The 269,122-nt window shown below is 39.9% G+C and overlaps 6 protein-coding genes and 1 pseudogene across 29 annotated transcripts; 6 read left to right on the top strand and 1 right to left on the bottom strand.

The window, feature by feature from the left end:
- Positions 1–18,421: 18,421 nt before the first annotated feature.
- LOC141566480 (patr class I histocompatibility antigen, B-2 alpha chain-like) lies at positions 18,422–22,977 on the top strand. 3 transcript variants are annotated; one of them, XM_074311058.1, is made up of 8 exons: positions 18,422–18,521; positions 18,665–18,768; positions 19,903–20,181; positions 20,376–20,654; positions 20,875–21,150; positions 21,299–21,444; positions 22,110–22,154; positions 22,272–22,977. In XM_074311058.1, exons 2-8 carry the CDS (start codon positions 18,705–18,707, stop codon positions 22,551–22,553), a joined length of 1,371 nt encoding a protein of 456 aa, XP_074167159.1. In that variant the 5' UTR covers positions 18,422–18,521; positions 18,665–18,704; the 3' UTR covers positions 22,554–22,977. The 3 variants fall into 3 exon arrangements, with proteins under 3 accessions (XP_074167159.1, XP_074167162.1, XP_074167160.1); XM_074311061.1 differs by lacking the exon at positions 18,422–18,521 and adding an exon at positions 21,893–21,925 and having other exon boundaries at positions 18,648–18,768; positions 21,299–21,406; XM_074311059.1 differs by lacking the exon at positions 18,422–18,521 and having other exon boundaries at positions 18,648–18,768.
- A 19,315-nt stretch (positions 22,978–42,292) lies between these two features.
- On the top strand, positions 42,293–155,551 carry LOC141540739 (antigen peptide transporter 2-like; annotated as a pseudogene).
- Positions 53,990–128,380, top strand: LOC141566482 (BOLA class I histocompatibility antigen, alpha chain BL3-6-like). Of its 7 annotated transcripts, none has more exons than XR_012489325.1 (8): positions 53,990–54,099; positions 54,903–55,181; positions 55,385–55,663; positions 55,880–56,155; positions 56,304–56,553; positions 56,900–56,932; positions 57,117–57,161; positions 57,279–57,402. XR_012489325.1 is itself a non-coding variant. In XM_074311068.1 (8 exons), exons 1-8 carry the CDS (start codon positions 54,036–54,038, stop codon positions 57,281–57,283), a joined length of 1,089 nt encoding a protein of 362 aa, XP_074167169.1. In that variant the 5' UTR covers positions 53,990–54,035; the 3' UTR covers positions 57,284–57,402. The 7 variants fall into 7 exon arrangements, 6 of the variants coding, with proteins under 6 accessions (XP_074167169.1, XP_074167170.1, XP_074167168.1 ...); XM_074311068.1 differs by having other exon boundaries at positions 56,304–56,411; XM_074311069.1 differs by lacking the exons at positions 57,117–57,161; positions 57,279–57,402 and adding an exon at positions 128,361–128,380 and having other exon boundaries at positions 56,304–56,411.
- Positions 83,479–126,828, top strand: LOC141566481 (patr class I histocompatibility antigen, B-2 alpha chain-like). 5 transcript variants are annotated; one of them, XR_012489324.1, is made up of 8 exons: positions 83,479–83,633; positions 84,759–85,037; positions 85,231–85,509; positions 85,730–86,005; positions 86,154–86,403; positions 86,748–86,780; positions 86,965–87,009; positions 87,127–87,787. XR_012489324.1 is itself a non-coding variant. In XM_074311065.1 (8 exons), the coding sequence occupies exons 1-8, from the start codon at positions 83,570–83,572 to the stop codon at positions 87,129–87,131; spliced, it is 1,089 nt and encodes a 362-aa protein (XP_074167166.1). In that variant the 5' UTR covers positions 83,479–83,569; the 3' UTR covers positions 87,132–87,787. The 5 variants fall into 5 exon arrangements, 4 of the variants coding, with proteins under 4 accessions (XP_074167166.1, XP_074167164.1, XP_074167165.1 ...); XM_074311065.1 differs by having other exon boundaries at positions 86,154–86,261; XM_074311063.1 differs by lacking the exons at positions 86,965–87,009; positions 87,127–87,787 and adding an exon at positions 124,516–126,828 and having other exon boundaries at positions 86,154–86,261.
- LOC141566484 (patr class I histocompatibility antigen, A-108 alpha chain-like) lies at positions 128,576–133,673 on the top strand. 11 transcript variants are annotated; one of them, XR_012489334.1, is made up of 8 exons: positions 128,576–128,684; positions 129,663–129,941; positions 130,157–130,435; positions 130,658–130,933; positions 131,082–131,189; positions 131,268–131,328; positions 131,686–131,718; positions 132,027–133,673. XR_012489334.1 is itself a non-coding variant. In XM_074311074.1 (7 exons), exons 1-6 carry the CDS (start codon positions 128,621–128,623, stop codon positions 131,285–131,287), a joined length of 1,026 nt encoding a protein of 341 aa, XP_074167175.1. In that variant the 5' UTR covers positions 128,576–128,620; the 3' UTR covers positions 131,288–131,328; positions 132,027–133,673. The 11 variants fall into 11 exon arrangements, 3 of the variants coding, with proteins under 3 accessions (XP_074167175.1, XP_074167174.1, XP_074167173.1); XR_012489333.1 differs by having other exon boundaries at positions 131,871–133,673; XR_012489331.1 differs by adding an exon at positions 131,871–131,922 and having other exon boundaries at positions 131,082–131,718.
- Positions 155,552–178,378: 22,827 nt separating the features above from the next.
- Positions 178,379–200,133, bottom strand: MTCH1 (mitochondrial carrier 1). The gene is made up of 12 exons (XM_074311057.1): positions 199,721–200,133; positions 195,350–195,434; positions 191,488–191,594; positions 190,652–190,729; positions 188,941–188,998; positions 187,144–187,195; positions 184,910–184,969; positions 182,816–182,909; positions 181,594–181,641; positions 181,351–181,418; positions 180,876–180,951; positions 178,379–179,083 (listed from the first exon to the last, which is right to left on the bottom strand). The coding sequence occupies exons 1-12, from the start codon at positions 200,012–200,014 to the stop codon at positions 179,012–179,014; spliced, it is 1,092 nt and encodes a 363-aa protein (XP_074167158.1). The 5' UTR covers positions 200,015–200,133; the 3' UTR covers positions 178,379–179,011.
- A 28,927-nt stretch (positions 200,134–229,060) lies between these two features.
- On the top strand, positions 229,061–269,122 carry FGD2 (FYVE, RhoGEF and PH domain containing 2; the record flags this gene model as incomplete). Of its 2 annotated transcripts, none has more annotated exon segments than XM_074311055.1 (16): positions 229,061–229,290; positions 235,863–236,196; positions 237,613–237,699; positions 239,710–239,858; positions 241,416–241,572; positions 242,185–242,323; positions 243,049–243,107; positions 244,160–244,306; positions 247,282–247,374; positions 259,388–259,467; positions 259,594–259,624; positions 261,262–261,354; positions 262,157–262,288; positions 263,342–263,488; positions 268,328–268,474; positions 268,955–269,122. In XM_074311055.1, coding segments are annotated over 16 exon segments (2,028 nt in total), but the record flags the coding sequence as incomplete, so codon positions are not given.

Genomic DNA, 269,122 nt, shown 5'->3' with positions numbered 1-269,122 from the left:
TAATGTGAGGAGAACAAAAGGTAGGGCCTTCCTTTGCAATGGAATAAAGGTGATAATAAAACTGAACTCTTTTTTGCATGGTAATTGTCTTTCTATCTATCTAAAGTGGTTGGTACTATTATCCATCTGAGGATAGTGTCTCCTCTTTTGAAAAATGAGCTTAAGACATTGATCACAGGAAGGAAGTGTTAAGGGAAAGTGGTCCAGAAAGGAACTGAGTGATGAATATTGTGGAATGTTAACCCCCAAATGTATTTTAACATATTATGACTTTTACTTTACTCCAAATACTTATAACTTCTTAGAGAAGAGAGTCATGTTGGAAGGCATGGGAGACTATGCCAGATTGACCATCTCTCTCTCCAAAATGGAAATAGCTTAGATATAATTTTTAAAATTTTTATTTTATTATATATTTTTATTTACAAAACATATGCATGGGTAATCTTTTAACATTGACCCTTGCAAAACCTTCTATTCCAAATTTTCCCCTCCTTCCCTCACCCCGTCTCCTAGATGGCAAGCAGTCCAATATATATTAAATATCTTAAAATATATGTTAAATCCAATGTACGGATACATATTTATACAGTTATTTTATTGCACAAGAAAAATCTAGAAAGAAAAAAACTTGAGAAGGAAAACAAAAATGCAAACAAACAATAACAGAAAGAGTGAAAATGCTATGTTGTGGTCCACACTGTTACCATGGTTCTCTCTGTGTGTGTAGATGGCTCTCTTCATTATTGAACAATTGGAACTGGTTTGAATCATCTCACTTTTGAAGTGAGCCATGTCCCTCATAATTGATCATAATATAGTCTTCTTGTTGTCCTGTATAATGATCTCCTGTTTCTGCTCATTTCACTTAGCAGCAATTTATATAGGTCCCTCCAAGTCTCTCTGAAATAATTTCAATCTGGCATCAGGCACTTACTGGATTCAGGACCATGGACAAGTCTTTTAACTTTTAGTTTTCATTGGACTTGCTGCCCTCTTAGATCCCTTCCAATTCTATCTTCTAATCCAGTTTCAATGATATCATCTGTATCCAAGTTGGGCTAATGTTAGGGAAGCTTCAAATATATCTTCCAAGGTTCTCTTTTTGTATGGGAAAAGATCCATCTCTAATGCATACTAAAATGTTTCTTTTACTGGGGCATATGTTTTAATATAGAAAATGTTTGGGACAAGGTGTTACCTAAATGCTTCCAAAATTCTGCTTTTAGATATTTAAGCGGAATAGTTAATTAAAGATGGGAGATGTGGGGAGAATGTGTAATTAAAATGAGTCCCAACCTAGTTTTGGCTAACAAAGGGAAATGATGGAGGAGTTCATCCATGATCTCAGTTGCTATGGAGCAGAGCCCTTTGAACCCAGGTGTATACTTACCTATGTACTCATATTTCAGAAGACGGAGGAGACCTTTTTTGATTCCAAGAATAAAAGCAAAAATATAATAAAAAAAAAAGTAATTAAGATTGTCTAAGTACACAGTAATTTTCTCAATAACACTTATTAAGGAGCTACTATGTACTAGATGCGGCAATGGATAGAGTACCAGGCTGGAATCAGAAGGACTTGAACTCAAATCCAACCTTAGACATTTATCAATTGTATGATCCTAAAAGAGTCAATTAACACTGTTTGTCTGAGTTTCTTCATCTGTAAAATGAGCTGAAGAAGGAAATAGCAAACCACTCTAATACTTTTGCTACAAAAATGATGTGCAGTACTGTTAAGCAATGTAGGGGAAAAGCAGGAAAAGCTCCTGCCTTGAAGAGTTTATAATTTAGGGAAGGAAGACATACAAAAGGAAGCTGAAAAGCAGTGGTGAGGGGAAAGGGGGAAAGATAGAGAGATGGTACCCAAATCAGGGCCATGTTGAGGAAATCCAGAAGACTGCAATGCAGCTGATGGAAATGAAGACATGGATGGTCTGAGCATTTGGATACTCTGGGGAGAAGCTATCCAGAGGCTATCCAATTTCCAATCAGATAGAGAAAGATACTGATTCAGGGTCACTTCCAGGGCTGAAGTGGTTTTGCAGGATAATGAGATTCATAATGATGGAGATGTCCAGAGGAGTGCATCTGGTGGAAACAGTAGTGGTCAAAGGAATAAAGATATTCCCCTGGCATTCTGCCTCTAAATTGCCTGGCCAGTAGGAGATTGATGGCTTTGGATTATTGGATCATTTTCTGAAGTGAAAATAAAAAGTTTTCTGATGAAGGAACTTAGAATTTTTCCGCAAAGGATTCTACATACATGCTAGGTCAGATTTTCTCTGTCTCTGTCTGTCTGCTTCTCTTCCTCTTTCTCTCTGTGTCACTCCTCATTGTCTCTCTGTGTGTGTCTCAATGTTGCTTTCAAACCTTCATTATTAATCTATGTATAAATATGCCTGTGCATTTATATATTTTCTGGAGAGTAAGAATGATATATCCCTTCCTTCTGGTTTCACTCTTTCCCTGGGTCTTTGTATTCCTAACTCAGTTGCTATTGTCTTTATGACATTAAATCAGAGAAAAACAACAGCAGCAGCAATAACAATAATAATAATGCTCATATTAATAATATTTTACAATGTTTCCATAATGCTTTAACTTTTACAAAGTACTTTGCATATGTTATCTTATTTGTCCTCACAATATCCCTGAGAGGTAGGGGCTATGATTGTCTTCAATTTATAGAAAAGAAAACTGATGCTTGGAGAGGTTAAGTATCTGGCCCAGAACCACAAAGCTAATATCTGAAGGATCATTTAAATGCAGATCTCAATAACTCCAAATTCAATTCTCTATCATACTGACTAGCATATCATGTAAAATGGTTTTTAATGCTATATCCATAGAGCATTACAGATTATAAAGCCATTTCCTCACATCCATTCATGAGGGCTAAACTAGTGAAACTGTTATTTTTATTTTTCAGATAAGGAAAGTGAAGACAAGAAAACACCACTCACTCATTGGATCAGTAGCTAGTTTAGACTAGGAAATCATGGAGAGTGATGAGAATATACTTCCCCACACATACACATACATATAAAAACAAACATATAATACTTTAAGTATCTACATGTGTGTAAATGCACATATATACATATGTAAACCTATATATACTTTTGTATGTGTAAATTCTGCCATCTTGTCCACTCTTCTTCAAGAGTTACTTGATGCTTGCCTAGAGGGGGAAAGGAGAATGGACCACTGAAGCTGGCTTCTCTGCTCTTCTTGGAAAAAGGGTTCAAAACTAAAATATAGTTTCTCCTGTATATTTTAATCTTATAATAATTATTCTTAGATTCTTACAACTTTATTACTCACTGTTCTTTATAGAGGAAGGGGTGTTCCAACCTTATCAAATCTTTCTACCAAATGTGAATTATATAAAAGATGTTCATTTAGAATGAATGAGGAGTAGATTAATTTAATGGAGCTGATAGAAAATAGAAACCAGAGAAGTTATGTAGGTAGAATAGATCAGACAATATACTGAGTGAAAAAAAATCATCCTCTTCTTCCTGAATTTATATTTCTTAGTTCAAGCAAGAAAGAGTCCCTAATCTCTGCCAAAGTAAAAGTCACTGAAGGAAACAATTAGAAATCAGAACCATATGAAGGTACTGGCTTTCCCCTATATGTCTGCCTTCTAAAGTGTTCTCTCTCTCTCCTCTCTTTTCTCTTCCCTCTCTCTCTCCTCTTTTCTTTTCTCTTCTCTTCTCTTCTTTTCTTTTCTCTTCTTCTTCTTCTTCTTCTTCTTCTTCTTCTTCTTCTTCTTCTTCTTCTTCTTCTTCTTCTTCTTCTTCTTCTTCTTCTTCTTCTTCTTCTTCTCTCTTTCTCTCTCTCTCTCTCTCTCTCTCTCTCTCTCTCTCTCTCTCTCTCTCTCTCCTCTCTCTCTCTCTCTCTCTCTCTCTCTCTCTCTCTCTCTCTCTCTCTCTCTCTCTCTCTCTCTCTCTCTCTCTCTCTCTTCTCTCTCTTCTTACCTTACTCACAGAACCATATAAGTTTGTTACTGAAAAATAGGAAGAAGAAAATATTTTCTTTCCAAACTCTTGCATCAGTTGTCCCCTTTCCACAGCAGTCTCTCATCAATCTTGAGACCTGTATTACATGTGTGGATGATCCTGAACATTTACATTTCATTCCTACTTTTTAATTTTTAGAGTAACTTAAACCACTTCATTACTATTTCCACTTCCTCATGTTCTTTAACTCTCTGTCATCTGTTTTTTGTTCCTGAAAATGATCTCAAAGTTCTCCAACAGCCTCTCTTTTGTCAGATTCAATGATCTTCTGTTATTCTCCATCCTCTTTGAGTATTTCACAGCATTTGACTTTGGGTGCATCATCTTGTGATCATACTGTCTCTCCTCAAATTCTGTGTTACTACACAACTCTGGTTCTTTTCTTATCTACTAACATCCTTGTTTTCTTTTCTGATGTGCTCTCCAAACTCTTACCTGTAGACATTCCTAAAATTTCCAGCCTTTTTCAGAAAAATGGGAGGTAAAACTTGTTCCTAGCTTTCTGCTTCCCTTCTAATCTTGGCTGAATTGGTTTTGTTTGTATAAAATCTTGTGAATTTAATATAACAAAAATTAACCATTTTGCATTTCACAATATTTTCTAGTTCTATAAATTCCTCTTCTCTCCACATATCTGAAAGGTACACGATCCCCTGTCCTCCTAAATATAATATTACCCTTTATGTTTAAATCATGAACCCATTTCAGTCTTATCTTGATATAGGGTGTTGTTAGCTGCCTCATTTCTGCTATACTATTTTCCTGTGCTTTGTCAAATAGTGAGTTCTTATGAACAAAACTGGGATTTGGGGACTTATCAAATACTAAATCACTATCATCATAGTGAACCTGATCTATTCCACTGATCCACTACTCTATTTCTTAGCCAATACTAAATGATTTTGATGATCACTGCTTTATAACATAGTTTTAGGTCTGGTAAAGGTAGACCACTTACATCTGCATTTTTTTCCATTAATTTCCTTGAAATTCTTGAATTTGTGTTCTTCCAGATGAATTTTGTTATTATTTTTCCTAGCTCTCTAAAGTAATTTTTAATTGAAGTTTTTTATTTACAAAACATATCCAAGAATAATTTTTCACCATTGACTTTTCCAAACTTTTTGTTCTAATTTCCCTCCCCCTTTCCCTCTCTCTCTTCCCTAGATGGCAAGTAATGCAACATAAGTTAAACATGGTTAAAATATGTGTAAATCCAATATAGGCATAGATATTTATACAATTATCTGCCTGCACAAGAAAAATATCAAAAAGGGAACAAATGAGAAAGAAAATAAAAGTCAAGCAAACAACAACAAAAGAAGTGAAAATGCTGTTATGATCCACACTTCATTTCCACAGACCTCTCTCAAGGTGTAAATGACTCTTTATCTTCACAAGATCAACAGACCTCAGTTGTCTCATTGTTGAGAAGAGCCACATCTATCAGAATTGATCATCGTATAATCTTACTATTGCCATGCACAATGATCTCCTGATTCTGCTCATTTCACTTAGCATCAGTTTATGTAAGTCTCTCCAGGCCTCTCTAAAATCATCCTCCTGATAGTTTCTTATAGAACAATAATATTCCATACACTTCATATGCCATAACTTATTCAGCCATTCTCCATTTGATGGGCATCCACTCAGTTTCCAGTTTCTTGCCACTACAAAAAGGGCTGCCACAAACATGTGGGTCCCTTTCTCTTCTTTAAAATTCTTTTGGGGATATTAGCCCAGTACAAATACCACTGGATCAAAGAGTATGCAAAATTTGATAACATTTTGAGCATAGTTCCTAATTGCTCTCCAGAATGATTTGAATCTGTTCACAGTTCCACCAATGATCTATTAGCATCCCAAATTTCCCACATCCCCTTCAATGTTTGCATTATCTTTTTCTGTCTTCTTAGCCAATTTCAGAATTGTGAATGGTATCTCAGAGTTGTCTTCTCTGACCAATAGTGATTTAGAGCACCTTTTCATATGATTAGAGATGATTTCAATTTCTTCATCTGTTCATATCCTTTGAGCATTTATCAACTGGAGAATGATTTGAATTTCCATAAATTTGAGTCAATTCTCTATATATTTTAGAAATGAGGCCTTTCTGAGAACCCCTGAATGTAAAAATGCATCCCCAATTTATTGTTTCCCTTCTAATATTGTCTAAATTAGTTTTGTTTGTACAAAAACTTTTTAACTTAACATAATCAAAATTATCCATTTGGTGTTCAATAATGACCTCAAGTTCTTCTTTGATCATAAATACTCCACAGATTTGAGAGGTAAACTATCCTATGTTCTTCTAATTTGTTTATAATACCACTCTTTATGTCTAAATCATGACCCCATTTCGACCTTATCTTGGTATATGGTATTAAGTATGGGTCAATGCCTAATTTCTGCCATTCTAGTTTCCAATTTTCCCAGCAGTTTTTGTCAAATCGTGAGTTCTTATCCCAAAAGCTGGGGTCTTTGGGTTTGTTAAACACTAAATTGCTATATTCATTGATAATTTTGTCCTGTGAACCTAATCTATTCCACTGATCAATTATTATTTCTTAGCCAGTACCAAATGGTTTTGATGATTGCTGCTTTATAATATAGTTTTAGGTCTAACATAAGTAGGCCACCTTCATTGGCATATTTTTTCATTAATTCCCTTGAAATTCTTGACCTTTTATTCTGCCAGATGAACTTTGTTACTTTTCTTAGATCTCTAAAATAATTTCTTGGGAGTTTGATTGTTAAGACATTAAATAAGCATATTAATTTAGAGAGTATTGTCATTTTTATTATATTTGCTTGGCCTACTCATGAGCACTTGATAGTTTTTCAACTGGTTAGCTCTGACTTTATTTATGTGCAAAGTATTTTGTAGCTGTGTTCATACAGTTCCTGACTTTCCCTTGGCAGATAGATTCCCAAATATTTTATACTGTTGACAGTTATTTTAAATGAAATTTTTCTTTGTATCTCTTGCTACTGGACTTGGTTGGTAATATATAAAAGTGCTGATGATTTATGTGGATTTATTTTGTATCCTGCAACTTTGCTAAATAGTTTCTAGTAGTTTTTTAGTTGATTCTCTATGTTCTCTATGTATACCATCATATCATCTACAAAGTGATCATCTGGTTTCCTCATTATCTACTCTAATTCCTTTAATGTCTTTTTCTTCTCTTATTGAGAAAGCTGACATTTTTAATATAATATTGAATAGTAATGGCGATAATGGGCAACCATGTTTCACCTGTGATCTTATTGAGAATGGTTCTAGTTTGTCCCCAAAACATATGATTTCTTGCTGACGATTTTAAATAGATACTACTGATCATTTTAAGGAAAAGTCCATTTATTACTATACTGTCTAGTGTTTAGATTAGGAGTAGGTTTGGATTTTATCAAGTGCCTTTTCTGCATATATTGAGATAATCATATGATTCTTATTACTTTGGTTATTGATATAGTCAATTATGACAATAGTTTTCTTAATATTGAACCATTTTGGTATAAATCCCACTTGTTCAGGATGTGTTATCCTGGGAATGACTTTTTGGTATTTAATTGGGGGTTTTTTATTTCTTTTTTTTTCCTAGATTTTTTAGTTGCAACCCCAATTCATTGATCTTCTCTTTCTCTATTTCATGCAAGTAAGCATTTAGAAACATAAATTTCCCCTAATTATTGCTTTGGCTGCATCGCACAAATTTTGGTATGTTGTCTCATTATTTTCATTCTCTTGGATGAAATTATTGATTGTGTCTATGATTTGTTTCTCCCATTCATTCTTTATGATTAGATTATTTAGTTTCCAATTAATTTTTGGTCTATTTTTCCCTGGCCTTTTATTGAATGTAATTTTTAATGCATCAGGATCTGAAAGAATTAATTTACTATTTCTGCCTTTCTGCGTTTGATTTTGAGATTTTTATGCATGGTCAATTTTTGTACAGGTTCCACAAACCACTGAGAAAAAAAGTTCACTTCTTTTTGTCTCCATTCAATTTTCTCCAAAGATCTGTATTACCCAACTTTTCTAAAATTCTAATTACCTCGATAACTTCTTTCTTATTTATTTTGTGGTTTGATTTATCTAGTTCTAAGAGAGCAAGGCTGAGATCCCCCACTAGTATAATTTTATTGTTTGTTTCTTCTTGCAGCTCTCTTAACTTGTCTTTTAGGAATTTAGATGCTATACCACTTGGTGCATATATGTTTAGAATTGATATTACTTCATTATCTATGGTATCCTTTAGCAAGACATAGTTTCCTTCTTTATCTCTTTTAATTAGATCTACTTTTACTTTTGTCTGATCTAAAATCAGGATCACTACCCTGCTTTTTAAAAAATTTCACCTGAAGTATAATAGATTCTGCTTTAGTCCTTTATCTTTCCTCTGAATGTATAATTTTAAATTTAAATGTATTTCTTGTAAACAACTTATTGTAGGATTCTGGCTTTTAATCAATCTGCTATCTGCTTCTGTTTTATGGGACAGTTCATTCATCTCATTCACATTCACAGTTAAAGTGACTAATTCTATATTTCCCACCATCTTATTTACCTCAAGTTAAGTTTTTCTTTCCTTTTCCCCTTTTCCTCCTCCCCAGTATTTTGCTCCTGATCACCATGTTTCTCAAGCAGGCCTTCCCCGTTTTTATACCTTTCTCCTATTACTTCTCTTTTCTCTTCTATTAAACTCCGCCTTTCCTTTCCCCTTTCCCTTCCCACTCCTTATAAAGTGAATCACATTTCTTTGTGAAACCAAATATGTCTAATATTTTTTAACCAAATCTGATGAGAGTAAGATTCCCACAATGTTTAACTCCCTTCTTTCTATCCCTCAATTATAAAAGGTCCTCTTTGCCTCTTCATGAGATGTAATTGCCCTTATTTTACCTTTGTCTTTAGGAATATCAGATTACAAGCTCTTCCTTCCTTTAAGGTGGAAACTGCTAGGTCCTGGGTAATCCTGATGGTGACTCCTTGGTATTTGAATTGTTTCTTTTTGGCTGCTAGCAATATTTTTTCCTTGGTCTGATAGTTGTGAAATTTAGCTATGATATTCCTTGGAGTTTTCATTTTGGGATCTCTTTCAGGAGGTGATTGGTGAATTCTTTCAATGGCTATTTTATCTTCTGATTCTATGACATCAGGGCAGTTTTTCTTGATAATTTTCTGAAAGATAATATCTAGGCTCTTTTTTTTCATCATGGTTTTCAGGAAGTCCAATAATCCTAGATTGAGTCATTCTTTCCATTTGTTCAGTTCTAATTTGTAGTGAATTATTTTCTTCAGTTAACTTTTTTTTAGTTCTTTTTGTATTTGGCCAATTGAATTTTTAAAAGAGTCATTTTGTTCTACTAATTTTTTTTTCCATTTCACAAATTCTATTTTTAAGGGGTTGTTTTCTTTTTCCATTTCACAAATTCTGTTTTTCAGAGAGTTTTTTTTTCTTTTTCCACTTTGTCAAATCTATTTGCTAAGTAGTTATGTTTTTTCCATCTCACTAAATCTATTTTGTAAGTTTTCTTCTGATAATTTCTGTGTTTCCTTTTCCAAACCCTCTTGCAAAGTTCTCATTTTCTTTCTCCATTTTTCTTCTAGCTCTCTTTTCAGATTCTTTTTGAATTTTTCCAAAAGAGCCTTGTAAGATGGGCACCTACTCAAATCACCCTTGGAAGCTTCATCTGGAGACAATCTGCTTTTAGTGTTTGAAATATTTTCTCTTTCTCCATAAACTATCTATGATCAGAGTTCTTTTTAATTTTTTTCCTTATTTTTTAAAAAAGGTTGAAGTCTTCATTTAGGGTAAAGGGGAGATTATCCAGGCTTCCAAAGGGGAGAGAAGTTGTGCTGGGTCAATGCTGACTAACTTCTGGTGCCAATGTGTCTGGTCAGGTCCCGTGAAATCCTGCGGTTTAGGGGCTCACTATTTGCATTTTATATTTGTATTGGATGTCATATAGCTAATCTGCTGATTTACTGACTTGAGATTAGGACAGAATAGTCAACACTGCTGTAGATTTCTCCAGGTAGATTCCCCGGCTAACAGAGCACACACTGACCTGGGATGTTGCCTTGCCTGCACTCAACTACCTGCTCTCGGCCAGCCTTCCTCTGTGTCTGATTGAAACAGACCTTTTCTGGAGATCTTCCAAATTATCTTCTGATAGAAATTTGTTACACTCCAAATATTTGTGAGTTCTGTGACTCCAAAACCAGTTTAGAGGTTGGATTTGCTGTTAATTGAGGGGCATGGAGAGAACTCAGGAAAAAAAAAGTGACTCTTCACCATCTTGGCTCTACCTCCTCTAAAAAATTTCTTGGCAGTTCAATATAGCACTGAATAAGTAGATTAATTTAGTTAGAATTGTCATTTTTATTATAGTTAGATGCAACTTTGTGAAAATTATTTTGTAATTGGGTTCATATTTCCTGGCTTTGTCTTGGCAGGTAGATTCCTAAATATTTCCTATTACTTAGTTTTAAGTGTGATTTCTCTTTCCATCTCTTGCTGTTGGACTTTGTTGGTAATATATGGAAATGCTGATGATTTATGTGGGTTTATTTTATATCCTACAACTTTGCTAAAGTTAATTGTTTCTAGTAGTTTTTTTAAGTTGAATTTCTAGGAAATTCTAAGTATCCCATCATATTATCTACAAAGAGTGAAAATTTTGTTTTCTCATTACCTACTCTGGTTCTTTCAATTTCTTTTTGTTCTCTTACTGCTCAAGGTAATGTTTCTAGTACAATACTGTACAATAGTGATGATAATGGGCATCTTTGTTTTACAGCTGATATTATAGGATGTCTAGCTTATCTCTGTTATATATAGTGCTTGTTTATGGTTTTAGATAGATACTGTTTATCATTTTAAAGAAAACTCCATTTATTCCTATGCTGTCTAGTGTTTTGTTGTTGTTTTTTTTTTTTTTTAATAGGAATGAGTGCTGTATTTTGTCAAGTGTTTTTCCTGCATCTATTGAGATTATCATATAATTTCAGTTAGTTTGATTATTGATATGGTCAATAATGTTAAATTTTCCCAATATTGAACCAGCCCAATATAAATCCTGGTATAAATCCTACTTGGTCATAATGTATTATCCTGATTATTTGCTATAATCTCTTTGCTAATATTTTATTTAAAATTTTTGCATCAATATTCATTAGGGAAATTAGTCTATCATATTCTTTCTCTGTATTGGCCCTTTCTGGTTTAGGCATAAACACCATTTCTATGTCATTAAAGGAATTTGATAGCACTCTTCCTATTTTCTCAAATAGTTTATATATTATGGGAATTAATCGTTCTTTCAATGTTTGATAGAATTCACTTGTAAATCCATCTGGGCCTGGAGGTTTTGTTTTTTTTTTTGAGGGAGTTGATTAACATCTTCTTCAATCTCGAATCAAACATTAAAAAAAATTCAACTATTTAAGTAATTTATTTCCTCATCTGTAAGTCTGGACAATCTACATTTTTGTAAGTATTCATCCATTTCATTTAGATTATCAGATTTATTGGCATATAGTTGAGCAAAATAGTTCCTAAATATTGATTTAATTTGCTCTTTACTAGTAGTAAGTTTACCCTTTTCATTTTTAATCCTGGTAATTTGTGCCACATAGCTGCCCCTTCTCCTTTTTCTAATCAAATTAACCAAAGGTTTATCTATTTTGTTGGTGTTTTCATAAAACCAACTCTTAGTTTTGTTTATTCATTCAATAATTTTCTTACTTTCCATTTGATTAATATTTCCTTTGATTTTCAAAATTTCTAATTTAGTACTCAAGTAGAGGTTTTTAATTTGTAATTTTTCTGGCTTACTTGGTACCATGCCCAATTCATTGATCTTCTTTTTCTCTATTTTATTCATGCAACATCCAGAGATACACAATTTCTTCTAAAGACTGCTTTGGCTGCATTCCATAAGTTTTGGTATGTTGTCTCATTATTGTAATTCTTTTGGATGAAATTATTGTTTCTATGATTTGTCTTTTATCCACTCATTCTTTTTTTATTCTTTTAAAATTTTTAATATAAGCTTTTTGTAATGTTCTGTTCTCTAAATTGTAATTGTTCTCTGGGAGCAGGTTTCTTGGGGATACTTCTGGAGGCAGCCTTAGTTTCAGTTCAGTTCAAATAATCACCTCAAATTCAGCCAGGAATTAAAGTCCAGATCCTTTATTGTGTCCTTCAAAAATCCTGAATCTTTTCCTGGGGCCTGGTTAGCTTTAGTAGAGGCCTATTTCTCTTCTTGGCTCCTGAGAGCTCTTGTCCAAATGTCTCCGAATTCAAAGGTTTGTCCTTCAGCCTCCAGCTTCTCGTCCTCCCAATGTCTCCAGCCAGCATAAACATGGAAGTTGGAATGAATCTTGACTCTTCCTCCCAGAGAGTGGGATTGTGGGTTTCCCAGAAGTCAATCCTAGTTGTGAAGTTCCTCCCAGAGAGTGGGCTTGTCCTTTTATATGCTCTCTTAAAGGTGTGAAAGGGATGAACTCTGAACTAGAGAATTGTTAAATATCATGCTAAATTAGACAACTGACTTAGCACCTTGTAAGGATCCTAACAGCTTTTAATTTTCAAAACACATGCAAAGATAGTTTTCAACATTCATCCTTGTAAAATCTCGTGTTACAAATTTTTCACCCTTCCTTCCTACCACCTCCTCTCCCAGACAGCAAATAATCCAATACATGTATAATTCTTCTAAACATATTTCCATATTTATACTGCTGCACAAGAAAATCATAACACAAAGGAAAAATGAGGGAAAAAATCAAGCAAACAACACAAAGATGAAAATCCTATGTGTGGTCCACATTTAGTCTCCATAGTCCCCTTTCTGGATACAGATGTTTCTCTCCATCACAAGTCTATTGGAATTGACCTGAATCACCTCATTATTGAAAAAGAGTCTAGTTTATCATAGCTTATCATCACATACCCCTGTTGTCGCTGTGTACAATGTTCTCTGGATTCTGCTCATTTCACTCAGCATCAGTTCATGTAAGTCTCTCCAAGGTTTTCTGAAATCATCCTCCTGATCGTTTCATAAAGAACAATAATATCCCATAACATTCACAAACTGTACCTTATTCAGCCATTATCCAAGAGGCCTCCTCTCAGTTTTCAGTTCCTCCCCACTGTATTTTTCACACTTCTTAACCTGCCCCTTGACTCTCCTAATGCCTGTAGATGGCACCAAAGAGCATTCTTTGCCAATTAGTCATTTTTTGGATTGTGATTGACTAGGGTGAATGTATAGAGTAATTTTTTCTGTTTTGTCTAGAAACCCTCAGGGTCATCTCCTTCCACAATTATTGATTGATTGAATTGCCTAAGTGACAGAGGCCATTCTTTGCCTCAATTGCTAGCTACCTAGCCTTACTCCCTGAGTGGGCATATTCTCAGTCAAACAGAGACATGTAAAAGGTCTCCCACAGCATCCAGAGCCTTCTCCAATAATCCTGATCCATAAGTGGCAACTAAACCCAGATGGTTCTGAAGAAGACAGTGAGGCAGGTGATCTTGTATATCCTCCCTCACAAATCCGATTCACTTGTATATCATGACATCAGCTCCCTAATGTCATGGTTCTTTTCATGAAAGGCAACAACAATCTAATCACCCTAAATTAGCAATCATTTATTTAATCTCAAGATAAATCTTTTAGGTATGTTTTTTATTGATACATGCAATCCTTTTCCTTGGAGTCATATTAACAAATATCCCAGGTTTCCTTCCTTACAAAGCTTTTTTCCTTCATTTATGAAGATTTTTGTTTCTGTCTCTCTGTCTGTCTTTCTGTCTCTGTCTCTCAACACTTGCAGGACTCTGATCTTTGGTGCTTTCTTTTGAGCAGTGCCATACATAACTTTGGAAAGTCCCTGGAACCTCTAATGTTTATATTGCCTCTAAGTCCTTCAGTTAACACAGTTAAGGTTTTGCCTTAAATTTCATATGTTCTATACTCTGAAACCTGCAGACATTTAAAATAGCTTTTTATTTTCAAAACATGGATGGATAATTTTTCAATACTGACCCTTGCAAAAACTTCTGTTTCAACTTCTCCCCTCCTTCCCTCCACTCCCTCCCCTAGATGGCAGGTAGTCCCATACATATTAAATATGTTAAACTATATTTTAATACAATATATGTATACATATTTATACAGTTATCTTGCTGCACAAGAAAAATAAGATTTAGAAAGAGAGAAGAAAAACAAAAGTGCAAGTAAATAATAACAGAAAGAGTGGAAATGCTATGTTGTGGTCCACACTCATTTTCCAGTGTTCTTTTGCTAAGTGTAGCACGTTCTGTTCATTACTGATCTCTTGGAACTGATTTGAATTCTCTCATTGTTGAGGATAGCCACATCCATCAGAATTGATCCTCATATAGTATTGTTGTTTGAAGTATATAATGATCTCCTGACTCTGATCATTTCACTCAGCATCAGTTCATGTAAGTCTCTCCAGATCTTTCTGAAATCATTCTGCTGGTCATTTCTTACAGAATAATAATATCCCATAACATTCATATACCACAATTTATTCAGCCATTCTCTAATTGATGGGCATCCACTCAGTTTCCAGTTTCTGGCCACTACAAAAAGGACTGCACAAACATTTTTTGCACATATGGGTTCCTTTCCCTTCTTTAAAATCTCTTTGGGATACAAGCCCAGTAGTGACACTGCTGGATCAAAGGGTATGCACAGTTTGATAACTTTTTGATCATAGTTCCAAATTGCTCTCCAGAATGGTTGGATCTGTTCACAAGTCCACCTACAACTTATTAGTGTCCCAGTTTTCCCGCATCCCCTCCAACATTCCGCATTATCTTTTTCTGTCATCTTAGCCAATCTGAGTACAAGTAGCTGAAGTGAAGATTTCTCATAACCATGGACTAAAGTAGATCAAGCCTATAGGCTTGAAAATCATGTGGGGGCGGGGGGGGGGAAAGAAAGATTTATAACCTGTCAACATTTCAGTTCCTAATTGGGAACACAACTTATATAGATAATCAGAATGTGTATGAGGAGTACCGGGGGTGGATCTGTGTTTTTTTCTTGGGGTACTCTATACAAAAGTTGCAAGTGGGAACTGGGAGGTGGCTCTCTCTTGGCTCTGAATATATCCCTTTTACTGCAAGTCTGGGTGACCACCCAGCCCTCATGAGATTCTAATAAAGCTTTTGTTCTATACCTTGAGATGCCCCTGAGAGTTAATTTTGGATAAAATTGTCCCACACAAATCTGACAGGTGTGTAGTTATCTCAGAGTTGTTTTAATTTGCATTTCTCTGTTCAATAATGATTTGGAACACCTTTTCATATGGCTAGAAATAGTTTCCATTTCTTGACCCGAAAATTGTCTGTTCGTATCCTTTGACCATTTATCAGTTGGAGAATGGTTTGATTTCTTATAAATTAAAGTCAATTCTTTATATATTTTGGAAATGAGGCCTTTATCAGAACCTTTAACTGTAAAATCTTTTCCCAGTTTGTTACTTCCCTTCTAATATTGTTTGCATTAGTTTTGTTTGTACAAAAGCTTTTTAATTTGATGTAATCAAAATCTTCTATTTTGTGATCAATAATGATCTCTTGTGTTGTAACCCTGGATATATCTTAGAATCAGCCGGAGTCAGAATAAGCAAAAGTCTTTATTCTTGGTCTTTTGGGGTTGCTCTCAGGGGATTAGATCTAGCAATCTCCACACCTCCTTCCTCTCTCTCCACCACCAAAAGAAAGAATCATTCTCCTCCTACTGCACCCACTGATCTCTCCTCCCTTCTCTCACCACACCCACAGATCAAGCAAGTTGAGTAGGGTCATCCTCCAAACATATTAATAGAGAATTGTCCCATTGGTAAGTAGCCCTAAGTGCTGGTCACCTTGCGTCTAGGTCAAGTACATCTGCTCAGTTCTAGCCCTTTACACTCTAATTCTTCTTTGGTCACAAATTCCTTCTTCCTCCACAGTTCTGAGAGGTAAACTATCCTATGTTCTTCTAATTTATTTATAATCTCATTCTTTATACTTAGATCATGAATCCATTGTGACCTTATCTTGGTGTATGGTGTTAAATGTGGGTCACTGCCTAGTTGGTGCCATACTAATTTCCAATTTGCCAAGCAGTTTTTCTCAAGTAGTGAATTCTTATCCCAAAATTTGAGATCTTTGGGTTTGTCAAACACTAGATTGCTATAGTTGTTCACTATCTTGTCCTGTGAACCTAATCTATTCCACTGATCAACTAGTCTGTTTCTTAGCCAATACCAAATGGTTTTGGTGACCGCTGCTTTATAATATAATTTTAGATCAGGTACAGCTAGGCCACCTTTGTTTGATTTTTTTTTCATTATTTCTCTTGAAGTTCTTGACCTTTTATTCTTCCATATGAATTTTGTTATTTTTTCTAGCCATTAAAATAGTTTCTTGGGAGTCTGATTGGTATAGCGCTAAATAAATAAATAAATTAGTTTGGGGAGTATTGTCATCTTTATTATATTCACTTGACCAATCCAAGAGCACTTAATATTTTTCCAATTGTTTAGATCTGACTTTAAGTGAAAAGGGTTTTGTAGTTTTTTTCATAAAGTTCCTGACTTTCCCCTTGGCAGATAGATTCCCAAATATTTTATACTCTCCACAGCTATTTTAAATGGAACTTCTCTTGTATCTCTTGCTATTGGATTTTGTTAGTGATGTATAGAAATACTGATGATTTATGTGGATTTATTTTGTATCCTGCAACTTTGCTAAAGTTGTGGGTTATTTCTAATAGCTCTTTAGTAGAATCTCTGGGGTTCTCTAAGTCTACCATCATATCATCTGCAAAACCTGGAAACCTGCTAGACTTGACATTAAAACTTGTAGTAAGCAACATGTGTATGCTTGTGATTTGTGCCTATGTTTTTTTCTTTTTCCTTCCTTGTTCCATTTGCCTGACTGGCATTTTCTCTTTCAGGAATGGATGCTGACAGGGCTCATGATTCAGAATCATTGATTAAGTGCTCCAAGCTACCTTAGGTATGCACTCCAGCTCCTCTCTGAACAACAATCTCTTCTACATCTTAACCATCTAGCTCTCCAAGGACCTCCAAGGAGGGGAATTTATTACTTCCAGAGACATGCCATTAGACTTCTAGATAGAATCCTAAGGTGAAATCTGCATTTCTGTAATGTACATTCAGTTCCCAGCTGTGCCCTCTTGGAATCATCTCATTCATTTTCCAAAAAAAATATTCAAATGCTTAAAAATAGCCATTTTATTCACTCAGTATCTTCTCTTCTTCCAGGTAAAAATCCACAATTCCTTTAACCATTCCCCTCATCATTCTTGGCCCTGTCTCCTGAGCACATTCTAGTTTGCCCAGGCCTTTTCTAAAATGGGGTGCCACAGACTGAACATCATAGTCCAGGTACGGACTGACCAAGGCTGGGGCTGTGAGATCTATGGGGTATAGGAATTTGGGGATAAAGGAGAACATGGGAGGTTCTGAGAGAGGAGATTGTTGGGAGCTGTGAAAGTGAGGGGCTGAGGAGCCTTCTTCCTAAACTTTCACAGGGGAAGTGTCACTCAAACAATAGGGAAAAAATGGAAGAACCTTTCTGCATTTTCCCTAGAAAACTGTTGTGTCAGATAGTTGTGCTATGGAGAAGGAAAGCACAAAGGAAAATAACCAGGGGCAGTGTTAGGGGAATTTTTTATTCACCATTGGGATCAAAAGAAGAACTAATAGTTGATTTGAATAATCTAATAAAGAAAATGTTAACAAATGGAATTACCAGGTGTCCTTCACCAGAGGAGCCTTCATTTCAGGACTCTCTAGAACAAGGGGGTAGAAGGAGGATTGGGTCAGGAATGACAGCACGGAGGTTCCTAGCTCAAACTGGCTCCTTGCTATCTCTACAATCTTGTGAGAAAATCTGTTAACGCTGTTGGTCCCCATTTTCTAACGTGTTTGATTCTTTCTAAGGCTAATTTTATGTTCTCTATAAAATATGCAGTTCAGTGGTTTCCTAGTCGGAGTTTGAGACAAGAAAGAAGGAAACCTCCCAAATGTGCCCAAGGCCTTTGTTTCTGACAAAGTTTACGAGGAATGGATTCCTTCCTATATGAGGCAGTTCGGAGTTTACCTTATGCTGAAATTGTATTCTTCCCCTCATCTCCCCATCTTAATAATTAAGTTGTTCCCGCCTGTTTTTATTGTTTTTATTGTAACTTGTCTGAGGGCTGGATTAGAACTCAGGTCTTCCTAACTCCCCTGGGAAGGGCAGGGACTGAGGAGGGCCGGAGGCTGGAAGGCCAGGGGGAGGGGCTGCGGCTGGGACCCGATTTTTCTCTGTTCAGGCCGAGAGCACCAGGGCTGTGGGTCCCTGAGGAAGGACGGGAGGCAGGAGAGAGCTCCGGGAATAACCCAGAAAGAGACAAGGGCTGCAACGTTGGGGATTTCCTCAGGTCAGTTTCAGTTTTGGTCTCTAACCTGGGCAGGTTTATTCTGCCCATTCCCCGATGACGTTTTCTGGCTCCCGTTTCCTATTGGGTGGCAGAACTCAGCGAAGCCAATCAGAAGTTAAGGATTCCTCCTATATAACCCGAAGGTAACCTGCTGTCAGGGATCTTGCCGGCTGCCTGTCCATCATGGGCTCTCAGGCGCGCGCTCTCTTTCTGCTGGGGGCCCTGGCCCTGACGGAGACCCGGGCGGGTAAGTGGAGAACAGCACTCCCCGGCCGCCGGGAGACCGGACACAGTGTCCCTGGGAGACTGGGGGCGGGATGGGGGTCTGCCACGGAAAGCTCCTCCAAGCCCCCCACCCCCCGCAGTGAGAAAGCTGCAGTCTCGGCGGTGGGGGAGGAAGAAGCGGCGAACGAGAGAGAGTGGCCGGGGGCGGTGACCGCCGTCCCTTAGCTGGGGTTCGGCAGGCGGGGGGCGGCCTGGGGCCGGGGTCAGGGGGTGGGTGGGTGTGAGGGCGCGGGCGCTGGGAAAGAGGTGCAGGAGGAAGGGTGCGACAGTGCGGGGGCGCTAAGGAGCGGAGCCTGGGAGCCCCCGCAGGGAGGGGGAGGACGGAGAACCAGAGGCTTTTTTAAGAACACAGAGGATTTAGGGGCGAGGATGAGGAGGGGCCCGGCGAGGACACAGAGTGGGGGGCCGAGGGTGAGAAGTGGGAGGGACCCGAGACCTGGACCAGAGGAGAGAGCTTCGGTGTTGGGAGGGGGGGGGGCAACGCCCAGTCCGAGGGCCACTAGGATCTACTGTATTGTTGTCAGGAGAGGGGTTGTGCGGATCTCAAAGCGCTAAAGTGAGAAACATATGTATTATGTACTATATGAGATTTATTAGGTAATGATCGGCATGTTATATAATTATTAGTAATACTTATATTAATGTAATTAGTAATATATGATTAACATGTATATTATTATATGCTAGTGGTAAATAAATGTATGCTCTACATACATAAATATTTATTATAACATGATATGTAATTTACATGCTTATATGATAGGGGAATATATATGAATGTTCTATATATAAGTATGTCTTGTATCATGGATATAATGTGATTAGATTATTTTAAGACTAAAAAAAAAATTAATACTGGCATAGTATATAAATTAAAATTGTGACATCTTACTACGGCGGGGCACCAGCAGTGTGGGGCAGAGGGGCTGGGATTCCGGGGGTGAGGAGGCACCTCCAGATTTGTTGTTCCCAGTCCGGGTCACACCCGGGCGGGACGAGGTCAGGGGTCATACCCGGGCCTGACCCCTGACACCAGGCAGCCGGGGTCGGGCCCGCGGTCACCGCCCTGAGCCCGGCCCGCGTCCCCACGTCTCAGGCTCTCACTCCATGAGGTATTTCTACACCGCCGTGTCCCGGCCCGGGCTCGGGGAGCCGCGGTTCTTCCTTGTGGGCTACGTGGACGATCAGCAGTTCGTGCGCTTCGACAGCGACAGCGCGAGTCAGAGGGTGGAGCCGCGGGCGGCGTGGATAGAGAAGGTGCAGAATGAGGACCCGGACTATTGGGAGCGGCAGACGCAGATCAGTAAGGGGAACACACAATTTTACCGAGTGAGCCTGCAGAACCTGCGCGGCTACTACAACCAGAGCGAGGGCGGTGAGTGACGGGCCCGGGTCACTCATCACGTGAGGAGCGGGGAGGAGCCGGGTCCGGACCCATCCCTCGGTCCCCGCGGGTCCCACTGAGGGAGGACCCCCCCAATGACTTCGGGAGCCCTGGGGGGGCGTCCCAGGGTCAGCCCTGTGGGGCAGAGGCTGGAGGTGCTGACCCTGGGGCTGGGGGCGGGGCAGGGGTCCACACCATTCAGCGCATGTACGGCTGCGAGGTCTCCCCGGACCTCTCCTTCAAGCGCGGGTTTGAGCAGTTCGCCTACGACGGGCAGGACTACATCGCCCTGGACACGGAGACCCTCACATGGACGGCTGCGGCGGACCAGGCGGTGAACACGAAGCGCAAGTGGGAGGCGGAGAGGAGCTTTGCAGAGGGAACTAAAGCCTACCTGGAGGAAACGTGCGTGCTGTGGGTGAAGAAGTACCTGGAGATGGGGAAGGAGACTCTGCAGAGAACAGGTACCCCCCCCCCCCCATCAGCCCGAGTGTGCTCCGCCCTCTAGGCCTCAGCCTCCCCCTTCCACCTCCCCTGCAGCCTCAGCCCCGAGTTCTCATCCAGGCACCCAAGGACCTCAGGGCCCGGATTGTGCGGTGTGCCCTTTTCCCTGTCTGACCTTATGGCCCTGAAGGACAAGGGGTAAAGGGCAAGCCTGGAAATGCCTCTGACCTTTGCCCCCAGATCCCCCTTCTGCCCGAGTGACCCGTCACAGCGCCTCCAATGGGGAGGTGACCCTGCAGTGCCGGGCCCAGGACTTTTACCCCTCGGAGATCTCTCTGACCTGGCTGAGGGAGGGGGAGGAACAGCACCAGGACACAGAGTTCATTGAGACCAGGCCTGCTGGAGATGGCACCTTCCAGAAGTGGGCGGCTGTGGGGGTGACCTCGGGCCAGGAAGGGAAATATAGCTGCCGAGTTCAGCACGAGGGCCTGCCTGAGCCCCTCACCCTGAAATGGGGTAAGGATCGTGAGGGGGGCTGGGGGGTGGCCATTCCCACCTCCCAGAGGGAGCAGAGGGAGGGGGAGCTGCAGGGGGAGTGAGGGAAGGGTCAGTGAATCTCAGGCCAGAGAGGATCCCAGCCTTCCAGCTCCCTTTTGCATTTCAGAGCCAGAGTCCTCCTCCCCCTGGATCATTGTGGGGGTCCTTGCTGCTGCCCTCCTCCTCCTCACTGCTGTCATTGCTGGAGTTGTGGTCTGGAGGAAGAAGACTTCAGGTGGGCAGGACTGGAAGGGGTCATTAGGCACAGGCACCGTGGAGATCCAGGCTTCCTCTGAGCTTGTCCGTCTCTCCCCAAGTTCTCTCTTTCCCAGCTAAGAGACTGTCAGCCAGGCCTCAGGTTCTAGATGAATAAACCTGTAAGTGGAAGACACTTTCTGGAGTGTACCTTGTAGTGGTACAACAGGCTGGCTGAGGGGAACCTGCTTCAGACTCATAGAAATGGACACAGGGGTTTCTGCTAAACAGACTGGGAGTTCTGTCACTGGGCCAGACCAGGATAGAACCTGTGATGCAGGACTGGGGTTGGAAAGTGCCCTTCCTGGTGCCTCTTTTCCCCTTTCCTCTGAGAGCTAGGTATTGAACTGGAGGGGGGGGGATAGAGTCAGTGTCATTTATTGTGTCTGCAACACAGCTCAGTGAACTTCTGGGGTCTTAGTGTGGTCTCCTCTCCTGGACTATGGAATTTGTTTTTCTTTCCCAGGTGGAAAAGGAGGGGATTATGTTCAGGCTGCAGGTAAGTGAAAGGCTGATGTGGAAGGGAGGAAGGAGGAGCCAGCCCATGGTATCTTTGGGACTTGGGAAATGAGAAGTCAGAGAAGAGACTTACTGAAAGTCCCCCCCTTGGGTCCCTTTGCCTTCCCATCCCCTGGTTCTGGAATGTGTGTCCCGGACTGGTTGTTTCCCTCTTTTGTCTCCAGGCAATGATAGTGCACAGGGGTCAGATGTCTCTCTGTCAGCCAAAGGTGAGACTCTGAGGCTGGTGTGAAGGGGACAAATGAAGGGGACAAATGGGTGCTGAGAGGGAAGAGAGGCTTGAGGTGAATTTGAGGATGCTCCTTAATCTGCCTTTCTTTCTTCAGCTTGAGAGAATTGCCATCTGTGGACTCAAGAAAGAAAAAAGGATAATTCTCATCCTAATTCTTGTCCTCTTCCTGTTGACCTTTGCCTTCCCTTCCCAGATTGGCCCCTGTGATCATCACTGTACTCCACGGAGCAAATTCAGAGAAGCATCTCTAATGCCCTCAATCTGTTATCTAAGGCCTCCCATTCCTACCTTCCTTCTTTCTTTCTACCTGTTTTGCTTTTTAGGCAATAAAAATAGCACTAAAAAGCAAAAAACTTTGGAAATCATGTTTCCTTAACATATTTTTTAAAAATTTATTTATCTATTTTTGATACACATTGCTTTATGAATCATGTTGGGAGAGAAAAATCAGAAAAGGAAAAACCATGGGAGAGAAAACCAAAAAAAATTAATGTAGCATGTGTTGATTTACATTCAGTCTCCATATTTCTTTTTCTGGATGCAGATAGAATTTTCTGTCCAAAGTCTATTGGAATTGCTTGGATCTCCTTAACATCTGATGTTTCACTAAACTGATATTTTACTTCTTGGAAAAATTTGCACTGTGAATGATTTTTTTTTTTTTTTTTGAATCTTCAACATTTCTCTACAATTTCAATTCACCTTTGTTTTGGGCGAATGGAATGACAATGTGGAGATGTTCTGGCCATTTGAAGAATGGCCATTTATTTGGGAAAATAAATTAAAGCTTTAAGACCTAAGAATTCTTTAATTTGCTCTGCTATGTCTGTGAATGCAGCTGTGACCTGGAAGAAATAAACAAATTAGTCTGGGGGAGAAGCAGTATATTGTACATTGTGAGGGTACAGATGTTTGCCTGGTTTATGCTGATCAGGTGCACATCAAGAATTTCAAGGTAGTTAATAAAAAGTGCAAATGAAGCTGGCCTAGTTGTACTAGACCTAAAACTTTATTATAAAGCAGCAATCATCAATACTATTTGGTGCTGGCTAAGAAGTATAGTTGATCAATGGAATACATTACATTTGCAACACAATAGTAAATAACTGTAATCATCTCGTCTTTTATAAACCCAAGAACCCCAGCTTCTGGGATAAGAGCTCACTATTTGACAACAATTGGAAATTAGTATGGCAGATATTAGTCATTGACCTACACCTAGTACCCTATATGAGGATAAGATCAATATGTGTTCGTGATTTAGACATACATTGTGAAACTATAAGTAAAGTAGAAGAACAAAGGATAGTTTACCTCTCAAATCTGTGGAGAAGGAAGTGATTTGTGGCCAAAGAAGAACTTGAGTACATTATTGAATACAAAATGGATAATTTTGATTAAGGTAAAAACTTTTTGTACATACAAAACAAACAGATGAAATTAGAAGGAAAGCACTAAACTGGATAGACATTTTTACATTTCAGGGTTCTGATAAAGGCCTTATTTTTAAAATACATAGAGGATTTCCTCAAATTCATAAGAATTCAAGCTATTTTCCAATTGATAAATGGTCAAAGGGTATTTTCAGATGAAATTAAAACTTTTCTAGTCAAAGGAAAAGTTGATCAGAAGAATGAAAATTAAGACAACTCTGAGATCCCACTACACACCTCTCAGATTGGCTAAAATGATAGAAAAATATAATGCAAATATTGGAGGAAAATGTGGGAAAACTGGGGCACTAATATAGTTGGTGGAGTTGTGAACTGATTCAACCATTCTGGAGAGCAGTTTGGAACTATGCCCAAAGGGCTATCAAACTGTGCATACCCTTTGATCCAGCAGTGTTTGTACTGGGCTAGTATCCTAAAGAGATTATAAAGGAGGGAAAGGGACTCATATATACAAAAATGTTTGTGTCAGCCCTTTTTATAGTGGCAAGGAACTGGAAACAGTGGATTACCTTCAATGACTGAACAAGTCATGGTATATGATACTATTGTTTTGTAAGAAACGACCAGCAGGATGATTTCAGAGAGGCCTGGAGAGACTTACATGAACTGATGTTGAGTGAAATGAGCAGAACCAGGAGATCAGTGTAAATGGCAACAGCAAGATTATATGATGATAAATTTGGATGGATATGGCTTTTCTCAACAATGAGATGATTCAGGCCAATTCCAATTGTTCAGTGATGAAGAGAGCCATCTACACCCAGAGAAAGCACTGTGGGAACTGAATATGAATCCCAACATAGTATTTTTACTTTTTTGTTGTGGCTTGCTTGCATTTTGTTTTCTTTCTCATTTTTTCCCTTTTTGATCTGATTCTTTTTGTGCAGCATGATAATTACTGAAATATGTATAGAATTGTACATGTTTAACATCGATTGAATTACTTGCCATGTAGCAGAGGAAATAGGGTGGAAGGGAGGAAAAACATTTGGAATACAAGGTTTTGCAAGCATGTATGTTGAAAATTATCCACCCATATGTTTTGAAAATAAAAAGGTTTAATAAAAAATAATGATTTGAAAAAAAAGAAATGCTAGTTTCTGTGCATATCTTGTGATCCAGCAGTCTCTGCTGAGTCTGTATCCCAAAGAGAATAGAAAAATGTGAAAAGGACTCATACATGCAAAAATTTTTGTAGTGGCAAGGAACTGGAAAGTGAGTGGATGCCCATTAGTTGGAAAGTGTTTGAGTAAGGTAGTGTATATGAATATAATGGAATATTATTGTTCTGTTAGAAAAGATCAGCAGGATGTTTTCAAAAAGACATGGAGAGGGAAATGAGCAGGACCAGGAGATCATTATATACTTCAACAACAATACTACTATATGATTATCAATTGTGATGGACGAGGCCCTCTCCAACAATGAGATGAGCCAAATCATTTCCAACAGAGCAGTAATGAATTGAACCAGCTATACCCAGCGAAAGAACTCTGGGAGATGACTATAAACCATTACATAGAATTCCCAATCCCTATATTTTTGTCTGCCTACATTTTTTACTTCCTTCACAGGCTAATTGTAAACAGTTTCAAAGTCCAATTCTTTTTTGTACAGCAAAATAACTGTTTGGATATGTATACATATATTGTATTTAACTTATACTTTCACATATTTAACATGTATTGGTTAACCTGCCATCTGGGGGAAGGAGGGGAAAAGTAGAAATAAAAGGTTTTGCAATTGTCAATGCTGAAAAATTACCTATGAATAAAATGTAAGAATAAAAAAAAATTTAAAAAGGCATAGAGAGACTTACATGAATTAATGCTAAGTGAAGACAGTAGAACTAAATGAATTTTGTACACAGCACCAACAAGATTATGGGATGATCAACTATGATGGACTTAGCTCTTTTCAACAATGAGTAATTCAAGGCAATACCAATAGACTTCTGTGCCCAGAGAAAGAATTATGGAGACTGAAGGTGGAGCAAATCAAAGTGTTTTCTCCTTTTTTATTGTTGTTATTGTTTATTTTTATGAATTTTTTTCTTTTTAAGGTTTTTCCTCTTTTGATCCGATTTTTCTTGCACACTATGACAAATGTGGAAATAGGCTTAGAAGACTTGTAGTAACCTGTATTGAACTGCATGCTGCCTAGGAGAGGAGAAAGGGAAAAAAAGGAGAAAATTTTGGAATATAAGGTTTTGCAAGGCTTATGTTAAAACTATCTTTGTATGTATTTTGAAAATTAAAAACCTGTAAGGGCTCTTTAAATGGGCGGGGCCACAGCACAACAGGAGATTGAGTGGCCTGAAAGTAATCTCTGTGGATATGGACTGCCCTGTGGGTGGGATCTTGACCATACTGAGATAGTTTCATAATGGGTGACGCTCTCTCCATGATTGGCTGTGTGTGTGACCTCACAGGCCCTTTATAAGCCCACTGCAGACAGCAGTCACTCTCTTTAACCTGGCTCCCTAGCCTGGGGTAGCCAAGCCAAGCTGATGGATAGTCGTGAGAGGTAAGGAGTTTGGTAGTGAACATGTGGGTCTTCAGACCAGGTGTTCACTAGGGAACCAACAAGTCAGGTCATCAAGTCAGGGCATTATGTGAGTAGATATAATAAAGGCTTTTAAGATTACAGGTGGCTGTTCTTGTGCGCGCTACTGGTTATTAAACTATAGATTCAAGAGATCGTGGCCAGAGACCTTTGAAGGCCTCAGAGGAGGCGAGCCGGGTAGAGTTGACACTGTATTTTTAAAATACATAGAGGATTGCCTCAAATTCATAAGAATTCAAGCTATTTTCCAATTGATAAATGGTCAAAGGGTATTTTCAGATGAAATTAAAACTTTTCTAGTCATAGGAAAAGTTGATCAGAAAAATGAAAATTAAGACAACTCTGAGATCCCACTACACACCTGTTGGGCCTAGGACAGACTAGTAATTGTAACTGACAGGAGGGCATGTTACAAATGGCGCCCAACGTGGATGCATCAGGAATTATCAGGTTTTGAAAATATTTAATATTCAGAATTAAGATTCTGAAAGATCCGGTAGAAATGCCACTTAGGAGGGAAAAGAGGCAATATGAACCCAGGTAACTCTGGGATCAGGCTCAAGGATACAGTTGAACATAATGCTTATATAAAGAGGTTAAAGAGCCAGATGGAAGATCTTTTAACAAAGATCACCACTGAAGAACAGTAGGAAGCTTGTAATCAAGCTCCCAGAAGGCTACCCCCACACCCATTAAATATAGCTCGGACAGGGAGCAACCTAGAGCTAATGTGTTTGTATGACTGTATAGAGTATAAAATGCGACAACTAGAAGTTGAGTTGAAAATAGAACGACAAACAATTAAAAAGGAGTTGCTAGAATTGCAGGTTAAATTACAGATTGAGATAGAGAAAGAAGAAAAAGCTAGGTTACTACACAAACCAGTGGCTGAAGCTAAGGAGGGAACTAAACGAACCACATGGACTTCAGTTGGAGAAATTCTTCTTAGCGTTTTGTTGGTTTATCTCATGTATTATTGTCTTAAGGAATTTGATTACTCTTCCGTTGAGAAGAGGTTTAGTTCTTTTTATGTGCAAAGCTCAGGTTGGATTTTAAATCAGCCTTTGGAATTTTCCAATTCCTCTTCCCTCTGCTTCACCTTCATGGGCCAAGGGAGAAGGAGGAGGAAAAGGAAGGGCGATAATACCATCAGCACTGCCCATTAATCCATTCAAAACTCCTGTGTCTTCATTTCAAAAGACCAGAGTAGGCTTTATGGCCCAAGGCAAAAAAGAATTGTGAGGTATTGACTATAATATTCAGAAAAATTTTTAAAATACAGTTCAGTTAATTTCTAAGAAACCTTACAAGCATAAGATCTTGCCGTTAGAGAGTGGAGTTTTATACTTGTAAAACTGCTAGGATAGTCTTTGGAGAGTTGAAACTCCTCTTTTCTTGCCTTGTGGATTTTCTACTTTCACAGGTGGGTTTGATTTCTCAACCCCCTACAAGTACTTATAAAACAGTGTTTATGTTTAGAATGTTTTGGAAATAGCACTAATATCTGTCTGCCCAGGTTGCATGTACCTTCGGATTCTAATGTTTATTGTGCAACAAGAAAATGATATTCACACACATGTATATTGTAAAATGTATGGGATTGCCTGTCATCGGGGGGAGGGAATAGAGGGAGGGGGGGATAATTTGGAAAAATGAATACAAGGGATAATATTATAAAAATATATATATAATAAAAAATTAAAAAAAAAAAAAGAATGTTTTGGAAAACTGCTGTTTTAATCACTGAAATAAATAGACAGTGTGTGATCTTTGACCCAGGAGGAAAGTAATATCAGATTTATTGATTCACAGTCCTGAAGTACAATTTGGTATCAGAAACTGAAACTTTGATTTTTAGGCAAAAAAATTCAGGGATATCATGGATTGAAGCTTTCATAGCGGAGTGTTCTTTTTTCATTAACTGTATGAGTGGCAGACCACTGAAAAGATATCAGTTCTTTTAAGAACTTCAAGAGCGAGTGAGAAAGCACTGAGATAAATATACCTTACATGTCTATTTTCAGAGTGGACCTTCAAATCACTTATAATCAGGCTGCTATAATCTTATATTTGCAAATTGTGATAACTAAAGAGGAAGCTAAGAGCATGGCAGAAGGCTACACAGCTTATCTTTCTTTCACTCTCCTATACTCCCTATAGGACAAAACCCTTATGGTTTGAAAGTTAATGTTTTAAGACCAATGGAACATTATGGCTTCATTCCAATCTGAAGAAGCAGCTAGACATGTGATCAACCATTTTTCCATTGTAGAAATTTCACATGCATTTACGACAGTTTATGGACTGGCTTACAAATATTTTGCCTTTAGGTGTTTTTGCATTGAATTTGACTTTGCCCATTCCATTGGCATTTCTTATAGTCCTATTAGTAAAGTCATTACTGCACATATTATATCCCCAAGATCTTCTCTTCTAAACAAGAGAAGGGAATTTTGGGATATGCACTGGCAATACATTTATGTGATTGCTTGCAATTTTTAAATTTTGATTTTACATTTTTAAACACTTTTGATTTTATATCTTTAAAGTATTTTGATTTTACATTACTATTTTGATTTTATATTTTTAAGTTATTTTGGTTTTACATTTTAAATCTATTTCGGTTTTACACTTTTAAATTATTTTGCTTTTACATTTTTAAATTCTTTGCATTTTACCTTAGCAATGCACTTCTGGCATACACAGAAAGTGCAGCTAAGTGACAGACTGACTAACTTTTGTCTGACTTTTGTTAATCTTTTTGACCACAACTTGTTTCCACTATGATGTGGAAAGGCCTGGATGGCATTTGGAAAGGCCCAAGTTGGGCCCTGAGTACATTCCTTCCTAGGTGCAGATCCAGCAGCAGAGTTCATCCCCACCAGAGACGTTTGTGAACTGAGGATCCATGAGAAGGACCAGATAACAGCCCAGAGAGACCAGCCAGATGTCAGCAGCCCTCCAGATGCTGATGGCAGCAATGTCCCTCCTGACCGTGACACCAGAGACAACAAACAGTTCCAGTGTTGCAGCTGAAATGGACTGTTTTGGGTGATATGCAATATAAAGACTAAATGGACAATGGGCCTGCTTGCTCCTCCCGTGGTTACTTCCACATAGACTTTGCCCTGTGCTTTCTATTAAAGGACTATGCTTTTAAATTAGTGGGTGAAAAACCAAAACACCCACCTGCCATTGTTATTGAGACAATGTTACTGGACATGACTTTGCTTATGTGCACCTGTGAAACTAGAATTGCTCTAGGATTGTGAAAAGTGCAATAGAGAATTGTGATAAGCTAGAATTGCTCTAGAATTGTGAAAAGTGCAACAGAATTGTAAGAAACTAAAATTGGTCTAGAATTGTGATAAATGTAACTAGAATTGTGACAACCTACTTCACTGATATTTAATTGTTAACTAGAATTGTGATGTTTTACCTTGTTGACTTCCCACCTCAGTGTTGACATCCAACCTCTTTGGCTTATTATCTCCAGTATGACTTTGATGAATGGGTTGAACACTTGGGCCACTGTTGAGCCTGGTTCTCATTGTCATACTTCTGTTTACTGATCTGCTGCTTTGTACCTCCTTGGGCATAACACTCCGTCATCTCATGCATCATGTGAACTATAGCTGGTGCTAAAAGTTTAGCTTGATGAGATATGCGGTTCCCACAAAACAAGAGAAGGGAATCGTAAGAGCCCTTTAAATGTGCGGACACAGTGCAACAGGAAATTGAGTGGCCTGAAAGTAATCTCTGTGGATATGGACTGCCCTGTGGGTGGGATCTTGGCCATACTGAGATAGATTCATAATGGGTGACTCTCTCGCTGATTGGCTGTGTGTGTGAGACCTCAAAGGCCCTTTATAAGCCCACTGCAGACAGCAGTCGCTCTCTTTAACCTGGCGCTCTTTAACCTGGCTCCCTAACCTGGGGTAGCCAAGCCAAGCCAAGCTGATGGATAGCCGTGAGAGGTAAGAAGTGTTTGATAGTGAACATGTGGGTCTTCAGACCAGGTGTTTACTAGGGAACCAACAAGTCAGGGTATAATAAAGGCTTTTAAGATTACATGTGGCTGTTCTTGAGCGTGCTACTGGTTATTAAACTATAGATTCAAGAAATCGTGGCCAGAGACCTTTGAAGGCCTCAGAGGAGGCGAGCCGGGTAGAGTTGACACTGTAAAGGTCAGTGGTCAAAGGTACTCTGGTGGGCCTAGGACAGACTGGTAATTGTAACTGCCAGGAGAGCACGTTACAAAAACCTATTATAAATTTTTTTTTAAATAATGCTAATTTTCTGACTCACTAGCTATGAAAACAATCTCCAAGCCTCAAATCCATTTCTGTTATCTCTAGGATTTTTCTTTATATATATGTAAAATTACATATACATACATACATACATACATACACACACACACACACACACACACACACACACAAAGTATACACAATATTCGTCCTTGTAAAATATTGGGTTCCAAATTCTTTGTCTTGTGTCTTTCCCCTCACCCCCTCCCCTAGACAGCAAGCAATCCAATATGTGTTAAACATATGCAGTTCTTCTATATATATTTCCTCAATGATCATGCTGCACAAGAAAAATCAGATCAAAAAGGAAAAAAAGAGAAAAAATAAAATGGAAGGAAACAACAACAAAATGAAAATACTATGTTGTGATCCATACAGTCTCCATAGTCCTCTTTCTGGGTACACATCACAAGACCATTGGAACTGACTTGAATCATCTCATTGTTGAAAAGAGCCACATCCATGCTTGCTCAAAGTGTATGCACAGCTTGATTGTCTTTTTGGCATAGTTCCAAATCGATCTCCAGAATGGCTGGATCAATTCACAACTCTACCAACAATGCATCAGTGTCCCAGTTTTCCCACATCCCCTCCAACATTCATCATTATCTCTTCCTGTCCTCTTAGTTATTCTGAGAGGTGTGTAGCAGTACCTCAGAGTTACCCTCATTTACATTTCTCTGATCAATAATGATTTAGACATTTTTTCATATGACTAGAAATAGTTGTAATTTTGTCATCTGAAAATTATGTTTCTATACTTTGACCATATATCAGTTGCAGAATGCCTTGTATTATTATAAATTTGAGTCAATTCTCTATGTATTTTAAAAAAGAGAACTTTTTCAGAACGCTGAGATGTAAAAAAAATTTTCTAGTTTACTGCTTCCCTTCTAATCATCTCTGTATTGTCTTTGTTTGTACAAAAACGTTTTATCTTAATATATAATCAAAATTATCCATTTTGCATTCCATAATGGACCCTAGTATTTCTTTGGCCACAAATAACTTCCTTTTCCCTTGATCTGAGAGATAAACTATTCTTTGTTCTTCTAATTTGCCTACAGTGTCACTCTATGGTCCTAAATCAATGAACCATCTTCAACCTTATCTCAGTATACAATGTTTAGGATACTGATCAATCCTAGTTTCTGCTATAATTTTCCCAGCAATTTCTGTCAAATCTTATCCCAGAAGCTGGGGACTTTGGGTTTATCAAACACTAGATTACTATACTCATTGACTTGTGAACCTAATCTAATCTACTGATTGATTGTTGTATTTTTAGCCAGTACCAAATGGTTTTGATGATTTCTGCTTTATAATATAATTTGAGGTTAGATGGTACAATGGATAGAGCACTGATTAGCCCCAATTGCCTGAGCAAAAACAAATAAAAAAGATGTAGTCTTTTGGGGCAACTAAGTGGTGAAGTGAATAGAGCATCAGCCATGAAATCAGAAGTACCTGAGTTCAAATTTGGTTTCAGACACTTAACACTTCCTAGCTGTGTGATTCTAAATAACTCACTTAACCTCAATTGTTTGCAAAAAAAAAAAAAAATATATATATATATATATATATATATGTATATATAAATTTGAGGTCTGGTACAGCTAGGTAATCTTCATTTGCATTTTTTCATTAATTCATTTGAAATTCTTGTCCTTTTGCTCTTCCAGACAACAAGATAGTCTGGGATATCCAGGGAAGATTTCTCTCATTGAGAGAGGGACCTTAAACTGCAAAGCAAAAATTACATTTGTCCAAGTCAGAGGTTCCTCACCTGAAGTACAATGTCTCCCCAAAGGATCTGATGATAGTTTGGGGGTCTCTTGTCTTGAGAAAAAATAAATATTTTATTTAAACTAACATATTTAAAATGCAAGTTTTTAAATTATTTTTAAAACCCTACAGTAACATTTTGAAAAGTTATTCATAAGCATTAACAGATTATCAGCTTCACCAAATGACACCCAAAAATGGTAGGTGGAAGAGTAATGAAATTGGTCAGGGTACTTGTGGGAAGGTAAATGGGAGTATATTGTTTATCAAGTAAAGAATATCAATATAAATATATGGGCCCAATCCTCTTAGACAAAATATATCACTGTTTAACACATATGGATATAAGTCGTTTTAGATTGTAATAACCCTGGGAACCAGACTTGTTTCCCTGTACCAGAATGATGAGAGAAACATAACTGCATGTTAAGTGACTTTAAAAAATTTTCCTCTGTGTGTGTGTGTATATATATATATATATACATATATATAGATAGATATAGATATACATATAGATATAGATATATTTTTTGTTGTTGAATTGTTATAGTCATATTCAACTCTTTAGTGATAACATTTGGGGTTTTCTTGATAAAGGCAAAGAATGTTAAGGAACTTGCTCAGGATCGCCTAGCTAGTAAGTATTAGAGTCTAGATAAGTTTTCCTGAGATAAAATGTTACCTAGCAATTGCCATAACAAAATAACTCTGAATCAACATTATATTTATTGGAACTATTGTTGGTTTTCTTGCTCTCTATTTCTTTTCCCTTCTTGGAAAAAAGAAAAAAGGAAAGGAAAACAAAAACTTTGTAAAAATTAGAGTTAATCAAACAAAACTATTTCCTATATTAGCTATGTCAAAAGCAAAACAAATCCTATGTTCTAATCTGCCCGTAACCTCTCTGGTGATGTGTGCTGTGTTTATTTTGAGTCCTCTGAAATCCTGATTGGTCAGGGTTTGTTCAGAATTCTTGAAACTTTAAGTTGCACATTTTTACAGTTTTTTTAAATCATAAAAACTATTCCTTTGATTCTGTTGCCTTCACTTCGTATTTATTCATGCATCTTCTTAAGATTTATGTTCCTCACTGTTCTTTTAATTCCACTAAGGAGAATTCCAATTTTTATACATATATATTTCTATATTTTAAAAATAATAGTTTAATGCATTTAATTTTTGACAAGAATAACTTCCCAACTATCCTTCTATCCCCATCCAATAGTTCCCTTTCCACAGAAAAACAAAGAGTTCCAAACAAAAATGGGCCTGATCAAGTGGGTAACATTACTCTCTCATTGCCCACTCTCTGTTCACCTAAAGAAAGGCAAGATTTTCCAATTATCATCTGCAACCAGTTTTGACTGTTTCATTTGTTTAGAATTCTATTGTCTTCATTCTTGTTACTGTGAAATGTTGGTTCTGCTTCTTTCCTTTGATCTACATTTGTTAATATGAGTCTTCCCTTCTTTCTCTGAATTACTCAGATTCATTAGTTCTCTCCCAATTATATTTACATACCATAATTTGTCTAATCATTCATAATTGATGGGCATCTATTCTGTTATCATTTACAAAAATACTCTAAAATTCTTACTAGGAATATTTTTTGATCATTGACTCTCTTGGGAGTATATACTTAACAGTGGGATTACTGGACATTTCTCAAATTTTCAAATTAATTTCAAGAACAGTTGGGCCTACTTGTACCTCAACAAAAAAATTTTCCCATAGAGTTCCCATAACAACTCTACCATGGAAAATTATCATTTTGAAAGTTTTTGCTAATATAATGAGAATGAGTTAATATCCCAGAACTGTCTTAATTTGCAATTTTTAAATATTGTTCATTTAGAGTAGAGTTATTGCTAAGTTGTATTTTATCTTATGAAAACTGTTTATATTGTCTGGCCACTTTTTTGGGGAAAAGTTTTTAGTAACATATTTTAGTCAAATTTTGCATGTGCATTATTATTTTTTAAATTTTAATTTATCACAATGGTCTCTTCTTTTGTGATCATTTCTGTTTCTTATTCTTCTTATTATTATTATGAATTCTCAACTAACCCAAAGTCTTTAAAGATAGAAAAATTAAATTTTATGCAGATCCCCTACCTTCCGATTGAACTCAGAGTGAAATATTTCAGATCTACACTATCTTTTACATCCCTTGCTGCTTTATCCTATCAACAATATTGTTTTGTTAAACTTCAACTTGACTTTGGAGGATGAGTCTCACCATATGTTGTCTCCCTCTTCCCTCATATGCTGATTAATAAAGCTAAAGAAAGTGCTGAAACTCTGACTGAATCCACTACAAATTCATGATGTTACTTTAACTGAGCTCTCACTGCTGCTGACAATTCTTTTGTACTTTTCTAATTGACTCATAGTCTCACTGTCCACAGGGATGCTTTCATCCCCCTTCAAAGGTTCCATAGGTCCCCCTCCCCTTCCCTCTCAGATGAGAGTCTTGCTTCATATTTCTTTGAACATAATTGAGGATATTCTCTAAGAGTTTTCTCTTCTCATTTCTCCTCAGTTGAAGTTTCCCAAATACTAACTGCCACTCCCTCTGTCTTTACACCAATCTTTACTAATGAGGAGGCCCTTCCCCTTGTCAGGGTGAATCCTCTAGTTTTACAAATAATCTCATTCCATCCTAACTTCTCCTGCACATTGCTGTAATCTCTCTCTACTTCCCTACAATTTACAAAAATGTCCATGTTACAACCAGAGTGGGAGCCAAGTGCCCAATCCCAGCTCTGCCCTAGCCCCAACCCAGCCTGGTCCTGCTCCACCCGTGGTGCAGAGCCCAGGGTCAGCTAGGCAAGACCTCTGAATCAGCAGCTGTGCTGGAGGCTTCTCAACCTTTCAGCCCAGGGTCACCAGGGAAGACTCAAAATTAGTAGAGAGGGTCTGTGGCAACGGGGTGGGTCTGGTATACAGTCCCAGAGCAACCTCAGACAGTGGAACCCCAGCCATGGCCAGCACAATAGATCCTATGGCTACAGTGCAGTGGAGCTCACCATCAGCTCGAGGGCAGAAAAGAGCACTCGTGGTCAGGTTCCTAGAAGGATCTCTGAAAGCAAGGCACAAAAATCCCTGGAGGTTGGGACAATGTACCCTCCCCCTTAGAAACAGAGCCCTACTGAATCTATCTGCCAAGGGAAAGTCAGGAACTATATGAGCAAAACTACAAAACACTTTCCACAAAAATAAAATCAAATTTAAGCAATTGGAAAAATATTAAGGTCACACAGCTAGGAAGGGTTAAGTGTCTGAGGCTAGATTTGATTGAAGTCCTCCTGACTTGAGGGCTGGTGCCCTAGCCACTGTGCCACCTAGTATGCTTTAATTAACATATATTTTAACATATTTAATACATATTGAACTATCTGCCATCCAGGGGAGGGGGTGGGAGGAAGGAGAGGAAAATTTGAAACAGAAGGTTTTGCAAGGGTCAATGTTGAAAAATTACTCATGAATGTTTTATAAATGAAAAGCTTTAATAAATTTTTTTAAAAGAAGAAACAGAGATCTACTTTAATGAACAGTTAAAAGCAGAGTAATAGACTAGAGAAATGAGAAAAAAAAAAAAAGCCTTTGACCAATGAAAGTTATTCTGGTGACAAGGAAGATTAAAACCCATGTTCAGAAGATGATAACAAAGTCAAAGCTCCTCCATCCAAAACCTCTAAGAGAAATATGAATTGCTCTTAGAAGATCATGGAAGCATGCAAAAGGGAAATCAAGTTAGAGAAACAGGGGAAAAATAGGGAAAGAATTAAGAGAGATGGAAAAGGAAATACAAAGAGTTAAAAAAGAAGAATGCATTAAAAAAGCAAAATTGACCAGTTGGGAAAAGATATACAAAAGCTCACTGGGGAAAATAATTCCTTAAAAAACAGAATTCAACAAATGGAAGCTCAATGACTGTGAGAAATCAAGATACAATAAAGTAAAACAAAAAAATGAAAAAAATAGAAAAAAATGTGAAATATCCTATTGAAAAACAACTGACCTGGAAAATAGATCCAGAAGAATTATTGATCTACCTAAAAGTCATGATTTAAAAAGAACCTAGACATTATCTTTCAAGAAATTATCATGGAAAACTGTCCTGATATTCTAGAAGCAGAGGGTAAAATAGAATTAAAAGAATCCACCATTGAATTCCTGAAAGAGGTCCCACAATGAAAACTCTCTGGAATATTAAAGCCTTATGTCAGAACTCCCAGGTCAAGGATAAAATATCACAAACATCCAGAAAGAAACAATTTATGCATAGTGGAGACACAGTTAGGATAGCACTAGATTTAGCAGCTTTTGCATTAAAGAGCAGAGGCCTTGGAATATGATATTCCACAGAGCAATGGAGTTAGGATTGCAACCAAGAATCACTGACCCAGAAAAACTGAGTATAATCCTTCAGAAGAAAAAGTGACTATTCAATGAAACAGAGAATTTTTAAGTGCTTGTGATGAAAAGACAAAAGCTGAATGTAAAATCTGATTTTCAAATACAGGACTCTGGAGAAGCATAAGGAGATAATTTAAAATGTGATAAGAGATTTAATAAGGTTTATCTGTTTACATTTCTTCATGGGAGAATGATATTTGTAACTCATTGGAACGTTCTCATTATTATGGTGGTTAGGAGTATATATGGACAGAGGGTACGGCTGTGAATTTAATATGAAAAGATAATATCTTTTGTTTTTAAATGATGAAATTAAAGGGTGAGAAAGGAATGTACTGGGAATAGTGCAAATTATATGCCATAAAAAAAAAAAAAAGAACCAAGAAAAAGCTTGGAGGAAAAGAGAGGGAGGAGAAAGTGAATGAGTGAATCCTACTCTCATCAGAATTGGCTGGAATAGGAAATACCATACATATTCAATAGGAAGATAGAAATCTATCTTACCCAGCAGGAAAATAGGAGGGGAATGAGATATGTAAAGGGGGAGAGGGTGACAGAATATAGGGCATATTGAGGGAAAGACTGCTCAGTAGCAAAACACTTTTGAGGAGTGAAAGGAGAGAGGGAATAAATGAAGAGGAAATACAATTAGCAATAATTGTAAAAAAAAATTCAGAGCAAGTTTCTCTGGTAAAGTGTCATTTCTCAAACAAAACATTTTCTCAAACTGAGCCAAATTTATATATGTAAAAAGAGTCATGCCCCAAGTGATAAATGATCAAAAGATATGTGGCCAAAGGGCTGCAAATTCATGCATATCTTTGAGTTAGCAACCTCACTAGTAGGCATAAATACCAAAAGAGATAAGAGAAAAAATGGGGAAAAAAAGTTAAATGACCTCTCTGTTCAAAAATATTCATAGCAGCTTTCTTTGTAACACAAAAAAACAAATCAGAAATTTTGGTGATGCCCATCAGTTGGGGAATGGCTCACTAAACGGTATATATTTGTGATGGAATATTATTGTTTTCTGGGAAATGATAAGGAGGATGCTCTCAGGAAAGAAAAAAACCTGGAAAGTCCTCCTTGAACAAAGTGAAATATAAGATATACAAAGTAATAGCAATGTTTTGTGATGACCAGCTACAAATGACTTTGTTATTCTCAGTACTATAATCATCCACAACTACTCTGAAGGATTTCTGAGGAAAAAGCCTATCCATATCCAGAGAAGGAACTGATTTGATTGGAAGATTGAAGTGCTCTTTGTTTCTCTCTCTCTCTCTCTCTCTCTCTCTCTCTCTCTCTCTCTCTCTCTCTCTCTCTCTGTCTCTGTCTCTATCTGTCTCTGTCTCTCTCTCTCTCTGTCTCTGTCTCTCTGTCTCTGTCTCTATCTGTCTCTCTCTGTCTCTCTCTGTCTTTCTCTCTCTCTCTCTGTCTCTCTCTCTCTCTCTCTCTCTCTCTCTCTCTCTCTGTCTCTCTCTCTCTCTTTCTGTGTGTGTGTGCGTGTGTGTGTGTGTGTGTGTGTGTGTGTGTGTGTTTCTGTCTCTTTGTCTCTCTCTTGAACATAATTTCTCTTGAGGGTTTTTATTTTCATTAGGGTGGGAGATCTATGTTTTCTTTCACACTTGACTTTTATGAAAATATTTAGCATAATTTCACTTGTGGTTTGTAAGGAAGAGAACTTAGAGCTCAAAAGTCTTAAAAACAAATGTAAATGTTGTTTTGAATGTAACTAGGGAAAAATAAATTAATTTAAAGAAAACAAAAAAATACTAAAAAAAAATGAAGCAAAAAAATTTTTACTTCATTCATCAAGCTCCATTATTTATCATCCCCAAGCTCCTAGGAGTAGCTAAACTATTTGAGAAGGCTCTCTACATTCTAGACCTCTTTGCTTCTCCTTGAGCAACACACTCCTTATCTGTTCACTCTCTCTCATGTTTGAAATGCTCTCCTTTTTCATTTCTTCCTCCTGGCTTCCTTCAAGTCCCAGATAAAAAGAGACTTAATAGAGACACCCCTACCCACTTCTACTGCCTTTCTTCTGTTTATATCCAGTTTATCCTGTAGGTACCTCGTTTGAATGTAATTGTTGTCCTATTGTTTGGCAGCACTCTCATTTCTCTTCCCAATTTTTCTGCCTCTCTTACTTGATTTTTGAAATTCTTTTTTTTTTGCATTTTTTTCTATGGCCTGAGACCAATTCATATTTTACTTGGAGACTTTGGATATCAGAACTTTGCCTTTGTTTTGTGCTGAATGTGTATTTTGACCTTCCTTGTCACCATAATAACTTTCACTGTCAGAATCTTTTTCTGTTATTTGCTCATTTTCCCAATCTATTATGTGACTCTTAACTTTTTGTTAAGTAAGGCTCTGCTTCTAGAATAAAGGGTGCAATGTCCTGAATTTAGGGGTTTTGTACATTTGTTTTCAGAGATATTTCTAGGGACCTGTAATATTTCACTTCTTCCAAGTTTGTATGATATAAGGAGACATGTGTTTACAACTCTGCTGGCCTCTGCTCTGGTCTCTGGGTGATCACAAACATTCTTTTCTCCCCAGAACTATTAGGAGGGTCCCATTCCATTTAACTGCAAACCCTGGTGTGCCAATGTTCCTCCTCTCCTTGGTCCTGCCCCCCAGGACTGAGACCCAGATTTCAGTTTGGGCAAAGGAACAGTGCTAGCAAAGAGACCCCTGTAATCTCCTTCCCACCAGTTGTCCAACCCCATTGCTGTCTGTGGGCTGAGAACTCTAGTAGCACCTGCTGCTGATGATGATTCAGTGGTTCCCAAGGTTTGCTCCAAATTTGATGGGCCTGACACAGCCTGAGGAGGACTGTGTTCCATTCTCACCCAAGGGAGATGACCCTTTCTTTCCACGTTATCCTAGGCTGTAAAATTGTTTCACTCCCTTTTTGAGAGTTCTGACCCTCTAAAAATTTTAAGAGTCATTCTTTAAAAGTTTTTGGAGGGGTTTGGGGGAGAGCTCAGGAGAGTTCCTGTCTTTACTCCTCCATCTTGGCTCTACCTCCTGAGAACTTCTTCCTTAAAGGAAAAGAGACCTTAAAAAAAAAAAGAAAAGAATTTGGGGATAGAGGCAAGAATCAATCAAAATTATTTGGGCGTGTCATGCTTTTAGAATGTATTTCAATGCCATTTGTACACTAGATATAGAGATTGGAAGGGAAAACAAACCAATGACTGAATCACTTATAGGGCAGGGGATAAGAAAAGAGGTGACTTAGACATTTTATCCAGAAGACACTATGGCCTGCTGGACTTTGGTTATTGCTGGGAGTGACTAATGAGCCTGGTGGTAGCAAGATACCAAGAGCCCAAGCAGCTGTGTAGCTTTTCCTGGTGCTAGAGAGCTTCTGCTGCCAACAAACTTTTTGCTTCACATTGAGGGGCTTACACAAGTTTGTTACATCCCACAGCAACTGGCTACTCCCAGGCAGACTTAGAGGTCCATGTCCTAGGGGTACAGAGACAAGAAGACCATCTCCACATCTAGAGAGCCCCATTCTTTACAACGCTGTAAACTAAAAGCCTTCCTACTCACAGAAGTGATGGGACATCTGACTTAAAATCAGAAATGGCCTAGTACTCCTTATGTAGACATGGGACATTGAATAATAATCTCTTTGGCTAAAACGACAGGAAAAGGTAATAATATATATGTTGGTGGGAATGCAATAAAATGGAAATCCTAACACATTGTTAGTGAAGTTGTGAACTGATCCAACAATTCTGGAGAGCAATTTGGAACTCTGCCCAAAGTTCTATAAAACTGTATACATTCAGCTGTGTCTCTCCTGTATCCCATAGAGATCATAAAAAGGGGAAATTATCCACATGTGCAAAAATGGTTATAGCAGCCCTTTTGGTAGAGGAAAGGAACTAGAAATTGAGTACATGACCATTAGCTGGGGAATGGCTGTATAAGTTATGGTACATGAATGTAATGGAATATTACTGTTCTATAAGAAATGATGAGAAGGCTAATTTTAGAAAAGTCTGGAAAAGACTGACATGAACTGATGCCAAATAAATTGAGCAGAACCAAGAGAACACAGTAAAGAGTAAGAAGATTGTGTAATGATAACAGTGATGGACATAGCTGTTTTTTTTGTTTGTTTGTTTGTTTGTTTTAACAATAAGATGATTCCTGGCAATTTCAATAGCCTTGTGATAGAAAGAGCTATCCCCATCTAGAGAGAGAACTAAGAGGCAGAGTACTTTTACCTCTACTTTCTTCACAACTAACCTAGGTAAGTTTCCCAAGGCTCTTAATGCACATGGAATAAACCTGGATTTGGAGAAGATATACACACTTAATTCATTCTCTAGGCTTTAATAGCACATGTCAGAGCCAGAATGAGTTTTCTTCTTCAGAGTATTCACTAATGTTGTCAGGGATGGTATCTCTCCCTTTCCCCCAAGGAATTTGGGTGGTGCAACGGACAAGAGATTTGGGCCTAGAGTCAGAAAACCTGAGTCCAAATCCATCTTGAGATATTTGCTGTGAGATCCTGGGCAAGTTGCTTAATCTCAATTTCCCCACCTGCAAAAGAGGGATTAACAGCACTTATCTTGCAGGGTTGTTATGTGGATCAAATGACATATTTATGAAGCACTCAGCACAGTAGGTGGCCTTAGCAGGTATTAGAAAAATGCTTATTCAATTTCTCCAGGGAGTCACACACCTCTTCACCCTGACAACCAGTAAAATTATGTTGATGCGGGACCTCCACCTTCTCCTTTAAGAATCAGACAAATGTAATCACATAATAAACAAGAAAGAAACCAGGGAGGTTAATAGAGTCCAAAAAAAGCCCAGTGTGATAAATCTCTGGACAAAGTTGAATAGGAAGGAATATACCTTTTTCTCATCTGTTCATGGCACCTCTATAAAAATTGACCATGTGTTAGGGCATAAAAACTTCACAATCAAATGCAGAAAGGCAAAAATAGGAAATACTTCCTTTTCAGATTATGAATCAATAAATATTATTTTCAATAAAGGACCAGGGAAAGATAGACTAAATACTAACTGGAAATTAAATAACCTAATTCTAAATAATAAGGTCAAACAACAAATCACAGAAACAAAGGAAGCCTGGTGGAGTTAAGAACTGGGATGGTGGGGAGGAGGACCTTATCTGGAGATTTTAAGGTGCCCTCCTCCTTTTCATCGTCACCAAATGTTCGGGGATTTCACTGCCTCTCCCTCCCAAGCAGCAGCACCAACCTCTGAGCTCCGGGAAGTGGAAAGAGCTCTTGGGCTAGGAAATTCCCACCTGCACCTCTGCCCTGCTCGGATTCTCCATCTGACCGTGGGGAAGCCACTTCCTTTCTCTGAGCCTCAGTTGCCCCATGTGGAACCTGCTGATGAGTTTGGGATAAGTAGGGACCCCTCTAGTAGGGAGGGAAGCAATCTTGGATGTCCTGATTGGAAGTATATCCTTAGGAGATATTGTATCCTTATGATATCTTAATAATGGTGATGATGGTGGTGGTGGTGGTGGTGGTAATGATAATCTTCCTGATTCTTTTACAGATGCCAACATGCAGCTCTCTACTCTTAGGTTCTGGGCTCTTCTCCTCCTGACTGACCTGATCCTGCTTTGGCTATTTCAGAGACTGCTGGGAGTCCTATTCCCTCCGGGGCTCCTTGGCCTCTGGCTGGAGGGAGCTTTTCAAACCGAGGCCTGTGGGAGGTGTTAATTTTATTGGGCAGAGCCTTGGGAAGGTGGGCAAATTACTGCCTACCTTGTGCCTGAGTACCCCGTTATTCCTATCTCTGAAGCCCCTGGTTCCAGGGCCCTTGAATGCTCCCCATGTGCTCCTAGCCTCAGCCTCCTGGGCCTGGAGGCTGGTGGCTTATGGAGGAAGGGCTCTGGGCTTGGCTGTATGGAAGGTGCTGAGTCCTTCTGAAGCCCCTCACTCAGCACAGGAGAAGGAGCAAGGCCCAGAGAACAAAGCTATGATGTGGAGGCTGCTGAGACTGTCCTGGCCTGACTTCCCCTTCCTTGTTGCTGCTTTCTTTTTCTTGGCTGCTGCAGTCATAGGTAATTGGACAAGGTGGAAGTGTTGGTATTTGGGGTGGAAGAAGCAGGAGACTAAGTGAACTTGGAAAAGGATCCTTGTGTTGCTCCTTTCCCATCCTGCTCATGCCCCACTCCAGGTGAGATGTTCATCCCCCACTACATTGGGCATATGATTGACATCCTGGGCCAGGACTTTGACCCTGATGCCTTTGCCACTGCCATCTTCTTCATGTGCCTCTTCTCCCTTGGAAGATTAGTGAAGGGGGGTGAGAGGAGGTTGGAAAATCTTATTCATAACCTACCAGTTATTGTCTGTGTGATTTTTGAGGCAATTACTTCACATTTCTAAGCCTTAGTTTCCTAATCAATAAAATGAAAGGGATTGGAACAGTTGAGAACAATTCCAAAATCCTATGATTCTGAGGGAATTTCTTTAACCCAAATCCTTTGGGATACCTATCAATCAGCTGCTCCTAGATGCAGAATCTGCCCTTCTAAATGGTAGGGAAAACATCTCTCCCCAAAGACTTGGATCTAGCAATGCTACTTTTTTAGCTGCAAGGACCCCACCCTCACCCCTTCTTCTGGGAACTCCCATTTTAATGAGGGATACATTTTCCATCTTTCAGAAATTCTTTTCCCATTGATACAAGTGAAGTAACTTATTGTCCTAAAACTATAATTAATGGGGGAGATTGGTCCTATACTTGGCAAATGATTCAACAACATGTGAAGGCATTCATTTAATATTTTGTTCATTCAGAAGTATTTATTTAGCAGCAGACTGTGTGAACATTTCTTTATCCTAGTATTACCCTGCTTCTCTCTCTCAAGATGAGAGGTATTGTATATGATCAGGTCTCAGGGATCTTTTTTGACTTTTGTAGACATAGTTTCATTTCCTTTCAGTGATCTTGTCATATAGATTGTGGTAATCATTGTATATATTGTTCTTTTAGTTCTATTTATTTCATCTTGTATCAGCGTATAAAAAATAATCTTCCCATGTTTCTTAGAATTGACTTTATTTCAGTTATATATGTGTGGTCATGATACCATATTTCCATATAATTATAATTCATATTGCAAAAAAAAAGTCAAAATTAAAAGAAAACTAAAGAAAGTTTTTATTTTTATTTTTTTAATTTTATAATTATAATTTTTTGACAATACATATGCATGGGTAATTTTTTTTTTACAACATTATCCCTTGTATTCACTTTTCCAAATTTTCCCTTCCCTCCCTCTACTCCCTCACTTAGATGACAGGCAATCCCATACATGTTAAATGTATTACAGTATATCCTAGATACAATATCTGTATGTAAAACCAAATTTCTTGTTGCATGGTAAGAATTGGATTCCGAAGATATAAGTAACCTGGGTAGAAAGACAATAGTGCACACATTTTACACTCAATTCCCAGAGTTCCTTCTCTGGATGTAGCTGTTTCTGTCCATCATTGATCAACTGGAACTGAATTAGATCTTCTTTATGTTGAAGATATCCACTTCAATCAGAATATATCTTCATCCAGTATCATTGTTGAAGTGTATAATGATCTTCTAGTTCTGCTCATTTCACTCAGCATCAGTTCGTGTAAGTCTCTCCAAGCCTGCTGGTCATTTAAAGAAAGTTTTTAAAAAGTGGTTCAATCTGTTTTCAGAATTCATCAGTTTTCTCTCTGGAGGTAGACGTCATCTTTCATTTATGAGTCTTTGGAATACAGTGATCTAAGAAAATTCCAAACACTGATCAGAGGTAGCTAAGTCTTTCACAGATGATTTGTCTTTACAATCATGTTGTTACTGTGTACAGTGTACTCCTGGTTCTGGTGTATTCATTTTCCATGGTTCACTCAAGTCTTCTCAGGTTTTTCTGAAACCATTCTGCTCATCATTTCTTATAGCACAATTGTACCACAATCTTATCATGACAATCATATGCTACAATTAGTCCAGGCATTTCCCCAATTGACAGACTTCCCCTTGATTTCCAAAAAAGAGTTTCTCTAAATATTTTTGTACAGATAGGACATACTTCCTTCACCCATCATCTCTCATTTTTATAGGTCATTCACTCTTCATGTGAAATAATTTATACATTTTACCACTCTCTTCTGCATTCAGTGCCATTCTTTTTTGTATCCTTTAATTATTTTTATGTAATTTCCTCAAATTCACCTTTTAGTCTTATTCTTTGTTATGTATATTTCTTTTAGCTATACTGTTACTGGTATAATTTTTAAGAATCACAAGTATCATCCTCCCATGTAGAGATGTAAATACTTCAAGATTCATTTAATCCCTTGTATTTTCCTCTTTCTTTTTCCTTATTTTAGTTTTTCTTGGGTCTTGAAATAGATCATATTTCTTGTTTAATTCTGGTCTTCTTCTTTGAAAGCTTGAAATTCTTCTATTTCATTCAGTAGTCATTTTTCCCTTTTGAGTATTATGCTTAATTTCACCAGGGAAGTGATTCTTGATTATAGTCCTTACTCTTTTGCCTTCTGATATATCACATTTGGTGATTCTCATTCCTTTATTGTTGTACCTGCTAAATCCAGTGTAATCCTGATTGTGGATTCCTTCTACTTGAATAATTTCTTTTGGCCACTTACACTAACTTTTCCTAAAACTTTGTACTTTTGTAATTTGGCTATCATATTCCTTGGAGTTTTTATTTTGGGATCTTTTCCCTGAAGTGACTGGTGGATTTTTCAAAACCTGTTTTGCCCTCTGCTTCTAGAATATCAGGGAAGTTTTCCTTGATAATTTCTTGAAAGATGTTATCTGGGTCCTCCTTTTGATTATGCCTATTAGGTAGAACAATGATTCTGACACTATCTTTCTTTGATCTATTTGCTAGGCCAGGTTTTTTTTCAATGTGGTATTTTACACTTTCTTCTATTTTTTTCATAGTTTTGACTCTGTTTAATTCTTATTGTCTCAGAGAGTTATTAAGTGTAAAGGTCCTTTGAATGGGTGGCCACAGCGCAACAGGAGACTTGAGTGGCCCAGAAGTAATCTCTGTGGATATAGGACTGCCCTGTGGGTGGGATCCTGTCCATATTGAGATAGTTTCATAATGGGTATCAGCTCTCTCGCTGGTTGGCTGTGTGTAACCTCACAGGCCCTTTTTTAAGCCCACTGCAGACATCAGTCACTCTCTTTAACCTGGCTCCCTAGCCTGGGATAGCTGAACCAAGCTAATGGATAGCCTTAAGAGATAAGAAGTTTGATAGTGAACATGTGGATCTTCAGACCAGGTGTTCACTAAGGAATTAACAAGTCAGGGCATTAAGTCAGGGCTTTATGTGAGTAGGTATAATAAAGGCTTTTAAGATTACATATGGCTATTCTTGAGTGTGCTACTGGTTATTAAACTATAAATTCAAGAAATCATGACCAGAGACCTTTGAAGGCCTCAGAGGAGGCGAGCCGGGTAGAGTTGACACTGCAAAGGTCAGTGGTCAAAGGTACTCTGTTGGGCCTAGGACAGACTAGTAGTTGTAACTGCCAGGAGGGGATGTTACAATTAAGTACCATTTGCTCAATTCTAACTTATTTGGAGTTGTTTCCCCTAGTTAGCTTGTACTTCCTTTTATATTTGGTTAATTGTAATTTTTAGGGAGCTGTTTTGTTGGCTAATTCTTTTTCATTTGGCTAATTAATTCTACTTTTAAAATGTTTTGTTTTGTTTTTCTCCAGGCTGACTATTTTTTTCATAACTTTTTCAAATAATTCTCATTTCCCCCCAATTTTTCTTCATCTCTTTTACTTGATTTTGAAAAAATGAAAAATAAAAGTAACAAACATCATATGATTATATTTGTTTAAAAAAAGTGATATTTTTACTGGTTCTATCAGAGGCACAGATAAGGTACACATCATAAAGAAACAATGAACAGTATAGCAGGATATCTGATAAATCTAATGACACCAGCTACTGAAATGAGGATTAAGTTGTCAGCAAACACTGGGAAACCATGTGGCAGAAATCAGTCTAGACCAACTACTCATACTATATAATAAGAGAAGCTCTATTTATTCTGTGGAACAAGTAAAAAGAATGAAAGAATGAAGACATTACCTTTCTGATCTATGAAAATGAAGGAATAGTGAGAATCACAGAAGGTTGAATAGATATTTTTTGTTACATAAATAGTTAAGAAATTTTCGCAGCTAAAAATAAGAAGAAAAGAAGGTAACTGGGGGGAAATAATCAAAATGTTCTGATGAATCTTATTCCCAAGATTCAAATTTATACAGTTAAGAGCCATCTCAAGTGATAAATGGTCAAAGGATATGAATATTTTTTCTCAATAGTCGTGTGAAAAACACTCCTAATTATTATTCATTAAAAAAAATTAAAACAACTCCATGTTTCCACTGCCCACCTATACACCTGGCAAAGTTGACAGAAAAGGAAAAGGAGAAATGCTGGAAGGTTTGAAAATAGGCACAGGAATGCGCTGCAGACGGAGCTGGGTGTTATAGAACCACTCTAGGACATCATTTGGAAATATGATTGAGGAAAAAAAAAATTAATAGACTGTGCATACCCGTTGAACCAGCATCACCCCTCCTTGACTTATACTTTAAAGAGTTCAAAGAAAGAGGAAAATATCCTTTCTGGACAAATCCTCTTTTTAAATAGCACCAAGAACTTGAAATAGAAGCGATGCCCATCAGCTGGGGAACAGTTGAAGGCTGACGCTATGTTAATGTAACAGAATACTCTTATTATAATTACAGTGTATTAAAATGTACATATGTGACTGTGACTGCAACATAATTACAATGTATCAAAGTGCGCTCCTGACAGATAAGAAAACTTAGGAGAGGAGCCGATTCATCAGTCCCACAGGGAGGGGGCAGAAAGGAAGCAGACCCCGGGTTCCTGAATCTCCCAGCTTTCCTTGCCGTCTCTCTCGCAGTTATTGCTCCTCCGTCCTTTTTAAGCAGCAGAGAGAGGAGGCGGGGCTGAGGATCAGAGGCGAGAAAGGCGGGGCGTTTCTGAGGTAACCGAACTTTTGTTTGATTGCGAGTTTAGTCTCCCGCATGGGCCTCAGCCAATGAGACTTCGAGACGCTGAAACTTCACTGGTTGCTAACCAGTCTGTGAGGGAAGATTCCTATTCTAGGAAAAAGAAACTCAGGCTTTCCCTTAAACCCGGGGACTCCCCAAGTTCGTGCCCAGTCCAGCCTGACCTGAGATCCCGCGGTGCTGGAATTTTCTTATCCCTGAGCTGGCGGAGGCAGGGATGGGAGTGTAGAGATGGGGGGAGGGGTTGCATCCTTGGGGCAGTCTGATCACTTAGGAAATTCCTCTTTTGGGAAGAATACTTTTTTTAAATGAACAAATAAAACACAGAATTACAAAGGGATCTTATTTATAGCTAAAGATCTGCTTTCCCACCCCAAGTTCGAGTCCATGATATCTATCCATGCACCTCTGGGCAGAGGAAGCGGGTCTTGGATTTCAGATTAAGAACCCTTGCTGAAATGATAGAAATTGCGATTCCTATTCCTCTTTCAGGAGCTCGCGGGCGTCAATCCATCTTGCTGCAAGTGTGACTACAAAGGAGGAGGCTCGAGAAAAGGTTCCTACCCACTCCGACCAGGGGGAGGGGCTTCGGACCAGACAAGATTACTGATGTAAACACTTGCCTGAGGATATTTGCGTGCGCGAGCCCGCCTTTTGGGGGGAAGGGGGGGAGGCGTATGAAGCTCTTCCTTAGAAAAAGATCTAGCGTCCCAAGGTTTCATTCCTCCACTTCTCCTGGATTCTCGGGCTAAATGTCTTCCAGGACAAAACTCACAAATCAGCAATTTGTCAAAGACAGCCGAGGGACAATCAGTGGATAATATTTGTTTCCCGCGAGGTTTCCTTCACCTTTCTAGAAAGAGCCTCCTTCCCCTGCCGTTTTCCTCTCTTTCCTGCCTTTCTATTTCTCTACACATCACCACAGTCTGTTAGATCCTGTTTTACAAATGAGGCAGCTGGAGGACGGAAGTCACCTTCCCGAGGTCACGCTGCAGTGAGCTCGGGTCTCTCGCTTCCACGTGCACCACGTTTTTCTCTCTGCCCTCCCTCTTAGCTGCCTTTTGCTGGTTAGATAAAGGAGGGTGGGAAGGGAGGAGAGGGAGATGAATTTCGCCTTCCTATTAAGAACTTTGCCAAACTTCCGCTCCCGAGAGGAAGCAAAGAGGGCAGAGCTGGTTGGGAAAGCTTACAGACAATAAGGCCAAGTTTAAAGTCTAAGTGAGCAGAAATTGCGTGCATTTGATGCCCTCTTCTGGTCAAAGAAAATCATCTATTGGGACCTCTTCCGCTGTTCAGACACATAACTGGACCTCTGCTTCTGGAGACAGAAGGGAAAGTACCCGGAGTGGGACCAAACGCTTTGTTCCTTCTTATCCTTTGTGCATTCATTTTGTTTAGGCAGAAGTTTCACGTCTCCCCTTTCCCCGATCCGCACTGACAGAATGGGAGGAAATTAGAGAACTCTGACACTTTCCCAATCACTGATCCACCCCAAAGCTGCTCCGAAGATCAGAGAATCTTGTTTCACAGAACTTTGAAGACATTCATTTTAATCTTTCCCCGTGTAAGAATTCCTTCTACAACCTCCCTGACATAGAAGTCATCTAGCCTCTTTCTGAACATTTCCAGAGCCTGGGAACACATTTCTCTGGGGAGCAGCCAGTTCCATCCCTTAGTAACTTTAACTGTTATAAAGTTAGTAAAAGTGACTAAGTTTACTCCCCTTTCCTTGTGTTAATTATTCGTGTCTGAAGAGAGCTTTTATGTAACCCCTGATCCTTTCAAGATTAAACAAGCCCACTTTGTACCTTCATGTGACATGATTCCCAGAGTCATTTTCTCATTTTACTCATCATCCTCCAAGTTCTCTTTAGTATGGCAGTGTCCCTCCTAAAACATGAAACTTTGAATGTAATGCTGCACATGACTCCCCAGCTCAGAACACTTCCCTTGATCTATATTTTATGCTTCAATTAGTCTTTGCCTGTTTGCTTCCTTCAAGTCCCAACTAAACTCTAATTCCCTATTCAACTCTCACCTGTGGCTCCAAGAAGCAGGTGCAGTGATCACATTCCAGGGAAAACTGCTAAACCAGGCCTCAAACCTGTCTGTGAATTCACCATGTCTGTCCCAAGCATGTGAAGACTTCCCCAGAGGAATGCGCAGATGAGAACAATTTGTTCCAATGGTCATGAAGGTGGCTGAAGCAGGGCCTGTGGAGTGCTTAAAGCTTGGCCAATCTAAGAAGCCATTGTCATGCAATGAATCCTGGTCTATCGCTAGTTTTCTTGACTTTTGTCTTGAAGCTGGACTCTGATGACTCTGGAAGAAAAAGTGACTTTGTGAACCTCTGCATTACTTAAATCCAACTTACCAAACAGTCAAGACATTTCCTAAGACATCATTGGTCCTTTTTGAACCAAAGGACCAACAATAAGTAAATGATTAAATTCTTCTCTTCCCCAAAGTCAGTTAACTTTATAAGGCTGAATTTTTAAAAATCCAATTAAATGTAGGACTATATTGCTGTTATTGTTACTGTTTTTGATGGGGGGAACCCTGAAACTTTCCTCTGATCTTGGGGGGAAAGCCATGGGGGAACTCTAGAGAATCTCCTCTGGGAGAATCAAGATAAAGTTTCATTTTGTTATCTTGGTGGCACTAACTGCACCCTCTATTGAGTGGAGTCCAGGATCATTCCTACTTAGCTCAAATTTAAGTGATTCCATTCAACTGGAAATCTAGGCCTGGAGACAGTGACAACATTGAAGGAATTTCATTCAATTGATCTCTTATTTAAAAAAAGAAAAAAAGAAAAAAGGGGCAGCTAGGTGGCGCAGTGGATAGAGCACCAGCCTTGAAGTCAGGAGGACTGGAGTTCAAATCTGATCTCAGACACTTAACACTTCCTGGCTGTGTGACCCTGGGCAAGTGAGTCACTTAACCCCAGCCTGGGGAGTAGGGGGGGAAAGGAGCAATTTTAAACTCATCATTTTGCAGGACCCTGAAGTAGGGATATGCTTTGCCAAGGGACCTCTCTCCTCTTGGCACAGCTGCCTACCAGGACCCCTGCCTGATTTTCTCAGTGTTAACACCTCTGTTTATCCCTCTGCCAGGATTTCTCTACTAGGACCTTTATCTCTCTGCCATGGCTAACTTCTGCAGTGCCAATAAACTTCCTTTTTGCCTGTCTAATATTTTGGGTTCAAGGATTCTTTCAAGTAAAACCTGCACCAACCAGAAGGGGATTCTCACACCTCAATTCTCTGCACTGCCATTGACCGAATCATTTTCATTAGTATAAACCTGTGACTTCATTGGTATAGATTATATTATTATAGATGAAAAATCCATTGGTGAGATTACAAGGGCTTCACAGAATAATCAAATAATACCACAAGCTATTAGTTCTTTATTTGTCATATTTAAGGGAAGACTTTAAAGGGAAAGCAACATGACTAGATTAGAAGCATCTAAAGGAATGACAAAAGTAAAGGGCCTCAGGACATCGCAATGAGCCCTTAACCCAGGGACCAGAAGTAGTATCCCCAAACTAAGGATAGTTCCCTTAACCTCATCACACTAGGTCAGAAATGATCCTGCAAAGTTAAGCTGTAAAGGGGCAGGGAAGGGATAAAATCAAGTTTGTTGCCAGTGTGAAAACAAGATTTACCAGAGTAATAACCATGTATGTTAGGTCAGCCAAAGGGACTTTAAGCATATGAGCTGCCATGTTAGCAGTGCAGACCCATAAAGTTAACCTCAGCACTTGGAGTAACAATCGTTTTCTAGAGAACTCTATTTGTGAGTGTGAGTGCAAATTTTAGGAATGATCCAGAGAGGATAGTATACATAAATGGATTCCTAAGACTTGATTGGTGGGGATGAGGGAGTGGTGGTGATGGTGGAAGGGGACCCAAGTCATGAGCCATTGAAATGGCTTCCTGGTTACCTAAGGTCATAAAAGAGACAAGCCCACAAGGAGCCACTGAGCTTAAACTTGTTGTATGTTCTACTTCTAGGCAAGAGATCACACTATATTGAAGAGATGTGTTGCTATAAGGAAACAGGGGCAGGGGTTGCAGTGGATGATAATGATCTAGTAAGAATAGCAGTTAGAAAATTTCTCACCATAAATCTGATGCATATTTTCCCACAAATACTCAAATTATCAGAATTTAAGTATGCATTTAAGAATTTAAGTGACATAAGGGCCATGGAAATTCTTCCACAGAGACTTAGACCAGTGACCAGTGATAAAGAACTTTTCATTTTTCTTCCATTTTCCTACAGTGTACCACAGGAAGCAGGATGACTAGGTGAAGGTGGAGAGTTCAAGATGTCAGTAACCTATTCCATGAGTACCTGAACAGCCAAGGGTGATTCTAGAGACTGCAGGACTGACTCTGCTGGGAAGATTCAGGGAGCAGAGCAATCTGAGGCCCAGAAACTGGAGAACAGGATTCTTCAGAAAAAAGACTGCAGTCTGAACGGGAGACTAACTACAATTCCACTGATTTTCTAAGTCAGTGGCATTTTCTGTGCCCAGTCTTGGAAAACAAATAAATGCTCCTAAAAGGACTCTATTTTGTATGTGTGGAAATGTGATTATTAGGAGGATAGTGGGATTGGCATAGAATGGCAGCAGTACTGGGGGAGATATTAGGATTCAATCCATGCCAGAGTTAACTTTATACTCTACATAAAATTTGACATTTATTTACTAGTTTCCTAGTTGGAGTTTGAGACTAGAAAGAAGGGAAACCTTATCAAATGTGCCCAAGTTCTTTGTTTCTAATAAAAATATTTCTAGGAATTCACCCCTTCATATTTCAGGCAGTTCACAATTTACCTTATGCTGAAAAAGTATTCTTCTCTTCATCCCTCCTTATAACAATAATTTTGTTATCGTGCCTGACACGTTGTAATGTGCAGACCAGCTCACTGTAGGATCTCGGGACCAGCCTGAGTCCTAGATCTCCGGAGAGGAATGAAGAAGCTGAACCCACGTGGAGTCCATTCATTTCAAGTTCTCTCAGCCTTAAATAGCCAAGTACACTTGCACCACTATAGCAGGCTGCCCTGTAGGATACAGGGCCGGCCAGGCCACATAAGTAACTTGCTATTGTGTGTAGATGTCTCCTTGCAATACTTAAGAGTCTCTGCTTTAAGTAGAGCACAGGTTGTCCCGCCCTCCGAATTCTCAAGGCTGAGAGACACCCCCAAAAGGGATGGGACCCAAACCAGATAACTGTCAGCAGGTTCCCTGGCTGAGCTGGAGGGTCTTATATCTTACCCAGAGTTCCCCCATGATCTGTGGCCCTCTACCCTTTGTGACCCCATTTGGTTATTTATTTTTTAATACAAATGAGAGGGGTTTACAGCTTCCTTCTCCAGCTCATTTTACACGTGAGCAAAATGAAGCAAACAGGGTTAAACAACTTGCTCAAAGTCACACAGCCAGTAACTGTCTGAGGCCTGGATTAGAATTCAGGTCTTCCTAACTCCAGGCCTGGTTCTCTATCCGCTGAGGGACACTTGTCCTTTCGATGGTGAGACAAAGCCTTCTGTCCCGTATCCAAATCCCATTTCCTGGACTTTGTCTTCTTTACTTCTGGATCTCTTGCTCCCTTATGTACAAGGTCTGGAAGGTGACAAGAATCACAAGTTACAAGAGTCACAGCTGGAAAGGACGACATTAAAATGACAACACGCGTCTCCACAGATCAGCCCTCAGATTCCTTCACCGATCAGATCCTTCGGTTTTGTTTTTTTTTGTTTTTTTGTTTTTTTTTTGTTGTGGGGGGGGGGGGGGGGGAACCTTCCTAACTCCCCGGGGAAGGGCAGGGACTGAGGAGGGCCGGAGGCTGGAAGGCCAGGGGGAGGGGCTGCGGCTGGGACCTGATTTTTCTCTGTTCAGGCCGAGAGCACCAGGGCTGTGGGTCCCTGAGGGAGGACGGGAGGCTGGGGAGAGCTCCGGGAATAACGCAGAAAGAGCCGAGGGCTGTAACGCTGGGGGTTTTCTCAGGGTCAGTTTCAGTTTTGGTCTCTAACCTGGGCAGGTTTATTCTGCCCATTGCCCGATGACGTTTTCTGGCTCCCGTTTCCTATTGGCTGGCAGAACTCAGCGAAGCCAATCAAAAATTAAGGATTTCTCCCTATATAATCCGAAGGTAACCTGCTGTCAGGGATCTTGCCGGCTGCCTGTCCATCATGGGCTCTCAGGCGCGCGCTCTCTTTCTGCTGGGGGCCCTGGCCCTGACGGAGACCCGGGCGGGTAAGTGGAGAACAGCACTCCCCGGCCGCCGGGAGACCGGACACAGTGTCCCTGGGAGACTGGGGGCGGGATGGGGGTCTGCCACGGAAAGTTCCTCCAAGTCCCGCCCGAGTGGGTTTCCCAGGAGAAAGCTGCAGTCTGGGCGGTGCTGGAAGGAAGAAACAGAGAACGAGAGAGTGTGGCCGGGGGCGGTGACCGCCGTCCCTTAGCTGGGGTTCGGCAGGCAGAGGGCGGCCTGGGTCCGGGGTCTCAGGGGGTGGGGGTTGTTATTGGTAGGTGGGTGTGAAGACGTGGGCGCTGAGAAAGAGGTGCAGGAGAAAGAAAGGGTCTGATATCCCGGGGCGTTAAAGGAGGAGAAAGATGTCTGGGAGCCTCGGGATCTAAGGGGGAGGACGGAGATTCTGGAGTTTTAAAAGACCTTCACAAAGGATCTTGGGGCGGGGATGAGGAGGGCTAAGTCCAAGACACAAGGTCGCAGGACCGAGGGTCAAGAGTATGGAGACCTGGGACTCGGACCAGAGGACAGAGCTTCGGAGGGCAGGGGATAGAGTCCAGCCCAAGGGGCACTAGGACCTGCTTGTTATCAGTAAAGGCGTTTTGCTGACTTCAGAGCGCTAGTCCAGAGAATTATTCCAGCCTGGGCAGTGCCCAGCAGTGTCTGGGGCAGAGGGGCTGGAATTTCGGGGTGAGCGGCATCTCCAGATTTGTTGTTCACAGTCCGGGCTCACACCTGGGCGGGACGAGGTCAGGGGTCACACCCGGGCTAGACCGCCCTGAGCCCGGCCCGCGTCCCCACGTCTCAGGCTCTCACTCCATGAGGTATTTCGACACCGCCGTGTCCCGGCCCGGGCTCGGGGAGCCGCGGTTCCTCTCCGTGGGCTACGTGGACGATCAGCAGTTCGTGCGCTTCGACAGCGACAGCGCGAGTCAGAGGGAGGAGCCGCGGGCGGCGTGGATAGAGAAGGTGCAGAATGTGGACCAGGACTACTGGGAGCGGGAGACGCAGAACATGAAGAAGGCAACGCAGAATTTCCGAGTGAGCCTGCAGAACCTGCGTGGCTACTACAACCAGAGCGAGGGCGGTGAGTGACCCCGGCCCGCGTCACTCATCACGTCCAGGGACCCGTGGGGAGGAGAGGCGGGATCGGGACCAGTCCCACTGTCACATTAGGGGCCTGATGAAGGCAGCAGAATTCTAGTGTCCTTCAGAGTTGTGGAAGGGTCGCAGGTCAGCCCTGGTGGGTAGAGTCTGACAATACTGATCATGTGGTTGGGGGCGGGGCAGGGGTCCACACTATCCAGCACGTGATCGGCTGCGAGGTCTCCCCTGACCGCTCCTTCAAGCGCGGGTTTCTTCAGTACGCCTACGACGGGCAGGACTACATCGCCCTGGACACAGAGACCCTCACATGGACGGCTGTGGCGGACGAGGCGGTGAACACGAAGCAAAAGTTGGAGGCAAAGAGGAGCTTTGCAGAGAGAATGAAAGCCTACCTGGAGGAAGAGTGCGTGCTGTGGCTGAAGGAGTACCTGGAGATGGGGAAGGAGACTCTGCAGAGAACAGGTATCCACTGGTCAATCTGATTGTGCTCAGCACCCAAGGCCCTGGCCTTCCCTTTCCACCTTTGCAACCTCAGCCCTGTGCTCCCCACCTCAGGGACTCAAAGGACCTCAGGGCCCGGATTGTGCAGTGAATCACTTTTTCCTCATCTGACCTTATGACCCTGCAGGACAAGGAGTAAAGGGCAAGCCTGGAAATGCCTCTGACCTTTGCCCCCAGATCCCCCTTCTGCCCGAGTGACCCGTCACAGCGCCTCCAATGGGGAGGTGACCCTGCAGTGCCGGGCCCAGGACTTTTACCCCTCGGAGATCTCTCTGACCTGGCTGAGGGAGGGGGAGGAACAGCACCAGGACACAGAGTTCATTGAGACCAGGCCTGCTGGAGATGGCACCTTCCAGAAGTGGGCGGCTGTGGGGGTGACCTCGGGCCAGGAAGGGAAATATACCTGCCGAGTTCAGCACGAGAGCCTGCCTGAGCCCCTCACCCTGAAATGGGGTAAGGATCGTGAGGGGGGCTGGGGGATGGCCGTTCCCACCTCCCAGAGGGAGCAGAGGGAGGGGGAGCTGCAGGGGGAGTGAGGGAAGGGTCAGTGAATCTGAGGTCAGAGAGGATCCCAGCCTTCCAGCTCCCTTTTGCATTTCAGAGCCAGAGTCCTCCTCCCCCTGGATCATTGTGGGGGTCCTTGCTGCTGCCCTCCTCCTCCTCACTGCTGTCATTGCTGGAGTTGTGGTCTGGAGGAAGAAGGCTTCAGGTGGGCAGGACTGGAAGGGGTCATTAGGCACAGGCACCGTGGAGATCCAGGCTTCCCCTGAGCTTGTCCGTCTCTCCCCAAGTTCTCTCTTTCCCAGCTAAGAGACTGTCAGCCAGGCCTCAGGTTCTAGATGAATAAACCTGTAAGTGGAAGACACTTTCTGGAGTGTACCTTGTAGTGGTACAACAGGCTGTCTGAGGGGAACCTGCTTCAGACTCATAGAAATGGACACAGGGGTTTCTGCTAAACAGACTGGGAGTTCTGTCACTGGGCCAGACCAGGATAGAACCTGTGATGCAGGACTGGGGTTGGAAAGTGCCCTTCCCTGGTGCCTCTTTTCCCCTTTCCTCTGGAATCTAGCTATTGAACTGGAGGGGGGAGGGATAGAGTCATTGTCATTTATTGTGTCTGCAACACAGCTCAGTGAACTTCTGGGGTCTTAGTGTGGTCTCCTCTCCTGGACTATGGAATTTGTTTTTCTTTCCCAGGTGGAAAAGGAGGGGATTATGTTCAGGCTGCAGGTAAGTGAAAGGCTGATGTGGAAGGGAGGAAGGAGGAACCAGCCCATGGTATCTTTGGGACTTGGGAAATGAGAAGTCAGAGAAGAGACTTACTGAAAGTCCCCACCTTGGGTCCCTTTGCCTTCCCATCCCCTGGTTCTGGAATGTGTGTCCCGGACTGGTTGTTTCCCTCTTTTGTCTCCAGGCAATGATAGTGCACAGGGGTCAGATGTCTCTCTGTCAGCCAAAGGTGAGACTCTGGGGCTGGTGTGAAGGGGACAAATGAAGGGGACAAATGGGTGGTGAGAGGGAAGAGAGGCTTGAGGTGAATTTGAGGATGCTCCTTAATCTGCCTTTCTTTCTTCAGCTTGAGAGAATTGCCATCTGTGGACTCAAGAAAGAAAAAAGGATAATTCTCATCCTAATTCTTGTCCTCTTCCTGTTACCCCTACTGAGAGGATGACTGAATAAAGACAATGTTTGCACCTCCAGGTCTGTCTGTCTCTGTGTGATCCGGATTGGAACCTGAAGACTGATAAGTTGGCCCTAGTCATGCTGCCAACAGGTGGTCAGATGGAGTAGCCTTAAGGGATGTAACAAGTGGTGCCCAAACAGGGACTTCATGGCTAGGACCTCATTGTGTAGCAGCCCTACCTACAGGGTAGGAAAGGAGACGGAACTCTGCTCTAGTGAGTGGAATGTTCAGTATGGGACTAACTTTACTGAGGGTCTCACACTAAGAGGTGCTAGGAAATGAAATTTATAGAAGAGTAATGCAAGCAGGATTGGAAATTAATTTTAAAAAGTAGGAGGTAGTAGGTAGTCAGATGGCTTCCTATGATAAGGAAACACCAGCAGCCATCCCAGAACACCATCATCTCATTTATCAAGTGATCAGAAACACTTTCAAGAGGTGCAAGTCTCAATCCATTAAAAGTAGATAGTGAAGTGCAAAGAGAGAGTCATAAAACAAAGGAGGTCGTAAACCAGCACTGACTGGGACCAGCGGTGCCCATAAAATGGAATCAGTGGAAATTAGCTGTGGGAAAGAATTATGAAGTAAACAAGAAGACAAAGGAGGTGGTTGTGTTGGGAAAGGAAGAGGTAGTGAGGAAGAAGGAAGTGAATATGATGGAACAGGAGGAGGCAGGGATAAGATGAGGAATGAGGAAGTGAACAGAGGGACATATGACCTTCAGAAAAAAAGATGTTGAGAAGACAAACGAGGACAAAGCAAAAACAGAGGGAAGGTTGTCTCCATCTCTGAGGTATGACCTTCTCTCCCATCCTCTGCCCACCCTGAGGAAATATGTCTCCAGTCCACTCCCTTTGTACCCCTTGTGGAGGCTTTGGAGATTCCCAGACGAGTTTAGGACAAATGATACAGAAAGCTGGAAGGTAGGAAAGAAATGAGGATCAAAGGCAATATGATGCAGCAGTATGTGCAGTTGTGTCCCAATGTGGCCAAGGAGCATTCAGGCTCCTGGAAAGCAGAGGCCCTCGATGATTAAAATTAAACAGGGCCCAGATGAGCCTTTTCCTGATTTTGTGGCCTGCCTATACGCAGCTGTTGAGAGATCAATGGGTAGAGGAGAAGCTTCCAGACTCCTTATAGAGAAATTGGCATGGGAGAATGCTAATACTAACTGCCAGAAGGCTCACTGTAGCTGGGAGGCTGGCCTGGAAGAGATGATAAAGAGATGTGAGAATGTTGGCTCCAGTGCCTTTCAAATAGATGCCCTTGCAGCCACTATATCTAAAGGGGTTACAGCAAAGACCTGCCCTGGCATTTTGCAAACAAGGGATATTCTGACCCCTGGTGATTGCAGGTTTCAGGTATAATCAATGGGGCAGGGATATATGGAAGGCTTGTGGGGCCTCAGTTTATATACCACCTCCCCAGGATTTTTAATTGGGGTCATTGAATGTTTGGGCACCACCTTTCATATCACTCCCACACCATTAACATGGAAATCTAACACCCCAGTTTGGGGTATCTCAATGGTCCCTCCCTGTGGACAAAGCCCAAGCCTTATGTGAAATTGTACAACAATAGTTGAAGGCTGGACATATAGAACCAACGTCCAGCCCGTGGAATAGTCCTGTATTTGTCATAAAGAAAAAATCTGGGAAATTCAGAATGCTGGTGGACCTTAGGGCCATTAATGCTACTATTGAACCTATGGGAGCCCTACAGCCTGGCACGCCATCTCCTAACCTAGTACCCACCCGCTGGCCAGTTACAGTAATAGACATACAAGATTGTTTCTTCTCCATCCCTCTGGCCCCAGAGGAGAAGAAAAGATTTGCTTTTACCATTCCCTCTATAAACATTGCAAGGCCTGATCTTCACTACCAATGGAAAGCCCAAAGGATGTTGTAGCACCACCTTGTGCCAGGCATATGTAGTCCAAGGGCTGGAACCAATTAGGAAGGCGTGGCTTCATGCCATGATCCTGCATTATATGGATGATATACTGTTATCAACAAGCAGTGGGAAAGATCTCTCTGCGCTGTTTAAAAAGACCATGTGTGTTCTTGCTCAATATGGACTGGTGGTAGCCCCAGAAAACATAACTATCCCATCATTTACCTGGGACTCCACATGGGCACTTCTACAGTTACTGCTCAGATACCTATCTTAAAATTAGACAAGGTGAATACTCTGAACCGATTTCAGAAACTGGTTAGACAAATTCAGTGCCCCTGCACCTACTTCTTTGGTGCAGCCTTTATATGACATCTCGAAAGGAGAGTCTGATCTAAACTCCCCTCGTAAATGGACCTCCTTTGTGAAAGACACAATTTATAAGATCATTATTCTTGCTTCTATATCTGGAACAGTGAGGTGGGACCCCATATGTCCTGTAGAGATCTCTTACATAGGCAAAAAAAAAAAAAAAAGTCCTTTTGCAGTATTACATCAAGGTAGTGAAATTTTGGAATATGTGTACATGAGAAGACCACAGAGAGTATTACCAAACCAAATTGAAATGCTGGGGGAACTTGCCCTTGAGGCAGTGAAGAGAGCTTCTCATCTAACAGGGAAAAGACCCTTACTGTATTTACCCTTTGAACCGGGATCTAGAGAAGTCATGATGCAAACTTATTGGCCATGGGCATATTGTGCCCAATGGGCTACACTAAGCCCCCATTCTACATGCTTATTCTTTCGCTTGCTGTCTCACATTGTGGTACAGCCCCCTCGTAAGACAATTGTTGATGAGCCTGTGCAAAGTGCAAATGTCTTTACTGACGCCGCAAGGCCTTAATTTATCATGAGCACTCAAAAGAGATTCTGGTGTTAGAGACTCCTTATGATTCCACCCAGAAAAATGAGCTTTTCTCTATCCTCCAGGCCTGTAAGAGATATCCTGAGCCCCTTAACATTATGTCAGACAGCTTATATGCAGTCCGAATGCTCAGAGGCATTGAGGATGATGTCCTACAATCTCAGAATTCAACAGCTAACCTTCTTGCTGAATTGCAGCTGATGCTAGACTACGAAACATCTCATTTACTTCCTACATGCATGCTCTCACCAATGCTGTGCAGGAGGCCTATTTTCGGGCAATGAGGTGGCAGACTGTGTTTTGCAATGCTCCCTTCTCACAGCCACCACACCCCAGAACGTGCCCGTGACTTTCTCCACTTACCCGCTAATTCTCGACATCGCCTTTATGGAAAAAGCCCGACAGATAGTGAAGCAGTGTGTTCAGTGTGTTCCGTTTCTCCCTCCTCCACCTCGTAAAGGGATTAATCCTTGGGACTTATTCCCCAATGATTTGTGGCAAATGTATGTGATGCACATGTGGCCATCCACATTTGCAGTGACACCTTTTCTAAATTCCTTTGGGCCTCCCATGAGAACACTCCTTCAGTCATTACACATTTGTATAGCTGCTTCTCCTCTCATGGAGTTCCTAATACCATAAAGACCGACAATGGTCCAGCTTATACCTCTAAGCAGATGGCCATCTTCCTTGCCATTAAACATGTTACAGGGATTCCCTATAACCCACAGGGTCGGGCCCTAGTGGGACAGGCCCATCATACTCTGAAGGCCACCCTTGTTAAACAGAAAGGGGAGGAAGCAGACAGAATCCCCGATGGCCCACACAGGTGGACGTGGATAAGGCCTTATACACTTACAATTTTTGTGCCTTGACAGGAATACTGACCTCTCTCCAGGAATGTTACATTTGGCACAATTTTATAGACAAGATAGAAAAATAGGTCTTATGAAGACAGCGCTTCAAGCGCCGGAGAACACACAAAAGGTCCTTTGGAAGGATGAGGAAGGACATTGGCAAGGTCCATGCTTAGTACTTTGGAGAGGGCAGGGATATTTATGTCTTGCAGGCCCTAACGGGGAAGGGCGTTGGATTCCAGAAAGAAGAACAAGGAAAGTTGCCCCTATTAAAACAGGGGCCGAAGAAAAAGAGAAGATGACCCAAGAAATGCCCTAAACAGCACCATAGAGGAGAGACGACCACCCTTGCTGGACTGGCTTAGTGATTGGATGCAACATATTTCCTTTCCCATCCCCTTCTATTGTATCCCGTGGCTCTAGGCAGCCATTTTTGTGTTGTTGCTTTTTTTGCTTTTGCCTACATTGCTAGGTTGCTTTATACATATTCTTAGAAATTATATAGAGGTGCTTAAGGAAGAGCTTTTCATTCATCAATATGAGAACATTCAGTCTTAATAATAAAAATGGGGAGTTGTTGGGGGCAATGAAGCACTGCTCTCCCTGAGATGTGTCATGGAGCCTGTGTCCCCGTCAGCTGGTAGAGCAGGCACAGGTTAAAAGGGGCTTGGCCTCTAAGGCAGAAGGTTGTGTCTGGCAGGAGGTAAAGGAACTGATCAAGAAACCTAACAATTCCTTGAGATGGTGAGGGGCAAGTCCTCTTGCTAGATCTCCTCCTGGGAAGCAGAACTAACTCCAGAAGCCTCCCTTCTGGGGCTCCACCTACACAGTTGTGAGTGCGCTGGGCACGGGCAATCCTGGAGGAGAAGCAGCACAAAGACACAGTCCTGAGCTTGTTCTTTCTTGCTCCTGTGCTCTTGCTTCCTGCTACCCTCCCCCTCATCCCCCCCGCCCCCCCAGACTGACTGAATAAAAACAGAATGTTTGTACCTCCTGGTCCGTCTTGTCTCTGTGGGATCCGGGTTGGAGTCCAAAGACTGATAAGTTGGCTTAGCCCTGCTGCCAACTGGTGGACAGATAGAGTAGCTTTAAGGGACACTACAATTTTGATTAAGTTTAAAAGTTTTTGTACAAGTAAAACTAATGCAGACAAAATTAGAAGGGAAGCAATAAACTGGGAAAACATTTTTACATTCAAAGGTTTGGATAAAAGTCTCATTTCCAAAATATATAGAGAATTGACTCTAAAAGAATTAAAGCCATTCTCCAATTGATAAATGGTCAAAGGATATGAACAGACATTTCCTGATGAAGAAATTGAAACTATTTCTTATAATATGAGTGTTCCCAATCACTATGCAAATTAAGACAACTCTGAGATACCACTACACACCTGTCAGATTGGCTGGGATAACAGGAAAAGATGATGAATGTTGGAAAACTGGGACACTGATGCATTGTTGATGGAACTGTGAATGAATCCAACCATTCTGGAGAGCAATTTGGAACTGTGCTCAAAAAGTTATCAAACTGTGCACACCCTTTAATCCAGCAGTGCTACTACTGAAATTACTATTATTATGTCCCAAAGAGATCTGAAAGGAGGGAAAGGAACCCATACGTACAAAAATATTTGTGGTAGCCCTCTTTGTAGTGGCTAGAGACTGGAAACTCAGTGGATGCCCATCAGCTAAAGAATGGTTGAATAAATTGTGTTATATGAATGTTATGGAATGTTAAGGTCAAAGGACAAAAGTCAAGCCAGTACAACCAGGAGGTTGAACTTGAGAGCCCTGAAAGTAATTTCTGTGAGCAGAGACCAAGTTGGAGACCGGACCCTGGTCATATTGAGATAGCTTCTTAATGGGAGATGTCTCCCTCTCTGATAGGCTGTATGTGTGACATCACAGACCCTACTGAAGTTTGTAAAACTTAGCCAGAAAATTCTGAAGATCTCAGACTTGGTTTATAACTGCGAAAGTCAGTGGCCAGAGGACCCTCTGAAGGCCTAGGAATTAGGAGAGCCTGGCAATGTAAAAATGCAGAATAGTACTAGGGCATTCACAAATGAAGTGACTGCCCAGAGTTAAGCATTTTCTTTACACTAGAATATTATTTCTGTAAGAAACAACCAGTAGAATGAATACAGAGAGGCCTGGAGAGACTTACATGAATTGATGCTGAGTAAAATGAGCAGGACCAGGAGATCACTATACACAGCAACAACAAGATTATACAATGGCCAACTCTGATGGACATGGCCCTCTTCAACAATGAGATGATTCAAATCAGTTCCTATTTTTCATTAATGAAGAGAACCAGCTATACCCAGAGAGAGGATTAAGGGAAATGAGTGTGGACCACAACATAACATTTGCATTCTTTCTGTTGTTCTTTGCTTGCATTTTCTTTCTCATTTTTTTCCTTCTTGATCCAGATTTTCTTGTGCAGCAAGATAAGTATAACTATGTATACATATATTTCTTGTTAACATATTTTAACATATTTAATATATATTGGATTATTTGCCATCTAGGGGAGAGATGGGGGAAAGGAGGAGAAAATTTGGATCAGGTTTTACAAGGATCAATTCTGAAAAATTACCCATGTATATGTTTTGTAAATAAAAATCTTTAATAATTTTTTTTAAAGAAGAAACAGAGTCCTATTTTAATAGAGTTAAAAGCAAAGTAATATACTAGGGAAATGAGAGAAAACAAAAAACCCACAAATCTCTAACCATTCAAATTTGTGTGGTGATGTGTGGTACGGAAATGGTGAGGGAACACCATTTAATTAAAAAAAAGCTGGAGAGAACTCTAGAGTAAAGCAAAATTTATTGTACATTCTCAAGAGAAGGGCGTCCCACCCTTTGAGCAGACAATCAAGAGGAAGCCCCTCCTGTGGACAGGACAACACTTTTAATCCCTAACACAAGACACCCCCTCCCACCACTGACCTTCATCCTCATTGACCAAGAGTCTTACATTCTAAACTCGAGATCTACCCACGAAATTGAACTTGACCAATAAGTACATAGTTGCCCATATTTGACTGAAATAGGGAGATTGTGTCATGAGAGGATAGCTGGAAGGGGACTCAATTATGCCCTTGAATCAATGCTCAAAGTTCTTCAGGCCTACTCAAACTCTGAGGTAGATGAAGCCTTACTCGATTTTCACAACTGTCTTGAAAGATCTATCCTCATCTCATTCAAAGTTATTCTGGTCACAAAGAAGATCAAAACCCCCCTTTAGAAGATGATAAAATCAAAGCTCCTCTATCCAAGAAAAATAAGAATTGATTTCAGGTCATGGAAGCATTCAAAAGGGAATGTGAAAAGTAAGTTAGAAAAATAGGGGGGAAATTAGGGAAGGAATTGAGAAATGTAAAAGTGACGCAGGAAACCCCTCTCTTCTAAAAGTCAGTCACCTTGAACCCAGATTCCTTAATCCTAGAAACCAACCCCCCACTTGTATTAACTACCACTAATTAAACCTTTCTATAGGGTTCAGCTGACACTAACCAAATTTTCCATAGAGCTGAACTAAAATTAAGTGCCACTAATTAACTTTCAATTAGAGTTGAATTAAGTTAAGCATCACCAATTAAGCTTTCTATAGATTTGAACTACCACCAATTAAACTTTCTATAACTTTCCTGAAGCCTACTCAAACCCAAACTTCCCTATTGTTTCAAAAGTCCCCAAGACCTGAACTCTGATCATAACACTAAGTACTCTGGATGTACCACCTTGCAAAACTCCTAATCCCATTTTGGAGCTTTTGTCCTTTAAGAGGCTGGTTCTCTTAGTGGTCTAAAAATGAGCTTTTTCTTTTTCTTTGCCTCAGAATCAATTAAGAGTAAATTCTTTTACCAGACTCGGCTTGTCTCACACACCATTAGCCTGGATCCCCAACAAAAGAAAATACAAAAAGCTAAAAAAGAATGCATTAAAAAGCAAAATTGGCCAGTTGGGAAAGGAGATACAAAAGCTCACTGGGGAAAACCAATTCATTTAAAAACAGAATTCATCAAACAGAAGCTAACGAATATGTGAGAAATCAAGATATAATAAAGTAAAACCAAAAAAAAGAAAAAATGGGAAAAAAAATGTGAAATATCCCATTGAAAAAACAACTGACCTAGAAAATAGATCCGGAAGAGATCATTTAAAATTATTGGCCTACCTGAAAGTCATGATTAAAAAAGAACCTAGACATTGTCTTTCAAGAAATTGCACCAGATGAGACAATTCCTAAATCCTATGAAACTAAGGGGACTTCTTATAACCCAAATCCTTTGGGATACTTATTGGTCAGCTGCTCCTAGATGCAGAATCTGCCCTTCTGAAGGGTAGGAAAAACATCTCTCCCCAAAGCTACTCCTTTGCAAGGACCCCACCTCCACCCCTTCCTTTGGGAATTCCCATTTTAATGAGGGATACTGTAAGGGTTAAAAAGCCTCTAGAAGCAAGGAATGCAGCTCAAGGCATGTGAGAGGACCTGAGGGATGAGAAGTACCAAGTCGAAGTCAAGTCCTAAGTGGAGGTGGGGCATAGCAGTATCTGACTCCAGGTACCACGAATCCCTCCTTAGTGCTCTCAAAGCCTAGCATGCCTCCCTCCCTCTTCTCGGGTCAATTACATTATGCCAGGTTCCTAGAGAACTTCCCCCTTGCCCCAGGTCTCCAGGGGATATAAATATGTGATATCTAGGAATAAAGTTCTCTTTTACTTCACCCCTACCTCCTGGTGGTCTGTCTCTGTGGCATCCCGGTTGGTGTCTGAAGATGGGTAAGTGTGGCCTAGAAGTGCCGTCGACAAACGGGCATTAAGAGTAGCTCAAAGGGGAGTTACCAGGTTAGAGTAGTCCATAGGGGCGTAACAGATACATTTTCCATCTTTCAGAAATGTTTTTCATTGATACAGGTGAAGTAACTTATTGTCCTAAAACCATGACTAATGGGGGAGATTGGTCCTACATTTGACAAAGGGTTCAACAACATGAAAGGTATTCATTTAATATTTTGTTCATTCAGAAGTATTTATTTAACAGCAGATTGAGTGAACATTTCTTTGTCCTAGTACTCTTCTGACTTCTCTGCCTCAAGAGCAGAGTTTGTATATGATCTGGTCATATTTGGAGACCTATAAATTTTCATTTCCTTTTAGCGATCTTGCCACATAGATTGTGGTAGTCATAATGATGAGGAGTAATTGGGGCTCTAAGCCGAGATGGATCAGCTCTTCTCATAGTGGTCTAATTAGCCTCTCTCCTTCCCCAAAATAACCCAAGGGCAGGTGTGGTAGCAAATGAATTCGAATGAATTCCCTACTCAATGCTGTATCAAAACAAAGTCTTTATTGATAGTAAAGGGATAGACAGGCATTTGGCCTCCAGAAAGGCCAAACTGCCTGGCAAGGGGATGCCAGTTGGTGGGCACAAGGCAGGTGTAAACCGAGTGCAAGGAAAACAATTTTAGAACTTCATTTTATACATAACTAGGGTCATAAAACAACATTTGCACAGAGATATTATCCAAGAGGTTCCGGAGATATTTGTAAATAAGACAGGAATTTCTCTTAATCATTTGTATCTCAAATTATCTCCTTTAATCTCTCCCAAGACAAGAATTTTCCTGTTACTTATTTTTATCTTGGGCTATCTCTTTTGACCTTATCATTTCCAAATATTGTTCTCGTGGTTCTTTTTATTTCACCTTTATTGGTTTATAAAAAACATCTTCCCAGGTTTCTCAGAATTCCTTTTATTTCAGTTATATATGTATGTGGCCATGATACCACATTCCCATATTATTTAGTAATAGGCCTAGTAAGAAAGTGTCCGAGGAAAAACAACAAAGTATTATGCCAGCTAAGATGGCCTAAACAGCCAAGACTAGAAATCCCATTTTTATATATGCCTTTAATTGGCAAAGAGGTGAAAGAATCATGCCCAAGTGATGGCTGGGTGATCAACTAGAAGCAGAATAAAAGAATAAAGCTATTTGCTGAGCACTGGAAGATTACCGAAAAAAAAGGGTGGAAGAACCTAAGGAAGAAACCAGGAAGGGGTTAGGGAAGGAAAGCTTTGCAAAGAACTTTGCCAAAATGAAATTTCTTTATGAACTGAGAACCTCAGCATAAGGTTGTTCAAAGGAAAACAAAACTAAAGAAAGTTTTTAAAAAGTGGTTTAATCTGTTTTCAGAGTTCATCAGTTTTCTCTTTCAAGGTGGACAGCATCTCTCATTATGAGTTTGCAATTTTCTTAGATCACTGTCTTAATCAAAGTAGCTAAGTCTTTCACTGATGATTTGTCCTTACAATATTATTGTTAGGATGTATAGTCCTGGTTCTGGCCTATTCATTTTGCATGGTTCACTTCTCAGGCTTTTCTGAAACCATTCTGCTCATCATTTCTTATAGCACAATTGTACAACAATCATATCATTACAATCAAATGCCACAATTTGTTCAGTCATTTCCCCAATTGATGGGCTTCCTCTTGATTTTCAAATAGACATTTTCTAAATATTTTTGTACAGATACATCATACTTCCTTTTTTTTCCCCCTGAGGCAATTGGGGTTAAATGACTTGCCCAGGGTCACACAGCTAGGAAGTGTTAAGTGTCTGAGGCCTGATTTGGTGCTCTATCCACTGTGCCACCTAGCTGTCCCCATACTTCCTTTTCTTTGATCTCTTTGGGATATACATCTAGTAGTGATATTACTGGATCAAAAGTTATACACAGTTTTATAGCTCTTTGCTCATAGTATCAAATTGTACTCCAAAATGTCTAGAGTCGTTTATAACTCCACCAACAATACAAGAGTTCCCCATTTTTCCACACCCCCTCTGGCATTTTTTCATTTTCTTTTACACTCGTCATCCAATTTGTCTCCATTCATTTTTCCTCATATTTCTCTTCTCACTCCTTTCATCCTCACTCCTTGACAGTGTTTTCCTTCTCCTATACCTCTGCAGGTCCTCTCTTCTGTCAGTTTCACCCTTGTTTCCCTCAATGTCTTCCCAACCCCAGCCTTTACTTAGACTCTTCCCTTACTAAATTCTAGTCTGGTAAGATAAATTTATATATTTAACTGATTGTGTATATTAATGCCTCTTTGAGCCAATACTGAAAAAAGTAAGGTTCCAGTGATCCCAATCACCCACTCTCCCATCATCCTCTCATTTTAATAGGTCGTTTACTCTTCTTCAAGTGAAATAATTTATATATTTGACCACTCTCTTCTGCACTTGGTGTCCTTCTTTTTTTATCCCTTAATTATTTTTATGTCATTTCCTCAAATTCACCTTTTACTCATAGCTTTTGTCTCTCTCTCTCTCTCTCTCTCTCTCTCTCTCTCTCTGTATATATATATATATATATATATATATATATATATATATATATATATATATATATATATATATATATCTTTTAGCTTTACTATTAGTGGTATAATTTTTAAGAATCACAAATATCATCTTCCCATGTAGAGATATAAATACTTCAGGATTATTGAATCCCTTATATTTTCTTCTCCCCTTTTCCATTTTTTCAGTTTCTCTTGTGTCTTGATATTGGAGATCATATTTCTTGTTCAATTCTGGTCTTCCCCTTCAAAAGCTTGAAATCTTTCTATTTCATTCAATGGTCATTTTTTCCCCTTTGAGTAATAAGCTTAATTTCACCAGGTAGATAATTCTTGAATTATAGTCAATCCTTCTTTGCCTTCTGATATATCACCTTCGGTGACTCTCAGTCCTTTAATCTTGTATCTGCTAAATCCAGTGAAATCCTGATTGTGGATTCCTATTATATGAATCATTTCTTTTGGCCACTTACACTAATTTTTTCTAGACCTGGTATGTAACGTGCTGTTGTCTCCAGAAGCTGCTGGACGCTCTCTGGGAGGAGATCTGCTGTGTCAACTCAAATCTCTGGGACAGATTCTTCTTCCTGTAGAGAATTCTTGTCTCCAGACAGTTGCAGTTAACTCCCATCCAGAGTAGTGACTTCCCTCTTTTATCCTCCCAGAGAATGGGCGTGAGATAATGCAAGGGCTTCTGGGAAAAATTACTTCAACCAATGAACTTGCTCCTCCTATGCATGCAAGCTCCTCCCCAGTAAAGGCCTGAACTAGAGCATTGTCAAGTACCGACTTAGCACTTAGTAAGAACCTAATATCTCATTATCTCATTAGCACTTAGTAAGAACCTAACACTGGTAGTTTTTATAATTTGGCTATCATGTTCCTTGGAGTTTTTATTTTGGGATCTTTTCCCTGAGGTGACTGGTAGATTCTTTCAAAACCTGTTTTGCCCTCTGATTCCAGGATATCAGGAAAGTTTTCCTTGATCATTTCTTGAAAGATGCTATCTGGGCCCTCCTTTTGATTATGCCTTATAGTTATGGCACTGTCTCTCTTTGATCTTTTTGCTAGGTAAGGGTTGATTTTTTGTTTGTTTATTTTGTTTTCTGTCAATGTGGTATTTTATGTTTTCTTCTTTTTTTTTTCATAGTTAGGAATCTGTTTGATTGATTTTTGGTGTTTTAGAGAGTCGTTAGCTACCACTTGCTCAATTCTATAAGGAATTGTTTCCCCTGGTTAGTTTTTGCATTTCCTTTTCTATTTGGTTAATTGTCATTTTTTAGGGACCTGTTTTCTTTGTTAGCTAATTCTTTTTCATTTGGCTAAATCTACTTTTTAAGTTGTTGTGTTTTTTTCTCTCCAATCTTTTGAATATATTTTTCATATTTCTTTCACATATCTTTCATTTTTTCCCAAATTTTTCTTCTATTTCTTTTACTTGATTTTAAAATGCATTTTGAGGTCTTCCAAGAGAACTTTTTGAGCCTGTGACTTCATATTCCCCTTTGAGGCTTCACTTCTGAGTTGTGTGTTCTGCTCTTCCCTTTTTAAAAATCATTTTTTAAAAGTTGATCTCTGCTCCTAAGATACAGGGGACACTGTCTTAAGCTCCTTTGCTGGATGACTGTGGTCTTGTAGCTGACTTTCCACACTGAAGATCATTAGTTTCCACTATTGAACCACCTGAGAATGTCAAGGACTTTGGGTGCAAGGATGTTTGTTCTTGAGTCTTCATTAGATGTGGTACCAAGCAATTGTCAGGCTGCATCTCCAGAAGGGTTGCTGCCCAGAGTAAGCCCTGAGGGCAGTGTGTTAGAAGCTAGTAAAGCTTTTGTGTTCAGGCCAGAATGGAAATAGTGGCAATGGGGTGGTGTTTTGAGTTTCCTAGAATATACTGCCATTTCTCTCTCTCCCTCTCCCTCTCCCTCTCCCTCTCTCCCTCTCCCTCTCCCTCTCTCCCTCTCTCTCTCTCTCTCTCTCTCTCTCTCTCTCTCTCTCTCTCTCTCTCTCTCTCTCTCTCTCTCCCTCTCCCTCTCCCTCTCCCTCTCTCCCTCTCTCTCTCTCTCTCTCTCCATTCAGTACTGGATTGGAAGTCAGAAAGACGTGGATTTCAATCTGGCATCAAGCACATACTGGCTTCAGGACCATGGACAAGTCTTTTAACTTTTAGTTTTTCATTGTTTTTGTTGTTTGTTTTGGTTTTGGTTTTGGTTAAGTGACTTGCCCAGGGTCACACAGCTGGAAGTATTCAGTGTCTGAGACCAAATTTGAACTTGGGTCCTCCTGAATTCAAGGCTGGTGCTCTATCTACTGCGCCACCTAGCTGCCCCTAGTTTTTCATTGGACTTGCTGTCCACTCAGATTCCTTCCAATTCTATCTTCTAATCCAGCTTCAATGATATCATATATTTACCTGTAACTATGCTTCTAAATTTCTGCTTTTATTTGTTTAAGTGCAATAGTTAATTGAAGGTGAGGGATTTGGGGGAAATGTGTAATTAAAATGAGTCCCAATCTCCTTTTGGCTAAAAAAAAAAAGAGAGATGATGGAGGGTCTGATCCATGATCTTAATTGGCATGGAGCAGGGCCCTTTTAGCCCAGGTATATATTTACTAGTGTAATCATATTTCAGAAGATGGAGGATATCTTTTCAGACTCCAAGAATAAAAGCAAAAATATAGTAAAAAAAAAAAAAAGTAATTAAGATTATCTAGGTACACAGTAATTTTCTCAATAATATTTATTAAGGAGCTACTATATATTAGATGGGGCAGCTAGATGGTACAATGGATAGAATACCAGGCCTGGACTCAGGAGGACTTGAACTCAAATCCAACCTCCAACATTTATCAACTGTATGATACTGGAGGAGTCACTTAACTGTGTTTTCCTGAGTTTCTTCATCTGTAAAATGAACTGGAGAAGAAAATAACAAACCACTCTAATATCTTTGCCACAAAAATCCTAACAACAACAATGATGTGCTAGGTACTGTGCTAAGCAATATAGGGGAAAAAAGAGGGAAAGGAGTGCTCCTGCCTTGAAGAGTTTATAATTTAGTGAAGGAAGAGAACATACAAAAGGAAGCTGAAAAGTAGCAGGGAAAGGGAGGAGGAAAAAAGGGGGAGAAGTAGAAGGGTGGTACCCAGCTCAGGGCCATGAGGGGGAAATCCAGAAGAATGCAATGCAGCTGATGGAAATGAAGACATGGATGGTCTGAACACCTTTCTTGGAGACTTTGGGAGAAGCTATCCACTTTCCAGTCAGATAGAGGAAGGAGCTGATTCAGGGTCAGAGCAGAGGAATGCATGTGATGAAAACAGTAGTGGTCCAAGGAATAAAGATATTTCCAGAGAATTCTGCTTTTAAATTATCTGGCAGATAGGAAGAAGATGACTTTGGATCATTGGGTCATTTTCTGAAGCGAAAATAAAAGATTTTCTGATGAAGGAACTTAGCACTTTCCCCCTAAAGATTCTACATATGAATCTAGTTCAGATTCTCTCTGTCTCTGTTTGTCTCTGTTTCTATTCCTCTTTCTCTCTGTGTCTCTCCTCACTGTACCTCTGTCTCTATGTCACTCTCAAGCCTTCACTATTAATCTGTGTATAAATATGCATGTGCATTTACATGTTTTCTGGAAAGTAAGAGTGATATAACTCTTCCTTCTAGTTTCACTCTTTCCCTGGGTCTTTGTATTCCTAAACTATGGTGCTATTGTCTTTATGACATTATATCAGAGAAAAACAACAACAGCAGCAATAGTAATCATAATAATGTTAATAGTAATAATATTTTCTAATGTTTCCATGGTGCTTTGCATATGTACTTTGCAAAGTACTTTGCATATATTATCCTATTTGTTCTCACAATATCCCTGAGAGGTCGAGGCTATGATTTTCTTCAATTTATAGAAAAGGAAACTGATCTTGGAGAGGTTAAATGTTTGGCCCAGGATCACAAAGCTAATGTCTGAAGGATAATTTAAATTCAGGTCTCATTGACTCCAAATTCAGTTCTATATTTATCATACTTATTAGCATATCATGTAAAAACCTAGCATATCATGTAAAATTGTTTTTAATGATATATCCACAGAGCACATTACAGATTATAAAGCTATTTCCTCACACCCACCCATAAGGGCTAAGCTAGTGCAAATGTCATTTTTATTTTTCAGATAAGGAAAGTGAAGACCAGAAAATACCACTCACTTGTCGGATCAGTAAGTAGCCAATCAGCAACAGAATTTAGACTAGGAAATCATGGAGAGTGATGAGAATACACCTCCCCACACACATCACACACACACACACACACACACACACACACACATATATATATAAACAAACTAACACTTTAAATATCTACATGTGTGTAAATACACATATATACATATGTAAACATAGATATACATTTGTATGTGTAAATTCTGAAATCTTGTCCAACCTTCTTCAAGAGATACTTGATTCTTGTTTAGAGGGGAAAAGGAGAATGAGCCACTGAATCTGGCTTCTCTGCTCTTCCTGGAGAAAAGATTCCAGACTAAAATGTAGTTTCCCCTGAAAATTTTTAATCAAGTGAAAATTATTCTTAAATTCATACAACTTTATTACTCACTGTTCTTTTATAGAGAAAAGGGTGTTCCAATCTTTTATCAAATTCTTTCTGCCAAATGCTAATTATATAAAAGATGCTCATTTAGAGTGAATGGGGAGTAGATTAATTTAATGGAGCTGAAAATAGAAACCAGAGAAATTATGTAGGTTAGAATAGATCAGACAATATACAGAGTGAAAAAAAATCATCTCCCTCTTCCCTGGGTTTAGCTTTCTTAGTTCAAGCAGTAAAGAGTCCTCAATCTCCCCCACAGTGAAAATCACTGAAGTCTCTAGGGAACCAAGCTGGAAATCAGAGCCATATGAATGTACTGGCTTTCCCCTAACAATACAAAATTTCTCCTAAGAACTGCTTTGGCTACATTCCATAAGTTTTTGTATGTTCACTGACCCCAACTAGTTTGGGCTTAGATGGGCTATTATTTTAAATTTATGTTTTCTCAAAACGATAAGACTCTTTCTGATAGGGTGAATCCACCTGCGCCTTCCTAGCTCCCCAGTTTCTTGTTTGCTCAAGGTTCCTATTGATAACTTAATTGTTATGTAACCTGCCATGGAGGGGGGGAGGGGAAAAATTAGAACAAAAGGTTTGGCAAGTGTCAATGTTGTAAAATTATCCATGCAAATATGTTATAAATAAAAACTATTAAATTAAAAAAAAAAGACTTCTGGGAGCCCTGTTCCCTTCCTTGAATTCTAGTTGGAGAGGGCTTTGCAGATGGAGGGCTGTGGGGAGTGGGAAACCAAATTTTGTGGGGGTTTTGTTTTTTTTTAATTTTTTTTTTCTGAGGCTGCGGTTAAGTGACTTTCCCAGGGTCACACAGCTAGGAAGTGTAAAACCAAATTTTGTAAAGGAGCTTGGGAAGCTTGGGAGGAACTGCTTCCCTTGTGTCTGGCCCCATCCCTGTGGGTCTCTGAGAGCCTTCCTTCCTCCTGCTGGATTCCATCACGCTGGGCTCCTCACTTCCCCCAGCTCTGTGATTCTAACTACTGAAATATGAGGTTACAGAGCCAGATTGTGGGGTGCTGAGCCCAGGAGAACAAAGCCAGGAGGCTGAGGATTTCTAAGGGCGACTAGTTCTCCTCCTCTGTGCTGCCTCCTCCTTGTTGGCTGCAGTCAGAGGCCAGTGGAGAAAGAGCTGAATATGGTTAAGCAGTAGTGGTAAAAAGTGCTCTTGACAGAACTTCCTGGCTCTAACACCAAGTCTCACCTGCCTTCTTCCCAGGTAAGACTTTCATCTCTTATTACACTGATTGTGTGCTTAGAATTCTGAGTCAAGACTAACTTCCTGACCCTTCGTGCCTTGAGAAGTCTGAGTAGAAAATGGAAGAGAAATAGGAATGCAGGTTCTAATTTTGAAAACACCTTCACTTAATACGGATCAGGAATTGTGCTAGGCATTCTACAAATACCTCATTGGATCTTCACAACAATCCTGTGAGGTAGGTGCTGTCAATATGCCCATCTTCTAAATGGTAAACTGAGGCAGACAGGATCAATGCCTTGCCCAGAATCAAACCATTAGTAAGTATCTGGGGACAGATTTGAACACAGGTCTTCCTGATTCCAAACCCAGCTCTCTTTCCACTATATCATCTTGTTGAGTGACAACTACTTCTACATTTTTAACGATTCTACCACTCAAGACCTGTATCACCTTAAATAAATCACTTACCTCTCTGGGTCTCAGTTTCTTCATCTTCAAAATGAGAGGAAGTTGGACTAGCTGTCCTCTAGGATCTCTTCCAGCTCTATATTTCTTTGATTCTATGAGCTGTAGGGTTTTTCTCAGCCTCCAGTGGTTTGCCTTTCCTATTGGTCAATTGCCCCCTACATGCAGAGACCTGTCCTTTCAAAATTAGGGAATGCATCATTCCCATAAAATGAAATTCTACTTCTAATCTTAGAGGAGAGATACAATTTCCATATTTAGGAATTTCTGAGGCTGAAGCCCCTGATGGGGACTGAGAGGGTGTTCTAGGAGTTCTGAATATGGAGAGAGAGAGAAGGTGCACACATCTGAAAGGCTTAAGTATATATGTATATAGAATGTGCATTCATTTATTGGCATTTTCTCATAGCAGCATCTGAGGAAAACTCCTCTGTGCACAGCACACACACGTGTAAATGACTTTATATTAGCTCAGTCTACTTATAAGTGATTGATACTTTTCCAGTTGTTTAGATCTGACTTTGTTTGAAGTGTTTTGTAACTGTGTTCATATGGTTCCATGATTTCTCTTGACAACTAAATATTTTATTTTTGCCTACAGTTATTTTAAATAAAATTTATCTTTCTATCTCTTGTTGCTGGGCTTCATTAGTAATATATAGAAATGCTGATGATTTGTGTGTGTTTATGTCCTGCAACTTTGCTAAAGCCATTAACTGTTTGAAATTGATTTTTCGATGATTCTCTATATATACCACGATATCAGCAAAGAGTGATAGTTTTCTCTCTTTGTTGCCTACTCTAATTCCTATAATTTCGCTTTCTTTTCTTATTCTTAAAGCCAATATTTCTAATGCAATATTGAATAATAGTAGTGTTAATGGGCATCCTTGTTTCATCCCTGATCTTATTAGAAATGCATCTAGATTCTCCCCACTACAAATAATACCTGCTGATGGTTTTAGATAGATGTTGCTTATCATTTTAAGGAAAACTCCATGTAAGTGACTCTAATGCTAAATATAAGTCCATAAGTGTTGAACTTTCTTCTGGAGGTGAATCACATTTCTCACTCCCAAGCACCCTTAAATGCATGGACCCTAAAGTGGTTCTATTTCCATCACCACTCTTGAGTGCTTTACATCTGTAAGCTTGTCTCCACAGTAGCTTTCCAATCAGGTCCCTGCCACAAGTTCCAGGTGGATGCTGCCTTCTACAAAAATTCCTTTCCCTTTCTCTCTCCTGAAGAGCTTTGCTTCCAGGATAATTGCCTTTTCTGTGCTTTCTTTTCTGGGTTGTCCTCTTTACTGGCTCCACCTTCTGCTTTTTCCATCTTTCTTGTCCATCTCAACACACGTACACATATACACACATACACAAAAATAATATACATGTTTCATACACTTAGGGGAGGCCTCTGTGGCACATATAAGTTACATATATGCCCATCTGGGTTTGTCTAAATGTGGCTCATGAAGTCATGGAGAGTAGTGAGAATATAGCATTCTACAATACCTCATATATAATATGGCTCCTCACATACAAACATACAACAACATTATATATGTATTATATAAAACATAAAAACAAAACAGAACTATGTATCTATATTGTATACATACATATACATATATATGTATATACATATATATATGTATGTATATACATATATATATATGTATATACATATATATATATTCTGGAATCTTACCCAGGCTTCTTCAAGAGACACTCAGTTCTTGCCTGGAGAGAGAGGAAAATGGGCCACTGAAGCGGGCTTCTTTGTTCTTCTTGGAGAAAAGATTCTAGACTAAAAAATATTTTCCCCCTGAATATTTTTAGTCTAGGAAAAGTTATTCTTAGATTCATACAACTTTATGAGTCACTGGTCTTTATAGAGGAAGGGGGTCCCAAACTTATATCAAATTCTTTCTACCAAATGCTAGCTATATAAAAGATGATCATTTAGAGTGAATGGTGAGTAGATTCATTTGATGGAGCTGATAGAAAACAGAAAGTTGTGTAGGTTAGAATAGATCAGACAACATACAGAGTGAATCAAATCGCCCTCTCCTCTCCTGGTTTTCGATTTCTTAGTTCATGCAGGAAAGAGTTCCCAATCTCTCCCAAAGTGAAACTCACTGAAACCTTTAAGGAATCAAGCTGGAAATCAGAGCCTTTCTGACTTTACAACTTTCCAAACTCTTGCATCAGTTGTTCACCTCTCACAACAATCTTTTGTCTGTCTTAAGACATGAATCACATGTGTGCATGATCCTGAACATTACCATTTAGTTCCTGCTTTTTGACTGATCAGCATCTAGAATGAGTTGAACCACTTCACTACTATTTCCTTTTCCTCATGTTCTTTAAATATCATGTGTTTTTTGTCCCTACTTCTATCCTGAAACAGCATTCTCAAAATTCCCCAACAACCTCTTTTTTGCCAGATTCAATGGCCTTCTCTTATCCTTTATCCTCTTTTGAGTATTTCACAGCATTCGTCTTTGGGCACACCTTTTTCTGATCATATTTTCTCTCCTCAACTTCTATGATATTATGTAACGTGCTCTCCTGGCAGTTACAATTACTAGTCTGTCCTAGACCCACCAGAGTACCTTTGACCACTGTGCTTAGCAGTGTGAACTCTACCCGGCTCGCCTCCTCTGAGGCCTTCTAAGGTCTCTGGCCACAATCTCTTGAATCTATAGCTTAATAACCGGTAGTGCACTCAAGAACAGCCACATGTAATCTTAAAAGCCTTTATTATACCTACTCACATAATGCCCTGACTGATGCCCTGACTTGTTAGTTCCCTAATGAACACCTGGTCAGAAGACCCACGTGTTCACTACCAAAATCCTTACCTCTTTTGGCTACCCATCTTGGCTTAGCTTGGCCATCCAGGCTAGGGAGCCAGGGTGAAGAATGCCAGGTTAAAGAGCGCACCTGCTGCCTGCAGTGGGCTTACATAGGGCCTGTGAGGTCACACACACAGCCAATCAGCGAGAGAGTCACCCATTACGAAGCTATCTCAAAATGGACAGGATCCCACCTACAAGGCAGTCCTAATATCCACAGAAATTATTTCACGGCCTCAATGATGTGCTATGGCGCAGCCCATTTAAAGGGCCCTTACAATATTACACAACTCCGGTTCTCTTCTTATCTATTTAACATCCTTGTCTTTTTTTTTTTTTTTTTTTTTGATGTGCACTCCAAACCCTTAGCCGTGGACATCCCTAAAATTTCCAATCTTTTACAGAAACATGGGATTTAAAAGTCTTCCCCCAGCTTTCTGCTTCTCTTCTAATCTTGGCTGCATTGGTTTTGTTTGTACAAAATAATTTTAATTTAATATAATTAAAGTTATCCATTTTGCATTTCATAATGTTCTCTAGTTTTTCTCTGGCTACAAATTCCACAGATCTGAGAGGTAGAATATCCATTGTTCTCCTAATCATAGAATCATGTTTTATGATTAAATCATGAACACATTTCAACCTTACCTTGGTATAGGGTGTGAAGTGTTGGTCAATGCCTCATTTCTGCCATACTATTTTCCTGTTTTTTGTCAAATAGCAAGTTCTTATTCAAGAAACTAGGATTTTTAGGCTTATCAAATACTAGATTACCATCATCATTGACTATTGTGTCTTGTGAACCTAACCTATTCCACTGACTCTATTTCTCAGCCAGTACTAACTGGTTTTGATGATCACTGCTTTATAATATAGTTTAAGTGTGGTACAGTTAGGCCACCTACATTTGTATTTTTTTTTTTTTCATTAATTTCCTTGAAATTCTTGAAGGCTTTTTCTTCCAGATAAGCTTTTTAAAATTATTTTTCCTAGCTCTCTAAAATAATTTTTTGGAAACTTGGTATAGCACTGAATAAGTAGGTTTATTTAGTTAGAATTGTCATTTTATTATATTAGTTTGGCCTACTCATATTTAGATCTAATTTTGTGAAAACTATTTTGTAATTGTGTTCATATTTCCTGGCTTTGTCTTAGCAGGTAGACTCCTAAATATTTTCTTTTACCTACAGTTATTTAAATAGGATTTCTCTTTCTATCACTTGCTGCTGGACTTTATTGGTAGCATATAGAAATGCTGATGATTTGTGTGGATTTATTTTACATCCTGAAACTATGTTAAAATTGTTAATTGTTTCTAGTAGTTTTTAACGTTGAATCTCTAGAAGTGATAATCTTGTTTTCTCATTACCTACTCTAGTTCTTTTAATTTCTTTTTCTTCTCTTAGTGCTAAATGTAACATTTCAAATACAATATTGAATAATAGTGGTGATAATGGACAACCTTGCTTTACAGCTGATATTACTGAGGAGATTTCTAGCTTACCTCTATTACATATAATGCTTGCTTATGGTTTTAGATAGCTACTGCTTATCTTTTTAAGGAAAATGCCACTTATTATGTTCTCTTGTGTTTTTTTTTAATAAGAAGGGGTGCTGTATTTTGTCAAATGTTTTCCCTGTATGTATAGAGATAATTATATAGTTTCTGTTAATTTAATTATTTATATGGTCAATTATGTTGTTTTCCTGATGTTGAACCGGCCCTGAATTGCTGGTATAAATCCCACTTGGTCATAGTGTATTATCCTGGTAATAAGTTGCTGTAATTTCTTTGCTAATATTTTATTTGAAATGTTTGCATCAATATTCATTGGGGAAATTGGTCTATCATGTTCTCTCTCTGTTTCCTACTTTAGGAATAAACACCATATCTGTGACATAAAAGGAATTCGGTAGCACTCCTTCTTCCCCTATTTTTTTTCCAAGTAGTTTATATAGTGTGGGAATTAATTGTTCTTTAAATGTTTGATAGAATTCACTTGTAAATCCAGTTGGCCCTGGAGATTTTTTCTTAGGAAGTTCATTAATGTCTTCTTCAGTATTTTTTTTCCTAAAATGTGACTATTTAAGTAATATATTTCCTCATCTGTCAATCTCAGCAATCTATATTTTTGTAAGTATTCATCCATTTCACTTAGATTATCAGATTTGTTGGCATACAGTGGGACAAAATTATTCCTAAATATCGATTTAATTTGCTTTTCACTGGTGGTAAATTCACTCTTTTCATTTTCAGTCCTGGTAATTTGGCTTTCTTCTTTCTTTTTTCTAGTGAAATTAACCAAAGGTTTGTCTATTTTGTTGGTGTTTTCATAAAACTAACTCTTCATTTTGTTTATTCATTCAATAATTTTCTTACTTTCCATTTGATTACAATATTTCTTTGACTTTCAAACTTTCTAATTTGGTATTCAAGTGGAGGTTTTTAACTTGTTATTTTTCTAGCTTTTTTAGTTGCAAGCCCAATTCATTATCTTCTTATTTTATTCATGTAAACATTTAGAGACATAAAAATCCTCCTAAAAACTGCTTTGGCTGCATTTCATAAGTTTTGGTATGTTGTCTCATTATTGTCATTCTCTTGTATGAAATTATTGTTTCTATGATTTGTTTTTCAGCCATTTATTTTTATTTCTTTAAATTTAATAATAGCTTTTGATTTTCAAAATACATGCAAAGATAGTTTGCAACATTCATCCTGGCAAATACGTTTGTTCCAAATTTTTTTTCCTCCCTTCCCACTACCTCTCATCCCAGACACCAAATGATTCAATGCATGTACAATTTTTCTAAACAAATGTCCTCATTTATCATGCTGCACAAGAAAATCATATCAGAAAGAAAAAAATGAGGGGAAAAAAGCAAGCAAATGACAAAAAGGTGAAAAGACTGTATTGTGACCCACGTTCAGTCCCCAATTTCTGGATACAGATGGCTCTCTCCATCACAAGTCTATTCGAATTGACCTGAATCACCTCATTTATGAAAAATAGCCAAGTTTATCATACTTGATCCTCACATACCTCTGTTATTGCTGTACAGTGTTCTCTTGATTATACTAATTTCACTCAGCATCAGTTCATGTAAGTCTCTCCAGGGCTGAAATCGTCCTGATCGTTTTTGTATAAAACAGTAATATTCCATTCCATTCATATGCTATAACTTATTCAGCCATTCCTCTCAGTTTCCAGTTCCTCCCCACTACATTACTCATACTTATTAACCTGCCCCTTCACTCTCCTAATGCCTGTAGATGGCACCAGAGAGCAGTCTTTGCCAATTAGTCATTTTTTGGATACTGATTGACTGAGAGTGAATGTCAAGAGCAATCTTTTCTGTTTTGTCCAGAAACCCTCAGGGTCATCTCTCCCACAATTATTGATTGATTGAATTGCTTAGGAGACAGAAGCCATTCTCTGCCTCAAGCGCTACCTTGTCTTACTCCCTGAGTAGGCATGTCCTCAGAGACGAAGGCCTCCCACAGCATCCAGGGCCTTCACCAGTCATCCTGATCTGTAATTGGCAACTAGACCCAGAAGGTTCTGGAGGAGACAGTGAAGCAGGCGATCTTGCACAGCCCTCCATCACAAATCCAATTCACTTGCATGTCATGGCATCAGTTTTTAATGTCATGGTCCTCTTCAAGAAGGGCAACAACAATCAGATCCTCTGTGAGTTAGCAGTCATTTATTTAATCTCAAGATAAATCTTTTAGTTGTTTTTTTAATTGATCCCTGCAGTCCTTTTCCTTAGAGCCAAATTAACAAATATCTCAGGTTTCTTTCCTTGGGAAGCCATTTTCCTTCATTTCTGAAGATTTTTGGCTCTGTCCCTGTCCATCTTTCTGTCTCTTTCAGTACTTGCAGGACTCTGATCTTTGGTACTTTCTTTTGAGTGGCGCCATACCTAACTTTGCCAATGGCCCCGAACCTACAATGCCTACAATGCCTCTAAATCCCTCCAGTTACCACAGCTAAAGTTTTCCCTTAAGTTCCATATCCCCTATGCTCTGAAACTGCAGACAATATCATATTAAAACATGTAGTAAACAATATATGTATGCTTGGGATCTCAGTTTATTTTTTTTCTTTTCCTTCCCTGTTCTTTTTGCCTAACTGGCATTTTCACTTGCAGGAATGGATGCTGATGGGGTTGATGGCTCAGAATCAGAGACTAAGAGTTCCAAACCTCCTTAGATATTTATTCCAGCTTCTCCGAATCACAATCTCTTCTACATCTCAACCATCTAGTCTCTGCCTGAGGACCTGGGGGGGGGGGGATTATTACTTCCAGAGGCTTACCATTACACTTCTAGACAGAATCCTTAGATAAAGTCAGCATCTCTGCAATATACATTCAGTTCCCAGATGTGCCCTCTTAGAATATCTCATTTATGTTCCAAACAGTCCTCCAAATACTTAAAAATAACCATCCTGTTCATTCAGGATCTTTTCTTCTCCTGGGTAAAAATCCTCAGTTCCTTCATGCAGTCCCCTCATCATTCTTGTCCTTGTCTCCAGGACACAGGCTTGTTTGCTCAGGCCTTTTCTAAGATGTGGTGCCACGATTACAGTCCAGGTCTGGCCTGACCAAAGCAGGGTCTTGGAGAACTATAGGTTATAGGAATTTGGGAAGAAGGAGACTATAAATGGCTCTGAGAGAGGGGACTGTTGGGAGTTGTGAAAGTGGAGGGCTGAGGAGCCTTCTTAAATTTTCAATGGGGAAAATGGAAGAACTTTTCTACATTTCTCCTAGAAAACTGGTGTGTCAGACATTAATGCTATGGAGAATTAAAGCACAAAGGAAAATAACAAGGGAGTATTAGGGGAATTTTCTTATTCACCATTGGGCTCAAAAGAAGAAATAATTGATTTGAATGCTTTAATAGAAGAAATGTTAACAAAAATGGAATTACCCAAGTCTTCCAGTGTCTCTCTAAGTAGTATTGACTTCAACATGATTTGAAGGGGTAAGATGTCCTTCATCAGTCATTTCAGGACTCTCTAGAACAAGGGGGTAGGAGGAGGATTGGGTCAGGAATGACAGCACGGAGGTTCCTAGCTCAAACTTGCTCCTTGCTATCTCTGTAATCTTGTGAGAAAATCTGTTAACGCTGTTGGTCCCCATTTTCTAACGTGTTTGATTCTTTCTAAGGCTAATTTTATGTTCTCTATAAAATATGCAGTTCAGTGGTTTCCTAGTCGGAGTTTGAGACAAGAAAGAAGGAAACCTCCCAAATGTGCCCAAGGCCTTTGTTTCTGACAAAGTTTACGAGGAATGGATTCCTTCCTATATGAGGCAGTTCGGAGTTTACTTTATGCTGAAATTGTATTCTTCCCCTCATCTCCCCATCTTAATAATTAAGTTGTTCCCGCCTGTTTTTATTGTGTCTCTTTTTTTGTGGCCCCATTTGGGGATTCTTTTTATCAGAGAAAAGAGCGTGGTTTACCGCTTCCTTCTCCAGCTCATTTCACACAAGAGAAAAATGAACCAGACAGGGTTAGTGACTTGCTCAGAGTCACACAGCCAGTAACTTGTCTGAGGGCTGGATTAGAACTCAGGTCTTGCTAACTCCCCGGGGAAGGGCAGGGACTGAGGAGGGCCGGAGGCTGGAAGGCCAGGGGGAGGGGCTGCGGCTGGGACCTGATTTTTCTCTGTTCAGGCCGAGAGCACCAGGGCTGTGGGTCCCTGAGGAAGGACGGGAGGCAGGAGAGAGCTCCGGGAATAACGCAGAAAGAGACCAAGGCTATAACGCTGGGGGTTTTCTCAGGTCAGTTTCAGTTTTGGTCTCTAACCTGGGCAGGTTTATTCTGCCCATTCCCCGATGACGTTTTCTGGCTCCCGTTTCCTATTGGCTGGCAGAACTCAGCGAAGCCAATCAGAAGTTAAGGATTCCTCCTATATAACCCGAAGGTAACCTGCTGTCAGGGATCTTGCCGGCTGCCTGTCCATCATGGGCTCTCAGGCGCGCGCTCTCTTTCTGCTGGGGGCCCTGGCCCTGACGGAGACCCGGGCGGGTAAGTGGAGAACAGCACTCCCCGGCCGCCGGGAGACCGGACACAGTGTCCCTGGGAGACTGGGGGCGGGATGGGGGTCTGCCACGGAAAGCTCCTCCAAGCCCCCACCCCCCGCAGTGAGAAAGCTGCAGTCTCGGCGGTGGGGGAGGAAGAAGCGGCGAACGAGTGTGGCCGGGGGCGGTGACCGCCGTCCCTTAGCTGGGGTTCCGCAGGCGGAGAGCGGCCTGGGGCCGGGGTCAGGGGGTGGGTGGGTGTGAGGGCGCGGGCGCTGGGAAAGAGGTGCAGGAGGAAGGGTGTGACAGTGCGGGGGCGCTAAGGAGCGGAGCCTGGGAGCCCCCGCAGGGAGGGGGAGGACGGAGAACCAGAGGCTTTTTTAAGAACACAGAGGATTTAGGGGCGAGGGTGAGGAGGGGCCCGGCGAGGACACATAGTGGGGGGCCGAGGGTGAGAAGTGGGAGGGACCCGAGACCCGGACCAGAGGAGAGAGCTTCGGTGTTGGGAGGGGGGGGGGCAACGCCCAGTCCGAGGGCCACTAGGACCTACTGTATTGTTGTCAGGAGAGGGGTTGTGCGGATCTCAAAGCGCTAAAGTGAGAAACATATTATGTATTATGTGAGATTTATTAGGTAATGATCGGCATGTTACATAATTATTAGTAATACTTATATTAATGTAATTAGTAATATATGATTAACATGTATATTATTATATGCTAGTGGTAAATAAATGTATGCTCTACATACATAAATATTTATTATAACATGATATGTAATTTACATGCTTATATGATAGGGGAATATATATGAATGTTCTATATATAAGTATGTCTTGTATCATGGACATAATGTAATTAGATTATTTTAAGACTAAAAAAAAATTAATACTGGCATAGTATATAAATTAAAATTGTGACATCTTACTACGGCGGGGCACCAGCAGTGTGGGGCAGAGGGGCTGGGATTCCAGGGGTGAGGCGGCACCTCCAGATTTGTTGTTCACAGTCCGGGCTCACACCCGGGCGGGACGAGGTCAGGGGTCACACCCGGGCCTGACCCCTGACACCAGGCAGCCGGGGTCGGGCCCGCGGTCACCGCCCTGAGCCCGGCCCGCGTCCCCACGTCTCAGGCTCTCACTCCATGAGGTATTTCTACACCGCCGTGTCCCGGCCCGGGCTCGGGGAGCCGAGGTTCCTCTCCGTGGGCTACGTGGACGATCAGCAGTTCGTGCGCTTCGACAGCGACAGCGGGAGTCAGAGGATGGAGCCGCGGGCGGCGTGGATAGAGAAGGTGCAGAATGAGGACCCGGACTACTGGGAGCGGAACACGCAGATCTGTAAGGGGGCCACACAAACTTACCGAGTGAGCCTGCAGAACCTGCGCGGCTACTACAACCAGAGCGAGGGCGGTGAGTGACGGGCCGGGGTCACTCATCACGTGAGGAGCGGGGAGGAGCCGGGTCCGGACCCATCCCACGGTCCCTGCGGGTCCCACTGAGGGAGGACCCCCCCAATGACTTCGGGAGCCCTGGGGGGGCGTCCCAGGGTCAGCCCTGTGGGGCAGAGGCTGGAGGTGCTGACCCTGGGGCGGGGGGCGGTCAGGGGTCCACACCTTCCAGCACATGTACGGCTGCGAGGTCTCCCCGGACCTCTCCTTCAAGCGCGGGTTTAGTCAGTACGGCTACGACGGGCAGGACTACCTCGCCCTGGACACGGAGACCCTCACATGGACGGCTGCGGCGGACCAGGCGGTGAACACGAAGCGCAAGTGGGAGGCGGAGAGGAGCTTTGCAGAGGGAACTAAAGCCTACCTGGAGGAAACGTGCGTGCTGTGGGTGAAGAAGTACCTGGAGATGGGGAAGGAGACTCTGCAGAGACCAGGTACCCCCCCCCCCCCATCAGCCCGAGTGTGCTCCGCCCTCTAGGCCTCAGCCTCCCCCTTCCACCTCCCCTGCAGCCTCAGCCCCGAGTTCTCATCCAGGCACCCAAGGACCTCAGGGCCCGGATTGTGCGGTGTGCCCTTTTCCCTGTCTGACCTTATGGCCCTGAAGGGCAAGGGGTAAAGGGCAAGCCTGGAAATGCCTCTGACCTTTGCCCCCAGATCCCCCTTCTGCCCGAGTGACCCGTCACAGCGCCTCCAATGGGGAGGTGACCCTGCAGTGCCGGGCCCAGGACTTTTACCCCTCGGAGATCTCTCTGACCTGGCTGAGGGATGGGGAGGAACAGCACCAGGACACAGAGTTCATTGAGACCAGGCCTGCTGGAGATGGCACCTTCCAGAAGTGGGCGGCTGTGGGGGTGACCTCGGGCCAGGAAGGGAAATATAGCTGCCGAGTTCTGCACGAGGGCCTGTCTGAGCCCCTCACCCTGAAATGGGGTAAGGATCGTGAGGGGGGCTGGGGGGTGGCCGTTCCCACCTCCCAGAGGGAGCAGAGGGAGGGGGAGCTGCAGGGGGAGTGAGGGAAGGGTCAGTGAATCTCAGGCCAGAGAGGATCCCAGCCTTCCAGCTCCCTTTTCCATTCCAGAGCCAGAGTCCTCCTCCCCCTGGATCATTGTGGGGGTCCTTGCTGCTGCCCTCCTCCTCCTCACTGCTGTCATTGCTGGAGGTGTGGTCTGGAGGAAGAAGACTTCAGGTGGGCAGGACTGGAAGGGGTCATTAGGCACAGGCACCGTGGAGATCCAGGCTTCCTCTGAGCTTGTCCGTCTCTCCCCAAGTTCTCTCTTTCCCAGCTAAGAGACTGTCAGCCAGGCCTCAGGTTCTAGATGAATAAACCTGTAAGTGGAAGACACTTTCTGGAGTGTACCTTGTAGTGGTACAACAGGCTGGCTGAGGGGAACCTGCTTCAGACTCATAGAAATGGACACAGGGGTTTCTGCTAAACAGACTGGGAGTTCTGTCACTGGGCCAGACCAGGATAGAACCTGTGATGCAGGACTGGGGTTGGAAAGTGCCCTTCCTGGTGCCTCTTTTCCCCTTTCCTCTGAGAGCTAGGTATTGAACTGGAGGGGGGGGGATAGAGTCAGTGTCATTTATTGTGTCTGCAACACAGCTCAGTGAACTTCTGGGGTCTTAGTGTGGTCTCCTCTCCTGGACTATGGAATTTGTTTTTCTTTCCCAGGTGGAAAAGGAGGGGATTATGTTCAGGCTGCAGGTAAGTGAAAGGCTGATGTGGAAGGGAGGAAGGAGGAGCCAGCCCATGGTATCTTTGGGACTTGGGAAATGAGAAGTCAGAGAAGAGACTTACTGAAAGTCCCCCCCTTGGGTCCCTTTGCCTTCCCATCCCCTGGTTCTGGAATGTGTGTCCCGGACTGGTTGTTTCCCTCTTTTGTCTCCAGGCAATGATAGTGCACAGGGGTCAGATGTCTCTCTGTCAGCCAAAGGTGAGACTCTGAGGCTGGTGTGAAGGGGACAAATGAAGGGGACAAATGAGTGCTGAGAGGGAAGAGAGGCTTGAGGTGAATTTGAGGATGCTCCTTAATCTGCCTTTCTTTCTTCAGCTTGAGAGAATTGTCATCTGTGGACTCAAGAAAGAAAAAAGGATAATTCTCATCCTAATTCTTGTCCTCTTCCTGTTGACCTTTGCCTTCCCTTCCCAGATTGGCCCCTGTGATCATCACTGTACTCCACGGAGCAAATTCAGAGAAGCATCTCTAATGCCCTCAATCTGTTATCTAAGGCCTCCCATATCTTTCTTCCTACTTTCTACCAGTTTCACATTTTAGGCAATGAAACTAACAGTAAAAGCCAAAAGACTTTGGGAATGATCTTTCCTTAACATTTAAAAAAAAAAAAAACTTATCTATTTTTAATATACATTGCTTTATGAATCATGTTGGGAGAGAAAAAACTAGAAGAAAAGAATGTAGCATGTATTGATTTACATTCAATCTCCATAGTTCTTTTTCTGGATGATAATAGAATTTTCTGTCCAAAGTCAATTGGGATTGCCTTGGATCGCCTTAACATCTGATGGTTCACTAAACTCTGATATTTTTCTCCTTGGAAAAATTTGCATTGTGAATGATTTTTCTTGAATCTTCAACTTTTCTCCACAATTTCAATTGACATTTATGTTTTAGTGGGGGTTTGGGGGAATGGAATGACAATGTGGAGATGTTCTGGCTATTTGCAGGAGAAAATAAAACTTTGACTTAAGAATTCTTTGATTTGCTCTGCTGTGTCTGTGATTGCAGGTGGGACCTGGAACAAATACACAAAATAGTATGGGAGAGAGACAGTTTATTGGGAGAATGTAAGTGTTTATCTGATTTTTACTGATCAGGTGCACATATTGATATACTGTATTCTGAATTGTTCCAGGCCTTCATACAGAATTCAGGCCACATATTCTTCCTGAAAACAAGAAGGGCGAAAACAGAGAAAGAAGTTTATAGACTGAGTTCCCTAAAGAGTATTGGCCCTATAGGCCAATAATAATTTAGAGCTCCTTTTCTTATGACTAGAAATAGTTTTAATTTCTTCATCTGAAAATTGTCTGTTCATATCCTTTGACCATTTATCAATTGGAGAATGGCATGTTTTGTTTGTACAAAAAGTTTTGACCTTAATATAGTAATATAAATAATAATAATATAAATATATATAATGAAAAATTCTAATGAAGCTGGCCTAATTGTACTAGTCTTAAAACTTTATTATAAAGCAGCAATCATCAATACTATTTGGTATTGACTACGAAGTAGAATAGTTGATCAATGAAACACATTATATTCACAACACAATAGTGAATGACTGTAGTCATCTAGTGTTTGATAAACCCAAGGACCCCAGCTTCTGGGAAAAGAACTCACTATTTGACAACAATTCAAAATTAGTATGGCAGATTCTAGTCATTGACCTACACCTAACACCCTATATGAGGATAAGGTCAAAATGTGTTCATGATTTAGACATAAAAAGTGTAACTATAAGCAAATTAGAAGAACAAAGGGTAGTTTACCTCTCAGATATGTGGAGAAGGAAGCAATTTATGGCCTACAGTATGAGTACATTATTGAATGCAAAATGGATAATTTTGATTATATTAATATAATAATAATAAATTATTATTGATCAGAGAAATGAAGATTAAAACAACTTTGCGGTACCACTACACATCTCTCAGATTGGCTAAAATGATAGACAAAGATAATGCAAATGTTGGAGGCAATGTGAGAAAACAGAGACACTAATATATAGTTGGTGGAGTTGTGAACTGATTCAATCATTCTGGAGAGCTGTTAGGTTCTTACTAAGTGCTAAGTAGGTACTTAACAATTCTCTAGTTCACACCTTTGGTTCGGGCCTTTAAGAGGAGTTTTCACCTTTGAACTTCTGAGGAGGAGTTCACATATTTAAAGGAGATTACACCTTTAAAAGGAGTTCTGAGGTAGAGTTTACATGTTTAAAAGAAGTTTGCACCTTTAAGAAGCCCGAGTTAGGGGGCAGCTAGGTGGCGCAGTGGATAGAGCACCAGCCTTGAATTCAGGAGGACCAGAGTTCAAATCTGAGACTTATCGTTTCCTAGCTGTGTGACCCTGGGCAAGTCACTTAACCCCAGCCTCAAAAAAAAAAAAAAAAAAAAAAAAAAAAGAAGCCTGAGTTAAAGAAGCCTTTAAGTCCCTGAGTTCTCACATGCCCTTTTAAAAGGAGCATGTTCATTGGTTGAAATGTTTCTCACAAGCCCTGTTGAGTTCTCACTACAATCTCTTCGAGGATAAAAGAAGCAACACTGAGCAAGGCAGAAGAGTCTACTCTAGGTCAGAGTTGGGACGGCTCTCTACAGGAAGAAGAGTCTGGCCAGAAGATTGAGTTGAGACAGCAGATCTCCTCCCAGAGAGCCATTGGCAGTTTCTGGAGACAACAGAACATTACAGAGAGCAATTTGGAACTATGCCAAAAGGGCTATCAAAATGTGCATACCCTTTGATACAGCAGTGTTTGTACTGGGTGTGTATCCTAAAGAGATTATAAAGGAGGGAAAGGGACCCACTGTGCAAAAACATTTGTGGCAGCCCTCTTTGTGGTGGCAAGAAACTGGAAACTGAGTGGATGCCCATCAGTTGGAGAATGGCTGACCAAGTTATGATGCATGAAGGATATAGAACATTTTTGTTCTATAAGAAATGATCAGCAGGGTAATTCCAGAGAGGCCTGGAGAGACTTACATGAACTGATGCTAAGTGAAGTGAGCAGAACCAGGCCATCACTATACACTTCAACAACAATATTATATGAGGATCAATTCTGATGGAAGTGGCTATCTTCAGCAATAAGAGGATCCAATTCAGTTCCGGTTGATTAGTGATGAACAGAATAAACCCAGCGAAAGAACACTGGGAAATGAGTGTGTACTGCTTGCATTTTTGTTTTCCTTAAATATGTACACATATGTTGTGTTTAACATACTTTAACATGTTTGAACATGTATGGGACTACCTGCCATCTAGGGGAGGGGGTGGAAGGAATGAGGAGAAAAGCTGGAACAGAAGTGTTTGCAAAGGTCAATGTTGAAAAATTATCTATGCATATGTTTTGTCAAAAAAAGCTATAATAATAAAAAATAAAAAGCTTTAATAAAAGATAATTTAAAAAAAAGAAATACTAGTTTCTGTGCATATCCTGTGATCCAGCAGTGTCTCTACTGGGAATAAATAAATTTAAAAATGGGAAAAAGTACTCACACATGCAAAAATATTTGTAGCAGCCCTTTTTGTAGTGGCAAGGAACTGGAAAGTGAGTGGATGCCCATCAACTGGGGAATGTCTGAATAAGTTATGGTATGTGAATGAAATGTGATATTATTGTTCTATTAGAGAGCGTCAGCAGGATTTTTTCAAAAAGACTTGGGGAGACTTACATGAACTGATGCTAAGTGAAGGGAATAGAGCCACATGAATTTTGTACATAGCAGCAACAAGATTATGGGATGATGAACTGTGATGGACTTAGTTCTTTTCAACAATGAATACTTCAAGGCAATTCTAATACACTTGTGGTGAAGAGAACCACCTGAATCATCTGCACTATGGAGACTGAAGGTAGAACAAATCAAAGTGCTGATTTTTCTTACACACTATGACAAACGTAGAAATAGGTTTAGAAGACTTGTAGTAACCTGTATTGAATTGTGTGCTGCCTAGGGGAGGAGGAAGGGGGAAAAAGAAGGAGAATAATTTGGAATACAAGGTTTTGCAAGGGTTATGTTTAAAAAAAACTATATTAGGAGTCTTATAAGGTACTAAGTAATTGGACTTGAGGAGACAATGGTTAAATCTAGTTTAGCATTGATTTAATCCTACAACAAATAATGATTTCCTAGTGATACAATGATTGGTGTATACTCAGTGTAGAACATATAAGGAAGAGCTGTCAGGGCAAGAAAGGACAAGCGCACTAGATGTTTTCTGAGGCTGAGACAGATTCATTCCATCTTCCATCTTTGTTGTGGCTGGAGGCTGAAGCACAAACCTTTGGATTTGGAGACATTTGAAGGAAGCTAGAGGCAGAAGCTGGCAGAGACAAATGAAAGTGGTCTGGCTATACCAGATCTAAGAGTATATTATAAAGCAACAGTCCTCAAAACCATTTGGTACTGGCTAAGAAACAAGAAATCAATCAGTGGAATAGGTTAGGTTCACAGGACAAAATAGTCAACCACTATAACAATTTCGTATTTGACAAACACAAAGGTCCCAGCTTTTGGGATAAGAATTCACTATTTGACAAAAACTGCTGGGAAAATTGGAAACTAGTATGGTAGAAACTAGGCATTGACCCCCACCTAACACCATATACCAAGATCAGGTTGAAATGGGTTCATGATCTAGACATAAAGAATATTATAAGCAAATTAGAAGAACATAGGATAGTATGTCTCTCAGATCTGTGGAGAAGGAAGGAATTTCTGACCAAAGAAGAACTAGAGAGCATTATTGATCACCAAATAGAAAATTTTTGTTAGGAGCAATGAAGCACTGTTCTCTCTTTGAGATGTGCCATGGAGCCTGTACCCACCTCAGCTGGTAGGGAGGGCTCAGGAGGTAAAAAGGGAGTTGGCCTCTGAGGCAGGAGGTTGTGTGGGTAGAGTTGGTTTATAACTGCAAAAGTCAGTGGCCAGAGGACTCTCTGAAGGCCTAGGAATTAGGAGAGCCTGGCAATGTAAAAATGCAGAGTAGTACTAGGGCATTCACAAATGAAGTGACTGCCCAGAGTTAAGCATTTTCTTTACACTAGAATATTATTGTTCTGTAAGAAACAACCAGCAGGATGAATACAGAGAGGCCTGGAGAGACTTACATGAACTGATGCTGAGTGAAATGAGCAGGACCAGGAGATCAATATACACTTCAACAACAAGATTATACAATGGCCAACTCTGATGGACATGGCCCTTTTCAACAATGAGATGATTCAAATTAGTTCCAATTTTTCATTAATGAAGAGAACCAGCTACATCCAGAGAGAGGACTATGGGAAATGAGTGTGGACCACAACATAACATTTGCATTCTTTTTGTTGTTCTTTGCTTGCATTTTCTTTCTCATTTTTTTCCTTCTTGATCCAGCTTTTCTTGTGCAGCAAGATAACTATAACTATGTATACATATATTTCTTATTAACATATTTAATATATATTGGATTATCTGACATCTAGGGGAGGGGATGGGGGAAAGGAGGAAAAAATTTGGAACAGGTTTTACAAGGATCAATGCTGAAAAATTACCCATGTATATGTTTTGTAAATAAAAAGCTTTAATAATTTTTTAAAAAGAAGAAACAGAATCCTACTTTAATAGAGTTAAAAGCAAAGTCATATACTAGGGAAATGAGCAGAAAAAAAAATGAAAATCTCTGACCATTCAAAGTTATTCTGGTCACAAAGAAGATCAAAACCTCCCTTCAGAAGATGATAAAGTCAAAGCTCCTCTATCCAAGAAAAATAAGAATTGATCTCAGGCCATGGAAGCATTCAAAAGGGAATTTGAAAAGTAAGTTAGAGAAATAGGGGGGAAATTAGGGAAAGAATTGAGAGATGTAAAAGTGACGCAGGAAACCCCTCTCTTCTAAAAGTCAGTCACCTTGAACCCAGATTCCTTAATCCTAAAAGCTAACCCCCCACTTCTGTTAACTACCACTAATTAAACCTTTCTATAGAGTTCTGCTGACACTAACCAAATTTTCTATAGAGCTGAACTAAAGTTTAGTACCACTAATTAACTTTCAATAGAGCTGAAGCTTTCTATAAATTTGAACTACCACTAATCAAACTTTCTATAACTTTACTGAAGCCTATTCAAACCCAAACTTCCCTATTGTTTCAAAAGCCCCCAAGACCAGAACTCTGATCACAAAATTAAGTACTCTGGATGTAACATCTAGCAAAACTCCTAATCCCATTTTGGAGCTTTTGTCAGCTAAGAAGTTGGTTCTCTTAGTGGTCTACAAATAAACTTTTTTCTTTTTCTTTGCCTCAGAATTGATTAAGAGTAAATTCTCTTACCAGACTGGCTTGTCTCACACACCATTAGCCTGGATCCCCAACAATTTGGTGGCCCCATACAGGGAGATAGACAGAGCCCGGCTGTAGGTAAGCCCCCTCTTTCTCTGAACCCCCATAGCTGTAAGCAGCCAAAGATCCGGATTAATTTGGTCTGCCTGGAGCTTCTCACTCAAGCAAAGTCTTTTGCTTAGGGAATTTCTGCGATTTCATTTTCTCTCTCTCTCTCAAGGAACGCCTTGGAGAAGAAAAAAAAGCTATTGGGAATATCTGGGGTGCTTACTAAGGCTCTTAAGACTTTTGAGTATTTTTTGAAGCTTAAGGCGAGAATGGGACAGTTTTGTTCATCCATTCCTAAAGACTCACCTTTAGGCTGTCTCTTAAAAAACAAGGACAAATTCGGCATAAGAGATCTCAAAACTAAAAAGCTAATTTATTTTTGTAAAACTGCTTGGCCTAAGTATGTCTTAGGGAACCATGAAAAATGGCTAATTAATGGCTAAATAGATTACAGGATTGTTAAGGAGTTAGACTTATATTGCAGGAGACAAGGGAAGTGGATTGAAGTCCCTTATATCCAAGCCTTATGGATATGGCTCTAGCACAAGAACCTAAATTAAGACTAACTTGCAAAGTATTGCTTGCTAAGTTTAATGGAGAGGAAGAAACTGACCTTTTAGATGATCCCTTCTTCTCCAATCCTTCAGGGGCACAAGAAGTGTCTGTTCTACCCTCCGGCTCTCTGCAGAACGCTTGCACTCCAGAATCTCCTCCTTATCAGAAACAGGATCCGGGGTCCCAAGATATACAACTGCCCTCTTCACCGGAGTCAAGTTCTGGAATTGCCCAACCCCCACTTCTTAGTCCTTCTCATACATGAAGTGGGCTCCCTTTCTCCTCAACCCAATCCCTTCCGCCTCTCTCTGAGTGGGGCCAGATGCAAGGCCTTTGCCCTTCTTGTGCTGAAGCTGGAGCTCCTTCTTCTCCACAAGAGCCAGATTGGGCTACAGCTGTTAATCAGGACATTGGTTTGGGTAAACTCTTCCCCTTGAGGGAAGTTGCTGACCCTCAGGGGGGAGTACTCAGAGTACAAGTGCCCTTTTCCATGTCGGATCTCTCCCAAATCAAGGAGAAATTGGGCAGATATTCTGAGGATCCTACTAAATATATTGAGGGATTTAAAACCATCACCCTCCAATGTGATATTTCCTGGGGAGATATTAGTATTATAACCTTCTCTTCTTGTACCATAGAGGAGAAAAGGCGAATCTGGGATTTAGCCCAGAAATTCGGGGACGATATGGCTTCCTCCTCCTCTCCTAGGTACCAGGCAGGGGCTGTTGCTGTACCCCTATCAGACCCCTCATGGAACTACCAAGAGGGAAGCAGGGACAGAGAGAGGAGAGACCACCTACTAACCTGCCTCATTGAGGGCATGAGGAAAGGAATCAAAAAACAAGTTAATTAGGACGAGCTCAGGGGGATTACTCAAACAGCTGAGGAGAATCCTGCCCTCTTCCAAGGTTGATTGGAAGAGGCCCTGAGAAAATACACTAATCTGGACCCCACTTCTCAGGAGGGTGTCACAGTTCTTAGCATGCATTTTATTAACCAGTCTGCCCTAGACATTAGAAGGAAACTACAAAAATTGGCTCTAGGGCCTCAAACCCTATGACTCAATTATTAGAAGTTGCTTTTAGGGTGTTCAATAATAGAGACCAGGAAGCAGCAATGGAGAAGGATCACAGGGCCAGAGCCAGAAATAAAGAACAGGCCCCACTTTTAGCGGCCGCCATTTCTAGAGAGCATAACGATTCATGTTTCAGGTGCAAAGGGCAGGGTCACTGGGCCCAAACATGCCCACGGAAAAAGCCTCCCGATCCTTGTCCTGAATGTCAGAAGGAAGGACACTGGAAGAGGGACTGCCCAGAGAGGGGTAGAGCCACCACCTGAAACCTCACCCTCCAGTCCTCTCAGGACTCGGAGTGATGGGGCCCGGGGTTCGGCGTGGCCCCACCTTTCTCCATCAGTGCAGCCGAACCCAGGGTGACTCTAGACTTGGCAGGTAAGCACATTAATTTTCTATTTGATACTGGGGCCTCTTTTTCGGTTCTGTTAATGCATTCTGGTCCAACCCACCCCTCCCCCCATAAGGTGATGGGGATTGAAGGGAGTATCCAGAGCTGCTTGGAAACTTTTCCCTTACCTTGTCGGTATGGGGATTTGCTGTTTCCACACTCTTTCTTAATTATTCCATCCTGTCCCGCCCCTCTATTGGGTCAGGATTTAATGGAGAAGCTGGGAACCCAACTCTCTCTGCTCAAACCTCCAAATGATATTTTTGTGCTCCTTCTGAGACCCTCCCATGTTCCTTATGAAATCTGGGAGGACATAGACTCTTCCGTCTGGGACCAGGGCATTCCTGGAAGGGCAACGCATGCTACACCAGCCCTCGTTAAGCTACGGGATCCTACTGTGTTCCCACATAGATGGCAGCATCCAATTAAGCAGGAGGATAGGATTGGGTTACAACCTTTAATTGAAAAGTTTCTTAAGTTTAAACTCCTAATTCCCTGCCAATCTCCTTGCAACACTCCTGTCCTTCCTATTAAGAAATCAAATGGAGATTATTGTATGGTGCAGGACCTAAGGGCGATTAATGAAGCAATTATCCCAATCCATCCCATAGTGCCAACCCCTATACAATCCTCATGAAAATTCCAGGGAATACTCAATGGTTTTCCACCCTGGACTTAAAAGACGCGTTCTTTTGTATTCCTCTATACAAGGACTCCCTATTTCTCTTCGCCTTTGAATGGGCTAAGCTAGGAGAGCTCCCACACCAGTTAACTTGGACTGTTCTACCCCAGGGCTTCCGAGATAATCCACATTTATTCAGGCAATCCTTAACTAAAGATTTGAGAGACCTTGAGCTGCCCTGCAGCAGCCTTATTCAATATATGGATGATATCTTGCTCTGCAGCCCTACTAGAGAGAGGAGTCCCTGGCAGTGACCATAAAAACCTTAAATTTCCTAGTTCAAGAGGTTACAGGGTCTCTCTATCCAAGGTCCACATTGCCTGCCAATCTGTCAAATATTTGGGTCACAACCTCACCCCCACCTCTCGCTCTCTAACTGAGGAGAGGAAGCAGGCTATCTTAAGTATCCTATCTCCTGTTTCTAAGAAATAGCTGAGAACCTTCCTAGGTATGACGGGCTTCTACAGGATCTGGAGCCCAAATTTCAGGATTATTGCTAAGCCTCTCTATGATTCTATTCAAGGTCCTGATAATCTCCCTCTCAAATGGGGACCTGAGCAGGCCAATGCTTTCAAAACCTTGCTCCTGCTCTCGCCCTGCCTGACTTACAGAAACCTTTCACTCTGTATGTAGATGAAAGGCGCGGGCCGGCTTTGGGAGTCCTTAATCTCTGGGATCTGATCCCAGGCCAGTAGGCCATTTCTCAAAGAAGGTGGACTCAGTTACTCTTGGATGGTCTTCCTGTCTCAGAGCTGTAGCTTCAATGGCCCTCTTGATAGAGGAAGCCTCCAAATTAACCTTGGGGCAGCCATTACAGGTTTTTACCCCCCACAGGGTCCAAAGCATTCTAGAATCCAAAGGCCATCAGTGGCTCTCAAGTGGGAGACTTACTAAATACCAGGCTCTCCTGCTAGATACCCCTGACCTGACTCTTCGAACCTGCCACACCTTAAATCCTGCCACCCTCCTCCCTGATGTCTCTCAATCTGGAGAGATTGTCCATAATTGCAAAGAAATTATAGACTCTGTATACTCTAGCAGAGCTGACTTAAAGGAAACCCCCCTTGAGAGAACCCAGATGAGGAATGGTTCACGGACGGGTCTAGCTTCCTCAAGGATGGGGAGAGAAAGGCGGGTTATGCAGTGGTATCTCTTTATAGCACCCTGGAAGCTAAGCCGTTGCCTCCTGGCACCTCGGCACAGAAATCCGAACTCATAGCATTAACCAGGGCTTTAGAACTGGGGAAGGGGATGAGAGTCAATATTTACACTGATTCCAAATATGCTTTTCATGTTTTGCATGCTCATGGAGCTATTTGGAAAGAAAAGGGCTTATTGACAGCAAAAAAACTCTTCCATTAAACACTCGGGAGAAATTCTACTCCTATTTACAAGCTGTCCATGAACCCCAGGAGGTCTCGGTTATATTTTGCAGAGGGCACCAGAAGGGAGAGTCACTTCAGGCTAAGGGAAATAGGCTGGCAGATGCAGCTGCTAAGACGGCTGCCCTTACGCCTCTATTGACACCTTTAATTGCCCAGCTGTCTGAGTCTTTTACTCCTTCCTATAGCACACAGGAGAAAGCTCTGGCAGAACAAAGGGGGTACAGTCTTTCTCCCTCTGGTTGGTACCAGATTCCCTCAGACCACCTCTTAGTCCCAGAGGCAAATCAGTGGAAACTGATCTCTGGTCTTCACCAGGCTACGCATCTGGGGAGGAATGCCCTCCACTCCTTGGTAGGACGCGTTTTCACTGGCCATAAACTAGGTCTCCCAGGCCTGCCCAATTTGTGCCCAGGTGAATCCTGAGGGAGCTATTAAGCCCCCCCTCTCCTGAAGCCAATTCAGAGGCGAGGACTAGCAACTAGATTTCACGCATATGCCCCCCTGCAGAGGTTTCAGGTTGCTTCTAGTGTTCATGGATACATTCACTAACTGGGTAGAAGCATTTCCCTGTAGGACTGAGAAGGCTCAAGAAGTATCTAAATGCCTGTTAAACAAAATTATACCTCTCTTCGGTTTGCCTAGCTCTTTACTGAGTGATAACAGCCCTGTCTTTATTTCTCAGGTGACTCAAATTGTAGCAAAAGCCCTTAAAATTACTTATCATTTCCACTCCGCCTGGAGACCCCAAGCTTGGGGAAGGTGCAGAAAATGAACCACACCCTCAAGTGAGTCCTCACTAAATTATGCCTTGAGACTGGGGAAGACTGGATTAAAAATCTCCCATTAGGACTGCTTAGGGTTAGAATACCCCTCCCCCCCAGGCCATTAAGCTAAGTCCATTTGAGCTCTTCTATGGAAGGCCCTTTCTAACAACGGACATTCTTGTTGACCCAGAACAGCATCTGGTCACTTGGTTTGCTACACAGCTTAGTGCAATTCAGAAGGCCCTTTCTGAACATGCAAACGAGCATCTCCCTAAACCCACAGATGCTCCTGCTCAGGTTAACTCCCCTGTAAATACCCAGGATATGGTGTATCTAAAAAGCTTGAAACCCCAAGGTACTGATCCCTTAGGAGTAGAGGGAAAGGCCCATACAAGGTCATCTTAACCATCTAACTGCAATTAAACTGGAAGGGTCCCCCAGCTGGACTCATATTTCTAGGATTGAAAATGCTGCTTCTGTTTCAGATATTCCAGTCTATTCCTGCAAACCCATAAAGGACCTGAAACTTCTCTTTCAAAAGAAGCCTGGGAAAAATGCTGGAGGAAGAAGCCTCTCACACTAATCTCCTTCCTCATTATGAGAACCCTACTCCTGATACGTTCTCTCCAGCTTTCCTGATCTTACTCTGTGGGTCCTCAGCAATGGGGTGACAACTTCCTGGTCAGACTCGGGAACTCTGCAGGGAATGGGGGTGTCCAGGATTGCTGGGTGTTCCATCACCACCCCCAGGGTGGGCCCCATATTTGGCCTAATGCATTCTTTGCAAAGGCTCCATTCCCACAGGCCACCAGCTCCTCAGTAGATGCCCCCCCCTTTGTACTAGCCAACCCCCAGGGGAACTACTCTGACCCAACTATTCCCTGCTTTCTGGCTGGGAAGGATCTCATATCTACCCATTACCACACCACAGAGACAGTGGTTGTCACCGTAGACCCTAATGGCCATGTTCAAATCCCTGATGGGGATATTGACCTGTACCACCAATGCTGTGGGTGCCAGCCAGTGTGACTCTTCTCAAAACTGCCGAAATTTCACCTCGGCAACTTGCACAAGCTGCATAGGTGGGACACAGGCCAGGTGCACTTATGATTATGCACCCCCTAAAAGTTAATTGTAGGGAACCCATTCTGGGATTATCCTGGCAAGCTCACCCACATTGCTAATATAGCACCTTCCTTGAAATTTCTCCATAACCTCCTCAAAACTAACATTCCAATTGGTAGGATGTTATGCGTTCATAATCATCTGTGGGGACAAGCAACCAGGAGACTGCTACAAAATATAACTTCGGGGACCACGTGCGCCAGGGGGGTATGCTTTCCTTTACAAAGTAAGTCCTCCACTCCACTTTAATGTTTCTAAGGGGCCTGTTAGGAGAAACATCTCTGTTTGGGACCCTCCCCCACTTGTGATTCTTTCCACTCGGATGCCTTACACCTTTTAAACATTATGGGGCTTGCACCCTGGGTTATCTAAGCACCCCTTTCATTGTATATAATGTCAGCACCTCTGATATCACCCCTTCAAGGAGGCCAAGGAGAGGGTTTTGGGAAACTATTCTATGGTACTTTCAGAAGGGCACTTCAATGCTAGTGCCCTGGGTAGGGTACTTAGAACATGAAATGTTCTCTCCAACCTAATGGCCACTATTAACTAGCTGGCAAATGAAACTGCACATTCTCTCTGGGAGATTCAAGAATCCCTGGAGTCCCTTGCCAACATGGTTCTGGATAATCGTCTGGCCTTAGATTATCTCCTAGCTTCTAGTGGGGGTGTTTGTGCCTTGGTCAATACCTTTTGCTGTATGTATATTAATAATTCCAGGGAAGTCAAACTTAGCACTGAAAAAATTTTAAGGAAAGCTGGCTGGATGAAGGACATTCAAGAGAAAATCCTTGCTCCTCCGAACTCTTCCTCTGGGTGGGACTCCTGGATATGGTCTCTCTTAACCCCCATACTAACTCTGATAAGGTCAAAGAGAGATAGCCCAAGATACAAATAACTAACAGGAAATTCCTGTCTTAGGAGAGGTTAAAGGAGATAACTTGAGACACAAATGAAATTCCTGTCTTATTTACAAATATCTCCAGAACCTCTTGGATAACATCTCTATACAATGACCCTGATTATGTATAAAAACAATTTCTAAAATTGTATTCCTCACACTCAGTATCCTTACCTTGTGCCAGCCAACTGGCGTCCCCTTGCTAGGCGGTTTGGCCTTTCTAGAAGCCAAATCCCTGTTTGTTTTAACACAGAATTGAGTAGTGAATTCATTCTCTATCCGGACCGGCCCTTGGTACTTTGGGGAAGGAGAGAGAGGTAATCACACCAACAGAAAAGGAGCTGATCCATCTCAGCTTAGAGCCTCAGTTTCTCCTCATCCTTTTTACTCATATTTGGTCCTTGCATTTTCAGACTGCTTGTGAGAATTGTTTCTTCTAGGCTTTCGAGCTTCAAACCTTCAACTGCTTCTACAACCTGGAGACTCTGGGACTGACGGAAACACACACCCTCTGGACTCAGCTGCAGCTATCTTGCAATCCCGTTAACCCTCCTGACATGAACTGCAAATGAACTAGGGACATCTCTACGACTCTTGCCAGCTTGAAGAAACTACAGATGAGACCTTCGTCCCTTTTCCCCAAAAGCATTTGGAGGTCCTTGTTTCAGGGGGGAAATGGCATGGGAAACCCCTCTTCTAAAAGTCAGTCACCTTGAATCCAGATTCCTTAATCCTAGAAACTAACCCCACACTTCTGTTAACTACTACTAATTAAACCTTTCTATAGAGTTCAGCTGACAACCAAATTTTGTATAGAGCTGAATTAAAATTAAGTGCCACTAATTAACTTTCAATTAGAGTTGAATTAATGTTAAGCATCACCAATTAAGCTTTCTATAGATTTGAACTACCACCAATTAAACTTTCTATAACTTTCCTGAAGCCTATTCAAACCCAAACTTCCCTATTGTTTCAAAAGTCCCCAAGACCAGAACTCTGATCACAAAATTAAGTACTCTGGATGTACCATCTAGCAAAACTCCTAATCCCATTTTGGAGCTTTTGTCCTCTAAAAGGTTGATTCTCTTAGGGATCTACAAATAAACTTTTTCTTTTTCTTTGCCTCAGAATCGATTAAGAGTAAATTTTTTTACCAGACTCGGCTTGTCTCACACACCATTAGCCTGGATCCCCAACAAAAGAAAATACAAAAAGCTAAAAAAGAATGCATTAAAAAGCAAAATTGGCCAGTTGGGAAAGGAGATACAAAAGCTCACTGGGGAAAAACAGAATTCATCAAATGGAAGCTAACGAATATGTGAGAAATCAAGATACAATAAAGTAAAACAAAAACAAAAAAAAAAAGAAAGAAAGAAAAAAAAGTGAAATATCCCATTGAAGAAACAACTGACCTAGAAAATAGATCCAGAAGAGATCATTTAAAATTATTGGTCTACCTGAAAGTCATGATTAAAAAAGAACCTAGACATTGTCTTTCAAGAAATTGCACCAGATGAGACCATTCCTAAATCCTATGAAACTAAGGGGGACTTCTTATAACCCAAATCCTTTGGGATACTTATTGGTCAGCTGCTCCTAGATGCAGAATCTACCCTTCTGAAGGGTAGGAAAAACATCTCTCCCCAAAGCTACTCCTTTGCAAGGACCCCACCTCCACACCTTCCCTTAGGAATTCCCATTTTAATGAGGGATACTGTAAGGGTTAAAAAGCCTCTAGAAGCAAGGAATGCAGCTCAAGGCATGTGGGAGTACCTGAGGGATGAGAGGTACCAAGGCACAGGCGTATCCCCAGAAGGCTGTGTCTGACTCCAGGTACCATGTCTCCCTCCTTAGTGCTCTCAAAGCCTAGCATGCCTCCCTCCCTCTTCTCGGGTCAATTACATTATGCCAGGTTCCTAGAGAACTTCCCCCTTGCCCCAGGTCTCCAGGGGATATAAATATGTGATATCTAGGAATAAAGTTCTCTTTTACTTCACCCCTACCTCCTGGTGGTCTGTCTCTGTGGCATCCCGGTTGGTGTCTGAAGATGGGTAAGTGTGGCCTAGAAGTGCCATCGACAAACGGGCATTAAGAGTAGCTCAAAGGGGAGTTACCAGGTTAGAGTAGTCCATAGGGGCGTAACAGATACATTTTCCATCTTTCAGAAATGTTTTTCATTGATACAGGTGAAGTAACTTATTGTCCTAAAACCATGACTAATGGGGGAGATTGGTCCTACATTTGACAAAGGGTTCAACAACATGAAAAGTACTCATTTAATATTTTGTTCATTCAGAAGTATTTATTTAACAGCAGATTGAGTGAACATTTCTTCGTCCTAGTACTCTCCTGACTTCTCTGCCTCAAGAGCAGAGTTTGTATATGATCTGGTCATATTTGTGGATGTACAAATTTTCATTTCCTTTCAGCGACCTTGTCACATAGATTGTGGTAGTCATTGCATACATTGTTCTCTTGGTTCTCTTTATTTCATCTTGTATCGGTTTATTAAAAAAAAACTCTTCCCATGTTTCTCAGAATTCCTTTTATTTCAGTTATATATATGTGTGTGTGTGTGTGTGTGTGTGTGTGTGTGTGGCCATGATACCATATTCCCATATTACTTAGTAATAGGCCTAGTAAGAAAGTGTCTGAGGAAAAACAACAAAGTATTATGCCAGTTAAGTTGGCCTAACAGCCATAAATGGGATCCCATAAATGGAATTTTTTAGAAATCCCATTTTTATATATTCCTTCAATTGGCAAAGAGGTGAAAGAATCATGCCCAAGTGATGGCTGGGTGATCAACTAGAAGCAGAATAAAAGAATAAAGCTATTTGCTGAGCACTGGAAGATTACCGAAAAGAAAAGGGTGGAAGAACCTGAGGAAGAAACCAGGAAGGGGTTAGGGAAGGAAGGCTTTGCAAAGAACTTTGCCAAAATGAAATTTCTTTATGAACTGAGAACCTCAGCATAAGGTTGTTCAAAGGAAAACAAAACTAAAGAAAGTTTAAAAAAAGTGGTTTAATCTGTTTTCAGAGTTCATCAGTTTTCTCTCTCAAGGTGGACAGCATCTCTCATTATGAATTTGCAATTTTCTTAGATCACTGTCTTGATCAAAGTAGCTAAGTCTTTCACAGATGATTTGTCCTTACAATATTGTTGTTAGGATGTATAGTCCTGGTTCTGGCCTATTCATTTTGCATGGTTCACTTCTCGGGTTTGTCTGAAACCAGTCTGCTCATCATTTCTTATAGCACAATTGTACATTACATTACATTCATTACATTCAATCATTATCATTACAATCAAATGCCACAATTTGTTCAGTCATTTCCCCAATTGATGGGTTTCCCCTTGATTTTCAAATAGACATTTTCTAAATATTTTTGTACAGATACATCATACTTCCTTTTTTTCCCCCCTGAGGCAATTGGGGTTAAGTGACTTGCCCAGGGTCACACAGCTAGGAAGTGTTAAGTGTCTGAGGCCTGATTTGAACTCAGGTCCTCCTGACTTCAGGGCTGGTGCTCTATCCACTGTGCCACCTAGCTGCCCCCATACTTCCTTTTCTTTGATCTCTTTGGGATATACATCTAGTAGTGATATTACTGGATCAAAAGTTATACACAGTTTTATAGCTCTTTGCTCATAGTATCAAATTGTACTCCAAAATGTCTAGAGTCGTTCATAACTCCACCAACAATACAAGAGGTCCCCATTTTTCCACATCCCCTCTGGCATTTTTTCATTTTCTTTTACACTCGTCATCCAATTTGTCTCCATTCATTTTTCCTCCTATTTCTCTTCTCACTCCTTTCAACCTCACTCTTTGACAGTATTTTCCTTCTCCTATATCTCTGCAGGTCCTCTCTTCTGTCAGTTTCACCCTTGTTTCCCTCAATGTCTTCCCAACCCCAGCCTTTACTTAGACTCTTCCCTTACTAAATTCTAGTCTGGTAAGATAAATTTATATATTTAACTGATTGTGTATATTAATGCCTCTTTGAGCCAATACTGAAAAAAGTAAGGTTCCAGTGATCCCAATCACCCACTCTCCTATCATCCTCTCATTTTAATAGGTCGTTTACTCTTCTTCATGTGAAATAATTTATATATTTGACCACTCTCTTCTGCACTTGGTGCCCTTCTTTTTTTATCCCTTAATTATTTTTATGTCATTTCCTCAAATTCACCTTTTACTCATAGCCTTTGTCTCTCTCTCTCTCTCTCTCTCTCTCTCTCTCTCTCTCTCTCTCTCTCTCTCTGTGTGTGTGTGTGTGTGTGTGTGTGTGTGTATATACACACATATATATATATACATACATATATATATATATATATATATATTTCTTTTAGCTTTACTATTAGTGGTATAATTTTTAAGAATCACAAATATCATCTTCCCATGTAGAGATATAAATACTTCAGGATTATTGAATCCCTTATATTTTCTTCTCCCCTTTTCCATTTTTTCAGTTTCTCTTGTGTCTTGATATTGGAGATCATATTTCTTGTTTGATTCTGGTCTTCCCCTTCAAAAGCTTGAAATCTTTCTATTTCATTCAATGGTCATTTTTTTCCCTTTGAGTAATAAGCTTAATTTCACCAGGTAGATAATTCTTGAATTATAGTCAATCCTTCTTTGCCTTCTGATATATCACCTTCGGTGACTCTCAGTCCTTTAATCTTGTACCTGCTAAATCCAGTGTAATCCTGATTGTGGATTCCTATTATTTGAATCATTTCTTTTGGCCACTTACACTAATTTTTTCTAGACCTGGTATATAATGTGCTGTTGTCTCCAGAAGCTGCTGATCGCTCTCTGGGAACAGATCTGCTGTGTCAACTCAAATCTCTGGGACAGATTCTTCTTCCTGTAGAGAACTCTTGTCTCCAGACAATTGCTGTTAACTCCTATCCAGAGTAGTGACTTCCCTCTTTTATCCTCCCAGAGAATGGGTGTGGGATAATGCAAGGGCTTCTGGGAAAAATTACTTCAACCAATGAACTTGCTCCTCCTATGCATGCAAGCTCCTCCCCAGTAAAGGCCTGAACTAGAGCATTGTCAAGTACCGACTTAGCACTTAATAAGAACCTAATATCTCATTATCTCATTAGCACTTAGTAAGAGCCTAACATCTCCCCCTTTCTTTTGATTTTGGACATAGGGTGGTTATAACCTTGAAATATAAATCCATCAATATGGGAGGCATTACACATAATTACACAGATTACATAAACACATAGTAATATAGTAACATAGTAACATAACACATGCTAGAAGTATGTAACAAATAACATGATCAAATAATCATAAATTGAGAATTTATAAATGTCCATAAGTCCATTGTCCATTAATTTCATCTTGTGTTAGGAAATACAATGATTCCTGCTGGTTTTTAAAGTTCTTTAACAGTCTTCTTATTAGCCATGCTCTTTCAGTGTACGATGTTTCTTAGATTTTCTCCTTTGTTTTGAGGTCTTTCTCTTTTTCTGTCTCTCCGATGGACAAGGCAAATACAACTTGTTGGCACCCATGTGATTCCTTCTCCATCTGTGGAGATATAAGCAAACCCTCTCCCCCAAGCAGTTAACCTATCTGGTCCCTTCCATTCACCACTTTCTGGGTCTCTCCACATCACCTGGAGATTATCTAAAGACAGTGGAGCTGCTCGCAATAGACACTGCCCTTCTGGTAGGTTATAAAACCTGTCTGCTGGAGCCAGTGCATCTTTGTCAAAAATTGGAAAATTAATGATATAGAGAACTAAATTTAGAAGTTCTCTAGGGTTACCTGTGGCTCTCCTTTTCTTTTATTTTTGGAGGAATGTCTTAATATCTCTGTTTCTTCTCTCTACTATTGCCTGACCTTGTGGATTAAAAGGTATTCCAGAAGTGTGTAAAATCTTATACTACACACAGAAGTGCGCAAAATGTTTAGAATTATAGGCAGGTCCATTATCTGTTTTTATTTCTTGTGGCACACCCATAATTGCAAATGCTTGGATAAGGAATTCAGTGACCACTCAGGCTCTCTTTTGCTATTGGCACTGCAAAAGTGAATCCTGAAAAGGTATCTACCACCACATGGATAAAAGATAGAAGACCAAAAGATTTATAATGGGTCACATCCATTTGCCAGATTTCATTAGGTCTCAAACCAGGAGGATTCTTCCCTGGAGGGAGTGTAGGAGTGTGGAAAGGAAGACAAGCTGTACAACTTTTTACTATGCTCCTAGCTTCCTCTCTTGTGATTCCAAATTGTAAACGTAAAGCTCGAGCAGCCTGATATTTAGAATGAGATTCTTGTGCTTCTTGAAATAAAGGAGTACTGGCTAACATGGTTAGAAGGCTATCTGCCTTTGAATTTCCATCAAAAATAGGACCTGGAAGTCCACTATGTAAGTGGACATGCAAGATATAAATCTTGCCTGGATGTTTTCTCACTTGCTCTTGAAGTTCATTAAAGAGAGGATAAATATTAGAGGCTGCAAATTTTATTTGGGCTGGGGAAATTCTTTGTACCACACCTACTGAATAGGCTAAATCAGTAATTATATTTACGTCTCCTGGGTAATAAGTAAGAACTAGCATGATAGCAAATAATTCATTCTGTTGAGTGGACTGAAAAGGAGTCCTGACTACTCTTTTTATGGTTAAATCATGAGAGTATACAGCACAAATATTTTCTTTGGAGGCGTCTGTAAAGATTGTTGGTCCTTTAAGAGGAATCTTAGAAACCTTTTCTTCAAAAATCCATCGCCAATTATGTAGTAGCTGGGTTATCTTTAATGGAGAACCATGTGCAAAATTTGGAGCTGTGACCAATAAAATTTGCCATTCTGGAATGGTCTCACAGCATACATTAATTTGGGCATTAGTATAGAATGTGTATATTTTTTCAGGACTTATTCCAGATAATTGTACTACTCTCTTAATGGCTTTTAATAAAATTCTAGCCACAAGCACTGGGTAAGGAGTAAGGCTTTGTTCTGGTTGTGCTGGGAGGTTCACCCACTCAATTACACTGTCTCCTTGATGAAGGACTGCTGTGGGTGCCTCTTTTGCAGCAAAAACTGATATTTCCAAGGGTTTTTGAGTGACTCTTTCAACCACATTGGATAAAGCCAGTTCAACTTCTCTCAAAGCCTCTTGTGCTTCTTTTGTAAGCTGGCATGGTGAATTTAAAGCACTGTCTCCCCTTAAAATGTCATGTAGAGGTTGCAGTTGATTGGTAGTTAGGCCTAACACTGGACTCATCTATTGGATATCTCCTATTAATTTTTGGAAATCATTTAAGGTGTTCAACTTCTCTGTTCTTAAAGAAAGCTTTTGTACTGTGAGTGTCTTAGGATATACTTCATATCCTAAATATTGAAAAGGAGCATGTCTTTGAATTTTTTCTATAGCTATATGCAGTTTGTAGTACTTTAGTGTTTCCATGGTCTTTTGTAGACATGCTTCTAACATTTGTTCCTCAGGTGCACATCCCAAAATATCATCCATAAAATGTAACAATATTACTTTGGAAATGCTTTTCCTACTAGACCAAGAGCAGCAGCAACGTACATTTGGCACATAGTAGGGCTGTTTTTCATTCCCTGTGGCAAAACTATCCATTCATATCTTTTATAAGGCTCATCCAAATTAACACTAGGCACTGAAAAAGCAAATCTTTTCATATCCTCCTTATCTAGAGAGATAGAACAGAAACAATCCTTAATGTCTATAACCCATAGAGGCCATTCTCTTGGCAACTGAGTAGGAGATGGAAGTCCAGGCTGAAGAGTTCCCATAGTTTCTATCTGTTCATTTACTCTTCTTAGATCAATTAACACCCTCCATTTTCCAGATTTCTTTTTCACCACAAAAACTGGGGAATTCCAAGGACTTAGAGAAGGCTGCAAATGTCCTTGGTCAAGTTGTTCTTGCACTATGTCTAATAAGGCCTGAATTTTGTCACTTCTTAAGGGCCACTGTTCTACTCACACTGGTGAATCAGTCTTCCACTGAATAGGTGAAAGTGCAGGTAGGCCTTCAACAGCAGCCCTGCCTAAAAAGCCGAAGTGCTTATTTGTAATCCTATCTGCTGTAAAATGTCTCTTCCCCACAGATTGATGGGGATTTTTTCAACCACAAAAGGAGTAAAAACTCCTGTTTCACCTTCAAATATCCATCTCAAAGGCCTAGCACTAACTTCTGCTGCTATTGATCCTCCTACCCCAGACATGTAGGTGTCTGCCTTAATCTTTGGCCAGTGACTGGGCCAATTGGCACCTCTAATAACTGTACGATCTGCACCCGTGTCTACCAATCCTTCAAATGGCATTCCATTTATATAAATAGTAAGCATAGGTCGGTCAGCTGTCACAGCTGCTGTCCAATATATTCCTGGATTTTGTTCAGAGTCAGAATCTAGGCGAATATCACCAGATTGCTTATTAGGGGTACGTAACAATAAGCCTGATGCTACTACTTCTCCTGGTTGATAAATCACACGTTGTCTACCTATGTTAATGACTGGGATATTAGCTACACATTCTCCAGTTTCCCACATCATTGTATGGATGGACACTGTTTTGTAAGCACTCTTAGAAGGTGAAATGGTCAAGCCTACTGTGCCTGGAGGCAAAGGATCCATAGGCTCAAGAGGAACAGATTTCACTTCTCCAGGGAGTATCTCAGTAGTCTCTACAGCACACAACTCTATTTTTCCTACTTTCAATCCCTTTCTTCCATCTGATTGCCTTTTGGCTGATCGATCATGTCTTAAAATTCTCTGAATGTAACCTCAGCTGCCATCATGCCCCAGTTGGGGGGCTGCAGCTGGGCCCTGCCTCTCATTTCCCTGGGTCAATCTACATTTGGAGGCCCAGTGGAGACCCTTGTGACATTTTGGACATGGAGTTTTAAGTCTTCTCTCACCCTGTCTTCTCACTGTATCTCCATACCTACACTGAGCTCTTAGATGTCCAATTTTTCCACATTGAAAACATCACCGAGTTTCTCTAGAAGTCCCTTGCCAGGAGGGACCCTGTCTTTCCATGTTCATCATTGTCCGGGTGTAAAAAGCATTTGTTCCCACTGTAGCACAGCATCTTATGATCTTCTCTAAAGGAGCATCTTTGTCTAATCCCCATATAATTCTTTTGCAAATCTCATTGGCATTTTCCTTAGCCAGATGTCTGGTCATTATTTCTGTAGCTGCATTTTCTCCAATAGTTCTTTTGACAGCAGTTTGCAGCCGTCCCACAAAATCTGCAAAAGGTTCATTGGGACCTTGCTCTATTTTAGTGAAAGCCTCTCCCCAATCTTTCTGTCCAGGGAGGACACCCCAAGCTTTTATTGCAGCCTTAGCAATTTGCTCATATATTGTCATGGTATAATTAATCTGTTCTGAATTCTCTCCATACCGACCTTCACCAGCTAAGTGCTCAAAAGTGAATTGTGTGTTAACTCCTTTTTCCAAATTGCATCTGACTTGGATTTTACATAATTCATGAAACTCCGCAAGCCACAATAAGTTTTGTCCAGGTTCTAGACATGTCCTTGCTATGGATTTCCAATCATTTGGGGTTAGGACTTCATAAGACAAACCATCTAGTAACATTTTAACATAAGCTGATGTAGCCCCATAAAGGGTACAACCTTTTTTCAAATCCTTAATTTTATTCAAATCTAAAGGTGCATATCTTCTCCTTTTATGACCTACAGAGTCAATCTCTTCAATCATAGGATATGCATGTATAAAATCACTTATATCCTGTCCTTCTCTCTTAGCTTTAACCAATGCTTTTTCCAATCTTGTCACAGGCTTAGGCTGCTTCACAGGCAGTTCTGTTTGTGTTTCTGCCTCTTCCCCTCCTTCTTCTTCCTCCACCTCTGAAGGTGGAGTTGATGTGGGCCCGTCAATAATCTGCTCTCTAGGTGGGTTTGAAGCTTCTTCAAAAGAATTAGAGTCATCACATCCTAATTCCTCATTTAAATCCTCTTGCTCTTGGGCAAGATCTTGATTTTTCCTTTTTTCCTCACACTTCCTCCTCTGTTCATTTTTTAAAACTTTTCCTTCTCCTACAACTTGCTTGATAATTTAAGGCTAATTGAACTATATTGAAGATATAAAATACCTCTGCAGAAATTGAACGAGGCCCATTTTTTTGCATGAAATTCTTTCATTTCAAATCCCACCAGCTTCCATTTATCTACATCTATCTTTTCTTCCTCTAAGAACCAAGGGGATGTGTGTCTTAATGCAGCCAAGAGTTTATCAATCTGTACCCAGGTTACAAGTAAACTCTGCTCCTCAATTATCTTAATTATACTCTCTATAGTACCACTTCTGAATGGGGCTGGAGCTGAGGCTGCTTCTGGGGCTGGGGCTGAGTCGGCTGAGGTCAAGGGATTGTCTTTAGCTAACATCTGCCCCATTTCATCTATAAGAGATTGCTGGTTTAGCCCTTAACAAGTTAAGTTCCTTATTTGTCTATTAGAACTCTCACTTAATCTTTAACAAAGTTTCCTTGTTACTCATGGTTCTGGGTCAGAGAGACTGAAATCTGGATCGGAGGCTTTTCTACTGGAATCAGGATCGTGTCTGTCCCTGTTCGTGGGCGCCAAATTGCAATGGTCCAGTCTAGCTCCTCTGAAGGGCTCAGAATAAGTCCTTGTCAGGATAAACAAAAGTCCTTGCCCCACGTTGTGGACGCCAATATGTAACGTGCTGTTGTCTCCAAAAGCTGCTGATCGCTCTCTGGGAGCAGATCTGCTGTGTCAACTCAAATCTCTGGGACAGATTCTTCTTCCTGTAGAGAACTCTTGTTTCCAGACAGTTGCCGTTAACTCCCGTCCAGAGTAGTGACTTCCCTCTTTTATCCTCCCAGAGAATGGGTGTAGGATAATGCAAGGGCTTCTGGGAAAAATTACTTCAACCAATGAACTTGCTCCTCCTATGCATGCAAGCTCCTCCCCAGTAAAGGCCTGAACTAGAGCATTGTCAAGTACCGACTTAGCACTTAATAAGAACCTAATATCTCATTATCTCATTAGCACTTAATAAGAACCTAACACTGGTAGTTTTTGTAACTTGGCTATCATGTTCCTTGGAGTTTTTATTTTGGGATCTTTTCCCTGAGGTGACTGGTAGATTCTTTCAAAACCTGTTTTGCCCTGAAAGTTTTCCTTGATCATTTCTTGAAAGATGCTATCTGGGCCCTCCTTTTGATTATGCCTTATAGTTATGGCACTGTCTCTCTTTGATCTGTTTGCTTGGTAAGGGTTTTTCATAGTTATGAATCTGTTTGATTGATTTTTGGTGTCTTAGAGAGTCGTTAGCTACCACTTGCTCAATTCTATAAGGAATTGTTTCCCCTAGTTAGTTCCTTTTCCATTTGGTTAATTGTCATTTTTTAGGGACCTGTTTTCTTTGTTAGCTAATTCTTTTTCATTTGTCTAAATCTATTTTTTAAGCTGTTGTGTTTTTTTCTCCAAGCTTTTGAATATATTTTTCATATTTCTTTCACATATCTTTCATTTTTTCCCAAATTTTTCTTCTATTTCTTTTACTTGATTTTAAAATGCATTTTGTGGTCTTCCAAGAGAACCTTTTGAGCCTGTGACTTCATATCCCCCTTTGAGGCTTCACTTCTGAGTTCCCTTAAAGCTGATAGCTTTTTATGTTCAGGGATTTTTAAAAATCATTTTTAAAAAGTTGAGCTCTGCTCCTAAGACACAGGGGACACTGAGGGCAGTGCGTTAGAAGCTAGTAAAGCTTTTATGTTCAGGCCTCTCTCTGTCTCTCTCTCTGTCTCTCTCTGTCTCTCTCTGTCTCTCTCTGTCTCTCTCTCTCTCTCTCTCTCTCTCTCTCTCTCTCTCTCTCTCTCTCTCTCTCTCTCTCTCTCTCTCTCTCTCTCTCTCTCCCCCTTCCTCTCCCTCCCTTAATGTGCCCTGCTGCCTCAGCACAGTTAGCTTGACCCCTGATGACAGTTATTTCTGGCCCCTTTTCTTCAGCCATTCTCTCCCCAAATGATGTCCAGGAGGGTTGATTTGGAAGCAGGATTGGTGGTCATGGGTCTGATACCCATTACAAGACTTTTGCACTTGTCTGAGAAGCCATTGAGCCATGTTGCCAGTTGAGATGAGGAAAAGGAGCCCTATCTCCATGACGATTTCTGTTTTCCTCCTTGGCTTCAGGAGCTGGGCTGGAAGCTATTGTGGTGGTTGAGAGATAATGTTTTTCCTAAGGCTCTTAGTTTAATTGTTCATGCTATGGTGTTCTCCCTGCCTTAGATGCTCTCCCAAGACAACTTTTTTTCTGACTAGCTTGACCAGCCTCTTAAATCCTTCATCACTTCTTATCTATTTCATGAATTATTGTATTACTTTGTATATGGTTTGTATTGTATCTTAAGTATTTGGCAAGTATAAATAAGTCCTTGAAGCTAGGAAGAACTTCTCTCTGGTGGTAACATGACCTTTTCAGAAAGGAGAAGAAAATTCCTTTTGGGCTTAGCTATCATTTCTGGGGAATTTTTTATAATAGTGTTTAGGTGTTGGTATGTAAATACTGAGCCATTACCCAGAGAAGTCTAAAGCTGTCAATTGAAATTGTGAAATGGCTGAATAAGTTATATTATGAATATAATGTAATATTATTGCTTTGTAAGAAATAATGAGCTAACTTCACAGCTGATAGTCATGGTGATTACCTCAAGATGAGGAAGGACATAACTGATTTTTGTCTCCTTTCCCCTTCCCCTTCAAGGAGTGACATCTGGGAAGGTGCAATGGGGTCCAATGGAGCTGGGAAGAGTTCAGTGGCTGCATTACTACAGAATCTGTATCAGCCCGTGGGGGAGTGGGGGACTGATTTCAGGAAAGTTTGTAACACTCACATGAACTGATGCTGAGTGAAGTTGATGAGGGTTGAGGTCCCTTTAAGATTCCTTTCTAATTGCCCAACCCATGGCTGACCTTGATTCACAAATCTTGGTCAAAGGCACCCTTTGAATATTTGGGCCCAGCCCCACTTTCAGCTCAGTTTCCCCCAGTCCTCACCTGATCTGAGCTAACTGAAAAGCCCACCAAGAACTTGGAACTGCCCACAATCTTTTGGGTATAAAAGAGGTGAGCCGGAACTCCCTCTTGGCAGGAACCCTCCCAGCCAACACATGGTATCCTTCCAGCCATGTAAAGGTTCCTGCCCGCCCAGTGGCCACCTCTAGCCCTGGCGTCTTTCTAACTTAGCTTTACTTCCAAATTCCTACAATAAACCCTTTATTTATCAATCTAGGTTTTGGGGCCTGTAAATTCATTTTACAGGGGACACTGCACCTCAGGGGATTATCTTATTATTTATGCGCCGGCAAATGGGGTTCCTCCTTTCTTTTCCCTCATTAAAGTGACCAGAAACAAGAGAAGACTGTACACAGTAACAAGAAGATTCTGTCATGATAAACAGTGATTTCTTTCACTTTCACAACAGTGATTCAAGTCAATTCCAATAGACTTGGGATGGAATCTGCATTCATCTGCATTCAGAAAGAAAACTATGGAGACTTGAATGTGGATCACAGAATAGTGTTTTCTTTTTGTTTTTGTTGTTTACTTGCTTGTTTTTTCCCTTGTGTTTTTTTCCCCCTTTTGATATGATTTTTCTTGTGCAACATAATAAATATGAAAATATGTTTAAAAGAATTTTCCACATTTAACCAAGATCAGATGATTTTTGGGGGAGGTTTTGGAGGGAGGAAAAAAAATTTGGAACACAAAGTTTTACCAAAATACGTTGAAAATTATCTTCATATGTATTTGGAAAAATAAAATACTATTGAAAAATAAAAGTAAGAAACATCATACGATTATATTTATTTAAAAAAGTGATTTCTTACTGGTTCCATCAGAAGCAAAAATTAGGTACACATCATAGAGAAATAATGGACAATAGAGCAGAATATTTGATAAATTTGATAAAAGTTTGATATTTGATTAAATTTTGAAATTTGATAAAAATTTGAAAATTTGATAAAAGGATAAGAGCTACTGGAATGAGTATTAAATTTTCAGCAAACATTAGAAGGCAGTCTGACAGAAATTAGGTCTGGACTAACCCCTCATATCAAATTCCACAAATACCACAAGTTCTAGGTGACTCTATGGAAGAAATAAAAAGAATCAACTGAGGAAGGAAGAAATTACCTTTCTGATCCATGGACAAATTCCTGACTAAATAAGGAATAGAGAGAATCACAGAAGATTAAGTAGGCAATTTCTATTATATGGAGTTAAAAAATTATTTCAGCTAAAAATAGAGAAGTGGGCAACTGAGGGAAATCGTCCTATCAAATTTTTCTGATGGCTGTTATTTCTAAGATTCAAATTTATACTTAAGAGCCATTCTCAGGTGATAAATAGTCAAAGGATATGAATGAGTAATTTATCAGTACTCATGTGAAAAACACTCCTAGTTATTGTGCATTAGAAAAATTGAAACTAAAACAACTCCATGGTTCCCCTGTCTATGTACACAACTGGCAAAGCTGACAGAAAAGGAAAGGGAGAAATGCTGGAAGGTTTGCAAAGACTAAGCATACCCTTTGAACCAACTACACCCCTCCTTATACTTTAAAGGTTCAAAGAAAGAGGAAAAGATCTTTTCTGTACAAATCCTCTTTTTAAATAGCCTCAAGAACTTGAAATAGAAGAGATGCTCATCAAGTGGAAATGTTGAAGAATTATGATACTGTAACAGAATACTCTATTATAATTACAATGTATCAAAGTGCGCTCCTGACAGATAGGAAAACTTAGTTGAGGAGCCGATTCTCTGGTCACACAGGGGGCAGGAAGGGGAGCAGAGCCCGGGTTCCTGAATCTCCCAGCTTTCCTAGCGGTCCCTCTAGGACAGTTATTGCTCCTCGGTCCTTTTTAAGCCGCAGAGAGAGGAGGCAGAGCTGAGGATCAGAGGCGGATTAAGGCGGCGTTTCTGACGTGACCGAACATTTGTTTGATTGTGAGTTTGTCTCCCGCCTGGGCCTCAGCCAATGAGACTCCGAGATGCTGAAACGTCACTGGTTACCGACCGGTCTGTTAAGGGAGGTTCCTATTCTAGGAAAAAGAAACTCAGGCTTTTCTATAAACCGGGAGACTCCTCAAGTTCGTGCCGAGTTCCGCGACCACAGCCCGATCTGAGATCCCGCGGTGCTGGAATCTTCTTATCCCTGAGCAGACAGAGGCAGGGACTGGAGGGAAAGTGTAGAGGGGGGAGGGGGGCTTTAACCATCTTTGGGTCCTTGCGGCAGTCTGACGGTGGGGAATTTCTCTTCTGGGAAAAATGCCTTTTTAAATGAATAAATAAAATACACAGAATTACAAAAAGATCTGTTTATATCTAAAGATATGATTTTTCCCCACCCCAAGGTTATGAAATCTATCCACGGACCTCTGGGCGGAGGGAGAGGGCCTTGGATTTCGGGGTAAGAATCTTTGCTGCAGTGACAGACGCGACAGCGATCCCCACTCCTGTTTCTGGAGCCCTCCGGGCGTCAATCCACTGTGCAGCTAAAAGGAGATCCAGCCTGTCTACACTGGAGGCGGTTTGTGAAAAGGTTCCTACGCCCCGGGAGGAGGGGGCGGGAGCTTCGGCCTCCTCCGGAGTGACGTAAACACTGTCTAAGTATGTGTCTGCGTGTGCACGCGCCCGAGTGTGGGTGCAGGGGCGGCAGGGGTATGAAGCCTCTTCTTTTGACGGGAAAAATTCTAGCGTGATGGTTCTCTATCCTGTTTCTCTTTTCACCCCACTCCCCCCAAGGCTTCCATTCTTCCTCTTCTCCTGGACTCTCGGGATTCTGGGACAACAGTTACAAATCAAACGGTTTGTAGAAGATAAGTAGCTGAGGGTCCTGAAACTGATAATACTGTTTCCCCGCGAGATTTCCTTCATCTTTCGCGAAAGAACCTCCTTCCCCAGCCGTTTCCCTCTCTCCTCCCTAGTTTTCTGTTTCCGTTATTTTTCTACCCAGAATCAGTTAGAATTTCCTCTTCCAGTTAAGAACTTTACCAAATGTCCATTCCCGAGAGGAAGCAAAGAGTGGAATTGTCTTTTTTTTTTAAACAATTTTTTTCAATTAAAGCTTTTTATTTTCAAAATGTATACATGGATAATTTTTGACATTCTCCAGTACAAAACCCTGTCTTCTAATTTTTCGCTCCCTTCCCCCCACTCTCTCCCCCAAACCACAAGTGATCCCATATATGTTAAATTGCAATTCCGCTAAACATATTTCCACAGAGATCATGCTGCAAAAGTCAGATCAAGAAGGAAAAAAAAAAAAGAAAAGGCAAATAAAAGAAAATGCAAATAACAAAAAGAGTGAAAATACTATGTTGTGGTTCACATTCAGTTCCCACTACTCTGTCTCTGGGTGCAGATGGTCTTCATCATAAGACCATTGAATCTGATCTGAATCCAAAATTTGGAATTCTTGACTTTTATTGTCTTAGGACAGGATGAGAAGAGGGCTGAGCTTATTGGAAAAGTTTACACGGAATTTGCTAAGTTTAAAGGCTGTGAGCAGACAATTGCGTGAATTTGGTGCCCTCTTCTGGTTAAAGAAAATCTACTGTTGGGACCTCTTCCTCTGGTCAGACACATACCTGGGCCTCTGCTTCTAGAGACAAAAGGGAAAGTATCAGATATGGGTCCAAACATTATTTCCCTTCTTATCCTTTGTGCATTCATTTTGTTTATGCAGAAGTTTCACCTTTCCACTTTCCCCCATCCCAACTGACAGGATGGGAGGAAATTAGAGAACTCTGACACTTTCCCAATCACTGATCCACCCCAAAGCTGCTCCAAAGATCAGAGAATCTTGTTTCACAGAACCTTGAAAGTCATTCAATCTAATCTTTCCCCGTGTAAGAATTCCTTCTACAACCTCCCTGACACAGAAGTCATCTAGCCTCTTTCTGAACATTTCCAGAGCCTGGGAACACATTTCTCTGGGGAGCAGCCAGTTCCATCCCTTAGTAACTTTAACTGTTATAAAGTTATTTGTATAATTCAATCCAAAGCTGCCTCCCCAGAACACTCATACATTTATCCCATTCTGTCCCCTAAAGAACCCCTACATTTACGCCCTTTTCCACATGTTGGTTATTCAAGTGCCTGAAGAGAGCTTTTATGTAACCCCTAAAGCTTCTGAAAGTTAAACATGTCCACTTTATTCCATCGTTCTTCATGTGACATGATTCCCAGACTCATCATTTTACTCACCATCCTCCAAGTTCTCAAATATGTCAGTGTCCCTCCTAAAAAAGTGAAACTTTAGATGTAAATATGTTCTTATGACTCACCGGCTCAGAACATTTCTTTTAATCTAGATTTCATGCTTCTATCACTACAGTCTTTGCCAGTTTGCTTCCTTCAAGCCCAACTAAACTCTAATTTCCTATTCAACTCTCACCTGGGGCTCCAAGAAGCAGGTTCAATGACCACACCCCAGGGAGACCAGCTGAACCAGGTTGGGGGTGAATTGCACGATGTCTGTCCCAAGCACATGAAGACTTCCCCAGAGGAATGGGCAGATGAGAACAATTTGTTTCAGCAGCCATGAAGGTGGCTGAAGCAGGGCCTGTGGAGTGCTTAAAGCTTAGACAGACAGCTAAGAAGCCATTGTCATGCAATGAATCTTGGGCTATTGCCAATTTTCTTGATTACTGTCTTGACACTCGAGACTGTTGACCCTGGAAGAGAAAGTAAATCCTGTGATTTTGTGCACCTCTGTTATACTTAAATCCAATTCAGCCAACGTCAAGACATTACTTGAAACATCATTGGTTCTCTTTGAAAATAAAGGACGAAAACTAAGGAAATGATTAAATCTTTCTCTTCTACCCCCAACTCAGTTGATTTTATAAGACTGAATTAAAAAAAATTAAGAAAATTAAATGCAAGACACTATTACTGTTATTTATTGTTTTCATTAAAATAGACCTATGTCTTCATTGGTACACATTATATCATTGTAGATGACATTGCTGAGATCACAAAGAAGAATTACATGAACCAAATAGTAGTACCACAAGCTACTGGTTCTTTATTTGTCAAATTTAAGGGAAGAATCCAAGGGAAAGCAAGATGGCTCAATTAGAATAACCACAAGGGAAGGGTACCAGGGCATCACAATGAACCCCCAAACCAGAGACCAGTAGTATCCCCAAACTAAAGATAACACCTTTAACCTCATCACACTAGGTCAGAAATTATATCTCCAAAATTGAAGGGATAGGGATAAAATCAAGGTTGTTGCCAGTGCGGAAACAAGATTTGCCAGACTTGTAATCATGTATGTTTTTTAAAATTTATTTTTTATTTACAAAATATATGCATAAGTAATTGTTCAACATTGACCCTTGCAAGACCTTCTCTTCCAAATTTGTTTCCTCCTTCCTATCCCCTCCCTAGATGGCAGGTAGCCCAATACATGTGAAATATATTAAAATATATTTTAAATCCAATATATGTGTACATATTTATACAGTTATCTTGCTGCACAAGAAAAATCAGATGTAGAAAGAAAAAAGAAACCTGAGAAGGAAAACAAAATCAAGCAAACAATAATAGAAAGAGTGAAAATGCTATGTTGTGGTCCACACTCAGTTCCCACAGTCCTCTCTCTGGATGTAGATGGCTCTCTTTGTTACTGAACAATTGGAACTGGTTTGAATCATCTCATTGTTGAAGAGAGCCACTTCCATCAGAATTGATTATTGGATAGTCTTGTTGCCATGTACAGTGATCTACTATTTCTTCTCTTCACTTCACTCTTCACTCTTCAGTTAATGTAAGTACCTCTAAGCCTCTCTGTATTCATCCTGCTGGTCACTTCCCAGTGTTCCTTCTCTGGGTGTAGTTGTTTCTGTCCATCATTGATCAACTGGAAGTGAGTTGGATCTTCTTTATGTTGAAGATATCCACTTCCATCAGAATACATCTTCATACAGTATTGTTGAAGTGTACAGCGATCTTCTGGTTCTGTTCATTCCACTCAGCATCAGTTCATGTAAGTCACTCTAAACCTCTCTGTATTCATCCTGCTGGTCATTTCTTACAGAGCAATAATATTCCATAACCTTCATATACCATAATTTACCCAACCATTCTCCAACTGATGGACATCCATTCATTTTCCAGTTTCTAGCCACTACGAAAAGAGCTGCCACAAACATTTGGCATATACAGGTCCCTTTCCCCTCTTTACTATTTCTTTGGGATATAAGCCCAATAGCAGCAATGCTGAATCAAAGGGTATGCACAGTTTGATAACTTTTTGGGCATAATTCCAGATTGCTCTCCAGAATGGCCGGATTCTTTCACAGCTCCACCAACAATGTATCAGTGTCCCAGTTTTCCCACATCCCCTCCAACATTCATCATTATTTGTACCTGTCATCTTAGCCAATCTGACAGGTGTGTTGTGGTATCTCAGAGTTGTCTTAATTTGCATTTCTCTGATCAGTAGTGATTTGGAACACTCTTTCATATGATGCCACAAACATTATGGCACATGCAGATCCCTTTCCATTCTTTAGCATTTCCTTAGGATAGAAGCCCAGTAGAAACACTGCAGCATATGCACAGTTTGATAACTTTTTGGGCATAATTCCAGATTGCTCTCCAGAATGGCTGGATCCAGCCACAACTCCACCAACAATGCATCAGTGAACAGTTTTCCCACATCCCCTCCAAGATTCATCATTATCTTTTCCTGTCATCTTAGTCAGTCTGAGAGGTGTGTAGTGTCTAACCATGTATGTTAGGCCAGACTAGCACATAGGTTGCCCCCAAAAGGACTTTACCCATATGAGTGTCATGTTAGCAGTGCAGACCCATAGGGTTACCCTTAGAACTTGAGGTAGCAGCCTTTCTCTAGGGACTCCATCTGTGAGTGTGAGTGCAAGTTTGAGGAATAATCTAGAGAGGATAGTGCACATAAAGCCATTCCCAAGACTTGATTGGTGGGGATACAGAGTCCTGGTGATGAGCCATTGAAATGGCTTCCTGGTTACCTAAGGTAATAAGAGACAAGCCCACAAAGAGCCACTGAGCTTAGACTTGTTGAATGTTCTACTACTAGGCAAGAGATCATAATATATTAAACAGATATTTTGCTGTAGGAAACAGGAGCAGGGTTATGGGGAGAGTGATGGCTAACTTGGCTACTGATAACAATCATGTAGCAAAAAAATTAGGTAGAAAATTTCTCACCATAAACCTGATCCATATTTTCCCACAAATACACAAAGCATCAGTAGCGGCAAATATCATGGCTGAAATGAGGAAAAGGTGATGCAGATAAAGAGGATGAGGTGATCAGATGGCAAACTATAAAACTGGCACCCCGTCACAAGGATTCTTCAGTGGAAACTTAAAAAAAGATAATGTATAGAGGGACTATTCCTTGGATATTGATAATATTTGTAAGTTCAATTGTCAATCTAAAAAAAAATGAAAACTGCATCTTTGTATTCAGTAACTAGAGACAGAGCTCTTCATTTTTTATGACTAACTCCTGAAAAGAGAGATGGATTACAGTACAAGTGAAAGGAATAATGCTGATGGGTGAACTAAATGTGGACTCTGACCTTGTTCAGTAGTTGTGCTCAAAAATGTGTTAAATCCTGTTAAGATCAGCTCTAGTAGGTAAGAGAGTGGGAAGAGGAGAAGTGAGAACTGGGAATCTGTCCTAGTCATAAGAAAATTTCATCTCTAACTCTACAGGAAAGGGGGAATGCAAAAAAAAAATTGTTTATTTATAGGTTTTCACTATCAAGGACCTTGAAAAGTTGCAGGAGAAATTGAAATAACAATCTCATTAATCACTAGATCTATGGATGAAAGCATGTTTTTAAAAATCGCAATATTTATTTCTCTAAAAATATAAACAAAAATACTATTCTCCAGCCTGAAACTCTTTTCAGACTTTTCCCTATAGTAATGTGAGGAGAACAAAGGCTAGGGCCTTCCCATAAAATCAAATAATGATGATAATGAAACTTAACTATTTTTCTGGATGGTAATTGTCTTTTTATCCATCTAGAGTGGTTGGTACTATTATCCACCTGAAAACAGTATCTCCACTTTAGAAAAATGAGGTTAAGACATTGATCACTGAAAGGAAATGTTAAGGCAAAGTAGTCCAGAAAGGAAGTGAGTGGTAAATACTGAGGAATGTTAACCCCAACATGTATTTTAACATATTATGACTTTTGTTTTACTCCAGATACTTATAATGTTATATGAAATCTTCTTGGAGAAGAGAGTTATGTTGGAAGGCATGGGAGACTATGCCAGGTTGGCTTTCTCTCCAAGATAGAAATGACTTAGATATAATGTTAAATTCATTAAAATTATTTCTGGCAGATTTGAACTCAAATGACAAAGTATAGTATTAGAATTATTTTTCTCAATACCAATGAAACCAACAGATGGGTACTGTAATGTGACTACCAGTTGTGCACACTTGGACCCAGTCAGCTCTCCAGAGAGGAAGGTCTTCAGATGTAGGGTGAAATTTCTGAAAGAGATGGATTTGATAGACTAGATCTATGCTTCTTCTCCTCCCATAACTTTGGCCTTCCATACCCTGTGACTGGCCTGGTGTGGGTCAATTAAAACCTGCAGAAGCTGCCCCAATTTTGTCAAGTCATAGTTATAGGACTTTCCCATACCTTGCCCTACACAATATCACATAGGTGTCACTTGGCAAATTTCCTTTTATTTTTAATTCTCTTGATTTCTGTTTTTTTGATGTCTCATATTAATTTTCACTTGCCCAATTATAATTTTTAAGGAATTATTTTCTACAGTTAACTTTTGTGTCTTCTTTTCCATTTTAACCCATAGAATAACAGTTAGGTCCCATAGTGTATCAATTTAGGGACCTATTTTCATCCAGGTATATATCTAGTCATTTACCTAATTATTTAGAATATAAGGACTACATATTTTCAGATAGAAAATAGCAAGATCTTACATAATTGTTCTGTGCTCATGGCTTCTACAGACCACTTGTTCTGATTATAGAAATTTATTATAAGAGGAAAAAGCAGGGCCATGATTATAAAAAACATCAAAACAGGTCCTTCAGACTTCAGCCTGAGAGCACATACATGATACATAAAGATCCTTAGGCATGTTTGACAGCCAGTCAGGCAGTCACAATTAATTCCAACTTATAGCTAGACTAAGAAAATAGTCCACTACAGAAAGGCTGACACAGTACTATGCATTCAGTACTGGATTGGAAGTCAGAAAGACCTGGATTTCAATCTGGCATCAGGCACGTACTGGCTTTAGGACCAAGGACAAAGTCTTTTAACTTTTAGTTTTTCATTGTTTTTTTGATTGTTTTTGTTTTTGTTTTTGTTTTCCCATGAGGCTGGGGTTAAGTGACTTGCCCAGGGTCACACAGCTAGGAAGTATTAAGTGTCTGAGACCAAATTTGAACTCCGGTCCTCCTGAATTCAAGGCTGGTGCTCCACTGTGCCACCTACCTGCCCCTAGTTTTTCATTGGACTTGCTGTCCACTCAGATTCCTTCCAATTTTATCTTCTAATCCAACTTCAATGATATCATATTTTTACCTGTAACTATACTTCCAAATTTCTGCTTTTATTTGTTTAAGTGCAATAGTTAATTGAAGGTGAGGGATTTGGGGAAAATGTGTAATTAAAATGAGTCCCAATCTCCTTTTGGCTAAAAAAAAAAGAGAGATGATGGAGGGTCTGATCCATGATCTTAATTGGCATGGAGCAGGGCCCTTTTAACCCAGGTGTATACTTACTAGTGTAATCATATTTCAGAAGATGGAGGAGGCCTTTTTGGACTCCAAGAATAAAAGCAAAAATATGGTAAAAAAAAAAAAAGTAATAAAGATTATCTAGGTACACAGTAATTTTCTCAATAATATTTATTAAGGAGCTACTGTATATTAGATGGGGCAGCTAGATGGTACAATGGATAGAATGCCAGGCCTGGACTCAAGAGGACTTGAACTCAAATCCAACCTCCAACATTTATCAACTGTATGATCCTGGAGGAGTCACTTAACTGTGTTTTCCTGAGTTTCTTCATCTGTAAAATGAACTGGAGAAGAAAATAACAAACCACTCTAATATCTTTGCCACAAAAATCCTAACAACAACAATGATGTGCTAGGTACTGTGCTAAGCAATATAGGGTGGAAAAAAGAGGGAAAGGAGTGCTCCTGCCTTGAAGAGTTTATAATTTAGTGAAGGAAGAGAACATACAAAAGGAAGCTGAAAAGTAGCAGGGAAAGGGATGAGGAAAAAAGGGGGAGAAGTAGAAGGGTGGTACCCAGCTCAGGGCCATGAGGGGGAAATCCAGAAGAATGCAATGCAGCTGATGGAAATGAAGACATGGATGGTCTGAACATCTTTCTTGGAGACTCTGGGAGAAGCTATCCACTTTCCAATCAGATGGAGGAAGGCGCTGATTCAGGGTCAGAGCAGAGGAATGCATGTGGTGAAAACAGTAGTGGTCCAAAGGAATAAAGGTATTTCCAGGGAATTCTACTTCTAAATTATCTGGCAGGTAGGAAGAAGATGACTTTGGATCATTGGGTCATTTTCTGAAGTGAAAATAAAAGATTTTCTGATGAAGGAACTTAGAACTTTTCCCCTAAAGATTCTACATATGAATCTAGTTCAGATTCTCTCTGTCTCTGTTTGTCTCTGTTTCTATTCCTCTTTCTCTCTGTGTCTCTCCTCACTGTACCTCTGTCTCTATGTCACTCTCAAGCCTTCACTATTAATCTGTGTATAAATATGCATGTGCATTTACATGTTTTCTGGAAAGTAAGAGTGATATAACTCTTCCTTCTAGTTTCACTCTTTCCCTGGGTCTTTGTATTCCTAAACTATGGTGCTATTGTCTTTATGACATTATATCAGAGGAAAAAAACAGCAGCAATAGTAATAATAATAATGTTAATAGTAATAATATTTTCTAATGTTTCCATGGTGCTTTGCATATGTGCTTTGCAAAGTACTTTCCATATATTATACTGTTTGTCCTTACAATATCTCTGATGTGCTTTGCAAAGTACTTTCCATATATTATACTGTTTGTCCTTACAATATCCCTGAGAGGTCGGGGAAATAGGGATTATTTTCAATTTATAGAAAAGGAAACTGATGCTTAGAGAGATTGTGTTTAGTCCAGGGTCACAAAGCTAATGTCTGAAGGATAATTTAAATTCAGGTCTCATTGACTCCAAATTCAGTTCTATATCTATCATACTTATTAGCATATCTATCATGTAAAATTATTTTTAATGATATATCCACAGAGCACATTACAGATTATAAAGCTATTTCCTCACACCCACCCATGAGGGCTAAGCTAGTGCAAATGTCATTTTTATTTTTCAGATAAGGAAAGTGAAGACCAGAAAATACCACTCACTTGTTGGATCAGTAGCCAGTCAGCAACAGAATTTAGACTAGGAAATCATAGAGAGTGATGAAAATACACCTCCCCACACACATCACACACATACATATATATGTATATATACATATGAAAACAAACATATAACATTTTAAGTATCTACATGTGTGTAAATACACCATATACATATGTAAACATAGATATACATTTGTATGTGTAAATTCTGGAATGTTATCCAACCTTCTTCAAGAGATATTTTGATTCTTATCTGGTGGGAAAAAAGAGAATAGGCCACTGAATCTGGCTTCTCTGCTCTTCCTGGAGAAAGGGTTCCAGACTAAAATGTAGTTTCTCCTGAAAATTTTTAATCAAGTAAAAATTATTCTTAGATTCATACAACTTTATTACTCACTGTTCTTTTATAGAGGAAAGGGTGTTCCAATCTTATATCAAATTCTTTCTACCAAATGCTAATTATATAAAAGATGCTCATTTAGAGTGAATGGGGAGTAGATTAATTTAATGGAGCTGAAAATAGAAACCAGAGGAATTATGTAAATTAGAATAGATCAGACAATATACACAGTGAAAAAAAATCATCTCCCTCTTCCCTGGGTTTAGCTTTCTTAATTCAAGCAGGAAAGAGTCCCCAATCTCCCCCACAGTGAAAATCACTGAAGTCTCCAGGGAACCAAGCTGGAAATCAGAGCCATATGAATGTACTGGCTTTCCCCTAACAATACAAAATTTCTCCTAAGAACTGCTTTGGCTACATTCCATAAGTTTTTGTATGTTGTCTCATTATTGTCATTCCTTTGGATGAAATAATTGTTTCTATGATTTTTCTTTCACCCACTTATTCTTTTAAAAAACTTTTAATAACAGCTTTTTATTTTTAAAACATATATAGTTTTCAACATTCACCCTCGCGTTACAAGTTTTTCTCCCTCCCTTCTCACCACCTCCTCTCCTAGTCAGCAAATATTCCAATACATGTGCAGTTCTTCTAAACATATTTTCATATTTATCATGCTGCACAATAAGATCATAGCACAAAGGAAAACATGAGGGAAAAAAGCAAACAAACAACAAAAAGGTGAAAATCCTATGTGTGGTTCACATTCAGTCCCCACAGTCTTCTTTCTGGATATAGATGGCTCTCTCCATCCCAAGTCTATTGGAATTGACTTGAATCACCTCATTATTGAAAGAGTCTAGTTCATCATAGTTGCTCATCACATACCTCTGTTATTGCAGTGTATAGTGTTCTCTTGGTTTTGCTTACTTCACTTAGCACCAGTTCAACCTTCTCTGAAATCATTCTCCTGATCGTTTTGTATAGAACAACAATATTCCATAACATTCATATACTGTTACTTATTCAGCCATTCCCCAAGTTTCCAGCCTAGCCATTGCATTCTTTACATATATTAACTTGTTCCTTCTCTCCCCCAATGCCTGTAGATGGCAGTCTTTGCCATATAGTCATTTTTTGGACACATTGACTGAGGGTGAATGAAAAAAGCAATCTTTTCTTCTTTGGCCAGAAACCTTCAGGGTCATTCCCTCCCACAATTATTGATTGATTGAGTTGCCTAGGTGACAGAGGCCATTCTTTGCCTCAAATGCTACCTAGCCTTACTCCCTGAGTGGGCGTGTCCTCAGTCAAACTGAGACAAGTTAAAGACCTCAACTTAAAAATTCTAAGGTCTCCCACAGTATCCAGGATCTTCTCCAGTCATCCTGATCCATAAGTGGCAACTAGACCCAGGTAGTTCTGGAAGAGACAGTGAAGCAGCCGATCTTGCACAACCCTTCCTCACAAATCCAATTCACTTGCATGTCATGGCATCAGCTCCCTAATATCATGGTCCTCTTCAAGAAGGGCAACAACAACCTGATTGTCCGTAAGTTAGCAGTCATTTATTTAATCTCAAGATAAATCTTTTAGGTGTGTTTTTTATTGATCGCTGCAATCCTTTTCCTTGGAGCCAAATTAACAATATCCCAGTTTCCTTCCGTGGGAAGCTGTTTTCCTTCATTTCTGAAGGTTTTTGTCTTTGTCTCTCTATCTGTCTTTCTGTCTCTGTCTCTCAGCACTTGCAGGACTATGATCTTTGGTGATTTCTTTTGAGTAGCACCACATTAAACTTTGCAAAGGGCCAGGAACCTACTATGATTAGATTGCCTTTAAATCCTTCCAGTTAATACAGCTAAGGTTTTCCCTTAAATTTTATATATTTTATACTCTGAAACCTGTAGACAACATTATATTAAAACTTGTAGAAGCAACATATGTATGCTTCTGATCTCCATATATTTTTTTTTCCTTTTTCTTCCCTGTTCCATTAGCATGACTGGCATTTTCACTTGTAGGAATGAATGCTGATAGGGCTCATGATTCAGAGTCATAGATTAAGTGTCCAAGCTACCTTAGGTATGTACTCTAGGTCCTATTTGAACAACAATCTCTTCTACATCTTAACCATCTAGTCTCTGTCTGAAGACCTCCAAGGAGGGGGGAGTTATTACTTCCAGAGACATGCCATTAGACTTTTAGATACAATCCTTAGGTGAAATCAGCATTTCTGCAATGTACATTCAGTTCCCAGGTGTGCCCTCTTGGAATCATCTCATTTATTTTCTAAACAATCCTTCAAATACTTAACAATAACAATCTTATTCACTCAGTATCTTCTCTTCTTCCAGGTAAAAATCCACAATTCCTTCAACCATTCCCCTCATCATTCTTGGCCCTGTCTCCTGAGCACATTCTAGTTTGCCCAGGCCTTTTCTAAAATGGGGTGCCACAGACTGAACATCATAGTCCAGCTATGGCCTGACCAAGGCTGGGGCTGTGAGATCTATGGGGTATAGGAATTTGGGGATAAAGGAGAACATGGGAGGTTCTGAGAGAGGAGATTGTTGGGAGCTGTGAAAGTGAGGGGCTGAGGAGCCTTCTTCCTAAACTTTCACAGGGGAAGTGTCTGTCACTCAAATGATGAGATAATATGAAAGGACTTTTCTGCATTTCTCCTAGAAAACTGGTGTGTCAGATAGTTGTGCTATGGAGGAGGAAAACACAAAGGGAAATAATAAGGGAGGTGTTAGGGGAAATTTTTTATTCACCATTGGGATCAAAACAAGACAATAATAATTGGTTTGAATGATCTAATAGAAGAAAATGTTAACAAAAAATCTTCCATTGTCTGGCCAAGTAGCATTGACTTCAACATGATTTGAAGAGTAAGGTGTCCTTCACCAGAGGAGACTTCATTTCAGGACTTTCTCTAGACCAAAAGGTAGGAAGAGAAAGAATCAGGAACGACAGGATGTACATTCATATCTGAATTTGCTACTTCCTATCTCTATAACTTTGGCAAAATCTGTTAACATTGCTGGTCTTCCATTTTCTAATGTGTTAAAATAAAGACTGACTCCAAGATCCTTTCCAGGATTAACTTGATGTTCTGTACAACATGAGCAGTTTAGTGGTTTCCTAGTTGTAGTTTGAGACAAGAAAGAAGATAAACCTACCAACTGTGCCCAAGGTCTTTGTTTCTGACAAAAAGTTTACTAGGAATTCACCCCCTCATATATGAGGCAGTTCAGAATTTACCTCGTGCTGAAATTGTATTCTTCCCCTCATCTCTCCCCATTCTTTCTTTCAACGTTCAGATTCCCTCAGGTTTTTTTTTTTTTTTTCCTTTGGGGGGGGGAATCTTCCTAACTCCCCAGGGAAGGGAAGGGACAGTCTGAGGAGTGCTGGAGGCTGGAAGGCGAGCGGGGAAGGGCTGCGGCTGGGACCTGATTTTTCTCTGTTCAGGCTGAGAGCACAAGAGCTGTGAGTCCCTGAAACGAGTACGCGAGGGAAGGAGAGAGCTCCGGGAATAACACAGACAGAGCTGAGAGCTGTAAAGCTGGGGATTTCCTCAGGGTCAGTTTCAGTTTTGGTCTCCTAACATGTTTACTCTGCTCATTCCCTGATGACATTTTGTGGCTTCCTTTTCCTATTGGGTGGCAGAACGTCCCTCTATAACCCGATGGTAAACTGCTGTCAGGGATCTTGCCGACTGCCTGTCCATCATGAGCTCTCAGGCGCACGCTCTCTTTCTGCTGGGGGCCCTGGCCCTGACGGAGACCCGGGCGGGTAAGTGGAGAACAGCACTCCCCGGCCGCCGGGAGACCGGACACAGTGTCCCTGGGAGACTGGGGGCAGGATGGGAGTTTGCCACAGAAAGCATCTCCAAGTCCCTCCCGAGTGGGTTTCCCAGGAGAAAGCTGAAGTCAACGTGCTGTTGCAAGGAAGAAGCAACGAAGAAGAGAGTGTGTGACCAGGGGCGGTCCCTTAGCTGGGGTTTGGCTGGCTGGTGGGGCGGCCTGGTGTTAGGGTCTCAGTAGGGTGGGGGTTGTTATTGGTAGGTGGGTGTGAGCACATAAGAAAGAGGTACCAGAAGAAAGAGTGAGAAAGTCCTGGGCGTGTTAAGGAGCAGAGCTGCCTGGGAGCCCCGGCATGGAAGGGTGAGGACGGAGAACCAGATTTTTATTATTATGATGATTTATTCATTTGTTTTTTCTGAGGCAGTTGGGGTTAAGTGACTTGCTCAGGTCACACAGCTAAGAGGTGTTAAGTGTCTGAGTTCGGATTTGAACTCACATCCTCCTCTAACTTCAGGGCTGGTGCACCAACTAACTCCCCCTCAACTTTTTAAAAGAACTTCACAAATGATCTTGGGGGGAGGGGGAGGTCTAGGCGAGGACACAGGGTGGGGATCCGAGGGGCAGAAGTGTGAGAGACCCGAAACCCGGACCAGAGAAGAGAACTTTCGTGGGCGGGGGGGTGGGGGGTGGGCAACGCACAGTGCGAGGGCCATTAGGACCTGCTGTATTATTGTCAGTAAAAGGGTTGTGATGATCTTAAAGTGCTAAAGTGAAAATTACTACGGTTGGCGGGGCGCACCAGCAGTGTCTGGGGCAGAGGGGCTGGGATTTCGGGGGTAAGGAGCTATGCCAAGATTTGTTGTTCACACTCCAGGGTCACACCAGGGCCTGACCGCTGATATCTGGCAGCCGGGGTCGGGCCCCCGCGGTCACCGCCCTGAGCCCGGCCCGCGTCCCCACGTCTCAGGCTCTCACTCCCTGAAGTATTTCTACACCGCCGTGTCCCGGCCCGGGCTCGGGGAGCCGCGGTTCTTCTCCGTGGGCTACGTGGACGATCAGCAGTTCGTGCGCTTCGACAGCGACAGCGCGAGTCAGAGGGTGGAGCCGCGGGCGGCGTGGATAGAGAAGGTGCAGAATGAGGACCCGGACTACTGGGAGCAGCAGACGCAGAACATGAAGGCGGCAATACAGAATTACCGAGTGAACCTGCAGAACTTGCGCGGCTACTACAACCAGAGGGAGGGCGGTGAGTGACGCGGGCCGGGGGTCACTAATCACGTCCAGGGACCAGAATGGGGAGGAGGCCGGGTCCGGACCCATCCCATGATCACCTGCGGGCCCACTGAAGGGTGGATACCCCCCCAGGTAGCAGAATGACTTCGGGAGCCCTCCCGGGTGGGCGGGTCCCAGGGTCAGCCCTCTTGGGCAGAGGCTGAAGATCCTGTTGCTTGGGCGGGGCAGGGGTCCACACGGTACAGCGCATGTACGGCTGCGAGGTCTCCCCGGACCTCTCCTTCAAGCGTGGGTTTGAGCAGTTCGCCTACGACGGGCAGGACTACATCGCCCTGGACACGGAGACCCTCACATGGAGGGTGGTGGCTAAGGAGGCAGTGAACACGAAGCTCAAATGGGAGACTAAGAGGAGCATTGCGGAGAGAGCTAAAGTCTACTTGGAGAAAACGTGCGTGCTGTGGCTGAAGAAGTACCTGGAGATGGGGAAGGAGACTCTGCAGAGGGCAGGTACCTCCCAGTCAGCCGGAGTGTGCTCAGCATTCAAGGCATCCCCGGCCTCCCCCTTTCACCTCCCCTGCAGCCTTATTCCAGAGTTCCCCTTTCCCAGGCACCCCAAGGACCTCAAGGCCCGGATTGTGGGATGTGCCCCTTTTCCCTGTCTCATCTTATGGCCCTAAAGGGCAAGGGGTAAAGGGCAAACCTGGAAATGCCTCTGACCTTTGCCCCCAGATCCCCCTTCTGCCCGAGTGACCCGTCACAGCGCCTCCAATGGGGAGGTGACCCTGCAGTGCCGGGCCCAGGACTTTTACCCCTCGGAGATCTCTCTGACCTGGCTGAGGGATGGGGAGGAACAGCACCAGGACACAGAGTTCATTGAGACCAGGCCTGCTGGAGATGGCACCTTCCAGAAGTGGGCGGCTGTGGGGGTGATCTCGGGCCAGGAAGGGAAATATACCTGCCGAGTTCAGCACGAGGGCCTGCCTGAGCCCCTCACCCTGAAATGGGGTAAGGATCGTGAGGGGGGTTGGGGGGTGGCCATTCCCACCTCCCAGAGGGAGCAGAGGGAGGGGGAGCTGCAGGGGGAGTTAGGGAAGGGTCAGTGAATCTGAGGCCAGAGAGGATCCCAGCCTTTCAGTTCCCTTTTGCATTTCAGAGCCAGAGTCCTCCTCCCCCTGGATCATTGTGGGGGTCCTTGCTGCTGCCCTCCTCCTCCTCACTGCTGTCATTGCTGGAGGTGTGGTCTGGAGGAAGAAGACTTCAGGTGGGCAGGACTGGAAAGGACACAGGCACTATGGAGATCCCAGCTTCCCCTGAGCTCTCATCTTGTCTATCTCCCCAGGTTCTCTACTTGCCAGCTAAGAAGCTGTCAGCCTGGCCCCAAGTTCTAGATGAATAAATCTGTAAGTGGAAGACACTTTCTGGAGGACGCCTTGTAGTGGTACAACAGGCTGTCTGAGTGGAGAGCCTGCTTCAGACTCAGATAGAAATGAACACAGGGATTTCTGCTAAACAGACTGGGAGTTCTGTCACTGGGCCAGACCAGGATAGAAACCTGTGATGCAGGACTGGGGTTGGAAAGTGCCCTTCCCTGGTGCCTCTTTTCCCTTTTCCTCTGAGATCTAGATATTGAACTGGAGCAGGAGATAGTGGGATCGTGTCAGTTGTAATTTATTGTGTCTGCAAGACAGCTCAATAAGCTTCTGGGGTCTTAGTATGGTCCTCTCTCTTGGACTATGGAATTTGTTTTTCTTTTCCAGGTGTAAAAAGAGGGGACTATATTCAGGCTGCAGGTTAGTAAAAGGTTGTAGTGGAAGGGAGGAAGAAGGGCCCAGCCCATATCTTTGGAACTTGGGAAATGTTAGAGAAGAGATTTATCCCAACCTAGGGGTCCCTTTGCCTTCACATCCCCTGATTCTGGAATATAGGTTGTTTCCCTCTTTAGTCCCCAGGAAATGGTAGTGCACAGGGGTCAGATGTCTCTCTGTCAGCCAAAGGTGAGACTCTGGGGCTAGTGTAAAGGGGACAAATGGGTGGTGAGAGTGAAGAGAGGCTTGAGGTGAATTTGAGGATGCTCTTTAATCTGCCTTTCTTTCTTCAGCTTGAGGAGAATTACCATGTGTGGGCCTGAAAAAGAAAACAAGGATATTCACATCCTGATTCTTGTCTTGTTCCTGTTGACCTTTGCCTTTCCTTCTCAGATTGGCCACTATGATCATCACTGTACTCTACAGAACAAATTCAGAGAAGCATTTCTAATGCCCTCAATCTATTATCTAAGGCCTCCCATACCTTAATTCCTTCTTTCTACCAGTTTCACATTTTAGACAGCAAAACTAGCATTAAAAGTCAAAGGACTTTGAAAATGATCTTTCCTTAACATATTTTTAAAAATTAATTCATCTATTTTAATACACATTGCTTTATGAATCATGTTGGGAGAGAAAAATCAGAACAAAGGAAAAAACCATGGAAGAGAAAAAAAAAAAGTGAATAGTATGTGTTGATTTACATTGAATTTCCATAGTTCTTTTTTTTGGATGCAGATAGAATTTTCTGTCCAAAGTCTATCAGGATTACCTTGGATCTCCTTAATATTTGATGTTTCACTAAACTCTGATATTTTTTCTTCTGTAAAAATTTGCACTGTGAATGATTTTTCTTGAATCTTCAACTTTTCTCCATAAATCTCAGTTGACCTTTATGTTTTGGTGGGAATTTGGGGGAATATAATGACAATGTGTAGATATTCTGGCCATTTGAAGGAGAAAACAAATTAAAGCTTTAAAACTTAAGAATTCTTTTATTTTTTTCTGCTGTGTCTGTGATTGCAGGTGGGACTTGGGATAAATACACAAAATAGTCTGGGAGAGAGACAATATATTGTACATTGTGAAGGTATAGATGTTTGCCTGATTTACACTAATCAGGTACACTTGTTGATATACTGTATTCTGACTTATTCCAGGGCTTCAGATAGAATCCAGGCTACGTACTCTTCCTGTAAATAGGAAAGGCCAAAACAGAGAAAGAAAATTATAGAACCAACAGTGTTTCTACTGTGTTTATATTCCAAAGAGATCTTAAAGGAAGGATAGGGACACATGTGCAAAAATGTTTGTGGCATCCCTCTTTGTAGTGGCAAGAAACTGGAAATTGAGTGGATGCCCATCAATTGGAAAATGGCTGAATAAATTATGGTATATGAATGTTATGGAATATTATTGTTCCGTAAGAAATGACCAGCAGGATGATTTCAGAAAGGTCTGGAGAGACTTACGTGAACTGATGCCAAGTGAAATGAGCAAAACCAAGAGATCATTATACACGACAACAAGAAGACTATATGATGATCAATTCTGAGAGATGTGGCTCTCTTCAACAATGACATGATTCGAACCAGTTCCAATTGTTCAGTGATGAAGAGAACCATCTGCATCCAAAGAGAGGACTGTGAGAACTGAGTATGGATCACAACATAACATTCTCAATCTTTTTGTTATTGTTTACTTGCATTTTGTTTTCTTTCTCAGCTTTTTCCTTCTTGATTCAACTTTTCTTGTGCAGCAAAATAACTATAACTCTGTATACATATGTTGATATTGACATATATTTTAACATATTTAATATGTATAGGACTATTTGCCATCTAGGGTAGGGGGTGGAGGGAAAGAGGGGAAATTTTGGAAAATTACACATGCATATATCTTGTAAATAAAAAGCTTTAATAAAATATTTTTTTTAAAAAGAAGATATAGAGCCCTACTTTATTAAAAAATTAAAAGCAGTGTAATAGGCTAAGGAAATGAGCAGAAAACAAAACAAAAAAAGCCTCTAACCATTGAAAATTATTCTGGTGACAAGGAAAATCAAAACCCATGTTCGGGGTAGATACATAGATGATATATAGATGATAGAGTCAAAGCCTATCCAAAACCTTCAAGAAAAAAAAAAAAAAAGAATTGCTTTCAGATCATGGAAGCACTCAAAAGGGAATTTGAAAATCAAGTTAGGGAAATAAGGGAAAATTTAGGGAAAGAATCGAGAGAAATGCAAAAGGAAATACAAAAAGGTAAAAAAGAAGAATGCATTAAAAAGCAAAATTGACCAGTTGGGAAAGGAGATACAAAAGCTCACTGGGAAAAAATTATTCCTTAAAAAAAACAGAATTCAGCAAATGGAAACTAATGAGTGTGAGAAACCAAGATACAATAAAGTAAAACCAAAAAAATGAAAAAAAAGAGAAAAAAAAAGTGAAATATCCCATTGAAAAAAACCAACTGACCTGGAAAATGGATTGAGAAGACATCCTTTAAAATTTTAGGTCTATCTGAAAGTCATGATTAAAAAAAAACCTAGACATTATCTTTCAAGAAATTATCATGGAAAACTGTCCTGATGTTCTAGAAGCTGAGGGTAAAATAGAAATTAAAAGAATCCACTGATCATCTCCTGAAAGAGATGCTACAATGAAAACTCTCCAGAATAGTATAGCTTAATTTCAGAACTCCCAGGTCAAGGATAAAATATCACAATCATCCAGAAAGAAACAATTTAAGCATAGCGGAGACAACAGGATAGCACTAGATTTAGCAGCTTTTGCATTAAAGAGCAGAGGCCTTGGAATATGATATTCCACAGAGCAATGGAGTTAGGATTGCAACCAAGAATCACTGACCCAGAAAAACTGAGTATAATCCTTCAGAAGAAAAAGTGACTATTCAATGAAACAGAGAATTTTCAAACATTTGTGATGAAAAGACAAAAGCTGAATGTAAAATCTGATTTTCAAATACAGGACTCTGGAGAAGCATAAGGAGATAATTTAAAAAGTGATAAGAGATTTAATAAGGTTTATCTGTTTACATTTCTTCATGGGAGGATGATACTTGTAACTCACTGGAACGTTCTCATTATTATGATGGTTAGGAGTATATATGGACAGAGGGTGTGGCTGTGAATTGAATATGAAAAGATAATATCTTTTGTTTTTAAATGACAAAATTAAAGGGTGAGAGAGGAATGTACTGGGAATGGTGCAAATTATATGTCATAAAAAAAAGAACCAGGAAAAAGTTTTTACAATAGAGGAAAAGAGAGGGAGGAGAGAGTGAATGAGTGAATCCTACTCTCATCAGAATTGGCTGGAATAGGAAATAACATACATATTCAATAGGAAAATAGAAATCTATCTTACCCAGCAGGAAAATAGGAGGGGAATGAGATATGTAAAGGGGGAGAGGGTGACAGAAGATAGGGCATATTGAAGGAGAGATTGATCAGTAGCAAAACTACTAGCAAAAGTGAGGAGGCACAGGGCGAAAGGAAAGAGAGAATAAATGGAGGAGAAATACAATTAGCAATAGTAATTGTAAAAAGTTTTCAAAGCAAGTTTCTCTGGTAAAGCCTCATTTCTCAAACAAAAATATTCTCATCTGAGCCAAATTTATATATGTAAAAAGAAAAGCCATGCCCCCAAGTAATAAATGATCAAAAGATATGTGGCCAAAGGGCTTCAAATTCATGCATATCTTAACAATCTCACTAGTAGGCATGACTATCAAAAGAGATTAGGGAAAAAATGGGGGAAAAAAAAAAGAAAATGACCTATATGTACCAAAATATTCATAGCAGCTTTTTTCTCAACACAAAAAAACAAATCAGGAATTTTGGTGATGCCCATCAATTGGGGAATGGCTCAATAAACTGGTATGTATTTGTGATGGAATATTATTGATTTCTGGAAAATGATAAGGAGGATGCTGAGGATGCTCTCAGGAAAAAAACAAAACAAAACAAACAAACAAAAAAAAACCTGGAACAAAGTGAAATATAAGATATACAAAGTAATAGCAATGCTTTGTGATGACCAGCTACAAATGACTTTGTTATTCTCTGTACTACAATAATCCACAACTACTCTGAAGGATTTCTGATGAAAAATCCTATCCATATCCAGAGAAGGAACTGATTTGATCTCAATACATATTGAAATATTCTCTGTCTGTCTGTCTCTCTCTCTCTCTCTCTCTCATTCTCTTTCTCTCTCTGTCTCTCTTGAACATAATTTCTCCTGAAGGTTTTTATTTTCATTAGGGTGGGAGATCTATATTTTCTTTCACAACTTGACTTTTATGAAAATATTTTGCATAATTTCACTTGTGGTTTCTTAGTTGTGAGTGGGGATAAGGGAGAGAATGTAGAACTTAAAAATAAATGTAAAAATTGTTTTGAATGTAATGGTGAAAAATTAAATAAATATATTTAAAGAAAACAAAAAATACTAAAAAAAAAATACATGTTTCTTCTCATTTCAAAAAAATTTTGCTTCATTCATCAAGCTCCATTATCTATTATCCCCAACTCCAAGGAATAGCTAAACTCTTTGAGAAAGCTGTTTATATTCTGGGCCTTTTTGCTTCTCCTGGAGCCATGCACTCCTTATCTCTTGACCCTCTCCCATGTTTGGAATGCTCCCCTTTTTCATTTTTCCCTCTTGGCTTTTTTCAAGTCTCAGATAAAAGGCTACCTAATACAGATACCCAGTTCTAGTGTCTTCTTTCTGCTTATATTCGGTTTATCCTGTAGCTACCTTGTTTGAATGTAGTTGTTGTCCTACTATTTGCCAAACTGTTGGCTTGTTTTTCATGATTTATTTTGGAGCACTCTCATTTCTCTTCCCAATTTTTATTTACCTCTCTTACTTGATTTTTGAAATTATTTTTTGAGTTTTTCTATGGCCTGAGACCAATTCATATTTTTCTTGGAGGTTTTCATAGGATATCAGAACTTTCCCTTTGATTTGTTCTGGATGGGTATTTTGATCTTCCTTTTCACCACAGTAAATTTTTATGACCAGAAACTTTTCCTGTTATTTGCTAATTTTCCTAGTCTATTATGTGACTTTTTTGTTAGAGTGGGGCTCTGCTTCTTGAGTAAAGGGTGGAATGTTCAGAATAGCTGTTTTCAGAGATACTTCTAGGGACCTGTAAGATTTCAGTTTTTCCAAGATGATATGAATTAAGGAGAGGGGTGTTTACAACTCTGCTAGCCTCTGCTCTGGTCTCTGGGTGACCACAAGCACTCTTTTCTTCCCAGAACTATGAGGAGGGTTCCATTCCATTGTGGCTGCAAACCCTGGTGTGCTAATGTTCCTCCTCTCCTTGGTCCTGCCCTCCAGGACTGAGACCGAGATTTCAGTTTGGACAAAACAACAGTAACCCTCATAATTACCTTCTCACCAGTTGTCCAACCCCATTGCTGTCTGTGGACTAAGAACTCTAGAAGCACCTGTTGCATGATGAATCAGTGGTTCCTAAGGTTTGCTCCTGGTACGATGGGCCTGACACAACCTGAGCAGGAATGTGTTCCACTCTTACCCAAGGGAGACAACCCTCTCCTTCCAAGTTGTCCAAAATTGTTTCACTCTCTCTTTTTCAGGGTTCTGACCTTCTAAAAGTTTTTAAGAGTCATTCTTTAAAGGTTTGTTTTGGGGGTGGGGGAGAGCTCAGGAAAATTCCTGCCTTTACTCTTACATCTTGGTTCTATCTCCTGAGAACTTCTTCCTTAAAAGAAAAGAGATCTTTAAAAAATTAGAATTTGGGGATGGAGGTGAGAGTCAATCAAAATGATTTGGGTGTATCATACTTTCAGAATGTATTTCAATGCCATCTGAATGATTGAATCACTTACAGGGGAAGGGATAAGAAAAGGAGTGGGATAGACATTTTATCCAGAGACACTGTGGCCTGCTGAACTTTGGTTAATGCTGGGAGTGACTAACGAGCCTGGGGGTAGCAAGATTCTGGGAAGCTATTTAGCTTTTCCTGGTACTAGAGAGCTTCTGCTGCCAATCACAGACTTTTTTGCTTCACACTCAGGGGCTTATACAAGTTTGTTACATCACACAGCAACTGGCAACTCCCAGGCAGACTAGAGGATACAGAGACAAGAAGACCATCTCCACATCTAGAGAGCCCCATTCTTTACAACATTGTACACTAAAAGCCTTCCTACTCACAGAAGTGATGGGATATCTGACTTAAAATGAACCTCAGAAATGGCCAAGTACTCCTTATACAGACATGGGACATTGAGTAATAATCTCCTTGGCTAAGAGGATAGAAAAAGATAATGATTTATGTTGGTGGGGATGTGGGAAAACTGAGACTCTGCCATATTGTTGGTAAAGTTGTGAACTGATCCAACAATTCTGGAGAGCAATTTGGAACTCTGCCCAAAGAACTACAAAACTGTACACATTCAGCTGTGTCTCTCCTGTATCCCATAGAGCTCATAAAAAGGGGAAATTATCCACATGTGCAAAAATGGTTATAATAGTAGATAGAGGAAAGAAATTAGAAATTGAGTACATGTCCATCAGCTGGGGAATGGCTGTATAAGTTATGGTACATGAATGTAATGGAAAGTTTCTGTTCTATAAGAAATGATGAGCAGGCTGATTTTAGAAAAGTCTGGAAAAGACTCACATGAACTGATGTTGAATGAATTGAGTAGAACTAAGAGAACACTATACACAGTGCCAACAAGATTATGCAATAATCAACAGTGATGGATATGGCTTTTTTTTTTTTTTTTAAAACAATAAGATGATTCCTGACAATTCCAATAAACTTGTGATGGAAAGAACCATCCTCATCTAGAGAGTGAACTAAAAAGCATAGTACTTTCACCTTTTTTTTTTTTTTTTTGGTTATTATTTTATTTTTCTTTCTTGTGTCTTTCCCCCCTTTTGATCTGGTTTTTCTTGTGCAGAATGACAAATATGGAAATATGTTTAGAAGAACTGCACATGTTTAACCTATACTGCATTGCTTGCTGTCTTGGTGCAGGAGGTGGGGAAAGGGAGAGAAAGGGAGAAAAAGTTGGAATACAAGGTTTTACAAAACTGAATATTGAAAACTATGTCTTCATAAAATTTGAAAAATAAAGAGGTATAATTTTTAAAAAGTAATCATCTCCTGCAGTGAGGAGAAATTATCATATAAATGACCCCATGAGCCAAAGGTTACAAAGCAAAACTAGAAAATTCCCTATTTCCTAATCTCTTATTCAATCCTCAACCTCTTTTAATTTGTCTTTTCTCACTACTATTCAATTAAACTGCTTTAATTTTTTTTTTTTTTAGTTAGAATTGTCATTTTTATTATATTAGCTTGGCCTACCCATGTACACTTGATATTCTCCCAATTGTTTAGATCTTACTTTATTTGTGTGGAAAGTGTTTTGTAGTTGTGTTTATATACTTTATGTTGGCAGGCAGACTCCCAAATATTTTATATTATCTACATTATTATATATTATATATATTATATATTATATATATCTACAGTTATTTTAAATGGAATTTCTTTTTCTATCTCTTGCTGCTGAACTTTGTTGGTAACATATAGAAATGCCTATGATTTACATGGCAAATCACATCAATTCTTTCTCCTACTACCTTTCTCTATTTTATTATTATTATTATTATTATTTTATTAAGCATTTTTTAAAATTAATTTTTATAATTATAACATTTTCTTTAGCAGTACATATGCATAGGTAATTTTTTTCTTTTACAACATTATCCCTTGTACTCCCTTCTGTTCTGAGTTTTTCCCCTCCTTTCTTCCACCCCCTCCCCTGGATGGTGGGCATTCCCATACATATTAAATATCTTATAGTATATCTTAAGTACAATATATATGTGCAGAACCGAATTTTGTTGCAAAGGAAGGATTGTATTCACAAGGTAAAAATAATCTGGGAAGAGAAACAAAACAAAAACAAAAACAAAAAAAACAACACTCACAGTTTACACTCATTTCCCTAAACTGCTTTAGTTAAGGCATCCCAAGATAGTTTAACTGCAGAGATGATCTCATCAACTCACACGTGTTTAACTCTAATCTAATCTCTATGCAGATGACTTTCCAAATCTTCAGATTCAGCCCTCCTCTCTCTTCTGAACTCCAAAACCTGTTAAAGAAATGCCTTTTGGACAATCCCACCTGGATATCCAATAGGCATCTCAAACTCAACATGTCGAAAATACAACTAATCCTCCCAACTCAACCCACTGAACTCTAATCTTCTGTATTTTTGTTGAGGGCATCTCAGTTGTTGACTTACCCAAGGTCACAAATCATAGTCATATTTCTATCTCCATCCTCTCTGGATAATCAGTGTCTTTCAAAGTCCACCCCTACTGCATCTCTAGCACTCTATACTGGGCATGCGATTAACACCCTGGGCCAAGACTTTGACCCGATGCTTTTGCCACTGCCATGATCTTCACGTGCCTCTTCTCCCTTGGAAGGTTAGTGACTGGGGGTGGGAAGAGGTTGGGAAATCATATTCATATCCCTTAGCAGTCTGCCAGTTACTGTCTATGTGAGCTTGAGACAACTGTGTCATATTTCTGGGTCTTAGTTTCTTCATCAATAAAATGAAAGGGGTTGGACCATATGAGAACAATTCCTAAATCCTATGAAACTAAGGGAACTTCTTATAACCCCAATTCTTTGGGATACCTGTTGGTCAGCTGCTCCTAGATGCAGAATCTGCCCTTCTGAAGGTTAGGGAAAACATTTCTCCCCATAGACTTGGATGTAACAAAGCTACTCCTTTAGCTGTACCCCTCACCCCTTCCTCTGGGAATTCCCATTTTGATAAGGAATACATTTTCCATCTTTCAGAAATTCTTTTCCCAATGATACAGGTGAAATAACGTATTGTCTTAAAACTATGACTAATGGGGGAGATTGCTCCTACATTTGATAAAGGGTTCAACAACATGGGAACTTATCATTTAATATTTTGTTCACTCAGAAGAATTTATTTAGAACCAGATTGTGTGAACATTTCTTTTTCCTAATACTCTCCTGCCTTCTCTGCCTCAAGAGCAGAGGTATGGCATATGACCTGGTCTCTGGGACTTTTTTGGCTTTTGTAGATGTACAAACTTTCATTTCAATGACCTTGTCACATAGACTGTGGTAGTCATTGCATATATTGTTCTCTTGATTTTCTTTATTTCATCTTATATCAGTTTATATATTTTTAAAAAATCTTCCCATGTTTCTTAGAATTCCTTTTATTCAGTTACATATGTGTGGCCATGATACCATATTCCCATATCACTTAGTAATAGGCCTAGTAAGAAAGTGTCTGAGGAAAAACAACAAAGTATTATGCCAGTTAAGATGGCCTAACAGCCATAAATGGGATCCCATAAATGGGATTTTTTAGAAATCCCATTTTTATATATGCCTTTAATTGGTAAAGAGATGAAAGAATCATGCCCAAGTGATGGCTGGCTAATCAACTAGAAGCAGAATAAAAGAATAAAACTATTTGCTGAGCACTGGAAGATTACAGAAAAGAAAAGGGTGGAAGAAACTGAGGAAGAAACCAGGAAGGGGTTAGGGAAGGAAGGGTTTGCAAAGAACTTTGCCAAAATGAGATTTCTTAAAGAACTGAGAACTTCAGCATGAGGTTGTGGGAAAGGAAAACAAAAATATGGAAAGTTTAAAAAAAAAGTGGTTTAATCTGTTTTCAGAGTTCATCAGTTTTCTCTCTGGAGGTGGACAGCATCTCTCATTATGAGTCTTTGCAATTTTCTTAGATTACTGCCTTGATCAAAGTAGCCAAGTCTTTCACAGATGATTTGTTCTTACAATATTGTTGTTAATATGTACAATGCACTTCTGGTTCTGGTCTATTCATTTTGCATGGTTCATTTCTCAGGTTTTTCTGAAACCATTCTGCTCATCATTTCTTATAGCACAATTGTACCACAATCATACCATAACAATCATATGCCACAATTTGTTCAGTCATTTCCCCAACTGATGGGCTTCCCCTTGATTTCCAAGAAGAGATTTTCTAAATATTTTTGTACTGATAGGTCATGCTTCTTTTTTTTTTTTCCCTGAGGCAGTTGGTGTTAAGTGACTTGCCCAGGGTCACACAGCTAGGAAGTGTTAAGTGTCTGAGACTGGATTTAAGCTCAAGTCCTCCGGACTTTAGGGCTGGTGCTCTATGGTGGGGTGGTTGAGAGATAATGCTTTTCCTAAGGCTTTTAGTTTAATTGTTCATGCTATGGTGTTCTCCTTGCTTTAGATGTCCTCCCAACATATCAGCCTATACAAAATCCAGTCATTTCAAGACAAATTTTTTTCCTGACTAGCTTGACCAGCCTCTTAAATCCTTTATCACTTCTTATTTATTCCATGAATTCTTGTATCTTGTATATGGTTTGTGTTTGGCAAGTTCATAAATAAAATAAGTCCTTGAAGTTAGGAGAGTTCACCATTCTCTCTGGTGGTAACATGACCCTTTCAGAAGAGAGAAAAGAGAGTCCCTGTTGAGCTTGGATATCATTTCTGGGGAATTTTTATGATATTATGTAGGTGTTAGTGTGTAAGGCTGAGCCATTGCCCAGAGAATAGTCTAATGATGTCATTTGACTGTTCCTGCTTATAAGAGGGGAAAGTCTACACTTTGCACAAGTGAACTCTGGGACAGATTTCAATTTCTCAAATAGGATTGCAGTGAAAGAATAGCCCTTGGAGTTGCAAGTCCTCTTAGCTCTATCAACCAGGCTAATTTTGGTGGGACTTGAACTGAGGTTAGTTCATGGAAGCTCCATCCTGTTGTGCTCTTTAATTTTTTAAAATTAGGGTTTGTTTTATTGTTGTTGTTTAAATATCTCAGGAAAGACTGAGAGACACTTAGGTGATACAGTGAGCCTGTAGTCAGAAAGACTTGAGTTCAGATCCAGCTTCATATATTTACCAACTATGTGACCTTGGCCAAGGTGCTTAAGCTCTGATTGTCTCAGTTTCCTCAACTGCAAATGGTGATAATAACAGCATCTTCCTCCCAGAATTGTTTTGAGGATCAAATGACATGATATCTGTTAAAAATACTTAAGACAGTTCCTGAGTTAAATGCTACATAAATACTAGTTTTTATCATTACATCCTAGGAAAATCTTTCATGTCTTCCTGAATAGGAAGAGGAACTTGTTTTCCCTGTATGGATAGGGAGGAATCCTTAGGAACATGGTGGCAGTGAATCAACCAACTCTAGACCTCAGAAAGCACCGGGAAGACAGGCAGAGTGAGAATCTAGGCAAGATATTTAGATAAGTTGGGTGGGTGGAGGAGGCAGAGTCTGGATTCCCTATCTCATCACTCCAAGCCTTTCACTTCTCCTTTAGCCCCAACAGCCTGTGGCAGAGAGCTAAACCAGCACAGGTCTTCAGTGTGTCTGTGGAATTGACTTTCTCCTGCCCTTGCTCTTCCACTTGGGTTTCTCCTATCATGTCTCCCCACTCACTCCATCCATCTGTTCTGTGACTTCTTCCTTCTGGCATAATTTTCCCTCTATTTCCCTCTCCTGTGTGCTCTTTATGTCTCTCCTCCCTCACCTGTATCCTTCCTTCGCCATGGACTTTCCCCTCTCTTTCTCACTCATTCTTTTCACGAGTGCACATGGTAACTCTTTCCCACCTGTATTCCTCTCCCTGCTTTTGTCTTTCTTTATCCCCTCAGATCATTCTCTTCTGGCTGCCGAGGAAGCCTCTTCACCCTCCTCCACTCCAGAATCAACCTGTGTATTCGGTGCCTCCTCTTTTCCTCTCTGCTACACCAGGACCTCAGCTTCTTCCAGGAGACCAAGACAGGTGGGTTCAGAGCCTGGATCTCTGGTCCCTCTGGGGCATCTTTACCCTCAGGGTCCCTTTTATGCCTTACCCCATCCCATAGCTGAAGATACCTTGAACTGGATCCTGTCAGGGAGACTGTGGTCCCACTAATCTCTCCCTGAAGTGGAGGGGAGGAGGCAGTTCTCTGAGTTTGGAGGACCCTGAGGATGTGCTGCCCCAGTGGTGGTTTCTGGGTCTGTCTTTTCTGGAGCACAATCTTACTCTTTCTCCCCAGGGGAATTAAACTCTGGCCTATCTTCGGACACCAACTTAATGAGCCTCTAGCTGCCCTTAAATGCCAATGTGATTGAGGTGCCCTTCTCAATAACTGCTATGAAGGTCTACAATGCCTGACGTCAGGTATATGTGGACAGGATTATGGAAGGGGAAGGTGCTGGTGGTTTGGGCCACAGCAGGAGCCTTGGGAGAAAGGATGGGGAAGGAAAGAGATGGGTTTGAGGTGGTAAGGATGGTTCTAATATGGGAGCTTGGATATTGGGGTGTGTGGACCCTCTTATACCTTTGCCACACTTGCCTTTGCTGATTCTTCCTACTCAGGATGTGCTGCAGCAGATCCAGGATGTGAAGGCAGAAGCTGGACAGGTTGTGCAGGAGGCGGAGAAACCTAAAAACTGTGAGGAGTTTTGGATCAGAGGGAGATGAGGTTCAGCGCTATGAGGAAGCCTTGGAGCACAAGTGCCAGCTAGAATGGCGCTGGGCCTGGGAGTGGGCAGCGTATCTGCTCTCAGTGCGGATTTCCTGAATTACCAGGTGGTGATTGCTGAATGATGAGGAAGGAGATCTTCCTCCATTATTCTGATTATCGTCTCTTTCCCCTTCCCATTCAGGGGAAGTGTAATTTACATTATACCCTGGGAAGGTCCTGGTAGGGCCCAATGGAGCTGGAAGAGCACAATGGCTGCATTGCTACAGAACTTGTATCAGTTCACAGGCTGCTGGATGGAGAACCCTTGTTCCAATATAATGCTAGTATCTGCACTCACAGGGAACAGGGATAAGGAGGAAAGGGAGATGAAGCTGAGGGAGAAAACACTAGGAGAAGTAGGTGGGCAGGGCTGGGAAAGAGAGAAAGATTTCTTCTCCTGAAGACCTGTGGGGAGAGTTCTTTGGGTCCCTGCCCTGGGTTGGCTCACCTGGTGTTCCCTTCCCACACAGGTGTCTGTGGTCTGTCAGGAGCTTGTGCTGTTCTCAGGGTCTGTGAGGGACAACATTGCCTATGGGCCGGACAACTGTGGGGATGATAAGGTAAGGGCTGCTGCCTTCGGAGCCCATGCTGATGGATTCATTGCCAGTATGGAACATGGACTGGACACAGGAACCCCACTGATGTACATGATAGGGACAATGAGTTTGTAAATGAAAGGGAATGTGACCAATCTGTGATGAGGTCATCAGGGACCACTGAATATACTAACTCTAAAGCTAGTATTCCCCATGTTTCCTTCTTCCTTCCACCTTTTATTTATATGAAAGTATTGGGGTGTACTCCCCAGGCTTTTTGCCCAGGAGACCATGTGATATGTCACCTCTCCCTGGATGGCACCATTGTTCACATATCCCCAGGATTCTCTTAATCTGATCTAAGGGGAAATGGCAGAGGAAAGACTGGGACAAAAGAGTCTTTCCCTTGCACAAAATAGTCACAGGATCCTCTGTCTCTGAGGAAAGCTATATTCTCTGTCTCTATAGCTGTGGGGGAAAGGGAAGCCAGGTCTGGCCATTGCTCGGGCCCTGGTGTAGGATCCCAGTGTCCTCATCCTGGCCACTAGTGCCCTGGACATGGAGTGTGAGCAGGAGGTAAAGTCGAGGGGCTGGGGAGAAGGCACATGGGGGCAGAGCCTGAGCTACACTTGGCAGGGCAGAGCTGATAGGGGCAATGTGGGGCAGGGGATATGGGAGAGAACCTGCCTGGGCCAGGACTCTGCTGGATTTGGGATGAGTATGGACCTTAAGAATAAAGAGAATAAAGAGCATGGACCCTGAGAATAAAGAGGAGGGTAGGGAATTGTGGGCATCTGTTTTCTCAGTTCTTCACATCCAGCTTGACAGAACAGATACTGGTGGTAGGGTGGCTCTCCATGGCTCCCTCCCTTTTTTCTTTCCAGTCAATCCTGCCCTACCCACTGTGGGGCCACATTTCCTTTATTATCTTAGGTGCAGTAGCAGTGCTAGGGCAGGCTACAGATTTGTGAATTTGTTTCTCGGCCATTTTTCTCACCCTCTGCTTTAAGAGAGGATGCTGTAGGAGGTCAGACAGTGCTGGTGACTGCACATCAGCTGCAGACAATACAGGCTGCTGACCACAATCTGGTGCTGGAACAAGGGGAGGTGGTGGAGCAGGGGACCCACACTGAGCTCATGGCTCAGAGAGGTCTCTATCATCGCCTGATACAGTGATACCTTGAAGTCCCTGGAAAAAGTGTGTGCGTGTATGTGTGTATGTGTGTTTTATATAGAGTTTGGGTTTGGTTTTGGGTGAAGGTATCAGATCCAAGGCATTCCTTGCTCTGAGTATCACTAGTTTTTCCTGTGTAGGAGCCACTGTAAATGGGGAGATAATGGAACCTTGGAGAAGATATATCCCTGAGCTATCCCTTTCAAGATACTTTGTTGCTTTCCTGTTATTGTTCTGAATCCTGCATACTTGTGAATGCCAGTCAATAAATTAATTTTTTAAGGATGAACATAATGGTGAGGAAGAGAGAACTAATTTGATGTCTTGTTTGTTGGGCTCTATACACTTTTGGAGAGGTCAGAGCTGGTCTTGCTGGAACTTAGCTGTTTTTATTCTAGGTTCTCAGGGCCAACTCAAAATAGGTTCCTGCAAGCTTTTAGTGCTTTCCATATGGGCTTATCCAGGTCAAAAATTAAGTGTTGCCCTTGAACTTAACACTGCAGTTTTCTGACATGGAATTGAATCTTAGCCCTAAAGACAAAATACAACTAGGGAAATAATGCAAGAACCTCTTGAAAATTATGAAATTATGTTTGTAGCAGCCCTTTTGTGGGGGCAAGTAACTGGAAATTGGGTGGATACCCATCACTTGGAGAATGGCTGAATAAGTTATGGTATATGAATATATTATTGTTGTATAAGAAATGATGAACAGGCTGTTTTCAGGAGAGTTTGGAAAGACTCACATGAACTGATGCTGAGTAAAATGAACAGAACCAAGAGAACATTGTACATATCAACAACAAGATTCTGTGATGAATAACTCATAAACTTGGTTCTTTTCACTAAAGCAGTGATTCAAGTGATTTTTTTTACTGGTTCCATCAGAGGCAGAGATTAGGTACACATCATAGAGAAACAATGAACAATAGCAAGCAGAGTGTTCCATAAACCTAAGTTCAGCAGCTACTGGAATGAGGATTAAGTTTTCAGCAAACACTGGGAAGCAGTCTGGCAGAAATTAAGCCTGGACCATCACCTCATACCACATAATAGGACAAGCTCCAGGTGACTCTATGGAATAAATAAAAAGAATGAACTGAGGAAGGAAGACATTACCTTTCTGATCTATGGAAAGGGGAGGGGTTCCTGACTTAAGGAATAGAGAGAATCACAGAAGGTTAAGTAGACAATTTTTATTACACACAGTTAAGAAATTATTGCAGCTGAAAATAGGAAGAGAAGAAAGACACTGGGGAAATCGTCCTATCAAATTTTTCTGATGGCTCTTATTTTTAAGATTGAAATTTATACAGTGATAAATTGTCAAAGGATATGAATGAGTTAATTTTATCAATAGTTTTGTGAAAAACACTCCTAGATATTATTCATTAGAAAAAATTAAAGCAATTCCACGGTTCCGTTGTCTACCTGCACAACGGGCAAAGTTGAAAGAAAAGGAAAAGGAGAAATGCTGGAAGGTTTGCAGAGTAGGTACAGGAACGCACCGCGGATGTAGCTGGATGTAGCAGCCACTCTAGAACATCACTGGAAAGTCTGATTTAGGAAAAAAAAATATTAGATTAAGCTTACGCTTTGAATCAGCATCACCCTTCCTTATACTTTAAAGGTTCAAAGAAAGAGGAAAATATCCTTTCTGAACAAATCCTCTTTTTAAATAGCACCAAGAACTTGAAATAGAAGAGATGCCCATCAGCTGGGGAACAGTTGAAAAATTATACGATAATGTAATGGAATCCTCTATTATAATTACAATGTATTAACATGTACACATGTGACTGTAACTGCAACATAATTACAATGTATCAAAGTGCGCTCCTGACAGATAGGAAAACTTAGGAGAGGCAGCGATGGGAGGGAATGTGTGTGTGGGGGGAAGCGCTTAACCATCTTTGGGCATTGGGGCAGCCTGACGGTGGGGAATTCCTCTTCTGGGAACAGTGTTTTAGGAAGGAACAAATAAAACACACAGAATTTCAAAGATCTATTTGCTTGTAAAGTTATGATTTCCCATCCCAAGGTTAAGGAGCCCACGGAATCTATCCAGGGTGCCTCTGGGCGGAGGGAGAGAGCCTTGGATTTCAGGGTAAGAACCGTTGCTGCAGTGACAGAAGCGACAGCGATCCCCACTCCTGTTTGTGGAGCTCTCGGACGGCAATCCTTGGTGCAGCCATGGGAGATCAACCCGAAGGCGGTTTGTGAAAAGGTTCCTACGCCCCGGGAGGAGGGGGCGGGGGCTTCGGCCTCCTCCTGAGTGACGTAAACACTTCCCTAAGGGTGTGTGTGTGTGTGTGTGTGTGTGTGTGTGTGTGTGCGCGTGCGTGTGTGCGCGTGAGGGTGCGAGGGCGGGAACCGCATGAAGCCTCTTTCTTACACGGAAAATGTTCCTAGCCTAAAGTTTCTTTATCTGTTCCTGTTTTTACCCCACCTCTCCAAGCTTCCGTTCTTCACTTCTGGATTCTCGGGCTTACTGTCTTCTGGGACATTTACAAATCTAGCGGTTTGTTAAAGAGAAGGGGTATCCTGAAGTCCGTGAAACTGCTTTCCCGGGAGATTTCCTTCCTCTTTCTAGAAAGAACCTCCTTTCCTGCTGTTTCCCTCACTCACCTTTCTGCTTCCCTTTATTTCTCTATGCAGAATCACAGTCTGTGGGTTCTGTTTTATGAATGAGCCTCTCGCGAGGCTGGAGAAAGGAGTAACCTGCCCGAGCTCACACCCAAGGACCTCAGGTGTCTTGCTTCCACGTGCGCTGTGTTTTCTCTCAGATACCCAGTACCCCTTTGCAGCCTTTGTCTTGTTAGATGAAGGCGGGTGAGGAGTGAAGAGGGAGGTGAATTTCCCTTTCCAATTAAGAACTTTACCAAACTTCCATTCCCGAGAGGAAGTAAAAATTATTATTCTTTTTAATTTTTTGACTTTTTCTTTTAACAATATCTTTTTATTTTTTATTAAAGCTTTTTATTTTCAAAATATACATATGGATATTTTTCGACATTCACCTCTACGAAACCCTCCCTCCCTTCCTCCAATCGGCAAGTGATCTAATGTTAATCATGTGCAATTCCTTTATATATATGTATATATGTAATATACATATGACATATATGATATATTATACTTAAATATATGTGTATATATGTATATTCTTTTAGATACGTATAAATATTTCTACAAATATCATGCTGCACAAGAAAAATGGGATCAAGAGAAAAAAATGTTTAAAATAACACTCTTGACACTGAAAACCAGATATCAAAGAAAATTTATTAAAGAAGAATCTTAAGGAATCGTCTTATGGTTTCTGGCCAGAAGCAGGCTCCACAACTTGGGGAAGAGGGAGCACTGAGTACAGAAATGGGGGCATCTTTATACTTGCTTATGTGATGCAGCTCCTCCCTTCAGAAAATGGAATGGAGTGGTCTGTTTTATCTAGGTTACAGTCTTTCTGATAGGCCCACTACATGTTTGCCCCTAATATGTATAAAATACACTCCCATCCCTCAGCATGCATCCTATGTTCAAAAATGGCAGAACACTCCTCCTCTGGGGTGTGTTTAATATTCAATTAGCCTATTAAGCAAGTACAATATGATTTGACCAAGTCAGGTCACTGACCCCAACTAGTTTGGGCTAGATGGACTATTATCTTAAGTTTATGTTTTCTCAAAACCATAAGACTCTCTCTGATTGGCTGAATCCACCTGTGCCTTCCTAACTCCTCAGTTTCTTGTTTGCTCAAGATTTCTATGGATAATTTAATTGTTCTGTGAATCCCAATCTTCCTTAAACTCTTAAATTCTGAAAACCTCCTGATTAGTGGTCCCCACTATCTCAATCAAAGCATGCAATATAGTGGAAACCCAACTTTTCAGCATTTTCCACAAAAATAAGAAGGAAAACAAAATGCAAGCAAACAACAAAAAGAGTGAATGAAAATACTATGCTGTGGTTCAGATTCAGTTCCTACTGCTCTCTCTCTCTGGGTGCAGATGGCTTTCTTCATCACATGACCATTGGATCTGGTTTAAATCCAAAGATTGGAATTCTTGACTTTTATTATCCTAGAACAGGATGAGAAGAGGGCTACACTGATTGGGAAAGTTTACCTGGAATTTTGCTAACTTTAAAGGCTGTGAGCAGACAGTTGCGTGAATTTGGTGCCCTCTTCTGGTCAAAGAAAATCTACTGTTGGGACCTCTTCCTCTGTTCAGACACATACCTGGGCCTCTGCTTCTAGAGACAAAAGGGAAAGTTATCAGATATGGGTCCAAACATTATTTCCCTTCTTATCTTTTAAGCATTCATTTTGTTTATGCAGAAGTTTCACCTTTCCACTTTCCCCCATCCCAACTGACAGGATGGGAGGAAATTAGAGAACTCTGACACTTTCCCAATTACTGATCCACCCCAAAGCTGCTCCAAAGATCAGAGAATCCTGTTTCACAGAACCTTGAAAGTCATTCAATCTAATCTTTCCCCGTGTAAGAATTCCTTCTACAACCTCCCTGACACAGAAGTCATCTAGCCTCTTTCTGAACATTTCCAGAGCCTGGGAACACATTTCTCTGGGGAGCAGCCAGTTCCATCCCTTAGTAACTTTAATTGGTAAAAAGTTATTTTTACTTTTCAATCCCAAGATACTTCCCTAGAATTCTTATATATTTCTTCAGTTCTGCCCCTTTTTTTCTGAAGAGAACTTTTATGTAATCCCTAATCCTTCTCAAAATTAAACAAGTCCACTCTGTTCTGTCATTCTTCATGTGACATGATTCCCAGACTATTATTATGATTTTACTCATCATCATCCAAGTTCTCTTTGATATGACAGTGTCCTTCCTAAAATGTGAAACTTCAGATGTAATGTTATATATGACTCACCAGCTCAGAACCCTTCCCTTGATCTAAATTTTATGCTTTTATTACTAAAGTCTATGTCTATTTGCTTGGTTCAAGTTCCAACTAAACTCTAATTTCTTATTTACCTCTCACCTGTGGCTCCAAGAAGCAGGTGCAGTGGCCACACCCCAGGCAAAATGGCTAAACCAAGTTAAAGTAAGTGACAGGCCTCAAATCTGTCTGTGAATTGCATGATGTCTATCCCAAGCATGTGAAGACTTCCCCATGGGCAGATGAGAACAATTTGTTCCAGCGGCCATAAAGGTGGCTGAAGCAGGGCCTGTGGAGAAGCCATTGTCATGCAATGAATCCTGGGCCATCACCAATTTTCTTGACTTTTGTCTTGACACTGGACTCTGAAGACTCTGGAAGAAAAGTAAGTCCTATGACTTCATGCAATTCTGCTTTACTTAAAAACAATTCGCCCAACAGTCAAGACATTACCTGAGACATCATTGGTCCTCTTTGAAAACAAAGGACAAACTAAGTAAATGATTAAATCCCTCTTCTCTACCCCCAACTCAGTTAACTTTATAAGGCTGAATAAAAATAAATAACAAAATTAAATGCAAGACACTATTGCTGTTACTTATTGTTTTCATTAATATAGACTTATGACTTCACTGATATAGATTATATTACTATAGATGATAAGTCCTTTGCTGAGATTACAAGAACTTCACAGAAGAATCAAATAAACAAATAGTAGTACCATAAGCTATTGGTTCTTTGTCATATTTAAGGGAAAAATCCAAAGGGAAAGCAAGATGGCTCAATTAGAAGTATCTAAAGTAATGGGATGGAATGACAATAAGAGAAGGTCACCAGGGAATCTCAATGAGCCCCCAAACCAGGGACCAGGAGTATCCCCAAACTAAGGGTGGCCCCTTTAACCTCATCACACTAGGGCAGAACTAATACTTTCAAAGTTGAGTTGTAAAGGGGCAGGGAAGGGATAAAATCAAAGTTCTTGCCAGTATGGAAACAAGATTTACCAGAGTTCTAACCATGTATGTTAGTCCAGGTCAGCACATAGGTTGCCCCCAAAGGGACTTTATCCACATGAGCTGTCACGTCAGCAGTGCAGACCCATAGGATTACCCTTAGAAGTTGAGGTAGCAGTCCTTCTCTAGGGTCTCCATCTGTGATTGTGAGTGCAAGTTTGAGGAATAACCCAGAGAGGACAGTGCACTTAAAGCCATTCCCAAAACTTGATTGGTTGAGAGTAAGGGAGGGTGGTGATCGTAGAAGGGGATGAGCTATTGAAATGGCTTCCTGCTTACCTAAGGTCACAACAGGGACAAGCCCACAAGGAGCCACTGACCTTAGACTTGTGGAATGTTCTACTTCTAGACAAGACTTGGGTACTGATAACAATGATGTAGCAAGAACAGCAGTTAGAAAGAAAATACTCTCACCATGGACCTGATGCATATTTCCCCACAAATACACAAAGCAGCAGTAGCAGCACATATCATGGTTGAAATAAGGAAAAGGTGATGCAGACACAGAGGATGGGTTGATCCGATGGGTTGATGACCAAATATAAAACTGGTACCCTGTGACAAGGATTCTTCAGTGGGACACAGGAATGGTTTCCACTGCCCCAAACTGGATATTAAAAGAGATTAGCATAGAAGATGAAGAGAGTGCTAGTGGGACCTTTTCTCCTGTCTTGAGGAGTTTATATTTTAGTGAAGGAAGATAACATACAAAAGGAAGCTGAAAAGGGCCATGATGAGGAAATCCAGAAAAATGCAATGCAGCTGATGGAAATGAAGACATGGCTGGTCTGAGCACCTTTGTTCCATGGAGATGGGAGAAGCTATCCACTTTCCAATCAGAGGAAGGAAGGTGCTGATTCAGGCAGTTCCAGGGCTGAAGTGCTTTTGCAGGATAACAAGGTCATGATGATGGAGATGTCCAGAGGAGTGTATCTGGTGGGAGCAGTAGTGGTCATAGGGATAAAGCTATTCCTATGGCGTTCTGCCTCTAAATTGCTTGGCCTGTAAGAGGAACGTGAGGTCTTGTTTTTCATGCCATCTCTTCTCTATTCTCCCTTTTCTTTCCTCTTCCCTTTTATAGAACAATTACACACCAGCCCTGTGTATGTCCCTGTCCCAGATGTCACTGCACAGACGGGGGTGATGGTGGGAGTCTGTGCTCCTGCCCAACCAGGGGACAGGCTCTCTCTCTCCTGCTGCCTTCCTCTTGTTCCTTTAGGGAGTGATGTTCACTCTGCACCCTGGGAAGGTGACAGCACTAGTGGGGCCTAATGGAGCTGGGAAGAGCTCAGGGGCTTCATTACCGCAGAATCTGTATCAGCATACCCGGGGCCAGGTGCTGCTGGATGGGGAACCACTGCCCTATCCACAGGTGAGGATACTTCACCTGGGTCAGAAAACTCTTGGGAGAATAGGTCAGGGAGGGAAGGAAGAGGAGAAGAAGAGTGGGAGGAGCTCCTAGTCCTAGTGCTGCAGCCTCTTTGCTGGTGGGGGTGATAGAAATGAGGCTTCTTTTATGAGGAATGGAAATACCCAAGTCCTCACTTACCCTCCCTCTTCTCCTGCCTTCACCTTCCCTATTCCTAGGTCATTCCAGGTGGCTGCAGTATCACAAGAGCCACAGATGTTTGGAAGGAGTATATATGAAAATATAACTTATGGGCTGAGTCCGAAACCAGAGCTAGAGGAGGCCTCACTACAGAGGAAGCTGCCAGGGAGGCTGAAGCTCACAGTTTCATCTCTCAGTTGCCCCAGGGCTACGACACTGGGAACTGGGTACTGGGAACACTCACTCACTGAATAAACATATCACTTCACTAGCAATGCATTTCATCTGTGACTCAGCCCTGTAACAGAAACAGGCAAAAAAATGAATGAACCAGTGAAAAATCATTTAATGAATACTAGAGGAAGAGAGCAAGTTAAAGAGAATAATGATTCTTTTAGTGCCCTCTATCTGCCAGGAATTTACAAATGTGATTTTATTTGATCTTCACAATAATCTTGGAAGATAGGTACTATTATCATCTTCATATTTGCTCTCAAGGAAACTGAAGGCACAGGGTCACATGGCTAGTTAAATGTCTGAGGCCTTATTTGAACTCAGATCTTTTTGACTGCATACCCAGCCTCTATCCACTATGCTACCCAGCTGCCTCAAAAATATAAATATTCATATTTAATCTCAGCACTGGACAAGTCACTCCTCTGCTTGCTTCGGTTTCTTCATCTATAAAATAGGGATAATAATAACATCTACCTCCAGGTTTCTTGGAGACCAAATGAAATAGTAATTATAAAGGGCTCAGCATAGAGCCTGGCACATAGGAAGTGCTGCATAAATGTTAGATATTATTTTTAAGTGCTAACGATGTGCCAAGTGCTATTGTAAATTCTAGGCACACAAATACTCATAAAAGTCCCTGAGAGAGGTGGGGGTGAGTAGTGGCTAAGAAAATGATTTCCAATCTGTAGAATCACAAGGGTTATGAGCAATCCATAGAGTAGTGTGATGACCCTTTTCAAGAGCACTGAGATTATTGATAGGGGGACTGTGTCCAAAGCAAGAGGTGGAGAGTGCAGGCAAGTGTACACATGCAGTGGCAGGGTCCATGGCAAGATGTCCTCATGGATGACTGGAAGGAATATGGAACATGGTTTTGGGCTGACTAGACTTAGGGCTAGGTGAGTTTGCTCCCACTCCTCCAGATTCCTGTTTTTCAGGGCAGGACTTCAAAGATGGGTGGAGTAAGACCTTTAGAATCTCATTCATTGGTCTCTATGAACTCTCTCAGAAAACCATCTCACTCCTGTGTTGAAGGACTGGTCTCAGCTCCCCCCATCCCTTTTAGTCCATGGAAATAGCATTTTTTTTTTGGTGTCTGTAATGGTTCTGCTCTTCATGCACCTGTTCTTTCTCCAGAGATTGGGGAGTCTGGGAGCCAGCTATCAGGTGGTCAGCGGCAGGCTGTGGCCCTGTCTTGGGCTCTGATCTGTAACCCCCGGGTCCTGATCTTAGATGACATCACCAGTGCCCTGGATACAGACAACCAGTTATGGGTGAGACAGCAACTTCTGCTCCCCTCAATCCCAAATCCTTAAAGCTGAAGGTAATCCTAATTCCTTCCTGCTGTGCCAAGAGAGTTTTCTGTTTGAGAAAGCTTATAAATGTACAAATCTTCCAGATAAAATCCTTCTATTTAACTTCTTTTCCTTTTTTATCCTTCACTGCCATCATTATCACTATTAGCACAACCAAAAAAGCTTTATTAAACACAGAACTGTGCCCAGGGATGTGCTGGGGTTTTCTTCTCTCCTTACAGCCAGTTCTATGGGATGGAAGGGCAGTCAGGAGTCACTACAGATGAGACAGTTAATCAATGGCACTAATGCTCTGATTTATGCATGAGGCTTTCTGAACTACTAACAGCACCTGTTCCTTCTTTCTACAGGTGGAGCATCTCCTGTCCGAGGCCCCCAGGAAGCTCCCTCAGGCCGTGCTTCTCTTCACCCAGCGCCTTAGCTCTGTGGAAAGGGCTGACCTGATACTTTTCCTGGAAGAGAGGGTCATTTAGGAAAACAGCACTTCCCAGGACACAGATGTTTCTGGTTGGTATTCATTCCTTTGCTGCTGCGTCTGCATCTGGCATGACAAGAGTATACCCAGGGACCCAAACCCTGACCCAAATTAGGGCCTTCCAAATGTCATCTAAGCCCTTCACTGTGGATAGAGGGCTCTTGTCCTTGTTGGCCAGTCTGTTAGTTAGCTGCACTTTCTGCATGTGCCAGAAGTGCATTGCTGGAATAAAATCCAAAGAATTTGAAAACTACAGCAATCATATATATGTATTGCCACATCTTGTACAAATCCCAAAATTCCCTTCTCTTGTATGGACGGGAACATCTCAAACCACAAGGGGTTTGTTCTGGAGAGAGGATAGGAGAGTGAAAAGGAAGGTAAGCTGTACAGCCTTTTGCTATGCCCCTAGCTTCCTCTTTTGTTATCACAATTTGCAAATGTAGAGCCTGATGATAAAAGATAGTATTTGAAAGTCCACTATGAAAATGGACATGCAAGATATAATACTTACCTGAGTGCCTCCTCACTTGCTCTTGGAGTTCTTTAAAGAGCTGATAATATATATTAAAAACTACAAATTTTATTCAGGCTGTGGCAATTCTTTGTACTACATCTACTGAATAAGCCAAATCAAAAATTATTTTTACATTCCCATGTGCAAAGCTTGGAGCTATGGCCAATAAATTTTTCCTCTCTGGGATGGTCTCACAACACAAATCAATTTGTGCATTGGTATAAGAGGTGTATATTTTACCAGGTCTTGTCACAGATAATTGTACTACTCTCTTACTGACTTTCATTGAAATTCTAGCCACAAGCACTGGGTAAGGAATAAAATTTTGATCTAATTGTGCTGGGAGGTTCACCCACTTCATCATAGATGAAGGACTGCTGTGGGTGCATCTTTTGTAACAAAAACTAATATTTCCAATACTTTTTGAGTTATTTTTTCAGCCATATTAAATAAAGCCAATTCAGTCTTTTACATCTTCTTTTCTAAGTTGGGATTGTAAGTCTAAAGCACTATCTCCTCTTAATGGTGATAACAACATGAGTTTTGGGGAAGCTTTTCTCACAGGAGTAAGATCAGCAGCCACATTCATTTGACACAAAGTAGGACTGTTCTTTATATCCTGTGGCAAAACTATCCATTCAAATCCTTTATAAGGCTCAGCTAAATTAATGCTGGGCACTGAAAAGATAAATTCCTTCATATCTTCCTTATCTGGAGGGATAGGATTCTTAATCCAAAAAGACCATTCCTTAGGCAATTGATTGTAACATGGGAGCTGATCATTGGACTTATAGCAACATTAGATTGCACGTCCCCTTGGTTCTCTAAGGAAAAATAATTAGATCCAGATGAGTGGAAATTAGTAGGAAAGCAGCTATATGAATATTACAATGATAATGGTCCTAATTCGATTCCTAAAGAAACATTTTATACAGATAACTTAATACAACTGGCTTTAAGGAATTATATAAGTATTAGAATAAGGGAAAAGAAGAAAATGCAGGAGGGGAGGATACTGACAAACTAAGTGAAAAGCATAAAGAATTAGACAAGAATGGAGTTAAGTGCAATTCTGATGAAATTAAGGAGCGTGATGCTTCACAGCAGGAGCCATTAGGGCATTCCCCATCCCCTGACCGACCCCACTCAATTAACCCTTCATGGGTGGAGGGAGAAGGAGGGGGGGAGGGGCAGCATCACCCATGAAGGAGCTTTGTCCACCTCCTATGACAAGATTACAAAAGGCACTAGTTTAAGCAAAACAAACAAACAAACAAACAAACAAACAAACAAACAAACAAACAAACAAAAAACAACAGGATATATCTGATTTAATAAATGCATACCCTGTGATTGAAGAATTTGATTCTTCACATCAAGCCAGGAGAAGACACACTCCTTTTGATCTGGAAATTATCAAAGATCTGAAAAAGGGTTGCACTCTTTATGGGGCCACATCATCTTATGTTAAGATGGTATTAGAGAATTTGGCTTATGAAATTTTAACCCTTAGTGATTGGAAATCTTTAGCAAGGTTATGTTTAAAACCTGGACAAAACTTGTTGTGGCTTTCTGAGTGTAGAATACAAGACCAACAAAATAGGCAAACTGGAGTTAATATACAAATCATCTTTGACCAACTAGCAGATAAAGGTCAGTATGCAGACACTTCAGTACAGATTAATTACCTTTTGATAGCATATGAGCAAATTGCTGTTGCTGCTATCAAAGCATGGGGCATCCTCCCAGGAAGACAAGATAGAGGGGAAGTCTTCAGGAAAATTGAGCAAGGTCCAAATGAACTTTTTGCTGATTTTGTGGGATTTTTGTGGGAAGCTATAGGAATAGTGATAAAACAACTTGTTAGAAAAAATGCTAATGAGGTTTGCAGAAGAATCATTCTAGGACTACACAAGGATGCTCCTTTAGAGGAGATCATAAGACACTGTGCTACAGTGGGCACAAATGCCTTTTATATCCAGGCTATGATGCAGAACATGGGAAGACAGGATCTCTCTTGGCAAGGGACTTCCAGAGAGACTCATCAATGCTTTCAATGTGGTAAAGAAGGGCATCTGAAAGCTCAATGTTGACATAGCGATAGAGTGAGAAGACAGGGTGAGAGAACAAAACCCCATGTCCAAAATTCAATAGAGGCTTCCATTGGGCCTCAAAATGTAGACTGACTCAGGGAAACAAGAAGCAGGACCCAGCTCCAAGACCTCAGGCAAAAAACTGGTGGGGCATGATGACACTTGAGTTTACGCCCAGAGAGTTTTTAGAACTTCAGGACTCTGATATGATCCCTCAGCCAGAAAGCAATCACATGGCAGACAGACATGGGGAGAATACAGGTTTTACAACCCAACAGAAGAACAGTATCCAGTGCAAGCAGCTCCAATGTAATTGTCAGGTAATGAGAAGAGATCCAGAAAGTGGTGAATGGAAAAGGAATCAGATGGGTGCCAACAAGCACTTGGAGAGAGATAGAAAAAGAGGAGAAATCTCAAAACAAAGGAGAAGACCTAAGAAACATCTGACACTGAAAAAGCATGGTTGATATTGAGACTATTGAAGGATTTTAAAACCCGCAGGAATCATTGGATTCCCTAAGATGAAAAATTGTTGATAAGACTATTGCAGAACTTCAAAACAAGCAGGAATCATTGGATTCCCTGAGACATGATGAGACTATTGCAAGACTTCAAGACTTGTAGGAATTATTGGATTCCCTGACACATGAAGTAATGGACAATAGATTGGTTTTGGATTATTTCTAGGACTTATGAACATGTATAATTCCTCATGTTGATTCATGTTGTTTGTTACATCACTACTAGCTTGTGTTACTATGTGTTTCTGTAATACCTCCCATGTTGATGGATTTATATATATATATATATACTTGACCCTTCAGAAACCCAATAATCTGGTTTGATTCCCAATTTCCCTTTAGTGTTTTCATCTCCCTTCCTAAGACATCAAGGAGGGTGTGATAACCTCCTTTTTTTTGGTATTTTCACCTCCCTTTTCTGAGAAGTCAGGAGGGATGTGATTACCTCATTTTCGGGGTTCTCACCTCTTTGAGAAGTCATGGAGGGTGTGACTGCCTATGTTCTAAAACAAAAGAAAGCAGGAGATATAATGGGCCAAAACTCTGGAGAAATGTACTTAAAACAAGGATTCTTACAACAAGGTGTTAACTCAGTGGAATTGATAAGAAAATGATTATCTAGTTTAGCATGGTGATTAATAGTTCTCTAGTTCAGTATGATCGAATTAATCTTACAACAAATAATGGTTCCCTCGTGATATAATGATTTGCTTATACTCAGTATACTGCATATAAACTACAACAAACTCAGCCAGAAAAGGGCTCAGAAATAGATACAGAGAAGACAGAGGACTAGAGGCTGGAGCTCAAGGTCTCAGAGCCAAGGAGAGACATTCACTCCATCTCATACCAGTAGCTGGTTCATTTTCTCCACTGAGATCAAGGCCTGTCTGAAGGACCTCCAGAAAGCTAGCCCAAACCCCAGGAAAGGAGACAATAAAGAATTTGGACTTTATCCCTGGCTATTCTCATGGTGATTACTCAGCTGAAATGAAGACTGGTCCAAAGACATACAGAAAACCAACCAGAACCTTACATAAAAGGAATTTGGTAGGACTCCTTCTTTCCCTATTTTCCCAGATAGTTTGCATAGCATTGGGATTGTGGTTTAATTGTTTGGTAGAATTTATATATAAAACCATTGGGCCCTAGAGATTTTTTCTTAGGGAGTTGATTTTTTTTTTTAAATTTCATTTATTTATTTATTATTAATTTTATAATTATAGCATTTTTGACAGTACATATGCATAGGTAATTTTTTACAACATTATCCCTTGTACTCCCTTCTGTTCCGAATTTTCCCCTCCTTCCCTCCACCCCCTCCCCTAGATGGCAGGCATTCCCATACATATTAAATATGTTATAGTATATCCTAGATACAATATATATGTGCAGAATCGAATTTTGTTGTTGTTGTTGCAAAGGAAGAATTGGATTTGGAAGGTAAAAATAACTTGGGAAGAAAAACAAACAAACAAAAAAATGCAAACAGTTTACACTCATTTCTCAGTGTTCCTTCTCTGGGTGTAGCTGATTCTGTCTATTATTGATCAATTGGAATTGGATTAAATTTCTATGTTTAAGATAATCCACTTCCATCAGAATACATCCTCATATAGTATTGTTGTTGAAGAGTATAATGATCTCCTAGTTCTGCTCATTTCACTCAGCATCAGTTGATGTAAGACTCTCCAAGCCTCTCTGTATTCATCCTGCTGGTCATTTCTTACAGAACAATAATATTCCATAACATTCATATACCATAATTTACCCAACCATTCTCCCATTGATGGGCATCCATTCATTTTCCAGTTTCTAGCCACTACAAAAAGGGCTGCCACAAACATTTTGGCACATACAGGTCCCTTTCCCTTCTTTAGTAAGCCCAGTAGTAGCACTGCTGGGTCAAAGGGTATGCACATTTTGATAACTTTTTGGGCATAATTCCAGATTGCTCTCCAGAATGGTTGGATTCTTTCACAACTCCACCAACAATGCATCAGTGTCCCAGTTTTCCCACATCCCCTCCAACATTCATCATTATTTGTTCCTGTCATCTTAGCCAATCTGACAGGTGTGTAGTGGTATCTCAGAGTTGTCTTAATTTGCATTTCTCTGATCAATAGTGATTTGGAACACTTTCATATGAGTGGAAATAGTTTCAATTTCATCATCTGAAAATTGTCTGTTCATATCCTTTGACCATTTGTCAATTGGAAAATGGCTTGATTTCTTATAAATTAGAGTCAATTCTCTGTATATTTTGGAGATGAAGCCTTTATCAGAACCTTTAACTGTAAAAATTTTTTCCCAATTTGTTACTTCCCTTCTAATCTTGTTTGCATTAGTTTTGTTTGTACAAAAGCTTTTTAATTTGATGTAATCAAAATTTTCTATTTTGTGATTAATAATGATCTCTAGTTCTCCTTTGATCACAAATTCCTTCCTCCTCCACAATTCTGAGAGGTAAGCTATCCTATGTTCCTCTAATTTATTTATGATCTCATTCTTTATGCCTAAATAAATCATGGACCCATTTTGATTTTATCTTAGTGTGTGGTGTTAAGTGTGGGTCCATGCCTAGTTTCTGCCATATTGATTTCCAGTTTTCCCAGCAGTTTTTGTCAAATAATGAATTCTTATCCCAAAAGTTGGGATCTTTGGGTTTGTCAAACACTAGATTGCTATTTTTATTCACTATCTTGTCCTGTGAACCTAACCAGTTCCACTGATCAACTAGTCTATTTCTTAGCCAATACCAAATGGTTGTGGTGACTGCTACTTTATAATATAGTTCTAGATCAGGTACAGCTAGGCCACCTTCATTTGATTTTTTTTCCATTAATTTCTAAGGGAGTTGATTAATAGCTTGTTCAATTTCTTTTTTCTAAAATTAGTATTTTATTTCCTCTTTTGTTTATCTGGGCAATGCAAATTTTTGTATGTATCCATCCATTTCACTTAATCAGATTTGTTGGCATATAGTTGGGCAGAATAACTCCTAGTTATTGCTCTAATTTCCTTTTCATTGGTGGAAAGTTTGCCGTTTTCATTTTTGATACTACCAATTTGATTTTCTTTACTTTTTCTAATAAATTTAACTAAAGTTTTATCTATTTTCTTGTTTTTTTTTTTTTCCATAGAATCAACTCTTTGGTTTTTTATTAGTTCATTAGTTTTATTTTCATTTTTATTAATCTCCCCTTTTCTTTTAACAATTTCAAATTGGGCATTTAATTGTTTTTTTTTTTAATTTGTTCTACATGAATTGCATGTCCAATTCATTGATCTTTCTTTTCTCTATTTTAGGCAAGAAATCATCTCTAGATATAAAACTTCCCCTAAGAATTGTTTTGGCTGTATCCAGTTTGATATGTTGTCTCAGTATTGTCATTCTCTTGATTGAAATTACTGATTGTGTCTATGATTTGCTGTTTCACTAGCTCATTCTTTAGGATTAGCTTATTTAGTTCCCAATTAATATTTGGTTCACTTTTTACTGGCCCTTTGTTACATGTAATTTTTTTTGCATTATGATCTGAAAAAGATGCATTTACTATTTCTGCTTTTCTGCATTTGATTTTGAGAGTTTTATATTCTAATACATGGTAAATTTTTGTGGAGGATCCACGTACCTTTGAGGAAAAAAAAAAGTATATTCCTTTTTGTCTCCATTCAATTTTCTCCAAACATCAAACTAACTTTTAAAAAATTATATTTACCTCCTTAACTTCTTTCTTATTTTATGGTTTGATTCATCTAGTTCTGACAGAGCAAGATTGAGATCTCTCATTAGTATAGTTTTGCTGTCTAATTCTTCTTGTAGCTTTCTGAACTTCTCTAGGAATTTGGATGTTATACCATTTGGTGCATATATGTTTAGTATTGTGTGGTACCCTTTAGCAAAATGTAATTTTTCTTATCTCTTTTAATTAAATCTTCTTGCTTTTGTGTGTTCTAAAGATAAAACCCCTGCTTTTTTTTAAACTTCAGCTGAAGCATTATAGATTCTGCTCCAGCCTTTTAATTTTACTCTGTATATTATCACTCTGCTTTAAATGTTTCTTGTAAACAACATATTATGGGATTCTGGCTTTTAATCCAGTCTGCTATCCACTTCTGTTTTATTTGAGAGTTCATCCCATTCACATTCACAGTTAAAATTACTAACTGTATTTTCCATCATCTTATTTTCCCCAAGTTTTAATTTTCTTTCCTTTCCCCCTTTCCCTCCTCCACAATGATTTGCTCCTAACCATCACCTCCCTTAAACAACCCTCCCTTTTTACAGCCCTTCCCTCCTTTCTTATCTCTTTCCCCTTCTACTTATATTCTCTCTTCTATTAGCCTCCCCCTTTCCTTTCCCCATTTCCTTTCCTTCTTCCCTATAGGGTGAAATCAGTTTCTTTATAAAACTAAATATGTCTGATAGCCTCTCTTTGAGTCAAACACTATGAGATTAAGGTTCACACAATGCTTGTCTCCCTCCTTTCTTTTCCTCAAATGTAATAGGTCTTTTTGGCCTCTTCTTGAGATGTGATTTACCCTAATTTTATCTTCCTTTTCCTCTTCCAGTACAGATCCTTTTCCACCTCTAGTTTCTTTTTTCTATCATCACAATAAAGTGAAATTACATCTCCACCATCTAAGTAAAACTAACAGAGATAGAGTTTTCAAGAGTTAAACATATCATCTTCCCATATAAGGATGTAAACTTTTTAACTTAAAAGCATAGTTTTTATTTTCTTTAAAAAATGTTTAAAGAACCATAATTTTTTTCCCTTTTCTTTTTACCTTTTTATGCTTCTCTTGAGTTCTGTATCTGAAGATTAAATTTTCTGTTCAATTCTAGTATTTTTATAAAAAATAAATGAAATTCACCTATTTCATTGAATCTATACCTTTTCCCCTAAAGTTAATGCTTAATTTTGCTGGATAGTTGATTCCTGGCTGCAATCCAAACTCCTTTGTTCTTCAAAATATCATATTCGAGGCTATTTGATCCTTTAAAGTGGAAGTTACTAAGCAGTCCTGGGTCTGAATTGTTTCTTTCTGGCTATCTGCAATATATTCTCCTTGATCTGATAATTCTGAAAGTTAGCCACAATATTCCTTGGAGTTTTCATTTTGGGATCTCTTTCAGGAGGTGATCTGTGAATTCTTTAACCTCTGGTTATGGATATCAGAGCAGACCATCAAGGGATGGTTTCCTGAAAGATGTTGTCTAGGCTTTTTTCCATCATGGTTTTCATGTAGTCCTGTAATTCTTAGATTACCTCTCCTGGATCTATTTTCCAAGTCAGTTGTTTTTCCAATGAAATATTTTACATTTTCTCCTATTTTTTCTTTTTCTTTTTTGTTTTTGACTGATTCTTGATGTCTCATTAAGTTATTCACATCCATTTCTTCAATTCTAATTTATTTTTTATTTTATTTTATTTTTTAATTATAGCTTTTTATTTACAAGATATGTGCACAGGCAATTTTTCAGCATTGACAATTGCAAAACCTTTTGTTCCAACTTTCCCTCCCCCCCCCCCATATGGCAGGTTGACCAATACATGTTAAATATGTTAAAGTATAAATTAAATACAATATATGTATATATGTCCATACAGTTATTTTGCTGTACAAAAAGAATCAAACTTTGAAATAGTGTACAATTAGTCTGTGAAGAAAGTCAAAAAATGCAGGTGGACAAAAATAGAGGGATTGGGAATTCTATGTAGTGATTCATAATCATCTCCCAGAGTTCTTTCGTTGGGTGTAGCTGGTTCAGTTCATTACTGCTTTATGGGAACTGATTTGGTTCATCTCATTGTTGAAGAGGGCCACATCCATCAGAATTGATTATCACGTAGTAATGATTTCCTGGTCCTGCTCATTTCACTCAGCATCAGTTCATATAAGTTTCTCCAGGCCTTTCTGAAATCATCCTGCTGGTCATTTCTTACAGAATAATAATATTCCATAATATCCACATACCACAATTTATTCAGCCATTCTCCAATTGATGGGCATCCACTCAGTTTCCAGTTTCTGGTCACTTCAAAGAGGGCTGCCACAAACATTCTTGCACATACAGGTCCCTTTCCCTTCTTTAAAATCTCTTTGGGATATAATAGTAACACTGCTGGATCAAAGACTATGCACGTTTGATAATGTTTTGAGCATAGTTCCAAATCGTTCTCCAGAATGGCTGGATGTGTAGTGAATTATTTTCTTTGGTTATCTTTTTTATCTCCTTTTGCATTTGGCCAGTTGAACTTTTAAATGAGATATTTTGATCACTGGATTTCTCTTCCATTTCACAAATTCTGTTTTTCAAGGAGTTGTTTTATTTCTCATTTTGTCAAATCTATTTTATAACAAGTTATATGCTTTTTCCATTTCTCCAAATTTATTTTTTAAGGAATTTTCTACAGATAATTTCCATATTCTCCTTCAAAGTTCTTATTTCCTTTCCTTATTTTTCTTTTAACTCCCATTTAAAATATTTTGAATTCTTCCAAGAGAGCCTTGTGAGATGAAGAGCAACTCATCTAACCTTTTAGGCTTTACCTGGAGAAGTTTTGTCTCTATTGTCCTCAGGGTTTGTCCTTTATTTCTTTATCTCCATAAAGCCTATCTATGATCAGTGTTCTTTTTGCTTTTTTCTTCATTTTTAAAGTTTGATGTCTGCTCTCAGGCAAAGGGGAGATTGTCTCAAGCTTCCTCTACAGACAACAGCATCTTCATGAGTTTCCCTACCCAGGCTATCTTCCCAAGATGGAGGGGTGTGGTCAAAACTTGTGTTATTCTGGGGTTCAGTGGCTCACTATTTGCTTTTTGTACCTGCATTGGATGTCTCACAGCTAGTCTGCTGATCCATTGGCTTCTGAATCAGGACAGAGTAGCTAATGCTGCTGTACTTTGGCTAAGTCTCCCAATAGATTTCCCTAGCACATGAAGGTCACTTCATCCTGGGTCCCTCAGCTGCCCTTATACTTGGTCACCTCTCCTCTCCCTCTCCTCCTCCACCTATTAAAATAGATCTTTTGGAAGTTCTTCCAAAATATCTTTTGCTGGAAATTTGTTATACCCTAAATACTTGCAAGTTCTGTCACTACAAAACTAGTTCAGAGGCTTGATCTGAGGGAAAACAGGAAGAGCTCAGACACAGACTTATCTACTCTCTGCCAGCCTGGCTCCATCCCTCAGGTTTTTTATATGAAAATAGATCTGCCTGTTCATTTCTAAAACTAAGGTTATTAATTAGAAAAATGCTAAGAAGTCACTAAAAGGGAAGATTCTGGAACTGGGCAGCCCTAGTAAGCTATTTTTTGGGTAACTAGAAAATGAATTATACACATATGGAACAATGGTAAACAATACAGGATCATGTGTAGATGCTAGTTTAGGAAGTCTAGACTAGGGCAGTCACAGAACTTCAGACAAGATAGTCTGGGATACCCAGGGAAGGATTCTCGGGAAGAGAGTATCTTAAACTGCAAAGCAGAAATAAAATTTGCCCAAGATTCCTTACCTGGAATACAATGCCACTCCAAAAGCTCTGATGATAGTTTTTGGGGTTCAGCAAACTTGAGAAAAAATAGATTTTTATTTAGACTAACTTTCATTTGAAAGGCAATAGTTTTTTCAATTATTAAAAAAAAGAAACACAGTAACATTTTTGAGAAGGCATTCATAAACATCAACAGATTATCAGTGTCACCAGATGACACTCAAAAAGGTGGTTTAGGGGAAGGATAAATGGAACAGCAATAAAATTGGTCAGGGTACATGTGATAAGGTAAATGGTAGTATATTGTTGGTCAAGTTAAATATACCAATACAAATATATTGGCCCAATCCTCTTAGATAAAATATATCAGCATTTAACACCTATAGATATGAGTCTTTTTAGACTACAATGACATTAGGAATCAGAATTGTTCCCCTGTACCAGAATGACGAGAGAAATACAATTGTACGTTAGGGGACCTTAGGCAACTTTCATATGTATAGATATAGATATAAATATAAATATATATATATATATATATATATATATATATTCTTGATAAAGGCAAAGCATATTAAGTAACTTGCCCAGGGTCACAAAGCTAGTGTTACAAGCCAGATGGACAAACAGTTTTCCTGAGATAAAATGCTACCTAACAATAACCATAAGAAAATTGCTGTAAATCAACAACATTTTTATTGGAACTTATATTGGTTTTCTTACCCCACTATCTTTTCTCCCTTAGGGAAAAAAGAAAAGGAAAGTAAAAGCTTTATAAAAATTATGATTGATCAAACAAAACTATTTTGCATATCAGCCATATCAGAAACAAAACAAATATCATGTTCTAATCTGCCCATGACCTCTCTGTCTGGTGATGTGTGCTATATTTCATTTTGAGTCCTCTGAAATCCTGATTGGTCAGCATATTATTCAGAATTCTTAAAGTTTTAAGTTGTTCATTTTTACATTTTTTTAAACTGTAAAAACTATTCTTTTGATTCTGTTCTCTCCATTTTGTATCTATTCGCATATATGCATTAGATTCATGTTCTTTATTGTTGTTTTAATTCCACTAAAGAGAATTCTAATTTTTATACATATTATATTTCTATATTTGCTGAACAATAAAAATCAGATCAAGAAGGAAAAAAAAAATTGGGAAAGAAAACAAAATGCAAGCAAACAACAACAGAAAAAGTGAGAATGTTACATTGTGGTCCACAGTCCTCTCTCTGGGTATGGATGGCTATCTTCATCACTGAACAATTGGAATTGGTTTGAATCATCTTGTTGAAGAGAGCCATGTCCATGAGAATTGATCATCATATAATCTTATTATAGCCATGTATAATGATCTCCTGGTTCTGCTCATTTCACTCAGCATCAGTTCATGTAAGTCTCTCCAAGCCTCTCTGTATTCCTCCTGTTGGTCGTTTCTTACAGAACAATAATATTCCATAATATTCATATACCATAGTTTACCCAACCATTCTCCAATTGATGGGCATCCATGTAGTTTCCAGTTTCAAGGCACTATAAAAAGGGCTGCCACAAACATTTTGCTTCTGTATGATTTCTTTGGGATATAAGCCGAGTAGAAACACTGCTGGATCAAAGGGTATGCACAGTTTGATAACTTTTTGAGCATAGTTTCAAATTGCTCTCCAGAATGGTTGGATCCATTCACAGTTCCACCAACAATGTATCAGTAAACCAGTTTTCCCACATTCCCTTCAACATTTGTCATTATCTTTTCCTGTTATTTTAGCCAATCTGAGAGGTAAGTAGTGTATCTCAAAATTGTCTTAATTTGCATTTCTTTGATCAATAATGATTTGGAGCACCTTTTCATGTGACTAAAAATAGTTTCTATTTACTTATCAGAAAATTGTTCATATTCTTTGACCATTTATCAATTGGAGAATGGCTTGAATTTTTATAAAATTGAGTCAATTCTCTATAGTTTAAAAATGAGGCCTTTATCAGAACCTTTGTTGCTCTGTTATTTAAAAAAAAAACCTAAAATTCTTAATATTTGGGGGTTTCTGGAATTTCTTTTTTGGTCATTGACTCTCTTGGGGGTATATACTCAATAGTTGGTATTTCTCTTAAAATTTCAAATTAATTTCAAGAACAATTGGGCCTTATAACTTAACAAACAATTCTCCCATACGGTTCCCATGCCAACTCTACCATGGAAAATTGTCATTTAAAATTTTTTTGCTAAGAAGCATAAATATATCCCAGGTCTGCCTTAATTTGCAATTTTTAAATATTCTTGATTCAGAGCACAGTTATTGCTAGGTTGCATTTTATCTTATGAAAACTATTTGTTTATACTCTTTGACTACTTTTTTGGAGAAAGGTTTTTTTGGTGATATATTTTGGTCAACTCTCCTGATACATTAAGTATCAGACTTCTATCAGGGATGTTTGGTGGTCTCTCAATAATTTTCTCAATAACTTCTCTTTATATCCTAGTGGTGCTAGTTTTTTTTATTTTGACTAATTACAATGGTTTCTTTGTCTTTTATTATAATTTCTGTTCCTCATTTGGTTATGAATTCTTAACTAACCATTCTTAAAAGATAGCTCTTTTTATTTTCTAATTTTTAAAAATTACCTTATATATAGATCCCCTACCTTCCAAATTTCAAACTCAAAGTGAGCTAATTCAGATCTGCAATATCTCTTCAATTCCTTGACCCTTTATCCTATCAACAATATTGCTTTATCAAGCTTTAGCTTGACTTCAGAAGATGAGTTTTGTCATGTGTTACCTTCCTTTTCACTCATATGCTGCTGAGCAAAGGTGGAGAAGTCCTGAAACTCTGCTGACTAAATCTATTACAAATTCATGGTAAGTTCATGGGCTCTCACTACTGCTGACAATTCTTTTGCACTTTCCTAATTGATTCACAGTCCCACTGTCCATAGTGATTCTTTCATCGCCCTTCAAAGTTTCCACAGGTTTCCCTCCCCTTCTCTCTCAGATGAGAATTTTACTTCATATTTCATTGAATATAATTGGAGCCATTCACTAAGATTTTCCTCTTTTTATCTCTTCTCAGATGAAGTTTTCCAAATACTAACTGCCACTACATCTGCCTTTACACCAGTCTTTACTAATGAGGAGGCCCTTCTCTTTGTTGGGACAAATCCTCTACCTTTATAAATAATCTCATTCCATCCTATCTTCTTCAGCTCATTGCTTCCTCCATCATTCCCACTTCTACTTATCTGTAGTATCTTTCTGCCTATGGGTTGCATCCCTACTGCCTACAAAAATGTCCATGTTTCAACTAGAGTGGGAGCCCATGCCCAATCCCAGCTCAGCCCTAGCCTCACCTCAGCCTGGCCCTGTTCCATCCCTGATCCAGAACCCAATGTTAGCTAGGTGGAACTTCTGAATCAGCAGCTGTGCTGGAGGCTTCTGGACCTCTCAGCCAGAGGTCACCAGGGAGGACTTGGAAAGTCAATGGAGAGAGTCTGTAGCAACAGGATGAGAGTCCTAGAGAAACCTAGTCATTAGAACCCTAGACTTGGCCAGCACATAAGATCCTAAAGCTACAGTAGAATGGAGCACACTTAACAGCTCCAAGGAAGAAAATGGTCAGATCCCTAGAAGGATCACTGAAAGCAAGGCACAAAATCCCTGGAGGTTGGGACAGTGCACCCTCCACCCTGGAAACAGAGCCCTACTTTAACAAGAGTTAAAAACAGATTAGGAAAGTGAGCAGAAAACCAAAGTCTCTGACCATTGAAAGTTATTTGGGTGACAAGGAAAATCAAAACACACACTCAGAAGATGATAACAAAATCAAAGCTTCTACATCCAAAGCCTACAAGAAAAATAAGAATTGGGCTTAGGCCAGGCAAGAGCTCAAAGGAGCCTTTGAAAATCAAGTAATAGAGATAGAGAAAAAATTGGGCAAAGAATTGAGAAGTGCAAAAGTAAATACAAAAAGCTAATGAAAAGAATGCATTAAAAAAGCAAAATTGGTCAATTGGGAAAGGAGGCACAAAAGCTCAATGGGAAAGATAAAACAAAATTAACCAAATGGAAGCAAATGACTTTATGAGAAATCAAGATACAATAAAGTAAAACCAAAAAGAAAAAATGAAAAAAAATAGGGGAAAAAAGGTGAAATATCCCATTGGAAAAATGACTAACCTGGAAAATAGATCCAGGAAAGAGAATTTAAAATTACTGGTCTACCTGAAAGTCACAATAAAAGAAGAATCTGGACATCTTCTTACAAGGTAAAATAGAAATTAAAGGAATCCACTGATCATCTCCTGAAAGAAATCCCCAAATGAAAACTCCTAGGAATATTATAGCCAAATTTCAGAACTCCTGGGTCAAGGATAAAATATTGCAAGTATCCACAAAGAAACAATTCAAGTAAAAAATGGAGTGGAGACACAGTCAGGATAGCACAAGATTTAGCAGCTTCTACATTAAAGGACCAGAGGGCTTGGAATATGATATTCCAGAGAGCAATGGAGTTAAGATTGCAACCAAGAATCATTGACCCAACAAAACTGAGTATAATCCTTCAGAAGAAAAGAAGGTCATTCAATGAAACAGAGGATTTTTCAAGCATTTGTGATGAAAATACCATAGCTGATTGGAAAATATGATTTTCAAATTCAGGACTCTGAAGAAGCATAAGGAAATAATTAGGAAAGTGATATCATAAGAGACTTAATAAAGTTTATCTGTTTACATTTCTACATGGGAGGATGATACTTATAATTATGTGATTCAGAAAAAAAAATAGGGAAAATGATCGATATGTTCAAAAAACATTCATAGCAGTTCTCTAATCAGCAAAAAAAAAAAATTTAGAAATTTTGCAGATGCCCATCAATTGGGGAATGGCTCAATAAACTGTGGTTTGTGTTTATGATGGAATATTATTATTCTCTGAGAAATGATAAGAGAATGCTCTCAGAAAAAAACAAACAAACCTGGAAAGTCCTCCATGAACAAAGTGCAATATACTGTATACAAAGTAATAGCAATATTCTGTGATGACAAGCTACAAATGACTTTTGTTCTTCTCAGTAGTATAACCATCCACAACAACTCTGAACATTTTATGATGAAAAATCCTACCCATAACCACAGAAAAAAGCTGATCTTATCAGAATACAGATTGAAGTATATTTATATTCTCTTTCCCTCCCTCTCTCCCTTCTCATAACTTTTCTTGAGGACTTTTATTTTCATTAGGGTAGGAGATCTATGTTTTCTTTCACAACTTGACTTTTATGGAAATGTTTGTATAACTTCACTTGTGGTTTCTTAATTGTGGATGGGGATAAGAAAGAATCTAGAACTCACTATCTTAAAAAAAAATGTAAAAAATTGTTTTAAATGTAACTAGGGGGAAAACATTAAATAAATCAACTTAAAGAAAACAAAAAAACCACACTAAAAAAAATTCCATGTTTCCTCTCTTCCCCCCAAAAAATTGTTTCATTCATCAAGCTCCACCATCAATCATCTCCAAATTCTAAGGAGTAATCTTACCTGAGGGCAATACTTTGCCCTGGACGCAGAAGGTTCCATAGGAGAGAATAAGGATATTGACTTAGTACAGCCCTGGTTTACTTAAATCCAATTCATTTGCAAGTTATGACATCACCTTACTGATCACATGGTTCTCTTTGAGAAGGAAGAACAAGCAGCAAACTAAGGTTCTTTCTGGTTCTCATGACACTCCTTTACTGCTTCTTCTCTTCCAGGTCTGACTGTTCCTTCTCTTTTTCTTTGCTAGATCCTCTTAGGTCATACCTGTTAAGCTCTTCCTAGTTACTAGTTAGCCCTCAGGACCTTCACTTCTTTTCCTTTACTTCACTTGGTGATCTCATCTCCAGATTAAATTATCATTAATATTCTGGTGATCATCAAATGTATTTATCGAGTCCAACTTTTCTGACCATCTGTCTCATATCTCAAGATACCTACAAAATATCCTCAAGTGGGAGTTCTTCCTTATACACATTTTCTATTGAAAATGTTTCCAAATGAACATTACCTTTCCATCCAAATTTTCCCCTCTTCTTTATTTCCTATTATTGTTGAGGGTACCTCAATGCTTCCAGACATTAAGACTGACAACCGAGATTTTATTCTTCACTCTTTACACTCTCTCACCTCCATATTTAACCAGTTTAAACAGTAACCTGTTGATTTTTACTCTACACTTTTCTTACACATGCCTCATTCTTTCCTCTAACCCTGTTGATGAGGAGTAAACTGAGGGTCTAAACCGAGATGGGTCAGTTCCTTTTCTCTTTCCTTCCTTCCCCAAAGTAACCAAGGGCGGGGTCAGCAGCAAATGAATTTGCTACTTAATGCTGTACGGAAACATAGTCTTTATTGATTAGAATGGAAACACCAGAGAGCCGGTGGGCAAAATGGCTGCATAGTACAAGGCCAATTTTGCAAAGGATAGATTTTTGAGAACTCTGTTTTATACAAGAGCACAATCATTCAGATGCAGTGATGTAAGGAGGTTCAGGAGAGTGATGTAAATAAGATAAGGATTCTCTTGTTATCTTTTGGGGACAGAAGAAGTCTCTTCCCGAAAAGGAATTTCCTGCTGGCATTTGGTCTATCTGAGCAGATTAGAATGGGGGCTGTAAAACCCTGGCCACCTCAGATAGCCCAAACTAGTTTGAACAGATCTTGTATCAAAGGTCCAAGTCCCAAAAGAAGTTGGAGATCAAACAAAGAATATAAAGGGGCTACTGCCCTCAACACTGTTACTACGTGACTATAAATCACTTATTCCTTCATTCTTGGAATATTTCAATAGCCTGATGGTTGAGTGCCATTGCACAAATGTCTCTTCTTTCCAATCCATCCTCTACCCAGCTATTAATGTGATCTTCCTAAGTGCAGGTCTGACTAAGTTACCCCCTAACTTCAAGTATGATTTTTTGGCATGAAGCCTCACAAGTTCCAAGCCCCCAACCCTCCTGTACATTTTTTAGGCTTTTTACACCTTCATCTCTTTTCCCAGCATGTACTCTGACAATGACCTCTTTGCTTCTCCTGGAGCAATACAATCCTTATCTGTTCACTCTCTTCCATGTTTGGAATGCTCTCCTTTTTCATTTTCCCCTTTTGGCTTCTTTCAAGACCCAGATAAAGGGCTACCTACTGCAGACACCCTTATCCACTTCTAATGCCTTCCTTATGCTTATCTCCACTTTATCCTGTAGGTATCTTGTTTGAATATAGTTGTTGTCCTATTATTTATCAATCAAACTGTTGTCTTGTTTTTCATGATTTTTCTTGCTGCACTCTCATTTCTCTTCCCAATTTTTCTTCTTTCTTATTTGATTTTTAAAATTCTTGAGTTTTTCTATGACCTGAGACCAATTCATATTTTTCTTGGAGATTTTCATAGGATATCAGAACTTTGCCTTTGTTTTGTGCTGGATGTGTATCTTGACCTTCTTTGTCACCACAGTAACTTTCTATGGTTAGAATCATTTCTTGTTACTTGCTAATTTTCCCAGTCTATTATGTGACTCTTAACTTGTTAGAGTAAGTCTCTGCTTCTCAGATAAAGGGTGCAATATCCTGAAATTTAGGGGGTTTTGTGCAACTGTTTCCAGGGACCTGTAAGACTTCACTTCTTCCAAGTTCGTATGATCTAAGGAGCCATGTCTTTACAACTCTCCTGGCCTCTGCTCTTGTCTCTGGGTGACCACAAGCACTCTTCTTCCCAGAACTGTGAGAAGGATCCCATTCCATTGTAACTGCAAACCCTGGTGTGCCAATGTTTCTCCTCTCCTTGGTCCTGCCCCCCAGGACTGAGACCCAGATTTCAGTTTGGACAATGCAACTGTAACCCTCATAATCTCCTTCCCATCAATTGTCCAACCCCATTGCTGTCTGTGGGCTGAGAGCTCTAGAAGCATCTGCTGCTGACGATGATTCAGTGGTTCCCAAGGTTTGCTCCAAGTTTGATGAGCCTGACACAGCTTGAAGAGGATTAACTGTTCCATTCTCACCCAAGGGAGACAACCCTTTCCTTCCAAGTTGTCCAAACTTATTTCACTCTCTCTTTTTCAGGGTTCTGACCCTCTAAAATTTTTAAGAGTCATTCTTTAAAGGTTTTTGGAGGGGTTTGGGGGAGAGCTCAGGAGAGTTCCTGCCTTTACTCCTCCATCTTGGTTCTATTTCCTGAGAACTTCTTTCTTGAAGGAAGAGACTTTTTTTTTCCCCAATAGAATTTGGGGATGGAGGCAAGAGTCAAAATGATTTGGGCGTGTCATGATTTCAGAATATATTTCAATGCCATCTGTACACATAGAGATTGGAAGGAAAACAAACCAATGATTGAAACATTTATAGGGGATGAGAAAAGAAGGAGGATAAACATTTTATCCAGAGGACACTGTGGCTTGCTGGACCAACCAAAGTTAATGCTAGGATTGACTAATGAGCCTGGGGGTAGCAAGACGCTGGGAAGCTGTGTAGCTTTTCCTGGTACTAGAGAGCTTCTGCTGTCAATCACAGACTTTTTTGCTTCACACTCAGGGGCTTATACAAGTTTGTTACATCACACAGCAACTGGCAACTCCCAGGCAGACTAGAGGTCCATGTCCTAGGGGTACAGAGACAAGACCATCTCCACATCTAGAGAGCCCCATTCTTTACAACATTGTAAACTAAAAGCCTTCCTACTCACAGAAGTGATGGGATATCTGACTTAAAATGAACCTCAAAAATGACCTAGTACTCCTTATGCAGACAAGGGACATTGAGTAATAATCTCCTTGGCTAAGAGGACAGGAAAAGAAAATGATATATGTTGGTGGGGATGTGGGTGGAGTCGTGAAATGATGCAAGCATTCTGGAGAGCTATTTGGAACTCTGCCCAAAGGACTATCAAACTGTACACAGCCAGCAGTGTCTCTACTGGGCTTATATCCCAAAAAGATCATAAAAAAGGGAAGGACCCACATGTGCAAAAATATTGTAGCAGCCCTTTTTGTAGCGGCAAGGAATTGGAAATTGAGTAGATGCCCATCAGCTGAATAAAGTTATGGCATGAATGTAATGGAATGTTACTGTTCTATAAGAAATGATGGGCAGCCTAATTTTCGAAATCTGGATTCACATAAACTGATGTTGAGTGAAGTGAGCAGAACCAAGATAACGTGCACAGTAACAAAAAGATTGTTTGATGATCAACAGTGATGGATTTGGCTTTTCTCAACAATGAGATGATTCCTGACAATTCCAACAGATGTGATGGAGAGAGCCATCTGTATTCAGAGAGAACTAATGAGACTGAATGTGGATCAAAGCACAGCCCTTTCACCTTTTTTTTTTCCCTCTCTCGTTCCCACCTCCCTTTTAATCTGATTTTTCTTGCAAAGCATAACAAATACGGAAATATGTTTAGAAGAATTGCATATTTTTAACATATATTGGATTACTTGCTATCTAGAAGAGAGAGGCAGGGAGAGGGGGAGGAAAGGAGAAAAATTTGGAAATAAGGTTTTACAAAACTGAATGTTGGAAAAAATAAAAAGGTATAATAAAAAAGTAATTATCTCCAGCAACGAGGAGAAATTACCATACCTTGAACCAAAGGTTACAAAGCTAAACTAGAAAATTCCTTATCCATTTCTTCATCTCTTCTTCAATCCTCAATCTCTAGTTTTTCTTTTCTCAGTATTATTCAACTGAAACTGCTCTGTTTAAGGAAAGCAGTTCAGCTGCTGAGGTGACCAGCTCACAGGGGTTCTTTTTCTCTATGCAGATGACTTCCCAAGTCTGCAGACTTTTGTTTTGGGATACAGCATTAGGGCAGCCCCTATGTCCCAGGATGCCAAATTAGAGCATATAAAGACCCCGGAAGGCTGTGGCCCCTCCCAATATCGCAGCAGAGAAACGGAGGCCCAGAGAACACTGATGATGTGTCCCCTGTCACACAGGGAGTAAGATGGCCCAGACGCGGCTCCAGATCAGAAGCTCATTCCCCTGTGCATTGCCTCTGAAGAAATGAAAGGCAGTGGCTTCCAAGAGCGGTTTCCCTCCCCCACAAGTGAATCTGTAGGGATCTTAGAAAAGGGAATCAGTTTGGCTCCCCTTCATGGTCATGGATCCCTGAGAGCTCCCCTGTGGGTTCGGCTCTCAGACCTAGAAGTTTCCATCCACACACACTAATACATGGCCCCGGTTAATCAGCCCCAGGATTCTGGAGGAAAGGTCTCCTTACAAGATAAGAACAGAACCCTGGCTCCCGGGCAGAGGGACCGCTGCAGTCAGTTTGCACAGCGCCCCCCGCTGGGCACCCATTAGGCCACGCCTTTTCACCACAAGCCTCTCTGGCCAGTACCAAGGATCTCGGATGTGAGAGAGCACTGAAATCCATTCAATGGAGCTGGCGGGAGAAAGAGCGCTGCTCCCTGGCTTCTGCATTCAGACCCCGTATGAGCAGCCCCCTGGGGATGTGCATCTCACCGGCTCTGCCTGCCACAGGTCCCGGGGCCTGTCCCCTCTGCTGCCCAGCTTTCTGAACCCCCCATAGCAGCACCCACAGATCCAGGACTCGCTGGCAACATCCGGGCTTGGGCAGTTTGGGGGAAGCTGCTTGCTGTGGTTCCAGAAAAGTGGAGAACGTCTGAGGGTTCTCAAGGCCCAGGAGCCCCGTGGGGCGCTGCCTGTGTGCCAGCCCGAGCGCTGAACCACAGTTCTGTCTCCACACTTTCTTGCCAGATTCACCCCAACACTCGTACCTTCCTCCTCCCTGAGATGGTCTGGGTGCTTTCATTTTGCAGCCTCACAGCACAGTGGATAGAATGCAAGGCTGGAATCAGGAAGATCTGAGTTCAAAATCAGCCTCAGACACGTATTAGCAAGTCATTTGACCCATATTTGCCTTAGTTCCTTATCTGTAAATTGGGGACACAATAGAGAAAGAAATGGCAAACTACTCCAGGATCTGTGCCCAAAAACCTCATAAACTAAGTTGGCAGGGCCACGGAATTGGACACAAGTGAATGCCTGAGCAACAACCACCATTGCTAATGGCCAGGTAGAAAAAAAGAACATTCTAACAAAGACATTAGACTCCAAATTTCCAAGAGCAGCAAATTTATGTAAGAGTGCTTTAAATGGGCCGGCACAGCGCAACAGGAGGTTTGAGTGACCTGCAAGTAATTTTCTATGGCTAGGGACTGTCCCATGGGCAGGGCTCTTGTCATACTAATGGGAAACAATTCCCTCTCTGATTGGCTCTGTGTGCGACCTCACAGACCCTTTTTAAGCCCACCACAGCAGGAGGTCGCTCTCTTTATCCTGGGTAGCTGAGCTGAGTGGATGGATAGCCAAGAGAGGTAAGGAGCTCGATAGTCAACATATGGGTCTCTCAAAGACCAGGTGTTCAATTGGGAGTTAACAAATCAGGGCATCATGTGAGCAAGTATAATAAAGGCTTTAAGTTTTGTACGTGGCTGTTCTTGAGTGCGCTGTCGGTTATTAAAACTACTATTCAAGAAATTGTAGCCAGAGATTTCTGAGGGCCTCAGAGGAGGCAGCTGGGTAAAATTAGTTGACACTGCAAAGTGGTTAGTGGTTACAGATTTTCTGACACCCTAGGAATTAGGAGAGATTGGCAATGTGAAATATCGGTTAATGCTAGGGCTTTCACAGATGAAGTGACTGCTCAAGGTTAAGTAATAAACGATATTTTACAGATGGCCCCCAGATGTGAGCACATCATAGATTGTCAGGCCTTAAAGATTAATTTTTGAAAATTAATATTTGGAATTATTTAGCATTAGCCAGGTAATCAAATACCAGTCCAGCATAAGACATTTCTTACCTCAGTGGACATCATGTGTTAAGCAGACTGAACATAAAATGGACAAGGCAAAATTATCATATTAAATAAAATTTTTTACAAAAAATTTTTTACTGTGTCCATATTAGAAAAGCCACAACATAGAAAGAGCCTTTACTAAGAGAACATTTGGATTCAAGTCTCTGATCTGTTTTTTCAGCATGTGATCTTGAACAAGACAACTTTGCTAAGCCTGCTTTCTTATCTATATAATAGAAATAAAAAATTCTGCCCACCTCAGTTGTTGGTAAAAATGTGTTGATAAAAATCAAACGAAATAATGTATAATAAAGTGCTCTGGGAACTACAACATATTACATATCCTTTATTAAGCAACAGAGTTCCGTGATATAAGAGTACTAATTAAAATAGACTGTTTCTCCCCCAAAACTATACCTCCTACCCCCAGGTGTTAAGAAGGAAATATTCTGCAGACTTTTAAAGGTTATGTAAATTTAAGCTATTGCTATTATTATTATGTTTACAAAACCAAGCAGAGTAGAAGCTAGTTCATCTGTTCTGTGCCTGAGTTTTGTTCAGGGGGGGGGAAATATACTGCCACCCTACTATGGTATGATGGAGTGAGCCTCTATGTTCTTCCTAATATTACTTTTCATTTTATTTGCAATGCCTCTGAGATACTTACCAGAAATTGCTCCAATGCCCCTTGTGCCGCTCTGCCAAGCAGTCTTAGAAATTATTAATTCAGAATCAGTATAGAGTAAGTATTTTTTCAGACCACACCAAAACTCTACTCCCCTTATCTGACAGCCCACCCCCTATGTATACAACTGGAAAACCACTAATAACCACCAGAAAGGCAAAGATCCAAATCTAGTTGTATTATACAGTTATCTTACAAGATAGTCCAATAATCAGGCCCTCACTCGGGCTGGGCAGAGATGGTCTGTTTATTATTGTAGTCAAGTTATTCTGATTTAGTCAAAGGAGAAGCTTGATGCTGCTGAGATTCGGCGGAAAAGCAAACTTGATCCCCGGAAAAGCTGACCCTGCAAAAAAAAGAATAGTGAGATAGTTGAAAAAGGGAAGCCTTACTTCCTCTCTCAAATTGAATCCCAACTTCAGCTTTAGGGCAGATAGATATTAAGGACTTGAGTTTTAATCCTGAAAGGAAGCTTTGACACCATTTGATTCAACTTTCTCATTCCTGAGGATGGGCCCAGAAAGAAGGGATTTGCTCAAGCTAATCTCATGGTGGCCAGTCCCTTTTTTTTCCTTCCTGGTTCCATCTTCTGGTGCCTTTTGACTGAGCCCTATATTAATCTGGTGAAGGGGAAAGACATTGAGAACTCAGGAAGCCACATCATAACTATCCAGAAAGGAGGGCCCATCTATGTCAGTTTATGCTGTTATTAAGTGATGTGTTTTAAAGTTTTTATTTGATGATACCAAGGGGAGGACATAGAGCTTTGGGAAGGGTTCCTGAGACCAGGTTTCCAACAGGAAAAGAATCTTTTTTGGCTCTAGTAGCCAGATGTGTAACTATGCCCAACAGCATGTTTTTCATTCAGAATTGGCCAGTATCACTAAAGAAAATCAGCATCTTCTCCAGCCTCACCTGTAGTGGAAGTATAATGGGATCTTTCTCTGGTTAATGTACCCTGAGGATATAGCTGCTAATTGATTCCCTAAGATAACATTAATGTTCCATTTTATAATGAGGCCAAGTGAAAACCTATTTCTGTAGGCTCACCAACGTACTGACCCACTCAGGGACAAGATATCTTTAGTCGGTAAGCAGACAGGAAGGCAGAGGATGGCCAGAGGAAACAGACCAATGTTTCATCCAGATCCCTGTACAGTGAGACAGGCACAAGAAGATGGCTGAAGGATGACATGGATGATCTGCTTGAGATCACCATGAAATATGAGGAATCAGCTCTTATTAGTGAAAAGGGACCTGAAAGCTATTTCCTTTATTAATACAAGTGATGGTTTCAAACAAGCCTCAGAATCGTAACACAGCCCCTAATTAAGTAGCTCCATATAGAGCCTAGAGAGCTGGGGAAGAATAAGAGAATTCTTTTGCAGATATGAGGATTCACAAATGTGTGGAATACTGTCTAAAATGTCAGTTTTTTTCAATATGTGGACTGATTTCACTGGTTTTCTTTCTCTTTTTTTCCCTTTTTTCTTTTGTGAGGCAAATGGTAAGTGACTTCTCCAGGGTCACTCAGATAGCAAGTGTTGTTTTCTGAAGGAAGATTTGAACTCAGGTCTTCTTGGCTCCAGGGCCAGAACACTAACCACTATACAAGCTAGGTCTTCCTTCTTTTCCTTTTAAAAAAAATCTTCATTATCTGGAATGGCTCTCTGGGAAGAGGAGGAACAAGGAGACTAAGGGAAATTTAAATAACATAAAACCCCAAGTCATCAACAAAATTTTATTTTAATACTGGGGGAAAAAAGAGCCCTTACTATTGCTGGTTTCCTTAAATAACCTATTAAATTACCTTCCACTGTTCATCTTATTCATATAATTCACAAACTTCCAAGTTTTGGTTTAATCTACCTTTGTTTTTCTACATTGAAGGCTAATACTTCTTAAAATTTACTCTCACAGGAAAAGAACTTTATAATGACAAAAGGCATCAATAAAATATTTTAAAAGATCATTCTCAGGGCAGCTAGGTGGTGCAGTGGATAAAGCACTAGCCCTGAAGTCAGGAGGACCTGAGTTCAAATCTGGACTCAGGCTCTTAATCCTTCCTAGCTGTGGGACTTAACCCCAATTGCCTCAGGGAAAAAAAAAAATCATTCTCCTCAACTACCTCCACTTACCTGCATGCTCAGATATCGCCAACAATGAATCCAGGACTTGAACACAGGGGAATAAGGTGGTAGACCTGCCAGCAACCTGCCCAGGAATAAGATCAATGGGTCAGAACCAAAAGAAAGCAATGGAGAAACCCTGGCTGACATGGCCTGAATAGAGACTAATACAATGGGAATATCTAGTTCAAAGAGGGTATTAGTGATCAAAGATCATTTCTACCTGCTTTTTGCTGGTAACTATATGGCAGGATCCATATCCAGGGGTGGGAGAAGGAAAGGACAAAGTTGAAAAGCTTTAGAGCCAACCAGAGCTTTCTTTAAGCAGTTGACAAGGATGAATGTGGTCTTTTGGCTAAGAAACTCAGAGAAGGAGAACCTTTCCAGGATTTCCCAAGTCCTAGCTTTTGGGCCACAGAGGCCATCAGGCTCCCAAAGCCCAATTCTAAGGTAATGTGAAGGACAACTCTTCACACATACATACCCACAATTGTTGACAGCCATGAGGTCACCAACCAGGAGGAAAGGGTAGGTCAACATGCTCACTGCAATCTGAAACCCAGAGAAGTCAAAATTCTCCTCAGCATCTCTACTGCTATAAATTATACTGACAAGTATTCTGAGTAGTCTCACCTCTATTCATACCCAAATCCGCAGAAAGAATAGAATGTCAAGCCCCACCATGGACCAACACTTTTGGGGGCCACAGAGCTGGTTGCATACCTACCCCCATCACAAACTTGGTGTAACTTCGAACTGCCAGTGCTTGACTGAACTGAAGGGTGAGAATAGAGGAGAAAAGTCAAGGTTACAATAGGCTCTGGCTTCCATCTGTCCTGGGAATCTGCTATTTACACTGTGGTATTCCTTCCTTCAAATAATGCTGCAGAAGCAGTTCTAGTTAATCCTCATCAATGCTCCTGAAATGTCCAATTTTCTTTGACTTTCAAAAGATTTTTTTCTAGGGCTCCTTTATCCTATAGTCTCCTTTATCCTATGTTAGGAGCAAGACAAGGTGTGGAGAGAGAGGTATGGAATACATTTGGTGTACCTTAGATTTCAGGCCACAAGTGCCAATTAATACGTATTTTAGATTATTATTTTGACCCAATTTAGCAGGCTTAACTGCAAGTGTTATAGCCTAAATTCCTATTCCTCTTTCTCTTCTTTTCACTTTTCTCTTCCTATCACATACACAATTAGAGAAAATTAGAAGTCACAAGTATTAAAAATCAAAAAGCATGAAGCATTTAGTACTGACTCAACCACAAAACTGAGGTGGCAGGAAATATACAGTAAACTCCAAACCACCTCACTTCTGATGAGTTCCATTTGATTAGGAAGGAAATAGAGATTCTTCTTCAGAAAAGACCCTTTAAAGTTATAATAAAAACTTTCCACATAAATGAAATAATTTGCCAAATAGCATTAAGCAGGCCAAGTTGTAAAAAGATTTTTTTAGAAAGACATTTAGACATGGAACATATCAATTCTTTAAACATCAGACTCTGAATTAATTAATCATGGAAAATTTTTTTCAAACCACAACAATCACAGAATCTTAAAATTCCAGAGCTGGAAGATATCTTAACAGGCCCTCTGATCCAGGATGCTCTATTAAGAAAAGCGATTAAAAAAAAAAAAAAAAGCCTAGATGCACAGGAATCAATCTCTCTCTCTCTCTCTTTTTTTTTTTTGGAGGGGGGGAGGAAGATATTTCAGGATTTCTATAATTCTTAAGGTCACTGAAATGTTGCCTTGGCTCAAACTAAAAAGCTTTTCCTATGTCTTGCATTTATTTTCAAAATCCAGAATCTCTGATCCCTTAAGAAATAGGTTTCTACTTCTAAAATGTTTCCTTTATAATGAAGGCAGATGAGTCTGTTCTACTTGTATGGCAACAGATAATTCTAGCTTTTGCTTAATCACTATGAGAGTGACTCACTCACACTGTCATCCACCAGGTAAGCGTTGATGAAATGAGCCAAGAGGTTACAGCCCCACAAGAAGACCACATCTCCCAGGAGGTGAGGTATCAAGCCCCTAAAAACAAAGTTAAAAATCAGGTGTTATATTCTTTGCTCAAGTTGTGAGTGCTGATGCTGAAGCAATTTTCACTGATGAGCTCCAAAGGGCAGGGACGGCATGAGGTGCCTGGCTATTGGCAGTGTGACAAAGTGGAAGAGAACAAAACTCTGGAGGCAGAGGACCTGGGTTCCAATTCTGACTCTATCACTGACTAGCTGTGTGACTGACAGCCAGTGACCTAAAGGTTACTTTGGAGGAAAAATCCTCTTTGGGTCTCAGTTTCCTTATCTTTTTAAAACAAAGGATTTGGCCTGAATCTCCAAGATCCTTTCCAATTCTAGTTATTATGCATGATCTTAGGTGACAGGTAAGCAATGCAAAACCCTTTGCCACAGCTTTAGTACAGCCAAGCTTCAGAGGAAGCAAGACCCTGTGTTATAGTTAAAAGTGCTTGATTACCAGGATAGGATGAAGCCAAATGCCGTATCTGATACATCCAGTGTTTTCTTTAGTTGTAGAGCAGTGTTTTCTCCTCTTCCTGAGATGACAAACTAGCTCACAGTATCAATTCCCTTTAAAATACAGGGATGTACTTTTCTCAAAACTGAGGTTTTTCACACTCTGAAGACTATATTGATCTGAACAGTTTCTCATTGCCAATTTAATCTAGAATATTTATTTCAGGGGGCAGCTAGGTGGCTCAGTGGATAGAGCACCAACCCTGAATTCAGGAGGACTCAAGTTCAAATCTGGTCTCAGACACTTAATACTTCCTAGCTGTGTGACCCTGGGCAAGTCACTTAACCCCAGCCTCAAAAAAAAAAAAAAAAAAAAAAAAAAAAAAAGATAGAATATTTATTTCATATGAAATGTACATTTTTCAGTTCACAAACAAGTTCCTCATCTTCCAACATATCTGGAATTCCAAATTCTCTTCTTCCCTCCCCTACCACCAAGTTGAGAAGGTAAGCAATTTGGCATATATTATACATGTGTAGTCGTGCAAAACACCCTTCTATTTAATTCATTCTGTGAAAGAAAACAGAGCAAAAAAGAAAAAAAAAACAAGAAAAATAAAGAAAAATCATTTTTAATCTATATCCAGCCTCTACTAGGCTTTTTTATGGAGATGGAGAGTACTTTTTATTATAAGTCCTACAGAAGTATCCTGAAACCATTGTATTAGTGAGAATAACTAAATTATTCATAGTAGATCATCATATAACATTGTTATTATTATGTACAATGTTCTCCTGATTCTGGTCATTTTACTTTGCATCCATTCCTTTAAGTCTTTTCATGTTTTTCTGAGGGCAATCTGCTCACCATTTTTTAAAGCACAAGAGTGCTTTATCACAATCATAGACCACAACTTGCTCAACCATTCCCAACATATGGACATACCCTTAACATCCAGTTCTTTGCCACTACTAAAAGAACTGCTATAAATATATTTGCACAAGTAGGTCCTTTTCCCTATTTTATGATCTCTTTGGGGTACAGATCTAGGGAGGTATTTCTTAGTCAAAAAGTATACATGGTTTTATAGCCCTTTGAGTAAGGTTCCAAATTGCTAAGGGGGGGGGGTTGAATCTTAAATATAATGCTCTTCAAGATGAATTCACTGAGCAAATAATTTGGGTATGGGAAATCAATGGCACTGGACTGTCAAAGCATGACAGAGAATTGGGAGGCATGAAGTGTTACAAAATTACCAGCAATGACAAGTATGATGAAAAATCCAGAGGATTTGTCAGCCTTGATATCTAGTATCTTATATACTCTTACTGTTGACCTTATTTATGGACCTATTACAGAATAAAAGCAAAGTCCTGCTTTGGGTTCTTATTTACAGTTTACAGCAACTAAGCATTCAATGACATTTCCAGGCTATACTTAGTCCTGAATAAATACCCAAATGAAGCACTTTCTAAAGATGTGCAGAAAGAAGAAACAAAGTGTAACACAAACAACCCTAGGTTGGAAAGAAGAAAACTTCATTTAAACTCACTCACACAAAGAACCCCAGCAGCCCTTCTTCTTTGAAAATCTTCCCAATGGAGCTCAGAACGCCACTGCAGAGAACACAAAATTATGCATGACATAAGAGAGAAATGCACTGTCTCATCTGGAGCCAGAGTCCCTAACCAACACAGCATACCCACAGCCATTTACCCCACACTGAGATGGATGGAGAATAAGTCTCAGTTACCAGGAAGTTCTCCAAGTAGAAAACAATACAGACTTATCATCTTCATTTGGGAAAAGTCTAATGTTCATAGGAATTGGGGGAAAAAGGGAGGGAGATGAAAGTCCTTCTCAAGGGGCTGGGAAGGACCATTTCCCCAAATCTGTGGGATCTGAATTTTTAAGACTCTTCCCAGCTCTGGCAGCCACTATGGAAATGTCCCCACTATCATCTCTTTTTCTGTGGTTTAAAAAATTTCCAGTGGAGGAGATGGAAGGTCCAACAGTAGCCCTACAAAGGACAAAGGCAACTGGGGGGCAAAGTAGGAAGGACAGTGGATTTGGAGTCAGAGGCTCTGGCTTTGAATCCCAGCTGACTTCAGTATTACTGAATACTCTGTTACTCTGGGAAAACCATTTCATCTCAGCTGCCTCTTATGTAAATGAAAGGGTTAAGACTGGGGCTCTCTAAATCTTAAGATACTGTGACAAGGAACAGTGTTGCATGGAAGGGGACTTTCCCAGGAGACACAGAAGCTGCATGATGAGAAGTAATCAACAGCAGCAAAAGAACACAAACAAAATGATGGGCCTGGGAGAGGGGGGAACGATGCTGGAGGCTGGCCAGGCTCTTCCTGCCTCTAATCCCTCTCAGAACAGGTAGACCTTTCCAAAAGGTAGAAGCTGCTGTGGTCTCTGGGCACTGCAACAGGCCCCATCAGAGAGGGAGGACATGGGCTTAGGATCCCAGCTTTTGCAGCCAGGCTTGTGGCTGGCATGGGACAAGGTGGCAACTGCCATAATAGTATCATGGACATAAAAGGCAAAGGAAATGCAACAGCAACTTTGTGACCTAAAGCTATGAATTGTCAACTGTCCTGACCTGAGTGCACATATTCATATCCTCACTAGGACTGGGCAACCTAGAAAAGAGAAAGACAGTGGGGGTCCAAGCCCTTGAAACACTGTGCTACAGAATCCCCTTCCCACCTGCCAGGCCTCCCTACTCTTTCCAAACAAGGATTCGACAAATTACACCATCAATATTGGCCAGAGTTTTCCTCCCGGCCTCTCCTGGCATTCCCCCTCCTTGACCAAGGTCTGCAAGCCCAGGTTCTCAGGGGCCAACCCAAGACACCATGTCAAGGCTTGTTAAACATCATGCTGTCCTGGATCCGAGTCATGCAGCAGCCTGCACTTAAGACTTAGAGAAAAAGGAAAGTGTTGGGGAAGAAGAGAACTAGAGAGTTTTCTGCCTTAAGGAGTTTCTCTAGGGCCAGTCTCTTTCTACATTCAGGGCTTCAGAGGAGAGCAGAGGATGCACAATCATCACTGAACAAAGGCTGTGTGTGAGCTGGGACTGTGTCTACATTACCCACATCACAGGGCCCTGTCCATAGTTGATATTCAGTAAATTTCGATGGAATGAATTAATGAATGAGAAATGAACCCAGAGTATACTGTGAACATGATAATATAGGTTAATGGGAAAGCTATTGGCAGTTACCAACACATTTTAAGTCAACCTGAAAAAAACGTGTAAAAATGGACTTTAAGGGACCTAACCAAGACTGACCATTAGGTCATGCTGGACCTGGTGTCATCTTGGGGAGTTGGGTCAACTCCAGAACCCAGGGAATTACAGATCAGAGTGGACCTCACGCTAGAGCAGAACACTGGGATTCAAAGACACAGGGGTGCTACTTTCCAGTCCTAGAAAGGCTGTCTCAGTTGTTTTCAGGTCCACATCTAAGGCAACCCTGACTGGGACTTGGAAAAGCACAGATAGGCACATGAGCAGCTTATAACTACCTGAGTATATAACTCTGTTTTCTCATGTGACCAGAAGAACAGTAAACTAAGAACAATATGTTTTTTTGAAGTTGGAGAAAGAAGCAGTTAGAGTTCTTGTAGGATAGCTGCCAGCACCATTTATTTGGCAATGGATGGAGCTCTTGGAAGACTTTAGATGAGATGGTTAAAAGATCATATCCCGGCATTTCCATTAGAGAGCTAAACAGCAAACAGATGTTTGCATCAAAGGATACTCAGAATCACCCACCTGTATTTGACCTCCCGCCCCACGAACTGGACCATACAGCGCATCGAGATGACTAAGGGAGGAAAACAGAACTAAATACAAGTAGTTAGGTATACCAATGCCCATGCTCACCAACATCCCTAGCCCCAGGATATCTAATATGGAAACCAGTGTGAATCACTGGAAGGGAAAAATGGAGAAGGTAGCTATGCTAGAGTATCAAGACCAGTGGAAATGGAGACAGAGAATATGGACTTGAAGCCTGCACCTGATACTTGGGCAAATCCCTCCTGTGAGCCTGTTTCCTTATCCTAAATGATGAACATAATGGATATCCAAGACTCTTTCTAGCTTTCAATCCTGTGGTTTCTATGGTGTGTGTGTGGGGGGAAAGGTGTATACAATTCCCAACACATATCCTACCTTCTAGTGAAACTGGATTATGTGTCCCATGCCATCCCATCTCTGCAAACTTCAGCTTGTGCTGTTCTTTGCAAGATGTGTCATGCTTGATCCTCCCCATTTCATCTCCACTGGTCCAGACTCTGATCTTAACATGTTAATTTTTTACAACAAAGGACCTGAGTTCAAATTCTAGCTTTGTTGCTTACTTATCCCTGGGTAGTCTTGAGCATTTCCTTTGGGGCTGGAGTGGGTGACCTCTTTTTTCCTGCTCTATACTTACATCATATGCCAAGATCTCCAGGAGATCATCATGGGAGCAGCCAGGATGCTCAGAAGCTTTTCTATCTCAGTCTAGTATGAATCAGGTGGAGAAGATACTCTGGAACAACCTCAATCCTGCCTTGGTGGGAAAAACTATCACTTAGAAAGTCTGTCTTAAGTAATGCATGGATAGATGTAAGATAACCAGATGGTTTTTATAACAACCACTGGAGAATGTGCTGGATAGACTGGGAAACCATGGGCCAAACCATATGGAGAAGTTTCTGATAACAAATAAGGGCTGAGGCAATTGAATACCCTTTAATTTATACTAAGAAAAATTTTACAAGTGGAAGAATGCAAGGAAAGGAGCTAAAATTATTCAAAATGCTAAACAAATTTCTTATTTTCATTACTTGATATTTCTTCTTCTAGAACAGTATTTTATTAATTGTGCACTGATATATTGCATAAAGGACTTTGTTTTCGAATAAAAAAAATGCTATGATCCCCACTAAGAGGGAAGAGGACACGAGTAAGGAAACTTCTTTTCATACTTACCCAGTATTCTCATCAGATTGGACTATTTTCAGTTGTGAACAAACTCATTTCTGTACTTTATTTATGCTATACCTTTCCCTGGAATGTCCCTTTTGTTATCACTGATCACTATCATGTCACAGGCTGCTTTCCTCCCCTCCATGAAGTCAGGAAGACCTAAGTCTACACCCTAGTTTTACCTGTATACTTTGTGAAAGTATGTAAATTCCTTAATCTCACAAGGATTAAATTTTGTCCACTAAAATAAGGAAGTCAAATTAGTTAAGCTCTAAGGTGCTTCTATATCTCTAAATCCTAGGATCTAAAATAAAGGAAATGCATTACAAACAAAACACCATGTACAAGGATTGGGCAGAGACAAGATTCAAATAAATCATAATTACCCTAGGATTGATACCTTGCTTTACAAGGGCACTATAGTTCACTAGGAGATTTCAGGTAATTAATCTCCTGGGAATATGAGCTTCTGAACCCAATACCTCTTGCTGACAGGCCAAAGGGAGAGTCCTTACTTATATCTTATCTGAAGGACTTGGACCAAATGGGAACTATTTTAGATTCTATTTCAAAAGTACTCTTCCTCAGACTCACCATGCAAAGGGTGAGAAAGCACTCTGGACACACACTGCACCACCATCTCATGAGAAGTCTGGGGGAAAAAAAAGAAAGGAATTAGGAACAAAGCTTGGTCCAGGGTATAAAACCCAAAGTGCTTGGCAGTGGATTTTAACTAGTCTTTATGGGGAAAACAACCACATCAATAGTTAGGTCCAGTATATATCAGATATGCCATAAAAAGATAACCCATAAGAAAAACCCTTCCTCAACCCAAGATAGTGGAATTTGTAACATTGTTTTGAGGAAGATTTCTCAGATGAAAGAGTTCAAAAACTAAGGTGAGGTGTGTCTTAGGTATCTTAGAGAGAGCATTTGTACTATGCTAGGCACTATGAGCAATATAGGTTCTGAGACATTACATTTTGGGCTGAGTAACTTAAATTCTACAACTTATTACCAATTTATTCTCTAACATGTTATAATAAAGATAACTACTCATTTTCTTTCTGTGCAAGTTTACAATATGAAATTCTCAAACAATAATTCAAGGTTTTTTTTAATTTATCTTTTTCTTTCAGACTGCACATCCAGCCTGATGTGATTTTTTTCCTTCTCTAATGATTCCTTCATTCTCAATTTCTACAGATAATGTGGTAGAATGATAATTACAATACACAAGACAGGGAGTCAGAAAACCTAGTTCTGTACTAGGTACTAGTTCTGTCATTACCACTGGCTAAGTAAGTAAGTAAGTAAGTAAGTAAGACAAATTACAACTGAATTCACCTTCCTAGGCCAAAATTTCTTCAAATGTAAAATGAGCTTTGTGTGATATCTAAAACTTAACATGCTATGATATGGTAATATTGGTCATAGCTAAGTCTTAGAATGATTTTTATCGCCTCTTCCTTACCAGATTTGCAACCTTTAGCATCAATCTTAGTACCAGTTAATGCTTAATGTTGCTCTCCAAATCAACTGGCTATGTGGTCACTTGGCCATATCTCCTCTGTGAGCCTGCTATGAATCTTCATTCTCTACTTCAAAACTTTTCTAAGACACTTCCAATATTATTCATCTCATTTCCTTCTTCACCTCCAATTTTTCCAGTGCATATTTCCTCAATTTCCTTTTCATTCAATTACTCTATTTCTGCCTCTAGACCTTCTCCTAAATCTCCTAAATAATTTTTGTGAGCACTGGCATTTTATCATTTAAATAACTCCTTAAAAAAATCTTAACTTTTTCCAGGAAAATAAATTCCCTTTTTCCATCTCAACCAAGCAATATTTTGAGTTCAACAATTTGATCTTCTTTTAATTTTCTCATAATAGATCCTAATCTTTTAGTTCTTCACTAATGTTCCTGACTCATTTAGTCCATACTTGAAAGGTTATTCTTAAATCTTCAATTCCCAGAATATAGAGAATGTGACCAACAATATAGAAAAGTACACTATGTAAATGCTTGATAAATACTCTTTTATAATATTGACAGTTTCAGATCTCCAGTTCCCAGAATAAAAGTAAAGGAGAGATGAGTTGAAGAGAGAGAAGTTACCAAAAACACTTTCTTATCCTTTCTGGACAGCCTTAAGCAAATATTTTTCCCTGATAGGAAAATAGTAGTGACTATGGTTCATTACTACTCACCCTTCCTCTCCTCCTTCCCCATTCTTCACCAGATCAATCCTAGCTCAAAGCTCTCTCCTGGTACAATTTAATCTTGAAGAACAGATACTCACCTCTTTCACTACTTTCCTCAGTGATGTCTTCACATCATCCTTGTTGGATACATGTTCTAACTCCTCCAGAGGGAAGGCCTAAAACAGAGAATGAACAGAGAGGAAATAATCTAAATGCAGTAAGAAAAGGCCACTAGCTTTGCCTCTAAAAATAACTATTAAGAAAGGAAACAGTTTCAGAGGTAGCCAAGATAGAAGAGATCCCAATGAGCTCTTCAGCACACTCTATTCTTTGCTCAGTTTTCCTTATGCAACACCCCTCTGATGAGTCTAAGATGATTCCCTCAGCTACTGTTACCTGGACAAATAAATCAAACAAAATTGCTTTTATGGTCTATAGTAGTTATCTGTGGTGGACTAGGATAAACCAAGATACTCTGAACAAGTATCTAACTAGATCAGACAGCCCAATAAAATAGAAAAATAATGGATTTGCTATCAGCAAGTTCAAATCCAGATTTTGCCAATGACAATGTAAGAAGGACCTTCCTCTTCTATACAATAAGGGGTTTGGAAGAGAAGCCCTTCATGGTCTCTGCTGCTTCTAAATCTATTAAATCAGGCAATGGTCACTCTTTGTCTTAGTTACTCAACTGGGAGAAATAAAGAAATACATTATAACTTTTCAGAAGGCTCTAAAGCCAGATAAGAGAATTTGCACCAGAACAATATTCCCTAAAGTCAGGATGTGATGGTCAAATACTTTTAACCAAAGGTATTGGCAAAGTATAACACACAGCCAGGGCGCATTCTGTTTCTAAACTGAAGTCACAGAGATCCTATCAGAGTAACTATATGGCATGATACATGGATATAAGACACATTCATGGCCTCACCTTTTTCACACTACCCCGGGATAGAGTGGAGAGAGCACTAGACATAAGTCTTGGGCTCAAGCCTCGGAATAGTCCTCTCTTCCCATCCACTTGCACAATGTGTCTGGCTGCACAAAAGAAGAGAAAATATATTTCATTCCCATTCCATCTCACACTTAATTTCCACTTCTGGATACCATAACCTAAATATCTCATTGCAAACTTGGATGAACAGTAATACTCATTTCAGTTGTGACTTAAAAGAGACTACATACCAAACCAAAAAATAAACAAATAAATAAAGAAATAATCTTTTCTTCTGGATTGTAAAAAGAGCATTGGTGATCCTAAGCATGTCATTTTCCTTCTCTGTGACTTAATTTCTTCATTTGTAAAAAGTGCACACTTGCATTGTATATTTCACAAGACTATTGTGATGAAAACCCTTTGTAAATATAAAAGCATGACATATGAATTATTATTTTCTGGGCCCTCTTTCTTTTTTTTAAATGACAGAAAAAAGGTTAAATATTTCTTCAGTCAACTTTAAAATAAATCATTCCTTTCCAAGTTTTAGTGATAGTACTTCAGTTCATTAACTCAATGTGAATAAGAAACCCATTTCATTCTGTGTAAAGCTTAAGGAAAAAAACAAACATATATTTTTCAAAAGATAGTAAGAAAATTGTGGCAGTGACATGGGCCTGCCAGGTTGTGGGAGTCACATAATTTATAATAATTGAGAGAAAGACCATGGAGAACAGTGAGGAGAGAACAGGAAAGTACTCTCCTTCAAAGGCCTCTCCCTGAATCACTAAAGCTGAGGGAGCCATCTGACTGAATCCTGCATCAGGTACATCAGGGATTTGGGGGAGAAAGAGCCCAGTCTCCAAATGGTAGCATACTACTTTCAGAAAAATGTAAGCAATTTGTGATGGTAAAACCGATCAGTGTACAAGAAGGAGGTTCTTTTGGGGTATAGTTGCTCCAAAAAAGTCTCCCTAAAGCACCACTATTTGACCTAGTCAAGTTTTTTGTAACTTTAATAAAATTAGAGTCTGATCCCAAAAGCCTGAAAGTCCTCTTATTTACAAAATGTAAAGGAGCTTTCACACTCCAATTTGACTTGACTAGGGGAAGACTGTAGACTATTTGTAAAAATTATACAAGCATATTTATTCCAGGCATATACTGTGATACTTGAAAATTAAGACAAAAAGAAGAAAAAGAGGCAAAAGTAGAAGGGGAGGGAGCATCAAGAAATGGCTCCATCGTTAGAGTACTGTATTACAGTAGCACCTGAGAACTTAAATTCAAATCTTAATTCAAAACAAAATGCTTTTTTTAAGTCTTTATCTGTAAATAAGTATAATCCTCAAACTAGCTATTTCACATAGTTATTGTGTAGAATGTTTTGTAAACCTTCCATGTGAGGCAAAGATTGTCTGCATGCTTATATTTGTGTCTCTAGTGATAGGTTAGCCTAGTTTACATAGTTTGCTGCAATTAGTAAACGCTTAATGTTTACATTAATATTTATTCTGTTCATCTCAAGTCATAAACCTAGAATGGTAATCTGGATTTAATTTTTTAATTATTAAATTTGTTACAAAGAATCATTTCAGGAGGTCTAGGGTATTGGGAGGCAGAAATGACTGGTGTAAAAAACAAAAGATGTCAACGAAACTTAAAAAAAAAAAAAAACCAACCCACTGAGCTTCTAACACAGTAAATTTTCCGAGCTTCTAACACAGTAAATTTTCCTAGCTTCATGTGGTAGTAAAAGTAGGAGGAAAACCCATTGATGGTAATAGCTTCCTAGTCCCTTAGAACAAAGATATCAGTGGGCGACCTATTAACTTAGAAAACAAAAAGCTAACATGATCTCTGTGGTCTTATATTTTTATTTATGTTGTAGCACCTTTTGCCATTATATTCTAATCTGATTCAGGAGCACTTCTGAACCAAGAAAATTTTGACTCCTGTACCTTAAGAACCTGTTGATCCTTAATTCCCTTATTTACAAAATGGGGATAAGAATCTTTATTTCTTTTCGTCTCAAAGAGTTATAGTAAGGGCAAATGATCAGAGGAGAGAACACATTTTTTCTGAAGAAAAACAGAGCAGAAATTCAAGGGAATAACTGTTGGGCTATTATAGTTAAAGCTCTTCAAAAATACCTCAGCACTGAGACCTAGTTAGGTATGCCCCAAATTGATGACACTCTCCATTCTTTGGTTAGCTTGGTTCCCAAAGAAACCTAATAAAAGATAAATTCTGCAAATCTGCAACAGCAGCAAGTTATGAGAAACCGTTCCTGCCCAATTCAGAACATGGTAACAGCCTTTCCAAATCTGATAAGCTATTGCAACAGAAGTATGGTCACCTGCTGATTAAACCAACACCAAAGAATCTTCCAGAACCAACTCCAGTAGGAGCCTTCCTAGCCCCTAGATATTTTTCCAATGGCAAAGGGGGAAATTGGGGTGGGGATGAGGATAGTTGGAAGACTGGGAACACAGGAGACCAGGAAGTAGAAGAAAAAAGAATGGGAAAGGAGTAAGGGAAAGGAGGTACCAAAACAGATTGGAAGTAGGATTGTGTAAGAGAAACCAAAGCTGTTTTTAGATACACGCCTAAGAATTAGTAATTATTAATGAAATTGGCTGTAAGCAGAACATGCAAAGCCATAAACATTAAGTATCTTACTACGTATCCCAGAGATGTGTTGAATGTAATTCTGCTACAACCTAAGGAAAAGACTAGATGATCTTGAAGAGCTCTCCTTTTCTGCCATTGTGTCTAAGATTTTAACTATTTCTCCTGACAATGACTTTAATGTGACTACTTGTGACATTTCTCAAGGTGTTCTTCCCACTATTTAGGACCATAGGAGGTTGGGCACAGGGTGCTATATTTTTCCAAATATATAAAAAGATAGTTTTCAACATTCATCTTTGCATCTCAATATTTAAAATAAAAACAAAAGCATTTTCATTCCCTACTTCACAGAGTTACAATAAGGAAAGTACCCCCCCCCCAGGCTGGGGTTAAGTGACTTGCCCAGGGTCACACAGCTAGGAAGTGTTAAGTGTCTGAGACCAGATTTGAACTCGGGTCCTCCTGAATTCAAGGCTAGTGCTCTATCCACTGCACCACCTAGCGGCCCCAAGAAAGTACTTTATAAAACTTAGAGCTATAGAAATATGAACTATTACTACTGTTTTTAACATTATTAGCTGGAAACTCTTTTCTGTCCAAAGCATCTTTTTACACTTAAACTATAAACTATAAGCTGCCTCTTCTGATTTGCTTTACATGTAAATAGAGCTCTATAGGTTTCAAAGCATTTTAACAGACAATATTAATATATCTCACTTGAGATTCACAAGTAACTACAGCATGATAGGTATGAAACCCAAGAAAACCCTAAATGGGATCATGAAGAGTTGGTATGAAACAACTCAACAACAACAAAATAATAATTGAGTATGAACACAAAGGAATAGTCAGAACTTGCAATAAACACTTTGTACAGGGGAATGGGAACTTAGCAGCTTCCAATTCTAGGAGTTTTCCTTCTGTGTCTGTTTACTCCTCATAAATTGTGCAGGGTTGAGTGTTTGTATGTGTACAAAATCTTTACTATAAAGAGTTGGAACCAAAGCTGTATTTTCTACCTCTGGCTGCCCAGATACAACATCACCAGTTTCTTAGTCTTTGACTACATTCTCCAAATTCCCTTTTCCACCCTTGGTTCAAACCAAAATGAATGACTGCACAGTTCCCCTGATCCATCAGATTCAGCCAGTGAGGATTCAAACATAATTTAGGTCTGAGATCTCTTTCTCAAGCATTTTCTCAGGATGTAAATATCACTCACCATATGTGAAGAAATTAGGCAAGTAGAAGACCTTTCTCCCCAGCACATTGGTCCCTATAGTGGGAGGCAGTGGTTCATGTCCAACCTTCAGATAAAGAAAACAAGCTTAGGACATTATCATGTTCAACCACCTTTACCCCAAATACTGTCTCCTAGCATCTCTTTCCCTTTCTAAGTACCAATCATGGCAAGGACCCTATAAATCCTCTTGCTTTGTCCCTCTATCTTGGCACTCTTCTCCCCCATCTGCTCCATGTCTTATAACCATATATCATTTCTCCAGATAGAATTTTACTAGACACTGATCAAGATCCAAACTGCTCATCAAACTGAAGTCTCTCAATTAACCCTGATAGACATATACAAATATACCAAATGCCAGTTTCTTCATTCCCAATCACATCTATTTCTCATCTATGCTTATTTCCAATCATCCCCTGGCATTCTTCTAGATATGCCTAATATCAACCATAACCAAATCCCATTCAAATCCTATCCAACATGCCCCCAAGATCTTGGATAAATCACCTTACTCTTATAGAACTTTTTTTTCCCTTCCATAAAGGGAAGAGGTTGAAGTTGATAATCTATAACTCTGATATTTAGTGACCTGGGTCATCACCAAATCTAAGAATCCCAGTCCGAGGGAATCTCAGAGGCAATCCAGCTTAACCCCAAATAAGAATTCTTTCTTCAACATAGCCTACACCTGATGAAGGAGAACACATGACTTCCTAAGGTAGCCCATTCTAATCTAAATAACCTAATTACTAGGAAAAATTTTCTTACAGTGAGCCTACATAAATCATCAACTACTAGCCGTTGCTCCTAGTTCTTCTACCCCTGGAACCAAGTAGTAGAGTTTTCCTTCCATCTGACAACCCTTCATATTATTAGAAGGCTAACATGTTGTTTCCTAACCTCCCCCCATTTCCAAAATCTTCTCTTCTCTAGACTAAATATTCCTCATGTCCTTTCAATACTCATATAGCATGATCCTGAGGCCCTGCACCATCCTGGTAACCTTCCTTTGGACACTTTCTAGTTTATCAATGTCCTACCATAAATTAATGTGGTAATTTCAAAATGAACAACAATATTCCAGGCTGGGTTCACCTAAGACAATAGAACTATAGTGGCTCTAGTTATATACTCTATGCTACTCAACTTTTTTGACTTCTATAACCCACTGTAAACTTATAATAAATCTACAATCCACTAAAACTCTCAAGTCTCTCCTATTAGCTGTTATCTAATGATACATCACCCATCTTGTACTTGTGAAAGTGATTTTTTGGACCCAAATGTTGGACTTACCATTGATCCTTATTCATTTTTATCTTATTCTAGCCAACATGATGCTCTAGCTTGTCAAGATCTTTTGAGATTCTGACTCAGGTATCCAACATTTGAATAATTCTTCTAGGTTCTGTGCCATCTGCAAATCTGATAAGCATGCCTTTATTTAAGCCACTGATTTAAAGTGTTACAATGCACAGAGCCAAACATGAATATTTGAGGCATTCTAAGTACTTTTACAAGCCAATATAAAATCACCAATATTGAGTTTTTGTGTCCAGATACTCAGCAAGTTCCAATTCCAATAAACTGGTCCACAAGAATAGCACAAATGTTTTCCTAAAATCCAGGTATGTGTTTTTTGGATCTACCAATCTAGTTACTCTAAATAAATAAATAAACAAACAAACAAACAAATAAATAAATGAATGAATGAATGAATGAAAAAATAAATAAATAAATAGAATTATATGAGCTTAGAATGATCTCTACTTAAATCATGGCTTATCAAATTATTCCTATTTCACTCTCAAATCTTGTTATGACAAATTCCAAACATACCAAATCTGTCATCCCCATTCCATATCACTTTTAAAGTTCTGCCACACTTACTTCCAATTACCCTCAAATTTCCAATTCTCAAATCACATTCATTCCAAATTTACTTTCAAATCTGTTACATTTAGTTTGCACCATGTCCAAATGCAACACTTTCAAATGTGAATTACTCCTTAGGCACCAAGTCTGTCTACACCAAAACCACTCATCCCTCAAGTTCCCATTATACCCAAACACAAAGTTGTCTCTCTCATTTCACAACCCTCCCAAGCTGTCACCCCAAATCTCAAACCCAAATGTCACACTTATTTTATATCTCACCAAATCTCTATATTTCAAAATCTTAATCACACCTAGACGCTATATTCATTCTACAGCTCTTCAATCTCAGTCACACCTAAATGTCTCACTATTACCCTCAACCTCAAATTCAAGCTCCTCCAGTCCCCAGTACCCAGGAATATTTGCCCCATTCCAATCTCGCCCCCAATTTCTTCTTGCATTGATCACATATAAATACCTTCATACCCAATTATGATTTCCATTCTCCCAAGTACATCCCTGTGAAGTCTAAAACCAGTCCCCTCTAGGTCACACTCCAAATCTTCTTACTCTGTTCCACAAATACTCAAGCTGTCCCTGGAATTTCTGCTCACATCCATTGCACACATCCCCAAATCTTAACTGCTCCTGTTCCCAGTTACAAAGTGGTTAAAACTACAAATTTAGAGCCTATCAACAATTAAGGGCTTACATTGTGCTAGGGACTACAACTGGTACTGGGGATACAACCACAAAGAATGAAAAAAATCCCTTACATTCTAACACATAAGGACATACAAACATATGCAGACTAAGTACAAAGTTAAATATAAAAATACAAATAGATACAAAATAGTCTGGGAGAGCACTAGCAGCTGGAAGGATTAAGAAAAGTTTCAGGTAGAAGATAATGCTTAAGCTTCTTGTTTAAAAGAGAAACCATGAACATTAAGCACACTAAAGGTGTGAGGAACAGAGAGGTATGCCAGATCAGAAGAGTCCAAGGCCAGGGAGCAGTGGTCCTCAAACTTTTTAAATGGGGCCAGTTCACTGTCCCTCAGACTGTGGGAGGCCGGACTGTAGTAAACACAAAAGCTCACACAGTCTCCGCCCCTCAGCCCATTAGCCATAACCCAGCGGGCCATAACCGTCCTCAGCAGTGTAGTGTGAGAACCCCTGAGTCTGGAAAGATCAGTAGGGAGAGGGTTGTAAAGGGAATAGAAAGCTAAACAAAGGAGTTCATATTTTATCTTAGAGGACAAGAGGAATGTATCAGAGTAGAATGAGAAAGGGAGTCACAAAGATCCGTGCTTAAGGAAAATGATTTTGGTAGCACGGGAAGTACAAATTGGGGGGAGAAAATAGACTGACGCAGTATTTCTGAGGCCAGAAATAAACAGAGCTGGAACTAAAATAGTAGCTAAGTGCCTGGAACGAAAGGATAGACGCTGAGAGATGTGGCATTGGGTAGATGGATTAAGGAGGTGCAAGAAATCTCTTGAGTCTCAGCTCGATGACCCCGCATTAAAAAGGCCAAGGTCTCCCGCTGCATCCAGGCCACTGCCAGTCACCGTGACTGGACCCAGAAGCTTCTGGAGGGGAGGGTGAGGCAGGTGACCTTGCACAATTCTCCCGCATGGGACGGCACCAACTCCATGAGGCCTTTCCAGAAGGAAGGACAAATAACAGCCTGCAAGCCCATTATAACGTGAGGCGTTAGAAGATTCCAGGGCAGATAATGCAGTGCTACTCGTCCCTTCAAAGAGAAATGATAGACTCAAAGTGCAAATGAGAACTACATGTTTGGCCACAGTCTCTGTGGGAACCGGTTTTACTTGACTATGTTTGTTATAGGAGTTTTGTTTTTCTTTTATTTTTTTTAAAGTCAAGGAGATCAAAGGGAGAAAAAGACCAAATGCTCGGGAACTGAGAAAACAACGAGATTAACTTCAAGTGAGGAGCGTGGACCAGATTCCCGCCGCCCTCGGGGGGCTTTACAGTTCAGGATCGGAAGCTCTCCGAAGGCTGCCACCTCCTCCCCGCGTCTCACAGCCGCGACCTCATTAGCTTCGCCAGTGTCTGCCCCAGCCACAGTCCTCCAGTACCATCCTCTCTTTCACCGGTCTTTTTTCTCCAACTGGATTTCTGTGCCCCCCCCTCCATCGCCTAATCCCTATTCCTGGTCCTCCCTAAACTCCTACACCTCTCCTCTCAGTCCTCTCCTTCCCCCTTTAGCTCCCCGCGCCCCTTCCCTCACACCAGGACCCCTTCCCGGATGTCCCCTCTCTCCCTCCTCGCTTCCAACGCCCCGGGTTTCCCCCCAGCCCAGGAGACCCCCCTCCCGCCTCATTTTCCTTCTTAGCGCTCCTTCCTAGTTCGGACCCCCTTCCTTCTTTCCCCCTCCCAATCTCTCCTCCCCTCCCCCTTCAGTTTCCTCTCACTTTCCTCCGCTTTCCGGTCTCCCGAGCGCACCTGGATGAGCAGTTTCACGTAGAAGAGCGGGTGGCTCAGCGCAGTCACGCCGGCCCCCAAAGCCAGGAACAAGGCCTCCGTGGCCGCGGAGCCATCCCCGCTCCCCAGGGCTGCTACGGCCGCCGCCTCCACGCCCCGGGACGAGGACTGGGGCGGCCGCGGAGGCCGCACTCCCCAGATCCCAGCCCCGGGCGGGGCTCCCGGCTCGGCGCCCCCGGCTCCCAGACCCGCTCCCACCATCCCCCTGGCGTCGCAGCGAACCCAAGGCGCCACTTCCGGGTCAGAAGCCCCCATGGGGTCCAGGCGTAAGGTCACTCCCTGTCACGTGACAGAGGAACGGCTCTCCGCTCGCTACCCTCCCCTTCGGGATATTCGCTTCTCTGGGAAAGAAACGGGGAGCTAGTGGGACCAGGCCGTAACATCCGGGATAGGAAAGAGGGGGCGGGACAGGGAGGAGGAACTGCTGGCACCTGCTGGTCTCCGTGGCTTGGGACTGGGGAAGAGACGTTGGGTGGGAGGGGAGTGGGGCTCGGAAAGCCTAAAAGCCTGGGTTTGGTGGCGAGCTGGCCGGCCTTCGCTCGAGATACTCGCCGGGGTTCCTCCTGCAGCTCCGAGGAATGGCACTTGCCAGATGTGTGGAAACACCCGCAGTTCCACACGGGGGAGTTCGGTCACCATCCGGAGCCCTGCCTCTGCAGGACGCTGGAGAGCTCCCCGCTCACGTGGGGGGGAGGGGCGCAGCTCGGAGCTCTGAGCAAGGCATTTACCTCCCTCCGAGCCTCAACTTCAGGTCATAAAATGAGGAGACCGGGGAAAAACCCGAGGAGACTGGGCTACGTCATCTCTTCCAGCCCTAAATCTGCGCGCCTATGATAGGGCTTGGGTTCAAATCCTGCCTCGGAGCTCATCAGCTGTGTGACTGGTGGGGCAAGTTAAACATCACTCTGTGAGCCTCAGTTTCCCTCTGTGCAAAGTGGGCTTAAATGGCCCTGAGGCTCCCTCTTAAGTAAGGATTCTTAACTGAGAGTGGGCTTTACCGTAGTCCCGGAGTGAGAAGATGAGCGCTTACATCGGGGTGGGGGGGAGGGGGACAAGGCTTGGCAGCAAGGTATAGGGGATGAGGGAGAGGCTGAGATGACGCCTGGGAAAGGAGCCCAGGAGCTTCCTCGGACTGCCACCAGGGCGTCCGTAATACAGAAGAGATTAAGTTCTCTGCATCTAGAGCTCCTGCGCCTTCTCAATGGGAGGCGACCGCTTGAGAAGAAGGCGCAAGGGGGAAAGCCGAGAGCTGCTCTTCAAGAATGTATCGACTTTTTTTTTTTTTTTTAGGTCAGGAAGAGAAGGATTCTTCAAGTCAGATACTTTCTAGGTGTTTCGTTTGTCCCATCTGCTTAGTTTCTTCCCTCTTCGGTTTGATCCGAGCTAACAGTGACCCGTGCTTGTAACTGGGGCACTTAGCTTCAATTTGCTCAGGGAAAAATCACACACACACAACCCGAACAAAATAAACAAGAAGTGTTTGTTAAGGAAAGCATTCGTAGATTTAGGGAATCTGCAAAGAATTAATGAGCGAACAATCATTAAATGTCTATTATGTATTATGGTTAGCAGTGGGAGAGGAGCGCAGCTCATGCTGAGGGAAGGCAACATGTATCCGAAATCCATAAACAAGGGGCAGGAAAGCGGTGGCCGCCCCTGGAAGCAGAGGGAAGGGGGATGTGCTTCTCGTGGAGAGCGGCCCTTGCACAGCCCCAAAAGAAGTAAGGGGCTCTGAGGGTGCGAGGCAGAAATGCATTCCACGGGGAGAGACCGGCGCGCATTAGGTGAGCGGATGAGAGGCGGGACGACACATAGGAAGACCGGAGACAGGGCCAGTTTGGAGGGAATATAGCGTGGATAAAAGGGCACGACATGAATTCAGAAAGGCAGACTGGATCCTGGTTGCAACTTCAAACGTAAAATATGGGAATTATTAAATCCTAGAAGGGCAACCAGAATTTCTTGGAGCTGTATTGACAGTTGTGTGGTTGGATCAGAGCTTTTGAGATAGGAGTACTTTGTCAATAGAGGTATGGTAAAGGAGGGGTAAAAAGCGGGAGGGGAAGTGGAATGAGGAATACTAATGAGGAGGTTTTTAAATACTCCAGGTAAGAGGAGAGGTTTTGAAATAGTGATGTGATCCTGTGAGTGGAGAGCAGGGGCAGATTTCAGAGATTTTGGAGAAGAAATGAAAGGATATGGTAACTGATTAGATACTGTGGGGTAAGGGAAGAGTCAAGGACGGACTTGAGGGGGTCAGGAGGAAACTCTACAAAGCAGTTGATGCTGTCATTGACAGAAACAGGGAAGTTCAGAAAAGTGGGGTTTTAGTGGGAATGTGATAACTAGAGTCATCCAGGTGCAGAAGGCAGGAGATTGGGAAGGAGCCTATGTATAGACTACAGATGAACAGATCTGGTGATTGTGTGTACGGAGTTAACAACTGAATCCATGTGAGCCAATGAAGTCACTGAGAAATGGGAGAGAGAGAGGGAGAAGAGGTCTCAGGATAGCATCTTGGGGTATATCCACAGGTAAGAGTCAGGAAAAGATGATAATGAAGCACAAAGAAGACTGAGAAGGGCTGAGATAACTCACAGAAGGCCAATCAAAATGGATTCTTGGGTTTTTGGCAAAGTTTGGATGATGACAGACCAAGAGAGTAAGGGGTTAAAGAGTAAAAGACAGTATCATGTTGAACTGCTTAACTGCAGGATCAAGAATGAGAGTATCATGCTTGTGAATCAATTAGAAAAACACAGCGAGATCTGTATGAACAAAAATAGAATAAAATAAACAGAACCAAGATAAATATATGTGATGACTGTAATAATGTAATATATACATATACACACATATGCATATGAGTTTATATATATGTGTGTATACATATATAGATATATGTGTATATATCTATATATGTCTATATATATTACTCTGTGTATGTATATTTATATATATTGGCTCTGGAGTCAAGAGAACCTGATTTCAAATTTGACCTCTTACTAGTTGTGTGACGCAGGACAAGTCACTTAACTGCCAATTGCCACTAAAAAAATTACTAAAAGAAAGTTAAATGACAGTAAAAAAAAAAAAAAACCCTAAAATTAAAATTAAAAACAAGCAAATAAGAAAGGTCTTGGAGAAGATATAAAAAAAAAATCATATCTTCTTCCTCGTGGCAGAGTGTAGCAACTAAGACAGAATTTTTTTTCTTTTCTAAATTAAATAATTTTATTTTTAAAACATACATATGGATAATTTTCAGCATACACCCTTGCAAAACCTTTGTGTTTCAAATTTTTCTCTTCCTTTCCTCCATTCTCTCCCCAGACAGCAAGTAATTTAATATATGTTAAACATGTGCAATTCTTCTATACATATTTCCACAATTATCATGCTGTACAAGAAGAATCAGATCAAAAAGAAAACAAAATGCAAGCAAAGAATAACAAAAAGAGTGAACACACTACATTGTGATTCACACTTAGTTACCATATCCTTTCTCTGGGTGAAGATGGTTCTCTTCATCACAAGACCATTGGAATTGGCCTGAATCATCTCATTGTTGAAAAGAGCCACATCTGTCAGAATTGATCATTATATAATATTTTTGTTGCTGTGTACAATGATCTCTGGTCACTTAGCATCAATTTATGTAAGTCTCTACAGACCTCTCAGAAATCATCCTGCTGATCATTTCTTATAGAACCATATTATTCCATAATATTCATACACCATAACTTATTCAGCCATTCTCCAACTGATGGGCATCCACTCAGTTTTCTTGCTGCTACAAAAAGGGCTGCCACAAACATTTTTGCACATGTGGGTCCTTTTCCCTCTGTTTTAATCTCTTTGGGATACAAACCCAATAGAGACACTGCTGGATCAAAAGGAATGCACAATTTAATAGCCCTTTGGGCATAGTTCCAAATTACTCTCCAGAATGGTTAAATAAACTCTACCAACAATATATTAGTGTCCCAGTTTTCCCACATCCCCTCCAACATTTGTCATTATCTTTTCCTGTAAGACAGAATTTTGTATATATAATTCTATTCTGGTTTTACCTCCTCCAGATAACTCCAAGGAAAGCAGGACACCACAGATGGATGCCTGTGGAATGCACAACACGTGAAAATGCCAAAAATCATACCAGCTGTTCTGGCTCTCACAGAGATCATGAAAAATGAGAGAAAGACAAAAAGACACCAGTGTTCTTCTAAAGTAAAAAGAATAGAGTCCTTTGTTATCATTAACTGTGCCCTTAAATGCTTTCTAACCACAATGTTGCTAAGGAAACACAAAATGAAAACAAAAAGTAGATAAATCAATCAGTGTATGATAGGACTATGTGAAAGTTGGGTTCAAGGAGAAACTTTAACATTCTCAGATAAACTCTCTATCTATCAGGGCAGGTGGCTTATCATTCCTGCAAATCCATTCCCATAACATCTCAATATCTCTATTCCTGAAGCTTCCCAGCCTCTGCTGGCCAATGAGCCAACTGAAGTGGGGGTTTGAGCCAGGTCAGAATGACACAAATTACTGCAAATTGAGAGCAGATTGAACAGGCCAGAATGCCTGGGAAAGTACAGCTTGGAAATAGCAAACTATGAACAGCCTAGGCAGGTGTGAGTACCTGGGAGGTCACAGATACTTACTGGTTTGAGATTCTTTTCCCCAACATTCTTTCCTAAGTTTAAACCTGATCTTTGGACCAGTGAGGCTGGGAGAGGTGAAGTAATTTTGGCTTATAAAGCCTACCTTCTCACCTTGGGATTTAATTGAAGAAAGTGAAAAACTTCAGGAGATAGGGAGGCAGAAAGCAGGAATGTGCAACCAATATGGAGGGCAGGCTGCTAGTACTGAAACCCAGGCAATGTGGACAAATTATGCAGATCTTGTAGCTGCTGAAATACATTTGGGCTGCAGATTAAGGCCAGTAACTTGTCTCCTTCAATTCCACTTTTGTCTATTTGACTATATGAGTGGGAAACACAATCCTTGCATCTTCAAAGTTTACTTTTTTTGTGTCTAAAAGTTAATTTTATTTTGTTAAGTTAAACTGCGTGTGCTTTTGCTTCAAGGCAGCATTGAGAGCCAATTGGGGTTAAGTGACTTGCTCAGCAGCATGGAGTAGTAAATAGGGACCTCAATCTGGTATTAAGGAAAACCTGAGTTCAAATCCTGAAACAGATGTTAGTAAGTATGTGTTCCTGGCAAGTCATTTAAAATTTCTATATCTGGTTACCTCATTTGTAAAATAATGGGGTGGGTGGTTAGACCTGATGGCCTCTAAGGTTTCTTCTTATTCTAAATCTATGGCTGAGAACTTCCCAAAAGGGAAAGAAATATTTAAAATGGCAATTCAAATTGGCAATATTTTTAAATGGCAATTTTTTTGGCAAACTGAGACTTTTGAATAGGGGCTCAAAATTGGGGGGGAAAAGGTAGGAATTGTTTTTTTAACTTTTCAGAGCAAAGAGAATATATTTTGCATGGTCCTTAATGATATTCTTAAATTCAGGTTCTTAAATTAAGGTCCCTCTAATATTAAAGAACATGTATTAGTGGGAAGGGAGAAGTATAGTGTTCCAATAAGGCAATTGGGGATTATATATTACGAAGACTAGAAGAGTAAAAGGTGAGAGTTTGCTAGTCACAAGGCTCACACTCTCAGGAGTCCTGTAAGTGCTTGACAATATATATGACCTCTTTCAAGTATTAGGAAAGGAAGATGAACTGATAATTATTTTTTCCTGTAAATGTGGTCCTGGCAGTAAATGTGGGCCTAGATTGGGTCATTAAGGTGAGGATCAGTTGTTAGAGATACAGAAAGTGATTCTGGAGTTGTCAGAAGTAAAGACAAGTGTAAAGGGCTACAAATGAGCAGATGCAAGGTAAACTGGCACTTGAGGCTAATTACCAATTGGACAATTCTATATTAACATGTTTGGAAGATGACCCTACTTAACTATTCTGTACTGACTTGATCGGTGGGTGTGGACAAAGAATGGGAAGTGATATCAGTGGGGGAAGTAGAAGGAGGGGGAATCATTCTTTGGCAGGAGAGAGAGAGAGAGAGGAAGGAGATGTGGAGGTTCCTATATCTAATCCCCTGAGAGTGACCCCAAAAGATCAAGAATAAAGACTTTTGCTTATCATGACTCCGGCTGATTCTAAGATATCCAGGGTCTCAACAGACAAGTAAATAAGTACCTGTTTGTTCATTCATTTAATTATTTATCTTTTCATTCTTTTGTTTATTTTTTTATTTACTTGTCTTATTTATTTTGTTTATTCATTCATCTTTCCATTTATTTAATCATCATCCATTCATGTATCTACTTGTTTGTTTTGAAAGGTTAGATATGTGAGATTTTGGTTCTTGGACTAGGTCAATCTACTAATTAGTAGATCTTTGTCTAGTCTTAGCATAGTAGTGCTCTTTAAAGCTTCTATTCCCTTCTCAGATCAGTTTCTTTTTGTTTCACTTCTGACTCACTCTTGCTAAACCTGTTCTTCATCCTTGTCTTCCCTTGTTTTTCTAGTCTGTCATTCCTTTTCTAGTTTAACTTTCTACTCTTTATAGCCTTGACTCTAGGATTAACCAGTTTGGAAAAAAAAAAACACTGTCCTTGTGTCTTCTCTTTGTTTTTTTCCTAGCTGAGTGGTGACATTGTGGCCAGAGGACTAGACCTATTCTCAAAAAGGCCTGAATTTAAAAGTGACTATTATATGTTCAAATCTAGACAAGTCACTTAATCTCAGGCTCAGTTGTTTTTATCTGTAAAATGGGGGTAATAATAGCACTTACCTCCCAGGATTGTTGTAAAGATAAAATCAGATAGTATTTGTAAAGCACCTGGCAAACCTTAAAAATACTATATAATTGCTTGCTATTACTATTACTATTACTATTACTATTACTATTACTATTACTATTACTATTACTATTACTATTACTATTACTATTACTGTTATTATTATTCACACACCATCAATCCATAAAACTGGGTCAGCCCCACTGGCTACTTACTCAGATCCAATTCTAGCACAGCTGAATGATGTCAGCACAATTATAGAACTGTATGTGCTGAATCACCAATTTGATTACTTTATCTTGCTCTTACAAGGCCTACACAAGTCTTTTGATCCTATCAGTGCCTCAAGTTATTATCTTCCTTCTCTCCATGTGTCTCTCTTTATCTCTCTCTCTCCTTCATTGCTGAACTTCTAGAAAGAATAGATTACACTTGCTTTCCTAACTACACATTAACTCCTTACCCCACTGAAACTACTCTGCCAAAGTCATCAATGCACCTTTTTAATTACTAAATCTAATGATCTTTGCTCAGGCCTCCTCCCAGTCTAGAGGCTGCTACATGGCACAGTGAATAGAGCACTAGGAAGATCTGAATTAAAATCTAGCCTCCAACACTTATTCGCTGTCACCCTGGACAAGTCACTTCACCATGTTTGCCTCAGTTCCCTCATCTGTAAAATGAGCTGGAGAAGGAAATGGCAAACAACTCCAGTGTCTTTCCCAAGAAAACTTCCAATGAGGTCATTAAGAATGTGGTATGACTGAATAATAGCATTCCCCTAGACCCTTCAATGCTGATCACCTAAGTTCACAGATATAGACTCTAGAAGGGTCAATGGAAGTCATTTAGTCCAGTCCTATTTTTTTATATATAAGCAAACTGAGGTCCAGGGAAATTGTGTTTTACTAAAGGTCATATAATAATAAGCCTCAGAGGTAGAATTTGAACTCAGGTTCTCTAATACCAAAATCAGTGTTCTTTCCACTACATCACACTGTCTTCTCCTTCTTTCTCCATCCTTTTAGCAAAGAATCTTGCCTTGTAATCAGTGACACTACTCACTACTGCTTCTCCCCATACTTATCTCATTTTAGGTCCCCTTCATTGGTTCATCTTTCTCCTTCTGCTTCTATGGTTGAATATCTCCCAGACCTATCCCTTGGGTTCTTTTCTATTTTCTCTTTTCTCTTTCCCTTGTAAGCACCCAGGTCACTCAATAGATAGAGAGAATGGACTCTAGAGTTAGGATAGACACAAGTTCAAATCCAGCCTCAAATATTTACTTGTGTGAATAGGTGAACTCCTGAACCTCTGATTGCCTCAATTTCTTCATCTGTAAAACGAATATACCTATCTCCTAGGGTTAATATTTGTAAGGAGCTTTACAAACCTAAAAATACTAGATATTATTATTGTTGTTACCATTGTTATATTCATTGATTTTAAAAAAGATCATCTCTTAGGAGATAATTGCAAGTTAGTATATCTAGCTCTTAATGTATGTTGCTTTCCCAGTCCCCAGTGGAGTGAAGCAGGACTTTGTGCTTGTTCCCATGCTTTTTGTTTTTTATTTATTTAATTTTTTTTTTAATACCTATTGCTTTATGACTCTCAAAACAAAAGGGGAAAACTATGGGAGAGGAAAAAAAAACAGAAAAAAGAAGTGAACATAGCATGTGTTGGTTTACATTCAATTCCCATAGTTCTTTTTCAGGATGCAGATGACATTTTTTATCCAAAGTTATTTAGGATTGTCTTGGATCACTGAACCATTGAAAAGAACCAAGTCTTTTATAATTGATCATTGTGCATTCTTGCTGTTACTGTGATAATGTATTCTTGGTGTTGCATATTTCGCTCAGCATCCGTTCATGTAAATCTTTCCAGTCCTTTCTAAAATCAGCTTGGTTCATCATTTTTATAGAACAATAATATTCCATTACCTTCATATACCACAACTTTTTTAGCTATTCCCCAATTGATGGGAATCTACTCAATTTCCAATTGGTTGCTACCACAAAAAAAGTTACTACAAACATTTTTGCACATCAATCTTTTTTCCTCCTTAACCATTTTCCTGGGATTCAGACCCAGTAGTGACACTACAGGGAAAGGGTATATACAGCTTATAGCCCTTTGGGCATAGTTCCAAATTGTTCTCCAGAATGGTTAGATACTTCCATGCCTTTTAGTATGATGTTTTCATTTATGTTGTCAGGCACTTTCATTGAGGATGAAAACAGCATCAAGGCCAGCTATCACACTGACAGTAAATTATTTAACTCAAAAAAACCTGTAAGACAAGATTAAAATGAATGGAGAATTGGTGTATGACTTTTTGTTTGCAGGTGATTGTGCATTCAGTGTTGCTTCTGAAGGTGAGGTGCAACAAAGTATGGATCAATTCTCTGCTGCTTGTGCTAATCATGGCCATCAGTTATGGCAAATGGAAAAATTTTGGATACTGTGGATAACTTTACTTACTGTGGCAATATACTTTTGTACACATAGATGATCCATGCATTGCCAGAACTAACTCAGTATTGGAGAGACTTTAAGAAAAATGTGGGAAAGAATTGCTTGCCAGACTAGAGAACTGTTTTTCTGATCTCATTCTTATACACTAATGAAACCTGGATAGTATAGCCAAACCAGGAAATGAAATCACTTCAATTTGAATTGTTTTAGGAAGATTCTACTATGGGCAAGATAAGGTAGTGGACTCTGAGATTCTTTCTGAAATAAACTGCCAAGCATTCAAATTCTACTGCAGAGTGCAATTCTAATACTTTGGCCATATTGTCCTGATGCTAAAGGTACATTTGCCTAAAGTAAGCACTTATATGGAGTTCAAAAGAAGCAATATAAGGGCACCTGCAATCTCTCTGAAGAACTTTGGAATCAATTATGAGACATGGGACATATTGGCACAAGACTGCTCAACATGGCATACCAGCATGAAAGACAGCATTGTGCTCTGTAAGCAAAGTATAATTGTAGTAGATCAAAAGAAACATGAGATATGCAAATTTAGAGACATTTAATTTATATGTACTATTTGTGCCCAACAAGTAGAAGAGCTTTCTGAGGTCAATGGATCTGATCAACCACAGTTGAACACACTGTACCCTGACCCTAACATAGTAAGGTCATTTTAGTTCTATTTGAGAACAAAAGACAGCAATTAACTTTATTTAGCTCTAATCTTTCCTCCAAAATCCAATAGCTAGACTCTTCTGCCTCTCAGACATCTCCACTTGTATGTCCTACTCCTCAGTATTTCAAACTCAACAAAATTAAAACTGAAATCCATCCTCTTCTCTAAATCTACCTGTTCTCCAAAATTCCCTATTTCAACGATGGCAACATCTTCCAATTACCCTGGTTTTTTACCTCAAAACCATCATGGACTGTTCTCTCTTCCTCATGTATCTTTTCCCAGTGGGTTGCCAAATTTGGTTCTCCCTCCAAACCTTTCTCAATCGTCTTCTTTTTTACACTTCTAGGGACTCCACTTTAATTCAGTTCTTTATCATCTCTCTTCATTACTATTGTAATAACTTCCCTGTTTCTATCTGATCCTTCTCTAACTCATCCTCCACATTGCAGACAAATATTTCTTTTTCCATTTGAGCACATCACTCATATACACAAAACTCTTCAGGAGCTCTCTATTGTCTCTAGGATAAAATGCAAACTCCTTAGCCTTACATTTAGATTTACATTAATCTTGGTATCCTTCACAGTCTAGATATAATCTTTTTCTATCCTTAATTATGTTAATTTCCTTGATGTCTGCTATAGTACAACATTCACATTAACTGTTACCCAGACCTGGAATTCACTCTCTCCTCTTCTGTGCCTTTAAGGATCTTGTTTTTCACATAATGGTGACTCATTCCTGTAATCTTTGTTCTTGAAGAGGCTGGTGGATTATTAGAGTTTGGGAGTTCTGGGGGTGTTGCAAAGCTAATTTAGTTGGGAGTCAAAATTGGGAATCAGGTGTCAAAATAGTGAGCCCTTGGAAACAGAGAGTCAGTCATCCAACAGACTAAGGAGGAGCAAACCAATCTATATGGAAAGGAAATAATCAAAGCTTCCCTTATCAGTCAATAATGGGATCCAACAGCAAGAGGATGCTGAACTTCCAGTCTGGAAAAAATTGAGAGTCCCAGCCTTAAAAAAAATGAAACAAAATCTGAATCCTTTTTTCTTCAAACTCAACTAGATTTCCACCTCCTTCCCAAAGCTTTCACTGATTTTCCCAGATGAAAGTATTTTATTCTTCCTTCAATATTCCTTTTTCACTTTGTCTAGATCTTTCCTTTGACTGTACCATATTCCACTTTAACCCATATTTACTTATGTACATATATCCCTATCCTCATTCCCTCAGTGAAATGTAAAGTCTTTGAGAGAAGAGCAACTTTATTTTTGGATTTGCATATACAGAATGCTTAGAATTTACACATAAAATTAGAACATAGTGCTTATAGATGTTTATTGAATTGAATTAAAGATAATATGACTAGGCAGTTTTCAAAGCAATCTGATTTTGAGTATGAATTCAAAGAATTCAATAAAGATTCCCCTTGCACAGGTAGAATTATCCCCCCAGTAATTTGCAACAAGAAATGGAATAAATTAAAGATAAAAGACTTACCATCTCCATTCAGTGATTTAGATTTAAAGATGGTGTTATGTTAATAAATTCTTCATAGTTTGGAGTAAAAAGAATAAAAAAAGATATCCAAAAAGATATTGTTTTATGTAAGACTTCTTCTAATTGTTATAAGTATTTTAAGATTAAGCTTGCCCTAGGTGAGCTTACAAGTAATGTTCTCAACAGCAAAAAGGAAAGTAAAAACTATAAACTTTTGAATTATTCCTGAAAATTCAGCAGACAAACCTTGGACCTCTAGAGAAAAGTTAAGGAGTCTTCAATTTAAAGGCATGAAGAAGGCTTTCTCAATTATCGATTATGAGTCTCCAGAAGCATCCAGTACAATTTAAGAAGTCAATGATGGATGAGAATAGAATTGTTTCTTTGTAGGTCTAAGGTTTATTCTAAATGACATTATTATATTTGGTGATGAAAAAGCAATGTTGGATTTAAAATTAGGAAAAATCTGGATTTAAATTTGGCCTCAGATCCTTTCTAGCTGCCTAGTCCTGAATAAATCACTTAACGTCACTGAGCCTTGGTTTCCTTATCTTTAAAATGGGGCTACTGTAATAAATATTTTTATAAGTCAAAAGATGTAGCTTTATAGATGGACATAGCGGCATATAGAATTATTTATTTTCCATCTGCAGGTATGAATTCCTGAGATCACAGATTTGAAAGGATTTGGAAGGAACTATAGAAGAAAAATTGTGTATTCTGTTTTGGGTGAAAGGCTGCCAAAATGAATTTATGAATTTATTCATTCTAATTACAAGCATCTCTGTTTAGAAAAATCTAAAAAGGGAAATAATTCCATCCTGCCTTTAAATTTTACTTGCCAGGGCAGCTAGGTGGCGCAGTGGATAGAGCACGAGCCCTGAAGTCAGGAGGACCTGAGTCAAATTCGACCTTAGACACTTAACACTTCCTAGCTGTGTGACTTGCGCAAGTCACTTAACTTCAATTGCCTCAGCAAAAAAATAAAAATAAAAAATTCTTTCCCACAAGCCATTTTCACTCACAATGTATAATATTCCCTAAGACAAAATTTCACAATAAGATACAATAAATTTATAAAACCCCAGTTAAAGCTCAGTTTTAATTCTTCAGATAGTACTTAAAATTTGGAATTCCCTGAGGAATCATTTTCCTAAAAACATTCAAACCCTGTTTGATTAACCATTCTATCTAACATTCTTTCAGCCAGGTCAGAGGGGAACTCAAGAGATACTTCTATTACCTAAATTAATGACTTTCTTTTTTCTCTTGATCTAGTAATTATGCAGATCTCTTCAGAAAGGAGTAATTTCTGGGATGATTAAGAATTTCTCTTGGTAACTAATTAGGTTTTGAATAAGAATGATGTTAAAAGATTTCATAACATTGTTTGGGAACTGATAAAGAAAAGTGGCATTATATAGATGGTATAGTGGATAGAGTACTTGGCCTAGAATCTGGAAAACTTGAGTCCAACTTTTATCTTAGACACTTATTAGCTGTGTGACCCTGGGCAAGTCTCTTAACCCCGTTTGCCTCAATTTCCTCATTTGTAAAATGAGCTAAAGAAGAAAATGGCAAATCATTTCAGTATCTATGCCAAGAAAACCCCAAATAGGATCATGAAGAATCAGACACAGCTGAAGTACAACTGAATAAGAAAATTGGTCTTTCTTTATTATAATGTAGAGTTAAGTGATAGGAGTACTGTGGTTAATAAGGTGTCCATAAAATATATGCACATTTTAAAAATATGAAGACTAAGCTGGATTTTTTCATTGAGATTCATCAGGGTCTTTATACTGAAGTACTGTCCTAATATTATTTTGTTATAGGTAGAGGGAACAATGACTCAATTTGCTTTTATAGGACCTTAATAGGGATTTAGGCCAACCCTTTCATTTTATAGTTAAGGAAACTGAGCTTCAGCAGGATCAATCGATTTGTTAAATGATAGAGTCAGAATTTGAACTCAGGTTCTCCGACTCCAAATTCAAAACTGTTTCTACTTTCCATGTTGCTGTTGGGAGCATCACTTATAGAACTCACTTGGGGTGAGATTAATTGTGAAAGATATATAACAATCAGAAGAAATCTTACAGAAAACAAGTTTCTGTATACGAGTTTCTCTTCTCTCACAAATATATGAATCTGGTCTTAACTTATTGTTTTGTTGAGCTTCTAGACTTAAGAAAGTGATGGAGGAAAATGTTAATGATGTGGATTAAACTTAAAAGATATATCTTATGCACACACATAATTAAAATAAAGGACTGGAGCAGAATCTAATATGCTTTAGCTGAATTAAAAAAGGCAGAAGTGATAATTATAATCCCAAACAAAGAAAAAGAGATAATCAGAGAAACTACATTTTGTTAAAAGATAATTTATTAAGTAATTATGAATTAATGTAAAAAGTTTCTAAAGTAAGTTTTTTCTGAGAAAGGCCCCATTTCTCACATATAGAGAGAATTGGGTCAAATTTATAAAAATAAGAGCCATTTTCCAACTGATAAATCGTCAAATGATATGAACACAGTTTTCAGAAGAGGAAATCATATAGTTATTAATTAAAGCATTAACTATTACATATTATTAATTAGTTGTGATATATAATTATTACATGATAAAGTTATAAAGTCTTTAATTAAATTATCTAATTATTAATAATTTATTTAAAATTAACATCAAATTGTATGAACAGGCAGTTTTCAGAAGAAGAAATCATGTAGTCACATAAAAATGCTCTAAATCACTACTGATTAAAGAAATGCAAGTTAAAACAACTCTGAGATACTACCTCACACCTATAAGAAATGACAGATGCTGGAAGGGATGAGGGAAAATAAATATACTAATGCATTGATGCTGAAGCTGTGAACTGATCTAATCATTTTGTAGAATTTGAAATTGCATCCAAAGTATTATGAAGCTGCATATTTATTGATCCAGCAATTCTCTTACTAGATCTATATCCCAAAAAAATTAAAGAAAAAGGAAAAGAACAAAGGAACACTCACTCAATATTTATTTATTTATTTTTATTGATATCAGCTCTTTTGTGGTGGCAAAAAAATGGAAATTGAAGGGATACTTATCCTTTGGGGAATGGCTAAAGAAGTTTTGATATATGATTGTAATGAAATACTACTATGCTGTAAGGAATGATTTTAGATTGATTTTTAGAAAAACACAAGCAAGACTTATATGAACTGATGCAAAGTGAAGTGAGAACCAGGAGATTATTATGCACATTAACTGCAATGTTATAATGATGATCAACAATGAAAGACTTCACTATTCTGCTCATACAGTAATCCAAGACAATTCCAAAGGACTCATGTTTTAAGAAAAATGCTGTCTCCCTCTAGAAAGAGAAATCATGAACTATGAGTGCAAATTAAAGTATAAATTCTCAAAAAAAAGTCTTGCATACATATTTCCACTCCTACATCAAAGCTGATTATTAAACAATTACTAACATACCCATGGCCTGATACTACTGCTGATTAAAGCAGACACTTTGGCCTGCTCTGTTGCTTCCTAAGCCAGATTACCCTTCTTTAGGCAACCTGGTGGCCTCCTAGGTCCAAGGACTCACCATATTGGTGCTAGACTTCATGTATTCACCCATTGGCTTTAGCCTTAGTGCAGCTCAGAACTCCCAAGCTCAAACAAATCTTTAGCCTCAGTCTCTTAGGCAATAGAGATTACAGGCATGCATCACCATACTCAGACTTAACTCAGTTTTAAGCCTTCTTTGGCTTCTGATGATGGAAGCAGAAGACAAGCAATAAGGCGATATTGGAATAAGTGTAGTGGGACTGTGAAATTCAAGAAAATTCAGGATAATAGGGAACAAATGTCCAAGTATAGGCAACTCCTTCAGCTATTTCAAGAAAAATAAATGCAAAGACAAAAATGGAAATTAAATGGATGCCAGGTATTAAAGACATGATTTCTCCCCTCCCCCAATGTTAGAAAGAATCAGCTGTAACTCTTTGGGAATATTTTTTTTATTTTAAATTCAATTTTATTTTATTTTCAATTTCTAATTCTCTTCTCTTTCCTATCCCTCTCTCATCTATTGAGAAGGCATGTGAAACAAATTGGGAATGGTTTTTAGAGAAAGAAAAAGGTAAACCTCTTTCTAACAATAAATTCAATGGTCTATACTTTGCTGAAGAAGTTGTAGAAATAGGTACAAAATGGGGGTGGTGGAGAAAGATGGAAAGGTGAATCCACAAAGTCTCCAGAAAAAAAAAAAGCTGAGAACAAGGAAGACAAAAAGTTGAGTTGGCTTTGGTTATGATAGATAATGATGAGAATGGCAGAAAATAATTCATTTACAACCAGAGAGTAAAGCAACAGAATCAGAATAAAAAGAAGAAGCAACTAATAAAAAGGAATTATTGTAGGATGACTTTGAGGTGAATGATCCAAAGATAACATTTCCGTCATTGTATCTTTCTCACTTCCTTAGCTTGTATTCTTCAGACAGTAATTTCAGAGAACAAAAGCCTATGGAGAGAAACCTGGCCAAAGGTTAGACAAGAGGACAAAAGCAATAAAGTCTCATAAAGACATTAAAGAGAAAATAGAATGAACTGCAAAAGGAATCATCAAAGAAGTCATGGATTCTATCTTGTCATTGCTAATTAATTTTTTAAAGAGCAGTTTCAAACATAGAAGAAAAAGAAAAACCACCAGAAAGTAAAATAACTAGATTTCCTTTTGTCCTTATATATTTACATGCATTCTCTTGATGCTTATAAACGATCTTTGATGATTTAACCATGTATCTTTATAGACATAAAAACTTTAAGCCCACTGGCCATTATGACAAGTGATAATGCAAGAAAGAAATGAAATGAATTGGCTAGATTGCTGACCCATATTTTTCCCACATAATTTCTTAATCAAGTACATATAAATTATATGTTTTATAAAACTTTCAGAAAATCAAATCAGAAAGGAAAATTGCTAATATTTTTGTTAGTTATTGAAATAGGTACTAATTAAATTAAAATTAGATATTGAGATATTACTTTTGTAAAAGATTAGTGTGCTGTTCAATCTTGGGTCTGTATAAATATGTTAGAGGTAATTTAATTTTGTTTTTTTAACTATTTTTTGTTCAGGATAATTTTAAATGATTTGCAAATAATATTTATTTATTCTATGAACACAGTTGATATCACAGAATCATAGAACTTGAGAGGAAGGAAAAGATATCAATGACATTTAGTCTATCAGAGGTGTCAAATTGAACGGCTGAAAGGTGCCCCCTCTCCCTACAAACCAGATTAACCTATACATGGGAAAAGTTTTATAAAATAAGATACAACATAGATAATGTTAATTTGTGGTTTTCTAAGTTTATGTATAGGCCACAAGGATTCATTTCTATTTGAGTATGACACTACATGAAAGATCAGTGTGAGTGTTAAGAGCAGATGTCTTAAGCTTTACATTAACAGAGTAACCTGGCCTAGCAAATGGAGAATCATTCTCTCACTTAAGGAGACCTAACTTCAAATCCCATCTCTGACACTAGTCTTGGCTTTGTGTCTTTTAATCTTTCAGTATTTTAAAAAGTAAGGTCTTCCTTTGCATCCCAGATATAACTCTTCAATATTTTGTTTATGGAATGAAATTTGTATGTAACATCTCTTCTGGACTCACTCTCCCAACCTGCATTGTTTCTAGTACTGGCACTGATAAGTTGCATCCACGGTAGAACTGTTGCTATTATTACAGCATAGGAGTAACCCTGCAGATGGTTATTTACTGAACATTAGCTCAAAAGCCCCTACTGGTGGAACTTTCCTTTAATACTTATCTAGTATACTCAGTTCTTTAACAAAACAATTTACTAAAATGGCATTCCAAGGATAGTCGTTGCCCAATATTTTCCTCAAAATCAGAAGTGTACTTTTCCACAAATACACAGAGAATCCATAAAAAGAGGGAGTATGAACACAATGGATAGTGATAGTGAGTGATGTATGTATATATACATACATATATTGTATGTATATGTTCATATGTGTTCCTATATATAGATATGTATATATATGTATATCTATATATATATATAGGAACACATAAGAACAAAGAAACAAACAACTCTGGAAATTCTGGACCTCTATTTCCTTTATTTCTCCAGATGACTTCACAAAGTTCATTGAAAAGCATATTATCAGTGATGGATGAATCTCAGTCTTGACTGGATGGGTCAATTTGCTTTAGGGTTGAGCCAAATAGGTCACTTGACTGCTCTGCTGGATGCTTACTAGTTTTGGTTGAAGCTAAACTGGTCAGATTTTCAGCCACCATGTCAGGTTGTGACTTTTGCTTCAGTGCAGATAGGTAGCTCAGCTGCTCCTGGGTTCTTCACAAGGATTGGCATCTTGGCTGAATATGTCAACTCATTGGATTCCCAGAAGAAGAGCTGGACTTGTTTTCTTTCTTTCTTTTAAATTTTATTTTAACATTATATTTTCCCCAATTACATGGATTGTTTTTATACATTTAAAAAAAAAACTTTTGGATTCTAGATTCTGTCTCATCCCCAGCCCCAGCCCCCATTAAGAAACTACATGTGAAGTTATGCAAAACATTTCCATAACAGTCATTGTGAAAGACATAGATTTCCCACCCTAATTTTTAAAAATCTCAAGAAAAATAAAGTTAAAGAGAGAGAAAGAGAGACAGACAGTCGGCGAGACAGAGAGACAGAGAGAGACAGAGACAGAGACAGAATGGTTCAGTCTGTGTTCAGACACAATCAGTTTCATCTCTGGGTATGGACAGGATTTTTCATCATAAGTTCTTCAGAGTAATTGTGGATCATTTCACTGCTGCTGGAAGCAAGTTCATTCTCTTCCTGACATTGCCTTATTATTCAAGCCCCACACCTTTTTAAGGCATGCAAAACATCTTTTACATTTGAAAGGGTTTCCCTCTTTATTTCAACATTAATTTTTGTTCCTTCCAAACTTCAACTTCCCTTTTTCTTCTTACCAATTCTACCCTCTCCTTCCTAGCATTCCTTCCCAATTTCTCCATATAATAATTGTTTTTGGAGCCAATCAGAATTAAGTGACTTACAGTCACTTAACTCACACAGCTAGTAAGTGCCTGAAGTCAGATTTGAACTCAGATTCTCCTGACTCCATCGTCAGTGCTCTATCCACTCCACGTAATAATTTTTAAACATTTTTACACAGTGCTTCAGGATTTACAAAGTTGTTTCTATCAATAAAGTAATTTAAACTGGAAATCTAGGAAGCAGATACTGCAGATATTATTACCCCCATTTTTTTTTTCAATGAGGCAATATGACATAAAGAGTTAACCCCAGAGAGATTAAATGAGTGTGAAGAGTACTACTGTATTCCCAGTTACCTAGCCTGACAAGCAGGTATCACACCTGATTCATCTTGATGTGGTGAAAACCTTAGGAAGGGCTTGGGAAAGCCCCAAGTCTATCTGACCTTGGGAATGAGGTAGTTAGGAATGATATATTTCTTCCTTTAGGCTATCTTGCCTTAGTTTACTTTATATGACCAAGATGTTAAGCCCAAAAAATTGCTGGTGATCAGATAACAAACAGCTCATTGGTCAGTGATAATGAGGTTTCTGAGACTAAAAAGCAACAATAATGAGATGCTTAAAATTAGTACAGGCACAGAACAAAATTGGATGTCTGCCACTTGACCTAATGACTATTCAGGCTTAAAAACATACCTGAACTCTGCTCAGGGAACTCTGGCTAAGTGTACCTGCACACAAAGTCAGAATCAGACCACCCCTCAACTCCACCTCTATGCCATAAAATTAACATATCAGTGACATGAAGCATCTGGTTTCTCTTATTTTTCCCTTTAAATTTACCTTCTGCTTCCTGGCTCTTTGCTAACTTCTTTTGAAATTTAGCCTACTTTAATTGGCATTACAATTATAATAAACTTTGTTTCTTGACTTGGAGATGGCCCTGAGCCTGCAAATTCTTCTGGGACACTTCACAATATTGGTCTGGAACATTTTGGGAGGGGGCCTTTAATACCCTTTCACCTTCATATTCAATTACTGGTTAAGTCTTTTCTACCTTCTTAACATCTCCCTTATATGCCCACTTCTCTAGTCTGACATTGGTGCGGACTCTCATATTCCTTATGCTCTTATCACCTCATGCCTAGATTTTTGCAATATGTTTCCTCTGGTGGGTCTGCCTGTCTCTAGTTTCTATCTACTCCAGTCCATCTCTCACTCAGTTGCCAAAGAGATGTTCCTAAAGCACAGATTCTGATCATGCCTTCTCCTTTTTTCAATAAACTTCTTAACTGCCTGAAAGTTGGTTTCAGATCTCCCTCTCTCTGAATCCATCATTCTATCACTCTATCAAAATTCTTTCTAATTTCTGATAGCCTTTCCATTCCACAACTCCTCTCTTAATCACCTTTTTCTTTCCCTCTATTTTATTTTATTTTTTAAAATACATATTTCTTTATGAATCATGTTGGGAGAAAAAAAATCAAAACAAAAGAAAAAACACAGAAGAGAAAAAAAAAGGTGAATATATAGCATGTATTGATTTACATTCAATCTCCATAGTTCTTTTTCTGGATGGAGATGGCATTTTCTATCCAAAGTTTATTGGGATTGCCTTGGATCTTAGTCACAAATTTAGAGCAAAGAAACCTTAGAAATCATCCAGCCTTATTCCATTCATTTTATATAATAGCCCAACTCTTCCTCCAACTCATTTTACAAATGATGAAATTGAGGTAAATGGGGTTAAATGACTTGCTCAGAATCACACAACTACTGAGTGTGTGAGACTAGATTTGAATTCAATTCCTCCTGACTCCAGGATTAACACTCTATCCACTGCACTATCTAGCTGCCCCCCTCATCAGAATGACCTATTATTTATTTCCTATACATAACATGTCACATCTAATGCCCATCCCTTTGTACAAATCATCTCACATTACTAGAATACTCTCCCTCATCATGCTCAGCTGACAGATTCTTTCTTGCTTTGGATGTGATGGAGAACAGGACTGGGAATTCTGATTCACAGAAATAAGTCGTTAGAAACCAGAGTTTCTGAACCTGAGGTGTATGCTTGCTACTTTGAAATATTCCAAAAGGATATTATAATTATTTGGCACATATTCCCCATGTCCCCTTAACAAGCTTCTAATACCTCCTGAGAGTATCCCAGGTTGGGAACAGGCATTCCCTACATGGAGAATCAACTTCCTATCCTATCCTAATAAATGGTTTGCAATAAGAAAGAAAGCTTAATCAGTGGAGATTGTTCGTAATACACTCATATCATTAATGACCTTTTGTGTGCAATTTTCTTTGTGTATCTACACTATAACTTGTGGTTTTTCTGGAATATTGTAAGTATACTAGTAAAGTGTCAGATGCTGTAGACTGAGTCTAGAAGGAAAAAAAGGATTTTAAAATCAAAGGTGGTGAGGGAGAGCATTCCAGTAATGCAGGACAATCTGTGCAAAGGGATGGACATTAGATGTGAAGTTATGTATAGGAAATAGATAATAGATCGTTCTGATGAGAGGGCAGCTAGATGGGGCAGTGGATAAAGTGTTGATCCTAGAGTCAGGATGAATTGAGTTCAAATCCAGTCTCAGACACTTATAATAGTTGTGCGATCCTGAGCACGTCACTCATTTACCTCAATTTCATCATTTGTAAAATGAATTGGAGAACGAAATGGAGAGTCAGACACAATGAAACAACTCAAGAATAACATTCTGACTAGAATATAGAATGTATAAGAGGGAGTGCAAGAAGTTTGGACAGAAATGTTGGAGGCAGACTGCGAAGGGTTTTAAATACCAAACAAATGAGCTTGTATTTTATCCTCGGGAAAACAGAAAGACACCGGAATTTGTTGAACAGGAGGGGAACATGGTCAAATATTTTTTATAACTTTGGTTATGTGAATTGAAATGGGAGAGACTTAAGGGAAATAGATGAAGAGGCTGCCTCAAGAGTTTAGGAGAGAAGGGAACAAAGATGAAAAATGTGGAATTTTTTTAGATTTGTTTCTACTAACTATTGAATTTTTTTTTATTATAGCTTTTTTATTTTCAAAATATGTACATGGGTAATTTTTGACATTACTCCCTACAAAACCCTGTGTTCTAATTTTTCCCTCCCTTCCCCCCTGTCCTTCAGTGGGAAAATGATCCAATATATGTTAAACATGTCAATTCCGCTATACATGTTTCCACAAATATCATGCTGCATAAGAAAAATCAGCTCAAAAAGGGAAAAAATGAGAAAGAAAACAAACTATAACCAAACAACAACAAAAAGAGTTAAAATACTATGTTGTTGTCCACATTCAGTTCCCTCTGTCCTCTCTCTGAGTACATATATCTTGCTTTATCAATGTGGAATATCTTTGTTGTTCTTGTTGAAGAATTGGCCATACTGATTGACTATTTGGAAAGAGGTTTTGAGAAGTTGTGAACCTAGTTAACTGGAAGAATTTCTCTAAAATGAATTCAGGAAATTGGCAAAATTAGGCAAAAAATTAGGTAAAATTAGGAAAAAAAAAGATGGGTTTTAAAGGTTTAAGGGAAAAGAGAAGGAATTGTGTTTTGCACAGGTTAAATTTGAAAGGCCTATCTGACAAACAATTGGACAGTAACTGTCCCTTTTCTTCAGCCTCAGTTTCTTTTTCTTACTCAAAGGACAGTGGTGTGGTATGGTTAGGTGGCAGTTTGTCTGAAAAAATGTCTGGGTTTTTGGTGGATTTCAAACCAAATATGAATCAGCAATGACATTCAGCAGCTAAAAAAAATCTTCTTTTATTTTTTTTTTACTTTTTATTTATTTATTTATCTATTTTAAAATAGTTTTTATTTACCAGATATATGCATGAGTAATTTTACAACATTGACAATTGCTAAACCTTCTGTTCTCATTTTTCCCCTCCTTCCCCTCCTTCCCCCCAGTTGGCAGGTTGACCAATACATGTTAAATATGTTAGAGTACAAATTAAATACAATATATGTATACATGTCCAAACAGTTATTTTAGAACCTAAAAAATCTTAATGAGGTCTTAGGAAAGACATAGATTCTAGGAATAAGGTGGTCAGACCACATGTAGAGTATTATGTTCCTTCATGGGCATCAAAGTAAAGAAGAATATTGATAAATTAGGGAAGCTAGCTGGCACAGTGGATAGAGTATCAGCCCTAGAGGCAGGAAGACTCATCGTTGTGAAGTCAAATCCAATTATAAATTGTAAAATCAAATTATAAAACAATTAGTACAATGCCTAACACATAGTAGGCACTTAATGAATCTTGTTTCCTCTCCCCTGTTCTATCTATCTAGGAATCTCTTAGGATTTTAATGTATGTAACCTAGCATTTTACTCTAAGGAATCAAAGGCTTTTTCATATTCCATGAGCAATAAACAATAAGATTATACATACCTTTGTACCTTTCTTTTAATTGTGCAACAGGGGCAACTAATAGAGTCTAGGTCTAGAATCAGGAAGATGCTTTCTGGGTTCAAATTCAGCCTCAGATAATAAGTATTGGCTGTGTTCCCTGTCTGCCTCAGTTTCCTCATCTGTAAAATGAACTGGAGAAGAACATGGCAACTCACTCCAGTATCTCTGTTGTGGGTCTGCTTCCCTGCAGCTTCACTGGAAACTGAAAGTTTCTTACTGCGCGCTTCATGCTATCACCAGCCTTCGGATGTCTCCGGCCCCGCTCCGGAGACAGGAGCGGGGAATAAGCAAACAGAGAGCCAACATGTAGCAGAGCTGTTCTTTATTGTCTGCACCCAAAATGTCTCCCCAAGCGGTTGCTGTTCCCTACTTTTATACAGAATCTTCTTGGACCCTCCCCGATTCCTCCCATCATGGGCGGGGCCAGCTCCTTTAGCAATGCCTAGCCGTTTTTCTCCTTATATGGCCAAGCAACTCATAGTTCCACGCATCTACCGACACGTAGCTCTATTAGTCGACCCGGAACCACATCCTGGAGATGACTGACATTAGGGTGTCTCCCTTCCGCACAGGGAAGATCCGTTCTAGGTCCCTTACAATTCCCCCTTTTTGTTTAATACGAGGGTAGTGGTTCAAAATTCAAGATCTTTCTTTTGTAGCTAACACAACTCAGGGTGACAAAGGCGAAGACAAAGCACCAAGAATGACAGTATCAAAAATATATATATAACAAACAGTGCATCAAGAGTGGTAGTATCAAAAAACAATATCAAAAGACCAAAATTATTTGGCATCAGACTCATTGACCAACGGTCAGTTACAATTGTATTCCCTTCTTTTGTTTAAAGCATAGGACGCTTTCATTTCAATCAAAATTTTTTGAATTACAGCAAATACAACTCGAAATATCAAAGGGAGGATACAAAGCATCAATAACAACAGCAGGAAAGCGACAGCTCCTATAATTAGCCAATGCATGATATCATTGAAATTAACATTTTTCCACCAATTAATAAAATCATGTTCTTTTCGTTCCCACTCATCTTCAAATGTTATAGTAGCATTTTTGCATAGCTAACAATATCTCATCCAGAGCAGCAAGTTCAGTAGTAGCATTTGTCATAAAAGTAGCATTTTTCAGAATAATTTCAAGATCATTATACAGAGAAGAATTAAATGGAATAGGAGTTACACATAAAGGATAATATTTATAGTGACATTGCATTCTCATATATATCAACATCAATGCCTGTTGATGTACAACAATTTGCATTACATCAGATAACTGTGAGATTCTATTTAACATTTTCCGATCCAAACTTTCTTGATGCGGCCAAGCAGCATTGTTTTTTAATCATAAATTGTTGTAGACTTGCAGCTAAAAAAGCTACCTCCTGTTGAATTTGATATATTTGCATTTCCTCTATCACATTAAGAGCCAAATTAACCACTGATATAGCTGTATCAAAAGAACTGTCTCGTTTCATTCTAGTTAATTTTCTTATCATGTCTATAGACAAAGAAGGATTTTTACCAAAAATTATATAAGGGTTTGGCACATACATCTGTGCAGGTGTGGGGTACGGGAGGGCTTCCCTAGTTGACTCGTTCCGTATCGTCTGTATCTTGACAGTTCTTTATTAATTGTCTATGCCCAGGGAGGGAGCCACTCTTCTCTGGAGCACAAACATCTCTAGGAATGGCTAGTTCCTAGCATCTAGTGTCAAAAATATACAGAGTTCATGGAACGGTCAAGTTCCCATAATTTGGAAGCTGAGGCCTGTTAGATTTGAGTGAGCTTATAATCCTAATATGAAATTTTAAATTTCTTAATCATTTGGCCTTAAGATCACGAAAATAATAAGAGGACTGAGCTAATGGGGTGAAATTAGAGTAAATTAATTTCATTTTCCAATACATAAGACAATTACATATACATAATATAACTAGAAAGAGTAATAATAATACTATGGGTATAGCTAAACTATTAAAATAAATGGTAGCGCTACCTGATCTAAATAAGAAATCATACCAATGGTGGTTAGTATCCGATGTTACTAAATGAGAGGCCTCGATAAGTTGTCCTGCAGCTATAAGAGTCTGTATTCGATGTTCATTTAATGCGCGCTGATTAGACTCTAATAGTTTCTTCATAACTAAAAACTTGTTCAGGATATCCACAAGAGGTTGTAGTGACAAGGAGACATGGGGTAAAGGAAGAAGCTTGGGTACCCAGGTTATTAGAAGCTATGTTGCGAAGATACCTCATATATCATGGAGAAGTTATTCACAGGGTACAATGTTAAGTCACACAAATTGGATGAATGTGAGAGAAGGCAGGGTTCCATCTGCCGAAACATCATCCCACAAACAATCCCCCTATCAGTTGCAGTACAGTCAGACAAAGTGTGGGTTACATTATTCAAATCTATGCAGTTTCCATACAGTTTCCATATAGTTTCCATATATATGAGTAAAGCAAAGTAATTAGGTAAGACAAAAGGTAACACATGAAATTGACACATAACAGCCCATATCTTAACTTGACAATACACAATAGTTCCAGTCCACCAAAAAAAAAGTACACATAGCATTTTCAGATCATTGTTTCTTCCATGCTTCTAGTAAATTAAACATATAATCCCACATTGCAACAATCTCTGAGTATTTTCTTTTTGTATCTAGGTATACATATTTGTAAAGAGCATTTGGTCCACTTAAATAATTTACTAATATTTCCAGTAAAACCCAAACTAGTAATAATACTATCATTAAAAATCTGTAGAAATTGGCCTTGATATTTTAATGTATTTTGGTGGAGTAGGATCGTCGTGGGCAACTATTGAGCATTTACAGTCAAAGCCTGAGAAACAGCTTGTCCAGCACTGCGCAGTCTGCTGGCCAAGGTCTCAAGGTCTATTGAATTAACTATATCCAAACCAGTTCCAGCACCACCAAATAAAGTGTCATACCAGGTTCTTTTCTTTCTAACACAATTCATCAGAGGAGGAAAAGTTACATATTGGTACAAGTTTTTAGGAACTCTTATGATTGATGGAGGACGTTTTGTAGGAGGGGGAGGTGTCAGTAATAGATATTTTATCTAATAGTGAGGTTTCAATATCGCTATCAAGATTTTACATGCACAGTTCATCAGTTGCTTTTCAATGTTTGTCTCAGCTTGTTCTCTGCATTCAGTTAGGAAGTCCACACCCTCAGAGTCCACTCTCTTTCCTATGTAGCACTGCTGTATCTGGATCTGGAACAGTCCTTTCCAGCTCAGGGTCAGCTTGTCCTCCTTCCATGTCCCAACCAGGACCCCGTCTCCAAGCTAGAACTCATGCACTGTTGAAACCCTAAGGGAGGAGTCTGAGCAATAAGCCTGTTTAGTTGTAAAGTTTTCAGATGTTACAGTAAAGACATAACATATTTCCTTAAAAAACAAATCCTTGGTTTCAAATATTGGATACAAGGAAGAATTTTGAATCCCTTTAAATCAGTTTGCTTTCTTCAACCAGAAACAGCTGCAGCTTCCTGTTGCTGCTTTACCCCTGCAAAAATACGTCCCGTCTCACAGTCATCTCTCCATGACTACCTTTTCCAACAAGTTCCTTCTTTTCCCCACTGATTTCTTCTTGAAATCATTTGCTCCCACTAATAAATCCTTCTTAAATCACCTTTATTCTCCTGTCCCATTTCTCTGTTTCTCTCTTCCCAATGCCTGCTTGTTCAAACTTTCTCTGACATATTTTAAACACTTCCAAACCAATAACTCTTCTGACTAGATGCTTCATTTAAACTCTTAATTGCTTTTGTAAATCAATCTCTCTTGTCCCTTTTCTTCGGGACCACTTGTGGACTTCTGCTTCATGAGTGGAGAATCTGCCCTCTACTTACCCATCTTCTGGGTCTTTGGTAGTCACCGGCTTCCGAGGAAGAACTAACACAGAGACAAGTTGCCAAGCACAAGAGGTGTTTATCTTAACACCATTTTCTCTTCTGGCAATACGGGGGAATACTATTACCCCCTCCCATCTTCCCTGCTCCCAGCAGAGGCATCTCTGTGAAGGCAGAAAATCTGCTGAGGCAGTCTCTCTACACTCGCGAAAATCCCTCAAAGTCCCTGTTCTTTAATCACCCCCCCTTTTTTTTTTTAAACTTTAAACTTCAAGATTCATAACCCATAATGATAACAAATTACCCAATGTTTCAGAAGCAAACCAAATAGTTTTTCTTTTTTCTTTTTTTTTTTTTTTTTTCTGCCTGAGTGCTTCAAGGCCACTAGTAAGAAGCTTCCCAGGCGGTATTAAGCAGATAAGATTGTAATGCCGTTACTCCCCTTTAGCAGGCTTTGAAAATCTGCTTTTCAGAGAAAACTTTCCCACCAGTTTAAAATAGTCAAGTTTTTTTTTGTTTTGTTTTACTTACAAATTGGTACAACAGGTTAAAAAGTTTAAAATCACAAACAATTTTTAAGACCAATACATTTTGAACCACTCTGAAAGAATTACTATTCTGAATGAATTTCAATTTCCACAATTCAGCCTGTTATTTTTCTAAGCCTGTAACACAGAGGCTGAATTCTTATCTCTTATGAGCTTGCTAACTTTTAACACAGAACAAAAAATTCAAAGCAGACAAACATACACAGACAGACACAGAGTTCTATTTTTCTATCCAGGCTCTGCATGCTTTTAAGTTAAGATCCACTCCATTCTTTTTACAGAGTTTATGAGTTTATATAGCTGTGAAGCATATACTCCTGAATCTGTTGGCTCAATTTGGGCTTTAACTGCTTTCTGCCCCATACCTCATCTAACTGCATCTAAGCAATTAGGCTGTTTGCTTCTTCTTGATTAAAAATCAAGGAGCGCGTCTTTCTACTTATCTTTCCTCGTTCCAGCGAATACACTGTCCACGTCCCTGTTCAAGGCGCCACTTGTTGTGGGTCTGCTTCCCTGCAGCTTCACTGGAAACTGAAAGTTTCTTACTGCGCGCTTCATGCTATCACCAGCCTTCGGATGTCTCCGGCCCCGCTCCGGAGACAGGAGCAGGGAATAAGCAAACAGAGAACCAACATGTAGCAGAGCTGTTCTTTATTGTCTGCACCCAAAATGTCTCCCCGAGCGGTTGCTGTTCCCTACTTTTATACAGAATCTTCTTGGACCCTCCCCGATTCCTCCCATCGTGGGCGGGGCCAGCTCCTTTAGCAATGCCTAGCCGTTTTTCTCCTTATATGGCCAAGCAACTCATAGTTCCATGCATCTATCGACACGTAGCTCTATTAGTCAACCCGGAACCACATCCTGGAGATGACTGACATTAGGGCATCTCCCTTCTGCACAGGGAAGATCGGTTCTAGGTCCCTTACATATCTCTGTCAAGAAAACCCCAAATAAGGTCAAGAAGAGTTGGACGTGACTGAATCAAAACAACTGATTGATAAATTGGAACAGAGAAAGGTGATCAGAATGCTGAAGGGCATTGAGCCCATGCCATAGAAGGATCAATGAAAGAATGAGAGATGTCCAGTCTGAGAACACTAGTCACAAGAGGAAATGAGAGATGTGTTCTAGTACCTTTGAAGGACTGTTGGGGAAAGGAAGGATTCGATTTTGTTTTCTTTGGTCCCAGATGACAGAAGTTGTAAAGCAGCCAATTTAGACTTACTCTCAAGGAGAAACTTTCCTCATAATGTTTTGTTGTTTGGTTGGTTGTTTCAGCCATGTCTGATTCTTCATGACCCCATTTGGGGTTTTCTGGTCAAAGATACTGGAGAGGTACTGGAAACTGCCATCTCCTTCTCCAGCTCCAGAAAACTTGTGCATCTTTCTGACTCCAGATCCAGCACACTGTGCATTGTGTTACCATCATCTGAAAATAGAAAGGAGTTCCTCAAGAGGTAGTGAACTTCCTCCTCACTGGAGGTCTTCAAGCAGAGCCTGTATGGCCATTTGTCCGGTATTTTAAAGTGGAGATTCCTCTCACATATGAATTGGACTAGGTGGTCACTGAGATCCCTCCCAATTCAAATTCTGCTAAGTATAGGTACTAGGCTAATGATCTGCAAAGTCTCTTAGAGACTGACTGGGAAATGGGGAAATGCTTGATTTCTCTTTGCCTCTTCAAAAGCAGAGTTTGCAGATCCTAGAGCCAATGGGTCACCCAGGGTGAGCTTTTGTTCCTCTGCCAAGGAGGACATATATGCAGTTCTGGCCAGGCTCCTCCTTCTCTGAATTTCATTGGAGGGGCTCAGGGATCCTTCCTCTTTCTTCATTTCTGAGGGAAGAAACAGGACTACAGAGTTTGCACCCCAGCAAGGGTGGGTTCACTTCCTGAATGTCTTAACCTGCAGTCAGGACAGCAGGGCTGTGGTTAGAATTGGTGGCTGGAAACCTTCCACCTTTATATCTGTGTGGCAGACTGATGGGTAGAAGTACCTTGTGCCCTACAGCATGGAGAGAGAAGGAGGCAATCTAGTGAATGTGTTTAACCTACTGACTATGTTTGAAGACTGCAGGTATGGCTTGGGGAGACTAGGAAAGATCCTGGGGTCCCATTTGAAGAGGCTGGGGCCAGGAGATGGAGGATGGGCTGGAGCTTGGGAGTAGAGCTACTGCTATAGGGGTAGGACCCCTTTTGAATAATTACATAATTTTTGATTGAATAATTTATAATTAATAGGATCATTCTATAATAGATTTAGATCTAGAAAGGACCTTAGAAGTCTAACCCTAGGTAGATGAAAAAACGGAAGCCCAGAAAAAAAGGAAATGGCATCCAGGTCTGCTGACAATAGAACCAAAGCTTTTTCTACTATATTATGTTGCCTTGGTCTTAGCCCCTTTACTCATACCCTACATAGGCTACAACTAGATATTTAATCCATCCAAATTTCAAATGCCAAAAAATGGTGCCCACCTCCTGGCTCATTTCTCCCTCTGCTTCTTGCCTCACTGTCTCATGATCCCCAGCAAGCAGGTTCCATTGTATCCCAATGTATTATGGGGACCAGGAGGTTCAGGAAAATGATCTTAGAAAATAATAGTAATTATGCAGAAAGAGACTCGCTGGGTAGGAATGTTGAACCTGACTGTACAGTTGTATGTATGAGATACAAAGGGACAATTTGATGGTGTAGTAGACAGAGCACTGGACTTAGAATCAGGAGGATTTTCATCTGGTCTGGTCTGTGAAAAGTTGGTGTGGTGTTGCATAACTCTCCCTGACTGGACTGTAACCTCATCTCTTACCCCCTTGTTTCCATCTTGTCTCTGCAATCTTGTCCTTCAGATTCTGTCCTTCAGATCACTGCCTGGCTCCTAAAATGTCTCCTTCCTCCTCTCTTCACACTCTCACCTGCTCAGCGGGTATCACACTTCCTGGATGCTTTCTTCTCATTCCTGGTCCTTTAGCTTTGGGTGGGTGAAGTGGGTTGAGATAATGGACAAGGAGATAGTGGAGTATCTGCAGGGCAGATGCATAATATGGGGCACACATGGCAATTCCTAGAGATATGTCATCGCATAATTCAGATATTTGGAGGGTGATTTTGGGGTTGCCCCTTGAACCTCTGGTTCCTGACTGTGAATAAATGAAAAGACATTTATTAGGTACCTACTATGCGCCAAATCTTCTGATACAGGCAGAAAAGCAAGACGGTCTCTTCTCTGTAGGTGCTCACATTCTAAGGGGGTAAGACAACAGATACAGGAAGATTCGGCTATAGGGTAAATGGAAAGACCTGCAAGTCCTTAAGGTTCAGCAGCAAGGTGAGTGGCAAGGCTTGTGGATTTTTAGAACCCAGCTTCTTAAATTATGGTTTGTGACCCCATATGGGATCTCAAAACTGAATGTGGGGGGTCACAAAATTATGATTTATCATCAGTAAATATTTGATTTGTTTACCTGCTTTATATACCCAAGATCATTTCTCAGGTGAAAAGGGACTGCTAGTGGAAAAACTTCAAGAAGCCTATTTTAAAGTACTTCAGCTAGGCAGATGGTAAGGGCTTGAAGTTCAGAAGTATAATGACAAAGCCATTATAGGCCATTATAGGCCATTAAAAGGCCATTAAAGGCCAGTAGTATGGAGCACACAGCAACCGGACATGTTTTTGATTTTTGAAATCAAGTGCAAAACTTGTTTCTTTGTCAAAATTCATCTGATTCATCTTGACTTGTGATGATCTTTTTTCAATACTCACTCATTTCATGCTTAAACTGTTTTATATTATAGCTATTTGAATACATGTCTTATTATCTTTCTTATTGGATTATAGGCTCCTGGTGGACAGGGGTGGTATGTGCATTTAGCACCTAACATAATGCTAGACATATAATGGGTGTCCAGCAAAAAAAAAAAAAAAAAATTAACAAATCAAAGAATGAAGGTCACTAATATTATATATATATGTATAATACTATAACACTACATATATATACATATACATATACATATACATATACATATACATATACATATATACATATACATATACATATATATATACATACATATATATATATATGTGTATATATATATATATATATATATATATATATATATATATATATATATATATATATATATATATATATATATATATATATATATATATATATATATATATATATATATATATATATATATATATATATATATATAATGTTAGGACTGTTTTGTCCCAAGGTAAACCTTCCTAAGTTTCCAGTATGAGTGATGGGCACTGCAACTGCTGAGAAAGATAATAAGACATGTATTCAAATAGCTATAATATAAAACAGTTTAAGCATGAAATGAGTGAGTATTGAAAAAAGATCATCACAAGTCAAGATGAATCAGATGAATTTTGACAAAGAAACAAGTTTTGCACTTGATTTCAAAAATCAATTTCACAATGACATAACAAAGGAGGTGTGTGTGTGTGTGTGTGTGTGTGTGTGTGTGTGTGTGTGTGTGTGTAAAGCCCTGGGCATTTTAGTGACATACAAACTTAATTTGGGTAAGTGGTATAACATGACCACTGAGAAAGCTAAAACTATATTGGGATGCATGAAGAGAAATTAGGTTATCCAGATATAGAGGAGCTGTATTCTCTCCTTCTCAGACCTTACTTGGAGCATTACTTTTGGTCTGGACAATCACATTTTAGGAAGGATATTGACAAGCTGGAAAGTATGCTGAAGAGGGTCCTCAGGATGGAGATGAAGTCATCTGAGGACCAATGGAAGGAATTAAATATCTTTGGCTGCATAAAAAAAGAAAGACCCAGAGGGACCATGATGATTGTTTTCAACTGTTTCAAGACCCATATTGTGAAAGGAGTCTTGGGTATGCCCAAGAGGAGCCGTAGGTGGAAGCTACTGATGGAAAGTTTAAATCAGATAAAGATAAAACTTCATAAAATTAATGCTGCATAGTAGAATAGATTTCCTCAGTGGGCTCCCCCTAACTAAAAGTCTTCTAGCATGAGAACTGAGTAATCAGTTTGTCAGATATTTTTAGAGGGGATTCCTGTTTTAGGTACAGATTTGGAGAGGAAATTTATTAATTTATTAAAATTATTTATTACAATTTATTTATCAATAAATAAATATTAAGAGCAAAGCACTGTACTTAGCTGAGTGCCGAAGAACCAAATCTGTGTCTCCTCTCCAATGTATCAAAATTGGATTCATCCATCAGGATAATCCTACTTGAGTAGAACTAATTCCATGAAGTGTGGGAGTGGAGAGGGGAGTAGAGGTGGGCTTGCAGACTCTTTGGGGAGAGAGGAACACTTCCTTAGGAGATCTGCAACTCTATGCTCAGTAGCTCTTGACTCCTTGGGGGCAGGAGTGGAAACAAGAGGAAACAAAAATTCAACTGGGGATTTTTGGGGGAGAAATACAGAAGCAGAAACCAAGACAAAATACAGAACAGAAAACAGTTACAGGATGTCCAGTTACAACCAACATAGTCCTCTTCCTGCTGGAAGAGCTCTGACCCTGAGAGGAGAAAAGACTGAATTATAGCTCTAGAGCTGAAAGGCACAGGAGGTCATGTAATCCGACTCTCTTATTTTATAGATGAGGAAACTGAGGCAGTCAAAGTTATTAGTTTAGTAATTTATTTTTATCCCCAATCACATGTAAAACATTTTTTACATTGGTTTTAAAAACTTTTGAGTTCCACACTCTCTCCCTTCCTCCCCACCCATTCCCAGCTCCAAATGCTAGTTCCAGCTTCTTCACTTATATGTAATCTTTCCTTCTATGAAACTCAGTTTCCTCCTATGAAACTCAGTTTCCTCCTGGAGATCAAATCAGTTAATATTTAAAGAAATTAATTCAGACTGTTCCCTAGAAGGTAAAATAGTGAAGGTGAAACTTATACATTTCGTCACATAATGAGAAGATAGGATACAGGAAAAGACACTGATGTTGAGAAAGGTTGACACTAAAAGGAAAAGGGGTGGCAGAGGTGAGATGGATAAGTTATATCATGAAAACAATCAACATGAGCTTGGACTTATTGAAAGATGGTGGAAGATAGACGGGCATGCTATGGTCCAAAGGGGGGCAGTTCTGGAAGAGTTGGATATGATTGAATACTGAATAATAACAAATCTTGAAGGGCTACAGAGAAACTCAAAAGGGGTGTTGCCTGTGGAGAGGCTTTGAGAAATATAAGGAACTATTATAAATGAGAGGGAAAGAGCAAATGAAAGAGGAAGTAATCCAGGAGTCATGGGAAGGGGGTACTGGGAGGAAAGGGAGGAGTACACTCATGGACAGGAGCAAAAGAACGGCCTTTTGGGCAGCCAACTGAGTAAAGATGTACTCAAAGAGAGTCAAGGCCTGAAAGGACCTGTGGTTTGATTGGAAAGGGGGAGACTCCCAGATGAAGAAATTCCCACTACCAATGCATGTTTCACCTTTCCTGAATTTACAAAGAGTAAGCTAGAACAATGAGAACTTAAGTGATTTGCTCAGTCATACAACCAGGATCTGTCAGGATCTGAACTCAAGTCACTGTGGAGTGTGGAAAGAGCACTTTTGTTGTTATTGTTTTTCAGTTGTGATTGACTATAAACCCATTCAGGGTTTTCTTGGCAAAGGTATTGAAGGGCAAACCTCTGCCATGTCCTTCTCTAGCTTGTTTTACAGATGAGGAAACTGAGGCTGGGGTTAAGTGACCTGCCCAGGGTCACACAGCTAGTAAATGTCTACAGTCAGATTTGTTCTCAGTTTTTCCTGACTCCTGGCCCCAGTGCTCTATCCACTGAGCTATCTAGCTGCCTCTTCCAAACCCATACTCTACTACAAAGAAGCGAGAAACATTTTATTTTTAAATTTTATTTTTATTATGAATTTAACAAATATCAACCAACACAAATATTTCAGTATACAAAGAAAAACAGAAAGCAAGAAGGGTATGTGAAATTCTGACTCAATAGTAACAAAATTGCCTGGTTTGCCTATGTCCTTTCTCAATTCCATTCTCTTGATGTGGATGAAATCCACTGATAATTTATCCAGCACATCCTAGGGTCACACAGACACACATACATGTATTCCCCTGGGTACATATTTAGATAATGTGATCATATTATAATTTATTCAAGTCATCCATCTATACTACTTGCAAACGATTATATATAAATTATAAATATATCTATATATACTATATAAAATAAATATTTAAATACAGTTGCTATATATACCATATTGCTTCCTATGTATAACATATAACATATAAATATAACATATAAAAGATTTGGAAATAGTTCACAAGTATGATGGATAGCTATAACTTAGGGTATGGCCTGTGTTTATGGAGAGTGGAAGGATCATGTTCACACTGACAGCCTGTTGACTGGGAAAAAGGTCCAGGCAAAGTTCAGGACTAACAAGGCTTCTCCTCCAAGATAGGTACAAAGCTAGACATATCTATGCCCTGCCCAACAAATATTTCTATCTAAAGAGAGCATAAATTCAGGATAAAAGCTGCTTTTTCGGTCCTGAAGGAAACTATATATAATTCTGAGTAAGTGTACAAGTTCCTCTGTATGGGAGTATGGGTTTAAACAGGGAAATAGGTTGTTCCCCAAAAACAAGAAACAAAGTTCATTTTGATTCATGTTCAAAAGCTGAGGTTCCTGAGAAAGAATGACCTGGGGACAGGGGCAGAATAGGTGGTGGATGTGGTGGAAAACTTGTTTTCACTTCTTATTATAAATGTGAGGGCTCCATTACAAGCTTTCTGAGGTCCCTTCCATTTTTAAATCTGAAACTGTCTTCTCTTCTTCCCTCCTCCCTACACCAGGAGCTGGAAACTCAAAAAAAGAGAATAAGAAAGAAGGAGAGAGAGAGAGAGAGAGAGAGAGAGAGAGAGAGAGAGAGAGAGAGAGAGAGAGAGAGAGAGAGAGAGAGAGAGAGAGAGGAGAGGAGAGGAGAGGAGAGGAGAGAGAGAGAGAGAGAGAGAGAGAGAGAGGCAGAGACAGAGAGAGAGACAGAGACAGAGACAGACAGAGACAGACAGAGACAGAGACAGAGAGAGACAGAGACAGAGACAGACAGAGAGAGACACAGAGAGACAGAGACAGAGAGACACAGAGAGAGAGACAGAGAGAGAGAGAGAGAGAGAGAGAGAGAGAGAGAGAGAGAGAGAGACAGAGACAGAGAGAGAGAGAGAGAGAGAGAGAGAGAGAGAGAGAGAGAGAGAGAGAGAGAGAGAGAGAGAGAGAATATGAAAAGAGAAGTAAGGGAGGAGGGGATGAGAAGAGAATGGACAAAAGACAATAAGAGAATGAGAAAGAAGAGAGAGAAAGAGTTAGGAGAAGAGATAGAGAGTAGAGGGAGAGAGAAAAGGGAAACAGACAGAGACAGGGAGATAAATCCCATCATCTGCTTAGAATGGTGGCCAAATCTTGGAAGAGGTAGAGGTGGAAAGGGGACCTTTCCTCCCAGAGCTTTCCAACCCTCAGCTCAACAGCCGCTTCATTGGTTCTTCCCACATGGACACAATTTAAAGTTAGGAAGAACGTAAGAAACCATCTAGTCTAAAATTTAAAAACAATATTCTGTGGTTCTGTGTCCCATATCCAGGGCCTCCCAGAAGCAGCAAGCCAAGGACAGACCTTCTAAAAGCTGTTCTGCCTCCTCTCGGGTGGGACAGCTCACGCTGTCTCCAGGTCTCCTTGGAGTTAAGACCAAAGACCCCAGTTCTGAGAAAGAGCAGCACATGTCCGAGAAACCTCAGACTCTCATGGAACCCTTCTTTGATATGACTCCAGGGCCCTGGGAAAGCGAGAGTCTGGAAGACAAATGGAAACCTGGCCACCGGCCAGTCAGCACCAGGTTACTGAACTCCCTGAAGAACAAGCTCTCAAGCGGAGGCTGGAGGAAGTCATGTGAAGTCACAGTAAACACCAAGAAGCAGGTTCCTAAGGGCTCGTGCTGGGGAAAGGGAGGTGACCCTGCTGTCCGTCACCCCTTAGTCATTGCCATCACACTTCACACTGTGAGCCGCTGGGGTCTGGACTCGCAGGGAGTGATCCAAGAGAGAGTTGTCTAACCACCAAAAGCAGCATTTGGATAGTTAGATGCGTGGCTTCTTTCCTGGGCTTCTCCCCATCTCCTCCAAGCTGGGATTCCTCCACACGTGGAGCCTCTGTTTCTCTCCTTTCCAAGGAGCTGATATGATGATAGTGGGAAATGCCTTCATTTGGGAGCAAAGAGCCCGTGTTCTAGCTCTTTTCCATTGACTAGGGTGACCCTGGGGAAAAATTTTTATTTTTCTGAGACTCAGTCTCCTCATCTATAAAATAGGTATAACATCTGTCTCATGAAGATGTCTAAGGTTCAGTTGAGATAATATATGTACTTTAAAATACTTTAGAAAGTACAAAGTCCTATGTCAAATGGGAAGCATTTCTATTAGTATTGTTGTCACTTAACACCATAAATTAGTACAAGTATGTTGCCAGTAGAATAATGTGAAATTTCCAAGATTATTATATGTTAGGGAATTTGTGATAATAATAATTTAAAAAACCTGTTGGCAGAATGAAGGGGTGACATAAAAGCCTAGACTTGACTATAGTTGACTGCCTCAATACCATTCAATAACATTAATGAGCATTTATTAACTATAATAATCAACATAATTCACATTAGTTATATGTTATATATTAATATTTGGTCCTCCCCTTCATTAATATATATTAATAAAATATAATAATTAAAGGTTACAAAGTGCTGTGTTATGAATATTATCTCATTTGGTCCTCACAACATTTGGGGAGGTAGGTGCTATTATTATACCCATTTTACAGACGAGGAAACTGAGGTAGAGAAAAGTTAAGTGATTTGCCTGGGGACGTACAGCTATTTTGTAACTGAGGCAGGATTTGAACTCAATTCTTCATGACTACTAGGTAATGTTCCTGGTTCTCTCAACAAATATATAATAAGTGCCTACAATGCCATTCTGTTAAGCCCTGAGGAGATAAAGACAAAAACTAATAACAATTCTTGGCCTCAAGGGACTTAGTGCAATAGGTGAACAAAGAAGTAAATACAACATAATTTGAGGGAGGGAGAACTAATACCTAGAGGGGAATGGCATTCCAGGTACGGGGGCCATTGGCAAGGTTAATGATGTGACCAGGATGCTGAGGATGGAAAGGGGACTAATGGGAAATATGACTGGGAAGGTAGGCTGGAGACAGAATAGAAAGGACTTTAAATGTTAACTAGAAGCATTTGCCCTCCACTGCCTCCTGCCCTGTCCTTGTGACCTGTCCGGGGAATAATGCTCTTGTTTCCATTTCTAACTCCCAACATGCCTCTCTAGCTGGAGGAGCCAGAAGAGAATAAAATTGTCAGAGAGCTCCTGGAGACAGAGCAGACCTATGTGTCCCGCCTCCACCTGCTGGATCGGGTGAGTGATTGACATGCCCCACCCCCAATCTCCACCTGCAAGTCTCCCCTCATTTCATGTTTCAATGTCTTCTATGTTCAGAAAGGGCAGTGCTGAGGGAAGAAATCAGCATGGATCCAGTGGGAAAATTCCTCCTTAATAAGTAGGAATAATAATAATTTTTAAAACCTCATAATATAATATGTGGCAAGTGCTTTACAAATATGATCTCATTTGATGCTCACAGCAACCCTGAAAAGTAGATAATAATATCTCCATTTTACAGATGAGGAAACTGAGGCAGAGGCTAAATGGCAAGGCCATGCTGCTAGGAATGATAACAGCTAACATTAATTTAATACCTACTGTGCACCTGGCCAGCTAGGGGGTGCCATAGTGCACAAAATGCTGGGCCTAAATCAGGAAGATTACTCCCATGAGTTCAGATGTGCCCACAGATGCTTACTAGCTCTGTGACCCTGGGCAAGTCCCTTAACTCGGTTTGCCTCAGTTTCCTCATCTGTAAAATGAGCTGGAGAAGGAAATGGCAAAGCTCCAATGTCTTAGCCATATAAACTCCAAATGGGGTCATGAATAGTCGGATGCAACTGAAAAATGTACCTATAACTTATAAGTTCTTTTCAAATACTATCTCATTTGATTTTTCAAAACAATTTTGTAATGTAGGTACTATTTTATCCCCATTTTACAGATAAGGAAACTGAGGCCAATAGAGGTTAATTGCCTTGCTCAGGGCCACACAGCTAAGTGTTAAATGTCTGAGGCAGGATTCAAACTCAGGTCCTCCTGCCCAGCATGCCATCCACTGCATGCTAACTGCCTAATGAGTGATATATAAATGCTATCTATTATTTATGGGGTCGTGGATAAATCCTCTCTGAGTCTCAGCTTCATCATGTGCAAAATGAAGAGAAGGACTAAATGTCAACCCGTGAATTCTAGTAGAAAGATGAAATACAAATCTTATATATAAAATATATAATCAGGGCAGCTAGTTGGTGTAGTGAATACAGCACCAGTCCTGAAGTAAGGAGGACCTGAGTTCAAGTCTGGCTCTTGATACTTCCTAGCTGTGTGACCTTGGGGAAGTCACTTAACCTCAATTACCTCCCCCAAAATAAAATAAATTTAATATGTAACCTAGATATTATATATAATCTTATTTATATATAAATGTTATCTAATCCCACAACAACCCTGGGAGGTAGATATTATTGTTATTATTGTCATTTTACAGAAGAGGAACTTGAGTCTGAGAGAAGTAAAGTTGCCCAGAGTCATTTGGTCACTGGGCAACTGAAACAAGATTCAAATTCAGGTTTTTCTGACTTCAAGACTGGCACTCCAGCCACTTTACCATATTGTCTCCAAATAAAACACATTAACTCCAATCCTTAAGATTTGCAAAGAGTGCTTTTCACATATTCTCTCTTTTGATTTAACTTACTTACCCAAGATCAGAATGGCTATTATATACCAGAAATATGACCTGATTCCAAATCTTTATGACTCCAAGGCAGTCCTCCATTCATCATCCAAGAGTCAGTAAACTATGGCCCAAGGGCCAAATTTGTCCCATCATAAAGATCTAGAATCTTTGTTTTGTACAGCAAAATAACTTTATGGACATGTATACATATATTGTATTTAACTTATACTTTAACATATTTAACATGTATTGGTCAACCTGCCATCTGGGGGAGGGGGTAGGGAGAAAGGGGGGAAAAGTTGGAACAAAAAGTTTTGCAATTGTCAATGCTGAAAATTTACCTATCCATATCTTGTAAATAAAAAGCTGTAATTAAAAAAAAAAAAGATCTAGGATCTTTGTCAGTCTAAAACCTTATATTGTCCTAAAAGTGCCCATGAGATACCAAATGTGTGAACTTGAGTAGGTCACCAGCTCTCTGTAATTCAGCTTTCCCAATTTCTGTGGGGCTCTCTGAGCTCCTCTTTCCTAGGAGAGCCTCCTGGTTTCCTCCCATCCTTCTGAATGAATTCTGCCTTCAGGTTTTCTTTGAGGAGCTGCTAAAAGAAGCTCGAAGCAGCAAGGCTTTCTCTGAAGATGTCGTCAAACTCATCTTTTCCAACATCTCCTCCATTCATCAATTCCACTCCCAGTTCTTTCTCCCAGAACTTCAGAGGCGTGTGAAGGAATGGTGAGTTGGGGTGGCTCCTGAAAAGGGAGAGGCAATATGGCTCAACAATAAGATTCTGTCTCATGACAGGAGAAGGTAATAGGAAGCTTTGCTCATAGTAAAAAAGGAATCAATTATGTGCCAGACAAGAGCTGCTAGGTGATGCAATGAAATGCTGGGCCAGAAGTTGGAAAGGCTCCCCTTATTAAGTTTAAATCTGGCCTCAGATACCAGCTGTGTGATGCTATTTGCCTCAGTTTCCTCATCTGTAAAATGAGCTAGAGAAGGAGATGGCAAACCATTCCAGTATCTCTGCCAAGAAAACTCCAAATGAGGTCACAAAGAGTCAAGCATGACTGAACATGTTAACACATGTATAAGCACTTTACAAATATTTTCTTCTTTAAGTTTTACAACAATCCTGGGAGATAGGTAATATTATGCTCTCTGTTTTACAGTTGAAGAAACTGAGGCAAAAAGAGTTAAATGACTTCCTTAAGACAACTTAATAAGTATCTGAGGTTAGATTTGAACTTGGGTCTTTACTACTACAGTACCACTGCTCTCTCTATTATACCATCCAGCTGCCTTTACTCATGTTTGTTGAACTGAATCGAGTTGGATTCCATAAATGGATAATAAGAATTGGTAAGGAACTTTGAGGCCATTGAGTCTATTTCCCTCAGTTTACAGATCTGGAAATTGAGGCACACATTTTCAACAATGAGATGAACCAAATCAGTTCCAATAGAGCAGTAATGAACTGAACCAGCTACACCTGGCAGAAGAACTCAAGGAAATGAGTGTGAACCACTACATAGAATTCCCAATCCCTCTATTTTTGTCCCCCTGCATTTTTTATTTCCTTCACAGGGTAATGGTACACTATTTCAAAGTCCGATTCTTTTTGTACAGCAAAACAACTGTTTGGACATGTATACATATATTGTATTTAATTTATACTTTAACATATTTAACATGTATTGGTCAACCTGCCATCTGGGGAGGAGGGGAGGAGGGGAAAAGTTAGAACAAAAGGTTTGGCGATTGTCAATGTTGTAAAATTACCCATGCATTATCTGATAAATAAAAACTACTGAATTAAAAATAAATAAATAAAATAAGAACATGCTATAGAAATTTAAAAAAAAGAAAAAGAAAAAAAGAAATTGAGGCACAGACAGGTTAAAGTGACTTGTCCACAGTCACTCAAGTAGTAACAAATAACAAATCCTCCAACTCCAAGTCTGGCACTCTTTCTTCAGGACCACACTGTAGGATTAATGGTGTGTGTCATCAGAATTACTTCTTGGAGGACATCAGAACTGGCCCGGTCTATTACGATTATTGACAACCCTTAACATACTTGGATTATAGGGTCATGGATGTAGAACTAGAAGCCATTGAGCCCAATTCCACTAGTTTGTGGAAACTGAGGCTTAGAAAAATTGAACACAAAGAGTCACAAAAGTAAGTATCAGGGGTGGGAATTGAATGAGTCTTAGATGCTAATATTGGTCCAAAGGCCTGAACTAAGGGACGAGGTCCTTGGGATGATTGAAACTATGGTGTCCACAGGACTGTTGTTCCCCGCATTGGTGACGTCATCCAGAAACTGGCGCCCTTTCTGAAGATGTACAGCGAGTATGTGAAGAACTTTGAGCGGGCAGCAGAGCTGCTGGCCATATGGACAGAGAAGTGCCCGCCCTTCCAAGAAGTCATCGCTCGAATCCAGGTGGAGGCCAGAGCAGGAGTGGGAGAGGTTCAGAACAGGCACAAGGATGGGAAGGGAAAGTCAGAGAGACATTCCACTCTTGGTGCTTCAAATTAGGAGAGAACCAAGTCTCATATCTGCTCTTTCATGTAGTCCCTTCATATATGCCATATATAAACCAAGAGTCACCACCCAGGCCTGGTCATCTGGATGACCAGTCTGCCCTTGCTCTATGGCCTCATCCCCCACCTTTCCCTTTCAGGTGAATGAGGACAGCACGTACAAGTCCATCAGTCTCCCTCTACTGTCTCTGCCTTCCCAAACTACGAATACCTCTGGCCAAATCCATATAATTCTAGAGATGGAAGAGACCTTAAGGGTCATATTGTCCAATCCCTTTCTTCCCAGAGGAAGAAATTGAGATGGAGAGAGGACAAGGTCACACAGAGAGTTCATGGTAGAGCTAAAGTTAGAATCCAAGTCTCCTGAATCTTCCCATTACCCCAAGCTGTATCTATGCCCTCTGGATCCATCTCCAGGCCTGGAATATCTGAATTTTTCCCCATCTAGGCTGAGTAGCAATATGATTCTCTTTCCACTCTCACCCCCTTTGCTTCCCTTCTTGCCCCCAAGAACAGCGAGGTCTCTGCCAACCTCACCCTGCAACATCACATGCTGGAGCCGGTGCAAAGGATCCCTCGCTATGAGCTGCTGCTGAAGGAGTATGTGGAGAAGCTGCCCCCTGATGCCCCGGACCGGGCAGATGCCCAGAGTAAGGTCTTAGGCCTGATGCCGTGGAAGGGAATAGCTTGGACAAGGAATGATGAACAGAACCATTCATTTATTCAGTCAGTAATTCAGTTATCTATCTTCCTGTCCTGAGCCCTCCTTGGTAGTACTTTGCTTGTGACCATTAAGACTCTCATCTTCCACCTTGTACGCCTTATGTTATATTCTAATTTTATTCCCACATTTGTGTTATCAGTTTTGTCATATTTATTTCAATGTTCTCTTAATATTTGTCAAGTGGAATCAAGCAAATAGATACAGGTGCTAGGAGAGAATATAAGGCCTAATTCCTACCCCCAAAAGGCTTATAGAATGTGTACCCTGTAGTAAGGAATCAAACCATACAGAATTAGATAAAGGAATTGTCCTAAATAAAGGCTGTCTAGCTTAATAAATAATTATTAAATTGAATGACTTTTCCCCAGTACTCTGAACCCCTGGTAATATCCACCCTGTATAATCAACCCTTTTGCCCAGGGTTTTGTCCTTAACAGGAGTTGGGAGTAGGAGTAAAGTAGGAAAACAAGATAGGTGTCCTTCCTGACTTCAGCCTCCCAGCTTAGGGCTAGTTGGCTCCAAATACTCCTTCTTTCTTCTCATAATCCATTCTAGACCTGCTTTTTTTGTTTTGTTTTGTTTTTTGTTTTAAAGATCCTCTTTCAGAATTCAGAAGTCCTATTTTTGTAACTTTACAATTCTGTCTTTCAGAAGCTCTGGACATGATCTTCTCTGCTGCTCAACATTCTAATGCAGCCATCAGTGAGATGGTGAGCTGGGACCCCTTAACTCTCAGAGAGTGGGAGTAATTGCTTCTGGGGTCTCAAATCCCAAAGTTTCTAATTCCTACTGATCCTCCCACTAGGGTTCATTGTTCCCTATAGTCCTTAACATTTCTGTACTATGGCTGCCCTCTCATTTCTGAACTTTATCCTTGACTTACTTGGGTCCCCTATAACCACTTGCCCTGGAAGCTGATATATCTCTTGGATTCAATCATCCACTAATACACCTTCATTCTCTCATCCCCATCAATCAGCCCAAATTTTTGTTAAGTTACAACTATGAGTCAGAGACTGTGCAAGATGCTGGAGTTACCAAAAGTTACCAAAGCTTACATTCTAGCAGAGGAAACAACTTGAAAGCACATAAATAAATACAAATTTCTAGTAGGAAACAGTAGTAGTTGATAGGACCAGGAAAGGCCTATCAGGACCAGAGATGAAGCGGGTTGTTCACTTCTTAGCAGAAAGATGATGGACTCAGGATGAAGAATAAGTCATATTTTTTGGATATGGCCATGCAGAAATTTGTTTTGTTTGATTATGTATATTTGTTACAAAGGTTTTTCTTTTTTCTTTTTTCCTTCAGTGATGAGGGAAGAGGGGGAAGAAATTTGTTTTTGTTCATTGAACTAAAAATAAACCCTTAAAAAAGAGAGAAAAGTTTCATGTATGAGGTCCCATTTGAGCTCAACCAGAAACTTCACTTATCAAGAGGTGGAAATAAAGAGAGAATACAAAAGTTATGAAAAAGGTGCTCACTCATACAATTTCACATCTTCTGATATATGCTACCTTCCCATAGGGAAATCTTCCCAAATTAAAACTATATTTTCATATTAAAAACATATTTTTTCAGGCAAAATAGTTTGTTTAGCTCCCTTGTCTGAATGTTTCATGAGTTCCCAACCCTAAAAGTCAGAGAATTCTAGACCTCTATGATCTAGGATTTCCCTAAGAACCAAGGGCTACAAAATGAGCTAGATGTACTTCATGTGCTTCTTGAATCAGGTTTTCTCCTTCTCTTTCTCCCTCTCCAGGAACGTCTGCAGAACCTATGGGATGTGTACCAGCGTCTAGGCCTTGAGGACGATATTGTGGACCCCTCCAATGAATTGCTCCAGGAAGGCCCCATCCAGAAGATCTCCTTCAGACATAGCAGCACCATGGAGCGCTACTTGTTCCTGGTAGGGAAGGGGATTCAGAGGAGTGAGACTATTTGTCTCTGGAATATGGCACTGCAAAGGTCTTTCTGACTCCAAGTCCAGCATTTTAGCCACTATACTATATCATCTAGTTCAGGAACATACAGGTGAATGTTTAACAACCAGCTCTCTGAGGAAATATGAAAGACATTCAATTTGCATTATTAATATTTTCTCCATCACTTTCCCAAGTCCAAGATTTTTTGAAAATTCTATGGATTAAACTTTCTTAAATTTTATGAGTTAAATAGAATAATAAACTAAGTCCTATTTTGTAGCTTTGCTGATTTCAGAGATGCAAATATTTACACAGAAAAATTAACAATTGCCTCTAAGGAGCCTATCTAATATAACTTTATTTTATTTTTTAATATTTAACATTTTTTTCTTTTTTTTGCTGAGATAATTGGGGTTAAGTGACTTGCCCAGGATTATACAGCAAGTAAGTAGTAAGTGTCTGAGATCACATTTAAACTCAGGTCCTCCTGACTTCAAGACAGGTACTCTATATACTATGTCATTTTTATATTATATGTGTGTATGTATGTATATACACACATGTAAATGTATGTATACACACACATATATGTAATACAACTCTAACACACCCAGCTCTAGGTGAACTCTGAAGTTCCTTAGATTCTATTACTCTGTAGAAGTACAGGAAAAACCCACCATATATCACCATTCCTGGATAGGGAAAAGATTAAGGAGACCTCTACTGGATCACTTCCAGTTCTGGGCCCCTTTGGTTTTATATCATCCATGAGAATGTCAGAGAATGTCTTTATTAATGTCTCTGGACATTACCCTTTAATTTCATCAGGAGGAAACAAATATTAGCATTCTCTTTTTTTTGGAATAACTTTTTATTTTTCAAAATATGTGCAAAGATACTTTTCAACATTCATCCTTGCAAAACCTTGTATTCCAAATTTTTCTCCCTTCCTTCCCTCTCACCTAGACAGCAAGTAATCCGATATAGGTTAGACGTGCAATTCTTCTAAACATATCTCCACATTTATCATGCTATAGCCTTAGCTCTTTGGTGCCTCATCACATTCAGTTCTGCTCTCTGGACACCATCTATCCAATTCTCCACCTTACAGCCCTATTGAGAGTGGTCTGTCCTGAATCATGAACTTCAAAGACCCCTTTGACTGTTATGGGTGGGAAAACTTGGGACATGGAGATGACATTTGGGTAAATACCATTCTCATCATCACAACTAAAAAACAATTCAACTCATTTAGCCCTTTACAAAAAGTGAGGCACAGAGAAATCTACTGACTTATCCAAGAACTTATTCTGAGCAGTAATAATCATAATAACTAGCATTTATATGGCACTTTAAGATTTACAAAGCATTTTACATATTATCTCATGTGATCTCCACAAGAGAGAGGTGTTATTAGTATTATCATCCCCATTTTACAGATGAGAAAACTGAGGTAATTACAGAAGACATGGTCCTCGCCTCATGATGATTCTTTGATGAGAACACGTGCCTGAGGAGACCAAGGAGTGATTCTATTGGCTTCCAAAGGAGAAGCCTTGGACAAGATGCAATGAATGGAGAGAGTGAACACTGAGCTGAGAATATGAATTTAATCTGAGTTGGAGCCCTTGGCTCTGCTACTTACTGGGCAGCTAAGTGGCAAAGTGGATTGAATGGAGTTAGGGATACCTGAGTTTGAATCAGGCCTCAAATAAACTATGTGACTTTGGGCAAATTGGGCAAATCACTTAACAACTTCCTTGCCTCAGTTTTCTCATCTGTAAAATGGAGATGATGATAACAATAACACCTCTCTCATGGTTGTGAGACCTGCACTGAGAGAGAGTGTACTTTGGTGGCTTTGGAGTCAGAATGCCTGGGTTCAAGTCTCATCTCTGACATATACTGATTATGTGATACTGGACAAATAACTTAACCTCCCACCTCTTTGCCCTCAACTATTTAAACTATAAATTGCAAAGCATTTGCATCATTTGCATTTGGAGAAGGGATTTCTGTCCTAGAAGTTCCCTGCCTTAGTGAAGTCAATAACCAGATTTTTAAAAAAATCATATGTACATTCATTTTTTTACATATTTCCATGTTGGAACTATTGTTGGAAAATCATGTAGGAAGAGAAAAATTAGAAAAAAAGGGAAAACTACCAAAAAGGAAAAAAAAATGTTCGAATACTATAGAATATAGAGAGTATAGTATAGTATATGGTAATTGTATAGTTTGGAGATATACTATATGGAAATGTAAAATAGAAAATGTTATCTATATTCAGTCTCTATAGTTCTATCTCTGGAAGAGGTTGGCATTTCCACCTAAAATTTATTGGAATTACCTTGGATCACTGAATTCTGAATAGCTAAGTCTATCATAGTTGATCATCATACAATCTTGCTGTTTTCATGTACAACTCACCAACAGTTCTTGTAAATCTTTCCAGATGTTCTGAAATCAGCCCATCCATAATTTCTTATAGAAAAATAATATTCCATTACTTTCATGTATTCAACCATTCCCCAGTTTCTGGGAATCCATTTATTTTCTAATTCTTTGCCACTACAAAAATAGCTGCTACAAACATTTTTGCACATGTGGGTCCTTTTCCCGCTTTTATGCTCTCTTTGGGATATAGATCCACCACTAAGTGGCACTGCTGAATCAAAGAGTATTCAGAGTTTGATAGCCCTTTGGGCATAGTTCCACATTGTTCTCCAGAATGGTTGGATCATTCATAACCCTAACAACAATGTATTAGTGTCCCAATTTTCCTACATCCTTTTCAACATTTAACAGATCCAGATTTTTAAAGTATTTCTACAGATAGTACTCGCACTATTGGGCTGATGTGAGATTCAAATGAAATAATGCATGCAGAACTTTAAAACGTTATGTTCATGTTTACCATTATTATTTTAACAGTGACCATATCTCTTTCCTCCACTAGTTTAACAATATGCTGCTGTACTGTGTGCCTAAGGTAATTCAGGTTGGAGCTCAGTTCCAGGTGAGGACAAGAATAGATGTGGCTGGGATGAAGGTAAGATTCTCTCTGGACCTTCCAGTCTATTTATTATATTTATATCTTCTGTTTTTATATCATCTTTCCCCCAAAAAAATATCCTTTTCTTCTCCCCTACCTAGTAAGCCATACCTTATAATAAATAAAATACATGGGAGTGGTGATGATGTAGATGAAGTATGATCTGAAATCTGACCTAAACCCACTTGGTCTCTGAGGGAAATGATGTCCTCTTTTGTGGGGAGTAGGAGAAATGTTGTCCAAGCCCTTTCAGCAGATTCAATGCGGGGAGAAGTAGGTGAGAGACTAGATCCAGGATCTCCAAAGCTGGGATATCTGTCCTTAAGACTCCAAAAAACATATCATACTAGATATATCTGCCAACTGCCAAATCTTTAGTCTAAGGAAATACAATAAACTCAGAACAAAAGCTGTTTCCCTGATCACTCTTTGGGGGGAGCATCTCCTAGCTTGCACTTGCTAGTTTAGTCCCCTCCTACCAACCAATAGGTTATATAAAGGGCTGTCTATAAATAGAAATAATAAAGTAAGCCCATTCTATCCAAATAAAACAGTAAATAGAAGATAATTCAGAGACATTCTACAGATTTGAATATATAATAATAGAATATATCAGAGAACATAACTAAAATGAATAAGACCTTCAACTGTAGGATTAAGATAAGATCTCAACTGAAACCAGGACAAAGATGATGATGTATCACAGAAGAGAGGTCCATAGTCTCCCTAGAGATCAAAGGAACATGAGGGAATCAGTTCCAATACATATTTCTAGGGTCAGAACTCTAATCTGCCATTCTCTTTCTCTCTCTCTCTCTCTCTCTCTCTCTCTCTCTCTCTCTCTCTCTCTCTCTCTCTCTCTCTCTCTTTCTCTTTCTCTCTCTCTCTCTCTTTCTTTCTTTTCTTTCTTCTCTTCTCTTCTCTCTTCTCTTCTTTTCTCTTTTCTCTTCTTTTTCTCTTTTTTCTCTCTTCTCTCTCCTCTCCTTACTTTTTCTTTCTTTTCTCTGTCTCCCTCTTTCTCTGTCCTTTCTTTTTTCTTTATCTCTCTCAACAACACACACAATACACACACACACAACACACACACACACACACACACACACACACACACACACACCCTTCCAATAGGTCCTTCTGCCACATGTCTCTCTAAAGAGTTTTTGGAACCAACTCAAGTAAGTCTCTCATCACAGTGTTATGCTTAGCATGATCCTCAGTCAATCAGGAATAGCATATCCCTTCAAATATATCACAAGAAGCACAGGGCTGCCCTGCCACAAAAATTCCTCTGTTTTGGACAGAAGCAGAATTACACAAAGAATGAAGAAAAAAAAAAGACAAAAATCTCCACAAACCAGTTCATCAAAAATCAATCAACATAATATTTTTATCTAACAGCATTCTATATATAGCAACATTCTATACCCATAGTCTTCCATATCTGAAAAAAGGGAGGGTTTACTTTTTCAACTTCCCTCCGGAGACTCCACCATCTCAACCAGCATTTGCTTCTTGAACAGGAGCAGAGATTTAAGATAGTGAGGAGGGTATGTGCTCTGGGAGCAGAAAAGGATTAATCCAATTTAGCTCCTGGGGATCCTAGTCTAGGTCAGCTTTAGACAATGATGGAGGGCAAGTTTCCCAAAGGAAAAGAGCAATAGTTTGCCATTGAAGGAGCAAAGGATTTACAAAGTGAGTTAGGAGCCCTGGTTCAAATTCTGGCTTTGCTACTTGTCACCCACTAATTATGGAATGCCATCTATTTTACTCAATTTATTGATAAAACTGTTCATTTAGTATAGAGCCCCAACATTGTGCTACAGAATATTGTTGTTCAGTCATTTTTCAACTGTATCTAACTTTATGATCCCATTTGGGTTTCTCTTAGCAAAGGTACTAGAATGGTTTGCCATTTATTTCCTCAGCTCATTTTACAGATGAGGAAACAGAAACAGGGTTAAATGACTTGCCCAGGGTCACATAACTAATATTTGTCTGAGGTTGGATGTACAGTCAGGAAGATGAGTCTTTCTGACTCCAGCCCTAGCATTCTATGCTCTATGGTGCCACCTAGCAGCTCTCTAGAATCATTGGAATCATGGAATGGACCTGTTGGCCCTTGTGAGTCCAATTCACACATAACAGGAATCCCCACTTTAACATATCTGATAAGTGATCATCCAGCTTCTGCCGGAAGATGTCTAAGGAGGGAAAACCCAGTCCCTCTGAAGGAAGCCCATTCCACTTTGGATAGCTCTTGTTTTCCTGACACTGAGCCTAAACTGAGCTAATTGCACCTTCCTTTTCTTGCTTATGGCTCCTATTACTGGGAACCAGCTGAACAAATTTAACCCTTCCTCCACATTTAATTCCTCTGTGACAGCTCTTCAAAAACTTGAAGACGTAGTCATAGATCTGAGTCACCTACTTTCTGTGACTTTTCGGTTCTAATCATTTCACCAATTCTGAATCTATCTAATTATAATCTCAACCATCCTTCATCTCTCCATCTCGTCCACAAAGGTAGAATGAGAGCCTTCGGCAAACGTCTTGCTGAAATACAGGTAAACTGTGCCTATTTTATTTCCCATCATCTGCCAAAAGCTAATATGGTGCTCCATGGGCTACCTCTACCAACTCCCATGGTTCCCCCAGGGAGATACTTTATGCTTTTGTTGCTTAGTAATGTCTGACTTTTTGGTGATGCTATTTGAGGTTTTCTTGGCAAAGATACTGGAGAAGCTGGTCATTTACTTCTCCAGTTCATTTTACAGATGAGGAAACTGAGGCAAACAGGGTGAAATGACTTGCCCAAAATTAATTAGTCAAGTAGAAAGTGTCTGAGGCTGGATTTGAACTCAGAAATATGAATGAGTTCCCAATCAGTGCTTTATCCACTGCCCCACCTAGCTGACCCTTTGGGATATTAGCCCAGTTCAATGTATCAATTGGATCTATAAATTTAAATCTAAGCCCTGAGTACTTTAATTATTTGCCAGTAGAAACAATTAGCTCAAACCAAAGGCATTACTGAGAAGCTATAATGACAATGAAAAGCTAAGTGGAATCAGTAAGAAATCTTCATGAGTTCAAATCTAACTCCATATACACTAGCTGGGCACATCATTTAACCCTGTTTGCCTCAGTTTCCATGATAAATCACTCCAGTATCTTTGTCAAGAAAACCCCAAATGAAGTCATGAAGAGTTGATATGATTGAATAATAAAGAAAAAAATTTAGTGAGAGCAGTAGTAACAAAACATTCCCCTCCTCCCCATAAACATAGGATATACTCTCATATATACAAACAGATCCAAGTAAGAAGAGCAAGTATACATAAAGCTCATACTAGTGTAAACACTATCAGAGTGGTACATATTAGTGATCATAATTTCCCTTCTTAAGTTTTCAGAAACCTCTTTAAAAACGAGTTCTAGAAATATTCAAGTCAAGCTCAGTAGTCTACAAGTTTGAAGAATCTATCTTTTCCTTCCTTAATAAACTAGACAGTATTTTCTTGTCTCTAGTTCTGTGGTACCCATCCCATTCTCTGTTGCTGTTTTTTCAGATCTCACTGATAGTGGTTTAGCAATCTCACTGCTGAGGGATGAAGTTTGAGACTAGCAACTCAAAACTCAATGAAAGGAGTTAGGTACTTGCTTACTATAGGCTCACTTATCATGGGTTTCAAATTTTGTTAATCACTTTTGTTCTATCTTTCCCAGTTAGATCATTATTTTAGGTAGAAAAAAAGGAGGAAAATAAGCATTGAGTAATTCAGCTTTTTCTCTAGCATCCATCATCACTGTTACCCTGAACAGCAAGTTCTCTATCTCTTCTTTGATCTTCCTTTTGGTCTCCAGCATATAAAGCTTATAAAAAGTCCCCTCCTCCTTTCTCAGTGCAGCTAGGTGATACAAAAGATGGAATTCTGGGCTGAGTTCAAATCCAGTTTCAAACATTTACTAGCTATGTGACCCTGAACAAGTCACATAATCTTGTTTACCTTGTTTTTTTTTCTTTTTGCTCTGTTGTACCACCTAGCCACCTTTCTTTGTGTTATATTTATGTGATATCACCTGTCTTTGCTCTCATCTTTTAGTCCATGTCTTTAAAAAGTCTTAAGTTAAATTGTCCATCTTTTATCAGTGTCTCTAGAAAGTTCCTCTTTTTCTTCCTTGTTGGAATAATTTAGTTAGAATTTCATTGTTGAGAGCATCCTGTCTCTCTTGAGCCAACATTTTGTATAGAATCTTTTTTATAATAACTTTTTATTTTTCAAAATATGTGCAAAGATACTTTTCAGCATTCACTCTTGCAAAACCTTGTGTATCATATTTTTTCCCTCCCTCCTTACCTGTTCCCTCCCCTAGACAGCAAGGAATCTAACATAGGTTAAATTTGTGCAGTTCTTCAAAACATATTTTCACATTTGTCATCACATAGCATCTTAAGCCATGAGATGCTATTTATTTTTTCTCCTAACTCTTCACTCTCTCCAAATTTAGGAGAGTTCATGTATGATTCTCAGATGGGGTGTTTACTTCCTTTAAAGGTTTTGGTTGTTTTTACTTAAGTTCTTCCTTATTTAGTCAGAATCTTTAATCCAGAATAGCAGTTCCTCTCCTTACTTCCTCAAATTTTTGATCAGCCACTTTGCTTTTATCAAAAAGTTCTAGCAGATAGAAAGGCAATAGCTTCAACTGCCTTATCTCTTTTCTATGTATCCCTGAATACATACTGCCTATTTCTTGTTTATTTACTTCTCATCATAAGTAAATGAGCGTCTAAAAACCAAGTTATGATGTTAAGATCTTTAAAAGGTTGGAGGAACTAAAAGAAATCTCCTCAGCAACAGATGCAATAGTTGAGACAATTATCAGGGAGAATCAGCATCTGGATTTGGTAAAGTCCTAGACTTGTAGAGCAACTTATATGATTCAGTCCAGCAGTGGATTGAGATGGTAAGTCCTACATTTACAGATTTCAGGTGTATCCTGGCTAATTTTCCCCAAAAAAGTTCTGAAATTTTTCTGGTTCCAGGAAGGAACTGCCTTTTTATTTAGAGTCATCCCAGAATTTACCAGAAATGATTTTCTTGTAACATACACACCTGGGAGACTATAGTGTCAACTGTAACAAGTCAAGCTGAATCCAGATGGACTAAGTCCTTCCAGGATACACTGTTACAACTACCAGGTCAGTCTTCTACTGGGATAGATGAAGCAAGTCACATCTCAAGGCTGATTCTTCATCAGATTCAGTTATTGATACCCACTTGGTTGCTGGGGAGACCTCTTATAATTGTTCCACCTTTTGAAACTCACAAGGTCACAACATGAGCTATTCCATCTCTGGATACTCATTTACCAAAGAAAAAAGAAGTAAATAGCATAGACAAGAACCATGGGTCTGGGGACATGTAGTAGCCAGGTGAGGAGAAAAAAGCAGCTGAATCCACTGTCCTTTCTTCCACCTGGAGACTCATAATAATCTTCCTAACCAGTTTCAATACAATACATGGAACACTGAGGAAAGAAGCAAAGAAAGGAAATAAGAATTTAATATTATAGAACCCACCACAGAAGAAAAAAATGTAAAAAGATCCAAAGGAGGTATATAGTGATCCTTTTTATATAAATTCAGTTCTTGCTCTTTCATCAGCCCTTCTAGCTCCAAAGCCAACCAGAAAATTCATTGTCACCACATAGCACTAGCCTCCCAGTCACTCATGACTAAAAGAAGGTAGCTAAGGATGCATAGTGGATAAAGCATGAGGCCTAAAGTCAGGAAAACCCGAGTTCAAATCCTTCCTCAAACACTTACTAGCTATGTGATCTTAGGCAAGTCACTTTATTGCTGCAGCTTCCATTTCTTCATCTGTAAAATGGGGATAATAATGGCACCTACTTCTCAAAGTTATCATGAGGATCCAATGAGATAATATTTGTGAAGAGTTTAGTACAATATTGTGAAATGCTTAGTAAAATACCTATTACATAGTAGGTACTTAAAGATTTGTTTCTTTCCTTTCCTTCTTTGGCTAATCTTCTATGGATTGAAGAATACAATAATCACAATAAAGTTGTGGATTGAAACTGATAGAGATTATTGTGCATGCTTTATATAATCACTAGGAAGGGCAAATTTACACTTGTTCTAAAGACGCCCATTTATCATTTTGCTTTAAAATTTCCAATTTGCTTCAAACTGAATTTCTAACCATAGATTCTGAAATTATGAATCTTATTACTGTCTTTTTTCTGGATATTGTCTCCTAGGAACTGCTTTATATCCAAACATATATAAATCAGAAATGGATCATGTGTGAGGAGTAGCAAATAGATTAGCATTGTCTATGTGGAGTGAGAGAATGAAGAATTAAGTATGACAATAAAGTCATGAATTTGGATGACTTTAAGGATAGAGCTAATTTCAAAAATAATAGGAAAGTTCAGAAAAGGGATAAATTTAGGGAGAAGGTAGTAAGATCTATTTGAACATCTTGAATTTGAGATATCTATGAGACATCCAGTTAGAAATGGCCAATAGGTATTTGATGATGTGGAATTGGACCTAAGAAGAGGGACTAAAGCAGGATACATTTAATACATGATAACTGATGAGGTCACTAAGTGAGAGAGTTTAAAAAGAAGAGAGACTAGGATAATACTTTAGTATACATACACATTTAGTGGATGTGACTTGGATGACAATCCAGCCAAGGAGAGTAAGAAAGAGAAAACAGGTAGGAGAACAAAGGAGAGCAATGTCACAAATCTCCTGAGAGGAAAGAATTTTCAAGAAGAGAGAGTGATTAACAATGTCAAGTTATGATAGAAAGGTTAAGAAGGATGAAGGTTGAGAAAAGATTATAAGATTTGCTGATGAGGATATCATTTAGTGACTTTAAAAAGAGTTTCTGTTGAATAATAATGTTAGAATCCATATTTCAAACAATATTTAGAAGTGAAAAGCGAGAAAGTGTAATGACTGGATGTTGATAGCTTTTTCAAGGAGTTTGACTAAAAAAAAAAAGGAGGAGAATTATAGGATGATAGCTAGTGGATAGTAGGATCTAATTTGGAATTTTGGAAGATTAGAATCTTTCACCTTCTCATTTAGCAAGGACATTGACCTACAGATGGATGTAGTTGTTATTTGGTACACTGGAAGAAACACAAATACATTTTCTGTATGTAAATGGATTATTCTTTCATATTTGATTTTACAACATGATTTTCAGTTCTTTTACTGTAAACTCTCATTAGCAAACCACTTGTTGCCCATATCTGTTTACTATTTAGGAGGTTCTGTCTGAGTTCCTAAATAAGAATTTTATAAATAGCTTTTCCATCTTTTTCTCAGGATTTTCCTTCTTTCTTCTGCTACTGCCACTCACTAAATTTGCAATTCCTAGATTATAATAATAATTTTAATACTAAGCTTCAGTTCTTATCTTGGCAATCTTTTACAGATGTCCAAATTCTGGTCAATTTTTGCCTTTTCTCTTTTATCTTCTCCTTTCAGTGGTCAATCAGAAATCAAAAGGCAGCACTGTGAAATATTGTATATAGCATTGGTCTTACACTGCTTCAGGGAATGATTAGATGCTAGATAGTCACTCAGAACCTAAATTTCCTCATTTGTAAAAGAGAAAGAATAGCCTAATAGTATTGTTACCAAACTCAAATGAGATGATGTGACACTGAAAGGGTGTATGAGGGAAAGAGATCACATCAATCAGTAACAAACATTTATTAAGCATTATTATGTGGCAGGCACTGTGCTAAGTGCTGGGGATACAGAGAAAGGCAAAAGACACTCCCAGCTCTCAAAAAGCTCACAATCTAATAGAGAAGACAACATACAAACAACTATGTAAAAACAAGCTATAGACAGGATAAATTGGAGATAATCAACAAAGAGAAAGCATTAGACTTAAGGAATTAGGAAGGCCTACCTTTAAAAGAAGGTAGAATTTTAAGCCAGAAGGTAGAACTGGACAGAGAGCATTCCAGGCATGGGGGAGGGGGGACAGTCAACGAAAATGCCTAGTGTTCTATGAATTGAAGGGAACTTACACTTCCAATTGCATATGAGTATAGCAGTGTATGTAACATACACTTGGAATTCTATGAAAAATCTCCTAACTTTGCTCTTCCTCATAGTAAAAAATGATACCTTGATATAAACAAAAATTTTGAGAAATACTGCAGTAATATATGCAAAATTACTTTGCAAACTTTAAAATGTTATATAAATGTGAGCTATTATTTATGCTCTGCATAATAATGCACACTTCCTGTCATAATAAAACCATTCCTTTATGAAAAAGGAATTTTAAAAGCTGCCTTATTGTATCCTAGTCAGCTGCCAACTTTCCTACCCCAAGCCTGGCACTTTACCCAACCTCTTGAATTACTCTTCTGTGCCAGACCCAACACACAGTGAGCCCCAGTCAAACTATGTTGACTCCTAATCAGATGGAGAGTGTCAGGATCAGGACCTATTGGCTACTGTTGGAAGCCTGTAGCTGGCACTCAAAGGGCATCTCAGACTGGAATTTTCTGGGCATTGCGCTGCCTGCCTCTTCTTGGAGAGGCTGTAAATTATTATCTGGAAGCTTATGCCCTTGATTTGGCGCAGACTTTTTTTCCCTGAAGTCAACCTTCAGCCTTCTGGGGAATGAAGCATTACTTCTTCCAGTGAACACAGAGTCACTATCCAAGGCTTACATTCTTAGACATGCCCAGGAATTCATATTGTACAGATGAGCATAAGAGAACATTTCAGGTATATACAATAACCATTTCTTGAATACCTACTATGGGACTGGCACTGTGCTTAGTACTGAGGATGCAAATAAGAAAAAGAAAATAGACCCTGCCTTCAAGGAGCTTATAATCTAATGGGGGAAGATAAAACACAAAAGGGAACCAGAAAGTGTAGGAGGGAGAATGTACCCAGCACAGGAGGCGTGATAAGAGTGGAGAGGAATCCAAAAAACTTAACTGATGGGACATGCGGGGCTTCTGAGAATTGTGAGCTTTGGGAGGAGTTTTTTGCTCCTTTCTCCAACCCTCCAATCAGAAGTGCAGAATCTACTGAGGATTCCGAGGAAGCTTGAGTACCAAAGCTGAAGCAATATTTCTGATAAGTTTTGATGAGGAATGCATCTTTGCATCATGGGCACATGTGATAACATAGATTATCACAGAGGAAAAAAACAGGTTCAGAGAGACAGAATCAGAGACAGACAGAGTCACATTTATATTTATCACATAAATATCACATCATGTAAAGATGTCATATGTGAAATATAAACATGATATTGTCATATGTAAATATATTTACACATGTATACATGTGAGTATATTGCATAATAAAATGTATATGTATTTGTGTGTTCATGTATGTGCATAAAATGTATGTACATGTATAGATATAGTCTAGATATAATATAGATATAGACATACATATATACATTATACATATACAAAGATATATAGATAGATGTAGATATAGATGGGGAACTTCCTTATTCCCAAGATACTACTTGACACTTCTCCCCACTGTGGTTCAGAGATGGCCAGCACTGTGTCTTGGAAGACTCTAAAGCAGTTAGAGGACAAGATGGAGCTCTGGAAAAGAAGAGGAAGTAGTGTCTTAGGCCAGTGGAGGTCAGGGATAGGCAAAGAGGTTCAGTGTGAGACTTCCTTTGAGGTCTGATTATCTCTCCCATGGTCTGTCTTTGATACTTCCTCTCACCTATTTCTTCACCCAACTTCCCATTCGATGAAATCTGTCCCAGGTGCTGGAATTACTGATTCAGATCTGGGCGTGTGTTTATGCAACTGATGTATATGTTGGAGGGATATGTTGGCCTTGGTATCTCAAAACATCCCTATGTGTGTGTCTCCCTGTTCTATGTGGTTATGTATTTCTGCCAGTATCTATGTGTCTGAGTATGTCTATAAATGTGTATCTAAATAAGGATGTCTGAGGTTTGTTTATCAATATTGCTCCCTATGAATTTCTAAGAGTGCCCATGGGTTCCATTATACCTATGTACCCATGCCTATCTATGAGTGTGTGTATGTGTGTGCATGCTCCCACAAATACACTACCTTTTTCTGAAGGGGATACCACTGGTCATGCAGAGGGGGAGGGATTAATTCTAATGTCTGCTGTTCATCTCAGATGTATCTCAGAATATCAAAATTAGGAGGGGTCTTAAAATGGACTGTCAGAGCATAGAACAGAATCTCAGAGCGGGGAGGGATCTTGAAAAACATCTCTTCCAGTCCCCTCCTTTAACTTTATTGGCTTAAGAGCCTGTTCCTGTGGTTTGGAACCAGACTGGCCTACAGGCAAAACAATGAAGTCATCCAGGGAGATGTGGCCTCCCCCTCCCCCAGGCCTCACCATTGTGGTCCCTGATCCTGGTCCTCCCCCATCTCTTCCTGAGGGAAGCATCATGTGTGGTCTTGTTGTCTGTACTATAATTTCCAAGGGCAGCATTTCTCAGACTAATTTGGCCAAAAGAAATTCTTGGACTTGAAATACATTGATAGAATACATAAATGCTAATTGAGAAGGGATGGGAGAATGAAATACCCAAGAATAAAGAGAAGCTTGGGAAACGTTGGAATAAAGTAAATGAAATTAAAGCTTATTTTCGTGCCAAAAAATGTTGCCATACATAATAGATATATTTGATCCATGTATATTTATTGTAGGAGAAGATTTTGATACTAGCAATATTTTCCTTTCTACCAAGGACATCGTGGCTACCCAGTGGATAAAAAATATTGACCTTGGAGTCAGGAAGACCTGATATGTATTAGCTGTGTGACAACCTCTGCCTCAGTTTCCTCATCTGTAAAATGGAAATAGTACTAGCACCCAATGAGAAGAATAAATAAAATAACATATATAGTGCTTGGCAAACCTTCAGGTGTTATATAAATGCTGGCTGTTGTTACTTCTCCGAAAATATCACTAGCATAACAATTTCTCATAGGCCCACATGCTCACATTGCTTCAAACACTAGGGTTCAGAGGAACATTTGGGAAGTTTGTTAGATCCCTCACAGCAACAACTTCTCAGAGGTAGGTACTTTTATTGTCTTCATTGTATAGTTGAGGAAACTGTGCCCAGGGTTACACAGTTAGTAAATGGGCTAGATTTATACTCAGGAATTGGGGTCTTCCTGACTCCAGGCTGATGCTCTATCCACTACAGCGCCACCTAATGGCTCCTTTTCACATAAGCAGAACTATGCAAAAGTGGAAGGGGCTGCCTCTCACTGGAGACCTGGTGCTCTATCTACTGCAGCACCACCTAATGGCTCCTTTTCAGATAAGCAGAACTATGCAAAAGTGGAAGGGGCTGCCTCTCACTGGAGACCTGCTGCTCTATCCACTGCAGCGCCACCTAGTGGCTCCCTTTCTCATAAGCAGAACTGTGCAAAAGTGGAAGGGGCTGCCTCTCACTGGAGACCTGGTGCTCTATCCACTTCAGCGCCACCTAGTGGCTCCCTTTCTCATAAGCAGAACTGTGCAAAAGTGGAAGGGGCTGCCTCTCACTGGAGACCTGGTGCTCTATCCACTTCAGCGCCACCTAGTGGCTCCCTTTCTCATAAGCAGAGCTGTGCAAAAGTGGAAGGTTTCCAAGCAGAGGCTGGACACTCTTTGTCAGATAGATTGGTGCATGGGGATTCTATTTTGCCTTAAGAGTTCAGACTATATTCCTGCTGCAGTCCCTTCCAATTTAGAACTTTTTTGATGCCACAGAAAGCTAGGATGCCATCCAACTTGAGTGTCCATTACATGTACAATTGTCCAGCACTGGACTGGATAGCTCCGACCACTACTACAAGTTGCCCATCGCCTATCTACCTCCTCTTTTGTGAGCATTCCCAACAAAGAACAAACTTGATATGATCCAATGCACCCAGTGGGGTTCTTTGCTGTTGTTCTTAAATGATCTTTCTTACCTTCTAGGTCCGGGAACTGAACGATGTGGAATTTCCTCACTCTTTCTTGGTGTCTGGGAAGCAGAGGACCCTGGAACTACAAGCCCAGTGAGTGGTTTTGAGTATACAAGACACAGGGGTGGGGAGCAGACAGGATATTTGTGGTTCAGGGAGTGTGGGGATGGGTAGATGGAACCTAACTTTCTTTAATGTGTATGTCCTATTTTGGGACAGGTCTCAGGAAGAAATGAACACCTGGATCCAGGTAACCTCACCTTCACCCAGCCTGAGAATTGAGGAGTGGGAAAGAGAAGGCAATTACAACTTCAGCAAAGAGAAACCTATTTCAGCTCTCCTATTCTCACAGACATACCACAGATCATTTCCTCTGGGACTTTGTTTTCCCTCTGCCAAGTGAACTGAGTCACTGTCTCTGACTGTGTTTGTCCCAACTCCCTTCCCCTTGCCAGGGTGAACTAGCTAAATGAGGGAGATGGACCTTTTCAGTCAGTCAGTGAAGTGAAAAGGATCTCTTCTTTGTCCATTAAGTTCTGCCTTGTATCATCTTTATTTATGCATGTTTCCCCAGGTAGATTGTGATTCCCTTTAGGGCAGACACAATTGCACTCTCATATGTGTATCCACTGTGCTCAGGACGTAGTGGGTATTTAATCCATGCTTACTGATTCATTGATTCCACTGCCACTCCTAGCACCACTTGAGGGCAGGAAGTGGGTCATTTTTGATCCTTACATACCCATTTTCCCAGATATGGTAGGTAATGCTCCTTTAATTGAATGTGTTGAAAGCCTACACTACATCACAATCAGGCACTAAGGAAGAGAGAAAAATAAATATGAGACACAGTTCTTACCTTCAAAGAACTATATATATATAAAAATATATATATATATATATATATATATATTTTTTTTTTTTTTTTTTTTTTTTTTTTTTTTTGCTGAGGCAATTGGGGTTAAGTGACTTGCCCAGAGTCACACAGCTAGGAAATGTTAAGTGTCTGAGGCCAGATTTGAACTCAGGTCCACCTGACTTCACAGCTGGTGCTCTATCCACTGTGCCACCTAGCTGCACTAGAATTTAATATTTAATGAGGAAATATGGCATAGGCCCCTCAATTTATTAAAAGCATTTATTAAGGCCCGACTATGTGCCAGGTACTATACTAAATATTAGATACAAAGAATAATTAAGTCCCTGAAATATTCTATCAGGAAAGATGACAACACTGTAAGTACAAACCAGGAAGACATGGCACTGACATGAAAATCAATCTATACATTTATATATTATATATGATATGATGATATGTATAACATAAGTATGTACATAATATATATTAATAATAATTTATTAAGTCCCTACTATGTGCCAAGTACTGTTTGTAATGCCAGTTCTACAAACACAAAGAAGTAAAAAATTCCTGCCTTCAAGGAGCATATATTCTATCAGGAAGGATAACTAAAAGGAAAGATAGCAATATAAACAGCGCATGTTATGTGTTCAATGGCTGGTGTAGGACATATGCACTATAAGTGTCAGCCAGGTGATCAAGGAAAGCTTCTTGGAGGAGGTGACTTGAGATGGAATTTGGTAGAATAAAAGCACTAGGAGGAGCTTTTGAGGATTTATCTTCCTCGTGAACTATCCCAATTCTGCTTTGGGGAGTGGACACTAAGATGTGAGCACAAGTTGACAAGTCAGCTGACTTTTCCACTTAGAAATGTTTATGATCAACCTCTGCCTAGGGTAGATATGAACTAGTGAATTCATCTTGTTTCAGTCTATTGAAATTTCCCAGGTTATTGTGTGTTAGGAGGTGCAGGATCCTGGTATATGGGGAATGGGTCATTACAATTAATGTACTATTCTTGTACCCAGGCTTGCCAACAGGCCATCGACCAAATTGGAAAGAGATATGAAACTTTCAAAGCTGCTGTCCAGGGGCCTGAGGGAGATACTGAGGAGCATCAGGTAAATACATTGAGCTCCTCCCCTCCCCCCAGAGAATACCTCCTATTTCTCTTCTCTTGACTGACCTACCTCAGAATCACCTGTGCAATGTAGGAGGTTCTATATTCTGCCCCCCCCCCAAAAAAAAAAAAAAAAGATCTTTCTTGCATATGAAATTTCATGTTTCTGATTTATTTCTTTAGGATCTTCTCCCTGAAAAAAAATTCTGAATAAGAGAGCTCATTCCAGTAAAAACAAATAAACAAACAAACAAAAATCACCACATTATCTATGCAAGGGAATCAATGGCCCAAGGGAAGATCAGTTATAAAGGGGGAAAGGACAGAGAAAGGAGAGCACGGGATCTTTGAGGAGAAACTTTGCCTGCTTTGCAGTTGCAGTCCCAGAGGACTTGGCTGAGGAAAGAGCAGAGGAAGTCTTCTGCTCCCCTGGGGAGACGAGAACCATTTCAGGGTGGTATGAGGCTAGAAGACCAAGACAAAGATCCAGAAAAGAGAGGTTAAAGATGGAGGGCAAAGGAAGGGAGTGAGAGAGATGGCCTCTGAGAAGATAATGTGCTGGGAACCTGCATACCTGGGTTTTCTATTAACTCATGTGATTAAGAGCAATTCACTTTTTATGGCCCTCAGTTTTTTCTTTTGTCAAGTGGAGAAGATATTAGTGCCTTATCTACTTATTCCTTAGAGTAACCCTAAATTTTAGATAGTCTGGGAAAATAGAAAGTGATAAATGGCAGCCGGGAAGGGAGATGAGTAATGGGAAGAATGTCAGGAAGTTTTAAAGTTTGCACTCTTCTGGTCAGCTGAAGTCTGAAGAGTTGGGCATCCGAGCTCCCCAGTGGGTCCGTGACAAGATGGTGACCATGTGCATGCGCTGCAAGACGCCCTTCAATGCCCTCACGCGAAGACGACACCATTGCAGGGCATGTGGCTATGTGAGCAGCACCCTCACCTATCCCTTCCTTTTCTCAACCATCTGTCCCTTTCAGTCCATCAACAGCTGTTTACTGAGAGTTTATTTACCATGTGCTCAGCACTATAGTAGACACTGAGAGGAATGTACAAAGTCATAACTAGGGTAGGGCTATCAGGGCTTTGTCCCAAGTCAAGAAAACTTAGAAGGTACAAAAATTGGACACATTGTTTAGCCGCTAAAAGTTAGTATAGTTGTTAATCCCTCTGTCCCATTCAACCAAACATATCTTAATTACTCTCGTTATTTTTAAATCATGAATTAAAAAATTGATTTCTATAATGTTTTGTGCTGCTTTCCCAGGCAAAGAGACATTTGTGCTTCTTCCTGGTTCGTAGTAAGCACTTAATAAATTTAGTGACTTGATTTAGCTTCTTGTCCTAAGGGCCAAAATTGTTGCTTATAGCTCCGGGGAATATAAAAGTGGCAGTCTTGATCCTAGCCCTATTTCCTCTCTTTGGTTTTCTTTTATTCTTTCTATCCTTTGCTAACTTTTTTTCTCCTCATTATTCTGAACTATTCCTTCCTTGGGACTTTTTCTCAAGATCTTCTTTGTCTACACTCACACTTTGGGGACTACTTTCATTTTATGGCTTCAGTTATTCCCACTAGTTGTAACCACAGTGGCACATTTGTCAATATTGCACCTTTTTGGGGAGAGAGGAAGCCCAGACCTCACCTGGAAGTGACTTACCTATTTAGGTGCTTTCCGGTAATAGAAAGAAAGCAAAGTCCCATCGGCCCTGTTTCTGGACTAAGAAGCTATTTCACCACAGATGTTGGCATCTTAGACAGAGCCCTGACTGCCCTCCCCTAGGTTCAGCTCTGAGGTTTGAAGAGCAGGAAGATGGCAGTAAATGTTACTGATTGTTAGCCACTTTTTTATGTCCCCCTCACTATTCTTCTTCTTCTCCCTTTCTTTTTCTTCCATCCTGAACTGCCCCCAGTTCATCCCTCTTGTCTCCTGCCAGGCCAGTGCTTGCTACCCCTGACCTTGACCCTAATTCTCCCTCAGGTGGTGTGTGCTAAGTGCTCTGATTACAGAGCTAGGTTGAAATATGATGACAATCGGCTCAACCGGGTCTGCCTGGAGTGTTATGTCTTCCTCACTGGAAACCTCCTGCCAGAGGACAAGGAAGATAAGAAGAAAGGGATCCTAGAGGTGAGAAAGGGGCAAAGACTCCCTCCACTGCTAAGCTGCCCGTTTCTCCCCTCCATTGCACCTTCTTCTTTCCTCCGGCACATCTTCCATCGATCTATTAATACCCAGCCTTCCACTTCTTTCCCCTGTTCTAACTACAGCAGACAGCACTGTCAAATAAGCATTATTGCCATAGGAATGGATCCAAACTAAGCCTGTCCCTCCTTCCTGCTCTTAGTCTGAGATGCAGACCTACTCTTATCTCTGGGCAGCTAATAGGTCCAGGTTTGGGGTCAGGAATATCTGAGTTGTGGTCATGTGATCTGGGGCGAGTCGCTTAACCTTGTTTGCCTCAGTTTCCTCATCTGTAAAATAAGCTGGAGAAGGAAATGATAAATCGCTCCAGTATCTTTGCCAAGAAAATCCGGAGTCACAGAGTCAGACCCACTCTACCTCTGTGCTCAAGGAAACAGTGGGCTTCACTACTCTGGGCTTCCTTTGTATTGTTCTTCAAAAAACTCTGAGGGTCTTCCCCTCCCAGACTGATTCTTTTGAGTGGGCAAACTAGGCCACCTTTTGCCTCAATTCTTCCCTAGCTTTTAATGACTAAAAAGGTGTTGTCTCAGACAAATGGAAACCTAGGAAAGACCTTAGCTTAAAAATGTCTCCCCCACTGCATCCCGGGCCATTGCCAGTCATCTTGACCTTTGTTTTACCACTGGACTCCTGTGACTGTGGAGGAGAGAGTGGGGCTGACGACTCTGCACAGCTCTGTCTCACTTAAATCTAATTCCTTTGCCAGTCAAGATATCACCCTCCTGACATCATTGGTCCTCTTCAAGAATAAAGGATGAATAACAACAATTTTGACTTCAGGTCTGCCCCCAGTATAGAGCCTGCAGTAGGGAGATTGAGTCCTCTCCAAAGTCCAGAATGGATCCTGAATCAGAGAATTTTGGAGTTATATGGGCCTTCCAGGTCAATTCATCCTACTCCTTGGTCTTACAGATGAGGAAAGAGAGACTTTATTTTCATATAACCCAGAACAAAATAGGATCTTAGTTTCCAGTTGGCTTTCCTCTTGATTCTGACTTAGAATAAAAGAGGAAAGGGTACACTCCACCCCAATGCACATATGCCATCCCTGATATAATTTGCAAAGACAGAACACATTAACGGGAAGTGAATAAAGCACATCAAACCTGAGTCCTTAGGCCCCTCAGACTGCCTTGACTTCCCACATAGAAAAAAGAACTCTTTGATCCTCCATTAATTTATCCTGAACCTTAAGCTGCTAATCTAGGAGTAAGTTATGCGCAGAGCTGAAACTAAGTGCCAACATCTGGGTGGCACACTACTGATCCAGAGTAGCTTAACTTACATTTGGAATGAACTATACATACTCCAATCTGATCCCTTTGAGACTTGATAGATTTCTGATAGCAGATTATTAGGGTGGCCATTTGTGACCAATGATTCACTAACCTCAGATCTTCCTTCAGTCACAATAATATTGTTTGACTGATGGAGCTGACCAGTCACAAGCTGGACTTGTGGTGTTTATGCTTAAAAGCAGGAATTTCATTTTTAGAAAACCCAAAAATGTCAGAACTAGAAGAGATCTCAGAGACTGTCTAATCTAATCTCATCATTTATAACCACGGTAACTAAGAGCCAAGGTGATTTGCCCAGTTCTTCTTTATCCCTCTCTTGTCTAGGCTGGTTCCTCCCAGTTCTACCAACCTATTCTCCAGAGACTATTCCCCAGCTTCCAATGACAAGAATTTGTTGAGGGCCTGCTGGGTTCCAAACCATAATCTCATTAACCCAGTACTAACTGACCTTATCAGCCATAGATATCCAGTACATAAATGGGACAGCATATAATAGTAGTTTCCCTTTATGGTTTTGTGGTGTCACAGAAAGAGCACCAGATTTGGAATGAGGGCCTGAGTTCAAATCCCGTTTCTTCTGGTGGTAACTGTATGACTCTGAGCAAGTCACTTCTCATTCTGGGTGGATCTTAGCTCTCTCATCTACATAATGAAGTTAAACTATATAGTCTCTAAAGACCCATTCAATCTAGTTCTAATGATAAGTCTTATAGAAGGGCCCAGAAGAATGACTAAGTCCTTCAACCATTCAGCAGGTTCCCCCATCCAGCTTCTGTCCTATTCTGATATATTTTGGTGTAGAGACTCAAAAATTCCCTATGAGGAAAGTCCCTCAATCAATGCAGGTGGGCATCTGTTGTACATTCTTACGTCCTAAAGAATCACTGGGTTAATCACTGCTGGTTAATCACTGCTGGTTAATCACTGTTAAGTCCCTTGCCAGTTATGCATCAGAGGCAGAATTTGAACTCAGGTTTTTCTGACTCCAAGGTCTCCCTTGTATGTGTTGTAATATATTTTCTTAATCCTGACTTGTGGTTTCAGGAGTAGGAAATTCCCAATGTGGAGATTCCTTCCATTAATGCAAGGACTAGTAGTAGTGATGGTGGTGGTGGTGGTAGCAGTAATAGTAAACTAGGAGGAGTAGCAGTAGTGAAAAGTAGAACTAGTGTTAGTGGTGATGGTTATACTGGTAGTAGTAATAATGAACATTTGTGGTGCCTAAGAGTTTGGAAAAGACAATATACATTAGGTATTTAGTCTTCATAATGACCCTGTGAAGGAGATACAACAGGTATTAGCGACCCCATTTTTGCAGATGAGGGTACCAAGGCTTTGGGAGGTAATATGATTTTAGACTTAGGGAGTTGTCCAAGGCCCTAAGAAGTTAAGTGACTTGCCCTGGGTCACACAGCTAGTATGTGTCAGAAACAGGACTAGAATCCAGGTCTTTCTGATTCAAACTGTCTCTCTCCCCCTTTTGCCTCCTTACCTTTCATTATAATATTAACCAACATTTGCAGAGGACTTGCTAGTCTACAAATCATTTTACATAATATTAATTCATCTTGTAAGAATTACTGTGCCCTTTTTACAAATAAGGAAACTGAGACAGAAAAAGGTTAAGTAACCCTGGGCAAGTCACTTTCTATCTCAATTTCCTAATCTGTAAAATGGGCAGAATAAAATTACTTACCTTCCAGAGTTGTGATAAGGATCAAATAAGATAGTATTTATAAAGTGCTTAGCACAGTGTTTGGTACATAGTAGGAACTTAATAAATTCTTGTTTTCTTCCTCTTTCTCTTCCTTTTTTCCTTCCTCCTTTTCTCTTCTTTGTTTTCTTTTCTTTCTTTTCTCCTTCCTTTTCTCTATCCTTCCTTACCTCCCTACCTCCTTTTTTCCCTCCCTCCCTCCTTCATTCATCCTTTTCTTCCTTCCTCCCTCCCTTCCTTCCTGGAAAGTAAACAATTTTCCCAGAGTTGCTCATAATAAATGTCAGGTAAGATTCAGACCCAAGTCTCTCCTGAGTCTGGATCCAATCAATGCCCCACAATATGAATCATTCCCCCCACTCCCCACTTCCCACCCTCCACCCCGCACCTGTTCCCTTTCCCTACCTGACTCTTGTGTCCTGGATGCTCCATTTCACTAATGTTCCGCATCGCACCCTGACTGTGACCTGGACTATTTTCCATTAGCTTGCAATGTCCTGGTGTTCAATTCTTGTTTCCCTCAAAGTACATATTCCATCAATAATGATAAAGATAACACATGCATACATACATCACAATATAGTTCAACATTAAGTGTTTCCTGTGTTCTAAGGTATATACCAACCACTTGGGGAGATACAGAGATAAAAAGTGGCCTTATTCCTGCCCTTAGGAAGCTTATAATCTAACTGGGGGCAGAGAGCTACAACACAAATAAGAAGTGGAGTGGGAAGGGGCAAAGGAATGATTCAGAGAGACTCCCCTATCCCACTGTCCAGTGGAAAAAGAGAAGGCTGAAGGCCTGTGGGCCAGATTTGCCCTCTCTGCTACTATCAAATCCCATATTGCTAATGGCAAAGTATTCTACCACTCTCCAGGGATGGATGGTATGGTGGTCTAGTGTAGTAGACAAATATCCATCCGGGAATTAGAAAGATCTGGGTTCGAGTGCTGACAAATACTGATTTATGACCCTGGACAAATCAGCCAACCTCCCAGAGGCCCTACTTCTGCCCAACCCCCTCTAGGAATTCTCTAAGGCTATGAGCAGTAACTGATCTGTCAGTCAGTCAGCTATCATTTTTGAAGCACCAGCGATGTGCTTAGTATGTGCCAGCGATACTAAGCCCAAAGAACAGTCCTCCTCTAAAAGAACTCACACTCTGATGAACTTGTACTGCAGGCGTGTCCAGCAGGGCCGGGAGAACTCCCTAACTGAACTGAAAACTCAAATCTGGACTCCAAATTTCTCCAGAGCACAGGAGCAATTAAGACCCTGAGAGGGTGTTCCACCTGTCTTCTCCCTCTTCTCCACCAGAGGGCTCTACCCCGGATCTCTGTCTACACCGTTAAGGCAGGGAGTGGTGACTCAGGGATCTCCTCTGGGACACAGGGCGCCCCGTGTTTTCTCCTGCCATGAGCACGTGCCCAGTGGCACAGCTAACTAGGTGCACACATGCACACCCACGGACCTGAACGCCTCTTGGAATGCCTTCATTTCCCCTTTCTTTTTTCCCCTCCAAATCTTGCCTTCATGGCAAGGCTCACCTCCTCCACAAAGCTTTCCCAGATTGCTTCTGCCCACCCAACTCACAACCACAGTGGGAAGGCTCCTTGAAGATCATCTGGTTTTCAAGCCCCTCCTTTTGCAGGGAAGGAAACTAAGCAGATGGTAATTGGTTTCCAGCTCCTACTAGTTCTTTGGGGGGATTATTCCACACCAACTGATGGATGCCCCTGTGCATTTCTCAGAAAGAGTCTTCAAAGGTCTCGGAACAGAGCCTGATGTGCAGCTTCCTGCAGCTCCTGGGAGACAAGTGGGGGAAGAGTGGCAGCCGAGGCTGGTGTGTCATCCCCAGAGATGACCCCCTGGTGCTTTACATCTATGCTGCCCCACAGGTAACAGCACCACCATTAGCCCTCACATCTCAGTAGCCCCTCCCAACCCACCTTCACATCTGCCATCTCCATCCATGACAAGAGAAGTAAGCAATGGGGATGCGTCGCTCTCGCTCTCTTTTTTAATATGTAGCACAGGTGGGAGGGGATGTGGGTTGTAGGGGGAAGGAGGGGACGTAGGTGATTTGTTCAGGATCACAGAGCCACAAATTAGTGGTGCAACTTAGGAGAACCTAATTCTTGGGATAGGCAATGTTTACTTTTCCCTAAGAATGATGAACACTGTCTCCATACCTCTTGAGGGATACCTAACACCTGTCCATACATAATTCCTATCCCTCTGTAAGGGGGAAGGGTGCTCCTAAACAGAACAAAATTGGCCATTATTCACTTTCCCTTCCTTTCCTCTTTTCTTTTCTTCTTTCTTCCAAACATTCCTCCCTCTTTCTTACTTTACTTTCTACCTTCTTGCCTTCCCAGGATATGAAAGCTCATACCTCCATTCCCCTGCTGGGCTACCAGGTGACCAGTGGGCCCTTGACCGATCCCCGGGCATTTCAGCTACAACAGTCTGGTCTAGTCTACTCATTCAGAGCTGAGTCTGAGGAGCTCAAGGGACAGTGGATGAAGGCCATAGATCGGGCAGCC

The sequence above is a fragment of the Sminthopsis crassicaudata genome, chromosome 4 (genome assembly GCF_048593235.1).
Source record: "Sminthopsis crassicaudata isolate SCR6 chromosome 4, ASM4859323v1, whole genome shotgun sequence".
NCBI lineage: Eukaryota > Metazoa > Chordata > Mammalia > Dasyuromorphia > Dasyuridae > Sminthopsis > Sminthopsis crassicaudata.
The sequence above is the reverse complement of the archived record's forward strand: the minus strand, read 5'-3'. Positions and strand labels throughout refer to the sequence as shown.

What these genes read in the sequence shown, in the direction of transcription:
- LOC141566480 (XM_074311058.1), top strand. Translation starts at nt 18,705, where the DNA reads ATGGGCTCTCAGGCGCGCGCTCTCTTTCTGCTGGGGGCCCTGGCCCTG. An exon ending in GGAGACTCTGCAGAGAACAG is followed by an intron (nt 20,655 to 20,874) that starts GTACCCCCCCCC and finishes CTTTGCCCCCAG; the next exon opens with ATCCCCCTTCTGCCCGAGTG. An exon ending in GCCCCTCACCCTGAAATGGG is followed by an intron (nt 21,151 to 21,298) that starts GTAAGGATCGTG and finishes TTTGCATTTCAG; the next exon opens with AGCCAGAGTCCTCCTCCCCC.
- LOC141566482 (XM_074311066.1), top strand. Translation starts at nt 54,036, where the DNA reads ATGGGCTCTCAGGCGCGCGCTCTCTTTCTGCTGGGGGCCCTGGCCCTG. An exon ending in CCTGACGGAGACCCGGGCGG is followed by an intron (nt 54,100 to 54,902) that starts GTAAGTGGAGAA and finishes CCCACGTCTCAG; the next exon opens with GCTCTCACTCCATGAGGTAT. An exon ending in GGAGACTCTGCAGAGAACAG is followed by an intron (nt 55,664 to 55,879) that starts GTATCCACTGGT and finishes CTTTGCCCCCAG; the next exon opens with ATCCCCCTTCTGCCCGAGTG.
- LOC141566481 (XM_074311062.1), top strand. Translation starts at nt 83,570, where the DNA reads ATGGGCTCTCAGGCGCGCGCTCTCTTTCTGCTGGGGGCCCTGGCCCTG. An exon ending in GGAGACTCTGCAGAGACCAG is followed by an intron (nt 85,510 to 85,729) that starts GTACCCCCCCCC and finishes CTTTGCCCCCAG; the next exon opens with ATCCCCCTTCTGCCCGAGTG. An exon ending in TGTCTCTCTGTCAGCCAAAG is followed by an intron (nt 87,010 to 87,126) that starts GTGAGACTCTGA and finishes TTCTTTCTTCAG; the next exon opens with CTTGAGAGAATTGTCATCTG.
- LOC141566484 (XM_074311074.1), top strand. Translation starts at nt 128,621, where the DNA reads ATGAGCTCTCAGGCGCACGCTCTCTTTCTGCTGGGGGCCCTGGCCCTG. An exon ending in GCCCCTCACCCTGAAATGGG is followed by an intron (nt 130,934 to 131,081) that starts GTAAGGATCGTG and finishes TTTGCATTTCAG; the next exon opens with AGCCAGAGTCCTCCTCCCCC. An exon ending in CTGGAGGAAGAAGACTTCAG is followed by an intron (nt 131,190 to 131,267) that starts GTGGGCAGGACT and finishes CTATCTCCCCAG; the next exon opens with GTTCTCTACTTGCCAGCTAA.
- MTCH1 (XM_074311057.1), bottom strand. Translation starts at nt 200,014, where the DNA reads ATGGGGGCTTCTGACCCGGAAGTGGCGCCTTGGGTTCGCTGCGACGCC. An exon ending in TGAGGAAAGTAGTGAAAGAG is followed by an intron (nt 188,999 to 190,651) that starts GTGAGTATCTGT and finishes TTTTTCCCCCAG; the next exon opens with ACTTCTCATGAGATGGTGGT. An exon ending in GGGCTGCTGGGGTTCTTTGT is followed by an intron (nt 182,910 to 184,909) that starts GTGAGTGAGTTT and finishes CTTTGTTTTTAG; the next exon opens with GGGCTTGATACCTCACCTCC.